The sequence below is a fragment of the Oncorhynchus kisutch genome, linkage group LG13, assembly GCF_002021735.2.
Source record: "Oncorhynchus kisutch isolate 150728-3 linkage group LG13, Okis_V2, whole genome shotgun sequence".
Lineage (NCBI taxonomy): Eukaryota > Metazoa > Chordata > Actinopteri > Salmoniformes > Salmonidae > Oncorhynchus > Oncorhynchus kisutch.
In genome coordinates, this window is record NC_034186.2 from 37,047,125 (window position 1) to 37,335,482 (window position 288,358).

At 43.9% G+C, this 288,358-nt stretch overlaps 5 protein-coding genes and 1 long non-coding RNA gene across 9 annotated transcripts; 3 read left to right on the plus strand and 3 right to left on the minus strand.

Annotated features, from left to right (window-relative positions):
* Nucleotides 1-13,713: 13,713 nt before the first annotated feature.
* Nucleotides 13,714-18,864, minus strand: LOC109902482 (follistatin-related protein 3-like). The gene is made up of 5 exons (XM_020498862.2): nt 18,638-18,864; nt 16,901-17,086; nt 14,686-14,901; nt 14,326-14,553; nt 13,714-14,163 (listed from the first exon to the last, which is right to left on the minus strand). The coding sequence occupies exons 1-5, from the start codon at nt 18,711-18,713 to the stop codon at nt 14,111-14,113; spliced, it is 759 nt and encodes a 252-aa protein (XP_020354451.1). The 5' UTR covers nt 18,714-18,864; the 3' UTR covers nt 13,714-14,110.
* A 2,387-nt stretch (nt 18,865-21,251) lies between these two features.
* Nucleotides 21,252-49,561, plus strand: LOC109902480 (serine/threonine-protein kinase STK11). Its single transcript, XM_020498861.2, has 11 exons — nt 21,252-21,741; nt 22,340-23,177; nt 23,567-23,650; nt 25,315-25,404; nt 25,515-25,647; nt 25,761-25,897; nt 26,322-26,449; nt 27,251-27,308; nt 34,333-34,535; nt 45,767-46,034; nt 48,940-49,561. The coding sequence occupies exons 2-10, from the start codon at nt 22,891-22,893 to the stop codon at nt 46,006-46,008; spliced, it is 1,362 nt and encodes a 453-aa protein (XP_020354450.1). The 5' UTR covers nt 21,252-21,741; nt 22,340-22,890; the 3' UTR covers nt 46,009-46,034; nt 48,940-49,561.
* A 1,123-nt stretch (nt 49,562-50,684) lies between these two features.
* Nucleotides 50,685-100,082, minus strand: cbarpb (CACN subunit beta associated regulatory protein b). 3 transcript variants are annotated; one of them, XM_031786161.1, is made up of 10 exons: nt 99,925-100,082; nt 77,759-77,831; nt 71,835-71,983; nt 70,706-70,767; nt 65,623-65,791; nt 64,404-64,575; nt 64,048-64,206; nt 59,742-59,976; nt 56,557-56,737; nt 50,685-55,731 (listed from the first exon to the last, which is right to left on the minus strand). In XM_031786161.1, the coding sequence occupies exons 2-10, from the start codon at nt 77,804-77,806 to the stop codon at nt 54,225-54,227; spliced, it is 2,682 nt and encodes an 893-aa protein (XP_031642021.1). In that variant the 5' UTR covers nt 77,807-77,831; nt 99,925-100,082; the 3' UTR covers nt 50,685-54,224. The 3 variants fall into 3 exon arrangements, 2 of the variants coding, with proteins under 2 accessions (XP_031642021.1, XP_031642020.1); XM_031786160.1 differs by having other exon boundaries at nt 65,623-65,794; XR_004202386.1 differs by lacking the exons at nt 50,685-55,731; nt 56,557-56,737; nt 59,742-59,976; ... (3 more) ...; nt 70,706-70,767; nt 71,835-71,983 and adding an exon at nt 72,694-73,213 and having other exon boundaries at nt 99,925-100,042.
* Nucleotides 100,083-101,471: 1,389 nt separating this feature from the next.
* On the plus strand, nt 101,472-105,911 carry atp5f1d (ATP synthase F1 subunit delta). Its single transcript, XM_020498860.2, has 5 exons — nt 101,472-101,715; nt 102,629-102,782; nt 103,630-103,718; nt 105,102-105,245; nt 105,770-105,911. Exons 1-4 carry the CDS (start codon nt 101,599-101,601, stop codon nt 105,222-105,224), a joined length of 483 nt encoding a protein of 160 aa, XP_020354449.1. The 5' UTR covers nt 101,472-101,598; the 3' UTR covers nt 105,225-105,245; nt 105,770-105,911.
* On the minus strand, nt 104,997-119,372 carry LOC109902479 (uncharacterized). Its single transcript, XR_002256893.2, has 4 exons — nt 119,146-119,372; nt 118,843-118,962; nt 105,399-105,473; nt 104,997-105,266 (listed from the first exon to the last, which is right to left on the minus strand). It is a non-coding gene; the product is annotated as an uncharacterized LOC109902479 (long non-coding RNA).
* An 8,156-nt stretch (nt 119,373-127,528) lies between these two features.
* On the plus strand, nt 127,529-159,542 carry midn (midnolin). 2 transcript variants are annotated; one of them, XM_031786163.1, is made up of 8 exons: nt 127,529-127,767; nt 130,893-131,120; nt 133,101-133,188; nt 133,416-133,478; nt 142,898-143,446; nt 145,971-146,106; nt 146,461-146,790; nt 155,929-159,542. In XM_031786163.1, the coding sequence occupies exons 2-8, from the start codon at nt 130,900-130,902 to the stop codon at nt 156,189-156,191; spliced, it is 1,650 nt and encodes a 549-aa protein (XP_031642023.1). In that variant the 5' UTR covers nt 127,529-127,767; nt 130,893-130,899; the 3' UTR covers nt 156,192-159,542. The 2 variants fall into 2 exon arrangements, with proteins under 2 accessions (XP_031642023.1, XP_031642022.1); XM_031786162.1 differs by lacking the exon at nt 127,529-127,767 and having other exon boundaries at nt 130,319-131,120.
* The last annotated feature ends 128,816 nt before the right edge of the window (nt 159,543-288,358 follow it).

A 288,358-nucleotide genomic window follows, 5' to 3' on the forward strand; every position in this document is an offset into this window, starting at 1 on the left:
AAACACGTGCTGTCATCATTGCTTTGCACAAAAAGGTCTTCACAGGCAAGGATATTGCTGCCAGTAAGATTGCACCTAAATCAACCATTTATCGGATCATCAAGAACTTCAAGAAGAGCGGTTCAATTGTTGTGAAATTGGCTTCAGGGTGCCCAAGAAAGTCCAGCAAGCGCCAGGACCGACTCCTGAAGTTGATTCAGCTGCGGGATCGGGGCACCACTAGTACAGAGCTTGCTCAGGAATGGCAGCAGGCAGGTGTGAGTGCATCTGCATGCACAGTGAGGCGAAGACTTTGAGGATGGCCTGGTGTCAAGAAGGGCAGTAAAGAAGCCACTTCTCTCCAGGAAAAGCACCAGGGACAGACTGATATTCTGCAAAAGGTACAGGGATTGGACTGCTGAGGACTGGGGTAAAGTCATTTTCTCTGCTGAATCCCCTTACCGATTGTTTGGGGCATCTGTAAAAAAGTTTGTCTGGAGAAGACATGGTGAGCGCTACCATCAGTCCTGTGTCATGCCAACAGTAAAGCATCCCGAGACCATTCATGTGTGGGGTTGCTTCTCAGCCAAGGGAGTGGACTCACTCACAATTTTGCCTAAGAACACAGCCATGAATAAAGAATGGTACCAACACATCCTCCGAGAGCAACTTCTCCCAGCCATCCAGGAACAGTTTGGTGAGGAACAATGCCTTTTCCAGCATAAGGCAAAAGTGATAACTAAGTGTCTCGGGGAACAAAACATCGATATTTTGGATCCATGGCCAGGAAACTCCCCAGACCATAATCCCATTGAGAACTTGTGGTCAATCCTCAAGAGGCGGGTGGACAAACAATACCCCACAAATTCTGACAATCTCCAAGCATTGATTATGCAAGAATGGGCTGCCATCAGTCAGGATGTCGCCCAGAAGAAAAAGGTTCATTAACAGCATGCCAGGACAGATTGCAGAGGTCTTGAAAAAAAAGGGTCAACACTGCAAATATTGACTCTTTGCATCAACTTCAACTTCATTGTCAATAAAAGCCTTTGACATTTATGAAATGCTTGTAATTATACTTCAGTATTCCATAGTAACATCTGACAAAAATATCTAAAGACAGTGAAGCAGTAAACTTGGTGGAAATTAATATTTGTGTCATTCTCAAAACTTTTGGTCAACGACTGTACACATAATACCCCTTAATTACAAGGTTAAAAGGTTTTAAGAAATGTTTGCTAATTTATAAAAAAAAAAAGAAAAATAGAAATATGACATTTACGTAAGTATTCAGACCCTTTACTCAGTACCTTGTTAAAGCACCTTTGGCAGAAATTACATCCTTGAGTCTTCTTGAGTATGCTTGGCAAGCTTGGCACACCTGTATTTGGGGAAGGTTCTCCCATTCTTCTCTGCATACCCTCTCAGGTTGGATGGGGAGCATTGCTGCAAAACTATTTTCAGGTCTCTTCACATATGTTTGATCGGGTTAAAGTCCGGGCTCTGGCCAGGCCACTCAAGGATATTCAGAGACTTGTCCCGAAGCCACTGCTGCGTTATCTTGGCTGTGTGCTTAGGGTCGTTGTCTTGTTGGAAGGTGACCCTTCGCACCAGTCTGAGGTTCTGTGCGCTCTGGAGCAGGTTTTAATCAAGGATCTCTGTACTTTGCTCCATTCATCTCTGCCTCGATCTTGACTAGTATACCCGTCTCTGCCTCTGAAAAACACCCCCAAAGCATGATGCTGCCACCACCATGCTTCACCGTAGTGATGGTGCCTGGTTTACTCCAGATGTGACGCTTGGCATTCAGGCCAAAGAGTTCAATTTTGGTTTCATCAGACCAGAGAATCTTGTTTTTCAATGTCTAAGAGTCTTTAGGTGCCTTTTGGCAAACTCCAAGCGGGCTGTCATGTGCCTTTTACTGAGTAGTGGCTTCCATCTAGCCACTCTACCATAAAGGCCTGATTGGTAGAGTGCTGCAGAGATGGTTGTCTTTCTGGAAGGTTCTCCCATCTCCACAGAGGAACTCTAGACCTCTGTCAGAGTGACCATCGGGTTCTTGGTCCCTTCCCTGACCAAGGCCCTTCTCCCTCGATTGCTTAGTTTGGCCAGGCGGCCAGCTCTAGGAAGAGTCTTGGTGGTTCCCAACTTCTTCCATTTAAGAATGATAGAGGCCACTGCGTTCTTGGGGACCATCAATGCTGCAGAAATGTTTTGGTACCCTTCCCCAGATCTTTGCCTCAACACAATCCTGTGTCAGAGCTCTATGGACAATTCCTTCGACCTCACGGCTTGGTTTTTGTTCTGACATGCACTGTCAGCTGCGGGACCTTATATAGAAAGCTGTGTGCCTTTCCAAATCATGTCCAATCAATTGAATTTACCACAGGAGGACTCCAATCAATTCGTAGAAACATCTCAAGGATGATCAATGGAAACAGGATGCACCTGAGTTCAATTTCGAGTCTCACAGCAAAGGGTCTGAATACTTACAGTTGAAGTCAGAAGTTGACATACACTTAGGTTGGAGTCATTAAAACTTGCTTTCAACCACTCCACACATTTCTTGTTAACAAACTATAGTTTTGGCAGGTCGATTAGGACCTGCCAAAACATGACACAAGTAATTTTTCCAACAATTGTTAACAGACAGATAATTTCACTTCTAATTCACTGTATCACAATTCCAGTGGGTCAGAAGTTTACATACACTAAGTTTACTGTGCCGTTAAACAGCTTAGAAAATTCCAGAAAATGATGTCTTGGCTTTAGAATCTTCTGATAGGCTAATTGACATCATTTGAGTCAATTGGAGGTGTACCTGTGGATGTATTTCAAGGCCTAGCTTCAAACTCAGTGCCTCTTTGCTTGACATCATGGGAAAATAAAAAGAAATCAGCCTAGACCTCCACACCTCCACAAATTGTAGACCTCCACAAGTCTGGTTCATCCATGGGAACAATTTCCAAATGCCTGAAGGGACCACGTTCATATGTACAAACAATAGTATGCAAGTATAAACACCATGGAACCACGCAGCCGTCATACCGCTCAGGAAGGAGACGCGTTCTGTCTCCTAGAGATGAACGTACTTTGGTGCGATATGTGCAAATCAATCCCAGAACAACAGCAAAGGACCTTGTGAAGATGCTGGAGGAAACAGGTACAAACGTATCTATATCCACATTAAAACGAGTCCTATATCAAAATAACCTGAAAGGCCGCTCAGCAAGGAAGAAGCCACTGCTCCAAAACCAAAAAAGATTGCACTTTTGGAGAAATGTCCTCTGGTCTGATGAAACAAAAATAGAACTGTTAGGCCATAATGACCATCGTTATTTTTGGAGGAAAAAGAGGGAGGCTTGCAAGCTGAAGAACACCATCCCAACCGTGAAGCATGGGGGTGGCAGCATCATGTTGTGGGGGTGCTTTGCTGCAGGAGGGACTAGTGCACTTGACAAAATAGATGGCATCATGAGGATGGAAAATTATGTGGATATATTGAAGCAACATCTCAAGACATCAGTCAAGAAGTTAAAGCTTGGGACTTCCAAATGGGTCTTCCAAATGGACAATGACCCCAAGCATACTTCCAAAGTTGTGGCAAAATGGCTTAAGGACAACAAAGTCAAGGTATTGGAGTGGCCATCACAAATCCCTGACCTCAACCCTATAGAACAGGCCTACAAACCTGACTCAAATACACCAGCTCTGTCAGGAGGAATGGGCCAAAATTCAACCAACTTATTGTGGGAAGCTTGTGGAAGGCTACCCGAAACATTTGTCCCAAGTTAAACAATTTAACGGCAATGCTACCAAATACTGATTGAGTGTATGTAAACTTCTGACCCCCTGGGAATGTAATGAAAGAAATAAAAGCTGAAATAAATCATTCTCTCTACTATTTTTCTGACATTTCACATTCTTAAAATAAAGTGGTGATTAAATGTCAGGAATTGTGAATCTGAGTTCAACTCTATGTAAATAATGGTTTTCAGTTTTTAATTTTAATACTTAATACCTTTGCAAAAATGTCTAAAACCCTGTTTTTGCTTTGTCATGATGGGGTATTCTGTGTAGATTGCTGTGGATTTGTATTTGTTGAATCCATTTTAGAATAATGCTGTAACGTATCAACATGTGGAAAAAGTAAAGTGGTTTGAATACTTTCTAAAGGCACATAGGGCAGCAGTGTACTTTATGTGTGCTTCTATGCCATTTATCTAAGTACAGATGGTAATAGAAATCGCCAGACAGGTCCTTTAGAATAGCATCGCTGGTACAGTCAAAGGAACAGAAACATATTTGGTGTATTGGCAGCCATTGTCCCGGGCATGCCGGTAGGACGACTGTCACCCCAAAGAGTTGTTCCAGACACTCCAGCAGGGAATGCCCTGCACAGTTCCTCTCGCCCCCGAGTACCTAGACACACAGCAGTAGCACATTTCCTGGCCCTCTTAGTCATGCATGCGTCACTTATTTTTGCTCCCACTGAACAAGATCCCTCTCCTACACATGCTGGCGGAAGCCATGCGTCACAAGAGCTGAGCATCACACTGTAAAATCCCAGAAGTGAGTCCCAGAGTTGAAATATGTCAGTAGTTAAGGAAAGAGTTGTGCCCAACAAGTCAAGACAGACATAAAACTCCTCAACACATAAATTAAAGTGCCACTTAAACACAGGTTAGGCAGTGTGGATTGTCTGCCAAACTAATTCCAGGCCATGAGATCTTGTCTTTGCTCAGCTCATCCAGTGTTTTCCATTGTGTGACTAGACTCTGTGTCATACACACTGGCCGCACTGCAATAGTCCATTAGCTTTGGCAATTACATCATTATACAGCTAAGGAAATATAGACGTCAGTGTGGTCTGCAATAACATGTGTGCACAATTAGCAACAAAAATCCAATCTCCTCTGTCATAGTAAATTTGATCTTAGTCACTCTCTGCACATGCTCTTGCAATACCCAAGAGATCTTGATATCATGGTAGTTTGAGAGTGACTTTATGACTCATTGATTCACTAACACATTATTACAGTCTTCCCTGGACATGTCTAAGACATGAGTGTGAACACATAGTGTGCCTCCATCCCTAATCTCGGAACCAGGTCACTATGGTGAGGAACGGTGGCAGAGGGCCACAGCAGACAGATTCAGATCCCTATTTGCATATTTCCCAGGGTGCCTTTTCAAGTTAATTTTATAGTTAGCAGTACCACCCATGACTGTGTTTGCTAGTGACAGAGACATTGCTTTTGCAGTCAATCAGTTTCAGTTCTGTGGCCTTCACCATTATATCCTAGGTGAATATGTAATCATTAAAATAAAATTATTTAAGACAATAATTTACTTACAATATTTATTACAGCCTTATATGATGGCCTAGTTTTACCCATATTCAGTGGCCTGAAATTCATAGGTTTTAGGCCACATCGGGCCTGCAAGTCACATTATGTTGGCTTGCAAAGTGAAGTGTAATTCCTATTGGAATCCAGCCAGAGTTCAGATATTCACCCTCAACCTGCATTCAGAATGACTGCCATGGTTGGGAAGACTAAGATATGAGACTACCTAAAGCATCTAAACTAGAATAACCATTTAAGTAACGGGTGCAATAAGTCCAACAAATTTACGCTGCGTTTAGACAGGCAGACCAATTCGGATCTTTTTTGCACAGATTAGTCTTTTGACTCATCAGATCAGCTCTGTAGAAGAGCTGATGTGAAAAGATCTGATGTGATTGGTCAAAAGACCAATTAGTGGAAAAAATATCAGAATTGAGCTGCCTGTCTAAACGCCGTCAGATTGGACTAGTTTCTAAAAAATTATGCTCTTTATATTTGTGTAGAATAAGATTAATTAATCAATCAATGTACATGCATAAACATAGATACTGAACAGTGGCAACCCGTCATTCAAGGAAGGTGGGGCTTTTCTCCACGAGGAGGTGATATTATAATGTTTTTGGGGTCTGTAACCATGTTTTCCAGTGAAAGTTCAGTTATAAACCCATGTAATTCCAGTTGATATAGCGAGGATTATTTTGTTTGCGCAATGCGCTGTCTGTGCTTCGGTATAAGCCTATTCTCTATAAAGTGGATCCTTGTGATAGTATTTTCCTTCCTTTTTAGACCACATAGGCCTAATAATATACTTCAAATAGTAGGCTAACTGCATCTCTCTCTCTCTCGCTCTCTCTCTCTCGCTCTCTCTATCTCTGGTGACTTAAAGAAGAGTAAAATTCAATTAGTTAATTTATCTGAACTAACACCTACCTGAATCTCTGTCTGTGTCCATTTTGAAGGTGCTGAACGAAGGCCTAACTCTTCGCAGCTCGTTTTTTTGCACTTACTTATAATTAGAGCTTAGTGTTAATGATATAACAAACATTATGAATCTACTGAACATAAATATAATCATGTTTGCGTATGGTTCAAGAGTCAAAACTCATGTCGGCATTCATTATTATTGAAGGAGAAAATGTTTTTTTTATCGAGTTACACAAATCCACAAGGAGTCAGTAGAAACCATATTTATTTATTTAAGCAAGTCAGCCATATCAGCTATGGTTTTTAAAAAGGCAGTAAATGAGGCTGAATTAACTTTTTCCCTGCAAGAGGAGGCTGCACTGATAGCCAGGTGTAGCAGGGGAACAGCTTTATGTCGGCCCTAACAGTTTGTGGGCACCGCTTGTCACCGTTATAGTGGAATTAATGTATTGTTCAGTGTTGTGTTGTGTACTGGCTTTGCTGGAATGCATCTATTTTTTATTTTTTTTGCCCCACCAAGATATACATACTAAAATCGCCACTGATATTGAAACAAACAATTCAAAAAATCTACCTGCAATAGAGCATGCTGGGAAGTCTGCTAATGTTGGGTGTGGTTTTGGTTGAACTCTGGTTATTAATACCAACACTGGGGTTATTTTACAGCAAAGAGTGTTGATTTAACTATTTACGGTGTTAATTTAACTCCTGAATCAACACTAGAAATGTTACATGGAAAAATCAACACTCCTTAACACTGGCCAATTTGCTATGTGCTATGAAAGGGACACATCTGCAGGTTTCCATACATTTCAAAGACCTTTTAGAATTTCTGAAGAACCGTAGATGCCATATCAAGGTTCCTTATTGGGCAAGAGTTCTCCAAGGAACCTCAAGTGCTAAGGAAGAACCATTTAAGAACTTTATTTTGTCCACTGTGTTAGACACAGCATACAGTTTGTGTCAAAAGGCTGAGTGCGGTGAAAACAATACAATTACCAAAAGAGCAACAACAATATATAGTACCAGTCAAAAGTTTGGACTCACCTATGCATTCAAGGGTTTTTCTTTCTTTTGACTATTTTCTACAATGTGGAATAATAGTGAAGACATCAAAACTATGAACTAATACATATGTGTGCAAAGCTGTCATCAAGGCAAAGGGTGGCTACTTTGAAGAATCTAACATCTAAACTATATTTAGATTTGTTTAACACTTTCTTTGGTTACTACATGATTCCATATGTTTATTTCATAGTTTTGATTTCTTCACTATTATTCCATAATGTAGAAAATAGTTCAAATAAAGAAAAACCCTTCAATGATTAGGAGTGTCCAAACTTTTGACTGGTACTGTAGATGGTGGAGGAGATACATAGTGGGGCTAGTGCGTCAGACTGTTATTGTCGACACGCTCCTGCACTGAGCCGGGACAGATGTTATCAGGGCAGAGGCAAGCAGGCATGCAGGCAGGCAGTCCTCCAGTCTAGAACTCCCTCACCATAAGTCTGTTGCAGAGATGTGTGTAATAGTCAGAGGAAATAGATTCCATATGGCCACAGGAGTTCACTGGGGGTACATTGTTCCCTTCTGATGAGATGGGAATTCTCTGCAGTTACTTTTGCTATCTAGTTGGGTCCTTGTGGTTAATCTATCAAGTTGATATACATTATCACTGTTTGCTTGTATCTTCGAAACGTTGATTTATGCTGCTGAATGAACACTTGTCAAAAGGTTATGCATGACTTCTGTGAATGAATACAACCAACTATCTATGACAAATATGCAGGCATTTTGGCCCTCTCTTGAGCCAACGTTTATAAAATAGTTTCTACCTGTGTCTAACTTAGCCCACCGAATGTAGGGCAGTGATGTTGCTGATGGTGTAAGAAACAACATATGTACAGATCTACTCAGTTGCGTAAGTTGACTTTGGGTAAGACTGGGAACATTCAGTTAACATAACTTCCCCCAATGACGCATTCAACCTGTGCCCGCACCTGGGTTCAATCAGTGACCTTGTCATCACAGGGTGCAGAGGGTCAATCAACAATAATACTATCCCATTCCTAGACCAAACAATTAAGTGGTTGTTTGTCACAGCTGTAATATTTTGCTAATAATCACACTCCAGCAAATCCAGCTGCCGTCTCCACTGACTTAATCAGACCACACACAGACACAGTCAGGGGTCAGGGGTCAGGCTGTCCCAGTAGACGCATCCAGGAAAAGAAAAGTTGCATAATTGGGGACAATTAACTTTTTGCGCAACTTCCCAAATCTGTTGATCTCTTGTCTTGATGGTCTGATTATCCCCCCGCAATTGAAAGCATGGCCCTCAATTGCTAACAGGGCACTGCTGGTGTTTAATGGTGCAGGTGGAGTGATATGTTAGCCTAGTGGTGGCACAGTGGATGACAAGTTTATGTTGACAATGTAATGATGGAGTCAAAGGGTATATATCTTGCTGTAATTGAAGCCAATTGCAAACAGACTCAAAGACAGGTGTTCATCACATACTAAAATAGTTGTCTACTATGTTACTAGTTCAAAAAGGTCATATTTTAGATATTTATTAAGGCACAGAAATTATATTTGACTATTTTATTAGGTTCCCTCAATATTTTAGCGAAGCAAAAACTGGTTTGTAATTTTTTTTGCTATTATATAACATTTTAAAAACTGAAACATCACATTTACATAAGTATTCAGACCCTTTACTCAATACTTTGTTGAAGCACCTTTGGCAGCGATTACAGCATCAAGTCTTGGGTATGATGCTACAAGCTTGGCACACCTGTTTTAGGGGAGTTTCTCCCATTCTTCTCTGCAGATCCTCTCAAGCTCTGTCAGGTTGGATGGGGAGCGTCGCTGCACAGCTATTATCAGGTCTCTCCAAAGATGTTAGATCGGGTTCAAGTCCAGGCTCTGGCTGGGCCACTCAAGTACATGAAGAGACTTGTCCCAAAGCCTCTTCTGCATTGCCTTAGCTCTGTGCTTAGAGTTGTCCTGTTGGAAGGTGAACCTTCGCCCCAGTCTGAGGTCCTGAGCAGGTTTTAATCATGGATCTCTCTGTACTTTGATCCATTCATCTTTTCCTCTATCCTGACTAGTCTCCCAGTCCCTGCCGCTGAAAAACATCCCCACTGCATGATGCTGCCACCATCATGCTTCACCGTAGGGATGGTGCCAGGTTTCCTCCAGACGTGACGCTTGGCATTCAGGCCAAAGAGTTCAATCTTGGTTTCATCAGACCAGAGAATCTTGTTTCTCATTGTCTGATAGTTTTTTGGTGCCTTTTGGCAAACTCCAAGGGGGCTGTCATGTGCCTTTTACTGAGGAGTGGCTTCCGGCTGGCAACTCTACCATAAAGGCCTGATTGGTGGAGTGCTGCAGAGATGGTTGTCTTTCTGAAAGGTTCTCCCATCTCCACAGAGGAACTCTAGAGCTCTGTCAGAGTGACCATCGGGCTCTTTGTCCCCTCCCTGACCAAGGCCCTTCTCCCTCGATTGCTCAGTTTGGCCAGCTCTAGGAAGAGTCTTGATGGTTCCAAACGTCTTCCATTTAAGGATGGAGGTCACTGTGTTCTTGGGGACCTTTAATGCTGCAGAAATTGTGCCTCGACACAATCCTGTCTCGGGGCTGTACGGACAATTCCTTCGACCTCATGGCTTGGTTTTTACTCTGACGTGCACTGTCAACTGTGGGACCTTATATAGACAGGTGTGTGCCTTTCCAAATCATGTCCAAACAATTGAATTTACCACAGGTGGACTCCAATCAAGTTGTAGAAACATCTCAAGGATGATCAATGGAAACAGGATGCACCTGAGCTCAATTTCGAGTCTCATAGCAAAGGGTCTGAATACTTATGTAAAAATGTCTAAAAACCTGTTTTTTCTTTGTTATTATGGGTTATTCTGTGTAGATTGCTGAGGAATCTTTTTTATTTAATACATTTTAGAATAGGGCTGCAATGTAACAAAATGTGGAAAAAGTCAAGGGGTCTGAATACTTTCCGAAGGCACTGTATATCAATTAGTTTCAGCTGTGGGGTTGGGCTGTTTAAAATCAAGTGGTGTGATGTGGAGAGTGGGTGGTCTCTTTGCGAGCTCCAGCATGTTTTTGTCAAGACGTCTATGTCGATCAAACTAGTGGGTGTAACTTACTGGAAGTTGTCAGTCGACTGTAGGAAATGACGCACCATGACGACGAAAAACATACAAAAATAGGCATGGAGAAAGAGCTATGAGGACTTGTGTATGATCAAAATGGATGGACCCAACAGCTCTCAAACTTGAGTGTGTACACTTAGTTGCTACAGGTGTTTGTTTGAAAGTCTAAACATTTCAGTTGGAGCTCCTGACAGAGGGATTTGTGCCATGTGCATCTGTTAGATTCAGAGCAAAAGAGCAGTGTGTTCTGGGAAAACCCACGGATTTGCATGACGCATCATCTACAGCAGGATTACACACTCAGTCCCACTCCCTCCATTCAGGAAGTGGCCTTCAGAACAGCCCCTTATGTGTAGAAAACAGATTGCTCTGTGGAGCATGTGATCATGGTGTGCTACGAATCGCAAGCCCCAGGCCGGGCAACACAAAAATGTGAATGAATGTGAACTGGCAGCTGGAAGGCTGCTGGTCTCTGATCCCATGTACCATTTCCTGCCGTTGTGCCCTTGAGCAAGACACTTAACCCCCCACAATTGCTCTCCATCCAGGGGCACTGTACTGCTGCTGACCCTGTGCCTCTCGACATGTGTGTGTGTCCGGCAGTGGAGGCTGGTGGGACGAGCTATAGGAGGACAGGCTCATTGTAATGTCTGGAATGGAATTGTGGTTTTCATATGTTAGATGTGTTTGATACCGTTCCATTAATTCCAATCCAGCCATTGCCCGTCCCTCTATATCTCCTCCCACCAGCCTCCTCTGGTATCTCAAGTGTTGGGAGAGGCTGAAAAACATTTAATTTTCAACTAATTGACAATACATTTGTTTTCTGTTCTACTGTTTGGTCACAGAGATTCCTTTGGGTCACAGTTTAGTCTAGATTGGTGCCAGAAACATTGGTTTTGTTTATTGGGTGGGTCACAAGACATTGAAAAGGCTTTAGATGGGTCACATCCCCAAAACAGTCTGGAAACCACCGCATTAAAGCGTTTACATTTTCCCATGCTCTTTCCATAATTAAACTTTACTTTAAATTCCTTCAATTTTAGGCCCTTTGGCACTTAACTGTAATATAGAATAGCCTGTGGAAAAAACTTTTATATACCAATTATCACTATATGAAAAACTGAGCTGGCATTATTGAGTGGTGCATGCCATTGGATCACATTGAGGTCAGGTCTTGGTTGCTGATGACAAGATCATCAGGCCATTAAAGTTTGTACCAGAACTCAGTAAACTAGGCAAAATGGAATGGGTTAGCAGCGTCACACATTCTTCCCGCTATGTCATCATTTCATTAGAAAACAGAAAATGAAAGAACATAATTTAGAGCAGAGAAATTGTAGAACAAGAAATAAGATGCATGCATATCAGAAAAACAACCACTTTTCGATGGCATTGTTATTGCCCGTTCGAGCAAACATTTAAGTCCTTTCCCAATGTAATAAAAGGGTGCTTGGAACAGAATATAAACATCTCCCAAAGTTAAACCAGATGCTGGCCCAGTCAGTCCAGGAGTGGCTCTCAGTCAGAGTAAGGAAAACAAGGAAGGTATTTCATACAGAAAAGTGAGTCAGTCAGTGGCCCTCTGTCTCTCACCTCACCCACCTCCTCTCCTCCAGAGGAGGCTCCACAGGGACAGGAAACGGGGGCCTGTCCCCCTGCTTTGATGCTCCACCGCCCCTCTCCTCTGGTCTCCTCTCCTCTGAGGCCTGTCAGTGGGCTGTCAGGCGCCAGGGCCATTGCACGAACAGAGGCTGCAGCATAGTAAAAACCGTCCATCACTCTAGCCCACCTGCTGCTCTTCTGTGAGGGTAGTTAACGTGGACAGTTCACCACAGTTCATAATCATGAACGCGACCTCCTTTTGGCAGTAAGTGATAGATGCTGTGCATATAAGCTTATCACGCAGCCACATGAGGCTTGCAATGACTGCCATTGATACATTTCTTTACTATTGTGTGTATTTTTAGACTGGCAAAAGGCATGTAAACATTACATATAGAATGGTAATTACTGTGCATGCAGTGCCTGTATTGTAAGATATATATTGTATGATAGAGAGTTAATAACAGAGGGTAGGACAAAGCCTTTCTGGAATTATACACTAAACCAGAGAGACCATAGCCTGAGTACCATTTTCTTTAGCTAACATTCCACTCCTTGTAATTGCCAATGAGAAAATTCTGACTTGTGTAACAGGTGTTTCTCATTTGTGCTGAATTTAAGTCACACCAGAAATGAAAGAGGCCTCATGACAAATAGTATAGTTTATGTTGAGAGTACAAAAATAAGAAGATACATTGATCATTTAAATTTCACAGTAGGTACACTGGTACATGTACATGAAATGGAGTTGTATTTACAATAAAGTACTTTTAATTGTTCAACAACAGTATGTATTTATTTATTTTTTATCCCAAAATCAATTAAATCATCTAGATAAATGGGAAGTACTATTCATTCACATTACAATAACCAATAGCTATTTACAAATAGCTATCTGCCCATTTGGTTCAAATGGTTGACAGTATTTCAACATTGAACAGATATATTCAGCTGCAAAGTCTGGGGATCCGGTGAGTTAACTTGAGGTCATTTGGCATTCCCAGACAAATTTGATTCTGTTTTCAATTTGATAAGGCTAACAACATTTGTCAGATTTTTCAGTTCCACTGTTATGGTGTATTCAACAACCCGAATGGCATTATATTGAACTCGTATGACCTACAAACATATGAAATAAACAAAGCCAAGACTTCAACAGTGGAGGTATTGTAAAGGCTTGGTGTCAAACAAACAGCCTAATAAAACTGCTGCAGACAGAACTAAACTTTTAATTTCAGCAATCAGCGGGTGGCTCAGAGTTTTGATTGGGCTCCAGCGTAAACAGTATCATACTCTGTGTAGGCAGAGCAAGAGGAGACATGCTGTATACTTTGTTTTGGCTGAGTCTTCCCTCACCTCCAAACAAAGACTGAAACATACTTGACATACATGACTTCACATGATTGACATATACTAAATGTGGTATCCAGTAACCAAACAAATTGAGGTTGCCTTGCCATGTTGCTTTTAGGGGACTAATGCACTTCATTTAGGGATATGAAAAAACACAAAAATAAAAACAACTCTCTGAAATAAAAGAATGTCAGTGGCCATTGAAATACATGTACATCTGAAAACCAAATACAATAAATACATTTTTTTGTAAAAGCTGACCTATGGATATATGGATTTGAATACAGAGTAAAAGCATAAATATAACAGATTTGATACCTTCTCCAATAAATAGTAGTGGTATTTATTTACAATATACACATATCTTCCTCTATTCAAAGTCGACTAGATATTTATTTTTTAAGATATACGCCTTTCGTCTGTTTCCACAGTTTTACGAGCAAATCATCCCATTTAACATACATTGCATGCATCAACAAATGCAGTATTAGTTTCCTTTTGGAATAAAAATGGTTTCTTCCAGCAGGTTCTCCCACATCAAATGTATCGTCATTCTATGTACAGGTGGTAGAGATGGAGGGGATAGGTGATTGTAAAAAAAGATGTCAACATCAATCAGAGCTTGGGGAGTGAACAGCGGGACAACAACCTATCGAAGGTGATCTCTTGGAAATCTTCTTACCAGGTGGACTGTAGTACCAGGTGGACCACACCAGAACTGTCCCTCTAGAGTGAATTCTCCTCACTGCCCTCCAAATCCAGACTGTTCCTCGGAACACCTGAGAGAGAGAACCCAAGACAAAAATATCAAGCACAGACAACACATGCCAAATCAATGCAAAGTACTAAATATCTAAAGTCACTAGAAAATTAATTGAGGTTGTTTATTCATTTCTATACTTAGGCTGTGTTGACAGATCAGGAAAGGTAAGGGGACTTACTAGAGCAGTTGCCATAGTGACGCACTCCTATGGAGCGCCCCAGAAAGCAGGTGGCTCTGCGGAGGTGGCAGGCGCTGGGGTAGGTGATGTTGTCATTGCCACAGATAGGCACCTCGGACTTCAGCGGTATTGGGCAGGGGGTCATGCGGCACATGACACAGTGGGCACTGTTAGTCTGGTCCGTCACACAGGTGTGGGTACCTGGGCACACCACGTTGGAGCACGACTCTGGACAGAACATGGACACATATTTGTATCTGATATTGTGTGTAATATTGCTTCAGTAGCACAATGAGTACTGGAAATAACCAAACTGCTGACATACGCAAGATAACTTGTTCGAAGCACAGGTGTCCTCACTTTTGCATTCTCCCTGGTACATGACCTCCAGATCAGGGTGGCCCTTACAGCGGGCCATCAGCAGAGCACACTCATCACGGTAGGACTTCCCATCGCTCCCACACACAGCATGCTTTATGGAGATGTTAGTGCAGTCAGGAGAACACACACACTGAGGACGTCCAACCATCATCTTACACACCTTCCCCGGGCCGCATTTCACACCATCACAGGTCTCTGCCCAACATAGAGTAGAAAGTCAGTATTATTGTCAAAGCGTTAACTTACATTCAATGTTCTGTCATCAAGTGATCCAGATCATCTGATGCTCAAGATTCATTCTCCACAGAACAGAATAAAATGGATGAAAAATGTTGCCTTCACCGCAGCATGATTCATCCAGCAAAACATTTGCAATAAACACATATTTTGTTTATGGTCATGCTCGAGGATGTCTAGTCTGTAGGAATGTGTCTGAGGTTGTGCCTGTTTCCATGACAGTGGAATGGATCCCTGCAATGGGCTAAGTCTCATAGATGGATGGAGGGGTGTTCGAGCAGACCGAGCCAGTTCAAAGGCCTGTCACTGGGTTTTACAGGCTGACAGATGTGGCAGGAGGAAACGCAGGCTAAACGGACACTAGTAGACTGTCCAAGGCCCAGCCAGGTCAATAGGAAGTCTCCTAGTACTGTAACCCTAAAACAACACAGATACCATCGTCACTTTTCAACAGGCTTCTCGGGACCTGTTTGATCCTGATACAGAGTGATGTTCGGCCCTGATCCCTGAGATCCTGTAAAAAAGCAGGACTTTATTTCCTTTCTCCGCGAGCACTTGCTTTAATATCCTGTTATTCTCCATCTCCAAAGAGGCCAACTCTGCTACCTCTGGGATTCTCACACAAGTATTAGATTTGTCCCCCTCCCTTCCAGGGAATCCAAGCAGTTCCCTTTTTCTGTTATGTTTTGGTCCAGCTTTACTGGCAGCCGGTTATGATTTTATACATTTTCACAAATCAATACAGATAGACAGATAGGCCAGTCATGGAGATCTAGTCAACACCCAGGAATGCTTTGAACCACTGGAAATCAGTAGCCCCAAGAGGACCCACTGTGGAGGTTCAGTCTGAGTCTGACAGGGAGTGCTACAGTATGATAATAGAACAGCACTTCCCCACAGTATCACATGTACATTGATGCTTTAGTTTTGTTCTTTCAGTTGGACTAATGATCCAAATAGTGCTCCATATTATGAGGAACAGACGTCTGGGCATGTGGCAGACATTTCTCCTGTGGTAAACAGGAATGTGTTTTTTTTTCTCTGAGGGGAGGCAAACCAGGCCTGTGTCCCAGCCAGCATTGGGAAATAATTCATGCAGAGTGAATTAGAGGAGGGAGGAGGAGGAAGGTTATTTCCCATTTATTCAAAATGTTCAATGTCATTCACTTGCGCTGTAACTTTGAGGAGATATATTAGTGAACAATTCCTTTGTGGTAGACCAGCCTCTCGATGGAGAGATACAAATGCAGCTAAATGATTGAATTTTATAGCTTGTCTTTTATAACTTGTCTGCTTCTCATTCTGGATCACTTGAGTTCATTCACTTATCATTGAAGCGTCATGTTATTAATGAGAACATTTCATTGTTTCCTTATGCTGACATGTCATTCTAATGCTGCTGTTGATTTGGCTCATACCGTTTTGGTAATAAACAGCATGCTGGAATAGACTAGTTGGCAGGGATGCTACTGCATTTTAAATCTACGATTCAATTGGTATTTGGTAGCAATTGGTATTTGGCTTCAGCTTTGCTGACACTAATCATCCTCACATGGCTTAAAATAATAATCTATACCCTGACCAGAGATCACATGCACATGTTCAGGTGCCTTAGTTCCTAAAAACAGGAATAAATATCCTTGAGTGAACCTGAATACCTGGCCAAGGCTTCCAATAGTGGGAGCGACTCAAGACAGCTGGACAGAGTTAGATGGAACGCCTGGCCCCGATCCACAGCTAAGTTTTCAAAAAACTTATAAGAGACCTCTGGAAATCAACTTAGCTTGGAAATTCCATTTGGATCAAAGTTATCCCAAGAAGAAGACAGGTGATCTGGTTATGGCCATATGAGCTGCCATTTGGAGCTATACTCAAATGTGAGCCCTAAACTTCTTTGCTTCATTCATTTTCAGTTATGTTGCTATGTATTAAATATGATCTATTAAATATGATCTACCTTTGCAGAGTTTGCAGGACACGATTCCCAGGAAGCCCAGCAGGCTGACCTCATTAATGGGCAGACTGGTGTTGGACCAGGCCGTGTCTAGACGGCCCCCGGCGCAGCATTCCTCCCTGCTGACCCCACGCATCAGCACCATGTCACAGCGCTGCTCCTGGCTCTGCTGCAGCCAGCACATCCCCGCTGAACACACCACAACAAACACAAAAACACGTTGAGTTGGATTTTTTCATACATACTTGACATACATGACATACATGACTTCACATGATTGACATACTTAAAGTAGACATACTTAAGCAATAAGGCCCAAGGAGGTGTGGAATATGGTCAATATACCATGGCTAAGGGCCGTTTTTCTGCACAATGCAAAATGGAGTGTCTGGATACAGCCCTTAGCCGTGGTATATTGGCCATCACAAACCCCAGGCCTCCCAAGTGTGGTCTAAGTTGTCTAAGGCACTGCATCGCAGTGCTAGCTGTGCCACTAGAGATTCTGGGTTTGAGTCCAGGCTCTGTCGCAGCCGGCCATGACTGGGAGACCCATGGGGTGGTGCACAATTGGCCCAGGGTAGTCCGGGTTAGAGGAGGGTTTGGCCGCCAGGGATGTCCTTGTCCTATCGCACACTAGTGAGTCCTGTGGTGGGCCGGGCGCAGTGCACGCTGACACGGTCGCCAGGTACACGGTGTTTCCTCCGACACATTGGTGCGGCTGACTTCCGGGTTAAGTGAGCATTGTGTCAAGAACCTTGGTTGGGTTGTGTTTCGGAGGATGCACGGCTCTCGACATTTTCTCTCCGAATTTCGTACGGGAGTTGCAGCAATGAGACAAGACTGTAACTACCAACTGGATACCACGAAAATGGGGAGAAAAATGGGTGAAAGTAACAAACCCCAAAAATGTAAATATATATTTATCATAAACCCCAGAGGTGCCTTATTGCTATTATAAACTGGTTACCAACGTAATTAGAGCCTTAAAAATAAATGTTTTGTCATACTCGTGGTATACGGTCTGATAGCCAATCAACATTCAGTGCTCGAATCACCCAGTTTATAATTGAATGTATACAATGGCCTCCAGGAAATACAAATAGCCCACTTCAGTTGACTTCAGAGCCAGAGCCCACTTGTACAATATTCAGGACTCTGTCTACTCTACATCAAAGTGGGCTGAATGGACCAGACCAGTCATAGTCAGACCTGGCTGATCTCTCTCTCCACACACAATACACTTTACCAGCATTTAATACACCAATTCAGACAGGAGAATAGAGACCTGCTGTTGCACTGTCATAGAGTTTTGTTTATAGGTTTTAGAACTCATCACTTACACATCTCTCATATTGTTTAAAAAATAATAGTAGCCAAAATGAGACATTAAAATGACTTTGGAATCCATAAATGCAGTTCTGTATACTAATTCCAACCAGTGATGAAGTAGCTAACTGTATGTAATACATACATTATTATTAAGCTGTAGTAACACCATGTGCACCTGCACTCTGTAAATATAGAATTCTAAGTATCAAGAGAGCAAAACTATGGCTTTAGTTGGTTTGTTTTCATTATACATTTTTTTACTATCAATTTTGAATGATACAAAACTTTGAATAACGTTTAAACATAAACTAATAAAGTTAGACTATTATTTTTTTAAGAAAAACGTTCATAATGAATCATAATGTATAAAACATAATTGATTAGAAAATACATTTGAAAAGCTTTACTCACCATTTACATGGTAACTGCCAAAGATTTGACACAAAGCAAGAAGTGTCACACCGAAAAGAGCAGTCAAAAAGCCCATGGTGACAAGAAAATATAAAGTTCTAAAATAAAAGTTGTGGCAAAACTTGCAAAAAAATGTGTTTGTCCTTTTGCAAATGGTTTCAAATGTTTTGAACTTGCCAATGGTGAAGTTCGCAGAGTTCTCTCTCTTAAGTGAATGAATGTGTTGTAAGTGATGTTGTTCCCCTCTTTATAGATATTTAGGCCTAACCCACTGAGTTATGCTGCTGGGATAGGCAATGGTCTCAGCCAGTTAAAATGCTGGAACGGACAGTTTTCTACGTGAGACGTCCCCTCACCGGAGTGCAACAGATGTAACTGCACCATGCATCTTCTGATAATGTTATTGTGATTGTAAAGTAGGCATACCACATTTCAAATTGGTTTTGTATCATTTTAAATTATTATATGGAAATAAGTAATACATCATTTTTTTCCATATAAATATTTCAAATAATGTAGAACCACTTTAGCACTTTTCAGCTTTCAATTGTGTTACATAGAGATAATTTGCTCTGTGGACAATGTTAGCTATAATCAATAAGAACAATATCACATTTCTGTCTTTAAAAAAATGGTATACCGATAACAGGATATACAGTTCCTTCGGGAAGTATTCAGACCCCTTGACTTTTTCCAAAATTGTTTACGTTACAGCCTTATTCTAAAATGGATTAAATCATGCTGTAGAGATGTTTTTCAGCAACAGGGACTGGGAGACTAGTCAGGATTGAGGCAAGAATGAATGGAGCAAAGTACAGAGAGATCCTTGATGAAAACCTGCTCCAGAGCACTCAGGACCACACAAGTCTCTCAATGTCCTTGAGTGGCCCAGCCACCCAATCGAACATCTCTGGAGAGACTTGAAAATAGCTGTGCAGCAACGCTCCCCATCCAACTTGACAGAGCTTGGGAGGATCTGGAGAGAATGGGAGAAACTCCCCAAATACAGGTGTACCAAGCTTGTAGCGTCATACCAAAGAAGACTGAAGGCTGTAATCGCTGCCAAATGTGCTTCAACAAAGTGCTGAGTAAAGGGTCTGAATATTTACGTGATATTTCAGTTTATATAATGTCATTGAGAAAACAGAAAGGCGTCATAATTTTTTTTTCTCTCTCAACGACATCCTTTCTGAATTGAAGGAATTATCAAGTTATTCAAAAGTCTCTGTAATCTGCTTACAATATTTCTGCTGGTTAAGTAACTACAGTTAGATTATATATTTTTTGCAATCAAATGACATGTAACTGATTACTTGTAATACTTGTAATCAGTTGATCCGTAACGCTGTCTGGCACTCACCGATAGAACCCCTAAGTGAGAATGGCAGAGTGAGCCCCATTTTAGCCACATGTATGCCTCTATCATTCCTCCTGCAGCCCTGGATCCCTGCTTGTTTATCAGAGAGCCGTCCTTGTGGTCTACATGGACACATCTGGCTGCTAGTCAATTGATTTCTGTGGAAATGAAATACCTTTCAGCCCCCCCCCCCCCCCCCCCCCCCTCCGGCTCCTTTCTTTCTCCTGTCCCCTCTCACTGCCTCTGTCTTCTGTGGAGTATGGTGTTGCTTGGGAGCCAAAGTTGTGTCAATCTTCCCATCTGTCTGTCTCTGGCATTAATGTAGTCCCTTTGATGGTGGAGAAAATTAAAGTAGCACATGCTGTTGCTGTAAGTTGTGATGAATGATGTTGCCTTCTGTTGCTGCACAGAGACCCTAGGGCACAGCAGGAATGCAGACCAGTCAGAGTGGTGCAGTGGGTGGGCTGGAGCACTGGGTCACTGCAGCAGCTCACATGGTTTGGATCATTGGGCCACACAGATAATGAGGCCAGTGCATGACAACCCAGACTAACCACTTCAAATCTCCATTATTTATGTACTCTATGGTAAAGCAATACTGATGGGACCTTTCAAGTTCGAGAAATGTTGTGAAACAGCATGAAATTAAAGTATGTGTGGAATCTAGGGTTTTCTCAAAGCTATATGACTAAGGATATATGTTATATCAACCTATCAATCATATATTCTGTCTTCTGATTGTCTTTTCTCTTTCCATCCATCTGTCTGTCTGTTTACTTGTAGGCTGTGTTGCAATGTGCCACTGTATCATTGGGGCCACTTTGCATTTGGTCCAGAAAAATATAATCTACCAGTGCTGCCATCAACTGGTGAGTGTTAACATCACATCCACATAAGAGAAGGCTGAATAAAATCATCATTATAATTTATTAGCATAATCCAATAATGTGTTCATGCAGCCTCACCAGACATGTTTTCATTGAAGTCAATTCACAGAAACAGTCCTGTTTCTACAGAAAAAAACTACACATGGTAAAAACAGTATATATATATTTTTTTTTTTTGAGCATATAACCAACCTTAGTAGCAGACTACTGTATGACTTTCATATGGATACTTTTAACCCCTCGGAGGATCACGCCATGTATTCTTATACCACAATTCTTAGCGGTTGAAATATATTTCAGCATGGTGAATTTCTATGGTTTGGTCACAGCGTTTCTAAACCCAGAGGCCAACATCGCGAGACTTCCGGGAACGCTTGCGAAACAGACCAAACAGACCAGACCGGGGTTTGGGGCTTAATAAGTTAATGAGAGAAAATAAAAATGATTCCTTAGTTTTTCATTTTCTCGAAATCTGAATGCACAACCTAGATTCAAGACAAGTACTTAAGTAGCTGAACATGTTATTACTCCAACCTCGAGAAAGTGACAAACTGATTTTATTTTATTTTAGTCTACAACAACTTTATATCGATGGAGTGCCTTTGATTTGTTTGAGTTTAGCGCGAGACGACCATCAGACACGATGACGTTTTTATACGCATGCGCTTTGCTAGTCAACGTCGCCATGACATCGCCTACAACTGTGATCGGGGATTTCTATTGGAGAAGCAGTTTTACCCTATCTTCATATTGTACTGTCTTTGGTTTGGAGCATGGAGTGTGTAAACAAGATGGAGGCGTTTCTGACATCCAGCACTTCTACATGGGAAATCGATGATATCGGTCAAGTAGCATACAAGGTAAAGTTGACCTCTTTCAACATACAAAACATGTACCCCGTAACTGCAAATGTTATGAAAAATGACGTGGCGTGAAATAAATGTAGCGTTCGTTACGTTATCTAGCAGGGTTGTCGTACATAGATGGCTAGCTAGCTAGCTAGTTAGTATGTATGCTTGCTAAGCAAGCTAGCTGAATGCTAATAACATTGCTTGGTTTGTGGACGTGACTGCGAAGCGTTACAGTAGTGAATAGCTAGTTGGCAAACAGACTAGCTAGTTGGGGAGATATTGTTATTACACAAGAGTTGGCTGCTACAATGAATCGAATCTCAGAAATGTTATTGTGCCTCTGTGTGCCATAGCCTCGCTAGCTATCTGCTGGTTTGCACTATCCTATCTCACTGATTACTGTATATTATCCATGACCTGCTATTTTTGTTGAATGGATGTGATATTTAGCATTGCATGTTGTAATTGGATTCAAATGTAAATCGTTATGATCGCACATCCATATCATTGGTAGTGTGTATTTGTCATATTCCAAGCATTTGGAAGGTGCCATCTCATGATGTGAATTTCATCAAAATTCTTATGCGATTGTGCATTTGTAATGCAGATCTGAGGATCCCTGCAACGATTCATTGACGCTGGCAGACCAGTTTTGCAGTCTTGGCAAGTACCCCGGATTTATTCGGTACATGGGATGGAGGTAGAAAATTAGATCAGCTAAACATTGTAGAAGAACTCAAAGAAAATCATATACCTGATTCACAATTAAGTTGCCCACAACATGACATTCACCAAGAACCAAAGAAAGCTGCACACATCACAACACTGCAGGTCCCAGGTGTCACAAGGACACGGCTAAGGAGGGAATAGGCCTATATCAGAGAACAAAGAACCAAACCATTCCCTCATACCATAGCCAGACATTGTAATATTGGACAGTACCCAAACCCAGTCCACTCACTTCTCTGCTCAAGCAGTGCTGCATGGTCAGCAGGTTAAGGAGAACATTCTGTAGCCTTTCTGCAGTTGCAGCATCCTGCATTTCAATATTCAGTATTGGAATATTTTTCTTGCAATTTTGTACAGTCCGACCCAGGGCATCCAGAAACAAACAGTACAGTATTATTAAAGAACAGTCAAGTTGCTGAAGGGGCAACCATGAATGACGAGGACATCCATGAACACATGGACTATTTAGAGAATGACTTGACCATGTGCATGGAAACCTTCATCCACCGCATCGACTCCACTGAAGTCATCTACGAGCCGCGGAGGAAGAAGGCCAAGCTGATTGGGAAGTACCTGATGGGAGACCTGCTGGGGGAGGGCTCCTACGGGAAGGTGAAGGAGATGCTGGACTCTGAGACCCTCTGCAGGAGGGCAGTCAAGATCCTCAAGAAGAAGAAGCTGAGACGCATCCCCAATGGGGAGCAAAATGTCAAAAAGTATGTGGAATGCTTTGCATGGCCTTTCAGTGCTTTTAGTGTTGATCTACAGAATAAGCTAGCTGTGTTGATGGATTTGTTGTTTTGGTGTGTGAATATTCTTCTAATCAGATTATGTACTTCAGGATTTACTCTGAGGAATTACTGAATGTAAAATGAACCTCACTGTTGATTGAAGTGGGATGTAAATTGAGCTTTTCAGGACACTAATGTTTATCTCAATAAATCTTTCCTTTGAAAGGCCAGAAGATAAAACATGAAGGCTGTTCAAATTATCTTTGCCCTGTGTCTTTTGTTGTGAGTGCTGATGAAAATGCAGTATTATTCCATAGTGCAATTACTCCAGTTTTCCTTTTACCATATATCTAAACACTTTTATTTCTTTACAGAGAGATTCAGCTGCTACGAAGATTAAGGCACAAGAATATTATCCAGTTGGTTGAAGTTTTGTATAATGAGGAGAAGCAAAAGATATATCCTTTAAAAAAATGTTTTTATTCTTTAGCATGAGCCCACGGTTCCTATCTGGGCTCGCTGTGCACTTGAATCTGGCCAACTAGACATTAAATTTACTTTTTTTTGTAGAAATGTATGTGTGTATATATATTTATTTATTTTTCTTGCCAATTTCGTGGTATCCAATTGGTAGTTACAGACTTGTCCCATCGCTGCAACTCCCTTATGGACTCAGGAGAGGTAAGGGTCGAGAGCCGTGCGTCCTCCGAAACACGACCTAGCCAAGCGGCACTGCTTCTTGACCCGATAACTGCTTCACCCAGCCGCACCAATGTGTCAGAGGAAACACTGTGCACCTGGCGACCGCATCAGCGTGCACTGCGCCCGTCCCACCATATGATTTGCTAGAGCGTGATGGGACAAGGAAATCTCTGCCAAACCCTCTCCTAACCCGGATGACGCTGGGCCAATTGTGCGCTGCCTCATGGGTCTCCCGGTCACGGCCAGCGGTAGGGATGCCTCAAGCACTGCGATGCAGTGCCTTAGACTGCTGCGCCACTCAGGATGCCCCCGCAAATTGATTTTAACAAACAATTGGTCCCCCCAAAAATGCGGTCGTCTGTTGAATTTCAAAAATCTCGATGTGGCCCTCAACCCAAAAGTTTGCCCACCCCTGATCTAAACCATAGTGATGTCTCACGTGTCATACAAGTCGCACTAACAAAGCCTTCAAGCACTGCATAAGATTTGCCCAAGCATAACGTGTGGATAGTGGGTTAGGCTCGTCTATTGTGACTTTTTTCCTCACATCTGGAGAATTATCTTGTCCCATGGAACAGTTGTCGAGTAAGCTATGCAGATCAACTGTAAAAACAATGCACTGTCCTTCAAAGCTCATGTTGCTGTAATTCAGCGGTATGACCACAAGGTGTCTCTGTTGGCCTCTTGGGGAGAAAAAGGCAAGGTTAAATCAGATGGACTAACTTCACAAGTTTACCTTCTGCCCCCCCAACTCACTGTCTTTGATTGTAATGATCTCTGGCTTGTCCTTAGTCTGCTGCTCTACACCACATAAACACTCAGTAACCTTTGTCTCTGACATTAAAAGGGTCTCTCCAATACATTTTAGTACAGTTGACACTTAAGATGGCTTTAGCACTTGCTTTTTAGGACCATGAAGGAATCTGCCAATGTAGGGTCAAGTAAATCCCAATTGGCATTTTTTGTGTAATTGTTGAGGTGAGAACATTTATTATAGGAACTAATGATCCCCTTTCACGCCTCTCTCCTTCCCGCTCTGGCTGAGGATGCTGGCTAGATAAGTGACCCTGAGGAGTGTGAATACAGAAATGAGTATTGTTTAGACATTCATTTTCACGATTTGTACGCTTGTCAACTTCGGTCCATTCAGGAAGATTAATGTATTCTCAAGGACATTGCATGTTCCCAGACTTGGATCGATTTATATTTTGTGTATCTAGCTAGTTTCATGGATTAGTGACTAGTCAGTCAACCACATATTGATCAGTACTGTAGTAGACATTAGGATTCAAGGTTATTTGTGTAGAATTAATATAGATCCTTTGGTGATGAAGATGTATAGCACGTTTGTTTTGGCTCCTTGCTAAATTACCAGTATGAAACCATTGCCACCATGTCTCTTTTCCTTGACTCTGCCTACGTATATGGTGATGGAATATTGTGTATGTGGAATGCAGGAGATGTTGGACAGTGTTGATGAGAAAAGGTTTCCAGTCTTTCAAGCTCATGGGTATGTGTATCTTTCATCTCAATTCAATAGTTCTAGATATGTGGCCTAAAGATATCTGTCCGAACACCAAACAGTGACATTAATACAGATGTATTGCTATTTTTCCCCAGGTACTTTTGCCAGCTGCTAGATGGCTTGGAATATTTGCACAGCCAAGGAATAGTTCACAAAGATATTAAACCAGGGAATCTACTGCTGACGACGAATGGCGCACTAAGAATCTCCGACCTGGGTGTAGCAGAGGTGAGCCCCTAGTCCTCTGACTGTTTTCCGATATCCACTTTATATTGCAATTTAATTGGGTTACCTTTATGGGGCCGAATGATTATCTGTGTATTCCTGTTCTCCCTCCCAAGGCGCTGCACCCATTTGCAGAGGACGACACGTGTTGTACGAGCCAGGGCTCTCCGGCCTTCCAGCCCCCAGAGATTGCCAACGGCCTGGACACCTTCTCAGGGTTCAAAGTGGACATCTGGTCTGCTGGTGTCACACTGTGAGTGGCCACTCTGACATGAATTGTTTCAGCTGGCATATTTATTTCATGCCTCTTTGGTGAAAAATACAATTTATTGAATTGAACATGCTTTGCTGTCTAATAATGTGATTTGAATTGCAAATGATCAGGGGCGTAACTTTGGTTTTAGAAGTGTGGGTGATATGTGTATATATGTTATCCAGTCGAATAAACACTCCAAACAGCCTTCATGACTGCTCGGAGGTGTCCGCATGGTCCTAAACCACACTGTTGCCTTGTTTTTGTGTAAAATTCCAATGATAATACTGGGGGGGACAAAAATGCAATTTTAGAATGTGGCGGGGGGGGGCCCTCCCCCATCCCCAGTGAAAGTTGCGCCCCTGCAGATTATTCTTCATTAAAGTACTCTTCTTGATTTTGGAATTGTATTTTTTTTTTTCAGTTATAACATAACAACCAGCCTGTACCCTTTCGAAGGTGACAACATCTATAAGCTGTTTGAGAACATTGGGAAGGGAGACTACAGTGTTCCAGAGGAGTGTGGCCCTCTGCTCTCTGGCCTGTTAAGAGGTAAGAGTCTCGACCAGGGCTCTCCAACCTTGTTGCTGGAGAACTAACCCTACTCACTCCAACCCTACTCGAGGTCACCTGATTCTAATAATTAGCTGGTGGATAAGCTTAATCCGTTTAGTTAATAGCTGGGGTTGGACTGAACATACAGGAGGGTAACTCCAGGAACAGGGTTCAAGAGCCCTGGTCTAGACTGACTAACACTGCTGCTGGCACTCCCAATATTCTATTTCATGTTATTAAGCCTTATTAGAGATGCCAATGTTGATACATTTATTTCTCAATTATGCTTTTAGATATATGTCAACAATTATTCCTCCAAATGACCATTCAGTGGATAACATTTTGTGAAAATCCCCCAAATCATGGCGTCTTTTTGCCCCGGTTTCGTGAGGAATCACTCATTACAAGAAGGGTCACAGAATTATAAATGTTCCTCTTTATTGGACTTAATTTGACCGCTCAAATGTACTTCGTAGTTAGTAGTGATTCATTCTTGGAGGTTTGTCTTTTGGAGATGGCTTTGTGGGTATTGTACCTTCGGTGTCACAACAGTTGTTGTTTTGATGTATCACGAATATGCAGTGTATTGAAAAAAATTCTCTGGTAAAGACGTGTTTGAAGGACAGCCACTCTGTTTTTCTCGATGGAAACGTTCATTATGCTCAAGTGTCTGTTTTCATTGTTGTCAAATAGCCCTGATTTTAAACACCGCACAAAAATAAGGACATAATGAAAGGAATAAATGCATCATCAAATTATTACGTAGCTGTCAATTAAATGTTTGTATTTTTCTTCCAGGAATGCTTGAGTATGACCCTGAGAAGAGGTTCTCAATACAAAACATTAGACAACACAAGTAAGTAATCGTGCTCCCTTTCTAGCTGAAGCAGCAGTTGAACTTACCTCCATACTTGCTGAAGAGAGTGCTCTTAATTGAAATGCAAATTCAATCGGAGATTGGGGGGGGGCAGCAGCAGTCCGGTGATGAGCGATGTCCAATCTATTTATTTTCAACATAGGATGATGAATGTGAAGTGCTCGAGGAAACAAGCTGTCACTTTAGTGATTGATTTGTTGTCATTTGCATCTGTGCTCTGCTGAAGGCCAAATTGTATCACTTCGATAATGATGGGAGGAGAAAACAGAACCCACTGCCTCTTTCTTGTATCATGTGGAGGTCTAATGTCAGGCCCATTGTGTTGGAACAGGCTTTTATGGTAATGCAGCTCCTGTTTGTTTACAATACATAACCTATATGATATAGGCTACTGCACATTACCCACCACAGAAAAACATAATGGCCCATGTGGCTTACAAAGTTACAAGTATGGGCTAGCAAATTACATTTTGAAATGTAATAGGGCCTGTTTATGTAATCAGTAGGCTGATGCATATATATCATATATTTCCCCTAATGTTAGAGCCTACCTCTTTCTATTGTTGCTTCATTCCTTCCTCGCTTTCAACAGTTAAATTAAATATGTTTTTTGTCCTTATCTTTATCATTCTAATAACATCCTTGAATAACATAGGTTTAGAATTAGACGCAAAAGGCTTTAACTTCTCTTCACAAAGATTGAATGGTTAAGGGTCTGAACCGTTAACTGCTACGGACCGCTATTGCGCGTTCGCTCTTCTTTCAAACTACCCATGAGTTCTATTGGCTGCTGTATTTAGCATTCAGGGAACAAGAGCTTGTGTCCCTATTCGAATAGTCTATTGGTATAAGTAATCATGTCCAGCAAGCTATTCCAGTCTAGCTTTTCCTGCATGGGACTCCAAGAGCTAAGGAACGTTATTTAAGGAGAGAGGCCAGTGGAACACAGGAGGTTCCTTATTGCGCAAGAGACAGAGGCTGTAAGTTAGAGGCTTATTATGCATAACCCATCATTAATTAGACTAATATAAAAGCTGATACTGCATTGAATTTATTACCTGAAAGAGGTAGACTAGGACATCAATATATAAATCTAGATCTGTTTTGGAAGCAATTTGAATGTAGTTGATGGAGAGTGAGGACATGGAGAGAGTGCCCGCGCGCGTAAAGATAATCGAGTGATACGCCATATGGATGGGTAAATTAGGCACGCATGCTGTCTTTATATTATTGTAACATAGGCTATGTTGTAGCAAGTGTAGGCCTACCTGTCACAGGAAGAAAAGAAAAAAAGGTTACCGTGATGAGATCATAGGTCTATATGCCTCCATAGTGAGATGGGCTGTCTGTCCCCACCCTGAGGATTGATTCATCATGCAGAGTTCGTAGCGAAGCTAGATTTAGACATTGCATATCATTTAACAGTTCCATTTCACGCCATGCTTTTCATAAATAATTTACCGGGTTCTCACAGCTATTTTATCCTGGGAGAAGTGAGTGGTTTTGGGAAATAAATATCGATAACCGGGTTCCCGCCATTCAACCTTAATTACAACCAATTATGCTTCCAACCTTTTGTATGCCTCTATCTAACATTATCAAGAAGTCATGTGGTAGTGAGATCCGTTGCCTTATTTGGTGCTACCTCAGGGCTTCTGATGAGCTGTAGTTAAAAAGGCATCAGTCAGACTGGCTGGGCAGGGAAATGCTGCCTATCTATCGCTCCCTCTCTCTCTCCTAACTTTCCTTTTTTTTCCCCCCAAGCCCTTAAAGACTCTTGACTACATGGGCTGATGCTCTGGTGAAGGCCGGCTGCAGTTACCATGGCAACATATGACTGAAGCGTATCTGTGTGATGCTAGAGCTCGGGAGGGAGGGAAAATCACGTATTGTATTCACCGTGGGCGTCTCAAAACTGCTTTAAAATCACATTTCATCTTGGCTCGCTGTATTGGGTGCAAAATGGAATGAGAGAAAAATGATGAAAACAGGTAGTGTAGATACATACACATGCTTGTAATGAACTATGTTGGCATCCCGAGTGGCTCTGCGGTCTACGGCACTGCATCGCATTAAATGAACTATGTTTGAGAGTTGGTTTAGATACATCTAGCATATGCTTTTTCAATATTCAGTTTATTAACATGGCTTATTCATAGTTTATTAATTTGATAGCAAATGTGTTTCAACTTCATGTTTCTTTCACTTCCATGTATGGATTGCACATCATGATAGGATGTAGTGCGTCCCGTGTTGCCTAACCTACCTTAGTGCATGTTAATAGCAATTATTCAAGAGTACGTAATCAATCGCTCCTTCATATGTGGTCCTTCTATGTGTGGCCAAAATAAACCAAGGATAAGGAGACGTAAATAGGAGCTGGAGAAAAATGACAGCATAACTATTTAACCAGGCAAAAGGGCAGATGGGTCTTTAAAATGAATTACCCAGCTCTGTGCAAATATTAACATTAAGGAGAATTACAATGGGTAGCGACACCATGCTGGAGTCAATGCAACTTTAATGTCCCGGCTCCTTAGGGGCCCCCTTCTCGTTAAGTGAAGCAGTTTCACTAGGCTGCTTTATGGAGACTTGATACTTATTATCCTACTCTACACACACCATTATTATCCTACCCTACACACACCATTATTATCCTACCCTACACACAACATTATTATCCTACCCTGCACACACCACATTATTATCCTACCCTGCACACACCACATTATTATCCTACCCTGCACACGCCACATTATTATCCGACCCTGCACACGCCACATTATTATCCGACCCTGCACACGCCACATTATTATCCGACCCTGCACACGCCACATTATTATCCGACCCTGCACACGCCACATTAATATCCGACCCTGCACACGCCACATTAATATCCGACCCTGCACACGCCACATTAATATCCGACCCTGCACACGCCACATTAATATCCGACCCTGCACACGCCACATTAATATCCGACCCTGCACACGCCACATTAATATCCGACCCTGCACACGCCACATTATTATCCGACCCTGCACACGCCACATTATTATTCGACCCTGCATACGCCACATTATTATCCGACCCTGCACACGCCACATTATTATCCGACCCTGCACACGCCACATTATTATCCGACCCTGCACACGCCACATTATTATCCGACCCTGCACACGCCACATTATTATCCGACCCTGCACACGCCACATTATTATCCGACCCTGCACATTTTGCTGTGCTACATATTTCCTTCTCATAGACTTGATCAGGCTGTTGATTGTGGCCTGTGGAATGTTGCATGGAACATTTCTGTGATCTTTTATTTCAGCTCATGACCCATGGGACCAACACTTTTGCATTTTATATTTTTGTTCAGTATACATATATCAGTTGCTTTAAGTAACTGCTTATTCCATTGGTTAGCCTTCTTTATATAACTAGTGAGCGGAGGTGGAGGAGAATGGCTGCAGCACTTGATCAGCAAATAGCAGTGAGTGGGAGTGTGTCCTGTTATAATCATGGAAAAGCTGGAGAAGATTTGACGGAGGTGTAGATTGAACGTAAAAGAGTTGTACACACAACGTACAGAAAACACACAATCAATCCCACGTCACAATGTACAGAAAACGCATGCACCCACACAAGCACTCATACTGTGCGCACATACACCTACCTCTGTGGCCCCATGGCAAGGCTGTCGTCACTGATGCTCCATGTGTTACGAAACAAAAGGCCAAGGTCTCCACAGGCCTCTCTACCATTACTCACTCCTCTCAGAAAGGAAGCTGCCTGTTACATAGTGTGTTGCTTAGCTCTTCACTATTTCTAGCAATAGGAGGAAGGGGACGTGGGACATTTCTGTCTCCTAAAATATGAGCCCTGTCAAGGTGATTCTGCTTCATGACATGAAGGAGATTTAGTGGTGACACATACTGCAGTGCAAATGACAAAGAAATCCTTGGTCAGTTGTCATGACACATCGCTCTATTGTTGTGCATTGCGGCTCTGCTTCTGTTGTCCTCAATCTGCATTGTCTGCCCACTTCAGAGCAAATCATGCCTGGCTGCAAAGACTACTTTGTTGTCCTGTATTTACTAGGGCTGGGAATTTCTAGGGACCTCGCCATACGATATCATCCCGATACTGTATTGTGATTTTATTGCGATTTGGTGTTCCAAACATATTGCTCACCACATGTCTGTTGCAGAGAGATGAGGGAACCCCCCATTACTAGTAGTTAGCCCAATGTGAGGACACTGGAGATTTGGCTTTGAAGCTGGCTTGGGAGTAGGCTTTTCACACTAACAAGTCTCTTTCTATCTCTGTACTGTACTTCAGTACAGTAGTTGAGTATTTGCATATCAAATTACTATGATAGTAATGGATGACAGGGAGTGTCTTTTTGATATTTTTTTATATGAAACACATGAAAGGCCTGTGCTCTTGGGAGAGACCAGCTGTTTCCACCATGCCCCCTAATTAGGAGACCCTAGTGTGTGTGTGTGTGTGCGCACGCTATTTGATGTGTAAATGAGTAAGAGAACCAGACCTGGCTTCAAATACATTATCTAAGTATTTGTTATTTAAATACTTACTCTATGTATTTGATTATTTTCCAGTAATGTGGTGCTGAATCAACTATCTGTATTAGGAGTATTTTAAAACAATTCTATAAATGGCCTGCTATTTGAAACCATTTTCAAATACTTATTTCCCAATACTTTATTTCAAAACTAGGACCAAACCGACCTGGATTTTTATGCAAGGGAGTATTTGTATTTGTATACACTTGCCTGTGTATTTTGAGTATTTGAGTATTTTCAAATACACGCCGATACTTTCCAACTGTATTTCCAAATTCAATTAGTGGAATATTAGAATGTATCTTCAAAGGAAAAAAATCTAGAAATTCTTACTTTGAAATGTATTTAAAAGTAATTTAAAATAATTGAAATTGTATTTGAACCCCGGTCTGGAGAGAACACACACTGCCTACTGACGTGGTATATGACAGAAGCTTGCCTCTTTGTCATAGAGATGTCAAAGCCTGTCCCCATGTTCCCCTACATGTCAGCTGCAGAGCCCTGGGACATTCCCCCTTTAGTAGTTTCTTTCACACATTTAAGGATGTTACATATACAGTGCCTTCAGAACGCATTCATACCCCATTTTGTTGCATTCAAAATGGATTCTACAAATTAGAATTCACCCATCTACACACAATACTCCATAATGACAAAGTGAAAACATGTTATTTAAATTTAATTTAATATCTAATTGACATAAATATTCACAACACTGAGGCAATGCATGTTAGAATCACCTTTGGCAGCGATTACGGGTGAGTCTTTCTGGGTAAGTCTCTTAAGAGCTTTGCACACCTGGATTGTACAATATTTGCACATTCTTCTTTTTAAAATTCTTCAAGCTCCGTCAAGTTGATTGTTGATCATTGCTAGACAGGCATTTTCAAGTGTGCCATAAAATCGGCTTGAAATTCTAAGTCAAAACTAGAACGTGGAACATTCAACAGTCATCTTGGTAAGCAACTCAAATGTGTAGGATTTGCCCCAAACACAACGCTTTGTATTCAGGATTTAATTTTTGCAGTTTTACTTTAGTACCTTATTGCAAACAGGATGCATGTTTTGGAATATTTTTATTTAGCAGCACTCTGTCATTTAGGTTAGCATTCTTGAGTAACTACAATTTTGTTGATCCATCCTCAGTTTTCTCCTATCACAGCCATTAAACTCGGTAACTGTTTTAAAATCACCATTGGCCTCGTGAAATCCCTGGGCGGTTTCCTTCCTCTCCGCCAACTGAGTTAGGAAGGATGCCTGTATCTTTGTAGTGACTGGACGTATTGATACACCATCAAAATTGTATTTAATAACTTCACCATGCTCAAAGGGATATTCAATGTCTGCTTTTAAAAAGTTTACCCATCTCCCAATCGGTGTCTTACTTTGCGAGCCATTTATTGATTTATTTCACCTTTATTTAATCAGGTAGGGTAGTTGAGAACAAGTTCTCATTTATGAGCATTGGAAAACCTCCCTGGTCTTACTGGTTGAAATTCACTGTTCAACTGCGGGACCTTACAATTATCTATATGTGTGGGGAAACGGATGTGGAAGTAATTCAAAAATCATGTTAAGTTGCATGTGCAATTATAGTGTTTATGTGACTTAAGCAAAGTTTTACTCCTGAACTTATTTAGGCTTCCATAACAAAGGGGTTGAGTACTTATTGACTTGAGACATTTCCACTTTTCATTTTTAGTTAATTTGTAAAAAATAAAAACATAATTCCACTTTGACATTATGGGGTTGTGTGTGAGGCCAGTAACGCACAATCTCAATTGAATACATTTTAAATTCCGGTTGTAACACATTTCTTGGGGGAAAAAGTAAAGGGATGTTAATACTTTCTAAAGGCACTGTATTGTGATGTTTCCATCAGCAAATCCTCTTGTTTAAAGGGATACTTCGGGATTTTGAAAATGAGGTGCTTTATCTACTTCCCCCTGAGTCAGATGTTTGAAGGAAGTTGCTAACAAGCATTAGCGCAATGACTTGAAGCAGATACCCATAGACTTCCAGTCATTGTGCTAACTCTATTTAGCATTGTCTCGGGGAATCTACCTCTAACATACTGGACACAGAGATACACATTTTATCCACAAATTAATCTGACTGGTTAAGTAGATAAAGGGTCTAATGGCTAAAATCCCAAAGTATCCCTTTAAGCAAATAAGAGTTCACTGAGTTTTTTTGCTTTGTGCATCTCAAGCATTATTAAGAATTGGTTCTCAACTGACTCACCTAGCTAAATAAACGCTAACTTAGCTGCACAAACAAAGAATAAGCTTGATGGGTCCAAAATGAAAGGCATATGTCGCCCCCAAAATGAGGTAGGGGCCCACAATCTTTATTTTATCTTATTTTAAGTTTCTGGAATTTTTTATTCTGTAACCAATGTTCTGTGGTTTCAGCTGGGTAAGGAAGAAACACCCTGCAACGGAGCCTCTGGTGCCCATGCCCCCTAGTGCTGATCGGAGGGACGCGTGGCGTAGCATGACCGTACTGCCCTACCTGGAGCACCTGCACGGCTATGCCGACCAGGACGACGAGGATGACGACGAACTCTTCTACGGAGATGGAGAGATCATCTACTCTCAGGGTTTCACTATGACAGGTGAGAGGCGGAGGGATAGAGATCGATGGAGAGGTAGAGCGATAGAGAAATGGAGAAGAATCTTTGATTTCTGAACTTTACAGCTGGTAGGCAGATAAGGTACAAACAACATAAATACAGTATGTTATTGTTACAACAGCATTATGTTGGTGGAGGCTTCAAGTAAAGTGTTCCCTGGACAATAGTGTCAACTGTGCATTACATCCATGAGAATATTAAACATCTACAGTTGAAGTCGGGAAGTTTACATACACCAGTTTTTCACAATTCCTGACATCTAATCCTAGATTTTCCAGCATTTCTTTCTTTCATCACATTCCCAGTGGGTCAGAGGTTTACATGCACTCAATTAGTATTTGGTAGCATTGCCTTTAAATTGTTTAACTTGGGTCAAATGTTTTGGGTAGTCTTCCACAAGCTTCCTGAAATAAGTTGGGTGAATTTCCTCCTAACAGAGCTGGTGTAACTGAGTCAGGTTTGTAAGCCCCCTTGCTCGCACACGCTTTTTCAGTTCTGCCCACAAATTTTCTATAGGATGAGGTCAGGGCTTTGTGATGGCCACTCCAATACCTTGACTAACTTGTCCTTAAGCCATTTTGCCACAACTTTTGAAGTATTGTCCATTTGGAGGACCCATTTGCAACCAAGCTTTAACTTGGAGAAATGATGTCTTGAGATGTTGCTTCAATATATCCACGTCATTTTCTTTCCTCATGACGCCATCTATTTTGTGAAGTGCAACAGTCCCTCCTGCAGCAAAGCATCCCCACAACATGATGCTGCCACCCCCGTGCTTCACGGTTGGGATGGTGTTCTTCGGCTTGCAAGCGCCTCCCTTTTTCCTCCAAACATAAGGATGGTCATTATGGCCAAACAATTCTATTTTTTGTTTCATCAGACCAGAGGACATTTCTCCAAAAAGTGCGATCTTTGTCCCCATGTGCAGTTGCAAACCGTAGTCTGGCTTTTTTTTATGGTGGTTTTGGAGCAGTGGCTTCTTCCTTGCTGAGCAGCCTTTCAGGTTATGTCGATTATAGGACTTGTTTTTACTGTGGATATAGATACTTTTGTACCCGTTTCCTCCAGTATCTTCACAAGGTCCTTTGCTGTTCTGGGATTGATTTGCACTTTTTGCACCAAAGTACGTTCATCTCTAGGAGACAGAACGCGTCTCCTTCCTGAGCGGTATGACGGCTGCATGGTCCAATGGTGTTTATACTTGCATACTATTGTTTGTACAGATGAACATGGTACCTTCAGGCATTTGGAAATTGCTCCCAAGGATGAACCAGACTTGTGGAGGTCTACAATGTTTTTTTCCTGAAGTCCTGATTTCTTTTGATTTTCCCCTGATGTCAAGCAAAGAGGCACTGAGTTTGAAGGTAGGCCTTGAAATACATCCACAGGTACACCTCCAATTGACTCAAATTATGTCAATTAGGATATCAGAAGCTTCTAAAGCCATGACATAATTTTCTTGAATTTTCCAAGCTGTTTAAAGGCACAGTCAACTTCGTGTATGTAAACTTCTGACCCACTGGAATTGTAATACAGTGAATTATAAGTGAAGTAATCTGTCTGTAAACAATTGTTGGAAAAATGACTTGTGTCATGCACAAAGTAGATGTCCTAAGACGAGGGGGGGTGCATATTTGTAAACAACAGCTGGTGCATGAAATCTGAGGAAGTCTAGATTTTGCTCGCCTGAAATAGATTGCTGGCCACGCTACTTGCCTAGAGTTTTCAGCTATACTTTTCGTGGCTGTTTATTTACCACCACAGACAGATGCTGGCACTAAGACCGCACTCAGTCAGCTGTATAAGGAAATAAGCAAACAGGAAACCAGTCACCCAGAGGCGGCGATCCTAGTGGCCGGAGACTTTAATGCAGGAAAACTTAAATCAGTTCTACCAAATTTCTTTTAACATGTTAAATTTGCAAGCAGAGGGAAAACAATTCTAGATCACCCGTACTCCACACACAGAGACGTGTACAAATATTTACACAAGAAAAAAAAAGCTCACTCTGATGACGCTGTACCACACCGCCCCAGACCATGACGGACCCTCCACCTCCAAATAAATCGATGCCATCCCCTCTGTCGCCGTTATTTGATTAGAACAGGGCTCTCCATCCCTGTTCCTGGAGAGCAATCCACCTGTAGTTTTATTTTTGCTCCAACCCCTGTTAACTATCCCGATTCAGCTTGTCAACCAGGTAATTATTAGGTTCGGATGGGTAGATTAGGGTTTGATCGAAGACCTACAGGATGGTAGCTCTTCGGGGACAGGGTTGGAGAGCCCTGGATTAATGATCATCCCAGATCTGTCCTCAGGAGGATATTGAATTGTCCCAGGTGTTATCTATATACTGTCGAGTGAGTGAGTCCGTCCATCTCTCCGGAAGAGCTGGTCAGTCTATCTGTAATTGCATCAGCCCAGTGAGTGTGGGCTGGCTGCTACTATGGACCAGTAAGTCACTTTGCCCCGGCTGAGATTAGTGATTGGACAAGGTCATCGCTGAGAGGAGTCTGGAAGAGGAGGGAGCAGATGAAGTTGAGTACCTCATGCTCTGAGAATGTCCATGGACTTGGTTGTTGGGTTCATTTCCACTGTCCTTGGTAGAACTCTTTTTCTCTCTTGTCTGTAACTTTCTGTGATGTGCACATATTTACATGGATTATTGATATATTTACCTTTTGCATTGAGGACATTGGTTTAGCATTGGTAATTTCTCACATTCTAACAGTTTGACATAGTAATATAGTATAGCAGTAGCTAATGCCTGAAGGTAGACTTATATTTGCTGTCTTGTACAAATGTTGTAACATAAGGTGCTAGAAGCGCTCAATAAGTCCTCTCCTACCTCTGCTAATTACTGCATGCTGTTGGTGTCGTGGGTCCGGTTAGAGACACGGTATAGTGATGTAGGATACATTACACACACTATGTATTTCAAGGCTATAGCAACTATGCGTTTCACTCAAAGCGACAGGGATCCAGTATTGAATTAATACAAAAAGCCCATCAGGCATATTATATCAAAAGATAAGATAGAAACAGTGAAGATTAGATTGTATGGAATCTAATCTGAAATCGGATTGTCCCTGTGTTCTGATAGCAGTACATTTGATAGATGCCGTGATAAGACCACACAGCTATTTGCCTGTTTTTAATGACTCATTCTAGTATGGGTTAGTTTTGGGTTAATGTTTTACTTTTTCCTATTGACTGCAGTGATTTGCCTACCTGAGTCATAATATAGAAGATTGGCCAAATCGCCTCCTCTCTTATAACCACTGTGAAGTTCAAAACACTAAATCAGCCATTCCTAGCCATTCTGTCTTCTTAGAGATAAGAAGGGATGGAAATTGTTTTCATTAGCTTTTTTAAAAATTATATTGGTTTTCAAGGAGATTACATTATTTATCTTTCCACAATAGACATTTATTGGGTTGTTTGAACTGTGGTAATGTTTCCAATCGGTCCATACCCGATTACATGAGGACAGCATGCAGAGAGAGTATCCATCATTCTTTTCATTTTTTTCCTTTCAATTCACTATTTCCTGGCAGTCTTTTATTAAGTGATTTGTCTGCCTTGGCTTCTTGTGCATTGTGTGTTGCCAATTAAAGTTAAGTCAATTTAAACTGGAATCTTGTTTATGTTCAGAGTACATTTTATTCCCTACTCTCCTCTTCAAAGTGAAGCACAAAAATATTATTTGTATTTTTGATTTGATTCACCATTGCTTCCTCTTGTGTGTCCTGTGGAGGATATTTTGCGAAATTATACCCACTACCCTTAAGAGTCCGACCGATATATCGGTTCACCGATATAATCTGCCAATATTGGCCTTTTACTTCCTATAACGGTATCGGACAATAAATCCACCGATGACCAATATTTAATAAATAGGATTAAAAAAGTGACTCTTATGCTTATCTGAACACTTGCAGTCATTCTCATGTTATTAATTTCACAATGTAAGAAATCAACATTTGAAGCATACAGTGCCTTGCGAAAGTATTCGGCCCCCTTGAATTTTGCGACCTTTTGCCACATTTCAGGCTTCAAACATAAAGATATAAAACTGTATTTTTTGTGAAGAATCAACAACAAGTGGGACACAATCATGAAGTGGAACGACATTTATTGGATATTTCAAACTCTTTTAATAAATCAAAAACAGAAAAATTGGGCGTGCAAAATTATTCAGCCCCTTTACTTTCAGTGCAGCAAACTCTCTCCAGAAGTTCAGTGAGGATCTCTGAATGATCCAATGTTGACCTAAATGACTAATGATGATAAATACAATCCACCTGTGTGTAATCAAGTCTCCGTATAAATGCACCTGCACTGTGATAGTCTCAGAGGTCCGTTAAAAGCGCAGAGAGCATCATGAAGAACAAGGAACACACCAGGCAGGTCCGAGATACTGTTGTGAAGAAGTTTAAAGCCGGATTTGGATACAAAAAGATTTCCCAAGCTTTAAACATCCCAAGGAGCGCTGTGCAAGCGATACTATTGAAATGGAAGGAGTATCAGACCACTGCAAATCTACCAAGACCTGGCCATCCCTCTAAACTTTCAGCTCATACAAGGAGAAGACTGATCAGAGATGCAGCCAAGAGGCCCATGATCACTCTGGATGAACTGCAGAGATCTACAGCTGAGGTGGGAGACTCTGTCCATAGGACAACAATCAGTCGTATATTGCACAAATCTGGCCTTTATGGAAGAGTGGCAAGAAGAAAGCCATTTCTTAAAGATATCCATAAAAAGTGTCGTTTAAAGTTTGCCACAAGCCACCTGGGAGACACACCAAACATGTGGAAGAAGGTGCTCTGGTCAGATGAAACCAGAATTGAACTTTTTGGCAACAATGCAAAATGTTATGTTTGGCGTAAAAGCAACACAGCTCATCACCCTGAACACACCATCCCCACTGTCAAACATGGTGGTGGCAGCATCATGGGAAGATGGTTAAAATTGATGGGAAGATGGATGGAGCCAAATACAGGACCATTCTGGAAGAACCTGATGGAGTCTGCAAAAGACCTGAGACTGGGACGGAGATTTGTCTTCCAACAAGACAATGATCCAAAACATAAAGCAAAATCTAAAATGGAATGGTTCAAAAATAAACATATCCAGGTGTTAGAATGGCCAAGTCAAAGTCCAGACCTGAATCCAATTGAGAATCTGTGGAAAGAACTGAAAACTGCTGTTCACAAATGCTCTCCATCCAACCTCACTGAGCTCGAGCTGTTTTGCAAGGAGGAATGGGAAAAAATTTCGGTCTCTCGATGTGCAAATCTGATAGAGACATACCCCAAGCGACTTACAGCTGTAATCGCAGCAAAAGGTGGTGCTACAAAGTATTAACTTAAGGGGGCTGATAATTTTGCACGCCCAATTCTTCAGTTTTTGATTTGTTAAAAAAGTTTGAAATATCCAATAAATGTCGTTCCACTTCATGATTGTGTCCCACTTGTTGTTGATTCTTCACAAAAAAATACAGTTTTATATCTTTATGTTTGAAGCCTGAAATGTGGCAAAAGGTCGCAAAGTTCAAGGGGGCCGAATACTTTCGCAAGGCGCTGTATTTATTGGACAATTGCTGGTTTTGGATGGCAATTTATAAGAATTCCGTGTGGAAAACATACACTTTTTAATTTCTCTGACATAAACTAGAATATCAGCAGATATGTCAGTATCGGTAAGTTTGTCCCCCCAAAAATGGGTATCGGACCAGATTTTAAAAAATGTTATTTCCCCTCACTCATCGGAGTCTGTTTGCTCTCTGACATGCTGGAGCTGTTTAAATTTGGAAAATAGGGCTTTAAAATAACCGGAATCACAGCGGGCAATGCATCTTGGGAGGCTGATTTGCGAGAAAGGTGAACAACCGTGTGTGTGTAGGGGAATAACGGTGGGATAGAAATGTTCATTTAGAATTTGTATCGGTCATATAGTAGTAGTCTTTTATTTTTATTTTTTTATTTTTTTCTTGCCCCCAGTCTGAGCCTCCTATACTGCACACCACTCACTTCTGTATTTTCTCTCTTTCTCTCTCTATTCCACTTACGGTTGAAGCATTCTTAAGCAATTTAAGAACTCCTAAAGGATTTGTATGTGTGTAGGGATGCGTAGTACATGGTTGCTATTCATTTAGTGCATAGAAACCACCCCAGCAGCACCCACTCATACTGTGCAACAATGCAACCCATTATAGAGGGAGCACAGCTTGACTGCAGTAGAGAGGTGAGGTGTTTTAGAGAAAGAGAGGGAGGTGTATGTATGGCCTGGGGTGTATTTGACGTCAAACGTCCTAGTTTGTGACCCCGGCATCAGCCTTGTGCTCATTTTGTGCATACTCACTCACACCACCACCACCACGTATTTCAATTATTTCCGGAAACATAAACACCCCCCTCTCTCCGCTCGCCGGCTCCATGAGCAGCAGTTCAAAATCGCCGATTAGAGAGTAGCGAGTGTTTTAAGTTGCCATGGCAACTAGGTGAGTCATCCTACTGCAGTTCGTTAAGTCACTTGCACTGTATATCCCCCCCTTCCTCCGCCTCTCTCTCTCCTCCCTCTCTTTATGCTCTGACACTATGATTCTACCTGTTCTTTTGTCACCTTTGCTGTTGTCAGAAAGGGGGTGACAGGCACAGGTCTTCACAGGTTAGCCATTGTTGGAGTAAAGGGGAGGAGAGGTGCTGTGAGGGGGAGGTTAATGAGAGCGAGCCCGGTGTCGCTGTGCTGCCTTTGATTACATATTTATGGCCCAGGCTAATCAGTAAGCCCAGTGTCGACAGCTTCACAGGGGGTTTAGCGGGAGAGCGAGGGCCCAGTCAGACTTCATTTAGCTGGTGTTCAATTACTGAGAGTGCCGGAAGCACTTTGATTTCTGATTGAACAAGTCTAATAATGTGCAGATGTCAATTGTGGTTAATTATGGTGATGATTGTCGTTATGACCGGGGTTTTAGTCATCTTTTGCCTGGTGAACCTGTGTGCATAAATCAGGGTGACTTCATCACCCCATTCATGAAAGGTCACGATTAATGATTATTAATATCATGTAGTTTGCTTTGAGAATTTTTTATTTTCCTTTTTCAACTTGTGTGTTTTACTAACCTGTTGCACACTTTATCTTGGTTCCTGGAGCAACGTATCACTGAGAGATGTCATGTTCTGCTCTCTATAATGAAGCGAAACCAGTTCAGGCAAGATACGCAAGTATTTGCATCATCTGAGATGGCAGCAAACATTTCTTACCTTATGACAGTCTATTTAAGTTGACAAGTTCTGTACAAACATCCTAACTAGGCAATCTGGGAAGAAGGGCCTTGGTCAGGGAGGTGACCAAGAACCGAATGGTCACTCTGACAGAGCTCTAGAGTTCCTCTGTGTAGATGGGAGAACCTTCCAGAAGGACAACCATCTCTGCAGCACTCCACCAATCAGGCCTTTTATGGTAGAGTGGCCAGACGTAAGCCACTCTAGAGTAAAAAGAACATGACAGCCCGCTTGGAGTTTGCCAAAAGGCACCTCAAGGACACAGACCATGAGAAACAAGATTCTCTGGTCTGTTGAAATCAAGATTGAACTATTTGGCCTGAATGCCAAGCGTCACATCTGGAGGAAACCTACGTTAAAGCATGGTGGTGGCAGCATCATGCTGTGTTTTTTTTTTTTTTCAGCAGTAGGGACTGGTATACCAATCAGGATCGAGAGAAAGATGAACGGAGCAAAGTACAGAGATCCTTGATGAAAACCTGCTCCAAAGCGCTCAGGACCTCAAACTGGGGTGGAGGTTCACCTTCCAACAGGACAACGACCCTAAGCACACAGCCTAGACAATGCAGGAGTGACTTTGGGACAAGTCTCTGAATGTCCTTGAGTGGCCCAGCCAGAGCCTGGACACGAATTCGATCTAATATCTCTGGAGAGACCTGAAAATAGCTGTGCAGCAACGCTCTCCAACCAACTTGACAGTGCTCGAAGAGGATCTGCAGACAAGATTGGGAGGAACTCCCCAAATACAGGTGTGCTAAGCTTGTAGCGTCATACCCAAGAGACTCTAGGCTGTAGTCGCTGCCAAAGTTGCATCAACAAAGTACTGCGTAAAGGGTCTGAATACTTATGTAAATGTGATCTTTCTATCTATACATACAGTTGAGGTTGGAGTCAATTTAAACTCATTTTTCAACCACTCCACCAATTTCTTAACAAACTATAGTTTTGGCAGTTTGGTTAGGAAACTTACTTTGTGTATGACACAAGTCATTCTTCCAAAAATGTGTTTAGACAGATTATTTCACTTATAATTCACAGAAAAAAAGTGTAGACCTTCACAAGTTTGGTTCATCCTTGGGAGCAGTTTCCAAACGCCTGAAGGTACCACGTTCATCTGTACAAACAATAGTACGCAAGTATAAACACCATGGGACCATGCAGCCGTCATACCGCTCAGGAAGGAGACGCTGCCTCCTAGAGATGAACGTACATTGGTGCGAAATGTGCCAATCCCAGAACAACAGCAAAGGACCTTGTGAAGAGGCTGGAGGAAACGGGTACAAAGGTATCTATATCCACAGTAAAACAAGTTCTATATCGACAACCTGATAGGCCGCTCGGCAAGGAAAAAGCCACTGCGCCAAAACCGCCATAAAAAAGCCAGACTATTGTTTGCAGTTGCAAATGGGGACAAAGATTGCGCTTTTTGTAGAAATGTCCTCTGGTCTGTTTGGCCATAAGGACCATTGTTATGTTGGGAGGAAAATGGGTGAGGATTGTAACCTGAAGAACACTATCCCAACTGTGAAGCATGGGTGTGGCAGCACCATGTTGTGGGGGTGCTTTTCTGCAGAAGGGACTGGTGAACTTTACAAAATGGATGGCAGCATGAGGAAGGAAAATTGTGGATATATTTCAGACACATCTCTACATCAACTGCGTGAATCAGGCCTTCATGGTCAAATTTCTGCAAAGAGGCCGCTACAAAAAGATACCAATCAGAAGAAGAGGCTTGCGCCAAGAAACACGAGCAATGGACGGTAGACCGGTGGAAGTCTTTTTTTTGTTGTTTTTTTGTTGTTGTCTGAGTCCGAATTTGCGATTTTTGGTTCCAACCGCTGTCTTTGTGAGACGCAGAGTAGGTGAACGTATGTTCTCTGCATGTGTGGTTCCCACTGTGAAGCATGGAGGAGGTGTGGAGGCGCTTTGCTGGTGACACTCGGTCTGTGATTTTATTTAGAATTCAAGGCATACTTAACCAGCATGTCTACCACAGCATTCTGCAGCGATACGCATCCCTTCTGGTTTGCTCTTAGTCCCACTATCATTTGTTTTTCAATACAAAACCTAGGAGGCTCATGGTTCTCACCCACTTCCATAGACTTACACAATAATTATGACAACTTCTGGAGAAATTACACCCACCTATCAGAGCACTTGCAGCATGAACTGAAATGTTGTCCACCCAATCAAAGGATCAGATAATCTAATACTGAAAGCATAAGCTACAGCTAGCTAGCACTGCAGTGTATAAAATGTGGTGAGTATTTGACTCAGAGAGGGAAAGACCATAGTTGAACAAATTGAATTTTTCAGTTTTTGATTTGTTAAAAAAGTTTGAAATATCCAATAAATGTCGTTCCACTTCATGTGTCCCACTTGTTGTTGATTCTTCACAAAAAAATACAGTTTTATATCTTTGTTTGAAGCCTGAAATGTGGCAAAAGGTCGCAAAGTTCAAGGGGGCCGAATACTTTCGCAAGGCACTGTATAGGGAGAATTTGAGTATCTTGTAGTAGCCTATACCTATCGATGTTACATTGAACTGGGTGAATGGAATATGAATGACAGTCATCCAATATGCTGTAATAGAAATAAGGCCATGCTCATGAAAAAACATTTGTCCTCACTTATCTTAAACGACACTGACCGCCACTGCGTAACATGTGGTAGGCTACGTATTGTATAACAGCTCAATCATTTTTAATTCTGTTTTTTTCTTTCGGGCTTGGGCTCATATATAGGCATATGCATTAGCCCTGATATTCGTATGGGTGTTCTACATGCAATGTCTTAAAGGCCTGTTGAATGAATCATCACCTTAGAAAGCGCTGTCCATTTCATTGTTTAGCTTTGAAACATCTACAACAACGTTTTCCATTCAGATCCAACCTGTTGTTGAACTTTTTTCTTCAAATTGATAATCACAGATGTAACAAAATGTAGCCTAGTGGTGAGTTTCTTTTTTTAAAGCATGATACTGTTTTGATGTGATTTTAGATTGCATTTGCATTAACGTCAGAGTGGTTAGAGGGACAATAGAGCCCTGAGTGTCTGGCCATTAGTAACCTGACGTTCATTAGTGAATTGGATAGGCCTACTACCAACACATTCTTGAGTCACAGCCCTAACTCTACAGAGGGTTTCCCGGACATAGAAGCATAGTCTTGGACTAAAAAACAGGACTGGTGAGAATACTGTTCGTGTCTGGAGGATTTGATTTGGCAAGCGGACCCAAATGTGCTCAGTCACTACTTTCGCTAAAGCCCACCTCACCTTAGTTTTGCAAGACTTTTGCAACTTTAGAAGAACTGCATCTTAAATAAAGCAGGCTGTTTTGGGTTTGTGCTGAGTTTCACCCACAGAAGAAATGGCATGAAACGCTTTAGCATTAATTAGTAAATGTATTCTCTTTAGGTGAGACATTTGACATTTTCTGGGATATGTGCTATTCTTGTCAATGTTTGAATGCAGTGTTTTATTTCTATGCTACATTTGCTAATAAAATGTATATTGGGAGCGACCCTGAACAGTCTCTTTTGTAAAAATGCTAACTGCTGAAGAACACAGTAAAAATATGCTTACATTTAATAAAGGTCTCCCAACAGTTTTTGCCCGTCTACAAACTTTCTTCAAGGCTGCTCAGTGCTCACCTCCCCCATTTATCTCGGGTCACTCTGACCTGTTACTAACAGTGTGGAGGAAAAACGTCCTCCTAGACCTAGATACTTATCTGACAATGATTTAAGGGCATTTTTTCATTTCCGCCTAATGGTTTGGGGGGAGTAAGCTGATCCCAGATCTGTGCATAAAGCTGACTTCCACCAGGAGTCTAACCTGATGACTGACAGCGTATGTTTCCCTGAGTCAGCTTAGACCACTGACTTCCAACTTCTAAATCACGTCTCTGTGTTCTCTCCTCAGGTCGGGTGCATGAGGATGGGCTGGAGCAGAACGGGCACCAGGGGGGTTGTGTGGGGCCGGGGCTGGGGCTCAGGACCCTATGTGTGAACGGCACGGAGACAGACCAGGACCACTACCCAACCACCAGCAGGACCAGGTCCCGATCAGAACGCCTCTCCTCCTCCTCCTCCTCCAACCCCTCACGCAAAGGAGTGTCCACCTACAGCCGCATCCGCAAGCTGTCCAACTGCAAGCAGCAATGAGGGCAGCCCCTGGACCCCCAGCCCAGGTGAGTAGGAGGAGGCATTGGGGGAGTGTTTAACAGCTGTACAATATGGTGTAGTTTAGACATTGTGGCATCCCTGTGACCTTCAGATGATAATGCTACTAAATCCAAGTAAGATTACATTTTTATCAATTTAACTGAGATGACATGCTCCTTTGATCCCCTCCTGAAACCTACAGCTAATTGTATACAAATAAGCAAATGGAAGTAAGATTCTGGCTACACATCTGCCTGGTGTAATTACGCATGTGTGCCTTGATTGTCTTCTAAGCTGCTCTCAAGGTAAAAAAAAACACAGGCCTGAGGAGTCTAATTATGGAGCCGAACAGTAGAGGGGCGTCTCCAGGGAGGGAGAGGAGAGGGGAGGAAGGCTTGGTTATTGGAGAAGCAGGATTGGGCTGGTTGACGCAGCGTATGGTGCTAGGGACGGGGTGGGGTTGGAAGAGCCCTGACTGACGCTGATGCTCTCCTCTGTATGGATTGAGAGCAGGAGCGTGTGGGCGGACTGCGTGGGAGGGAGATGCAGCATAATCTGCTTTCTAGGCTTCTCTCTTCCCATTTTCCCCCCTTTGTGTTCCCCCCGAGGCACCTGCTCATTCATGTGGGTTCCCCTCTTTCTCCCTCTTTCTTTCTCTCCCGATGAGTCATTGCTGAGTACGGTCTCTGACTCTTTAACAAACTCCCCCTGCCTCACATTCCTCTTTCTGAAGGAAAAATGAAGGATCCCATCATGCACTCCTGCCTGGTTAACAGGTTCATACAAATGCATTGCAACCGTCACACCATCTCCTGAGCCAATAGGGGATTCTGATGCTAATTTGAAGAATATCCCTTCCTAACAAACATGTTTCGTGCTATATGCAACACATTTAACATATTTGTTAAAATAATTATATAATACAGTACCCCTGGTAGTGTTTCAAATATGGCAATAAAATAATTTACATCTACAGTGCTGTATGAAATTGAAGATGACATAATTTCCCACTCACTGCGAATGGCCACAGAGGCTTACAGCACCAACTGAGTGGAGAAGCAATACAGATGCAGAATACTATCCATACAATCTTGGTTCCTATTGTTCTTTTAGACTGTAATACTATGTGAATCCTCCATCATTTAGACTGTAATACTATGTGAATCCTCCATCATTTAGACTGTAATACTATGTGAATCCTCCATCATTTAGACTGTAATACTATGTGAATCCTCCATCATTTAGACTGTAATACTATGTGAATCCTCCATCATTTAGACTGTAATACTATGTGAGTCCTCCATTATTTAGACTGTAATACTATGTGAATCCTCCATTATTTAGACTGTAATACTATGTGAGTCCTCCATCATTTAGACTGTAATACTATGTGAATCCTCCATTATTTAGACTGTAATACTATGTGAATCCTCCATCATTTAGACTGTAATACTATGTGAATCCTCCATTATTTAGACTGTAATACTATGTGAATCCTCCATCATTTAGACTGTAATACTATGTGAGTCCTCCATTATTTAGACTGTAATACTATGTGAGTCCTCCATTATTTAGACTGTAATACTATGTGAATCCTCCATTATTTAGACTGTAATACTATGTGAATCCTCCATTATTTAGACTGTAATACTATGTGAGTCCTCCATTATTTAGACTAATACTATGTGAGTCCTCCATTATTTAGACTGTAATACTATGTGAATCCTCCATCATTTAGACTGTAATACTATGTGAATCCTCCATCATTTAGACTGTAATACTATGTGAGTCCTCCATTATTTAGACTAATACTATGTGAATCCTCCATTATTTAGACTGTAATACTATGTGAATCCTCCATTATTTAGACTGTAATACTATGTGAATCCTCCATTATTTAGACTAATACTATGTGAATCCTCCATTATTTAGACTGTAATACTATGTGAATCCTCCATTATTTAGACTAATACTATGTGAATCCTCCATTATTTAGACTAATACTATGTGAATCCTCCATTATTTAGACTAATACTATGTGAATCCTCCATTATTTAGACTAATACTATGTGAATCCTCCATTATTTAGACTAATACTATGTGAATCCTCCATTATTTAGACTAATACTATGTGAATCCTCCATTATTTAGACTGTAATACTATGTGAATCCTCCATTATTTAGACTAATACTATGTGAATCCTCCATTATTTAGACTAATACTATGTGAATCCTCCATTATTTAGACTAATACTATGTGAATCCTCCATTATTTAGACTAATACTATGTGAATCCTCCATTATTTAGACTAATACTATGTGAATCCTCCATTATTTAGACTAATACTATGTGAATCCTCCATTATTTAGACTAATACTATGTGAATCCTCCATTATTTAGACTAATACTATGTGAATCCTCCATTATTTAGACTGTAATACTATGTGAATCCTCCATTATTTAGACTAATACTATGTGAATCCTCCATTATTTAGACTGTAATACTATGTGAATCCTCCATTATTTAGACTGTAATACTATGTGAGTCCTCCATTATTTAGACTGTAATACTATGTGAATCCTCCATTATTTAGACTGTAATACTATGTGAATCCTCCATTATTTAGACTGTAATACTATGTGAATCCTCCATTATTTAGACTGTAATACTATGTGAATCCTCCATTATTTAGACTGTAATACTATGTGAATCCTCCATTATTTAGACTGTAATACTATGTGAGTCCTCCATCATTTAGACTGTAATACTATGTGAATCCTCCATTATTTAGACTGTAATACTATGTGAATCCTCTATTATTCAGTCATCTTTAACTGTATTGTGCAAATGTTTAATTGAGGGGTGCTGATAACTCATTGAGTAATACTGTAAATGATTGTAGCTAATTGTCGGTTTTTGATTCCCTCAGGTTTGTGTTCTCTATTTTCCGGCTCCCTGACGTTTGGGTGATGAATGTTTTGACAGCCTGGTCTGCAGCATGCAATAACAGGACATGATGCACTACAGTGGTTTATTTCACTAGTTATTTTCTGTCTGACAACGTGATGATGTAAGTGAAGCTCCAGAGAGAAATGGAGAAGAGGCTAGGACTTACCCCCTTCTGCAAATCATACTGGGAATCCCACCCCTCACTGTATGAATGTAGCTCGTTTTAGACTACTACACTGTTTCTCCTACAGTTACTCTGTATTAAAGCGCACATTGTGATGTGTATTGAATGACATGGATCATTTCAATAAACTACAATATTTGTAACGGTAATAAGTATGATCATTTAATAAAACAATGCATTAACGGCATATGCAGGCTAAAGGAAAGGGAACTATAGACAAGCCAAGGATGCATAACTATTCAAGAATGTCTTTGCTTTAGAATTATTTTTTGCATCTTTAGTTTTGTTTTGGTGTTTTAGTCCCCAAAATGGGTTTTAATTATTATTTATATAAAATGCACCCCAACCTCACCAGCTGTTCTGTGATTTTCTCTTTATTTGTGGCTGTATTATAAATAAATGTATCTTGTCAATCAAACAATAGGCAGTGTGAAACTTTATGACCGACTCGTCCCCAGGCTCAATTGTTAGGTTCTGAGAGCGAGCCAGTTGATAAACTGACATTTCACTGAGATTGATCAGTTCTGTCACTAATTTTGTTTGGTTTTTCTAAGAAGCGGTAGATCTGTTCTATGTGCGCTCTTCCTATGCTTCCCGTTAAGTTTCCTTTCTACGTCTTTTACTTTCGGTTTTGTATACCAGCTGAAAACACTATTTGGTACAATGATTGATTCTCTACGCTATACTTGCTTGTTTTGTCACATATCTAAAATTAGGCGAACTATTATAATTTTTGCAACCAGGAAATGACCATTTCTGCATAGTGCATCTTGAAGGAACATCCTGTATTTGCTCATGCTAGTGTGCTGCTGCAGTCAAACCTGCAGGTTCCTCTGGCACTACAACGCTATACTGCAGATTGCTTCACCTTGACTTTGATGTATTATTCTGATTGGTGTATTGGCTGGTGGGAGGGTTGGCTGCAGCCTACTTTGATAAGATGATATGTGGCTCCTGCTGTGATGGGCTTGTTTTAGTGGAGCTGGCCTTGCCACTATTGATCTGGACTGTCAAACCTTGTACTGAACTGGACCATCCCTGAGAGTGATGTTCACACAGACCAAAAAGGCTACCCCTACCCCAACACTGCATCTTTTATAAATCCAAGGGCAAAAGCGAACAGAAGTCATAGCTTTGCTGCAGGTTGGTAAATAAATCCACAGGGTATTAGTGGTTGATCATAGCAATATTGGAGTAAAGCTATTGGGGAATCTGATGGAATGCTGCATTTTTTATTCTGTCATATTTGCTGATGTGGTGTTGGTGATGCAGTTCATATGGAGGTTGAGACTGCTGTCCTACTTTCACTCTGCTTTGCAATCGATTGGGAACCCTAATCACTGTGAAGTCATTCATTGATGTGCATGGGCTCTGGTGCATATTAACAGCTCCACACACTGTCAGACCCTCAACACCTGAAATGAACAGCACATGGAGTGGGATGGAGAAGAGGGAGGATAGTGTTGCAGTCCCCTTGTCTTCTTCCCACTCTTTTTGCTTTTGAGTACCATTAAAAAGGACAAATGAGACACAACCATTAATGCCTTATTCATTTATTTACTTATTGGAAAATCCCCAAATAACGGTTTAATTGTTTGGTCCCTCAAGGCTCATATAGTTATGGGTCAACAAATAATTTATTTATAAAGCTCTACTTAACTAGTTTGAGAAATATAGCAGTTATAACAAGCAGGAATACAGAAATAGATTGTATATTTTTGTCTTTCATGGAAATAAAACTCAATTGTAGATTATCAGTTAGCATGGCATGACTCCTAAACAAAGGTAGATTCCATATTACATAAAAACCTCTTAAGTACCAGTGCTGATTTAAATGTCTGTTCTGTCGACCGACGACCATGGAATCATTCATTTGGTGCAGTAGTTCTGAGAAATCATGAATATATGTACTAAAACGGTTAATTATCATGCAAACCTATGCACAGTAATGCGTCAATGCATTGGACAGGCTACTTGTGTACAAAACGTCTTTCACCACAGTGTCCCCAGTTACATCTACACCTAATAAAAGAGACCACACTAGTTCCTGCAACATTGTGCTTGTATACACAACAAAGTTACTCTTTGTACAAATGTACTAATTTATTTGCGCCTCTAGTCTATTTCATTAAGTTGGTGTTGTCACCCCCTTGCTAAGTCCAGAAATGATGCACCATTCCTCTCATTACTGACAAGAATCAGAGAATGCTGAGTAACCAGTAACCTCAAAGGCATCTGATCTTGTTTGTTCCCAAGGCGACTGGCGAAAGGATCCGTCTCATTCCTTGACGTTCTAACACCTCCATAAAAGGCACCTGGTAATGACACAAAATGGTGCTGAGACATGTGAAGCCCCTGGGTTTCCTTCCCATGGTGACATAATGTGCACTGTCTAATGTGTGGGCTATGTGAAGTAGGTGAGAGAAAGGAAGGATATCACTAGCCTCCGCGCTAGAAGACCAATTCAAGCCCTCTCACCAGCTTTCATCTTGGCCATTGTTCCCCTAATGAGTTAAGGTACCTTCTGCCTGTGAGTCCACTCAGCTATAACAAGGAGCTATCTGATGTCCCTATTAGAGGAAACATATCTGATTCACCGGGGCTGTGAAGTAGCACGGTCACACCCAAAAGGAGGGAAATGAAAGCTAGAAATATCTCCCTCTTTTCCATTTACGGCAACTTCTCTATCTTAATTGTGTTACACCCTCAGCAAGAGACCAGGCAGAGTGGACTTCAACTACGGGAGGGGGACTCCCCTTGTTTTTGATCAAATATTCCTGCTGATTGTGGGATGTAGGAGAAGCAGACTCCCAGCCACTACACAGTTAAGTGCAAAATAGTTTCCAAGGTAATTCTGGAACGGGCATGCCATTCCTTGCCTTCTTTTGGCACATAAGACATAATCTGATAATGGGGTTACACTTGAATGGCAATGGGTTGCAAAGTCCACACAGAGGATGTCAAAGGAGAAGGTGTGGAATTTGCTCCAAATAACAACATTGTTCTGGTTTGGTAACGGACAAGAAGTGCAGTCCTTATAGCCCAGAGGGATGCGCTGCTGCGTTATCAACTTTCACAGGAGAAGGAGGGGAAAGAAAAGAAAGTGAGCAAACAAATGAAGCCTGTTTGGTAAACCCATGCACAAGAAAGTATGCCTTTATGAATCAATTCAATAAACGCAAATGTCTGCGAGGGCAACATCGGACCCATTCAAAGCCTTAATTTAAACCTTTACAGCTATAGACCAGCACTAACCAACACTGTTGTGGGGGAGGCCAAGGGAGCCTTGCCTTTGATGTGTGATTCTAACAGCAGGGGTTGGAACAAAGGAACAACATTTTTCAAGGAACAGAACCTGGAATGAAAGTGATCCGTACTGTTCCAGAACAGACCAGTTATTTTTCAAAGCTTTGGAACCGATTAATAACGTTATGTTACATTCCAGGCATTTGTTTTTAGTCCCACAACAAAACGCCTATGCAAAGCCCTCACTCACACTTATTCCAGTGTCTGCCTGCAAGCTGTGTGTGTGTGTGTGTGTGTGTGTGTGTGTGTGTGTGTGTGTGTGTGTGTGTGTGTGTGTGTGTGTGTGTGTGTGTGTGTGTGTGTGAGAGAGACACCTGCTCCTCTCCAAAGCATAGGCTACTGTACTGAGGTTACAAGCTTGATTCAGAAGTCAGGAGACCTTTTTAATTAGCTAGAAAATAATGGATTAACTTTTTCAATGCTAGTTAAGGATACTATAGGCTTAGTTATCATGTTTCATGTCGAATTTATTAACTACAAAAAATATGTTTTTAATTATGGTGTGGCTCTGCACACATTAGCTAGCTAGCTGGCTTGCTCGAAGGACATTCAACGTTCCTCCATAGAAGTAGGTATAATTCTGTGGAACGAATTCAGATAATGCATGTCATAACAAGATGCCCAGCACTTCAACCCTCTCTCGCTCTCTCCACCCGCAAAATTTCTGTTGCATCTTGCACCATAGGCTACACTTGCATGTCCATCACGCATGTAAACAACTAGCTTGCCTGCTCTGTCTGCGCTGATTGGTGAAGTCATTTAATGAGCTAAATGTAAAGAAATTAAATACATGATTTGACAGGTTAAAAGAGGAACAATATAAACCAGTACTTATTTGGGGGTTCTAAACTCTTGCTCGTCAGAACAGTGGAACAAAATGAAAGATTTGCGGTTCTGTTCAAAACTAAACGATTGGAAAAAATGTTTTAGTTCCAACCCCTGGTTCAGTAACACTTGAGATGCCTCCATTAGCTAACAAGGTATTTTTGGCACAGAAATGAGGTAAAAACCTGTCATTTAAGTTGTTCTACCCCTGGCCTCCAATATGCCAGTTACTACAGTCACAACCAGCTGTGAAATGTAAAACAAGCATAGAAAAACAACAAACACAAACAACAACATGTCCTAACAACCATCACTTTTCTGGAAACATGAGGCCAGACATTAAGCAACAAGGATACTTGATGAAGAATATTCTCTGATCCAGTGTGGATATGACGAGGCGGTCCTAATATGGATACTGCAATTTATTTGGTGTCCAAATTAGGACAGCATCTTCATACCCATTTAATGATCGTTTATGAGGGAGAAAAAAAATGCATTTTCAAATTCATCTGTTTCTGTTCCTAGTACCATAGATTCAGATTAAATTACATCACATTACAATTAAACAGTCTTGGCTGGCCTATCAGTCAAGACTGGCCTATTACGCCCAGATAAACTTATATCCAGATCTTGAGATGATTTCAAGGCTAATAGCACCTAGTTTCACAGTGGATAGACTAGTGCAGAGAGCATACTGGCTCTTTACATCATCACTTCTCTAAGAGGAGAAAGGAATCACAGCAGTAAGAGACACTATGGTACTGTAAATACTATCTAGGGGTGTATTCTTCATATAGCCTACATGATACTGTATAGTGTAGCCTGTTTTCTTGTTACTGGTCTGGTACCAGCTAATTCAGACAGACAGAGAAATTGAAGTTACCCGGCGTAGACTGAAATCAAATGAAACGCAAAAGATCAGGGAGGAGTGGAGGAGGACTGGAGACATGCTACACTGGGCTGTGGTCGGGGGAGGCGTGAACGACCTTCACCATACACTCTGTCACCACCACTGTGTCCTTGGTCCGTTGCAGGCCTGTGTACAGCCGCTCATCCAGAGTGGCGCACAGCTTGTCCGTCAGCTCGGCTGTGATGGTCTGTCGGCTGTTGCCCGTGTCAGGAGGCTGGGGGGGCTCGTAAGGGGCCTCAATGGGATGTACCGCCTGCCTAGTGTCTTCCTGGGGGTTGGGCTGCTCCCCTAGCAGGCCCTCTCTATCCGGAACAGTGGGAGGGGAACAGGATGCCCTCCCTTCCAGGTCTCTAATGGTCACGGTGCTGCTGCCACAACTACTGCTGGGACTCACTCTCCTCCTGTCTCCTTCCTCCACCTCTCCTGCCCTGCCCGCCACCACCTCGGCCTTTGGCGTCTGGGGGGTACTGGGGGCCCCCTCGCTGGCCTCCTCATCAGGCGCACTGACGATGCGTGGCAGTGTGCTGTGGAAGCCTGTGTCCAGAGGGTAGTTGACGCTATCGCCTCGTCGCAGGGGGGTCCGCTGCCTCTCAAAGGAGTGGTACTGGTAGCGAACGCCCGGGTCACTGTACTGCTTGTTGCGCTGCCACTGTTTGCGGAGGTGGATGCGCGAGCGATGTTTCCTCGGTGACTCCTGCTGGTCGAACTGGGGGTCGTGGCGGAGGAACTCATGGAAGAGCGCGTCAGTTTTCTTGTCGATGCTGTAGTCGCGGCGGTGTAATGATAAGGGTGGGTGGGAGTGCGGCTGCGCCTCTTGTGGAGTGAACATCTGCCCATACGGAGACCAGCCCAGGGGAGACCTGGACGTTTCTATTGCGATGCCGCCCGTCGCACCCACCAGCATCTCCTCGCCTGGCTCTTCCTCGAAGATGCGGGCTTCGAAGCTCTCGCCCACTGTGCCAGTGTGCCCTGCACTGTTGAAGTAGTGTCTCTTCTCCAGGGCCGTCCTGTCTATACTGCCACTACTGCCAAACAGTCTTAGCTCCTCTGGCGCCCGTGATGGAGCCTCTATAGACGTATAGCCACTGTCCATCTGCATGAGCTTACGATTGCCTGACTCCCCGTCACTGACCCTCTCTGACTCCACACTGTCCTGCTTCCCCCCTTTCTTCTTCTCTTCCTTCTCCTCTCCCATCCCATAATCCATGGGCAGCTCTACATCCCCTTCGGGTTCATCCCCGATGTCCTGGGAGGGGTTCCTGGGCAGTTCCCCCCTCTCGGTCCGGCCCCCCAGGGAGCTGACACTGTCGGCGTCGCTGCGAACAGAGTCCCTGTCGTTGTTGATCTGGTCTGAGGAGCCGTACTGCTCTAGAGAGGCCCGGAGCGTCCAGATGTCTCTGTACAAGGCCTGGTGGTCTGAGGCCAAGCTCTCCTGTCTACAGTCCCCCAGGCTCGCTGCCTCGTCCTGGGACTCTGGGGACAGGCCGATCAACCCCGCTACTTGGCCCCTGCTGCAGCTGGGCTCCACCACCACCTCCACCTCTAACCTGCATTGACACACACGTACAAAGACGCACACACACACGCACACACACAGTATAACAGTCAGTCACAGAGCGCCCATACACAGATCTGATGTCTGATGTTTGAGTATGTTTGCAGCCACTGTGATTACAAGTGATCACCATGACTTCTTAAGGTTGTAGCATGTTTTCCACAAACCACTGAACTGCAATGCACAAATGTAATGTGTTTTGCAAATGTGTAGAATTTCCCTACATTGTGATTTTACTGGTCCCAGTTAGTTATCCATTAGAAGCATGACATATGGCTTGCATTATGTTAGCAACTCTGCATGTTCAGGAATCAACATGAATACTTTCAGCTTCCAGCACTGTAGAAGAAACAAATATGGATTGGCTTTGATTATTACTTATTTTTATTCAGTATATTTTTATTCAGTATATAAATACATATTTGTATTCCTTAAAATCCATCACAGCTCTGCATCCACAGTAACTTCAAGTAAGGGGGTCACTAATGGAAAATCTTAATTGCATACTGCTTGGGTCCCCTCGCGAGGAGAGGAGAGAGGATGCGAGGAGTTGGCAGTTGAGATTCTCCCATTGACCCCAAAAACTATTCCTGTCCATGACATCATCACTCTGCATCAGCGATGGAATGGGCTGGCTTGTTAAGCAGCTGTGGGTAAAAGTTCCCTGTAGGCACAGATCTAGGATCAGCTTACTCTCCTCAAATCCTAACCTTGACGGGTAAAACATACACAAAACTATCCATAATACTGTTAGTTACCGTAATGATGACTGAGGCAAAGCGGTGAGGTGGAAGGATGGCGAGGGAATTAAAGATACCTGCCGAGGGAGGGTGGTGGCTTGGGGGAGAGGAGGCGGGCGGAGGGGCTGGGGTGGTAGGTGACGTCTTGGGTGCGGGCGATGTACTGGATGAGGTCCATGTGGTGGGCGTCGTTATCCTCCTGGTCCATGCTCTCGCTGGCGGCGCGCTGCCGCTGGAACTGCCTCCTCTTAGGGGACCCTGACACGCAGGACGAAGCAGGTCAAACATTAGTCCAAGGCCACAGAGAGACATGGGATGTTGGTGCCAACATTCACCATGGTATATCAAGGTTCAAGTTGTATTAGGTGTATGAACGGGATACACATGGTAAACACCGTCCAACCAAATGCTTACTAGCAGGTTCCTTCAATAATAAGAAATAATAAAAGATAAGAATACGAACATAATGTAAATGGCTCAGTAGAATAGAAAACATTTTAGCATAAGTATAATACAGGAAGGCACAAGTTATAGTCCAATATTTTCATGCGTTTTGGGGGACTGGGGGCAAGTGTTTAAATTGTGCAGTATTTAGCAATCATAATAAGAGTCTGGTAGCAACAGTTGTGCTGTGTGTAGCATGAATACATTGCCTTCAGAACATAGTCATACCCCTGGACTTATTCCACATTTTCTTATGTTACAGCCTGAATTCAAAATGGATTAAATTGATTTTTATTTACTCATCTACACACAAACCCGATAATGACAAAGTGAAATGACAATGAAATACAGAAATATCTTTCTGGGTAAGTCTCTCAGAGCTTTGCACACCTGGATTGTACAATATTTGCCCATTATTCTTTTAAAAATTCTTCAAACTGTCAAATTGACCACTCAGGAACATTCACTGTCTTCTTGGTAAGCAACTCTAGTGTAGATTTGGCCTTGTGTTTGAGGTTATTGTTCTGCTGAAAGGTGAAATAATCTCCCAGTGCTAGGTGGAAAGCCAACTGAACAAGGTTTTCCTCAGGATTTTTCCTGTGTTAAGCTCCATTACATGTATCCTGAAAAACTCCCCAGTCCTTAAAGAATACAAGCATACCCATAACATGATGAAGCCACTAGTATGCTTGAAAATATGGAGAGTGGGACTAAGTAATGTGTTGTATTGGATTTGCCCCAAACATATACTGTAGGTTAGCTACAAATGTATTGGGGACAGTGACACATTTGTTGTTTTGGTTCTGTACTCCAGCACTTTGGATTTGATATGATACAATGACTAGGGGTTAAAGTGCAGACTGACAGCTTTAATTTAAGGGTATTTTCATCCATATCGGGTGAACCGTTTAAAAATGATAGCACTGTTTGTACATAGACCCCATATTTTAGAGGACCAAAATGTTTAAAAAAAAATGAACTTATGTGTATTTAAAGTAGTCAAAATCTTAGTATTTGGTACCATATTCCTAGCATTCAATGATTACATTAAGCTTGTAACTCTAAAAACTTGTTGGATGCAATAGAAATTAAAATGGTAAATAATGTAGTGTCAATTTTATTGTAAATGAGAATAGAATATCTTTCTAAACACTTCCACATTAATGTGGATGTTACCATGATTACGCATAGTCCTGAATGAATCGTGAATAATGATGAGTGACAAAGTTAGATGCACAAATATCCTACCCCCCCCAGAAATGCTATCCTCCCCTATTATTGTAATGGTGAGAGTTTAGCATCTCTTATCTGCTTATGTACTGTACCAGGCAGCTGAAGAGATAGCATAGCAGCAGGCATTGAGATACACTACATGACCAAAAGTATGTGGACACCTGCTCATCAAACATCTCATTCCAAAATCATGGGCATTAGTAGGAGGTTGGGAAGGCTTTCCACTAGATGTTGGAACATTGCTGCAAGGATTTGCTTCCCTTCAGCCACAAGAGCATTAGTGATGTTGGGCAATTAGGCCTGGCTCGCAGTCAGCGTTCTAATTCAGCCCAAAGGTGTTTGATGATGTTAAGGTCAGGGCTCTGTGCAGGCCAGTCAAATTCTTCCACACCGATCTTGACAAACCATTTCTGTATGGACCTCGCTTTGTGCATGGGGGCATTGTCATGCTGAAACAGGAAAGGGCCTTCCCCAAACTGTTGCCACAAAGTTGGAAGCATAGAATCATCGACAATGTCATTGTATGCTGTAGCGTTAAGATTTCCCTTCACTGGAATTTAAGGGCCTAATCCAAAACATGAAAAAAAGCCTCAGACTATTATTCCTCCTCCACCATACTCTACAGTTGGCACTATGCATTGGGGCAGGTAGCGGTTCATTCGTTAGACTGCCAGATGGTGAAGCGTGATTTATCACTCCAGGGAAAGCGTATCCACTGCTCCAGAGTCTAATGGCGGTGAGCTTTACACCATTCCAGCTGGCATTGCGCATGGTGATCTTAGGCTTGTGTGCGGTTGATCGGCCATGGAAAACCATTTCACAAAGCTTCCGCTATACACTTCAGCGGCCCCGTCCTGGGAACTTGTGTGGCCTACAACTTCGCGGCTGAGCCGTTGTTGCTCCTAGATGTTTCCACTTCACAATAATAGCACTTACAGTTGATTGGGGCAGCACTAGCAGTGCAGAAATTTGACAAACTGACATGTTGGAAAGGTGGCATCCTATAACAGTGGTAAGTTGGAAGTCACTGATCTCTTCAGTAAAGCCATTCTACTGCCAATGTTTGTCTATGGAGATTGCATGGCTGTGTGCACATTTTTATATACCTGTCAGCAACGGGTGTGATTGAAATAGCCAAATCCACTAATTCAAAGGAGTGTCCACACACTTTTGTATATATAGTCTATTTGGGGGGTGTTAGTCCTGTGTGCTCTGTTAGCTGTGTGTAGGGGGAGAAGGAGAGGGAGCAGCATTTGTGTGTTTGTGAGGAAAGCTGTGGGGAGGCTTCAGTTAGGCTCACAATGCCTTGGAAGAGAAGAGTCCTGCGTCATAAAGCCATCTGTCAGAGGGTGTGTATATGTGTGTTTGTGTGTGTGTGTGTGGTGTACACAACGCGCCTTGGCAGTTAAGTGAAGCCTCTTGCAGTTGAACCTCATTCTTAAGAAGCATTGTCTTTAAAATAGAATTTGTACACTAAATTTGAGTACAAAGAACCATTTTAATGAGGCCGATGCTCCATCCATCATTCTGTACATACAGTAAGCCTGAAACATACCATACATAAATATGAATAAGTCTGTTGTACCTCTGGTGTCCAGACTAGAAGCCCGCTGGCTGCTGTCCAGCTTCCACTTCTTGATCTTGAAGTATGGGCTGGCCCCCTCTAGGCTGGCATGGCGCCTCAGCTTGGTGAAGAACTGCAGGACCGGGCCCTGCCCCACTCCCGCGCTAGGGGACGCACCCGTCACAGACGTCACCGACGCCCCATCACTCAAAGACGGACTGCCCCCATTCCTGGAGCCAGACACAATCACCTCAATCTGGGGGAGAGAGAGGGAAAGGGGAAACCTAGTCAGTTGCACAACTGAATGTATTCAACCGAAATGGGTATTCCGCATTTAACCCAACCCCTCTGAATCAGAGAGGTGCGGGGGGCTGCCTTAAATCGACGTCCACGTCAAGGAGGGGATGAACAGCCAGGAGCGATGAAGAGATGTGGGGAGCAGTGGTGTCTGTAATCTTCCCCGAACAAGGCCTTTCCAGAGCCTCTCCCTTGTTGACCCATCATCCTCCACCACTGTGGATGCACATGCTTTACTCCTCCTCTATTGGTTCAGAGGCTTCATGATGACCTCTAGGCTCCAACATTTCCAGACCAATTAATACTTGTGATTAGTGGCTAACTGTCTTCCATAGTTAAATTAGGATTTTAATTTAGACGTAAGGGTTCACATCCAACCCAATAATACGGTCATTCAATATTCGGCCCTACCATACGTACAGTGCCTTCAGAAAGTATTCATACCCCTTGACTTATTCCACATTTTGGTGTGTTACAGCCTTGAATTCAAATGGATTAAATTAGATTTTTTTTTTACCCCTCTACATACTATAATGACAAAGTGAAAACATATTTTAGGAATTGTTTGCAAATGTATTTAAAATTAATTTACTAATACTAATTTACGTAAGTATTCACACCCCTGAGTCAATACTTTGAAGAAGGACCTATGGCAGCGATTAGAGATGTGAGTCTTTCTGGGTAAGTTTCTAAGAGCTATCCACACTTGGATTGTGTAACATTGTTAAAAATTCTGAAGGTCTATCAAATTGGATGTTGATCATTGCTTGACAACCATTTTCAGGTCTTGCCATAGATTTTCAAGTAGATTTATTAAGACAAAACTGTGACTCGGCCACTCAGGAACTTTCACTGTCTTCTTGGTATGCAACTCCAGGGTAGATTTGGCCTTGTGTTTTAGGTTATTGTCCTAAAAAGTGAATTTATCTCCCAGTGTCTGGTGCAAAGCAGACTGAAGCAGGTTTTCCTCCGTAATTTTGCCTGTGCTTAGCTCCATTCCATTGATTTTTTTTCCTGAAAAACTCCCCAGTTTTTAACGATTACAAGCATACTCATAACATGATAACACTGCTATGCTTGAAAATATGGAGAGTTTTACGAAGTAATGTGTTGTATTGGATTAGCCCCAAACAACACTGTATTCAGGCCAAGAAGTTAATTGCTTTGTTACATTTTTTGCAGTATTACTTTAGTGCCTTGTTGCAACAGGATGCATGTTTTGGAATATTTTTTATTCTGTACAGGCTTCCTTCTTTCTTTATGTCAGACCCTTTTCCAGTACATGACACACTGACCTCACACACAGATGTGCCCAACTCTTTGCGGCAGTAAGAAAGCCATAGCCATCTGCGCCCATAGCCTTGATTTACGTATTTTTAATTCTGAACAATATAACTTTTTTAGGATTCTCATAAACTTACAATTATGTTTTTATTCCAGCTTGTACAGTCACTAAGATTATGCATTACCGGTCAAAAGTTTTAGAACATCTACTCATTCAAGGGTTTTTCTTAATTTTTTACGATTTTCTTCATTGTAGAATAATAGTGAAGACATCAAAACTACAAAAAAAACACATATGGAATCATGTAGTAACCAAAAAAAGTGTTAAACAAATCCAAATATCCTCCATTTGCCTTGATGACAGCTCTGCACACTCTTGGCATTCTCTCAAACAGCTTCACCTGGAATGCTTTTCCAACAGTCTTGAAGGAGTTCCCACATATGCTGAGCACTTGTTGTTTGCTTTTCCGTCTGCGGTCCGACTCATCCCAAACCATCTCAATTGGGTTGAGGTCAGGGGATTGTGGAGGCCAGGTCATCTGATGCAGCACTCCATCACTCTCCTTCTTGGTAAAATAGCCCTTACACAGCCTGGAGGTGTTTTGGGTCATTGTCCTGAAAAACAAATGATCATCCCACTAAGCGCAAACCTGATGGGATGGTGTATTTCTGCAGAATGCTGTGGTAGCCATGCTGGTTAAATGTGCCTTGAATTCTAAATAAATCACATACAATGTTACCAGCAAAGCACCCCCACACCATAACATCTGCTCCATGCTTTACGGTGGGAAAAACACATGAGGAGACCATCCTTTCACACATACCGTGTCTCACAAAGACACGACGGTTGGAACCAAAAATCTCCTAATTGGACTCATCAGACCAAGGACAGATTTCCACCGGTCTAATATCCATTGCTCGTGTTTCTTGGCTCAAGCAAGTCTTTTCTTATTATTGGTGTCCTTCAGTAGTGTTTTTTTTTTTGCAGCAATTTGAAGGACAGATACACACAGTCTACTCTGAACAGTTTAAGTTGAGATGTGTCTGTTACTTGAACTCTGTGAAGCATTTATTTGGGCTGCAATTTCTGAGGCTGGTAACTCTAATGAACTTATCTTCTGCAGCAGAGGTAACTCTGAGTCTTCCATTCCTGTGGCGGTCCTCATGAGAGCCAGTTTCGTCATAGCGCTTGATGGTTTTTGTGACTTCACTTGAAGAAATGTCAAAGTTCTTTAAATTTTCCGAACTGACTGACCTTCATGTCTTAAAGTAATGATACTGTCGTTTCTCTTTGCTTATTTGAGCTGGTCTTACCATAATATAGACTTGGTCTTTTACCAAATAGGGCTATCTTCTGTATACCATCCTACCTTGTCACAAGACAACTGATTGGCTCAAACGCATTAAGAAGGAAAGAAATTTGACAAATTAACTTTTAAGAAGGCATACCTGTTAATTGAAATGCATTCCAGGTGACTACCTCATGAAGCCGGTTGAGAGAATGCCAAGAGTTTTAAATTTTTTTTAACACTTTTTTGGTTACTACAGGATTCCAAATGTGTTATTTCATAGTTTTGATGTCTTCACTATTATTCTACAATGTAGAAAATAGTAAAAATAAGACACTTTGAATGAGTAGGTGTTCTAAAACTTTTGACCAGCAGTGTATTTGATTGTGATCTTTGCAAAATAACTATTTTGGATGCAGCAGTTGTTAGCTAGAATGCTAACTCTCATTGATATAGGATGTAGCAAAAGCTAGGCAAAGATCCATTTTACTGGTTGAAGTTGATGTGTTTAAGAATAATGCAGTTGACTTGATGATGACAAACATTATATTAAGCAGAACCAGCCTTACAATCCAATTAGAAACCAAAAGTTGTTGCTTATGAGTGCACATCACACATGTAAATAGAGACCTATAATGAACTCCCTCTTGTTCTGCCATCAACTTAAGCGCATCACCCTCGTGTGGCAATGTTTACAAACACAGAAAGGGTCTATTAGGTTAGTATTGTGGGGTAACTACAATGTTGTTGATTCATTCTCAGTTATCTTCTATCACAGCCATTACACTTTGTAACTGTTTAAAGTCATTGGCCCCATGGTGAAATCTCTGAGCAGTTTCCTTCCTATTTGGTAACTGAGTTACGAAGGACGCCTGTATTTTTGTAGAGACTGGGTGTCTTGATACACCATCCAAAGTGTAATTAATAACTTCAATGTTCAAAGGGATATTCAATGTCGGCTTTATTTATTTTTACTCAAACACCAATAGGTGCCCTTCTTAGCGAGGCATTGGAAAACCTCCCTGGTCTTTGTGGTTGAATCTGTGTTTGAAATCACTGATAAACTGATGGACCTCACAGATAATTGTATGTTTGGCGTACATAGATGAGGTAGTCATTAAACACTATTATTGCACACTATGTGAGTCCAAGCAACTTATTATGTGACTTTTTACTCCTGAACAATCAATAAATCAAATTCCACTGACATTATGGGGTATTGTGTGTAGGCCGGTATTTTTAATACATTTCAAATTTAGGCTGTAACACAACAAAATGTGTCAAGGGGGTGAACACTTTCTGAAGGCACTGTAGATATACCCTTTATATGATGATGAGGGAATAACTGAGTCGATTAATGTAGTGTTTAATACTGTAGATAACATTTGATTGATTGGTTTGGTGGGTTGACTGATTGATAGATAGATAGATAGATAGATAGGGGGAAAGTGACTCACGCTGCTGCTGGGCTCCTTGGGTCCCAGGACCAGGGAACTCTCACTGAAGCTGGAGTCCACCACCGAGTTGAGGGTGTCCCCAGGGAGGGCTGAGCTGGGGCTGACACTCAGACTGGTCAACGCTGTCTGGGGTAGGGGCCGCAGGGCACACAGTGCCGGCTATACACATAATTATTGAGAAACCTCAGTTAAAGGCAAAATCAATGTATATGTCTCATTGGAAAGAGGAGGCAGAATGATCCATAGGCTGTATCTGATAGGGCTGAAACACGCTGTGGGACCCACATTGATGGATGGCCTAATTGGTCAAGTCATGACTAATGATGTATCAATGCTAATAGCAGCACGGCTGTCACCTGGAAGATGGAAAGGCTGGACTTGGCGGCGGGGCGGGTCGTCATGGCGATGCTGATCTCTGATGACTCACACTCGTGGATGGTGACGATCTTGAGGGCCAGGGGCGGGATGTGGAGGTGTGTGAGTCGCGCATTCTTCAGGTGGTGGAAGTCACCCTCAGTCAACGTGTACCTGAGGTGGAACACAGTTGAGAAACAGTTCAGAGAGTTCAAGGCTGATGCAATATAAATGCTATTGTGCAATCCCTTGCAAGGAATGTTCTTCTATCCTCGTCCTCGGGAGCCACAAGGAGTGAAGTATTTTGTTCTCAGCTATCACTACACCTGATGAGATCATTTCCTTTGTTGGAAGTTTTTAGTACTGGGCTGGGAAAAAAGCTTGCACACACTGTAGGTTCCTGGGACCAGAATCAGAGAAGATTAGTTTAGGGAGAGATGGTGAATAGAGAATGCTGATGCAACATGGGTGCAGTTACTAAAAAACAGATTTTCTCACTTCAAACTGAAGGCTCAGCTGTAATATGTATTTTGCCCTACAGAATCTCTCAACTTAATTTGCATATCAGAATGAGGTGGGACTCATGCAAAGAACCCGGACAGTCAGAAAGAGAGAGCACACAGAGCTTAGTTATCATACATAATACATTTAATCACTAAGGCCAGAGGTGTGGTATATGGCCAATATAACATGGATAAGGGCTGTTCTTATGCACGACGCAACACTGAGTGCCTGGACACAGTCATTAGCCGTCATATATTGGCCATATGTCACAAACCCCTGAGGTGCCCAATTGCCATTATAAACTGGTTACCAATGTAATCAGAACAGTAAATAGTAAATTTCTGTCAAACTCGTGGGGGTACAGACCCACATCCTTTAGCTAAAGTGGGCTACATTGCCCAATTATGCTACACGAGTATGTCTGCATTTTGGAAACCCTTTCTATGAATGTGTATAATCTATTTTCAGAGCATCAGTCCCTATAATTATCCTGTAATAAAACCATCCATAAAAACACTTTTAAAACTGCCTTTATAATGTATTACACAGTTGTCTCCATAATGTCTTCCAATGTAACAAACTATGCGCCAATCTTCTCACAGATTTTTAAAACAAACACTTTATTGCCAAGGCAGTCATTGTCTTGTAGCGCAGAATATGAGCATATTCAGCGTGGTCTAGTGCGGGGGAGTGAGTGGGCGTCTGGATCTGTCTGACCTGCGGCCTTTATCCAGGGCCTTCCTGCCGTGGTTGAAGAGCGCCGCCTCGTTGAAGGAGACCCGGCGGCCGCCCTGGGTGCCCGTGGACAGGAAGCGCTCCGTCTCCATGTCCATGTGGGAGCTGGCGGCCGACAGGCAGTCTGACTCGTCGACCCGGATGGTGATCTCTGCTGGGGGAGAGTGGGGTGTATAGAGGGAGAGGTAAAGGTCTGGTGGAAGAACAGCACCACAGCCTCATTTACTACTGTCTTGTTGTCATGCAAATGTGTCTATGTCTAGTATTTTATGTATTCTAAATGGAGCTGTGCTTGTTCTAATATATTCAGAGACATAACAGATCTGATAGTGTAGTAAATGTTTTTTTTATTAGGGACAGTGCCTTCAGAAAGTATTCACACCCCTTGACATTTCTTCAATTTGTTGTTACAGCCTGAATTTAAAATGGTTTTAATTGAGATGTTTTGTGTCACTGGCTTATACACAATACTCCATAACGTCAAAGTGGAGGTATGTTTTTAGAAATGTTTACAAATTAAATAATTAAAGCTAAAATGTCTTGAGTCAATAAGTATTCAACCCTTTTGTTATGGCAAGCCTAAATACACAGAACAAAAACATAAACGCAACATGTAAAGTGTTGGTCCCATGTTTCATGAGCTGAAATAAAAGATCCCAGAAATGTTCCATATGCACAAAAAGCTTAATTCTCTAAAATGTTGTGCACAAATTTGTTTACATCCCTGTTATTGAGCATTTCTCCTTTGCCAAGATAATCCATCCACCTGACAGGTGTGGAATATCAAAAGCTGATTTAACAACATGATCATTACACAGGTGCACCTTGTGCGGGGGACAATAAAAGTCCACTCTAAAATGTACAGTTGTGTCACACAACACAATACCACAGACGTCTCAAGTTTTGAGAGAGTGTGCAAATGGCTTGCTGACTGCTGGAATGTCCACCAGAGCTGTGGCCAGAAAATGGAATGTTCATTTCTCTACCATAAGTCGCCTCCAACGTCGTTTTAGAGAATTTGGCAGTACGACCAACTGGCCTCACGACCAACTGGCCTCACAACCGCAGACCACGTGTATGGCGTTTTGTGGCGAGCGGTTTGGTCATGTCAACATTGTGAACAGAGTTCCCCATGGTGGCAGTGGGGTTATGGTATGGGCAGGCATAAGCTACATACAATGAACACAATTGCATTTTATCAATGGCAATTTGAATGCACAAAGATACCATGACAGGATCCTGAGGCCCATTGTCATGCAATTCATCCGCCGCCATCACCTCAAGTTTCAGCATGATTATGCACAGCTCCATGTCCCAAGGATCTGAACCCAAATCCTGGAAGTTGAAAATGTCCCAGTTCTTCCAAGGCTTGCATACTCACCAGACATATTTGGGATGCTCTGGTTCGATGTGTACGACAGCTTGTTCCCGCCCAATATAAAGCAGCATTGCAAAGTCATTGAAGAAGATTGGGACAACATTCCACAATCAATCAACCGCCTGATCAACGCTCTGCGAAGGAGATGTCAGGCTGCATGAGGTAAATGGTGGTCACACCAGATATGGACTTGTTTTCTGATCCACGCCCCTACCCTTCTTTTAAAGGTACAGTTGAAGTCGGAAGTTTACATACACCTTAGCCAATACATTTAAACTCAGTTTCTCACAATTCCTGACATTTAATCCAAGTAAAAATTCCATGTCTTAGGTCAGTTAGGATCACCACTTCATTTTAAGAATGTGAAATGTCAAAATAATAGTAGAGAGAATGATTTATTTCAGCTTTTATTTCTTTCATCGCATTCCCAGTGGGTCAGAAGTTTACATACACTCAATTAGTATTTGGTAGCATTGCCTTTAAATTGTTTAACTTGGGTCAAATGTTTCAGGTAGCCTTCCACAAGCTTCCCACAATAAATTGGGTGAATTTTGGCCCATTCCTCCTGACAGAGCTGGTGTAATTGAGTCAGGTTTGTAGGCTGGTGTTCTTCAGCTTACAAGCTTCACACTTTTTCCTCCAAACATAACAATGGTCATTATGGCCAAACAGTTCTATTTTTGTTTCATCAGACCAGAGGACATTTCTCCAAAAAGTGCGATCTTTGTCCCCATGTGCAGTTGCAAACCGTAGTCTGGCTTTTTTATGGTGGTTTTGGAGCAGTGGCTTCTTCCTTGCTGAGCGGCCTTTCAGGTTATGTCGATATAGGACTTGTTTTACTGTGGATATAGATACTTTTGTACCTGTTTCCTCCAGCATCTTCACAAGGTAGTCTGCTGTTGTCCTGGGATTGATTTGCACTTTTCACACCAAAGTACGTTAATCTCTAGGAGACAGAACACGTCTCCTTCCTGAGCGATATGACTGCTGCTTGGTCCCATGGTATTTATACTTGCGTACTATTGTTTGTACAGATAAACGTGGTACCTTCAGGCGCTTGGAAATCGTGCCCAAGGATGAACCAGACTTGTGGAGGTCTACAATTTTTTTCTGAGGTCTTGGCTGATTTCTTTTGATTTTCCCCTGATGTCAAGCAAAGAGGCACTGAGTTTGAAGGTAGGCCTTGAAATAGATCCACAGGTACACCTCCAATTGACTCAAATTATGTAAATTAGCCGATCAGAAGTTCTAAAACCATGACATCATTTTCTGGAATTTTTCCAAGCGGTTTAAAGGCACATTCAACTTAGTGTATGCAAACTTCTGACCCACTGGAATTGTGATACAGTGAATGATAAGTGAAATAATCTGTCTGTAAACAATTGTTGGAAAAATGACTTGTGTCACGCACAAAGTAGATTTCCGAACCGACTTGCCAAAACTATAGTTTGTTAACAAGACATTTGTGGAGTGATTGAAAAACAAGTTTTAATGACTCCAACCTAAGTGTATGTAAACTTCCGACTTCAACTGTATCGGTGACCAACAGATGTATATCTGTATTCCCAGTCATGTGAAATCCATAGATCAGGGCCTAATGAATTCATTTCAATTGACTGATTTCCTTATATGAACTGTAACTCAGTAAAATCTTTTCAATTGTTGCATTTATATTTTTGTTCAGGATAGATATCAGTGGGGGCGTGGAAATCTACTCTAGTGGCATGATTTTTTTAAGACTACCTCATCTTTGTACCCCACACATACAATTATCTGTAAAGTTCCTCAGTCGATCAGTGCATTTCAAAAACAGATTCAACCACAAAGACCTGGGAGGTTTTCCAATGCCTGGCAAAGAAGGGCACCTATTGGTAGATGGGGTATAAATACAAAAGTCAGATATTGAATATCCCCTTGAGCATGGGGAAGTTATTCATTGCATTTTGAATCAATATACCCAGTACCTACAAAGATACAGGCGTTTTTTCTAACTTAGTTGTTGGAGAGGAAAGAAACCGCTTTATGATTTCACCATGAGGCCAACGGTGATTTTAAAACAGCTACAGAGTTTAATGGCTGTGATAGGAGAAAACTGAGGATGGGTCAACAACGTTGTAGTTACTCCACATTAGTAAGCTTAAATGACAGAGTGAAAAGAAGGAAGCATGTACAGAATAAAAATATTCCAAAACATGTATCCTGTTTGCAATAAGGTACTAAGTAAAACTGCAAAAATCATGGTATAGAAATTGACTTTATGTCCTGAATAAAGTGTTAGGGGCAAATCCAACACGTTACTGAATACCAGTCTTCATTTTTTCAAGCATGGTGCTGACTGCATCATGTTATGGGTATGCTTGTCATTGGCAAGGACTAGGGAGTTGTTTTGGATAAAAAAATATAACCCTAGAGGAAAACCTGTTTCAGTGTGCTTTCCAACTGACACTGGGAGACAAATTCACCATTCAGCAGGACAATAACCTAAAACCCAATGCCAAATATACACTGGAGTTGCTACCAAGACAACACTGAATGTTCCTGAGTGGCCTAGCTAGTCAGATCTTGACTTAAATCAGCTTAAAATCTATGGCAAGCCATTCTCAAGGTTGTCTAGCAATGGCAGAGCTTGAAGAATTTTTTAAAGAATGTGTAAATATTGTATACTGAACAAAAATAAACACAACAATTTCAAAGATTTTACTGAGTTACAGTTCATATAAGGAAATCAGTCAATTGAAATAAATGAATTAGGCCCTAATCTATGGATTTCACATGACTGGTGCAGCCACTTGGCAGCCAGATCCTACCACTCATGAGCCAGGTCCAGCCAATCAGAATGAGTTTTTCCCCAGAAAAGGGCTTTATTAAAGACAGAAATCTTCCTCAGCACCCTACCTCCCCCTCCTCAAGTGAAGAAACTGGATGTGGAGGCCCCGGGCTGGCGTGGTTGCATGTGGTCTGTGGTTGTGAGGCCGGTTGGATGTACTGCCAAATTCTCTACAAAATGTCTGTTTTTATTTTTTATTTCAGCTCATGAAAAATGGGACCAACAGTTTACATGTTGCGTTTACATGTTTGTTCAGTATACAATCCAGGTGTGCAAAGTTCTTAGAGATTTACCCCCAAAAGACTGACAGCTGTAATGTGATTCTAACATGTATTGACTCAGGGGGTTGAATACTTATGTAATCAAGACTCTTTATATTAGCTTTTTATTTATAATATATATTTTATTTTATAAATGTTCCAATTTTTCTTCCACTTTGACATTACAGATTATTTTGTGTAGATTGTTTACAAAACTGACATTTAAAGCCATTTTAATCCCACTTCGTAACACAACAAAATGCGGTGAAAGCGGTGGGAATACTTTCTGAAGGCACTTTAAGTACTTTGTCTCGCTTAATGAATGTAATGTGTTACTGAATTATCATACCCAGCAGAGAGCAGAGATCCTCAGAAAACCCACATCTAAATGTTTGTATTTACACCGCATGATTACGTATCAGAGGAGCATGACCTTTTATCCCTGTTCTTGGGATAAAACATGACAGCTAGCTGCCGAAACAGTGACTTTAAAGAAATTATTTGCATCGGAGCAAAGGTTTCTATATTATTCGGCTGCCATACATTCTTATCCCAAGTGCGGAAGAATGATAAACATGGTTTTGACTCTCCCTCACTCACCATGGACTGGTTGAGACGCCTCAGTGTAGGTCGTGTTGGTTTTCTCAGGGTCGTCACTGGCACTGCAGCACAGAGGAGCAGATCAATGCACAGACATTATTACCACTGATGTCTATGGCTGTGTCTCAAATCATACGCTAGTCTCTATTTAGTGCAGTACTTTTGACCTATATAGGGAAGGTGTGATTTGAGATGTTTCCTATGCATTTAGAACTTTAGGCCAGCTGACAGTAGCACATAGAGAGGACCAGGATACTCTCACAGCCAGGTCAATCAGACTAGTAGCAGCAGAATCAATGCACATGTAAATCATGTCAGGTGACATGGAAACCTTCAGGGAGAAGGAACCTCCTGACCTCTTCAATAGAGAATGGGATGTCAGTTCTATACTATGGGTTTCAGTGGAGGCTGCTGAGGGGAAGATGGATCATAATAATGGCTGGAACGGAGCAAATGGAAACCATGTGTTTGATTCCATTCCATTGATTCTACCTCAGCCAATACCACGAGCCCGTCCTCCCCAATTAAGGTGCACCAACCTCCTGTGATGGGTTTTCTACTAATAAATATTACTAGATTAAATCTATGATCTGCAGTTCTAATCATATACATTTCTCTAAGGGGAGGAATTGTTTATTCCCTATATTATTGCTAATTGCCCTGAAAGCACTGTGTTTTTGACCCCCCCACCACAGCCTTATACTGGAGCAGTAGAGCAGCGGAGGTCTCTTCCCTGGCAGTGCGTCTGCGGTTCCTTTGTGCTATATTATCTGTGAGAGAATGACTTGAGGGATTTCTCTGTCCTTTCATTTCCTCTGTGCGCTCTGCCTGCGGTGTGTGTGTTTTTCACAGGGCTGCAGCCACAGCTTATAGCAGTGTGAGACGCAAGATGAATCACCGCCGACGGCTGCTATGAAATCTCATTACACTCATCATTTGTACCAGTCAGCACTACTCTGCCCTGGCCAGCCTGCAGCTGCCTCTGCCTCTATATGTGCTGCTGTGTACAGAAAGGAGAGGCACATGGTAATGGAATAAACATGGCTTTCTATTCAAATATTTGGATGGTCTCCATCTCACTCAGACATACATAGCTACATCACTAAACCATGCAGACTAGTGGTCTGACCTGTTATAGCTGCGGTCTCCATCACAGCAGCGTCTGGAGACAATCAGGATGACAGATAGCAGGACCAGTGTTCCCCCTAGGAAGATGGACAGGAGCACCAGCAGTAGGACGTAACCATTCTGTTGTTTACCAGGCTCAAATGGGACCCCCTGGAGAAACATTGGAGAGGATGAGGGACACCTGGGTGCACAGGTGTGCTGATTGTTCTGGGGTTGAGGCTAAGTGCAGGACAAAGATCCCGAGAGGAATGGGTGTTTACCGAGAGACAGGGACCACTGAGGCTGTGTGTGTGTAGTGTAGCGTGGAGAAGAAAAAGAAAACTGTCTTTCTCACATGAACATCAAAGCCCAGAGTATAGCTACTTGTAGCAGGGCCTCCTGGCTAATTGCTCCCCTGATCCCTGTATGATCAGGCTATTCATGTGAGACAAGGCAGCAGGAAGCCTAAATGGAAGGAAAAAAAACTACACTTTCCTCAGCAACAGTTCTCCTTTTAATTGCTTTTACTTGTTAGAGAGCAATTATTAAGCTCTACATACAGTACCAGTCAAAAGTTGACACACCTACTCAGTCAAGGGTTTTTATTTTTACTAATTTCTACATTGTACAATAATATTGAATACATATGGAATCATGTAGTAACCAAAAAAAAAGTGTTAAATCAAAAATATTTGATACTTTTCTATCAACCAGCTTCATGAGGTAGTCACCTGGAATGCATTTTAATTTACAGGAGTGCCTTGTTAAAATGAATTTGTGAAATGTCTTTCCTTCTTAATGCATTTGAGCCAATCAGTTGTGTTGTGACAAGGTAGGGTTGGTATACAGAAGATAGCTGTAATGAAGACACTGAGACAAGAAGCAGATGAAACGTTTAATAAAACAAACATGGAACCAGACAACATAGTAGTGTCTTTGCATAAACACAGGATCAATACTGACTGGGGAAGGAACCTAAGGGTGTGCCAGATATAGGAGAGGTAATAAGTGAGGTAACGGAGTCCAGGTGTGCCTCATGACGTACAAGTGTGTGTAATGATGGATCCCAGGACCGGTGGTTAGTATACCGGTGACGCCGGAGGGGAGGAGCAGACGAGGCAGTACCCCGGCGCGCGGCTCCAGCCACAGGATGACGCCGACCAAAGGGATGGCCCCGAGGACGAGGAGCGGACCAGTCCAGGCGGTAAAGATGGTATTCACAGATGGTGTTGGGATCCAGAATGTCCTCCACCAGGAATCCAACACCGCTCCTCTGGGCTATACCCCTAGCAGTCCACCAGGTACTGAAGCCGACCCTCACAACAGTCGGGAGTCCAGTAGAGATCTGACGGCATAGGCCAGACACCTCGGTGTCCAGCTAGGGGACCAGGAACCACCAGCCTGAAAAGGGAGACATGAAAAACAGTGAGATACGGTAGTCACTGCAAAGCTGTTGTAACCTGTACGTCACCTCGTTGATCCTCCAGAGAACCTTGAACGGCCCCACAAACTGGGGCCTCAGCTTCTTGCAGGGCAGGCGAAGTGGGAGTGTTTGATCTGGGTGTTTGAGCAATGGGGTGTAGGTGAAAAGTCCCTTCAGTAGACGGAAGGCCTTGTTGGCTGCTGGGCTCCACACCAACCTACAGGGCCCACCCTTGAGGAGAGGTGACGGACCTGAAGTTCCTGATGAAATGGAGGTAGAAGTTGGCAAACCCCAAAAACCGTTGTAACCCCTTTATGGTGGTTGGAACAGGCCATGACCTGACCACATCTACCTTCTTGTCATCCATCCTCACTTCCTGCAGGCTGATTTTGTAGCCTAAGAAGGAGACAACCTTCTAATGAAATTGGTACTTCTCAGCCTTGAAGAACAGGTGGTTAGCCAGGAGATGTTCCAGGACTGCTCAAACGTTAGTGATGTGATCCTCCAGGGTAGCCTAGTAGATCAGGATGTCATCGATATACACGACCACCTGGCGTCCGAGCATGTCCCTGAACACCTCATTAATGAATGCCTGGAACACTGACGGAGCATTAGCTAAACCAAATAGCATAGTGACCAGACATCGTGCTAAATGCAGTCTTCTACTCATCCCCCTCCCGGTACCAGATGAAATTGTATGCACACCTCAGGTCCAGTTTGGTAAAGAACCTGGCCTCGCGGAGCTGTTCAATGGCTGCCGGCACTAACGGGAGAGGGTAAGGTACTTTGCGGTGATTGCGTTGATTCCTATGTACTCAATACATGGGCGTAACCTTCAATTTTTTTGGGCCACGAAGAAGAAACCAGCCAACACAGGAGAAGTGGACGTGCGGATGAAACCTTGTTGGAGCACCTCTTGGATGTAATCATTCATGGCCTGGGTCTCAACCACTGACAGAGGGTAAATGCATCTGTGCAGAGGCACAGACCCTGCCAGCAGGTTGATGGCACAGTGCCAGGGGAAGATGAGTAGAAAGACAGGTGGCACCGGTCTTGGAGAATACCTCCCGCAGGTCCTGGTATACCTCTGGGATATTGGGCTGAAGGGAAACCACAGGACTTGCAACTGAGGTGGAACCACATGGGATGGGGAAGCAGGTCCTCTGGCATTCGGGTGACCAGTCTGATTCTCATCCTCGACCATGAGATGGTGAGGTTATGGCGTTAAAGCCAAGGATGATCTTGTGAATTGGTGATGAAGAAGGATATTCTCCTGATGAATGGACTCAATGGTGAGGATGAGTGGTTGGGTGATGTGTGAGGTTCCGGATCCTAGTGGCCGATTATCAAGGGCTTGAACCGGGAAAGGAGAGGAGAACGGGAATGAGATGTTAAGAGAGGAGGCAAGGGTCTGATCAAGGCACGGGAATCCACGAACGCTGTAGACAGTACATGAGGGACAGTCAACTAGTGTGATGGACACCAAAAAGAGAGTTTAGTAGAAAGTGATGAAGATGGAATACTCACTCCTGTCCTGAGGACACCGCTGGAACTGGTGCCCTCCTTGACCACAATACAGCCCCCGTCTGCATCGTTCAGCTGCCAGAAGGTGTGAGACCCCTACCTGCATGGGTTCAGGCTCTGATCCAGAGTGTTCTCTGAGTGAGGGAGAGAAGCGATGAGAGTTCCAACACTCACGTAGTAGGTCCTCCAGATGGATGGCCATCGCAATGAGTGTGTCCAAAGAGGTTGTCATCTCGACAGACCAATTCCGTCTGGACCTCCTCGCACAGACCTCTTTGGAATAGCATATGAAGCGCCGGCTCGTTCCATCTGCTGGATGCTGCTACTGTCCGGAAGGTGAGCATGTACTCAGCAACCGTCTGGTCCCCCCTGCCATAATTGGAATAAGCACTCAGCCCTCTCTCTGCCCTTCGGGGGCTGCTCGAAGATGCATTTGAACAGAGCCATGAACCCCTCATATGAATCTAGCTCGTCCTCTCTCCCAGGCAGCCATGGCCCATTCCAAAGCCCGCCCAGTCAGAGAAATAACCGTGGCAATCTTGGACCTCTAGGTGGTGGGGGCTCCCCTTTGGGGCATAAAGAAGAGGGAGCACTGAAGTAGGAAGCCACAGCATTTAGATGGGGTGCTGTCATATTTATCCGGGGAGGGACAAACGGGTATCACTGACCTGTGTGTTGCTGAATGGGCTGTTGTGCTGGCGCAACTGTTTGTAGAGTATCCTCCACTAGTTGACGGCAATGTATGTTCGAGACTGAAGAAACTCTCATAGCCGTCCCCAGTTGTGCCAGCTGGTCCTGCCGTTGACGTAGAAGGTATCCCTGCTGGTTTGGACCAAGTCCATATTATGGCAAGAACCGCTTAAATAAGCAAAGAGAAACGACAGTCCATCACTTTAAGACATGAAGATGTCAAGAACATTGGAAGTTCTCAAGTGCAGTCACAAAAACCATCAAGCGTTGTGATGACTTTCATGAGGACCGCCACAGGAAAGGAAGACCCAGAGTTACCTCTGCTCCAGAGGATAAGTTCATTAGAGTTACCAGCCTCAGATAATTGGCAATTAACTGCACCGTAGATTGCAGCCCAAATAAATGCTACAGAGTTCAAGTAACAGACATCTCAACATCAACTATTCAGAGAAGACTGCGTGAATCAGGCCTTCATGGTCGAATTGCTGCAAAGAAACCGCTAGTAAAGGACAATAATAATAAGAGACTTGCTTGGTCCAAGAAACACGAGCAATGGACATTAGACCGGTGTAAATCTGTCCTTTGGTCTGATGAGTTCAAATTTGAGGTTTTTGGTTCCAACCGCAATGTCTTTGTGAGACAGAGTAGGTGAACAGATGATCTCTGCATTTGTGGTTCCCACCATGAAGCATGGAGGAGGTGGTGTAATGGTGCTTTGCTGGTGACAAGGTCAGTGATTTTAATTTAAAATAAAAATAGAATTCAAGGCACACTTAACCAGCATGGCTACCACAGCAGTCTGCAGCAATACGCCGTCCCATCTGGTTTGCGCTTAGTTGGACTATCATTTGTTTTTCAACAGGACAATGACCCAAAACACACCTCCAGGCTGTGTAAAGGATATTTGACCAAGGATAGTGATGGAGTGCTGCATCAGATGACTTGGCCACCACAATCACCCAACCTCAACCAAATTGAGATGGTTGGGATGAGTTAGACCACAGAGTGAAGGAAAAGCAGCCAACAAGTGCTCAGCATATGTGGGAACTCCTTCAAGACTGTTGGAAATGCATTCCAGGTGACTACATCATGAAGCTGGTTGAGAGAATGCCAAGAATGTGCAAAGCTGTCAAGGCAAAGGGTGGCTACTTTGAAGATTCTCAAATATAATTTAGACTTGTTTAATATTTTGCTTACTACATGATTCCATGTGTTATTTCATAATTTTGCTGTCTTCATTATTATTCAACAATGTAAAAGAATAAAGAAAACCACTTGAGTAGGTGAGTCCAAACTTGACTGGTACTGTACTTCTGCCTATTGTGTAAGACCAGGTATGGTAATGGTGATCAAAACTCTAGTAGCTTTCAGATGTTAAAAACAGACAATGCTATGAGAAATACAAACAATCCACTGTGCAGATGCATAACCTTACCAATTACAGCATGCAGGTTGACGCCATTGATTTACACCCACTGGTTTGTGCACCGTGAATCTATAAATGCCACAGAGCAATTTAGCAATTGTGGCCTGTGCTATTAACCTGTCTGCACCTAAGACAGGAAAAGGTGCTCTGATGATGGCGCTGGAGTTGACTGAATACAACAGGGAGGAGATTTTAGGCTGGCTGTTCAACGCATAGTTGAGGTTCGACCAAAAAGGTCATTCTGAAGGAGGTTGGACTTCCTTCAGAAATGTGATAGAATTATGATAGAAATGTGTCTACCTAAAAGCTTTACAAAGAGGTAGGAGCTTCCTTTGACAGTAAACCTTCACCCCGCCAACAGCATGTCAAGGCACTTTGGCTCTAGAGAAGCTGTGTGTGGCTAATTGAAAAAGCATCAGACAACCAGAAAGTCCCTTTTGATAGACTACTATCCAAACAAAAGCCTTAGAAACGCTCCAGCTAGTTTACTCAGAAACAAACTTTTGGGACTTCATTCATCCAATGCATTGTTAGATGCAAACCGCTCAAGGGCAGCAGTACGACTATTGTACAAAGGCATGCTGCTATTGTAAGCATGTTTAATACCAGTCACAAAGGCTATAGTCCATGCAGTAACCAAGGTTAAAAACTGTAGTCTGTACCATAAACTCAGTAATATTCATGTTACCCCAGTGTTGACTGCTGACATCAGAAAATAATTTCTCTAAGGAGGAATTAAATTTAAGATTAGATCAGGGATTTTATCATTTCAGACCCAGCCCAGGATGTTCCCTCTATCAGCCATTCAGGCAGAATAGAGGAAGAACAGTCAGCTTTGTCAGTTAGCAGAAAACCCACACAGAAGGGGCTGGCAGTGACTTACGGTGGAGTTCTCGGTGAGGTTGTTCCAGACGGTAGACTCATTGCTCATGGTCCAGGCAAGCGTGAGCGTCCCCCTGAGACAACAAACAGGAAGTTAGGCAGCTGTTGGAATAGACACCACAAAACACCAGTTATATCTGAGAGATCTACTGTAAATATATCTGCAGACATATGTCCCTCTAAAATAATTGAGGAATATGCAGAAAAACAAAAACAGAATGACAAAGGCCTGTAACATAATTATACTGTGGGCCACCTTTATCAACCGGCTGCATATGAAAATGGCATTGAATCTGAACAAATACACTTGAGAACATATACCAACACAGTGGCAAGAAAATGTATGTGAACCCTTTGGGATGACCTGGATTTCTGCATAAATTGGTCATACAATTTGATCTGATCTTAAATAGACAAACAGTCTGCTTAAACTAATAAACAAGTATACATTTATGTCTTTATTGAACACACCGTGTAAACCTTCAGTGCAGGGTGGAAAATGTATGTGAACCGTAGGATTTAATAACTGGTTGACCCTCCTTTGGAAGCAATAGCCTCAACCAAACATGTTCTGTAGTTGTGGATCAGACCTGCACAACGGTCAGGAGGAATTTTGGACCAGTCCTCTTTACAAAACCGTTTCAGTTCAGCAATATTCTTGAGTGCTTCACACCAGACATCACAAGGTCATGCAACTGCATCTCAAATCAGGTTGAGGTCAGGATTCTGACTAGGCCACTATTTTCTTCTGTTGAAGCCATTCTGGTTGTTGATTTACTTCTGTGTTTTGGGTCATGTCCTGTTGCATCACCCAACTTCTGTTGAGCTTCAATTGGTGGACAGATAGCTTTATATTCTCCTGCAAAATGTCTTGATAAACTTGGGAATTCATTTTTCCATCATGATAGCAAGCTGTCCAGGCCCTGAGGAAGCAAAACAGCCCCAAACCATGATGCTCCCTCCACCATACTTTACAGTTGGGATGAGGTTTTGATGTTGGTGTGCTGTGCCTTTTTTTTCTCCATAGTGTTGTGTGTTCCTTCCAAACAACTCAACTTTTGTTTAATCTGTCCACAGAATATTTTGCCAGTAGCGCTGTGGAATATCAAGGTGCTCTTTTGCAAACTTCAGACGTGCAGCAATGTTTTTTTTGGACAGCAGTGGCTTCATCCATGGTGTCCTCCCATGAACACCATTTTTGTTTAGTGTTTTGCATATCAGACTCACAGATGTTAGCATGTTCCAGATATTTCTGTAAGTCTTTAGCTGAAACTCTAGGATTCTTCTTAACCTCATTGAGCATTCTGCGCTGTGCTCGTCTCATCTTTGTAGGACGGCCACTCCTAGGGAGAGTAGCAACAGTGCTGAACTTTCTCCATTTATAGACAATTTGTCTTACGTGGACTGATGAAAATCAAGGCTTTTAGAGATCTTTTTGTAATCTTTTCCAGCTTTATGAAGGTCAACCATTCTTAATCTTATGTTTGAGCCATGATTCACATCAGGCAATGCTTCTTGTGAATAGCAAACTCCAATTTTGTGTGTTTTTTTACAGGACCGGGCAGCTCTAACCAACATCTCCAATCTCGTCTCATTGATTGGACTCCAGGTTAGCGGACTTGATTCCAATTAGCTTTTGGAGAAGTCATTAGCCTAGGGGGTTGACATACTTTTTCCACCATACACTGTGAATGTTTAAATTATGTATTCAATATGGACAAGGAAAATGCAATAATTTGTGTGTTATTAGTTTAAGCACACTGTTTGTCTATTGTTGTGACTTTGATGAAGGTCAGATGACATTTTATGACCAATTTATGCAGAAATTCATGGCAATTCCAAACAGGTCACATACTTTGTATGTACATACAGTGGCAAGACAACTTCAAATATAAATAAACCCCAGCAAACTGGGAATATTCCCAAGATATTATCAAACATTACTATTAAGTTCTCATTGGGTTTTGAGCTAACATTAGGATGATAACAACCCATAAACATTCAAATGTTTTTTTTTTAAATCACCAAATATTTAATATCAAAGAAAATGTTTGAAATTAAATTTCCTTGGGATTCTCTAACATTCACAAAAATGTTGTTCATAACATCTGCAAAAAAACACCACAGAACATTCTCCTAAGGATCTCAGCTTGCCAGGGAACATATACTGAACAAAAATATCAATGCAACAATTTCAAAAGACTTGACTGAGTTACAGTTCATAAGGAAATAAGTCCATTTAAATTAATTAATTTGGCTCCAATCAATGGATTTCACATGCCTCTGGGAATACCGATACGCATCGGTTGATCACAGATACAGTGCATTTGGAAAGTATTCAAACCCCTTGACATATTTTTTTTATTTTACCTTTATTTAACTAGGCAAGTCAGTTAAGAACAAATTCTTATTTTCAATGACAGCCTAGGAACAGTGGGTTAACTGAATTGTTCAGTGGCAGAACGACAGATTTTTACCTTGTCAGCTCGGTGATTTGATCTTGCAACCTTTCGGTTACAAGTCCAACGCTCTAACCACTAGACTACCTGTCGCTTACTGTAAAGTAACACAATTAGTTTACGTTACAGACTTATTCTAAAATTGATTGAATTCCCCCATCAAAAAGCAACACCCCATTATGACATAGCAATAACAGGTTTAGACATTTTTGCAAATGTATTAAAAATGCTGAAATATTACATTTGTATTCAGACCCTTTACTCAGTACTTCGTTGAAGCACCTTTGCCAGCGATTACAGCCTTAACTATGATGTTACAAGCTTGGCAAACCTGTATTTGGGGAGTTTCTCACATTCTTCTGTGCAGATCCTCTCAAGTTGTCAGGTTGGATGGGGAGCGTCGCTGTACAGCTATTTTCAGGTCTCTCCAGAGATGTTAAATCGGGTTCAAGTCCGGGCTCTGGCTGGCCCACTCAAGGACATTGCAACTTATCCCGAAGCAACTGCTGCGTTGTCTTGGCTGTGTGCTAAGTGACATTGTCCTGTTGGAAGGTGAACTTTTGCCCCAGTCTGAGGTCCTGAGAGCAGGTTGTCATCAAGGATCTCTGTACTTTACTCCGTTTATCTTTCCCTCGATCCTGACTAGTCATCAGACCAGAGAATCTTGTTTCTCATGGTCTGAGTCCTTTAGGTGCCTTTTGGCAAACTCCAAGTGGGCTGTCATATGCCTTTTACTGAGGAGTGGCTTCTGTCTGGCCACTCTACCATAAAGACTGTTGCAGAGATGGTTGTCCTTCTGGAAGGTTCTCCCATCTCCACAGAGGAACTCTAGAGCTCTGTCAGAGTGGACATCAGGTTCTTGGTCCCTTCCCTGACCAAGGCCCTTCTCCCCCGATTGCTCAGTTTGGCTGGGTGGCCAGCTCAAGGAAGAGTCTTGGTGGTTCCAAACTTCTTCCATTTAAGAATAATGGAAGCCACGGTGTTCTTGGAGACCTTCAATTATACAGATTTGTTTTTGGTACCCTTCCCCAGATCTGCGCTCGTCAGATGTGGCAGGGCTTGAAAACTATTACGGCCTACAAAGGGAAACCCAGACGCGAGCCTACCAGACGAGCTAAATGCCATTTATGCTCGCATCGAGGCAAGCAACACGGACGCATGCACAAGAGCACCAGCTGTGTTTTAACGCTCTCGGTAGCCAATATGAGCAAGACCTTTAAACAGGTCAACATTCACAAAGCCGCAGGGCCAGATGGATTACCAGGATGTGTACTCAAAGCATGCACGGACCAACTGGCAAGTGTCTTCACTGACATTTTCAACCTCTCCCTGACTGAGTCTGTAATACCTACATGTTTCAAGCAGACCACCATAGTCACTGTGCCCAAGGAAGCAAAGGTAACCTGCCTAAATGATTACCGCCCGTAGCACTCACGTCGGTAGCCATGAAGTGCTTTGAAAGGCTGGACACCACCCCCAGGTGGTGAGGGTAGGCAACTACACATCTGCCACACTTATCCTCAACACTGGGGCCCCTCAGGGTTGTGACTTAGTCCCCTCCTGTACTCCCTTGTTCACCCACGACTGCATGGTCAAACGACTCCAACACCATTATTAAGTTTGCTGACGACAACAGTGGTAGGCCTGATCACCGACAACGAGAGCCTATAGGGAGGAGGTCAGAACTGGCAGTGTGGTGCCAGGAGAACCGCTCCCTCAATGTGAGCAAGACAAAAGGAGCTGATTGTGGACTACAGGAAAAGGCGGGCCGAACAGGCCCCCATTAACATCAACGGGGCTGTAGAGGGTGGGTCAAGAGTTAAGTTCCTTGGTGTCCACGTCACCAACAATATATCATGGTCCAAACACACCAAGACAGTCGTGATTTGGGCACAACAAAACCTTTTCCCCCTCAAGACTTGAAAGATTTGACATGGAGCCCCAGATCCTCAAAAAGGTTCTACAGCTGCATCCTGAGAGCATCCTGACCGGTTTCATCACCGTCTGGTATGGCAAGTGCTCAACATCTGACCGTAAGGCACTAGAGGGTAGCGGGTATGGCCCAGTACGTCACTGGGTCCAAGCTTCCTTCAATCCAGGACCTATTTAATAGGCAGTATCAGACTTTAAAAAATTGTAATTGTCCGAGACTCCAGTCACCCATGTCATTGACTGTTCTCTCTGCTACCACACGGCAAGCAGCACAGGAGCACCAAGTCAAGGACCAAAGGCTCCTTAACAGCTTCTAACCCCAAGAAATAAGAATGCTGAACAATTAATCAAATGGCCACCAGACTATTACATTGACGACCCCCCCCCCCCTCCATTTGTTTTGTACACTGCTGCTACTCTATTTATTATCTATGCCTAGTCACTTCACCCCTACCTACATGTACAAATTACCTCTAACCCCACATACTGGCTCGGTACCCCTGTTATTGTGTTACTTTTTACAGCCGGGCACCAGAGGGTAATAGGGGATTTTTCTTTACCAGTTGAATGTATACATAACACAATATATTGTATTGCAAGTTAATTATTTTTAAATATGCAAATGAGACAAACTGGCCTTAAAATATGCACTAATTTTCTTATTACGATAATCGTTTTCAACACTGGTTCAAGGCAGAATGTTTTGTTTTATTATGACAAGACACTCAATGGTCAGACTTTTACAGATCAATATACTAAAATTACTGTCATTTCATGGCATTATTTTTTATTTAAAAAACACAAGATATTAAAAAAAAGCCTCTGTAAATATGACTAAAAGACATAAGATCCTGTGTGTGGAATAATGTGAATGCACATCCTTTGAAGCCTGAGAAATGAATTGGGGCACATGTCATTTTTAGAAAATGGCTGATAAAGATATGCTAATGCAATTCAAATGTGCTTATCTATAAATAAGAGTTTTAATTCATGTGACAACTTCTAAACATCAAATATACCTTTGTTTCAAGCAACAGAGCATATGCTTTGAATACTGGTCTGTTGGGCAGTTTTGTTCAAAGTCTCATATCACTTCACTCAATTTGTCACATACAAGGATTTTGTATGGCTGTTGAAATGTGCAGAACATTAATCAGCTATGCCTGCCCCATATGTAAGGCCCTCTGAGTTGTTGCTGGTGCCGCTTTACTCTCGACTGTGTCATGGGACCTGCACCTACGCTTGGCACACTCCATTGAAGAAAAGTCAGCTCTCGCAACATGCCTTGCATCCTCCTCTCTGATTGCTTCCAGTGTCACCAATATGCTGTCAAGCCACAATTTGTTCATCACATTTGATATAGCAGTGGCTCCCTCAGTGAACGTGGTTACTGCCATACTGCCTGCTCCGTCAATGTGGCTTTTGCCCGCAGACAGTTTTGGGGCATCGCAACCATATTACAGAGTTCAGACAACCATTTGCATTCTGGGTTCCTCCATGCTACATTCTTTTGAGGATGTTATCATTTGACATCCAGGTACCATTTTCTGTGCAACCTCTTTAAAAAAATGTATGGCCTCCAAGGTTTTTGTGACAGGGTGGATCTTCACCATTTTCTATGGCTCGCTGGTACCAGCACCAATCATAAAGCCCTTTTAATATCAGCCGATGTCACAAAGTGCTATACAGAAACCCGGCCTAAAACCCCAAACAGCAAGCAATGCAAATGTCGAAGCACGGTGGCTAGGGAAAACTCCCTAGAAAGGCAGGAACCAGGTTCTGAGGGGTCCTCTCCTGGCTGTGTCGGGTGGAGATTATAACAGTACATGGCCAAGCTGTTCAAGCGTTCATAGACGACCAGTAGGGTCAAATAATAATAAGCATAGTGGTTGTAGAGAGTGCAACAGGTCAGCACCTCAGGAGTAAATGTCAGTTGGCTTTTCATAGCCAATCATTCAGAGTTAGAGACAGCAGGTGCGGTAGACAGCGAGAGAGTCAAAAACAGCAGGTCCGGGACAAGGTAGCACATTTGGTGAACAGGTCACACCTATCCCGTAGTTGGAAGGGAATCCTCTCGTGCCAAGTGCCATCAAAGGATACATTAAGGTCTATGATGGCATCCTCATCCAACAACTCTGCTATGTCTGGGTCTATATCTGCATATGCTCTTCTAATTGCAGCACTCTGACTGTAGCCCTCTGAATCTCTGCATCTAAAGAGGGGGGATAAAGTACTTATGTCTGTCGACATCACAGTCATAATTGCAGAACTAAATATCAGCATGTTACCCAATGTTAATATTAGCATATATTTACTTTATGTAACGCATTTTTTTTCTTCACTAATCACATTAGCCTACAGTGTCATAGGGCTGTAGCCTTTTTTTCACCTTTATTTAACCAGGTAAGCTAGTTGAGAACAAGTTCTCATTTGCAACTGCGACCTGGCCAAAATAAAGCATAGCAGTGTGAACAGACAACATAGAGTTACACATGGAGTAAACAATTAACAATTCAATAACACAGTAGAAAAAAAAGGGGGAGTCTATATACATTGTGTGCAAAAGGCATGAGGAGGTGTGCAAAAGAGCACAAAAGTAAATAAATAAAAACAGTATGGGGATGAGGTAGGTGAAAATGGGTGGGCTATTTACCAATAGACTATGTACAGCTGCAGCGATCGGTTAGCTGCTCAGATAGCTGATGTTTGAAGTTGGTGAGGGAGATAAAAGTCTCCAACTTCAGTGATTTTTGCAATTCGTTCCAGTCACAGGCAGCAGAGTACTGGAACGAAAGGCGGCCAAATGAGGTGTTGGCTTTAGGGATGATCAGTGAGATACACCTGCTGGAGCGCGTGCTACGGATGGGTGTTGCCATCGTGACCAGTGAACTGAGATAAGGCGGAGCTTTACCTAGCATGGACTTGTAGATGACCTGGAGCCAGTGGGTCTGGCGACGAATATGTAGCGAGGGCCAGCCGACTAGAGCATACAAGTCGCAGTGGTGAGTGGTATAAGGTGCTTTCGTGACAAAACGGATGGCACTGTGATAGCAAACTGGATGCAGTCTGAGTAGAGTGTTGGAAGCCATTTTGTAGATGACATCGTCGAAGTCGAGGATCGGTAGGATAGTCAGTTTTACTAGGGTAAGCTTGGCGGCGTGAGTGAAGGAGGCTTTGTTGCGCCTAATGCGACACTAATTGTATACAGTGGGGCAAAAAAGTATTTAGTCAGCCACCAGTTGTGCAAGTTCTTCACAAGGTTTTCACACACTGTTGCTGGTATTTTGGCCCATTCCTCCATGCAGATCTCTAGAGCGGTGATGTTTTGGGGCTGTTGCTGGGCAACACGGACTTTCAACTTCACTGTAGGTCTGTTTTCCTATCACTCTGTTTTGTTAACTTTGAAAACATTTGCTGGAGCAAGGAAATAAATATTATTTATACACAGCAAGTCACCTGACAATCACGGGCTACTCCCCCTTTTTATTTATGTGTCACTCTGGTCATTTCTCTGATATAAGCAGAGACTCAAAGAAGGAATCCCTAGGACTTTGCTCATTTTCTTTAGATCTGCATAACCAAGTCCAAGTTTGTGAGCTAGCAGAACCATCCTCATATTTATATCAAATGCCACATCTCCCCTGGAGCACTCCTGCAGCCTGGAGGAAGTGTAAACACTCCTCCTAAATTCATCACGATCACCTCATTCTATCATGACTGAATACCTGGTTGGTGAAGTCTATCTATGGTGATTTTCAGTCCAGTGTTTAGACACTTCAAATCAAATCATATCATGTTGTTTTATTTCAGACATGGGAAAAAAAGAAAAAGCTTTTTAAAAGGGGTTAATCAGCTTTAATATAGCGGATAGATTGTTGCTCCCATCAATGTAAATTGTCTGCATCATTTCCATATATTTTGGGGGTAAATACACACATTTTAGAATACCTTTATTATTCCCCGTAAACCCTACCAGCCCTCCCCCAATTGGAGTAAACACTTAGGCTTCTACCTATAGTTTATACATATTATACACATTTTACAGACACAATAGTTATATTTTGTTTGTTTTTAGTACTTCCTCTATTTCTGATGTCCATCCAGTTTGATTTCTATTTCACAACATTTCTGAACCTATATACACATTTTACAGACCCCGTATGTTTTACATTTGTTCAACCCCTCCCATCTCTTAACACCGTCCATTTTGTATTTCTACTTGCCATATATTTTTCAACTGTGCTGTGATGCTTCACAAAAATACTGACCCTTTGTTCTCATAGCTTCTACAGATTGTAAATTAATAATAATAATTTTGAAATAAATAATAATTTTAAGAATTGAAGTTTTGAATCCGGCATTGTTTTGCGTGTCAGTTCATAAACCATGGAATCTGTAGGTTGAAAATGTCTTCAACTATTTTGCAAATTATAAATGACACAGCTGTCAATATGTCCTTAAATGAAATTGGTATATTTTTTTATTTATCACAATTTTCTTTAACCATTTATGATCTTTAATGCAGGGCCAACAGACAAGTTCCTTACACCCCCCCCCCTCCCTACTTGCCTCTTCCAATTGTGGTAATACTGCAATTAGTTGGTTGTAATTTTGGCTAGTGCAGACATTTCCATATGTCTGTTAAAAAAAGTAAGTGGTCACACATGCAGTTAATTTTATCATCAAAATTAAAAGTTATTTAAAAAAAAAATATATATATATATATATATATAAGTATATTTGAGTTTAACCACAATATTTGTTCTGTCTTCTGAAATTGCAACCAACTTTAAGGCTTGTTAAGATATTTTAAAACATTTGGAGATAATTTTGTTTTCAAATAACCAAAAGTGAGCAGTTGGAATCTGAATAAAGGGAAACGGACCATTCTTGAACATGGGGTGAGACATTCTTACCAATTTACTAGAGAACCAGTTTGGATTTAAGTATAACTTTTGTATGACTGAAGCCTTTAGTGAGAGGTCTAATGCTTTAATATTTAATAATTTCTGCCCTCTGAATTCTTATACAAAACAGGCCCTTCTAATTTTGTCTGGCTTGCCATTCCAAATAAAATGGAATATTTTGGGATCATATTATTTAAAAAGGCAGTCACTAGGTGTAGGCAAAACCATAAGCAAATAGGTACACTGTGATATGACTAAAGAGTTCAAATCAGGGTGATTTTTCCACAAATAGACAGGTATTTTCCTTTCCATGGTAGCAAGATCTTATCTATTTTTGCTAACTTTCTATAAAATTTGTTGGCGTGAGATCATTTCTTTCTGGATTTGTATACCGATTATGTCCACATCCTCAGACAATTTTATTGGTAAACTACATGGTAATGCAAAAAGTTGAATTTTTTAGTGATCAATAAGTAATATAGTACACTTAGAATTTGGTTTTAATCCAGAGAGGTTAGCAAAAATAATCTAGATCCTCTATGAGGCTGTGGAGGGATTAAAATTGTGATTTTAAAAGAAAACATGAATCAGCATACAACACCTTTGTTTTTAAGCCACGGATTTCTAATCCCTTAAAATTTAGATCCAACAATAATATTAACAACAACTAACATTTTGATGGCAATAATAAATAGATATGCAGATAGTGGACAACCTTGTTTTACTCCTCCTGACAGTTTAAAAAACTGAGACATAGCCATTAGTTACTAAACTAAAATAAAAAAAGAAACGTCTCCTTTTCAGGACCCGGTCTTTCAAAGATAATTGGTAAAAATCCAAATAACGTCAGATCTTCATTGTAAAGTGTTTAAACACTATTTCCTTATGCTTGTTCAATGAACCATAAACAATTAATGAACATGCACCTGAAGAACGGTCGTTAAGACACTAACAGCATACAGACTGTAGGCAATTAAGGTTACAGTTATGAAAACTTAGGACAATAAAGGAGGCCTTTCTACTGACGCTGAAAAATATCAAAAGAGAGATGCCCAGGGTCCCTGCTCATCTGCACAAACGTGCCTTAGGCATGAGGACTGCAGATGTGGCCAGGTCAATAAATTGCAATGTCCGTACTGAGACGCCTAAGACAGCGCTACAGGAAGACCGGACGGACAGCTGATCGTCCTCGCAGTGGCAGACCACGTGTAACACCTGTACAGGATCGGAACATCCAAATATCACACCTTCGGTACAGGTACAGGATGGCAACAACTGCCCAAGTTACACCGGGAACGCACAATCCCTCCATCAGTGCTCAGACGGTTCGCAATAGGCTGAGAGGCTGGACTGAGGGCTTGTAGCCCTGTTGCAGGTCCTCAGACATCACCGTCGCCTATGGGCACAAACCCACCGCCACTGGACCAGACAGGACTGGCAAAAAGTGCTCTTCACTGACAAGTCGCGGTTCTCTCACCAGGGGTGATGGTCTGATTCGTCAAAGGAATGAGCGGTACACAGAGGCCTGTACTCTGGAGTGGGATCGATTTGGAGGAAGAGGGTCCGTCATGATCTGGGGCGGTGTGTCACAGCATCATCGGACTGAGCTTGTTGTCATTGCAGGCAATCTCAATGCTGTGAGGTACAGGGAAGACATACTCCTCCCTCACGTGGTACCCTTCCTTGCAGGCTCATCCTGACATGACCCTCCAGCATGAAAATGCCACCAGCCATACTACTCCATCTGTGAGTGATATCCTGCAAGACAGGAATGTCAGTGTTCTGCCATGGCCAGCAAAGAGCCCAGATCTCAATCCCATTGAGCACGTCTGGGACCTGTTGGATCGGAGAGTGAGGGCAAGGGCCATTCCCCCTAGAAATGTCTGAACTTGCCTTGATGGAAGGGTGGGGTAACATATCACAGTGAGGAACTGGCAAATCTTTTGAAGTCCAGGAGGAGTAGATGCACTTCCGTACTTAATGCAGCTGGTGGCCACACCAGATACTGACACTAACTTCTGAACCCCCCCCCCCCCCCCCTCTTTGTTCAGGTACACATTATTCAATTTCTGTTAGTCACAAGTCTGTAACTTGTTCAGTTTATGTCTCAGTTGTTGAATCTTATGTTTATACAAATATTGACATGTTAATTACGTTTGCTGAAAATAAACAGTTGTCAGTGAGAGGTTTATTTTTTTGCTTTATTTTACACCTAGCGTTACTATACATAACTTTAACCCATTTTATAAAGACATTCTCCAAATTGAAATATTCTAGGCATTTATATATAAACTCCAGTCTTACTTTATCAAAATACTTTTCAAAATCAGCTATGAAAACCATGCCTGGTTTCCCCAATATTTCTTAGTATTCTATCGTTTTCAGTACTCGTCTTATCTCCAATGTATCGTCCATGCAAAAATCCTGTCTGATGAGGATGAATATCGGACAATACCTTTTTAAATTCTATGCGCCAAGCATTTAGCTAGACTCTTTGCATCACAACACTGAAGTGTAAGAGGCCTCCAATATTTCAAATGGACTGGATCTTTACACACACACACACACACACACACACCCACACCCTGTTTCAGTAATAATGAAAATCAGACCTTGTTACGTGGCCGATAAACACTCCCTATATAAAACAGGCTAATAATGGTCCTCTGAGTATATATAAAAAAAATGTTTGGTATACTTCCACTGGTATGCCAGCCAGCACTGGAGTTCAGCCTTTTTTGGTAGCATCTGTTAAAGATGTGAAAGAATTGTGTATTTTTTCCCCATATTCCATCCAGTTTGCTATATATAAAACATATTACACTGGATCGCTCTTGAATAAGTTCCTCCATTTATTTTTCCTCTAACTTATTCTGTGCCTCTATTGTTATCTAACTGTACTGTTAGTCCTTCAACTTCCTTTGTTAATATGGACTCTTGATCTAAATTGCTTTTGTTTTATAGATGAGTACTGAATTGCATGGCCTCTAAAGGCCCATTTAAAAAGTGTCCCATAACATAGGTACAGCAGATCCCCTTATTGTACGTTGGAAAAAGTAAGTTATAAAATCTACTGTCCTAGTTATAATATCATCATATCAGCTTTGATTAAATTTCCAATATCCTTGCCCACGTGGAAATTCTGTAAGAGTAATATATATGCCAATTATATGATGATCCGACGGTATTCTGTCCCCCATCAACACTAACTTTTGGTGCCGGAGAGATTGACATAAGAAAGTAATCAAGATGACTAGCTTGATTAAGCCTCCGCCACGTCTATCTCAGTAGGTCAGAGTATTTAAGCTTCTATATATCCACTAATTCCAATTTATCCAGGATATTCATGATATCCTTAAGTACCTGAGGGTGATAGTGTGATTTCCTTTACGGTCCATAGAGGTATTGAAAAGCATATTAAAATCCCCATCATAATAAGATAATCATTATTTGGACAGTATAGGTTAATAAGCCATCTGTTTATTGTCCAATCACATATTTTTAAAAATCCATCTACCCTGATCTGTTTGGACAATTTGCACATTTGGAGCAAAATTACTGTTAATATCGTCACCCCTTTTAAATGTCTTTGCCCATGGGAGAAAAATACTTCACCCCCCACACACACACACTTTTCCCACAAACTTAATCTAAAATTGTTGAATGAGTTCTGTAAACAATAGATAATATATTGTCCTTGTCTCATCGCGCAACAGCGACTCCTGTGGCGGGCCGGGCGCAGTGCGTGCTAACCAAGGTTGCCAGGTGCACAGTGTTTCCTCCGACACATTGGTGCGGCTGGCTTCCAGGTTGGATGCTCACTGTGTTAAGAAGCAGTGCGGCTTGGTTGGGGTGTGTAGCAGAGGACGCATAACTTTCAACCTTCGTCTCTCCCGAGCCCGTACGGGAGTTGTAGCGATGAGACAAGATAGTAGCTACTAAAACAATTGGATACCACAAAAGTGTGGAGAAAAAGGGCAATTTTTTTTTTTTAAAGACTATGGTTTGCAACTGCACATGGGGACAAAGATCGCACTTTTTGGAGAAATGTCCTCTGGTCTGATGAAACAAAAATAGAATTGTTTGGCCATAACGACAATCCTTATGTTTGGAGAAAAAAGGGGGAGGCTTGCAAGCAGAAGAACACCATCCCACCCGTGAAGCACAGGTGTGGCAGAATCATGTTGTGGGGGTGCTTTGCTGCAGGAGAGACTGGTGCACTTCAAAATAGATGGCATCATGAGTGAGGGAAAAAAAAGTGCATATATTGAAGCAACATCTCAAGACATCATCCAGGAAATCAAAGCTTGGTCACAAATGGGTCTTCCAAATGGACAATGACCATACTTCCAAAGTTGTGGCAAAATGGCTTAAGGACAACAAAGTCAAGGTATTGGAGTGGCCATCAAAGCCCTGACCTCAATCCTATAGAAAATGTGGACAGAACTGAAAAAGCGTGTGCGAGCAAGGAGGCCTACAAACCTGACTCAGTTACACAAGCTCTGTCAGGAGGAATGGGACAAAATTCAACCAACTTATTGTGGGAAGCTACCTGAAACGTTTGACCCAAGTTAAACAATTTAAAAGGCAATGCTACCAAATACTAATTGAGCGTATGTAAACTTCTGACCCACTGGGAATGTGATGAAAGAACTAAAAGCTGAAATAAATGAATCACTATTATTCTGACATTTCACATTCTTTAAATAAAGTGGTGATCCTAACTGACCTAAGACAAGTAATTTTTACTAGGATTAAATGTCAGGAATTTTGAAAAACCAAGTTTAAAATGTATTTGGCTAAGGTGTATGTAAACTTCCGACTTCAACTGTGTGTGTGTATATATATATATATATATATATATATATATATATATATATATATATATATATATATATATATATATATATATATATATAAATAACTTGTCATGTACACTCACAACATTTTGGGAACTTTAAAATAAATAATTAAATGTGCCACCCTAATACCATCATTGTATAATCGTCAACACAACTAGACTTTAAAAAAAATATATTTAAATGTTTTATTCTGAAAAATGTTTCATTACAACTTTTAGGGGAAATGATCTTACACCTTCCCTACACCTTTTGGTTTGCTGGGATGACTACAAGTCAACATCTCCAGACATGAAAGACTGGCAAGAAGCAGAACCAAAACTAGCGTCGGTCTGCCGAATTGCGAAAGAGTCACCAGCCAGGCAGCCTAGCTTCAATGCGTATATCATCCTTCCATCCTCCCACCTCAGCATCAAAGAGACTCTGCCATCACATTACTAAGAGACAGCTTTGGTGGTCCAACAGCTGAGGCTCAATGCATTCCCTCATACAAAACAAATCATAGCCAGTCATTCTGCTGCAGCACACACACAGGGAGAAGCAGCATGGCAGCAGCACTCTTTGCCTGGCACAGCACCTATTCTTTCTCCCCCTCCCCCAGCACTGGCGCCTTTGCTACAGGGGAGATGCATGTCGGAGTGACTTACCCTGATGGAGGGCTGTGTGCAGCAGCTATGGATGAGATTCTCTCCCTTCTCAGCTTCCTTGCTGCATGCTCAGCCTGCCTCTGCCCACCCACCTGCTCAGGGCTGTAGTAACCTCTCCGTATAGGCTTGCCTGGGCTCTGACCAGCAGCTCAGTTGCTTTGGAAGCAACAGGGCACTGCCAAATCCTATACACTGCTGCTAGCAAAACAATACGTTGCATTCTAATGTTTATTTTTTTTAAGCCAAGGAAACAGACATTTCCCAATGTGTTACTTGTTGTGTATTAGGGATGTATCATTTGCACCTCCGTACTTAAGGTAGTTGTATAGGCAGAGCATCATGGGTAATATGTGTTGAGATGAGCACGTTCAAGATAAATGTTCTAACTGATTCCGGTCTCGTCATTATGGACTTGTTATAAAGATGTGGTTGAAGATATCCCTCTAGTGGTGTGGGGGCTGTGCTTTGACAAAGTGGGTGGGGTTATATCCTGCCTGTTTGGCCCTGTCCAGGAGTATCAACGGATGGGGCCACAGTGTCTCCTGACCCCTCCAGTCTCAGCCTCCAGTATTTATGCTGCAGTAGTTAATGTCGGGGGGCTAGGGTCAGTCCGTTATATCTGGAGTATTTCTCCTGTCTTATAAGTATGCCCTCTCTAATTGTCTCTTTCGCTCTCTCAGAGGACCTGAGCCCTAGGACCATGCCTCAGGACTACCTGGCATGATGACTCCTTGTTGTCCCCAGTCCACTTGGCCGTGCTGCTGCTCCAGTTTCAACTGTTCTGCCTGCGGCTATGGAACCCTGACCTGTTCACTATTATTTGACCATGCTGGTCATTTATGAACATTAACATCTTGGCCATGTTCTGTTATAATCTCCACCCCGCACAACCAGAAGAGGACTGGCCACCCCTCATAGCCTCGTTCCTCTCTAGGTTTCGGCCTTTCTAGGGAGCTTTTCCTAGCCACCGTGCTTCTGCACCTGCATTGCTTTCTGTTTGGGGTTTTAGGCTGGGTTTCTGTATAGCACTTTGAGATATCAGCTGATGTAAGAAGGGCTATATAAATACATTTGGTTATGAAACCCACGAGACATAAAATATTGATGATGAGTAAGTCTGAACCTACAGAAACTATTCTGTCCTGAAGAGGTCAGTTTAGAAGTTTAAACACATTTTCCTTGGTACAGTCTAGGCTAATGTTAGCTCAGTGTATTGCTAGCAGAGGCAAGTGCATAGTCAAACTAGCTAAGAGGGAGTTAGCGTCGCCATGGATGGCAGAAACAGATTTGAGAAGGACGTTAGAGCGAGAAAACGTGATTAAAGGGAGGATATTTAGGTCAACTGTGAAGACTAACTTGAAAAAAAAATAAAAAAAATAAAAAAAATAAAAAAAGAGACAATCGGGAGCCTACTGAGAAACTAAAAATGTCTGGAATGGTTGGAAATATTGGACAGTTTGCTGAAAGTATTGAGCAGTGTAGCTCATATACAGAACGGTTTGGATATTTTGTTCTTGCAAATAACATTGATGAGGACAAAAATCAGCCCTACATTCAATTTACTTCGCAGCCTGCTACAGCCAGGCACTTTTTTACTAAAACCACTAGTTATTGCACAAATGTTTAGGTGCCACAGAAGAAATCAGAAAGTAGGAGAATCAGGGACAATGTTTGCTGTGGCATAAAAAAAAAAGAAATAGAGTACTGGGAGTTTAATGATGTTCTAAATGACACCATCAGAGACCGACTAGTATGTGGGCTACGGAGCGAAACTACACAAGAGAGACTATTGACTGAAAGTAATCTGATTTTGGCAAAGGCAATTGAAGTCAGTGTGGCCATGGAAGAGGCTCAGCATTAGAGATCATCAGGATAAGTGCACAGTTGCAACTGAAAAGCAGAAATCAAGGCACATGCTTCCTCTGTGGCAAAGCAGGACATCTATGTGCTCGTTTAAGTACATGGATTGCTGAGCCAGTGGTAAAAAAGGTAAAAAATTAAGAATGAAAGTCACACACTAATTATGCTGCCAAACATTTAATGGGTATAGCAACCAATGTTTTGGCACACAGTCCCTTCTCACTTGAAGGCACCAAAACACTGGTTTCTATGCCCATTAAATGTCTGGCAGCATAATTGGTGTGAAACTTTTTCTTATCATAAATTATTCTGTTAGTCAGCACCTCTACAAAAACATTTTGGGTGTGGGTCAGCGTATGCCTTTCACTAGCCTCTGGTAAGGGCCACATCAAACAAGCCTGCAGAAACAAAAAGAGATCAGAAAGCATCAGACTGAAAACAAAAACAAGAGACATTCCAACAAAAGAAACATAAGAGCAAGAGAACACAGAACGAATCCAATGAGGAAGTCACACTGAAAATACTTGCTGTTGCTGGGGGGGGGGGGGGGGGGGGGGCATGGCTGTCTCTCTTGCGAGGTGCTTGCTAGTGCGTATGGAGATTGTCTGACACGAGATACAGCTGCTCCTGTGTCAGTCTACAAAAAGACACTGAAACACCTTCCACTTCAGCCAGCACACATTGTGTTAAGGACTTACACAGGTGAAACAGTTGCTGTGAGCGGCCTCTGAGGCCTCAGTTCAGTTAAACAGAAACGCTGCCACTCTACGTCATGGAAGGAGACTATCCATCACTACTGGGTTGTTTGCAGTTAGATCACACTGGACTGGCAATCAGTGCGTACAATGACCGATGGAGACAGGCCTATCCACCATCTTAAAGAAACATGGAGGGATTTAATGGAGGACTGTGTATCATGAAATACATTACAGTGAAGCTCAGCATTAAGCCAGACGGCAAACCAAAGTTTCTGAAAACATGACCTGTACCTTATGCTAGCAGACCAAAAGTCGAGACGGACTTGGACACTTTAGTCAAGAACAAATTACTGAAGCTGGTCAGCGTGAGTGAATGGGCTACCCTCATTGTACCAGTCCTAAAGGAGGATGTAGGAATCAGGATATGTGGAGACTTCAAAGTCAGTTAACCCGGTGTAGTGAGCTAAGCAGTATCCATTACACATAGATGACCTTTTCAGTTTTAGCTGGGGGTCAAAAGTTTGAAATCGACCTCTGCCAAACCTACTTACAGATGCACATGGATGAAAAGTCAAAAGGAGCTGCTGACCGTCAAGACACACAAGGGGCTCTTCAGGTATTGTCGTCTACCATTTGGAATCACAAGTGCTCCAGTGCTGTTCCAGAGGATGACCATATCTTGAGTGGATTGCCGGGAGTACAATGCTACCTGGATGACATCCTCATTACTGGAAAGGATGAGAAACATCTCCAGAACTCGGCTCTTCCTTAAAGAGATTGAAGGACTACGAGTTCGTAAGAACAAATGTGCATTCTTCTAATCGGTTCAATACCTCGGTCACGTCAGGTGTGATGGGACTTCACAAGGCTCCATCCAAGGTCAAGGCTATCTTGGATGCTCCAGCTCCTCAGATACTTTATCCTGAGCTTGGCAACAAAGCAGAAGTCACTGCATCAGTTGCTTTGTCAGGACAAAAAACATGAAAATGGACAGAACAATGTGAGGAAGCATTCGTCAAAAAAGCAAGGAAATACTCCTGAAAACTGAGTTACTGACACACGTCGACAAGTCATTGCCCATCCAACTAGCTTGAGATGCTAGTCCTTAGGTTGTGGGAGCAGTCGTCCCATATCATGCCTTCACATAAAAAGCCGACTGTTTTCACATCAAGGACATTAAAGAAAGCAGAAACTACACAGCTGAAACGGGAATCTCTAGGCATCATTTTTGGAGTGGATTTCACCAGTATCTATAAGGGAGGAAGTTCAGCTACACTCCTTTGCATTCTGCTTGCAGAATGTGGGCTTTGTTCTTGTCAGCACACACATGACATCAAGTACCGTAAGGCAGAACTGCATTACAACACAGATTGACTCTCCAGGTTACCACTACATGTGGTCAAACCGGAGTCACATCTACCTCAGACAAGTGGAAAACGCACCAGTCACTTCAACACAAGTGCAGAGAAACACCAGAAATCACCCGGTGTTATCTGAAGGTATGGACATCAAATGTAAAGCCACGGGTGATGCTCCAGAACTGAACCCTTACCAGGAGAACTGAGCGGTCAGTACAGTCTGGTTGTCTGCTGTGGGAGAGGAGTCATCATTCTGCCATCGGTGAGGAAACAAGTGTTGCAACAGCTAAACTGTGGAGTGGTTTGCATGAAGGAAATTGCACAAAGCTACTTCTGGTGGCCTGGATTGGATGGAAGCATTGAGGAGAAAGCAAAAACATGTTCCTCATGTCAGAAGGTTCACAAAGTACCTCAACTTGCATCTCTTCATCCATGGGATTGGCCGGAGGAGGCATGGCATCACATAAGTGAATTTCACAGGTCCATTCAAAGACAAAATGTTTCTCATGGATGCTCATAGCAAAATGGCCAGAGTTTGCCATCATGAAGTCTACTACTGCTGAGAAGACCAGCAAGAAGCTTGTAGAAGAAGTGTTTAGTCGGTTGAGAACCCCACGCCAACTCATTAGCGACAAAACGGACCAGAGCTAGTGTCCCAAGAAATTGCCACATTTCTACAGGTGAATGGTGTACAGCACATCAGGTCTGCACCGTATCCCCCGGATAAGACTAACACAGATTTTATTTCACCAGGTAAGCTAGTTAAGAACAAGTTCTCATTTAGAACTGCGACCTGGCCAAGAAAAAGCAAAGCAGTGCGACATAAACAACATTACACATGGAATAAACAATACTGTACAGTCAATAACACAATAGAAAAAGAAAGTCTATATACAGTGTGTGCAAATGGCATAAGGAGGTAAGGCAATAAATAGGCCATAGTAGTGAAGTAATTACAATTTAGCAAATTAACACTGGAGTGATAGATGAGCAGATGGTGATGTGCAAGTAGAAATACTGGTGTGCAAAAGCAAAAAAGTAAATAAAAACAATATGGGGATGAGGTAGGTAGATTGGGTGAGATATTTACAGATGGGCTATGTACAGCTGCAGCGATCGGTTAGCTGATGTTTAAAGTTAGTGAGGGAAGTATGTCTCCAGCTTCAGCGATTTTTGCAATTCGTTCCAGTCATTGGCAGGAGAGAACTGGAAGGAAAGGCAGCCAAAGGAGATGTTGACTTTGGTGATGACCAGTGAGATATACCTGCTGGAGCGCATGTTACGGGTGGGTGTTGTTATAGTGACAAGTGAGCTGAGATAAGGCGGAGATTTAACTAGCATAGACTTATAGATGACCTGGAGCCAGTGGGTCTCGCGACTAATATGTAGCGAGGGCCAGCCGACTAGAGCATACAGATCGCAGTGGTGGGTGGTATTAGGGGCTTTGGTGACAAAATGGATGGCATTGTGATAGCAAATTGGATGCAGTCTGAGTAGAGTACTGGAAGCCATTTTGTAAATGACATCAACGAAGTCGAGGATCGGTAGGATGGTCAGTTTTACGAGGACATGTTTGGCGGCGTGAGTGAAGGAGGCTTTGTTGCGAAATAGGAAGCCAATTCTAAATTTAATTTTGGATTGGAGGGGTTTACACCTATGTCATCGCCCCAGTCCAAAGACATGGTTGTTGGGAGTCAGGTTGACCGCTGTTACGCTACGAGAGATTGGTGGGTACCTAGATGCTTGAACTTGTAAAACAGACTCTCTCAACAGTTAATGTAGGAGGGGAGGAGGTGTTGTGTATTAGAGTTGTGCCATTTGCACCTCCACACTTACTGTAGTTCTAGACACAGCACATCATGTGTTGTAATGAGTACTTTCTAGATAAATGGTTTAACTGATTCCTGTCTCATCATTATTTAATCATTGTAAAGATGTGGTCATGCACCCCAAAAATGTAAGGGGCACAAAAAGCTTCTGGATCCGCACTTGAGACAGCGTTTTTCACCACAACCATAACATAAAATAAAAAAATTCTCACAGAAGAACAGTGTTTCATCCCTCCAATAGCATTTCAGACACTTGTAGAACCAATGCCAAGGTGCATTGAAGCTGATCTGGCTACCTGGGCAGCAGGTAGCTGAGAGGTCAAGAGTGTTGGGACAGTAACTGAAAGGTTGCTGGTTCAAATCCCTGAGCCAACTAGGGTAGAAATTTGTCACTGTGCCCTTGAGCAACACACTTAACCCTAAATGCACTAGATAAGTGTCTACTAAAATGTAAGACACTTTGTTAGTATTTCCTTTATTTAGTAAGACAAGCCATCTACTGTAATTTGATTGATAGCCAGAAATGTCTTCTTGTTAATTAGTTATGAGGTTGGGAACATATCTGGGCTAGCTAAAAGCAACTTCATAAACTTGCTAGTTGGCAAGTATTATATGTAACAGGACAAATCTGAGGGGGGCGGGGGGGCACAAGTCCCTGTGCCCCCTATGGGCATGACGCCCCTGATGAAACCCACAAGAGATAGTCTCACAAGCAAGGAAAACCTGAACTGTAACGTCACTCAAGCTGGCTTTTATAGGCAATACAATAAAGATTATAACAAGAAAGCCTCAGTCAATGTATGTTGTATTTCCATGGTACTGTAGGATTCCTATGAATGTCCCCTCCCCATATTATGCATTAGACTACAGTAACTCTCAAAGTGTGAAGCAAACCCCATGAATGTTTACTGTAATTTAAGTAGCTTACTGTAAAACCATGCATGCAAATAAGCCACCCACCATGTACAGTTCACCACGTCTGAATGCTGTTACATGCATAATGATGAATCATGTCTGATTTTACAAGGTGACTGTTCAGTTGACTGCTACTGTAAGTCAGTAGGAAAACAAAATTACAGCCTTTTCTTGCTCTTTGAATCCGCTGCATTCCTCATAAACATAGCTATGGCAATAGACCTTCGAAAATACTTTGAATTCAAAATGTTTGCCTTTGTTGCTATAAAAATCACATCACTTCTTAATGAGTTGTCTCTGTATGGATCCATCTCATGCTATTTCATTTGTACAGTCCAAGACGTTGGGATGAATTTGCTGTGATCAACAGAAAGGTGTAGCGCTCGCTCCAAATAATAGCCTATTCTAGAAGAACGCGTATCGGTGCGTGCCTCATGTTCCACAGGCTCTTCCATTTCGTTAAGAGTGTTAAGGAGCGCCTGCTCTAGAAGCGACTATTCCAATTACATTGATTTCATTCCATTTACACAAATACATAATTATAGAAAAGCTTTCCTTACACTGCAAACTGTTTCCATCCTTTCTATACGGACTATCTGCAATATCTGCAGACTTACGCTGGTATTCAATGTGCAACTGAAAAGCTACGGGTTGATGTTCCTCACAAACATGCATGTGCAAAAGAAACTGAAATGCCACTCACCTAATTACAATTCAGGTGATCCATGTATTGAGACGTACAGTAGGCAGAAGCCAATAGCGCCAAACCTTCGCAGAACACTGTAATGTTGCTTTAACAGCTAAAACTATTTATGAATGAAACCCTATGCTTAAGACACACCCACCACCAGTCAGAGACGCACCACGTGACGTAAGTGATTGACGAGCAGGCGGAGGCGCGTGCTGAAGATCATCAGCATCTCCCCCTTCAATTCAAGTATTTGGGGGTGATGTTATTATGAATAGGCTTCTGGTGGAACATAATGAAAATAGGTACACCTAAATTCATATTATGTTTGGAATGTAGAATCGGTTCATTAATTAATTGAAGAGGTATATACAGATCGACAAGATGAAAAGTGAATAGGTCTTCTGGATGATAAGGTTATGTTCTGAACATTCTTATGTAGTAGACTACTTTAATGTAGGCCATTTGAGCACCCAAGGTGGGTAGGCCTGCTTGCAGCTCTATATTATTTACTCACATCTGGTAAGACAGATCAGTAGGCTATCACAAGGTAACTTCTGATTTTCTTTAACCAGGCAAGTCAGTTAAAAACAAATAATTTACAATGAAGGCCTACCAAAAGGCAAAAGTCCTCCTGCAGGAGCGAGGCCTGGGATTAAAAATAAAACAAATGAAATATATAGGACAAAACACACATCACGACAAGAGACAACATAATACTACATAAAGAGAGACCTAAGACGACATCGTAACATGGCAGCAACACATGACAACACATGGTAGCAGCACAAAACAGGGTACAGACAACATCACAAAGGGCAAGGAGGTAGAGACAACAATACATCACGCAAAAAGCCACAACTGTCAGTAAGTGTCCATTGTTGAGTCGTTGAATGAAGAGACTGAGGTAAAGCTGTCCAGTTTGAGTGCTTGTTGCAGCTCGTTCCAGTCGCTAGCTGCAGCGAACTGAAAAGACGAGCGACCCAAGGATGTGTGTGCTTTGGGGACCTTTAACAGAATGTGACTTGCAGAACGGGTGTTGTATCTGAAGGACGAAGGCTGCAGTAAATATCTTAGATAGGGGGGAGTGAGGCCTAAGAGGGTTTTATAAATCAGCAACAACCACCTTGATGGGTCAGCCAACACCTGATGATCGATCAAGGATGAAAAGTCTAAGCGGAATCCTTGGGACGTCACCCCACTGAAGTTGACATTTGTTGCTGATTTATTCAACCCTCTTAGGCCTCACTCCCCCATATCTGAGATAGGTTAGGGTGAGGATAGGGTTAGGGTGAGGATAGTACTAAACAACAGCTGATCATTTTTTACATTCTAACAGCGCCACACTCTGGCAGTAAAGTATGAGATGTTTCACACGACCATAAATAAGCATATACATGTTCAGGTTATTTACAATAGCAGAATATACACAAAATATTACTTATTTAATTTTAAAGATCACACTGAACGACACACTGATTTCAGATTAAACACTGAATTTTTGGATTGAATGCGTCGCTTCTGGAAAATAACTACATTTCCCTTCATGCTTTGAGCACTCATAAGGAATTGTGGGTAGGTTACCAACGTCCTTGTCCTATCAGGCGCACACTGTTTGACTGACTTCACACAAGGGCTAGGGGATCCTTTCGTTTCGGGTTGAACCTGAATTAGATTTATTCCACAAAAATGATGGCAGCAAGGTTTCTCCGTCGCTCTATTCCTGTATTGAGGCAAGCAAGATGTTACGCCGACGCACCCTCAGGCTCTTCCCAGATGTCCTTCACATTTGCGTCTCCAACGCAGGTAAGCGAATCCGGGGTTGGCAAGGCTTTTGGGCCTACTAACGTAGTAAGTTGTCTAGATCGCTAGCTCCTCATTTTAATAGGCATTATGAAAACCCTATGCACTTTGCTAGTTATTCATGTAAATATTACCAAAATGTACCTATATGCTTAGGCGTGGTTAGTTAGCTTGAACCTGTCACCAGTCTTAGTTGGCTTGAACTTGTCACCAGTCTGGTGCACATAATTGTAAAATGGATTTTCCAACCAAGCCTACAAAGCTTGCCACTTTGACAGTCCTACTGTCAGTGTTGCCACTTGCTAGCTTTCAATTGTTAACTACTTTAGCTAGCTAACGTTAGCTACCAAAAATGTTTGGTCACAGGGCCTTGCAGTTTCTGTTGTTCTGTCACCTTGAGAATAGAAAGGGAATTATATTCCATAGTTAGTAATAACGTTACTTTCTGATTTAATAACTCGTTGGCTAAGTAGTCAGTCTTGTGCGGACGGCACCTTTTTAGCCACACGTATAGCTATTCTGCAAGCTATGTATAATTGAACCGTACACTTTGCGTCTGACAGTACGCTATTTGCTAGCTAGTTGGATACATAATGTCGTACCTAGCTAACTACATAACTCGACAGTCAACTCTAAAGATTAATTGAAGAGAGAAGTATGCACTTGCTATTTAACCTCTGTCAGGCAGTAATGGCATATAAACATAACTATCTGCAATGCACCAGGACCTCAAAGTGGAGTAACATAACACCTCAGTAAACATGCATATACTTCATTAGAAACAACAATCTAGTAATGCATGCACAGATTGTGTGTATTTCCACGGATAATATTGAAACATCCCACTTCAATTCTCATCTGAAAGGTGATAACAGTCAAGTACAGTAATGTCTGCTTATGTTTCTCCTTCTCCCAGGTGTACTTCAAGGAGGCCAGTGTGAAACAGGTTGATGTGCCCACACTGACTGGTGCTTTTGGTATCCTCCCTGCCCACGTCCCCACTCTGCAGGTCCTCAGGCCTGGCGTGGTCACAGTGTTCAACGATGATGGCTCCGCAGCTAAATTCTTTGGTAAGATGTGGCTTGATCATGTAGATGGAATAGTGGGCGGGTCTCATGACCTCTGTCGTACCTGATGTGAGAGGGGATCCTGGTTCAGAATTGCCCAATCCCAAATCAACCCCTAAGCCTTTCCCCTAACATCTAGGTCCTTGCCTAGGCTACATCTAAAATGGTTGGAGTTGGATAGGTGTAGCAACATTGTGAAAATACCACTTTTTAATCATCCTTTATGAAATGGTAGGACAGTGTCTGACCTCTGATATTTATGTGAAAAGGGACTTCAGTGGTGTCACCTTCAAGAACTGTATTTGATTCACTATGGCTTGATATTTATCCTGACAGCCATATTGTATCAGGAAATGTGGAAATGCCAGTAGTGGGCCTATATGTAATTTGAACGCTTTGATTGTATTTTCACTGCCACATCTCGATACCAAACTGGTTACTAAAAGCAATCGTTTCAAAGTGAATTTACTTAATGTAAAATGTATCAAATGGGGACAATACTTGCACATGCTTTCAATGTTGAAATTCCTATTAATAGATTGCAAGGGTCAGTTCCATATCAATATCTGGCCACTAATATGGACTATCCAGCAGGGGTCAGCCCTGTCTCGATTTGTGGGGATAATGATGACTGTGTCCTAGACTGAGAGATCTCACTTTTTAGTGTAACACTCAAATTGTAGGCTAATTCCCTGATTTTTGAAATCAACTAAAACAAAATGGCTACACTGAACTTTAAGAGAGGCTTGCTGGTGCAGTCAATTAAATGCACTAACTTCAATAGTGTAGTCCTACTGCTGGGTGGAACAGGTTGGTATGTATATTCACAGATTCTGTGTATGTTTTGTAGTGAGCAGCGGGTCAATCACAGTGAACGCAGACTCCTCAGTGCAGCTGCTGGCTGAGGAGGCCTTCCCCTTGGACCAGCTGGATGTGGCTGTAAGTATCACCAACTCCTATTGACCGATGTAGTATTTCTATGGTAACGGGTGGGGAACTCTGGTCCTTGAGAACCACAGGGTGAGCAGGCTTGTGCCATCAACACACCCTGACTCTAGTTATCAACTAGGCTAATCGTAGTAGCTAGTTGGAGCGTGATTCGTTTTACCAGGTGTGTTAGAGCTGGTCTGGAAGACTGGCATAGGGATGACCTCTGTTTTCTAATGCTTCAATTGTGGAAAAAGTATTCCGGTTCATGCCCATTAATGGCTGTCCATCAGAAATAAAATCTTCGCCTAGCCTTAACTGGATGTCTACCCAATTTAAGAACTGCCCATCCTCGACATTTGTTTTAAGCCATTCTCTAGATTAGGCTTACAGGAAGACTCGCGTGATTGGGAAAGCCAGGCTAGAGAGGTGTGATTGGCAGGCTCATTCAGCCCATGCAGAGCCAGTCAGTCATTGATTGATTGAAACCCAACAGGAGCCCTTTGCCAATCCCAGTGCCCTTTATAAAGACAATAACTGTGTACAGCTCTCCTCAGTCAGACCTTTGTAAAGCTATGAAGTAAACCTTCCATGAAATGTCCAAATCCCTTCCTCAACATTAGTGTATTGCACAGCATTGGCCCAAATGTCAGTCAAAACATGTCAGTGTGTATGAAATGTCCCCAAGGCCATGTTGTTCATTCACATCCACATCAGCCAATTACACACGTTCATCATAGAGGTGCTCGTTCTCTCTTTGACCCCGCCCAAGGAGGGCACACACTGTCAACTTGACCCCCCCCCCCTGTTAGATAAAAATGCACAGGAGGCCCTGCTGTTAATAAGGCAGGAAAGGTCAGTCACTGTTGAGTTATAACAGATGTGTCAAGTCCCCGCTGGGAGACCTTTAACTAATGTTTGGCATTTCTATGCTGTAAACACTACTGTGACAAATGGGCTTTCCACAGGAAAGAGGCAACGTGAATTTGCTATGCTAGTCTCTCTCTTCCCATATATGCTCCCTGACCTACTTTTAACATAAACTGGTATATTGGAATGAGTTCATGTATCTGCCTGGAAGAATCATAAAGCTCAATAGGCTATGCCCCCCTTATGTTTTTGCCCCAATGAGCCATAACTGTATAGGTTTCTGTAGCTGGAGCATCACTGAAGTGTTTCCCCTGACAATACTTGCACTGGTCTGGCTGCCTAGCTCTGACCCCTGTCTAAAACATGATTTGCCTCAATTGGTTATTCAGTCAAATGTGAGAAATATAAAGACAGTGTTTGTACTGTGCTAGAATATTTAGTGTGCATGATATCTAACACATTGCATCATAGTACACATATGCAGAAACTGTTATTGTATTGACGTGTATCTGACGCCTCTCTTAGGCTGCCAAGGCCAACCTGGAGAAGGCCCAGTCTGAGATGGCATCAGCGTCTGACGAGGCTGCCAGGGCTGAGGTCCAGATCAACATAGACGCCAACGAGGCCATCGTCAAAGCCCTGGAGTAGGCCGTGGGACTTGTCTCTGTGGTAAGTGCTGCAGACATGTATCTTTGTGGTGGAAAAGTGAAGAGTATATGAGTCTTGCGTCCTAGACCTTGTTAGAGTACCTTTTAAAATGCATTCCACCCATGATCATTTACTTCTTGCCACCATCACCGATGCGTATTTCAAAAGTATTACCTGCTGTTCACACTTGCTGAGATAATCCACCACCTAGCTCCCAGTGACCGGTCATTTTTAATAAAAGGAGGAGACCTGAGGGGAGACACAGAGACTTAAAGGTCGGCAACTAGCGCAACAGCCAATCGGGAGGGCAGCTCTTGCTGGCAAGCTTTGATATTGGCTAGCAACAAATGATTGACATTATGCATTGATCCACCCACCAGGGGGATCACAACGACTTGATCGCTGATTATCTTGGCAAGTGTCCATCCAGAGGTAGCTTTCAAAAAGGGTCATTAGCACACTCAATGTTATTTCTAGATTACTTGTGAAAATATTTATTTAAAACCTTCGTACTTACCCTAATCATATTTTCTTCTTTGTTCTAGATGTCGTGTTGGTATACCAGAAATGAAAATTCTCCAACTTTATTTGTTTCCCTGCCCCGTGAAGTCAGTAACTGCAAGATCTCATGCTTGCTTTGTACAGTGGAATGAAATTACCAATAAATTTATTTGGATTTACCTGCCAGTCATTGTCTGTCTTTATGTTAGATTCAGTGAGTGGTATTGTGAGCTCATTATTATGAGGGGAAAGTGAACGAACATTCTGTGTACAATGTGGAGCGCCTGTATTTTGTTGTGGAGCGCCTGTATTTTGTTGTGGAGCGCCTGTATTTTGTTGTGGAGCGCCTGTATTTTGTTGTGGAGCGCCTGTATTTTGTTGTGGAGCGCCTGTATTTTGTTGTGGAGCGCCTGTATTTTGTTGTGGAGCGCCTGTATTTTGTTGTGGAGCGCCTGTATTTTGTTGTGGAGCGCCTGTATTTTGTTGTGGAGCGCCTGTATTTTGTTGTGGAGCGCCTGTATTTTGTTGTGGAGCGCCTGTATTTTGTTGTGGAGCGCCTGTATTTTGTTGTGGAGCGCCTGTATTTTGTTGTGGAGCGCCTGTATTTTGTTGTGGAGCGCCTGTATTTTGTTGTGGAGCGCCTGTATTTTGTTGTGGAGCTTGTTGCAGTTCTCATTTCCGCCACTTTGTGGCAGTGTTTTCCCATAAACCGTGGTAGGCCAGTCACAGCAAGTCTGTCTCTTTGTGGTGAGACAACCACTTCAACCAAGGGTAGCTATTATAATCACATTTTGGTTCAGCTATGTTGTGATTTATAATGCCTTTATAATTAAATGATTAAAGGCATTGAATGTTATTTTTGTCCAATATTGAATTGGTCTGCATGCTAATTTCATCGTTGGACATTTTGTCAGGTGGTTCGCGTAGGTGTTACTCAATGACTGGGGGGGGGGGGGGGGGGGGTGTTGGCTGTATTTAAAGGTCTCCATTACTCCCTCTTTGTCCCTAGGCGTGAGCATGTTTATACTGGGAGTCAATATGGTGACCTCAGGTTTCTGTGGCACTGCCAGGAAAATTGCCCGTTTGAAACCGAATGCAGTGGCATTGAAGAAAATGCCTCTGTTCATGTTAACGTGAGCACTCCAGAGCTCTAATCATGTGTGGACTGGATGCTTTCAGAGTTCCAACCACAACCGGTTTTCTGAATGTCACAACTCTAGCCAGGCCCCATTTTACTAGTGATCAAGCTTCTGTTAAAAGACTGGCCCCTTGCACCTATTTTTATTAAATTTTTTATTTTTTTTACATTAACTCTTGTCATAACCAAATTTGGACCCATGATGGAACTGTCAATTGTTTTTAAAGCCTGCTTGTTAAAATTGCTATTTAATGAGGTGCTGGCTTGTCACATCTTGAGGTTTCTACCTTGTCAGCAAACTCCTTAGTGTCCTGGCCAAAGGCAGGGGTATGTCCATAGACTAGTCAGTGGAAAATGTGGATCAGTTTCTGCAGGCAGACGCAGGAAAATAACATGACATTTTATTAGGTTATTCCATGCTAGGTGTTATGAAGAGGACTAAGTCATGTGATTCACAATAGTGGAAACTCCAGTTTCCATTAACATGGGATATATTTTTAAGCCTCCACATCCTGTCTCCTTCCTAATCTGCCACTCTCACTGAGTCTTGTTCCAGCTGCACAGCCCCTGGGCCTAAAGGCAGAAGAGAACAGAGCAGAACCGCTCTGAACAGGCCAGGACCCGGAAGGAGATGAAACAATCCTGTCAGACACGTTTATTCCAGCTTTATTATCAGTATGTAGAAACCTGATATTGATCCAGTTTAGTCACCTTAGAACACCTCTTTTATAGAAGGCTGAAGCAGAAAATGTCCATGTGCTTCATCAGCATGTGGGGTGTTTGTAAATCAAACTGTGCAGGCTTACTCACATACTGGATTTGAGGTCCAAAGAATGGGTTGTGATCAATTGACACTCTACATACTAGTTTCTAAGCAGTGACTCCAGTTGGTGACGCTGTGGATTGAGAAGTCATCTCGAGGGGGATGCCACTTTCAGGAATTGCAGTTACTGTACAAAGGACAGGGAAGGGGAGGCCATTTTGGGGGTTGTCCTGTGGCATTAGAATGAGATCCCTGAGGAAGCTGTAACTGAATCAAGTGAAGGCAGAGAACAGGGACACAGTGTTCCTATTGAGCACTTAAATGGCTCAACCATGTCACAATAACATGACTCCATAGGCTGGTTGAATGCTTTCTGACCACTAATCAGTCCCCCTCTGCTGCACCAGTCTTACTCAACTGCTATTACAGAGTCTACGCTGAAAGAGATTCTTATCGCGGTTAACCCAGAACTAAAATCTTGCGTCATTTGGTCAGATATCTACGCTACCGTTTATGTTTACTAGTCTGTCCCCATTAATTTTTACGTATCTATTAACTTCAGCCCTAAAACATCTCACAAGTTTCTTCGGTATAAATGGCTCTCACTGGATACTAGTTTGTAACACCTATTCATTGCCTGTATTCCAATGTAGTTGTAAGGCTCAATGTACATATTCATGTACAATTACCAGTTTTTTTTTTTTGTATCCTATGTGGCCTCCTTCACACTATCAGTGGTCTACTTGACATTTCCCTTTTGTTATTAATATTAATACCAGCCCTTCACTGTAGGAAGGTAGCGTATTATGGAAAATAACATAACGTGTGTAATTATGTAACAAATTAATAAGTACGTTTTAGAAGTGTGTAATTTGGAGAAGTTTTAAGTATCAGTGGTGAAAGTGTTTGCTTGTGGCAGGTGGTCCTTTTTGAGATGGTATTGGGAGCGTGCTGTGTGAGAGGAAATGAAAGGCCTTCGAGCATTGGGAAAATTAGAGGGTTGGGAAATCAAAAAGGTATGTTAAATAAAAATGTCTTGAGGATAGTATATCTGAATTACACACACACACGTCACCAACAGCGAAATCATCAACCACCAATTAGATCGGTATTCAGACACACACAAAAACAACAGAATTCAATCCAGGTTGTTTGTCTGTGTAGTGTGTGCTAAAGCTAGCAGACACCTGTACAGCCTGGGGCAAAGTCAAGCTTGGCTGTGCACTGAGAGGCAGCAGAGGGCTAAACTGATTGAAGTACCTGACCTTTTGGTGGTTCTGTGTAAAGAGGGGGCCTGCAGACTCTCAGTCAGCTGTCAGATACTGCATCCAGGCTGGGAGTGGGAGTTGAGGCCTGATTCTGGCGCCCACACCCACGCCACTGACCCATTTCTCTTCTTCTCACAAACAGCCAGCCAGTGGACCAGCTAGGTAACGTTTCCACAAATAGGAGTGTGGGGCATTTCGGAGAAAGTCGCCAATCCGCAACAAACATCCTGCTGCTGGCTTGAGTTAATCAGCTTTGTGGCTAGGAGCAAATGGTCTTCACTCCACACAGAGAGATGCATCTCCCCACGCTTCATTTGGCAAATCTTACCATAATTATATCCTCTATCCAACTGATTCCTGCTTATAAGCAAACACTACGTACATACCCCAACCGTACGTACATACCCCAACCAGAAGCCATTGATTACAGGCAACATCCGCATCAAGCTAAAGTCTAGAGCTGCCGCTTTCAAGGAGCGGGACACTAATCCGGACGCCTATACGAAATCCCGCTATGCCCTCAGACGAACCATCACACAAGCAAAGCGTCAATACAGGATTAAGATGGAATCCTACTACACCGGCTCTGACGCTCGTCTGATGTGTCAGGGCTTGAAAACTATTACAGACTACAAAGGGAAACAGACGCGAGCTGCCCAGTGACGTGAGGCTAGCAGACGAGCTAAATGCCTTTTATGCTCGCTTCAAGGCAATCAACACTGAAGCATGCATGAGAGCACCAGCAGTTCTGGATGACTGTGTGATAACGCTCTCGGTAGCCGATATGAGCAAGACCTTTAAACAGGTCAACATTCACAAAGATGCGGGGCCAGATGGATTACCAGGACGGGTACTCAAAGCATGCGCCGACCAACTGGCAAGTGTCTTCACTGACATTTTCAACCTCTCTGCAATACATACATGTTTCAAGCAGACCACCATAGTCCCTGTGCCCAAGGAAGCGAAGGTAACCTGCCTAAATGATTACCGCCTGTAGCACTCACATCGGGAGCCCTGAAGTGCTTTGAAAAGCTGGTTATGGCTCACATCAACCACATTCTCCCGGATACCCTAGACCCACTCCAATTTGCATAACGCCCCAACAGATCCACAGATGACACAATCTGAATCACACTCCACACTGCCCTTTCCCACCTGGACAAAAGGAACACCTATGTGAGAATTCTGTTCATTGACTACAGCTCAGCGTTCAACACCATAGTGCCCACGAAGCTCATCACTAAGTTAAAAACCCTGGGACTAAACACTTCCCCCTGCAACTGGATCCTGGACTTCCTGACGGGCCGCCCCCCAGGTGGACAGGGTAGGCAACAACATGTCTGCCACGCTTAAACTCAACACTGGGGCCCCTCAGGGGTGTGTACTTAGTCCCCTCCTGTACTCCCTGTTCACCCACGACTGTGTGGCCAAATACGACTCCAACACCATCATTAAGTTTGCTGACGACACAACAGTGGTAGGCCTGATTACCGACAACGATGAGACAGCCTATTAGGAGTAATTCAGAGAACTTGCAGTGTGGTACCAGGACAACAACCTCAATGTGAGCAAGACAAGGGAGCTGATTGTGGACTACAGGAAAAGGCGGGCCGAACAAGCCCCCATTAACACCAACAGGGCTGTAGTGGAGCGGGTCGACAGTTTCAAGTTCCTTGGTGTCCACATCACCAACGATCTATCGTGGTCCAAACACACCAAGACAGTTGACTGTTCTCTCTGCTACCGCACAGCAAGCAGTACCGGAGCGCCAAGTCTAGGACTAAACGGCTCCTTAACAGCTTCTACCCCCAAGCCATAAGAACAATTAATCAAATGGCCACCAGACTATTACCCCTCCATTTGTTTTGTAAGCTGCTGCTACTCACTGTTTATTATCTATGCATCGTCACTTCCCACCTACCTACATGTACAAATTACCTCTAACCTGTACCCCCTGTATATAGCCTCGTTATAGTTATGTTATTGTGTTTATTTTTATTTGTATTATTTTTTACTTAAGTTTTTTTGGTAAATATTTTCTTAACTCTTCTTGAACTGCACTTTTGGTTAAGGGCTTGTAAAGTAAGCATTTCACGGTAAGGTCTACACTTGTTGTATTCGGCGCATTTGACAAAGTTTTATTTGATGTCAGGTAATCATAATCAGGTAATCATTGTGTGTATTCCTGAGAGAGAGCATTTGAGAGTTTTTGCTATGGTTTAATATCTGTATCTAATACCATGTGAACACACACAGAGCACCCCAGCCTTCCTTTGTTCTGTGCTGTTTAACACTGCCTGTCCACTTCCTAGAGAGAGCCGAGGTGGGACGCATTTTGTCTGAAATGTGCTGCATGTTTGCATGCAATGAGCTCTGAGTCATCACCTTGGGCTTTCTTCAAGGAAATCCTTACATTTTTCACACCTTTGATCCTCATTCAGTTGTTCGTTCATGCCAGCATAAAAAAAACATCCTCCTCACAACTTGATTTTACAGATACTGCTAGAGTGTTCCAATTAAAATACATCTGTTTCTTCCCCTCTCTGCCTGAGGTTGTGCAAAAACAAAATGGCGGGGCTAGTCGTGACTGCCTTGGCTGGGATCACTGTGTAAAATATCCCTGGCTCTCCCTGGGGCTGCTAACAATGCTGTTTGTGGCACTGTGGCATTCCAACAGTAGGGTAGGACAGAGGGGGAGAGATGAGTGGATTGCCAGGGTGAGGCTGTGGGCACAGGGGTCTGTAAATGCATTAACCCCCTCCACTTTCTAACACTGTTGTGTGATTCACTAGGTAATTGGGGGAGAGCTCATCGAGGCAAGCATGTTCTTTCAGAAGGCCTATGTGCTGTACATTTAGATTGAGTCAGATAGTCTGGTAGAAAATAACTTTGCAGCAGCGCTGAAAAGATCATAACAGTGCCCCAACGTTGTTCATTTGCCAAGCCATTCATGTTCATTTGGGCATTGACCTAACTATGTTGGGAGAGAGAGGGGATTTTCATATTTTTGTATGTCCTAGTGACCTTTTTATATCATCCTGTGATCACTTACAGTCAATTCTACATGTCATTCACAGCATGTTGCTACAATAATACTGCATGGCGGGCCGGCCGGATGGGAGGGCCTCTTCTGGTGACAGCTGTGGATGACAGTGCTAGCATGTAGATCCTGGCCAAGCCATTCACTTTGCTCTTACCAAACAAGGGGCTAGGGCCTTTTGGCTGGCAACATCTTTTGAGTTAGTCGTATTTTGGAACTTCCCTGTGAGACGTCCATCAGAGGGATCTGGGATGGGATGGTCTTTGTTTTCCTGCCCGATGGGAATTTAAAGAAGACTCGTGAACACACATTCTCCTGTTCTGATTGGTCCCTCTCTTTCCATAACACAGAGCACCACAAATGAATGTATTTGTTTTACACACACAAAGGTGTGTGTGACACACACACACATATACACACAGACAACTAGAACTCTTAAGAGGGTCAAGTGTTGTCTCAGACGTGTCAGTGTACTTCTAATAGCCTGGTGTGTCCAGATAAGTATAATGTGGTCATATGAGTGTAAGGACCTGTTATTGGAGGAATAGAGTCAAAGGGTTGAGAACGGAGAGTAGAGGAACACCTTCGTGAGTATCTCCTTTCTTTTTTTCTGTCCTTTGAGTTGTTTGGAAACTTTTGACAAGCACTGAAGTTCAGAGGACGTTAATTTAGAATGTACCCGCACTGCAAGGTCTGTCAAAGTGACTCACACCACCCCTCCCCCCATCCTCCCCTCCTTTTGGCTAGCTAACTGTCCCTCTTCTCTCCCTGTGTGACTGAGTGCTCAGTGGTTTCGTAATCACATGACTCTCCTCTGAAGCACTTGGAAAATATGCCATTGAGCTAGTTTCCACCGAGGACAACAAAGGCAGGCAGGCATAACTCCTTTAACACGCTTAGATCAGCTCTGGCAGGGCCCAGATTTCAGAGCTGTCCTCCTCATGCCTGCACGCAATCTCCCCCTGACACCTTCCAGTCTGGGGGACGGTGGAGCTGGCACCAATGTCTGCTCCGGAGGCCAGGCCCATTGATCAAATTCTGTCAGGTGGCTGTGGCCCAGCGCTAAGGGACCAGAGGAATGCAGTTATCACAGTTGTCCCCTCGGACTCACCGTGCTGATTGGCCAGTGACACTTTGGGGGGCTCGATGACAGAAACAACAAGGACAGGTTCACCCAGGGGTTTGGCACTGTCTGAATTGATATAACAGTGAACCCCTTTAAACTGCAGAACTCCCCATAGATAGACACCTGTAGATTAATATAGGCCATGACTATCCCTGTCTAGAGGGGTAATGTTCCATAGAAGTTTCCACTGATATCCATCCTGGCTCCTGCGTCACCGTCCTCCTCCCTGATTCTCCGCCCTACGTCAGCCCACTTTGGATTTTCCACCCTCTTCATGGTCTTGATGACGACGTTCAATGCTAATCCCTGCATATTATGGCCTGTGCCCTAGTGACCTAAGTTGCCAGACCAAACAGGGCTACAGGGACGGCTATGGTTAAATCTGACCATAACCATTGCAGTTATCTGTTTGTCAGACGACATTGTATTGCAGTGGTTGTGTGTGTGTATAGCCACGGCCAGGGTGGTCAGGAATCCCCAGAATGCCGTCATTGATCTGTGCGTCACGTGCATTTCCAAAAGCACAGTGGTCAGGCAAGGACTCCCTCCAACTAGAATCTCAGGGGATTTTCCCAAAATGTTCGGAAAAGGACTGAGACTGGAGATGTTTAAAGTGAAGTGGTGTACTTATCTCTCTGCTGGTAGCTATCTCTCTGGTGGTAGCTATCTCTCTGGTGGTCCATTAAGAATACTGTGAGGCCAGGAGTATTCTACATTGTCCAGGGGTCATTAATAGGGGTCTGACCTCCCCTACCAAGTATTTTGTTTAAATAATTGATATGGCTAAACTTTGCCGTGCACGATAAACACATCCTTAACAAGCAGTTAATGTCAGGTATATCAACTGGACAGTAAAAATAGACACGTCTGACTAATTAACTGTGAAGTTATAGTTGGCTGACTGGCTGTATCGTGTAACGTCAACAGAAACAATATTCAACATGACTAAACATAGCCAGATCACGATCTTAAATCAAATCAAATTGTATTTTTCACATGCGCCAAATACAACAGGAGTAGTAGACCTTCCCGAAAGCCCTTAACCAACAATGCAGTTCAAGAAATAGAGTTGAGAAAATATTTCCTAAATAAACTAAAGTAAACATTTAAAATGAAAAGTAACAAAATAAAATAACAATAACGAGGCTATATACAGGGGGTACTGGTACTGAGTCAATGTGTGGGGGTACAGGTTAGTCGAGGTCATTTGTACGTGTAGGTAGGGGTGAAATTACTATGCATAGATAATGAACAGCGAGTAGCAGCAGTGTACAAAACAAATGGAGGGGGGGAGGGGGTCAATGTAAATAGTCTGGGTGGCCATTTGAATAATTATTCAGCAGTCTTATGGCTTGGGGGTAGAAGCTGTTAAGGAGACTTTTGGACCCAGACTTGGCGCTCCGATACCACTTGCTGTGCGGTAGCAGAGACAACAGTCTATGACTTGGATGACTGGAGTCTTCAAAAATAAATTGGGCCTTCCTCTGACACTGCTGTGCTTAGTCTGAAGTATTATCATTGCCCAGGGTGTTTTTCTAGACTATAATAGACAATGTGAGGATATTGTGCAACTTCAGATCTGTTGATCTAAATTATTCCCAGAATAATACAATCCTTGAAATAAAAAATGTGTTTGGTGTGGAGAATTTCTCCCCCACACATTTGAGAGCCACGAGGTGATCAAATTCCTTTTCAGTTGGCTCACTCAAGTGTCTCCTTTGATCTCTCAAGTCTCTCCTACATTAGTCATATACTTCTGTAGATATACTGTAGAGGAGACGGTCAGTTTGAAGTTGCTGCTCTGACTCACTACTGATTGATGTAATGTAATCTATCCAGAATAAATGCTTCAACTGCAGATGGATATCATTGTCAGTAGATTGGTATAAAAACATGCCTTCGTAGAAATGACGGATTGAGATCATTTCAGTCATCAGTTTGTGCAATGTAGTTGTGACCAACTGGGGAAGTCAAGGGGGGGGGGGGGGGGGGGGCGGAGATAGCTACATTTGATTTGCATTCATTTGTCCTGCTCGTGACAATTCTTGGAACACCTGACTTCAGTCTGCAGTCTAGAGTACAATGAACCCTCAGCTATAGATTTACAGCCCACACTATGCTGTTATCAGAGTGAGAGAAAGAGGCGCTGGCAGAGGGAGAGAGAAAAGCGGCCGGGGCTGAGCCAGTAGGAGAGGGGAATGAATGACGTCACCAGTGATGATAGTGCTATTTTAAGCGTGCAATAGGGAGAAGGCCGCAGCCAGCGATCGCTACTCTCCTGACATCAGAAATGAAATCAGGCTCTCTGACTGATAATGACCTTTTGTGTCAATGATTAGAGAACCGAGAGAGGAAGAAAGAGGGAGATAGGGATAGAGATGGTGAAAGAGAGAGCGAGAGTCAGAGGAAGAGAGAGAGAGAAATAAAGAGACCGCATGAAGAAAAAAGGTGGTAGAGGGGGTTTGCCAGTTCAGTGCTGATTAGATAAGACCAGCTCGTCATCCAGCATTAAGCCCAGGATACACAGGGATTAGTGGCCAAGGGATTCTGCAGAGTCCTGGCATGTGGGTGTGGATGTGTTCATAAGTGTGTGGGAGGAGAGCGAGTGGGTGGTTTCTCAACTTGTTTGGACCGAGAAAGGAAATGGCTGCATCTGGTACTGATCATTGTGTACAGTACACAGTATCATTGCTTTGTTCCTTTTGAAAACACACCAGGAACATGGCAGCCTTTATTATGTCACTGACATCTGGACAGATGTACAACTGATGGGATTCATATTCATAAGGGCAGTCTCTAAGATTTTCCAGAAGAAATTAGTCATGTCCAAGAAGTCCATTCCTCAGTGCCAAGCTATCCCGTTCTGCTCTGCCGGGCACTTCCCTCCCATTCTGAGTCCATGAAGTCACGTTTAACCTTTTCCAGTCCACGCTTTGTCCCTCTGATACACTGCCTCTAGCTGCCAAACAAACAAATTGAGTTAACACCCTCCCGGCGTGACCAACTTCACCGCCATAAAGGTTCTTATCGTGCTTGGCTTGTGTCTGGTGGGTTGATTCAATTTGGTTATTTAACACATTGAGGCGAGTTCCAGGGTGAGTCTTATTGTGGGGCCTTTCAACACCATAAAAGGCTGCAATTATCAGGTCCACTTTGTGGGGGTGTTAAGTTTACACCATTTACACCCGGCTGTGCTCTGTAAGTAGCTGCCAGGACATTGGGATGGAGGGGTGAGGTCCCACTGAGGAGTCAGTCGAGGTGTCTGATTATCCGCCTCACGAACTGGGATGTGTTTTGAAATGAGAATGAGAAACGATTCTAAAACAATGAGAAATTATGAGAAAAGGTTCTGGCTCGAGATAGGATCTGATCAAAACAACTGTTTGGTTAACAAAAATGATTTTAAAAAAGCCTCTCTTACCAGCCTGGTTGCCAGCTTTATGAGTCATTTCCTGATGTTTGTCCAATGATACAGCAAAGTAGCAGCAGTACAGTACATACTGTATGAAACAGTTTGAATTTCAGTCAGAAGTCTTAGTCATTGATGATGAGGTAATTGATGTATAATTTTTGTGAATAGGAGTTAGCCATAGTTGACAATACAGCCTGGAGGGCCTGGCTCATAGCTGCACCCTTATCTTCCTGTTTGACTCAACCCTAGCTATAGACACTGTTTCAGGTGTAAGAGATAGTCAAATGACTGAACATTTGATTGACCAATCATTTACGAATGGTCCCTTGGATTACTTACACTGTACACAATGTACATTTATCCGGCTATAACTGCCAGTTAGGAATGTGTTGACCAAGAAACTGTGTGATGATACATCAAATGTTGTGCAATGGCAGTTGGAAGATGGAAAAACAAGGTGTCAGGATATCCTATAACTGCATAGCCATACTGTAAGTTGTATGTAGTAAATGTGAGCCTGATTTGTGAAATGTTTGGCCTTTATCCATAATGCCTTGGGGTCCTATCCAATAAAAAGAGACGACCAGGTTTGTGGTTCAAAGTTAAGCTCACTGGTGAGAGTATACATGTACAGTCGTGGCCAAAAGTTTTGAGAATGACACAAATATTAATTTCCATAAGGTTTGCTACTTCAGTGTCTTTAGATATTTTTGTCAGATGTTACTATGGAATACTGAAGTATAATTACAAGCATTTCATAAATATCAAAGGCTTTTATTGACAATTACTTGAAGTTGATGCAAAGAGTCAATATTTGCAGTGTTGACCCTTCTTTTTCAAGACCTCTGCAATCCGCCCTGGCATGCTGTCAATTAACTTCTGGGCCACAATCTGACTGATGGCAGCCCATTCTTGCATAATCAATGCTTGGAGTTTGTCAGAATTTGTGGGGTTTTGTTTGTCCACCCGCCTCTTGAGGATTGACCACAAGTTCTCAATGGGATTAAGGTCTGGGGAGTTTCCTGGCCATTTTTGTCTTATGGCAAGGTGCTGGAAAGGGCATGGTTCGTCACCAAACTGTTCCTGGATGGTTGGGAGAAGTTGCTCTCGGAGGATGTGTTGGTACCATTCTTTATTCATGGCTGTGTTCTTAGGCAAAATTGTGAGTGTGACCACTCCCTTTGCTGAGAAGCAACCCCACACATGAATGGTCTCAGGATGCTTTACTGTTGGTATGACACAGAACTGATGGTAGCGCTCACCTTGTCTTCTCCGGACAAGTTTTTTTTCCGGATGCCCCAAACAATCGGAAATGGGATTCAGCAGAGAAAATGACTTTACCCCAGTCCTCAGCAGTCCAATCCCTGTACCTTTTGCAGAATATCAGTCTGTCCCTAATGTTTTTCCTGGAGAGAAGTGGCTTCTTTGCTGCCCTTCTTGACACCAGGCCATCCTCCAAAAGTCTTCGCCTCACTGTGCATGCAGATGCACTCACACCTGCCTGCTGCCATTCCTGAGCAAGCTCTGTACTAGTGGTGCCCCGATCCCGCAGCTGAATCAACTTTAGGAGACGGTACTGGTGCTTGCTGGACTTTCTTGGGTGTCCTGAAGCCTTCTTCACAACAATTGAACCGCTCTCCTTGAAGTTCTTGATGATCTGATAAATAGTTGATTTAGGTGCAATCTTACTGGCGGCAATATTCTTGCCTGTGAAGCCCTTTTTGTGCAAAGCAATGATGACGGCACGTGTTTCCTTGAAGGTAACCATGGTTGACCGAGGAAGAACAATGATTCCAAGCACCACCCTCCTTTTGAAGCTTCCAGTCTGTTATTCGAACTCAATCAGCATGACAGCGTGATCTCCAGACTTGTCCTCGTCAACACTCACACCTGTGTTAACGAGAGAATCACTGACATGATGTCAGCTGGTCCTTTTGTGGCAGGGCTGAAATGCAGTGGAAATGTGTTTTGGGGATTCAGTTCATTTGCATGGCAAAGAGGGACTTTGAAATACATTTCAATTCATCTGATCACTCTTCATAACATTCTGGAGTATATGCAAATTGCCATCATACAAACTGAGGCAGCAGATTTTGTGAATATTTAAATTTGTGTCATTCTCAAAACCTTTGGCACGATTGTATAATGTACACATGGATTTTTTTGTGGATGGATTTGTAGAGTACACAACACACATGGTGTTGATTACTTATTCAGAAAACCATGTTTGACGGAGTAGTCTAACCATTTAAAAGAGTAATGTATACATTCAATAACCTAGTTGGCAAGTTTGACACTTTTTCAATCTCATGTTCTGCGCTATAATCTGTAAGAACCACTGATGTGTCATCAGTCGTCTGTTACTGTTACCTGAGAACCGCTTCAATTCAAAGTTCCTCCTGGTGCAGGTGTGGGATCAGAGCCTTGACTATACTGCACCTGAGCCCCTCCAGCCTTAATACTTAACAGGCTCTCTATCTTCATATGGGCCTGGGGATCAGACAACAGGTTAGAGTGGTGAGTGGGAGCTTTCCTAGAAGTTCACTCCATTTCTTCTAAGAGTTGGAATGATCTGCCATGAGATATTTGATGTGAATACCAATATTCTGCCCTCAGGTATACAGGTGCACTTCTGGCTTATTCCGTTTGAAATCATTAAAGTCTTTGACTCACCGTTGAACTCCCAGATTGGTTTACTTTCCACACTGTAAATCTTTAAGGCTCACTCATCTGGGTCTGTTCTTCCACTTCCTGTCTTGTCATACAGTTTCATTAGGTCGTGGCAGGTGTGTCCCACTGCCTTGCCGTGTGATTCAGGAGAATATCATCGCCTGAGAACAACAAGCTGTGAACCGACTGAATCTGGCTTCTCTCGCTCTCATTTGTTTGTCTCTGAAGCCGGGGGCGGCCCGCTGGTGACTTTGATAGACTGAAATGCTGCTCACCCACACACACACGTTCACACTGTCACACACTCCCACGCACATACACTCATCACACACTGTCTGTCACACACACATCTGAGATCCAATGTGAAATGTTTACGATCCACCCACACCACTCCATGCATGCTCTCTTGTCAAGAAACTCTTTCCTGTCCAGAAGTATGTGAGAAGTCACCATATAGTAAATACTGCATATGTCTGTTAAAAGGCCTACACATGCTTATCCTACCATAGACTATCTGTATGGCTGTGTTGCTCTGATCTTATAATCCATATAATAATGTTGACAAAGGGTCATGGCACAGCCATAAAGAGATAAGGTAGAATGAAATTAAAATATATCACTCCCTCTGAAAAAATGCCATCTTCTCAGCCAATAAAATGTTTTGCCTCCTGAGTGTAGGACAGGCTGTTTGTCTGATTATGAAAAGCTGTTTCTTACTGTCCTGCAAACACTGTGTACCACCAGCATATAGATGGGTAGCCTATAGCCTCAGATCTTCAATAGGATCAATGTTTCTCCATTATGTGTGTGTCTGTGTGTACTGTGCATTCGGAAAGTCTTCAGACCCCTTGACTTTTTTCGCATTTTGTTACATTACAGCCTTATTCTAAAATGTATTAAATTATTTTTCCCCCCTCATCAATCTACATACAATACCTCATAATAGAAAAAAGTGATACGTTTGTTTTTATGTTTACAAATGTAGAAAAATACATTACAATGATATATTTTACTTTATAAGGACTGAACGCTAAGGCTACCAAGTTTGCTAAGACAAAGAGATACAATTTCAATTAGCACTGACGTGAAGCGAGAGGTGTTGAAACCTTTAAGCCCAACAACAGGCAGGCTACCCTACCCAAATCCAGAGGCCTTAAAGCCCCCTCCTCTTGTTCAGAGACAGGCATTTTCTACAAGAAATCTACCTCCAGAAATAAAATCTTCTCCCAGGTGGGTGTGACACCTACTCCCGCTGACTGCTGCACTGCTGCTTGGATTCCACCTGGCGATCTGTTCACCGTCTGCCCTGGTTGTCTCCCCCTGTCTGGTACAGGTATCACCACCACACTTACCCCTCTCTGTTCACTGTCTGCCCTGGTTGTCTCCCCCTGTCTGGTACAGGTATCACCACCACACTTACCCCTCTCTGTTCACTGTCTGCCCTGGTTGTCTCCCCCTGTCTGGTACAGGTATCACCACCACACTTACCCCTCTCTGTTCACCGTCTGCCCTGGTTGTCTCCCCCTGTCTGGTACAGGTATCACCACCACACTTACCCCTCTCTGTTCACCGTCTGCCCTGGTTGTCTCCCCCTGTCTGGTACAGGTATACCCACCACACTTACCCCTCTCTGTTCACCGTCTGCCCTGGTTGTCTCCCCCTGTCTGGTACAGGTATCACCACCACACTCCCCCCTCTCCCAAGCTTTCGCTCGCCTCCAGCACACAGGCACTTTTGGTGCGAGTGACTCTGAACTCACAATGGCTAGCCCGAAGTCGTTATATATTATATATTGTTATTTGCCTCATGACTCCTGCATGCTTTGTTGACTACGAACTTTCTTTACCCAACCGTGGGACAGACTATGTTTGTTTTCACACTCGGGACTCTGACTCTCTATTGGTTACACATACTTTTGGCCTCCCATCCCAATCTAACCACCTCTCGCTGGCTTTGTATTCATGTTAACTGATGAAACTGCTATACAATATGATCTTGTTGCCATCTGATGCACATTCAGTTGTCATAAATCAACAGTGTAGAGCTCTCCCTGTACTATGCTGTGCCTTGATTGTATTACTCTTGATGATATCTGGAAATGTGCATGTACACCCTGGCCCATCTACTGTTGCTAGCCCCAATTCTGACTTGTGCTCTCATATCTGCTTCACTGATTTCTGCTCTCGTAAAAGCCTGGGTTTTCTGCCCGTTAAACACTAGAAGCTTATTACCTAAAATGGATCAATTGAAAGTGTGGGTTCACAGCTCCAATCCAGATGTGTTGGTCATTACTGAGACGTGGTTAAGGAAGAGTGTTTTGAATACTGAGGTTAAACTTTCTGGTTATAACCCTTTTCAGCAAGACAGATCTTCCAAAGGTGGGGGAGTGGCAATCTTTACCAAGGATCACTTCAGTGCTCGGTTGTCCATACCAACTCCGAGACAGGATTGTGTCGAGGTACAGATCTGGGGAAGGGTGCTTAAAAATGTCTTCAGTATTGATGGTCTCCAAAAACACAGTGGCCTCCATCATTCTTAAATGGAATAAGTTTGGAACCACCAAGACTCTTCCTAGAGCTGGTTGCCCAGCAAATCTGAGCAATTGGGGGAGAAGGGCCTTGGTCAGGGAGGTAACCAAGAACCCGATGGTCACGATGGTCACTCTGACAGAGCTCCAGAGTTCCTATGTGGAGATGGGAAAACCTTCCAGAAGGACAACCATTTCTGCAGCGCTCCACCAATCAGGCCTTTGTGGTAGAGTGGCCAGACAGAAACCACTCCTTGGTAAAAGGCAAGGAGTGGCTTCCTAGAGGAACTCTGGAGCTCTGTCAGAGTGACCATCGGGTTCTTGGTCACCTGCCTGACCAAGGCCCTTCTCCCCCAATTGCTCAGTTTGTTGTGGCACAGATCTGGGGAAGCGTACCAAAAAGGGTACCAAAAAAATCAGGGGAGAAGGGCCTTGGTCAGGGAGGTGACCAAGAACCGGATGAAAATTTAGGTTTGAAAAAGCTAGCCTTTGCTTCCCTAACTGACTGTGTGTTTCGGTTCCTGACTTCCCTGAAAAGTTGCATATTGCGGGGACCATTCGATGCTAGTGCAGTATGCCACAGGGTGTTTTTGTGCTGGTCAAGGGCAGTCAAATCTGGAGTGAAGCAAGGGCTATATCTGTTCTTAGTTCTATTAAACATGCTTATTTAAGATGGTGAGGAAAGCACTATTAAGGAACAACCAGGCATTCTCTACAGATGAGATGAGGTCAATATCCTTCCAGGATACCCGGGCCAGGTCGATTAGAAAGGCCTGCTCGCAGAAGTGTTTTAGAGAGTGATGAGGGGTGATCGTTTGACCGCAGACCCATAACGGACGCAGGCAATGAGGCAGTGGTCGCTGAGCTCCTGGTTGAAAACAGCAGAGGTGTATTCAGAGGGCAAGTTGGTCAGCATGATATCTATGAGGGTGCCCATGTTTACGGATTTGGGGTTGTACCTGGTAGGTTCTTTGATAATTTGTGTGAGATTGAGGGCATCTATCTTAGATTGTAGAATGGCCGGGGTGTTAAGCATATCCCAATTTAGGTCACCTAACAGTACGAACTCTGACAATAGATTGGGGCAATCAATTCACATATGGTGTCCAGGGCACAGCTGGGAGCTGAGGGGGGTCTATAACAAGCGGCAACAGTGAGGGACCTTTTTCTGGAGAGATGGATCTTTAAAAGTAGAAGCTCGAACTGTTTGGGCATAGACCTGGATAGTATGACAGAACTCTGCAGGCTATCTCTACAGTAGATTGCAATTCCGCCCTCTTTAGCAGTTGTCTTGATGGAAAATGTAATTGGGGATGGAAATATCAGAATTTTTGGTGGCCTTCCTAAGCCAGGATTCAGACGGCTAGGACATCAGGGTTGGCGGAGTGTGCTAAAGCAGTGAATGAAGCAAACTTAGGGAGGAGGCTTCTGACGTTAACATGCATGAAGCCAAGGCTTTTACGGTTTCAGAAGTCAGCAAATGAGAGTGCCTGGGGGGGACACAGGGCCTGGGTTAACCTCTACATCACCAGAGGAACAGAGGAGGAGTAGGATGAGGGTACGGCTAAAGGCTATAAGAACTGGTTGTCTAGTGCTTTGGAAACAGAGAATAAAAGGAGCAGATTTCTGGGCGTGGTAGGCTGGATTCAAGGCATAATGTACAGACAAGGGTATGGTAGGGTGTGAGTACAGTGGGGGTAAACCTAGGCATTGAGTGACGATGAGAGAGGTTGCATCTCTGGAGGCATCAGTTAAGCTAGGTGCGGTCTCCGCATGTTTGGGGGGGTGGGACAAGGGGGATATCTGAGGCATGTTGAGCAGGACTAGGGGCTCAGCAGTAAAATAAAACAATGAGAGCTGCCCTAACCAACAGTAGACAAGGCATATTGACATTAGAGAGAGGCATAAAGCAATCACAGGTGTTGATTGGGAGAGCTAAGACAAAAATGGGTGAGACAACAACGGGTAAACAGCTAAGACAACAACAACAGGTAAATCGCGATAAATGGGCAGAGAGTAGAGGTCTATCACGCCCTGTACGAAGTATATTATGTTTGTCTTCATTTATTTGGTCAGGCCAGGGTGTGACATGGGTTATTGTGGTGCGTTTTTGTCTTGGGGTTTTGTGGGGTGTCTAGCATAGTCTATGGCTGCCTGAGGCTGTTCTCAATCAGAGTCAGGTGATTATCGTTGTCTCTGATTGGGAACCATATTTAGGCAGCCATATTCTTTGAGTATTTCGTGGGTGATTGTTCCTGTCTCTGTGTTTGTTGTCACAAGATAACCTATACAGCCTTTCACGTTCCGTTTGTTGTTTTGTATATTTAAGTTATTTCATGTATAGTTCATTTTCTCATTAAAGAACATGAGTAACCACCACGCTGCATTTTGGTCCGCTTCTCCTTCTACAGACGAACGTCGTTACAAGGTCGACCGATTATGATTTTTCAACGCCGATACCGATTATTGGAGGACCAAAAAAAGTCGATGCCGATTAATCGGACAATTTAAAAAAATGTATTCGGAATAATGACAATTACAACAATACTGAATGAACACTTATTTTAACTTAATATAATACATCAATAAAAAATTGCCTCAATTTGGTTTAAATAATGCAAAAATAAAGTGTTGGAGAAGAAAGTAAAAGTGCAATATGTGCCATGTTAAAAATCTAACGTTTAAGTTCCTTGCTCAGAACATGAGAACATATGAAAGCTGGTGGTTCCTTTTAAAAGGGGTCTTCAGTATTCCCAGGAAAGAAGTTTTAGGTTGTAGTTATTATAGGAATTTTAGGACAATTTCTCTCTATACAATTTGTTTTTCAGTAACCTTTGACTATTGTATGTTCTTATAGGTACTTTAGTATTGCCAGTATAACAGTATAGCTTCCGTCCCTCTCCTCGCCCCTACCTGGGCTCGAACCAGGAACACATCGACAACAGCCACCTTCGAAGCAGCGTTACCCATCGCTCCACAAAAGCCTTGCAGAGCAAGGGGAACAACCACTCCAAGTCTCAGAGCTAGTGATGTTTGAAACGCTATTAGCGCGCACCCTGCTAACTAGCTAGCCATTTCACATCGGTTACACCAGCCTAATCTCGGGAGTTGATAGGCTTGAAGTCATAAACAGCTCAGTGCTTGAAGCACAGCGACGAGCTGTTTTATCTAAGGGGTGGCATCCATAAGTCTAAATATTCCTGTTACATTGTACAACCTTCAATGTTATGTCGTAATTACGTAAAATTCTGACAAATTAGGCGGCCCAAACTGTTGCATATACACTGACTCTGTGTGCAATGAACGCAAGTGAAGTGACACAATTTCACCTGGTTAATATTGCCTGCTAACCTGGATTTCTTTTAGCAAAATATGCAGGTTTAAAAAGATATACTTCTGTGGATTGATTTTAAGAAAGGCATTGATGTTTATCGTTAGGTACAGTCGTGCAACGATTGTGCTTTTTTCGCAAATGCGCTTTTGTTAAATCATCCCCCATTTGGCGAAGTTGGCTGTCTTTGTTAGGAAGAAATAGTCTTCACAGAGTTCGCAAGGAGCCAGGTTAGCAGGCAATATTAACTAAGTATGCAGGTTTAAAAATATATACTTGTGTATTTTAAGAAAGGCGTTGATGTTTATGGTTAGGTACATGTTGGAGCAAGACAGTCCTTTTTCGCGAATACGCACCGCATCGATTATATGCAACACAGGACACGCTAGATAAACTAGTAATATCATCAACCATGTGTAGTTAACTAGAGATTATGATTGATTGATTGTTTTTTATAAGATAAGTTTAATGCTAGCTAGCAACTTACCTTGGCTTCTTACTGCATTCGTGTAACAGGCAGTCTCCTCGTGGAGTGCAATGTAATCAGGCGGTTAGAGCGTTGGACTAGTTAACTGTAAGGTTGCAAGATTGAATCCCCGAGCTTACAAGGTAAAAATCTGTCATTCTGCCCCTGAACAAGGCAGTTAACCCACTGTTCCTAGGCCGTCATTGAAAATAAGAATGTGTTCTTAACTGACTTGCCTAGTTAAATAAAGGTGTAAACAACAACAACAAAAATTCAGCCAAATCGGTGTCCAAAAATACCGATTTCCGATTGTTATGAAAACTTGAAATCGGCCCTAATTAATCGGCCATTCCGATTAATCGGTCGACCTCTAGCAGAGAGGGTCAGTTAGCTACACACAGGGCTTGAGTTTGAGGCTGGGGCCGACAGATAAACAACATGAAGTGCCATGTTAATGAAGAGTTCAGCAGGCGTCAGCTGTGTAGCCGAGTGATCATAAGGTCCAATGAGAGGACCTTTGGGGAGAGGGCCATTCTTCTTACCCAACCACATGATCTTTGTTTTGAAGGTGTTCAGAGCAAGGTTAAGGGAAGAAAAAGCTTGTTGGAGATTAAGAAAGCTTTGTTGTAGAGCATTGAACACAAAATTCGGGGAGGGGTCAGCTGAGTATAAGACTGTATCATCTGTGTATAAATGGATGAGTGAGCTTCCTACTGCCTTAGCTATGTTGTTGGAGCTAGGTTTGGGCCAACTATTTTTTGGTTTGTTCTGGTAACACTTGGACAAAGTTGAGTAAACAAAAAAAAAGGCTGTGGAAGCAGTTACTTCTTAATAATTAGTTGAAACAGCTGGATTGTATTTTACAGTGCAGCAGACAGTGGTGCTTGTTTCTCATCCTCCCCTCTGTCTCTCAGTCCCCCCACCCCTCCTTCTCTCTCTGGGCTGGGAAGAGGCTTACTCAGCATGCTGTGATGTGACTGAGTCGTGATGTTTGGGACTGTGACTCCCTCAGAGTCATCCCACCAGCGTCTACGCCTGTGGGTACAGGTTCATCATTAAAATGCTTTGGCCTCACTTGCCTCAACAAGACTAGTGAGCATAATAACAACACCCTGTCTTTAAGAAAATAAGGGGCATCAGGTATATTGACTCACACATCTGTGTTTTAAACAACATTGGCATTTTTGTACAGTGTGCTCCCATACTTTATTGTTTTAATGTGAAGTGTGTTGCGATATTAAATAGGCCTACACTTTAAATAAAGTTTGATTGGATTGGATTTGATACTGAAACAACACATGAATGAATAACAATACCTTTTTAGCCTGCCATATACTGACTACACTGCAACTTACTGCATCAAATCTACTGATGTGCTTCATTTAAGGGTTTATTGACAAGTCTGCACACAAACTGACATCTACACGTACCACATGAACAATGAGGGACTTGTATTAATGTATATTGAATGTGTAATAACTGTGTCAAAATCCAATTCCTGGTATAGGATTGCCATTGTTTGATGATTGCCAGGTATATTACCACCTGCAGAACTGGTCATTTGCTGAAATAACTTTTGTTTATTTGTATTCGGGTGAGTTGGTAACCATGCACTGTGTTTTCCTACACTGGTTGCCAAGAGATTTTTTCTTCTTTGAATGTTGTCATTCTTGTCGTCAGCGGAAGGTTACACCCCTGAAATCTCTATACTTAATTTACTTTTTGTTAAGGTCGTAAGTCAGTTGAATATGATTTATAAGGACCTTGTCCTGAGAGGGATTCAAGTTCTTACCCTTGTTTAGACTACCGTAGAGGCACTCCCACAGAGACCCTACCAATCCCGTGAAGCGATTTAAACCTTTGTGCAAGCACATTCTTTCCGATAGTGGAGAACGAATCAGGCAGCAGGTCTTGGAAAGGAACTTGCATGTGAGGAGGAATTCCGTGGCTACCTTAAATCACATGCTGACATATCAAGAACCATTACTCTCCACCCATATCCTAGACCTAGAGGGCTAGGACAAGAGGTGCCTCATCTTCCGAATTGTGCTTGTAGTACAAAAGACACCGATGCGCAAACATCACACGGGAATTTTAAGACACTCAAGTGGTAAGCAAGAGAAATAGGCTACAGAGTGGTCCTTACTACAGTGAAGACTCACAGATTTGTCTGAGAACTTACTGCCACAGTGGATGCTAACTGGACATACCTGTGTTTCTCAGTTTGGGAAGATTTACATGGCAAATCTGGGGAAACGTGTTTGAAAAACAAAAGCTTTAAAGTTCTCGCCACAATAATTGGTAAGTTCCATTCCGACCTTGGAATCATGTCAAACCTATATAATAATTCATAATTTGTATAATGTGGTAAATTATGATTCTATAGTTTTAATAACTTTGACTCAAAGGGGCAATCTGCAGTTGCTACATTCATTTTTGGACTTGTAAATGAATATGTACACATTGATTCTTGAGGAATAAAACGTATAAATAAATGCCTCAAAAGCTCAGTTCAACTGTCCTACCCCATCAGAACCCCAAAATAAACACAGTAACTGTAAACAAACACAATATAGCTTCAAAACACAGTTCAAACTATAACTGTGACATGGATGGTCAGTCCTTGCATCCAGAGCTCTGTTTATGAATTTGAGATTGGTTATATTTCCCCAGCCCCGTCACTCAGATTTGTACTGAAACAGGTGCGGGGAATGGCTTTGTTCATGTTTCTTACCTCACATTGGAGGTAAGTTACCTTTGGAAATGTATAAGCAAAACCATTTTTTTTACATTTTAAATAAAAGGCCACCTGAGGCACGTAGACAATAACTGAAACGAATAGCCGACATTGTGTCACAGATGGGGTTTGTTTTAGGCTACATGCATCACATTTCACTGTTAACAGTTTCAAAATGATACAACTACATGTAGGCTATGCAAGATTCAATTGATGTGTCAACTGATGCTACCTGCCATCTGCAGACAATAACAGTGGTGGTTATCCCTGACCTATAGGATAGCTGATGACAGCACCCATAATGTCAATATAAGCAACACAGCCTACCTCTCTTTATAGACAGTCTGTGATATGATATCATTAGGCTACACCGACTCTGTCAGCTGTACCTATACTCAGAGGGTCATTACCGGTAGGCTAGCTTACTTCTATTGTCATGGGGCGGCAGGTAGCCAAGTGGTTAGAGCGTTGGACTAGTAACCGAAAGGTTGCAATATCAAATCCCTGAGCTAACAATGTAAAAGAAAATATATATATATATTTTTTTTTAAATCTGTTGTTCTGCCCCTAAACAAGGCAGTTAACCAACTGTTCCTAGGCTGTCATTGAAAATAAGAATTTGTTCTTAACTGACTTGCCTAATTAAATAAATTACAAATTTGTTAAACACACCTGCAACAATAGGCAATGTCTTCTTCAACATTGATGCCTTCTTGTCTTTCCTAAACACACTTGCCTTTCCTGAAAACAAGATTAAGTTCTTGTGGATTCGATGTTCTAACCAGATTATAGTGCCAAAAACCTGTTACAACAGGTGTGTAGACCGCCTAGGTCCTAGGGGTCAACAGGGTCGGGATTCACCTGTCAAATTCAGCCTCCCAAAGTGCCCACATTGACCACTGGAGGGCGAGCGAGTATTTGGTTTTCTTCAGCGCCCTTTGTCGATATTTGCCCTACATAGAATACACATATACATATTTCTCCCTTTACTGTACATAGGTTAAGGTACAGTGGTGGCCCGTTTAAACATTCTCTCTTGTAGCTCTTATGGCCATGTAGCCCAAGCCAGTGAGATTTTCCAGGAGGAAAAATTGAGAAAGCACTTCTCTGAAGTAACCTGATGTCTGTGATATTTAGCAGTTGACACGCATAACTGTCGCCCAAGTATGGTATGTGAGTTTATGTTGCAGAAAGAAGGGTATGGGCTTTCAGAGAAATCCAGTGGATAAACATATGGATAGTTTCTAACCAGTTGGCAATGCGCAATTACCTGTAGGCCTACGCACGGAATATCCGGTGGATCTGAGTAGCAAACATGGGCTCTTTTTCTTGTAAAACTGATTGTAGGGAATGCATGACGTAGGAGCCGAGCCCTGTTTGCCACCAGTGTCCATATTCTTTCCCGAGAATATCCCAAAGATCTGATGCCGAACCGCACTTCCTGAAGAGAATACCCGGTTTATTGTGTTATTTGCATTCCGTGCGCGATTACCTTCTAATGGATTTGGATGCAGCAGAGGTTAGAAGGAAGGAAATGACGTCAGCACTGTACTATAAATGATGACGATGACAGCCAACATGTGAAACTTGAGATTGCGCAACATTGAAAATACATAACATAGTTATAGGATATAGACAATGTGGCAACCTACATGCATTGCTGCCATTGTAGTCTTCATAACCTATAATAAAACATCATCCTACATTTAAAGTCCTACCCACATAAAGCATCTAGGTAAGAATTTTACATAGTTTGTTTTCATTACAGCAGCCTTTAGTTTAGGATTTGAAATTCCACCACTTATAGGGCTATATGTTGTGATTGTAATATATTATGAATGGCCTAAAATTGCCTGAGTGGGCTGGAACTATCGTATTATTGCGTGACGCTCCAAGGCCTAGCCCCCTTCAAACCGATTGGTTTTTGTGATCCAAATGGTGTGGAAGAGAAAAAACGAGACATCTGTCCTCCACGTGGGTGTGAATCTACTTTTGCCATTGGTTTAGATCAACAGCGTCCTAAAGGACTTCTCTTGTGATTGGGTAGAATGTCTGCGGACTGTAGGCGTGTTTTTGTCGTGGTGGAAGTGAGCTACTTTGTGACAATGCTCAGTGTCGACTTTTCATTGGAGCTGCGGTGGGCATGGGTGCGCAGCAGAGAGCTTTACTGTATTAATCTTATGAGGCTTTGCATTCTGTAGGTCTTGTATTTGGCTTCAAGGCAGTTTTCAGTCCCATTCATTTAAAACAATAAGGACAGAGAGGTATAGCCTATATTGCGCATTTTCTCTCAGAAAGGCAATATTTCTAATTGATGGTCCTTGGCATATTCCTGTGATACTAGTATAGCTGCCTGGCATTCATCCACCTCTGTAGCATTTACAAATCTGGAACATTTGGAGTGGAAGTTGGAACATCTCTTGAGCAAGCCGCATGCACAAGAAAAGCGCAACAAAGTATTTCTCTATTAGACTCGTTCGGGGAATATTCTCATTATATAATCAGAAGAGGGAAAACTGGTTTATTCAGACTCGGTATACAGTGACAGAAAGACACCAGGAGAGAGATTATATTTCTTTCTTTTGAATGCAAGCCGTTTCTCTCTCTGAAAACAAGGGACACTGTGTAAAGGGTCTGCTCTTTCTCTCCAACCCCGCTCCACTCGCCTTGTCTCCCCCCTGACCACAAGCTATCGAATGGACCAACATCCTAGCGCCCGGAGCTGCACCAGCCGCGGGGCTCCGTCTTGCGAGGCCGTCCCGAGTGAACCCTCCATGAATTTGTACATCCATTCCACAACCGGCACACGCTTCGAGCTCTCTCTTCCCCTGGAGGAGACTGTGGAAGGACTGAAGAGAAAGCTTTCTCAGAGACTCAAAGTACCAAAAGAAAGACTCACCCTTCTACATAAAGAAACGTGAGTACATCTATAAACATCAGCATATCCTACGGTCAAATGTTATGTGCATACACGATATAGTAGACTACATTGTACATACATTTGCTCTGTACAAATCATGGATTTCTATTGATGTCTATATTTTGCACTTATTTAAACTGTATTGTGTAGATCAAGAATGGCATAGGTGTCATATCAGCAGCACTGTATTCAAGCTAAGCAGCTATTGACCATTAAAGCCGGCCAGTGCGGCAAGTATCGAATTGCGCATGGAAGACGCACATTTGTCAGTCAAGGTTTGAAGCAGTATTTATGAGGGAGTCGTGGGGCATTGCCTCCTTCAGGGTTCATTATACATACCATACCATTAATGATTAAATATATTATACAAATGATTAACAGCTGAACGAAATGCATACAGTGCATGTTTACTTTATTTATCCAGCTGCCGTTTGTCTGAACATAGGATTTGGTCTTAAATAAATACACAATTATTTAGAGGCTTTGTGTTGTGTCGGGTGTCGGGTGCACAATTGCATTTATTCCACGGTTGGGGTTATGGGAAGATTAGATGAGGGCGAAGCACAAGGAATCTCTTTAATTCCTCCTCTTTCATGATCTATGGTTACACCCAGCTTTCTACAATCTCCTCTCACACCAGGGAACGCATATGCATTGGTTTATGCTCACGTTTTATTACAAGGAACTCCCCTGGAGAAAATTGGGAGATCACGTATTTGCCATTTTGAATAGGGGAGCACTCGAGAACAATGGGGATAGTTTAACAACGCGTCACAATCTAAAATCTATCTGCACTGTAATTATTGTTTTATTTAAAGCAAACGGAAACTGTAATATTTGCTGATTTTCAATTGAGTCGGATTTTCGTGCGTTAAATGACAATGGAGGGGAGGGGAGTTGGTATGTTAAAGGTGTCTTTGTACTTTCAAATCAACCAGTCGCATTGTTTTTTTGTGTGCTTTTAAATAACACCCGTCCCATGTCTCCCGGTGTAATCGCCTCCAAATCACATCAGGCCTTAAAACCGAGAACATTTTTAAAATCCTCTCCAAATACGTTATGCGCTGCTGACTGCCTTTCTCCAGCTGGAGGTGTGTTCACACTGTACTGTACAGTAGGCTTCTCACAACGCTTCCGCTAGCCTCGCGTTTTTTCCACCTCTTTTTTTGACATGACGAGGTCCTGAAAATGACCATTCAGAATGACAAATGACATGGCTGTTCAGTAAATAGACGTAGGCCTACAAGTGTTCCTAAACGCGTTAGTTGTACAAAAATGCATTGTGCAGAAACAAATGCCATGTTATGTCCAAACATTTCAAATGCAAATGATCACCCTATGGTTACATACCATTTCAATGTGTTGGAAAGTCTTTCCAGTAACTGTCATCAGAGAACACACATAAACCTGTCTCCAACTGATGATGAGTAGGGCATTGCATGCTCATGGTTCTCCAATAGTGAACATGAATGGACCAAACTATGCCTTTTAGGGAAGTCAAATAGTAGGCTGTTAATTGAAAGATTTTGTACAAATGCAAACGCTTAGGTCTATTTCATGTGAATAAACACACATTATTCATCATTTCAAATGGAACATGCAATGTTTATGGAGAGGTCATAACCCTCAACTATCAGATTTTGTTGTCCTCCAAGAAGTTGTCATAACCTCCTGTCCAGCATCATGAGAGAAAATAGTCCTCTCCTTCAGGCAATGGCAGTGGTGTCAAATATCCACTGTTAACAGTTGTCAAGCCCCACTACTTGAAATTGAAATAGTGTATGATAGCGGATCAATATGCCGGCTCTCTCCGTCAAGCAGACTTTCATACAGGTTGTTTTTCTAAATACATTTTGAAGACTCACCTAACTGCACAAAGGTTGGCGCTTCTGAAATGTGAATAGAGTCATGTCAGTTAATCAGTTAAAATGCCAGTTTGACTGTAAACTAATATGGTTATTTATTTCTCCCCCTCAGGCGTTTGAGTTCAGGAAAACTCCAGGACCTAGGGATCTCTGATGGGAGCAAGTTAACCCTTGTACCTACAGTTGAAGCAGGCTTAATGGTAAGGATAATTATACACCTCATCTGTGTTTGTTTAGCTAAACGCCCTGGGGGGTTGTTTGGGTTCAAGATAATACATGTTAATAGCATCAGACAGATTAATGTAGGTAATTAAGTCTGTGTTGATCTCCTCTCAGTCATCTTTGAATGCACAAGGCTCAGCCTTTCTCCTTTGTCTACCAAGGCTTACCAGTAAATAATGTCCTTCTTCTTCTTCTTTCTTTGAAGTCTCAAGCATCAAGACCAGAACAGTCAGTGATGCAAGCTTTGGAGAGTTTAACAGAAACTCAGGTAAGAACTCTCTCAAATAATGGTATTTAAGTGACCTTCAAGAGAAGACCGTTCAGTAGCCCTGCGTTGGAGATCATCTAATGATTTCAGAAGTGCTTTGACATACCGCTGGTTTAACCTAAACGGATTGCCCCTGAAAAGAAGCAGTGTGTTTTAAAGTGCATGAGACCTGTTTGCATGTGAAGCTGGAGCAGTATAGAGAAGACCTCATTCATATATGAGACAGGCTGCTGCTACACCAGACTCTTCCCATGTGTAATGTTAGCCTCTTAAACAAGCAAGCCCAAGCAAACCCCACCCAACATGGGCCTGATTGAGAGTGAAGTCACCCCCCCCCCGCCCTCTTTGTGCAAAGCCCTGACTGGCTCTCCCTTCTGGCTCTCCTCTCACCACAGAGACTCAGAGAGATGTTTCCAGGAAGCCAACACAGCTATACACTAAACTCATAAACAGAGATTCAATTGACAGATAGGCATTTCAATCAATATTAGCCTATCGTTCCTGGAAGCATAGAATGCATGAGAACAAAGTGGCCAAGAACTCGATGTACCTCTCTGGAACTGTTGAAATACAGCATGAATATGAGTCACTGGTTTGGTCTGAGTCACTGATATGATCAATACTGAATGTAAAGTGATAAGATCTGATCTCACTTCACCTCCTCAACCTCAGAGAGAGAGAGAGACAGCGATGACGTATTGTCTCAGCAGCTGACTGACTCAAGGTGTGCTGTGTCTCTGTGATGCACGTAATAGTTGCAGTAAAAAATATGTCACCAATGTTAGATACGACCTCAATAAAATGGACTAGTTGCACACCTATATTTTGAGGTTTTGTGTGACATTGAAGTAGCAAGTTTTCTCAAGTAACATCAAGATGATAAAGATTGAGAACATAAAGCCTTCCAGCAGGGCTGCTGGTAAAGTCAAAAACTTTAAACACATGTCAAAACCTCAGTGTGGCTTCTCTCCCGCTGATATTTTTACACTGGAAATCCTGGCTTTATTGTGTGTGTGATCTCAGCGCCTAGCCTGCCTGCGCACAGCACAACGGTGACGACAGATGAGTGAGTGCGTGTGTGTGTGTGCGTGGGGGTTGGTTGGGCTGGAAGCCTTTATCATCATGCGTTACGACTTTGCCGGGTGGCCAACACTGACTGTTTCCACTAGGCAAAGGCTTTCCCATACTTCAACAGTGCCAACATCAAACAGTCTGTGCCCTGACTTTCCACAGCTCTGTAGTCAAGACCTGCTGCCCTCGCCTCGGCTCTCCTCCTCTCACGGGGCAGGCAAGCAGCAGGAAAGGGCATGTACAGTAGTTAGGCCCTACAGTCATTATGAGTCACTTTGGTAGGACTTCCTTCTTCATCAAGCCTGCCCTTTGTTTCTCAAGACTTTACTGTAAGAACGTGAGATTGTGGAACTATTCATGTCTCCTGGTGAGTCATTCAATGTGCTCATATGCACAGCCAACAATGAAAGTTTAGTAAAGGAAGAAACCCGTATGAAACATAATGTATATATGATTGAATGTGGGTTTTTTTTTATCTAGGAGAATTGATTCCCACTTCATAATTCATGAGGCGGAATGGGAAGATATAGATTGGGGAGAGATTACAGATACCGGGTAAGATTAGAAAATAGGAACACAAGAGCTTTCCTATTCATTTCCTCCTCCAACTTGGAGGCTATCAAAAATCAATCAATGCACTGAGCTCTTAAATGTGTCTGATAGGTTAACAGATACCCCTACGATTCCAAAAATAGCCATAGGGATAAGATGTTGTGGCTAGTTGCTGGCTGGTAACATTAGGAAAAGTGGTAGGTTAAACGTCCCCCTATGTCGCACTCTTCCCTCCCCCCAACTATGTGTAGTCTGGTCGGTATTGGAGATCAGGTTTTGTACCAGGAAGTTCAGTGTCTTCATAGAAGCCCAGCTGATAACGGCTTCCAGTATTCTCTTGCTTCATACTGGGATTCAGAGGAGTATGCCACAACCTGCCCAGCCAGGTGGCTTCCAGGGAGAGATCTATTTCGGACTTCCGTAGAGCTAGAGGGAAAGTGTTTCATGGAAAGGGAGGACCTTTTTTTTCTCTCTCTCTCTCTCTCTCTCTCTCTCTCTCTCTCTCTCTCTCTCTCTCTCTCTCTCTCCTTTCTGTTTAACAACTCGTCCATAGCCCTATCATTTGAATGTGCTGTGGTTTGCAAGTTTTGTTCTCTACCTAATGCCTGCCCGCTGGTTCCAGTAGGCTCCTGCTATATTCAGACGGTGACAGAATAGGCTGGCCTCTATCAAGGGCACTGGCTCCCTTAATTCGTCTTCTTGGCTTTCCCAGGCAAATTTTCTCCTGACATCTAATCTGCATTAAGCCACCACCTCCTGACAGTCCATCAAGACTGGGCTGGTTTTCTCCCTCTGTCTGCCAGAGATAGGTTTAGGTTGAGCCTGAGAGAGTGTCTGTCTGTGCAGCAGGCTGTATTTAAGAGGCTTGCTTCTGTTGATGGAAGAATGAAAGCCCCCTTCGAGCTTGGACTCAGAGCGATGTAGCTACTGGTCTGTTTGTGAGAAATATGGTAGCTATCTAGGGAGAGGAAGAGGGATGCTTACCGTGGTTGAGTATGATCAGCATCGTGAACTGTTACTGCCACTTAACCTAACCATCCCCCATGCACTGCCCTCCCCTTCCCCCACATCTCCCTTTGTTCCACATTTTAAAGAATAAACCCCAGTCCAGTCCACAGAACCTGCCAAGCTGACCAACCCTCCAATACAAAAACAATGACTGAGAGTCAAGCCTTAGGTTAAGGTCTCCCCGATGACTCTGTTTTCCATGTAGGCTGGAGCCAATTAAGTAAAACAGTGCTATGATGCCGTTTCAAAATCAATGTATAGCCCAGCAGGAAGGATAGAGGGAGGACGGCAGGGAGGAGAAGATTGACATATTTTCCTGGAGTAAGAACACAGCTTGTCTTTGGGGAGGCTGTATGTTGGCCAGGTCCCTGAGGAGTACATTGTTACATTTCTGCTGTACCTTTTCTCTCTTCGTCCCTCTGTCTCCCAACACCCTCCTCCACCAGCCTCCGCTGGGCTCTGAAAAAGATTCAGAATTGTCATTGTGTCTGAAAACCGATAGATGCTAATAGTGGGATCTAACATTATGTGGAGGATCACCTCTGGGTCACCCCTCTCATCATTTCCACCAGCTCCCCTCCTCCAGGGAGCTTGGTGGGCCAGGCCAGGCAGGGGGGATGTGGGACAGAAAGGCGGGAGCCATAGGTGGCCTTGGTGAGTCACGGCGATTTGTTTTAGGGCGTTGTGGCGTGTTGTGTACAGGTTGTTCTGAGCCACGGAGGGAGGATGTTTGGAAGGACAGGCGTGACTCAAAGATGAGGAGATGAGCAGAGGGAGGGAGGGAGGGGGAGAGGAGAAAAGGTCACCTCTGAGGTAGAGGAGTAGAGAAGTGTTCTGAATGCTGGTGATGGAGCTCCGATAAGGCCTTGTCTTGTCATAGGGCTATAACTATATGGTCCATTCATGCACCTCCACCTTATAGTCAGATGGTCCAAGTTCTTTTCTAGATAAGGTATTCTGTTCATGTGTTAGAAGTACATCATAAACTGTGTGTGTGGTGTGTGTGTGGTGCGTGTGTGTGTGTGTGTGCCTGTCCGTGCCTGTGTGCCTAGCACACTGCTCAAAGCAATTGGTCAATATGTGTCTTTTTCCAGACCCCTGCTCTATACCCACCTCATCAAGATGGTAGTTAATCAGCCAGTCAGACACTACTGGAAATCATTGTTCTTTAATTGTATTGAGGATTTGGGAGTGGAAAGAATTGAAAAATTACTGACTTGCCATGTCAATATAAGAGCATCTCCCCATCTATAAAACCGGCCTGCTGTCTCCCTGTGTCAAATCAAAGCTTTTGTATACAGGCAGGAGTCTTGCCTTCTCGTTACATAAATAAATAATTTCGGAGCAGAATGTGTAAATCGAATTGTATATTATAAGACTGAAAGACAATAGTGAATAGAGGAACTATTTGTTTCCGTGACCCATAAGTCCTAGCCTGGGAGCGCATTAAGCTGGTGGAGTGTTTCTGCACCTTTGTAATCTCTTTCTGATACAGACGGGCACATACAGGAGGGGTGCCAAGGTGTGTTTGAGAAACGGGGGAGATGGATTTGCAGATATGGTCTTTGTCCTATTGTTTCTGTGTGTTTGTGTTTGAGAGAGAGTGACAAAGATTATGTGAGTGCGTGTGTGTCCAGCGAAAATAAAGTCTGTATTGTGTCGTGACCGTCATTGTTCTTCATCCGCTGGCCTCCTTTGTGCTTCAAGTGCCCCTGCAGCATGATGATCGTGACTGACTGGGCTAGCGTGTGGGAGGCGGTGGGCTAGCGTGTGGGAGGCGGTGGGCTAGCGTGTGGGAGGCGGTGGGCTAGCGTGTGGGAGGCGGTGGAAGCCAGGAATATCACAACAGATAGAAAAATACCCCAATGTCACATGTAGGTAATTAGCACAACACAACTGTACAGGAGGTGTTGGGCGGGTTTCGTTTTCTCACTACCGTTCAAAGGCATCAGGCCTGCGGACTATGTTATGATCGGCCCGGCCCTCTGATGTACTCATTCTAAATCAGATGGGTTGAGACCCGTTGGACCTAGTGTAATTGTCATGTTCATTTACTATGATGGCATCGCATATAGCTCTCGTTTTGTACTCCCTCTGTGTAAATAGTACACACAAACTCTACCGGCTGCCGCATCTCAGCGCTGCCGAATAATAATGAATGGGGATCTACTCCAAATGTTGTTTTATTCATCTACGTTCCTTTCAATGTTGTGTCCTGTTGTAGAGCCAGCATGTGGTTAAGCCTGGCCCTCGTTCTCTCTCCCCCGCCACCCTTATCGCAGAGACTAGTCAGAACGTGTTCATTCAATTGGAATCAAAGACCTTGTGCATTGGTGTTGCACCATCTTTGATCTCCTAGAGAATGGAGAGTGTGTATGAGAGAGGGATGCACCCGCGATAGCAGCAGGAGATGTAATACGTCAAGGCGAGCGAATAGACTGGATTGCTTTGCTGCCTCTGTTGCCTTAGAACCTTCAAAGCCATTGTGCTTGGCTGGAAGCAGAGGTAATGTAGAGGGCCGGGGGGGTTGGAGAGGTGGGGGGGGGGGGGGGGGGGGGGGAGTTGGAACCAAGAACCTTATCATTATGAACTTTACCATTCTGTCTCTTTTTTTTCACCCAGCTGGGCAAATTCGCTGATAGCCAGCTGGTTCACTGTAACTCATTCACCCTCTTCGCTTTATGTTTTGATGGGTTAGCCATTGATGGGTCCTTTGAAGACGGGGCCTGCTTTTTAGGATTTGTGGCATGATTGATTTTTTTCTCCTCTTTTGAGAATCGTGTTATTGCATCTTTACCCAGTGTCTGTCTGCACAAGGAGCGTATCAATAGTTTCCCAGTGCGATCAAAACATTTGGGTCGATAGGCAGGTTAATAAGCTGGTTTGTGACCTCCTCTTCCCCCCTTCACCTATCTGTTTGATAGGTTGACCAGGAGCTACTCAGCCGTAATGCAGCTGAAGGAGAAGGGCGATTCCTTCGCTTGAACCCTTCCACAGATCCCTGTCCTCTCTGGGCTCTGACGCAAATGCTGCTCAGTTGTTCATGAATGTCAGCTCAGTCCTGTTCCCAGCTCCCTCTCTCTCTCCCTCCCTCCTTTCATCCGTCTCTCCTTCTCTCTCTCAGTATGCTTAGTGTGCAAAGGAAGAACGCCTGCAAATGAGTTCCTTGAACCACAGGGACCCCAATAAATAAAACTGTCAACTGCAGAGTTGGAGAAAAAAAGAGAAAAGGAGGCAGAGTCACACTCTCACTGAATATTTCATCACCATCCACCACCATCTCCTCTCTGACACCCTACCCCCATCCCCACTTCTCTACATCCTCTCTTTCTCCCTCACCCCCCCCCCCCATCCATCCTCTCTCCCTCCTCCCGGTCTCTGCTTATCATATCCTCCTGTCACTGCATAGCAACCGAAGCCTGCTGCTACAGCTACACAAAATGACACCCCAACAACAAAAACAAAATGGCAGACGGAGGTCATGTTGATCTGAACAGAAGCAGGTGTCTCTGTATCTTCTTAAACACCCAGTTAACAGATAGGCTGTCATTGACTTATATCACGGCACTGTTTAGGAAATATACCGTTCAAAACGCACGCCTTGTTCTTATGGTTTGTCCTCGCTCTTCGCTTCCACATGCCACTCTCGCTGAGTCAGGGTGATAGGAACAATGAAACGACCATTCCTGTCTGTCTCAACGTAACGCAGGCTCACTGCCATCCCCCACTACTGGAGTGGCTGTCTTCCTAGAGCTTTGGAATTTGTAAAGACACCAAGGACGAAGGAAGGTGGAGGTTGAAGACTTAAGACTCTGATGGAGGCTCTTTGTCTGCTTAGTTATTTTTTTCGGCCCTGACATCAACCTCACACAGACTTGTCTCGAGAGAGCAGAAAGGCGTGTATGGACAGGGATGTGCCGTAACCACTGAGGTTTTCTAGTTAGTGAAACTCTATCTGAGCTGTTTTTACATTATGGTTTCAACATCCTCTCCTGCAGTATGTAGCTGTAGCTGTTAGTGTTACCTCCTATCTCTTAGGAGACTGACCTATTTCAGGTGTTCCAGTTCACAGCCCGTGGCTCCACCCCCGGCTCCACCCCTGGCTCCACCCCCGGCTCCTATATGCAGCCTGCCCCATTTCTCACCCTGTCCTCCCCTTTCAATCTGACACGGAGGGCAGAATGACTAATCAGACCCAGGCTGAAATTCTGAGCCCAGGGGCTTATTTGGGTTCCTTACTTATTTCTGGAGGGGAAAATAAGGCAGGGACCACAAAGACCTGAGAGTGAGAGGTTTAAAGGGCAGGCTGAGAGTTCTGTAGCTCCTGCCATTTCTTAGGTCGCTTAATGCATTTGTTTATGTGGGCTCGTGGCCTTTATCATTTTGATCTAATGGGAACATTGTGGTGGGCGGTTGGCGGTGTGTAAGCAGATGGTTAAAGAGGGGAGGTCTCCACACACACGGTGTTACGTGTGTGAAACACAGGCTGGGTCATGGGGTTTAGGTGAGAACTTCAGAATTGGCTTCATGAGTCAACCAGTGAGACACCAGGGCCAGGAGTGACACATGTACAGGGGGAGAGACGGAGTGAGGGAGTGAGGGAGTGAGGGAGTGAGGGAGTGAGGGATGGAGAAGAACAGAGAGACAGAACAGGAGAGGGGAGTTTTGCGTATCTGACTAATTTGAGGTTTGCCATGCAGCGTTGGGAGCTCGGTATGAACGCATCATCTGTCTCATTTTGGTGTGTTTTTTAATAATCCACACTTGTCTTTAAACGGAGATGAAATGCCTCTCTATTCCTCTCTCTCTCTCTCTCTCTCTCTCTCCCTCCTCTCTCTCTCAACACAGCCACACTGATGTGTCATCCCCCCGTACACACTGCCATCTCTTCGCTCTACCCCCCCCCCCTAATCAAACACAGCTCTGTGACTCCCTCAAGGCCTTTGGCTTTGTGTGTGTGTGTATGTGTTTTGTTCTCTTTTGTGTGTGTGACAGGGTTTTGCAAACTGCCTAGTCATTCTCCTGACAGCTGTCAGTGAGGGACACAATCAACTACCCCTCCTGCCGTTCGATCCCACTCTCCTTTCTTCCCTCTCTCTTTTCGCCTGTCCCCCTTGGTTGACTAACAGGTGACCTTTGTGTGAGGAGTTTCCTAGAACCGTCTCACCTCTGTTCCTGTGCCTGCCCTTACCAAGAACAGCACCACAATGGTTCAGTGCTTGTATTTATTTTAGTCGTCATCACCATCATAGTCAGTCACTGTGTTAACATGGCATGTGATTAGGACTTGTGAATAATCTTGGGTTCATATTCCTATGCCAGTTCAATAGTCGTTTTGCTTAATTGTGAGATGCTGAGAGAAAGAGGTGTTGTGTTGGGTGACGTCCCCCCACCCCCTTCGTCCTCCCCCCTCCCTCGCCCCTCTCCTCCAATGTGTGTCAATACCAACGTGCAAAGGTCACCGTGGCTGCAGAGAGCCGGCGGTCGATAGAAAAATAAATAAGCAAAAGAAAGAGGGGAGAATGATGGAGGGCAGAGCCTGATGATTCAGAGGGTTAAAAACAGGTCAGCACACACAAGCACACCCCAAAGGCTTATGGGTCTGGAGGGAGCGCTCCCTCTGTTCTCTGTGCTCTGTCCTCTGTCTCTCACTCTCTCTCTCTCTCTCTCTCTCTCTCTCTCTCTCTCTCTCTCTCTCTCTCTCTCCCTCTTTCTCTTAGGAATGCACACAGGGCGTTGAAGTTTTTCGGAACCTAAGTGTCACATTGTCCTGATAGCCTCTTGTACTCTTGTTTCTATTTGGGAGAACCTGAGACGTCATTACCTCAGTGTACTGAGTGGTGAGTGGAGCTCTCTGACCCGTCAATGCTCTCCCTTCACCACCACCACAACCCCCCATGAGTGGCCAGAGCAGTAACAAGGCCCTGGATGTGGGAGGGTGAGACACCATGGAGATTGTTGGAGCAGTGTGGGACGAATGTGTCCTCCAGGCCAAGTGGTGACACGTCTCTCTGTGGTGTGTGTCCTGGAGTGAGTGGGTCAGTGCCTCCATGCTCCGGGGCCCGTTCTCGGCGCTCCTTAGATGGGCAGCCCTTCCAGATCCGCCGTGGACCCCCGAACAATCGGGTATTATGAGCTGCGGGGCGGGTGTGTCTGACTTCCTCTATCGAAGGTCTGAATTTTCAGGCCCGGGGCCAGACGGAAGGGTGGCCTTTGTGTGTCTGGTGAATGGTAACGATGTTCAGACTCTGGATTATAGGGATAGTTGGAACAGGAGCGTGTGGGAGGGACAGAGTGTGTGTGTTGGGGGGGGGGGGGGGCATGCGTGTGTGTGTGTCTGCGTCCGTGTGTGTCTGCGTCCGTCCGTCCGTGTGTGTTTTCCAAAGGCTCCCTTCATCCACCCAGCAAATGTAAATAGCCCAGTGTTTCAGTGTTCAGGGCAGTGATTAATTACAGGATGGGATAGTGTGTTGTATCTGCTTCACCAGCCTCTCTGAGGGGGAATTCAATGCAGCTCAATGTACTGTTATGTCTCTCTGTTCACATATCCATACATGTGCTTTTGTTAAACTCATTAACAAAGCCCCAAGCCTCGAAAAAAATGATAAAGAGCTAACAGACCTTCTCTTTTGTCAGTTAGTGTGCACATGTACCTATATGTAGTATACTGTTATATATTTAGTTAGTATGCATTAATGTACTGTATGTTGCATTAGCATTCGATGTATAATGTTTTTGTTGTTTATGAACTAGGTGACTCAACTCTCTTCTCTTCTTCCTGTCTCCAGGTCAGTGACTTCCTGTCTGGCCGCTCTCCTCTGACCCTGGCGCTGCGAGTGGGTGATCACATGATGTTCGTTCAGCTGCAGTTGGCAGCCCAGCAGTCTGGAGGGCAGCAGTTACAGCACAGGCACCTCATTGCCCGTGGGGGCGCAGAGGGCACCATGGGACAGTCCACAGGAGCATCTGGAGGGTCCACCAGCGGGCATCACCCCCGCGTCCCCACCCCGCACCACCACCACCCTCACCCCCATCCACATCCCCACCCCCAATCCCACTCCCATCCTCACCCCCACCTGTCCCGGCCCCATCCAGTGCCACCGCCCTCCACCAGCTCAGCAGCCTTCGCCCCTGCCCCCTCACACCAGCCCTCTCCTCCCATGTACCCCTCCTCCTCTTCCCTCTCTTCAAGTCACTGCAACACCCCTCCTGCTCCTCGTCCCTCCCAGCTGCCCGGCAGTATGTTTAGTCGCTCCCACCAGCCCTTCCCGGGCCGACCCAGCCCCAGCCCTGGCTCCGTCCCCCAAAGCACCCCCACTGCAGTCCCCTGCCCTGAGGTAAGACCCTTACCTACCAATCAACCTACCACTGCTTTCTTAATGCTGTATTACTCACAGCGTACCACGGTTACACAAAGGAGGGCCAGAACACAGCAGGAAAGATGAAAGGATGAAAGATAGAGATTGAAGGAAGAGAGAGAAAGGAGTTAATGAGTTAGTCTGCGTAGGTTGTTGTCTTGTTGATCATCAGCCCCCTCGCTGGTAAGCAGGCCTCTCTCACTGCAGCCTTGAGCTAGGCTATCTATCTGTCTTTTAATGGCACCCTGGATCTAGGCTATCTATCTGTCTGTTAATGGCAGCCTGGAGCTAGGCTATCTATCTGTCTTTTAATGGCATCCTGGAGCTAGGCTATCTATCTGTCTTTTAATGGCAGCCGGGAGCTAGGCTATCCATCTGTCTTTTAATGGCAGCCTGGAGCTAGGCTATCTATCTGTCTTTTAATGGCAGCCGGGAGCTAGGCTATCCATCTGTCTTTTAATGGCAGCCTGGAGCTAGGCTATCTATCTGTCTTTTAATGGCAGCCTGGATCTAGGCTATCTATCTGTCTTTTAATGGCAGCCTGGAGCTAGGCTATCCATCTGTCTGTTAATGGCAGCCTGGATCTAGGCTATCTATCTGTCTTTTAATGGTAGCCCGGAGCTTGGCTATCTATCTGTCTTTTAATGGCAGCCTGGAGCTAGGCTATCTATCTGTCTGTTAATGGCAGCCTGGAGCTAGGCTATCCATCTGTCTGTTAATGGCTGGCTGGAGCTAGGCTATCTATCTGTATGTTAATGGCAGCCTGGAGCTAGGCTATCTATCTGTCTGTTAATGGCAGCCTGGAGCTAGGCTATCTGTCTGTTAATGGCAGCCTGGAGCTAGGCTAGCTATCTGTCTGTTAATGGCAGCCTGGAGCTAGGCTAGCTATCTGTCTGTTAATGGCAGCCTGGAGCTAGGCTATCTATCTGTCTTTTATTGGCAGCCTGGAGCTAGGCTATCTGTCTGTCTGTTAATGGCAGCCTGGAGCTAGGCTATCTATCTGTCTGTTAATGGCAGCCTGGAGCTAGGCTAGCTATCTGTCTGTTAATGGCAGCCTGGAGCTAGGCTATCTACCTGTCTGTTAATGGCAGCCTGGAGCTAGGCTATCCATCTGTCTGTTAATGGCTGCCTGGAGCTAGGCTATCTATCTGTCTTTTAATGGCAGCCTGGAGCTAGGCTATCTATCTGTCTGTTAATGGCAGCCTGGAGCTAGGCTATCCATCTGTCTGTTAATGGCTGCCTGGAGCTAGGCTATCTATCTGTATGTTAATGGCAGCCTGGAGCTAGGCTATCTATCTGTCTGTTAATGGCAGCCTGGAGCTAGGATATCTGTCTGTTAATGGCAGCCTGGAGCTAGGCTAGCTATCTGTCTGTTAATGGCAGCCTGGAGCTAGGCTAGCTATCTGTCTGTTAATGGCAGCCTGGAGCTAGGCTATCTATCTGTCTGTTAATGGCAGCCTGGAGCTAGGCTATCTATCTGTCTGTTAATGGCAGCCTGGAGCTAGGCTATCTATCTGTCTGTTAATGGCAGCCTGGAGCTAGGCTATCTATCTGTCTGTTAATGGCAGCCTGGAGCTAGGCTATCCATCTGTCTGTTAATGGCAGCCTGGAGCTAGGCTAGCTATCTGTCTGTTAATGGCAGCCTGGAGCTAGGCTAGCTATCTGTCTGTTAATGGCAGCCTGGAGCTAGGCTATCTATCTGTCTTTTATTGGCAGCCTGGAGCTAGGCTATCTGTCTGTCTGTTAATGGCAGCCTGGAGCTAGGCTATCTATCTGTCTGTTAATGGCAGCCTGGAGCTAGGCTATCTATCTGTCTTTTAATGGCAGTTGATTTCCACCAACTAGTTTTTTTTTCTTTGCCGATTTCAACTCTGTAAGTTTTCAGAAACAAAACCAGATGTGGGTTAGTGTAGTTTAGTTTGAGAGGCCACATAGAACAGCCTGGAGGAAACGGTCATTTTTCTTCTTCACTCTGAAACGTCTCCCTTCCTCTCCCTCTTAGCTCTTCCTCCTCCTCCTCCTGTGGGTTAGACTTTCACTTTCACAGTTTTACTTTCACAGTTCACAGAGCAGAGAAAGGGCAAATAAAAAGATCAGGGACGGGGTCTGATGTCAGGGACAGTAACAGGAGCTCTCAGGACACAGCTCAGGTTTATTCAGCGCATAATGTGTCCCTATACGTGGACCAACATGGTTAATATTAGGGTCCATGTCACGACATGGCTGCCACGACATGGTTGTCACGACATGGTTGTCACGACATGGCTGTTACGAGTTTCAAGTCACTGCCTCATCATCTCAATAACATAAACTGTGATAAACTTTTCTATTTCAGTAGCATGTTTGATATGACCCCGTATTACATACATACATCTTATGGTCATAATTGAACTAATCACAATTGCTGTCGAGTGGATTTATATTTATTACCACTCACTGAAGGCAAAGTGTTGGTGTGTTGAAGGTTTGTCTCTAGTGTTTGACTGTCTCCTCTCCTCCACAGGCGAACTGCAGTGCTAAGAGCCCCAGTAACGGCACCAGCGCTTCAGCACGCTCCTCTTCCTCCTCCCGCAAACCAGGTGCCATTATCGAAAGCTTCGTCAACCACGCTCCTGGGGTCTTCTCAGGGACTTTTTCAGGTGAGTGAGGCCTAATAGCATTACACTAAGACTATGGCACTAACTCTCAGACTATGGCTTAGCACTCTCAGTGGCGCAGAATACTACTGTGTCTTACTGGGCTTGGTCTGGGGATGTGACATGTGGTTAGACTGGAGCTGAGGGGTGTTGTAACACTCTCTCTGTCTCTCTCTCTCTCTCTGTCTGTCTGTCTGTCTGTCTGTCTGTCTGTCTGTCTGTCTGTCTGTCTGTCTGTCTGTCTGTCTGTCTGTCTGTCTGTCTGTCTGTCTGTCTCTCTCTCTCTCTCTCTCTCTCTCTCTCTCTCTCTCTCTCTCTCTCTCTCTCTCCGCTCCCCTCCCTCCTTCCCTCCCTTAGGCACTTTGCATCCTAACTGTCAGGATGGCACCGGGCGGCCCAGGCGAGACATCGGCACCATCCTGCAGATCCTCAATGACCTCCTGAGTGCCACGCGCCACTACCAGGGCGTGCCCCCCTCCCTCACCCAGCTCCGCTACCAGACGCAGTGTGGCTCGCCCTCGCCTGCCTCCCCATCGCCTTCACCCCCTCCCTCACCCCCAGCCACCACCACTGGCATTGCCGGCATCTCTGCCAAAGCTACCTCGGTGCCTGCCAGCAGCCCCATCTCACCCCCCCTCCACCCGCTGGTGCAGTGTCAGAGCCAGATCCGCATGTGCAAGCCCCCTGGTGAGTAGTGATATCCACTCACTCGCACACACGCACGCACACACACCCAGGCACGCACACACACACACACACACACACACACACACACACACACACACACACACACACACACACACACACACACACACACACACACACACACACACACACACACACACACACACACACACACAAGGCCCTTCACTGTATTTGAGCCCCCGTGCAGCAGAGCAACAGATGTTACTGCAGTTGTTGTTGTTGTGGATGAGAGTGATTGAAACGACTGTCGTCAAGAGCTTGAATTTAGATGAGCCGCTGGTCTATTGTAGAGCCCAGAAGAGGATTCATCAGCAACTTTGTGTTTCTATTCAAATACTGTTTAACTGTTTAACAAATACTGTTTGGGACGGCAGGTAGCCTAGTGGTTAGAGCGTTGGGCCAGTAACCGAAAGGTTGTTAGATTGAATCCCCGAGCTGACAAGGTATAAATCTGTCGTTCTGCCCCTGAACAAGCAGTTAACCCACAGTTTCCTGGTAGGCCGCCATTGTAAATAAGAATTTGTTCGTAACTGACTTGCCCAGTTAAATAAAGGTAAAAAATAAATAAAATACTTATTATCCCCACATTTATTGCCGGACTCGAAAAGACAATATCCTTGCTCAAAAGGAAAGAGAAAGAAAGGGAATACAGAGGTTGGCAGAGAGGTTCTTGTGGGGGTTGGAAGGGTGGAGGAGAGGAGTATGGGGGGGAGGAGAGGGAGAATTCGGGCCCTCCATGGGAATGCAGCAGCTCTGCTTTAGCCTTATTCCATAAGGCTCAGATTGTCAGGCAGCAGCAGCAGCAGCAGAAGTAGACCTGTCTTTGTCTTTGTCTCTGTGCTGAGGGGATAGGTTTACCCCTCGGATGGCTGGACTAGGGATTACTGCCCATCCACACAGAGGCTAGGACAGATACCCACCACAGGTAACATTTACAGGCGTGTGTCAGGTAGTCGTTGTGCGGAAACACATTGTCCCCACTCTGCTTTTTTAAACCTTGCCAGGAGGAAATTGAACTTTTCTTCCATGAGCTGCTCTTGTTGCATGTTGAATAGAGCTGGATAGTGGGGGAGGATCTCTGAATGGCCCTGATTAAAGTTTTATGTGGACTCTTTGTTTGAAATAAAAACATGAATTCCATTGTCCATGGTAGACAAAGGCTGATATCAGCACATGTATTGTCACTTGGCATTGCGATAGAATGGAGCACTTCATCGAAGCATGGACCAAAAGTTCACCCAACGTCCAGGGGACTCTACAGTATCCAGTGAGCCCTTTTAAAATAAGTTCTACACAGTTGAAATAATAAGAGCTTATTTTCTTAACCCAGGAAGCCCCTTTCCCTCGTTCCTCCCATTCCTCCACTCAGCCGTCATCCCCTGCTTTAATTCTCTCTTTCTTTGTCCCATTCTCCCCCCGTCTCTCCCGTCAATGGACCGTCCCACTGCTTCCTCCGTCGCTGTCCAAAACTAGCCTCATCTGTAAAAGCCATCTCTCTCTGGTCTCTTCCAAGCCTGCTCACCATCAATGGTCGCCTGTGTCCACTCAGACTTTAAATAGATAGATTTATACAGAAATGTGAGCGCTGAAAGAATGTGCATTGTGTTTGGAACACAGCGGGAGGATGAAAAAACAACATACACACTAAGCCTCCATTCATAACATTGTTTTTATATCCGGCCGTCTGCTAACTGCCCACAGATTCATTTGTGCCGTCACTGGAAAAACAGACAGGCAAAAGAAATGCCTTTCGAGTCAGACCGGCAACCGGCCGAACTTCCTTACCAATTAATGAGTTGGGGCTTTTCTGTATGGACGGAAGCTGTCTGTCTGGTTGGCTGGCTGTGTGACTGTGGAATGCTTGGCAAGGAACATTTCAGAAGGCAGGTGACTAAGTGTTCCGGTAAAACCCTGAGACGACGTTCTTATCAGCCGACACCTGGTGAATGACTTGACAGCTTAACTCTTCGCAGAAACCCGCTTCCATTGGCCTACAGGAATAACCTATGCTTACTGCTTAGTGCCTTCCCAGTCTGCTGTCTGTGTTACATTACCTCAGGTTGAGACAGCCTCATGAAAATGTCACATAGCGCTGCTATCTCCGGAGAGCCTTTACCCTTTCCACTGCAAGTTCATGTGGAGAGAGGGGAGGAGAAGGTAGGAGGCGGCGGTGAAGAAAGAGCTTCGAGCCATCGGAGATAGCAGGACAAGTCAGCCGAGTGAGCTAGCTAGATTAGTTTGGTTTTGGTTGTGATGTGGCAGCGTGGCTGGTTGTGGTGGTGACTGCTGAGTGCAGAGCTTTGTTAGGCCCAGGGGCCAATGCCTTTTTGTCTGAGGGCAGGGCTTAAGAAGGGGGTGTTAGGCTAATTGTTAGCTGAATTCCTTTGCTCAGTGGGACCCCCCCCCCCCCTTCCCCAGGGAACCAGGCTGCGCCATTGTAGGGCTGAGCGAGTGAGAAGGAGAGAAGGAAAGAGAAAAATTGTGAGGAAAAGAGGGAGTGAGAGAGCTCTCCATGCCTTAGGATTAGACCTAGCTTTAAGACCCACTCCCACTGCAGCTGCTTGGTTCAACAGAGAGGACAAAAATGAACAAAATGAGTCCCGAAAGAAGGAAAGGAGGGGTAGATATACTTTCTTCCCCCTCCTGTCTCTTCCTCCCACCAATCTACTCAGTATCTGTCAGGTCAGGTTAGTCTAGTTCAGGCTCTGGCTGCGGGAGGCAGGGTGGAGCGGTGTGTGCACAGAGAGAGAGAGAGAGAGAGGAGAGAGAGAGAGAGAGAGAGAGAGAGAGAGAAAGCTGGATTGGGTGGGAATGGCTAAATTCCTCTCCCAGCTTGTTTAATCCAGCCCAGAGCGAATTACCTTTGCGGTGGGTGCATTCTACTGGAAGACTAATTTCTGTTAAAATGTTAACACTCTGCCTCACGTTAGAGTTGTCAACATGGCTAATTCTGAACACCCAACTCTGTTCTAATGTGGTAGCCCTTCATATGGTCCTCCCCTTCTCTTTAACCTCTGTCTCAGTCCTCACTTCGTCTCTGGACTATGTCTCTTCTCCTCATTTCTGACCTGTGTGTGTCAGATTCAGTCTGACAGGTGTCCTGAGCCCTCACCCTGCTCTCCCTGTCTGTCGTGCTTCAGCGTGGTTAACCCACTAAGGCTAGGACACCAGGCTAGGACACCAGGCTAGGACAACAGGCTAGGACACCAGGCTAGGACACCAGGCTAGGACACCAGGCTAGGACAACAGGCTAGGACACCAGGCTAGGACAACAGGCCAGGACAGCAGGCCACTGTACATAATTTATCACCCGCCTGTCAGCAAGCATGTAAGCAGCCACCCGGCGGCCAATGACACACACACTGCTGAGCAGCAGTAACCGAGCCATCTAACCCCCAGCCTATCTGTCTCGACCTATAGCAACGACAGCCAACCAACCGTGTCAGGTGCCCTTTCATTGTCGAATGACAAGAGAGAGCGGGGGGGGAGAAGAGAAAATGTAAATTGCGTCTAAAAGTCATTTAAGACCTCATTCCCCTGCAGGGTTGTCGATGCCCTTTCAACGCCTGTCAAAACGGGGATGTTCGTTCGCTCCCTTTGACTGGTCTGACTCCTTCAGTTTGGCCCCTTCTTTTCCATTGGGTTGCCTTTCTACCTCTCCTCTCTCTCTGTCTTCTTCCCTGGGCTCCAGATGGTTAGGATGGATGGCAGGACAAAGGCAGGGCTGTGTGTGCTGTCTATGTTTCCCAGGCCTGTGTTTACCCTCTGGGCTGTTCTCTGCTCTGCTGCTGGCCCAGGGCCCAGGCCAACCAGGAATGACATGTGGCTGTGTTGGATGATGGGCCTGTAGCTGCAGTGATTTATGGATGCCACAGGGATTAGGAGAGTAGTGGAGCACGGGGAAACTGCAAGGCCTCAGGGGGTTGGCTCTGTGTCATGCTTTACTCAGAGAAGTAGACCTGTATGAACACAGTGTTTTTTTCAGTGTTACGTAAAATTACGTTTGATTGTCTCTGGAATAGGTGGGGCTCCATTCCACTGCATACAAATGGAGGACAAGTATCAAGCCCCCTTCAGCTACTGCCGATTTCGGTGGGATGTACTGGAAGACCTTAAAAAGCACGGTTTTCCTGTAATTAAACCCAGGTTGTTTTCACTGTAGTTTGAGCCCTCACCCACTCCGCCTGATCCCCTGATGCTCAGAAAACACAGTTCTCCTTCTGTGAGATCACAAGAATTATCAAGGCAAACAAACAAACAACAACAAACAACAACACTTGGACAACTGTTAATGAAGCGGAATCTTTAAGGGATCAATAGAGGAGATGCTCCTTTAATCTCTTCTGCATCCTTCCTACGCAGCCCCTCCTCCTTCTCTGCCGCCCTCGTTCCCTCCCTCTTTGGCCAGGCTCTAGAATGTCATTGATTATTCATAGATCAGCCTCTTTCTCTCTCCCCCTCTCGTCTCTCTGCCTTGCAACATGGTGGTCAGTGGCTACTAAGTCCAGCTGAAATACTACCCCACGTCCAACCTGCATGCAGTACTGTATGTAAAATAGCTTGTGTGTTAGTGGGGTGTTTACAGTCATTTTCTGGCACAGTGGAGGGTGAGGGGTAGGGGGAGCCTCTCCGGTTGTTTTTCTGCTGGGTGGAGTTCAGGGATTCCACATGGGTTTTTGGAGTAATCTCCATATGCTCACCCTATACACACACGCCAACAACCTCACACCCCTCCCTCTGGTTTCATGGGGTTGGTCCACACAGGGTGAGATGAGAGGACAGGAGAAGGTACAGAGAGAGAGAGAGTGAGAGGGGGGTGGGGGAGGTAGAGAGAGAGGGATGGATGGTAAAGGGAGGAGTGTGGGGCCAGGTGTACGTGGTTCTCATTGGTCTGCCCTGAGCAGCTGCACAGCAGGGGGGGAGTTGGAGAGGGTTTTGTCCTCATGGCTCAGTCAGCTACGGCTCTGTGTCTATGGTTTACTCCTGTCAATGCCTTTAGTCTCTGTAGGCTTTAACTGGGCCTGTGAAAGCCCTGAGTGTCTACTGAGGACACATACCCACAGCTCCGCTCCAGGGGAGGACGGGTACAGACAATAAAGTGCTGATGGAGGAGCAGCACAGGGTACAGGAGGGTTGCGTGACCAGAGAGGGAGAGAGAGTACATGGAAAGAGGGAGGGAGGGAGGGAGGGAGGGAGGGAGGGAGGGAGGGAGGGAGGAAGAAAGAGAGGGAGGGAGGGAGAAAGAGAGGGAGGGACTGCCCTCTGTTGTGTATTCCTTGTTCTCTCTGCCCCTGACCTGTCCCTTACCTAATATTTGCTTCTGGTGATTCCCAAGAAAATATGTGCTGTTACTTCCTTCTTTCTCTGTGCATAGTGCGTCAGAGAGCAGTGTTAGGTCACAGAGAAACAGGAACGAAGATGTGATTCTCCCTGCTGGTGTGTTTGTCCTTGTTTCCTTCCTCCCATCCACCTCTATCTTTCTATCAATTCAACTCCATTCAATTTCAATTGGCATCGGCAATATATGTTAACATTGCCAAAGCAAGTGAAGTAGATAATAAACAAAAGTGAAATAAACAATAAAATGAACAGTAAACATTACACTCACAAAAGTTCCAAAACATTAAAAAGACATTTCAAACGTCATATTATGTCTACATACAGTGTTGTAACGATGTGCAAATAGTTAAAGTACAAAAGGGAAAATTAACATAAATATGGGTTGTATTTATAATGGTGTTTGTTCTTCACTGGTCACAAATCTTGCTGCTGTGATGCCACATTGTGGTATTTCACCCAGTAGATGTGGGAGTTTATCAATATTGGGTTTGAATCAATATTGGGATTTTTTGGTGGATCTGTGTAATCTGAGGGAAATATGTGTCTCTAATATGGTCATACATTTGGCAGGAGGTTAGGAAGTGCAGCTCAGTTTCCACCTCATTTTGTGGGCAGTGTGCACATAGCCTGTCTTCTCTTGAGAGCCAGATCTGCCTACGGCAGTCTTTCTCAATAGCAAGGCTATGCTCACTGAGTCTGTACATAGTCAAGTTTGGGTCAGTCAAAGTGGTCTGGTCTCCCTCCAGTTCTACTGCTCACGTCAGCTCCAGCATCTATACAAGCAGGCCGGTGTGCACGTGTGTGCGTGTGTGTGTATGCTCTAATAATAGTGGTGTTGTGTGGTTAATGACTAGCCAAACACACACACACACACACACACACACACACACACACACACACACACACACACACACACACACACACACACACACACGCACACACACACACACACACACACACACACACACACACACACACACACACACACACACACACAGGTTTGGTCCTTCCTCAAAAATATTCCCAGGGGTCCAGCCAAGCCAAAGGCCGGACGAATGGCTGCACCGGGAATGCATTCAGGACCCCACACCACACTGCCCAGCGCGAGTGTCTGTGTGTTAACGTGTGTGTGAGACTGGGTTAAAGTCAGTGCATGCGGCAGCCAAACTCACATATACTTGACATTTAAAAGCAGGGAAAATGGCTGTAGTCTTTACACAGTATTAAAGTGTGGAGACAGAGAGGTTGTGTGTCTGATGACTTGTAAAGAACCTCCGGAGTTTGTGTAACTGCATGGGCACATTGTAGGGAATGCGGGTCTGACTGTGTTTGTGTGTGTGTGTGTGTGTGTATTTGTTTGTGTGTGTGTCCTATAATGAGGCCATGCCCCAGGCTCCAGTCCTTCCTCATTCAGCAGGGCTTGAGCTGTGTGACCCCCGCCTGACCAGCTTTTAGGTGCAGGAGACAACCCCACGCTTGTTTGAGACAACCCCACGCTTGTCTGTGGCTTTAGACTAGAGAGAGAGGCAGAGAGATGTAGAGCGAGAGAGAGAGAGGCAGAGAGAGATACATAAAGGGCAGCGGAAGGAGAGAGAAATCCCCTTTCTCTCATAGAAAGAGAGAGAGCGAACATAGAGGGGTTTCTTTCCTGTGTAAGAGACGACAGGAGGGGAGAGGAGGGGGGCGCGCAGGGGGAACAAAGCCCCTGGCAGAATGTATAGCCGTTGCATGCAGGCAGCTGAACAATGCCCCTAATGCACAAGAACCCCCTTGTTACCCTTATGCACCAGGCAGGAGATATAGTCCTATGGTATACGACACTCTTATCTAGTGTGGAAAACATTGAATAACATGTGCTGAATAGCCCAGTCCTTGTTCTGTTTAATGCAGTTAGTTAGTATGCACTGCCAGGACTAGTGAATATTTATAGCCAGAGAATCACTCTGCTCAATCCGATAAGCAAATGAAGGGAAGAGGTAAATTAAGCCCACACAGAGTCTGGAATTCATTCCGATGGGGGACGAGGAGGAGGAGGAGGAGGAGGAGGGAAGGCACAATCGATTTGAAAAAAACATCCACCTACCCCATTCCCTTCCCCATCACCCGTAGGGCGAAATTCCACAGCCCGCGCCCCTCCCCTCCCCTCCCCTCCACCCCACCTAGCCCTCTCTGGGGACAGGGGGTGGGGGGGGGGGGGGTGCTGGGTCAATGAGCTGGGGGGGGGGGGGGGGGGGAATGCTGGGTCAATGAGCTGGAAGCAGGAAACTGCAGTCATAAAGAAGGAGTAGAGGGGGGAAAAAGAAAAAATCCCAGGCTCTCTTCGCTTACCATTTCCATTCGCTTGCATTTTCTATTGAAAGCCAATAGCAGTGTCCTCGGCTGGAGATGGATGGCTGCACTGAAGCTAAAGTTTAATCAATAGGTCTTTTTCATTTGCCATCGATCCATGTTTAAAGCTACTGCTTCTGCTGCGGCTGCCGTGTGTGTTTGTGTGTCAGTGTGTACGTGCTTGTGTGTTTGGTGTGCGAGGTGTGTAAGTGTGTGTGCCTGTGTGTGGTCGAGGGTGTCCTTGCATGTGTGCACATGCGTTTTGTGTGTTTGTCCGTGTGTGTGTGTGTATGTTTTCGAGAAAGAGGGAGAGATGGGCTGTGCTTTGGGTTATTGACATTCTAGACCATTATTTAATTATTTCATTCTGAGACAGATACTAATGGAGCTAGCTAATTGATTGTGGTTGCCGTCCCTTCCTCTCCAGCTCCTGAATGTATTTCTAAATTAAATGAAGGCTGAGTTGGGTGGTGTGTGCAGGCATTCACAATGGAACCGAAGGCCTTTCCCTAGAGATCAGCCTCTGCTATAGGCACATCAACAGCCAGAAATGCACTTAGTTGAACAGCTCTGACAAAGACACTCATTTGGGATGCCAGCCGTAGTTATGTGACTGCATATGATAGGAAGAAATTAGAGGGTACGTGCAGTAGTGAGTGTGTGTTCTCTCGGTGATTGTGCAATCTCAGGGAGACTGTCTCAGTTCTCCCAAACAGTGATAAGGGTTTGAGAAGAAGGACACATGGCTAATATTTCACAGTGGGGCATTTCATTACACACCCCAGACACTAACAAAAGTGTGTGTGTGCGTGTCTGTGTCTGTGTGTGTCTGTGTCTGTGTCTGTGTCTGTGTCTGTGTGTCTCAGAGCCTACAGAATGATCACAGAAGCATGTCTGTTTCTCTCTCTCTGTCTGCACCCCAGCATCATTACCAAACCAGCCTATGTTTTTTTGTCCTCTTCCTGGCCTTAGATAACACTGAACACACACTGAACACACACTGAACGCACACTGAACACAACACTCTGTTCCCTCAAAAATACATTCTCCTCTAAGAACCTACATATGTTTTATTCTTTTTTTATTTGTTGGACTTTGCTCTGTTGAACTGTGCTCTGTTGAACTGTGCTCTGTTGAACTGTGCTCTGTTGAACTGTGCTCTGTTGAACTGTGCTCTGTTGAACTGTGCTCTGTTGGACTGTGCTCTGTTGAACTGTGCTCTGTTGAACTGTGCTCTGTTGAACTGTGCTCTGTTGAACTGTGCTCTGTTGAACTGTGCTCTGTTGGACTGTGCTCTGTTGAACTGTGCTCTGTTGAACTGTGCTCTGTTGAACTGTGCTCTGTTGGACTGTGCTCTGTTGAACTGTGCTCTGTTGGACTGTGCTCTGTACGTCTTGCAAAGCAGGGTGTATGAAATTTTTTTGACCTTCTGTTTTCCCCTCCTCCCTCCAGGTGACCGTGTGCGTCAGACAGAGAACCGTGCGACTCGCTGCAAGGTGGAGCGTCTACAGCTCCTGATGCAGCAGAAGCGCCTGCGCCGGAAGGCGAGGCGGGACTCCAGAGCGCCCTACCACTGGCTGTCCAACCGCAAGGCGGGACGCAGCAACAGCAACAGCAGCACGTCCAGCGAGGGATCCATGGACCTCGACTTCGATGACTCGGTGTGGAAGCCCGACGTCAAGGCCGACATGAAGACTGAGTTCGTCATGGCGTAATGACAAAGACGAGGATGCTGGTTGGCTGGATAATGAAGAGGCAGCAGAGGACTCGGGTTAAGGAAGTTGGGGATGGTTTCAGAGGTATGGAAAACAAGCTGGAGCCGAGTGTGGAGCATGAAAAACAGAGAGAGGGAAGAAACCTAGTCATCCTCTTCTCTCGCTGGGACAACGAACTGTCACACCAAAAGGCTCCCTGTTGTCTTTCATCTTATCATGTCCTCAACAGCCTCCTACCATTAGAAATAGACAACAAAAACAACAAAAGATTTTTGACGTTTGGACTGGGAACGGATATGTATGGACTTACAAGACTATGTTATGCATACGGACTGCAAAAATATGTACTTCCTATGAGGAACAACTAAAACTGAACTGAGCATAGCAGACTTGGATGGGGGTGGTGGTGTTTTGGTCTTTTTTTCTGTTTTTCTGTTTTAGTTTTACAAGCAGAACTCTGGAGAGAGATTCACACTGGACTTCTGAGCAGGATTGTCGGTGGCTGGGGCCGTGGTGTAACTACACACAGGACAAACAGACAGACAGACAACCCCTGGCCCCAGAGCCATCCCTGGACTACTCTAATGGGCATTCCAGGTCTCCACTTCACCGACCAGAGTCGACTTTTTACCTATTGGGTTATCTTTTTATTTCCATTTTGAAACGTAATATTATTTCATTTTTTTCTAAACAAATATGTAGCATTGTTCAAAAAGCATTCAGGTTTTCATAAACAATTTTAAAAGTAGTCGTTGATTTGCACATTTTTCATGATTTTGGAACAGCAGGTCAGAGTGTGCAGGAAGTGGGATATGAGGAGCAATGACTCATTGGAAATGGGGTTTTGACTCAAGTTTTGACTATTACATAAACAGCAACCTCAGTAACATACAGTAGGGTATTAATAGGAATGAATTAATGAATCAAAGAAATAAATATTAATGGAGTGCTTCAGAAGATTTTAAAATCATGATTAAAAAATGTATATGGAAACAAATCTATTTTTATTTCACTTTTTATCTGCTGTTTTCAAAAAACAGTAGCCAAGTATGGCTTGGGTCAAGCCATTCATTAAATTGATAGCTAACAAACATATTTATTCAATCATTCATCAGCTCATTCACTCATTTAGGGTCATATAGCCACAAACAAATAATGGATAAAAATCCCATTGAACCCTATTTCAAATATAGGTGGGGATCTCACATTTGTATGATATTTAGCAGGGGTTTATAAGCGTGTGCGTGTGGGTGTTTGTGTGTGACAGTGAAGATGGCTGATTCACCCCTTTCGTCACTCAAACAATGGAGGTTCAGTACAGAGAATACTCTCCGTTTCTCGCCATTCAGACCGTCTAGATATCTTTCCCATGTATTCCTTTTTGAACCAACATCCCACTTTAACCAAGGCGTTTGTTAGAAAATGTTGATTATGTCAAGCTACTTTCTAGTAATGGAAAAGAGAGGTAGAAGAAAGCTAAGAAATCCCAAGCAGGGAACCTGTCTCCAGTTTCATCAACCAGTGCCTCCACCAATGGATTCCCTCACATATCAGATTAGGCCATTAACAGACTTACTAAGAGATTTGCTGCTACATGGGACTTTGATAGACGGGGGAAAAGTGACTTTTCTTTGCATGCAAAAAGTGTGAATTATCCTGACCTTTTATTGTTGGAAGAAAAAATATATACATGAAACTGGTGCTTTGGAGAATTTGTGGAGAAATAATGCTTAGCCGCTTTTGTTGGTTAGGTTATTATTTGCATAGAACAGCAACACTGTCCTGCTCCAAGTATTCTCAAAGCAAACCAACGCAGGTGAAGTAAGAATGGACTCATATCTTGCTCACTCTGAACTGAACATTCCCTGGACAGTGATGATCATGAGCAAAGAGCAATTGACTTTCCTCCCTAAACGCTGGTTCAACCAACACCGTTCTCCTCAACATGGAGACAAGGACCCAGGCAGCAACCAGCCCTTAGTCCTCTCAGCCTAACTCAATAACATAGTGTTCAACAAGGTGCATGTTTGGGACTAACTAACAGGGAAAACCATTGGACCAGAGTACGCATCGTCACAGAACCCAAACTTCTATGTAAAACACAATGTCTGACCCTACCCTACCTTGATTGCACTCACAGAGTTTTCAGTGGGAGATTACCTGTTTGGTAAACCTTGTCTTTTTGTCAGTGGCCTTACCTTTCACTAAACGAGACACGAGGGGACTGGGGGACACAGTGGGGATGTGTGTTTGTTTCTTTACCTGTGTTTTGTGAAGACGCCATTGTCACTGAGGATTCGGGCATCTCTAGTTTGTGCTTTTAGCAGGTGGAGTCTCTATTATGTCAAGGCTTCTGTGCCTTAAAACGTTGCCCTTGCAGTGTGGGTCAGATATAAGATGAACAAATGATTTCCATTGATGAATTCATGAATGAATATAAAAGGCTGTAACCACATGGGAGCTGTAGTTTTTAGGGGTAAGCACGTTGAGTGAATTAATATCGATGTGTTTGTAATCTGTGTTTGTTCCTCAATCGGTCTTCCCATTTTCTCTCCATTGTGTTGCCATGTTTGTCTGTCTTCTTTGTCCGAACACCCCGCTCTATCCTGCCCACCAACATTTGACAAAACAAAGTACCTGAGGTGGATGTTTTGACTGCAGTGTGCTACTATGGCAACAAAGTGCCCTGACTCTGACTGGACAGGTGTCTTCTGAGGACGTGAGACCACATGACATGCACTTCCTGTCTCCTTGGACAAGACATTTCAAAGGACAATTCACCCCCCCCCCCCCCCCCCCCTAAATTGAATTAGATTTTTGATATATGTATGAACTATACTCTGTGTGTGCCTCACTTATGTGTGAAAAAAACAACAAAAAAAACATAAAATGATGACATGGGATGAGATGATGGGACAAAAGAGGTGTGGGGAGGGCATTTACAAAACAGTTTGTAGGTGGAGTTCTGATCACATCATTTAAGTTGCCTGTTCTTTCTTGTAGCCAACCATTGAAAAATAATAACAGGAGTCAAGAATACAATTTACAATGTTCTAGCTATAGACCGGTGTAGCACATGTGTGACTGTATTAATTTATGAAACCAAAATGGTAACTGTGAATTCTGTATTTCTTTGTGCATTTTTTTAAGTGGGAGAAGGTGGTTGGGACGTAGAAACGACTAATGCCTATGTCCTATTTTGTTTTTGGTGAAATATAACGGGAATGATGTTTCCCCTAAAAAACTAAAAAATGTCTACATATATTTTTTTCTTAAGCAATACATTTCAGTGTGACTTGTGATAGAACATTTTTCTTTTTTAGGTAATAAATAAAAAACAAAACGAGTACGCCCAATGGTCTGTGTCGGTGTTGTTCAAATCCCTATTGAAGAATATAGAATTTTGAGTATTGAGTGAAATGTACCGAAATAAGAGTTGGGTTTCATATGAAAGTCTGTTTCATAAGGTAATCAGATAGGGGTGACATTAGGAAAAAGAAGAAGAGCTAGGAAGTACATTGATAAAGTATTACTTTACCCATCATATACAATGGCAAAGATTTGAGCTAGTATACCAGCTGGCTCACTCTGCCACCGGGGAGAATGATAGAAGAGAGCAAGAAAAGGCAGATGAGATCTCCCACTTATCCCCAGCCGGGCGGAGGATGAGAGGAAGTCGAGAAAAGAGAACGAAGTGACAGATTGGAGAGAGAGATGGTAGTGCAGAGCAGTTGGTAAGCAAGTAGTTCATGTGAAATGAGCTAGCTCTCTAATTCCTGCAGTTAGAGTGTCAGGTTCTGAAGCACACACTCAGATTGGAGAAGGAATGCTGCTCAGAACAGAACAGAACAGCATGTCTTGGATATGAGGAAATGCCTGAAAGACTTGCACTTGAAAGGACCAAGCTACTGTATGTCAAGGCATTGCTGCTCAGAATGTGTCAGGCTAATGCTGCATCACATTCCCTGGATGGATGTTATTTACAGGGGAAAGCAGCAAAGCTGTGGGTGGAAAAGCTGTTTTGAAAGTGGTGTGTTGCTATAGTGATCTTGTAACGAGGTCTGCTAAATAAAGGAAGAGAATCATTTAGAGCTACTAAAGTTTGTGGATTACAGATGTAGGATCTTAATTTGATCCAGTTTGCTACGGCAGGAAAATAATTCTGCAGCAAAAGGAAATGTGAAATATTGTGTGGATTATAATTCATGGACATTTTTCTCAGGGCGATAATTTTTTTCTAAGGGAAATTTAATTTTGAAATATCAAATTTATTTTTAAAGGGTGATCAAATTAAGATCCTACATCTGTACATAAAAGAAGATAAGGGTAACATTTAGGAGGAAGAAGCAATTTGTTTCATTTTAGCATTAAGTGGTAAAGTGCTGTATTTTCCTAGGAAGTTCTGAGTCTTTTAGCAATCACTAATGATCCACTTCGACCAAATATGTGGTCTTTCCTTTCGTAGTATTTAGGCCTTGGATGATCCACACACTTTTATCTCTGACGTGGTATCAGAACGTGGTGCTTTTGTTATCCGATTAGAATGCAATAAATACCATCTGTGCCAACCTCCAGCCAGCAGATGTATAGCCTTGTTTAGACCTTGGCTATGGAAGATAGCTATGGAGTAGGACTGTAGAGGTGAAACTCCTCACCCCTTTCTTTCCCTGTGATGATAGATGCAGCTAATCAAACCCTCCCACTCGCTGCCCTTCTCTACACAAGCATATACACAGCCTACAGCAGGAAATAAATGCTTGACATGCCACTTTAATAAGGAATCCCACACGAAGGCAGAATATCGATGAAACTAAAGATTAGCCATTGATCAAACTCTGCCATTCGATTTAGGAATCAGTTCCCAGAACTAAACTCTCGATGGAACCTTTTAGCTGAGAGCAGGGATAGAGCTTAGAAGATATTGTGAGGGAAACCTCTATCATATTCATGGACGTAACTATTCCGATGATAGATATGCGAGTCCATTTGGGGAAGAAATATAAGGAGACACATTATTGAACCCTGGGGTACCCTGGAGTTATTGATTTGGTTACTCCTCAGAAAACAATAGAATGTACGGACGACATTGTAATCCAGTAGAGTAGAATTGGAAAGATCAAACCCCTAGCAGACAGACATCCCTTGGTGCAGGTGTGTAAGAAATGAGGTTTGCCTGTTACAATAACTGTCATAACTGTCTGTCTGTTCTGGCTTTTGATCTGATAGAAGAAACCTATAGCTATAAATGAACAAAAACACAGCTGAGAAAAAAAGATGTTGACATACATTTGCTGAAAATATTGCAAACCCAATTGCACCCCCTGTACCTTTTGTGTCTTTGTTGTTTGTGTATTCACCTTGCCACAGTAGCTGTCTACTACCCTGCTGTGTGAACCGAGAGCAGAGCGAGAGCAGAGAGAGAGCAGAGAGAGAGAGAACTATTATGGTCACACACTGGGTGCACAGTAATATTACAACCATGGGTTGACGAATTTCCCAGAAGAGGCCCTCTTTTTCTACTCTGACTTGGTAAACTTCTCTGCCTCCACACTGTGAGTGATGACGGCAGGCCTGGTGTCACTATCTGTGAGCGCGTGATTGTGAATGTGTTTGCGTGTGAGTGTGTGAGTTTCTACTCTAGAGTGAAACTGAGCAGGAGGGAAGAGATAGAAAGACCGTCTGTGTTCACTGAGACCACAACTGCCACCACAAACTGAAAATCCTGTGGTTCTGGGATACAAGAGGCTCTGTTCTTGGGTTTTCACATGTTGTCTCATTTCAGTCGCCTCAGCTGTACACCGACATGTGACAGAGAAGTGCGCACCAACGGAAAAACCTTGACATCTCACTAAACAACTATGCCCTTTTGTTGTTCAAGTGTGAAATGATAGGACATTAGGTTACATCCTCTACATAATGTTGATGACTTTCTGGTTGCGAAACCAGGCTTTCTTTGAGATGGTTGGATACATTTGAATAATAACTAAAATCATTTGATTCAATTCAACTGTTTACGAAGTCTTCCTTCGTGTCTGATGGTTACACAACTCTGGGAATATCGCGTTGCATAAGAATCATGTCCACGATCAGAAAACAACCTCTTGTGATCACAAAGTCCTGGCTGAAATCAGAGTCTGGGTAATGGACTGAACACATTGAAAGAGCGCTCTCCTGGACACAAACAAACACTAGAGCGGGAACTAATATCCCCCCAGGCTCTTGCGTGTAGCTGTAGTTCTCATGACTTCTGTCAGATGCTGCTGGGACTCTGTTTCCTTTTGTCCAGTTCTTGTTTGTCCCCTGCCCACTTAAAAGAGAAGAATGTTTGAAATATTACCTGGTGGATATTAATGCAGCCGTGAGCTGAGGGGACCTTTGATATCTGTTCAGGCTCTCTTCCTGCACTCGTCCGTGATGCGCTGCACAGAACATCACATGGAGAGTGAGTGAAACTGCGGGGGCAGCTGACCATTCACATCAACGAAGATTGACCCCTCAGAGCTGACCTTAACGCATGCCCTCCTGACCAGTGGGAAGAGACACAGGGGTCATGGTTAGAGTAGACCTAGTGTAAACAGGATGTTGACTAACACAACCCTGTACTGGCCGCTAGTCAACTGTCAACTGTCCATGGTTGGTTAGAAAGATAAAGGAAAGCTCAAACATTTCTGAGAAGGATCGGATTGAGCCATTGTCACTTTTCAAAATTGCATAGAAGCAATATACTGTGGGGGCCTTTTGTTAATTATGCTATGTTCAAAAGTACCACAAAGTGAAGGTGAGCTTCTTTTGATAATTTGGGTTAACATTTAGGTTTGACATTCTGGTCTGTGCGAGTACATCCAAGTCCCCACCTGCTAAAGACTTTGTGGTCGCTCACAGCAGAATTAGCTGGTGGCCTCTGCTGTGGCTGTCATGAGCTCAACACTATGTATTTTGAGGCGTTTCTTTCTCTTCTTCTTTCTAGTAAAGAGCAGGGCTTCACGTACAGTTGCTCCGGTGACCTTTAGCTGCTGTGATGAGAAAGATGGCGAGTTGAGCTGAGCTTGTTTCACCTCGACTGGCCCTGCTCCCATCCGCCCTCCTCTCTGCTCTGCTCGCCCGGCTGCTACCACCTCTCGCCTACAAAGCCACAACCAGTCACAGGGTGCCTTTACAAATTAATAATCAGTGTCAAGCTGGCTGCTCGCCTGTTGCTCATCCTCCCATTTACTGGCTGTGACACAGACCCTAACCTGACCTACACACTAGCCCTCAACACTCCCACCACAGCGTGTTCAGTGTAGAGGCTGAACCTCCTTTTGAACACTCAGGCTCCGTGACTATTTATGAAGCTGTCTAACTTAATGGTGATGTGTATTGCTGCTCCGAGCTGACCAGGACTGCTGTACAAACCACGTGATTAATAGTGTGCTGCTCTTCTACAAGGGCAGAGTGAGGCAGGCAGCGTTTTGGTTGCCTTCCAACAGGTGCTATAGGGGAGCCAGAGTCCAGTACTTTAGGCCGGCCTCGTTCACATTTTTCTTTCCCAGAAAGCACCCCCCTCTTCCTCACCCCCATCATCAGTAAATGTGGCACTAGGAGTTATGGAATGGCATTACAGTGGGGAGAAACAGCTGAGGTCATTGATACAGAGTGCAGCACGGGGCTGGATGTAAGGGAACTGGCATGACTCCAACTCCACACTGCAGCCGAGGCTGAGGCTGAGGGAGGGTGGTCCTTCTGTCTGCCCCTCCCTCTCTGACGCCAGGGCAGGGGTTCTGCAAACCAACCCAAAATACGTGGGATAATCGGCATAATAAAATAGCATACAGCTGCAAGAATAGAATATCACAGCTTCTGCATTCTTAGATGCAGCATTGATTCTTTACCAGGGTGTCTGCCTCAAGGTAGTCTCTCAACAGAGCTCTCTGCTGTGTATACACTGCTGTCACATTCTCAAGGCTCGCCTCAGTGGAAAATATGATAAACCCACTCATAGTCAAATCTCTGCACCCAGCTCAAAGGTCTCGTTTTAGGCGTTGGAGTACGAGAGAGAGAGGCAGAGAGAGAGAGGGGGAGATAGAGAGACAGAGAGAGAGAGGCAGAGAGAGAGAGGCAGAGAGAGAAAGAGAGATAGAGAGAGAGAGGCAGAGAGAGAGAGGCAGAAAGAGCGAGGCAGAGAGAGTCAGAGAGAGATAGAGAGGCAGAGAGAAAGGGAGGCAGAGAGAGAAAGAGGCAGAGAGAGAGAGAGGCAGAGAGAGAGAGAGAGAGAGAGAGGCCTGTCTTAATGACATAACAGTTGTCTGCTCAGCAGTATTATGTTACCAGAGGAAGAGGAGGTGGCTGGGAAGACATATGGCTGTACGTACTAGTCGAGTTGACGCAGATCTCTGGTGAACGTCACAGACAGGCACAGGGAATCTCACACCATTTAAAACACACACGTACAACATGGTTTATCATTTGCAACCAGTGTTTACGTATTTAATGGTAACGTCAAAGAGCACTTTCAATCACATCAAAGAGCAGATTTTGACCAAGATATACCACTTTTTGGTTTTGCATCTACAATTTCATGGTCTTTTGAAATAACATGTCTAAACATCTGCATTCCAGTAGAAAATGGCTGTTTTAAGTATAGGGATAATTATAGTAGTTGTATTGCAAATGGGTGTTGATGGGAATGTCAGACGAGGTTTGGGAATGGACAGAGTGGTGTGTGTGTGTGTGTGTGTGTGTGTGTGTGTGTGTGTGTGTGTGTGTGTGTGTGTGTGTGTGTGTGTGTGTGTGTGTGTGTGTGTGTGTGTGTGTGTGTGTGTGTGTGTGTGTGTGTGTGTGTGTGTGTGTACACAAGATACTGCCTCTGGTAATTGTAGTATTAAGGTTCAATGGCATAGATGAAGAAGAGCGACTATGTACTGTCTGTGATGTAGGGAGGTCGAGAATCCACTGCATTGTTGTTGTACTTTATATGATGATTTGAGTGTAGCTTTTGTGGATTAGTAATGAAAAAACACTTGAATGGCTATTTAGAAGAAAAAACAATCCTGGTTGCAAATTGTATTTCCAAGACTTGGAAGATGCGACAAGATAAGTTGTATAATTTAAAGGTTTTTGTTTTTAAATAGTTTTAAATTCCCGTCGGAAGGCAAATATGTATGTATATACCATTAGCGATGTGTGGGTAAAATCACTGGGGATGTAAAGACAGGAAAAAAAGCCATATTACAACCTGTGTTGTGATAATTGCGTTGTTCGCTCTATAACCTGTTAGTTCATATTCCTTGACACTGTGATATATAGGCCTAAGGCAGAGACAATAAGAAGACACAGTGGCAGAATAAATTCAACCACAGCTTTGTTTCATCACAAAACCGGAGAGCAACATCTGTCCTGTGGAGTCCACAAAGCATATTGCATGTAACAATCAGTTACATGACCTTCATTTTCAGACTACTAAACAACTATTGATTTAGAACACCGGAGAGTTACCACAAGTTGCAAAGAAAACAGGAGCTGCCTCCACTATTCCAGCAACATTTCAACATCATCTGATCACCTCATGCTTAGTCCAACACGGGGGCAACTAAAAGATACCAATAACTATTTAGTCCAATCAACGTAAGCTCAATATAATGTGGCTGTCCATGGTTCTGATTTGTGTGTGTGTGTGTGTGTATGTGTGTTTGTGTATGGGGGGTTACGTGCATGCGTGTGTGTGTAAGTAGAAAAAACATGTTGACTCACCCTACTTGTAGGGAAATACCAATGCCATCCTCCTCTCTTTCATTTTCCCGAAACAGTCTATGACTCTGTCATACAGTACACACTTTTATTTTTTGTTGTCCTAGGCTACCTGGCTAAAATGCTTGCTCACTAGCCTAACTTCATGGGCATCGATTCTCCAGCTATTAAACATTAGCCTTCTACATCTAGCTACATATTGAGCTTCCATCCTCTCAGGACAGAGGAACCATGTATGAATTTATGGTTGGATCAGATTCATTGTTATAATCATTGGCCAGTATGGAGAATTAAGTCAATCCAAATCCCTATCCCCACCCTTTTAGGGAATGGACAATTTGAGCTAGCTAGCCACCGGAAGACAACAACACAAAGAGATGCAACAATTCAAGTTTATTTCTGTCAGTGAAGTTTGGCTTTTGATGTGATGTGATTGGTGTGAAGACAAATCCAAACGGGCTTCCCTTGACACTTTCTTTTGGTGTGCCAGGACCATTCACAGTTGAGCTCACTCAATTCTGATGGACTTTTTTTTATCAAGGGAGGCCAAATGCTCACAGGTTTTCCTTGCATTCAATGCTACAAGTGTCAGTAATATCATACTGTTTTTGACCAGACAGGATCAGACAGATGGGCTACACATATCGAGACATTGGGACGCTGTTTCGCTCGGATGCTTTCCCCGGTGAGATACATTCAGCTTCTTGCAAATTGAAGAAAAATTATGAAACAAAGAGAGACGAAAGATACGTTTTTTATTTTATTTTTATTTCTTGGTACATGTTTTGTGGGAAGCCTGTGGCACCCATGAATACACACCACTGGTATGTATGTATGTATGTGTCACGCCCTGACCGTAGATTGCTTTGTATGTTTCTATTTTTCGTTTGGTCAGGGTGTGATGTGGGTGGGTAATCTATGTTGTATGTCTAGGTGTTGTGTTTCTATGTTTAGGACTGGTATGGTTCCCATTCAGAGGCAGCTGGTTATCGTTGTCTCTGATTGAGAACCATACTTAGGCAGCCTGTTTTCCCACTATGGGTAGTTGTTTTCTGTCGTGTGTCTGCACCAGCCAGAACTGTTTCGGTCATTCGCTTTGTTATTTTTGTGATTTCAGTGTTCATTAAATAAATATGGACACATACCACGCTGCACCTTGGTCCTCTCCTTCCAACAGCCGTTACAGTATGTGGATATCCATGACTACATGTACGTATGTACTGCATGTGCACATTTAACTATTATATATTTGTTGTTGTTTCTGTCTACAGCAAATACAGTGTACTTTAAGTCCATGTGGGCTGTGCATCCTGAAGATTCTTGATACCATAATAATAAACTCAAATAATTCACGTTTACCAGGAAGACAGACAGGCTTACAATGACCACAGATATGTCATTGACCACGTTGATATAATTTAAGGAAAGCCCTGAGCTCATTGTTCATAAAACCCCTCATATTGCATTGTAAACACATCTTAGTATCTCCTCTGGAGTGCACGCACAAAAAATGTATGAACACAGGAAGCCCTACTCTGGCAGGAAGTGGGGCGTGCTGCCATGGTAACAAACTGAAACCATAAGCAGCGAGGAAGGCTCGCCTTTCTCGTTCGCTTGACGTCATTTCTAGTAGAGAGAGACTAAGAGGGAGCAGCTGCGGGAGACATAAAACAAACAAAGACTCAGAGGAACTTTTGAATGCTTACAGAAAACGATGAGAGCGCTGCCAAATGTTTTGACAGCTTTGTCCTTTAAGAAAATGGCTCTCTTGGCAAAGTCCATATGTTCACTATGTACTGTACGCAAATCAAGGACAGTGTTTAAATAGTGCAGTCTAAATAATGACAGCCATTACTTAAGTGTAACAAATAGAAATATGTTCTTGTGTAAACACCACAATAGGAGAGAAATAATAACAATGCATTGTGATTTTCTGATGCCATCATTTCAATGTATTATTCAAGTAACTTCAGAACCTTGCTACCCTGTTTGGACTTTGTCTTGTGATCTGTATTGAAAACACATATCCAGTCAGCCATTATCAAAATAGCTTTGTTTGCAATTGTGTCAGTGACGCTGGATTTAAGCCAGTGACATTATTCACATAGCCTACTTCCCATCTCATTTTATATAGCAGAAACAACTCTGTTGTATTCATTTGCATCATATACTGTATGTACTGAGGAAAGTAAGTAATTGAGCTGTCTCAGAGACGTGCTGATCTCGGATCAGGTAATGTTATTCATTATGATCTAAAAGGCTGAACTGATTCTATATCAGCACTCCTACCCTAACTATGTGAATAAATGCCCAAAACTGCCTCAGTATAATCACTTGTAGTGAATGCATATTCTTTTTTTTGTATTTTGGTGTTGTCTGTGTAACACAAATCATTCCCTAAAAAAACTATAACTGTACAACGTCATTGGAGCAGATGTATGCTGTATGACCCTGAGTGGTTGAGCTTCCTCTGAGGGTGCTGCTCCCTCTTGTCTCTGCTCCCCTCGCCCTGACCTCTCTCCCCACCGGCTCATTAAACCGCAGCACTCGCACCAACGCACCAAAAATCCCTCACTAATTATGGCTTCACTGATGGTAATTAGGCCCGGGCTAATGCTGATGGGGCTACTGGTCTATTAGCATGGAGGCTTGGAGGTGGGGCTCAGACTATATCCATAAAGGAGGCCCTACTTAGAATGGGAGTTCGGCGAATGTTGGGCGGTGGCGTTGGTGGAGGGAGGGGGTAGAGTGGGGGAGCTGATAGTGCTTTGGGCACGTGGTGGAGGTGGGGGTTGCAGAGGGGGACTGCGCAGGGGGTCTGGGGTGCGGAGGAGGAGGAGTGGGATGGGGGGAAGACTTAACCCTGAGCCACCCACACTGAGCCTTCTCTGAAATGCCACATAAATCTGTGGCCTTGGTGGGGAGAGAGGGGGGGGGGGGGGGTAGCATCTCAGCTTGGGTTACTAACCCCCCCCCCCAAACACACAGAGATACACACACACACACACACACACACTTACAGTGTGTACACACACTTACAGTGTGTACACACACACACACACACACACACACACACACTTACAGTGTGTACACACACACACACACACACACACACACACACACACACACACTTACAGTGTGTACACACACACACACACACACACACACACACACTTACAGTGTGTACACACACACACACACACACACACACACACACACACACAAACACTTACAGTGTGTACACACACACACACACACACACACACACACACACACACACACACACACACACACACACACACACACAAACACTTACAGTGTGTACACACACACACAAACACTTACAGTGTGTACACACACACACAAACACTTACAGTGTGTACACACACACACACACACACACAAACACTTACAGTGTGTACACACACCCTGCCCCTCACCCACTCACCACCTGCACGTCTGCTTGTTTGCCCCCTATAATCATCCAGACAGACTTGTTCTCCACCCCACCCCACCCCGCCCTGCCTTCTCTCATTCCCTCCCTCCCTCCCTTCCCCCACTCCCTCTTTCTCCTCAAACAGCCAGTTGAAAGACGGGTGACAGGTGTTGGGGCAGCCTGGGTTTCACTCCTCTCAGAACGTGTCTTACACTCATTAGGCCCCCACTGAGGAACCAGATACTCTGGGATTCCACCAGGAAGTGATGCAAGTCAATAGTTCCAGAGTGTTACAATGACTGACCAATGAGTGTCAGTTATGATGATCCAACCAAGAACTTAAATCCACTCAGAAGACCAATCCTCAGAAAACATCTGTGGATGCTGTTTAGCATGGTCATGTTTCCGAGCTGGAACTGCCAAATTAGAACTAGTTCACGTCATCAGGTTACACAGGACCACTTATCTTCAAAGGGCCAGCGGTTCTACAACACTGACGTTATTAAGGCCTTTTAATGCACAACAGTCATCATGACTTATCGTAGGAATCCTGACATAATGATTTCTATGAGTAAGATCTGTATTCCATTTCGTTCTATCATAGCTGAGGTATGCTCTGGGAATTGGATGACAATAGACAAAGCGTTTCCCCCAGTGACACATCTACTAACCCATCAAATAAATACCTCTCGTGTGATCCAATTGTCCATGGTGGGATCAGACCCCCAGTGAGCTGTGCCTCCAACAATATGGAGCGTCTTAGAGGAGGGATAGGTACCCCCGCTGATCAATGGAGATTGTGTGGTGGGGCAGGTGCAGAATGGGAAGAGGTCCTCTGGATCGTGCAGATAGTTGTGACAGATGAGGTGCCAGGCCCCATGCACGTGGCATTGTGGACCCAGGGGTCTCCTGGGAATAGGTGTGTATTGGCAGACTCTGCAGAGAGGCTTTTTGTTACATCGATCCACAAATGTCAATTAGATGGACTCAAATAAATGTACCCTCCCCTGGCCATGTAAATGATACCAACACATTGGCCTTGTCACAAGAGCAGTGTTGCTGGGTGGAATTGACCGAGAGCTTTTTGCCATAGATTGTTCTTCAGCTTGACCCCATTGAAGGCTGTCAGATACACAGATGTCCTCGCTTATTGCTTCGACAGACGCCGGTTCTGTAAAAACAAACATAGTAATCTGTCGTTAGAAAAACTAAACCGGACAATTATTTTTTATTTATTTATTTAACTAGGCAAGTCAGTTAAGAACAAATTCTTATTTTCAATGACGGCCTAGGAACAGGCCGTTAACCCAGCTCGGGGGTTTGAACTTGCAACCTTCCGGTTCCTAGTCCAACGCTCTAACCACTAGGCTACCCTGCCACCCCATAAGTAACCTGCTAAGGAGTGTTTTTGTTCCTGGTATGGAGACTGTTAATTCTCAGTATGATTAGCTTACTGTAGACAATTCTGCACTCATTTCTGGTAAACAACTTTCAGCAGGGCTTTAACAGTGTGACCTGTCATAGTGTGACTGTGTGACCAGTGTGACCTGTCATAGTGGTAGTGGAAATAGGTGAAATCTTGACGTGAACGTGAACGTTCAGTATGTGACCTTTTATTTGGTTGAGGAATAGAGAACTACATGTTACAGTGAATGTATGTTATGTTGCATCAGGTAGATATCACACTAGGAGAGAATAAAAAGGATCCAAACGGCCTTTGTGTTCTCTTTACCTGAAAGAGATTGTTACACAGAGCAAAGCCACACATATCTTTCTAAGGAGAGAAGCTTTGTTCAAACACATATTTATAACGAACAAAAATATGAACGCAACATGTAAAGGGTTGGACCCATGTTTCATGAGCTGAAATAAAAGATCCCAGAAATGTTCCTTAGGCACAGCAAGCGTATTTCTCTCAAATGTTGTGCACAAATGTGTTTACATCCCTGTTAGTGAACATTTCTTCTTTGTCAAGATAATCCATCCATCTGACAGGTGTGGCACATCTAGAAGCTGATTAAACAGCATGATCATTACACAGGTGCACCTTGTGCTGGGGACAATACAATGTCACTCTAAAAGGTGCAGTTTCGTCACACAACGCAATGCCAAAGATGTCTAAAAGTTTGAGGGAGCGTGCAATTGGCATGCTGACTGCAGGAATGTCCACCAGAACTGTTGCCAGAGAATTTAATGTTCATTTCTCTACCATAAGCTGCCTCCAATGTCGTTTTAGCAAATTTGACAGTATGTCCAACAGGCCTCACAACCAGAGACCACGTGTAAGGTGTTGTGTGGGCGAGCGGTTTGCTGATGTCAATGTTGTGAACAGAGTGCCTCATGGTGGCGGTGGGGTTATGGTATGGGCAGGCATAAGCTACGGACAACGGACACAATTGCATTTTATGCAATGCACAGAGATACCATGACAAGATCCTGAGGCCCATTGTCCTGTCATTCATCCGCCGCCATCTCCTCATGTTTCAGCATGATAATGCACGGCCCCATGTCGCAAGGATCTTTAAACAATTACTGGAAGCTGAAAATGTCCAAGTTCTTCCATGCATGCATTCTCACCAGACATGTTGAGGATGTTTGGGATCCTCAGGATCAACGCGTACGACCGCGTGTTCCAATTCCCTCCAATATCCAGCAACTTCAGACATTGAAGAGGAGTGGGACAACATTCCACAGGCCACAATCAACAGCCTGATCAACTCTATGTGAAGGAGATGTGTCAAGCTGCATGAGGCAAAAGCTGGTCACATTAGATACTGACTAGTGATCCACGACCCTACATTTATTTTAAGGTATCTGTGACCAACAGACGCATATCTATATTCCCAGATATGTGAAATCCATAGATTAGGGCATAATGAATTTATTTAATTTGACTGATTTCCTTACATGAAATGTAAGTTTATATTTTTGTTCAGTGTAGTTGGGTAAGATGGAAAAACAACTAACCGTTTCATTTCTATTGATATATGTGGAATTACTGCTTCATGTACAGTGCATATAAAGATGCCATGCCAGAGTCTGAAGAGGCTGGGGTACTGTTTGAAAAGCACAAGATGACCCCGTCAGCTATTTCCAGTAGACATGGAGGTAAAACAAACACACACGAACACACACACAAACACACGCACGTACGCACAAGCACACACACATACTTGCGCACACACACACACACTTGCGCACACAAACAACTTTACAGAGGCTGTGAAATTGACCATGTCCAAAGAAGAACACTATTATGGAGATTAATTTTGAGGTGAAAACCTTTTAAGGTAATGATAGGGGAATCTGGCTGACCCCCTGGCTTCATGTGATCAACTGATACCGCATTCCCCCATCCCTGCTATATCCCCATCCTTTGCCCACCCAAACCCCTCTCTGCAACCCCCACCTCTCATCTCCCCCTCAGAGCAGACATACCCCACCCCCAAACCCCCCCAGACCCCCCAGTCTCCATCCCTCACCCCCTCCCCCATGCTGATCATTAGTATTTACTGTGCACTCGCCCACAGATCGCAGCCAGCCGCCCTCTGGGTCGATCCAGGTCGAATTCAATTAGTAAGATATTATGTATTGATCTGTGTGCGTTGGCCCCCATGCAGGACGGACGATCCTTGACCCGCCAGTGTGACTGCCCCTGATCATCACAGAAGGGTCTCAGTCTCTGTCTGAGCTCCAGATCAGTGGTGTTCCTTCTGCTACACTATTAATGTACAGCTGTTGTTGATGACAAGTAGAGGGACAGACAGGGTACTAACCAAGACCCAGTTATGGGTGTTAACCTTGTCTGTCTGACAGAATAGAACTTGTGTGTGGATTCATATTGCTGTGTTTGAACAGGCAGGATCTTGAACATAGTGAGTGGTAGGGATTGGATCTCTTGCTTGTCAGAAACCGATGAATACGCGTTTTGTAATGTCCATTTTCTGTCAATATGTCTGAAATGCCCACCGGTGACTTCTGGTAGCAGATTTCCCAGTTTCAAGATTTAATGTCACGTGCACAAGTACAGTGACATGCCTTTCTTGCCAACTCCAGTAATCAATAGCAATGTAATACTACAAATAACATAAGGAAGAACAAAAACACACAAGAAATAAAAATAAGAAATAAGAAGAACACGAGAACGTTAGAAGCTACATACAAGGCCAGTGCCATTACCATATTTACCGTACTAACAGTCCTTTTCACTGGTCATACAGTAAGGCAGGTGATATTTGATTCAATGCAGAAATGACTGACCTTTCCCTGTGTATCCAATCCTGTGTTTTGTCGGCTCAGTTTATTTGTGTTTTTTGTCTTTGGGGTGGGAGATAGCCAGACCTCCCTACATTGACATTCCCATTTAAGTATCCCAGTATGCCATTTAGCCAGGCAGCAGGTCCTAAATCTGTGTAATCAATATTTCTCCCTGAGGCACTCCATCACACTCGCAAGTAAATAATTAAAATGAGATAAGCCCCTTTGCAATATAAAATGTGGAAACATTTCTCATTGGGAGTTGGACATGCTATTTACAGTCCAACCATTCATCCTTTAGCCCTCCAGGAACTGGAAAAAAGGTTCCATAAATTTGCAGGTTAAATCAATGATCGGTTGACACGATAAATTGAGATTTGAAAAGCTTTCATGACTTTCCTATTACATTAACATCAAATATTTAGGGGCACCAAATCACTTCACCATTAGCAGATCTGCGGTTTTACAACGTTGTCAAAACAAATGCTGCTACCCCCCCGGATGTGAATGCAATTCAGACTCCCAATTCTCCTGAAACGCACATTTTGAACTCGAGAACTGATTTTGAATTATAAACGTATGAACAGAGGTCTCACATGGATGGCTTAGATAAGAAAAAAACAAGGTCACCATCTAAGTGAAGACAGTGCGCTGTGCGGAGGTAAGCAAAGACTGTGACATTTCCCAAACTAGGCTAATCCCCCAGAACATTCACAAAGGGCACCATGGTTGCACACCATTGCATCATGGTGATATGTTCACCACCTTTCTCTCATAGTCATGTTGCTCTTCACGTACAGATGTAGAATCTTAATTTGAGCCAGTTTACTACAGCAGGAAAACAATCCTGCAGCAACAGGAACTGGGAATAATTATGTGGATTATAATTAATAGGCATTCTTGTAGGGGTTGATGCATTTTTCCCAAGTGGAAATTAATAACTTCAGAAGCCTTTTTAAACCTCAAATACACTACACGTTTTAAATGTTCTGCAGCAGGGTGATCAATTTAAGATCCTACATCTGTATCTGCCATTGTTTTTCAATGCTGTTCATTTTTCAAAGACTTGACACGAATCACAACAAAGGGCCCACAAATAATAACCCTGAACCGGAGGAAATATAATAAAACTGATTTCTCTTTGTTGTGTTGTCTTTGTTGTGATTGAAAGTTTCATATGGTGGTATCAGAGAAAACGTAGGGCTTAATTCAATGAAACTTGCATTATAATATCGACACCATATATATTTTCCCAAGTAGGCCCAGATGTAGTTTGCAAACAGCATTTACATTTCTGTGATTTGATTGGATTTCAATACAACAGAAGGTTTAAATCACCATATCTGCCTCTCATTGGCAGACAGACACACTGACTTCCTTTATCATGCCGAAAGGCCAGGGGACGGGGATCCCTCTGTGGAAACTATTGTGAAATTTCCATGCTGGTGTGTGGTGATGGCAGGGGTGGGATTCCCTCTGTTTACCCTCCACGGCCTGTCTTTGCAAGGGAACCATGAGACTCCTCTTCGCCCCTCAACAGGAAACAGGAAGCACCGCCTGCCAAACACTCCCATGACTTCTGACTAACTACCGCCCAAACATCCAACTCTCAGCTCAAGCCCCAGCTCCTCTGAACCATGATGATTCAGTAGTTTGTGAGGGGAAATACATAGAAGTAGGTATTAGGTAGTATTAGGTGGGCTAATGTGAAATTAATATGATTCGTAGCTTGGCCATTTTTAGGTCCTTATTTCGCAGGTCAACAATTTAACCTTTTACTGCAGTGGGCTAAATCAGGGTCACACAGAGTGTTTCTTGGTAGAAATTAACAGATCTACTTTGAAACAAAAGTATACACCTCACACACAGTCTCTATGGGGGTGCCACAGGGTTCCATTCTCTGGCCAACTCTCTTCTCTGTATACATCAATGATGTCTCTCTCGCTGCTGGTGATTCTTTGATCCACCTCTACACAGCCGAAAAGCATTCTGTATACCTCTGGCCCTTCGTTGGACACTGTGTTAACTAACCTCCAGATGAGCTTCCATGCCATACAACTCTCCTTCTGTGGCCTCCAACTGCTCTTAAATGCAAGTAAAACTAAATGCATGCTCTTCAACCGATCACTGCCCGCACCTGCCCGCCCGTCCAGCATCACTACTCTGGACGGCTCTGACTATGTGGACAACTACAAATACCTGGGTGTCTGGTTAGACTGTAAACTCTCCTTCCAGACTCACATTAAACATTCCAAAACTAAATCTAGAATCGGCTTCCTATTTCACAACAAAGCATCCTTCACCCATGCTGCCAAACATACCCTCTTAAAACTGACCATACTACGCATAGAAAAGAAAACAACGAAAAACAACATAGAATGCCCACCCCAACTCATGCCCCGAACAAACCAAAATAGAGACATAAAAAAGGAACTAAGGTCAGGGCGTGACACCATGGCCTATTTATTGCCTTACCTCTCTTATCCTACCTCATTTGCACACACTGTATATAGACTTTTTGTTTTCTTTTGTTCTACTGTATTATTGACTGTATGTTTTGTTTATTCCATGTGTAACTCTGTGTTGTTGTATGTGTTCGAACTGCTTTGCTTTATCTTGGCCAGGTCGCAGGTGCAAATGAGAACTTGTTCTCAACTTGTTCTCAACCTGGTTAAATAAAGGTGAAATATATATATATTTTTTAAATGCTTTAAAAAATAAGACACCAGTACCATCTCAAATACTGAGTTGGAATGTATTCAATTTTGAATTTCAATTCCAGTATGACTCTTTATACACATCACAGAAGACTGAAATATAACAAAACAGTCTGACATAGAATCACCAGATTTTAGGCAGATTTAATCATATTTATTAATTATGAAATGATAAAAAATATTTAAAATATTCCACCCGTGATGCCACTAGTTATTTGACTGCAGGAAAGGGCTACCCAGGAATTTATTTTAGTTGACTCTCCCATCTCCTCTTCTGGAAGCCTGAGAAAGCAGAACAAACCCCTTGAACTGTTGACTAGTGTGAGCTGGCTGCTGGACGGCCATTTGGCTGGTGGCTGAGTGGACTCAGATCCACTTCCTTCCTTCTTGTTGGTGTCTGTCTGTGTCTAGTGTCACAGGGCTGAGTATGAGGCACACCCACCACACACGGCAGAGTCTGGACTGCATCAAACACAGACCAGAGCTAACAGCCGGCCGGAAGACAAGCAGAAACAATAGGGCAGTGTTTAGAGCAGTGTCTGACGGGCTGGCTGACCGCTGTGACCCTGTCTACCATCACCTCACAGAGGCCTCACGCCGCTGAGATAGATGGATGGGATTCTAAGATTATTTAAGAAGTTCAATTCTATCTGGTTTATTTCAGTGTGCCAGGGTCTTCTGTTGTGCTTAGTTTGAACTTGAGAGAATGAATTAAATAAGAGATACACTGTTTAGCAAAGTGCTTGATAAGGAACAAGGTTCTGATACCAAGTTACAGAAAATCATATAGATCAACACATGATGTAATATAAGATTTTAGCAGATTCTCTTATCCAACGGAATAAGTGTTAAGTGCCTTGCTCAAGAGCACATTGACAGATGTTTCACCTAGTCAGCTGGGGGGATTCAAACCAGCAACCTTTCAGACGGTTTTCTTTTTTTTCTTAATTTTTGGCTATTTGCCAAAGATAAGAATACTCCTACATTCATGTTTAAAAGGTACTGTGCACAGTCTCACACGCTAAGAAAGCACAACAGCGAAGAGAGGTTTCTTTCTTGTGGTTTCCCTCTCCAGCATGGTGACATTTCCCAAACTGGTGGTTGACTTAATGAATCATGAACATTGAGGAGCGACAGTCAGTCAGGTAAGTAGCTAGTGGTGTCGACTGGCTCCACTTTTCCTCCATCCATCTCACTCATGCCCCCTGTTGAGAGAATACAGCCAGTGAGTGACACTACACGACATGGGCCCTTCCCCATCCCTTCTCCCCTCCCCTGTCCCCTATTCACAGTCAGTCAGCCCACACCTTTCACCCCGCATCAGTCTGGAGCTATTGATCCTCTCTGATTGATCCAGGGCCCTGTCCATCTGCCCAGAGACTGTGGCCATGGTAAAATCCAAAGAGGGAGGGAGGGAGGGAAGAATGGAGTGAAGGAGGGAGGGAGAGAGAGAGAGAGGCCAGTCTGGACTGGACAGCTGGCCCTGATAACTAATCTGCCTCTCCCTGGCTTTTTGTAAAACATGAACTGGTCAACCTGATAGCATTCATTAATAAATGAAAAATGTATCCTATTTCTCCTCCAACACTGAGCTCCCCTGTTCCATTGGGGTTTACTTACACAGTCACAATGGCTGTTCAGGAGCCCACAGGGGTAGTCTTACACAGAAGAGCAGCACAGACCTCTGGATAAGAGGCACTTGAACACCATACACGTCTGGACCATTGAGAATAAGGTCAGATAGTGACAATGCCATTGATCATACCTCCTCTAAATGTACTGTGGATATGAGACGTGGTGATCTGTCATGCTTGTTGGTGAACGACCCAGTCTCTTTATCGCTCTGCATTCTTTTCTTTGAATAGCTATAGAAGTGGTGTGGAATTTGGAACCATAGCTATACCTCAATAGCCCAAATGAACCCTTCCACCCCTCCCCACCCTGCTATTCTCTTATCCCGGGGACACCTGCAGTAGGAGAGGCAGGGGTGGGGGCAGGAGTGGGGAGGTGGTGGAAAGAAAGAGGCTGTATTGTGTGGTCTCAGAGGCTGTCTGTGGGTCTGGTGTATGGCGAAGCAGCTGCAGCAGGGGTCTTGGCTGAGGTAAGCTTGGCAGGCTGGCCAGGCAGAGAAGAGCAAGCATGTGAGAAATGTGATGATTATCTGGAAGAAAACACAGAGAGCGTCTGTTCCTCCACCCTGCCTGGGCAAGAGGCAAGAGGCTGGCTCCCATAGCAGGTGTGCAGGGCAGGGAGGAGCCAAAGAACAGGGGAGGAGAGGAAAAAAGAGGAGAGAAAGGAAGGGTAGACAGGGGATGGATAGGGGGCCTGGTGGCTACAGGCTACAGGTAGTGGTGCGGGTGGAGTGCGGGTGGAGGGGTGGAGGGGTGGAGGGCGGGTGGAGGGTTGGAGGCCGGGTAGAGGGGTGGAGTGCGGGTGGAGGGGTGGAGGGCAGGTGGAGGGGTGGAGGCCGGGTGAAGGGGTGGAGGGCGGGTGGAGGGGAGAGGCATGCAGGCCTGCTGGCAACTGTCCTATACTCATTAACCCTTTCCCATACAGCTCAGTAAGGAAATCTGACACACACAGATTGTGTGCCTCTGAGCAGAACTTCATATCGTTAGACGTTAGATTGCTAAACAATAGCATATCAGAGAGTTTGTGGATGGCTGAATGGATTAATGGGAAGCCATATGGTAACCTGATCTGGCTGACATTACACTGGCCCTCATCAAGACTCCCGCCATGTCACCTGTTTCCTCCACACACACACAGAAACACACACACACACACGCATGCATACCATAACCTTAACTCCAACCCTTAACCTAACCCTAATCTTAACCCTAAACCCAAAACCTAACCCTAACCCTAATTGTAACCGTGACCTTAAACCTAACCCCTAAGCCTTAAATATAATTTTCTTTGTGGGACCGGCTAAATGTCACCACTTGTCCAGATTTTCACACACACAGACACACACCTCAACCTCTCTTTCTCTCTCTATATATCTCTCTCTCTCTCTTTCTGTGGTCCTCTGTAGGAAGAGCTATATAATGGAGATCGGAATTATTGACACCTTTGATAAAGATGAGCAAAAAATACTGTATAAAATAAATAATTCAAATACTGAGCTACATTGTATGCCAAACAATATTTGACTTGCTCAGAGAAAGTAATCCCTTTTTTTCCCTCACAAAGTTTGGGTCAAAATTGCTCACCAATCAGACCCGTTTTCAATACCTTTCAATACCTCACCTTGCAAGGATAATGGCACTGATAGTTTTTCTGAAATGTTTTATGAGTTGGAGAACATTGGGAGGGATCTCAGACCATTCCTCCATATAGACTCCTTTCCAGAGCCTTGATGTCCATAGTCTGGTCTTATCGACTGCCCTCTTCAATTCAAGCCACAGGTTTTCAATGGGTTTCAAGTCTGGAGACTGAGATGGCCATTGCAAAATGTTGATTTTGTGGTTTGTTAACCCTTTGTGGATTTTTATGTGAGCTTGGGGTTATTGTCTTGCTGGAAGATCCACTTGCGGCCAATCTTCAGCCTCCTGTCTCAGCCTCCAGTATTTATGCTGCAGTAGTTTATGTGTCGGGGGGCTAGGGTCAGTTTATTATATCTGGAGTACTTCTCCTTTCCTATTCGGTGTCCTGTGTGAATTTAAGTGTGCTCTCTCTAATTCTCTCTTTCTCTCTTTCTTTCTCTCTCTCGGAGGACCTGAGCCCTAGGACCATGCCTCTATCTGACATGATGACTCCTTGCTGTCCCCAGTCCACCTGGCCGTGCTGCTCCTCCAGTTTCAACTGTTCTGCCTTATTATTATTGGACCATGCTGGTCATTTATGAACATTTGAACATCTTGGCCATGTGCTGTTATAATCTCCACCCGGCACAGCCAGAAGAGGACTGGCCACCCCACATAGCCTGGTTCCTCTCTAGGTTTCTTCCTAGGTTTTTCCTAGCCACCATGCTTCTACAACTGCATTGCTTGCTGTTTGGGGTTTTAGGCTGGGTTTCTGTACAGCACTTTGAGATATCAGCTGATGTACGAAGGGCTATATAAATCATTTTGATTTGATTTGATTTGATTTAGGCTAAAATGTCCTGGTGGAAGAAAAATTGCCCCATAACATCAAAGATACACCATCATATTTTACAGGTATGGGGTTCTCTTGTGCTTATGCGTTCTCATTTTGACACCAAATCCACCACTGTTGTGCGTGGCCCAAGAGCTCTATTTTCACGTCATCCAACAAATGTAAACTCCTGGAGTTTACTAAAAAGCATTGGCACTTGGATTGGAACCGGTGCTTTGGTTAGAGGACATGAAAATAGAGCTCGTTGGCCATGCACACCAGTGGTGAGTTTGGCATCGTAATGATAACTTTGACAAAGCCTCATTAATTCCTCACACAGCTGAGTTTAAGAGGAACCTGGGACAACATGTCACTCCAGCCTAAGCTCTCTCACACACACACACACACACACACACACACACACACACACACACACACACACACACACACACACACACACACAGCCAATGCTGCTTTCCCATGCTATAGAGACATTGAACCACTGGTCACTTCCCATTTCACACTGTCTATTTAAATACTGTATCCCCGACGTAGCTCATCATCATATTTCTACTACTGTACATGTATTTTAGTTACACTGTTTATACACACTGCATAATTATTTACACACTGGATTCTTGACATAGCTCACTCTAATATACTGTATCTGCTGCTGTACATATCATTCTTAGCTGTTATTGTGTAAATTCAGAAAGTATTCAGACCCCTTGACTTTTTACACATTTTGTTATGTTATAGCATTGTTCTAAAATGGATTAAATCGATTTTTCCCTCATCAATCTACACACAATACCTCATAATAACAAAGCCAACTTTTGGGGGGAAATACTTGCTAATTTATAAAAGAAATAAATTGAAATATCACACTTAATAAAAAACACACAATACCCCATAATGACAAAGCCAAAACAGTTTAAAAAAAACATTGTTTTGCTAATTTATAAAAAATAAATTAACTGAAATATCACATTTACTCAGTATTTTGTTGAAGCACCTTGGCCAGCAATTACAGCCTTGAGTCTTCTTGGGTATGGCCGAGCAGTCGCACATAAGCCTGAGATCACCATGTGCAATACTAAGCTTCGACTGGAGTGGTGTAAAGCTCGCCGCCATTGGACCTTGTTGTAGCAGCCAAGGAGGGATCAACTCCATATTAATGCCCATGACTTTGGAATGAGATGTTCGAAGAGCAGGTTTCCACATACTTTTGGTCATGTAGTGTATATACACCGGATGAATTTACACAAGATATACTAAGAATGATACGTACAGCAGTAGATATATTAGAGTGAGAATCCAGTATATAAATACAGATGCAGTGTGTATAAGCAGTGTGACTAACATGCAATGTACTGTAGTAGAAATATTATGAAGAGTTATGTCAAAAGTATAAAAACCCCACAACAAAATTGATAGAATTGCAGGAATGTAGCTTCTGGGCTAGAGTCCGGAATATAAATATGCACTGAGTATACCAATCATTAGGAACACCTTCCTAATATTGAGTTGCATCCTCCCCCTCTTGCCCTCAGAACAGCCTCAATTCGTCCGGGCATGGACTCTACAAGGTGTCGAAAGCGTTCCACAGGGATGCTGGCCCATGACTCCAATGCTTCCCACAGTTGTGTCAAGTTGGCTGGATGTTCTTTGGGTGGTGGACCCCACACTGGAAACTGTTGGGTGTGAAAAACCCAGCAGCGTTGCAGTTCTTGACACAAACTGGTGTGCCTGAACAGAACCACCATTTTCTTCATTATGTTCCACTGTTCCAACCAGTAAAATAAAGTTCTGAACCAGTATCGTTCCTGTCTGTTCCTTTTCAAAACTGTGAAATCAATCAGTGCGGATAGAGCATTCAAGCTCATTGTATACATAAGTGATGGATAGACAAGTGTAGCCTATGGCGCAAGATGTGACTGAAATGCAACGGGTGGTGAGAGAGCGAGAGAATTGTGAAGCAGGCTTGAATCGCTGGGCATCTTGTCATGACATGCACTATCTGAATTAGGTCCACAGAATTATACCTAGGTGGAGTGGCTTCTATGAAGGAACTTTGCATTTCCTTTGAGCTAGCAATCTAACAAGCTTTCGCTAACTACCTAACAAGCTTTCGCTAACTACCTAACAAGCTTTCGCTAACTACCTAACAAGCTTGAGCTACCTTGTGTGTGCAGAGCTGCACCAGAATTAAAAACATATCTTACCTTTCTGTAGTTAATAAATTCAATGTGAAACATGATAACTAGGCCTATAGTACCCTTAGCTAGCATTCTAAAAGTGAATCTATTCTTCTCTAGCTAATTAAAAATATCTCTCCCTATCTTCTCACGCTTCTCACGGAAAGGAAGACCCAGAGTTACCTCTGCTGCAGAGGATAAGTTCATTAGAGTTACCAGCCTCAGAAATTACAGACCAAATAAATGCTTCACAGTTCAAGTAACAGACACATCTCAACATCAACAGTTCAGAGGAGACTGTGTGAATCAGGCCTTCGTGGTCGAATTGCTGCAAATAAACCACTACTAAAGGACACCAATAATAAGAAGAGATTTGCTTGGGCCAAGAAACACGAGCAATGGACATTAGACCGGTGGAAATCTGTCCTGTGAGACACAGAGTAGGTGAACGGATGATCTTGGCATGTGTAGTTCCCCCGTGATGCATGGAGGAGGAGGTGTGACAGTGTGGGGGTGTTTTGCAGGTGACACTGTCTGTGATGTATTTAGAATTCAAGGCACAGCATTCTGCAGCGATACACCATCCCATCTGGTTTGCGCTAGGTGGGACTATCATTTGTTTTTCAACAGGACAATGACCCAACACACCTCCAGGCTGAGTAAGGGCTATTTGACCAAGAAGGAGAGTGATGGCATGTTGCATCAGATGACCTGGCCTCCACAGTCACCTGACCTCAAACCAGTTGAGATGGTTTGGGATGCGTTGGACCACAGAGTGAAGGAAAAGCAGCCAACAAGTGCTCAGCATATGTGGGAACTCATTCAAGACTGTTGGAAAATTATTCCAGGTGAAGCTGGTTGAGAGAAAATAATGAAAAAACCTTGAATGAGTAGGTGTGTCCAAACTTTTGACTGGTACTATATATAAACTGTGCAAAACAGTATGTTAACATTATTAAAGTGACCGGTGTTCAATGACTATGTACATAGGGCAGCAGTCTCTAAGGTGAAGGGTAGAGTGGTAACCGGCTAGTTAAATTGTCTTAGGTTCAGTCTGATGGCCTGTAGATAGAAGCTGTTTGTCAATGGTTGTCTATTTTTTCCCAATAAGAATAATGACAGAAAAATACTACATTTATATTTTTTCTGAAATCTTAACTTAGTGAAGCTGTAGGCTACAAGCTGTCACAAAAATAATGACAATGGAAAATAATACGTCCGTTTTTTTGCGGTGACATGGCAGAAGAGACTGCAGTGTAGGCAGCGGTCTATTTACATGTACAGGAACAGGACAGGCCTACAACACCTCAGTGAGTGTTTCTGCTGAATGACTTCTGGTAAAAGAGAAAAGCCGTGGGTGTACGAGATCTCTCTCTCTCTCACGAAGGGAAGTGGTGGATTACGGTCTCGTTTTTGCCCTCTGTCTTGAGAAATGGCCAAACGCTACTTTCATTTTGAGCTGAAAGGAATGCTCGCAAGCAATTACACTGAGTCACATGCTTCAGATGCATGGTTCTTTCCAGCACAACTGTGGTGTGGTCCTCAGCGGCTGGCGGATAAAGCAAGAATAAAAAATAAAGAGTCACTCCCCTGCCCCTGCTCCACTGCCAGGCACACATAGAACACAGCCACACTGCCCTCTGAAAGGCTCCCCAGCCCATATGTTTATGCAGCCCTTGTCCTTGCGTTTATCAATCTCGGCCTATAATGAATACGCTCCACTGGAGTGAATGGGTTCGCTAATAAACCTCCGAATGTTCCTGGGCTAGCATAGCCAAGGAGGCCCCTTTGTAATGCTCATATTGTTCTCTGTTGTTTTCTCCGTTCGCTCCATTGAAATCCAGATCAATGTCAAAAGACAATGGATGACTTGTAGAATCAAATGAATAAACACTCATTTAATTAGAGGAGAAATGTCATTAATCCTGTTGTGTGTGTGTGTGTGTGTGTGTGTGTGTGTGTGTGTGTGTGTGTGTGTGTGTGTGTGTGTGTGTGTGTGTGTGTGTGTGTGTGTGTGGGTTTGTGTGTGTGTGTGTGTGTGTGTGGGTGTGTGGGTTTGTGTGTGTGTGTGTGTGTGTGTATGTGTGGGTGTGTGTGTTTGTGTGTGTGTTTGTGTGTGTGTTTGTGTGTTTGTGTGTGTGTGTGTGTGTGTGTGTGTGTGTGGGTTTGTGTGTGTGTGTGTGTGTATGTGGGTTTGTGTGTGTGTGTGTGTATGTGTGGGTGTGTGTGTTTGTGTGTGTGTTTGTGTGTGTGTGTGTGTGTGTGTGTGTGTGTGTGTGTGTGTGTGTGTGTGTGTGTGTGTGTGTGTTTGTGTGTTTGTGTGTGTGTGTGTAATATGTGTGTCGCCTGACATCTGGCTTTATTTCAGGTTTCAGAGTGTTAAGATGTATTTCTTCTCTCTGACAGGCCCCGTCTATTTTCCTGGGCGAGTGTGACGCTTTCAGGCTGCCCATAGAAGCACAATTAAGATTCCATCAGGATAAAGGTAATGGTAAATTATTTACGTTAACGAGGGGCTCAGCTCACCTAAACATGCCAACACAAAGCCTCTGCTGAAAGCCGGGAACTGGAGCTTCTGTAAATGTAAGCACTTCTAATGAATGTGCTTGGCAGCCATACCCACTTACTTTGGTATGTCCCATGTAGTATAAAATACTATATGTTCTCAAAACGAGATAGAAAGTCCTTGATTGATTTCACATGCTTTTGACTCTCATCTGCCTTATGCAATACTCTTTGACGTAGTCACGTTGCATGGGGTCATTGTGAATAAATGATGACTAGGAGATTTGTTTGACAGCTTCCTAAACAAACTTGAGTCAAAATTACATTTCGATAACATTCCTAAATTCATAACACCCCTTCAATTAGGTTTGTTTGGAGTTTATGCATGCAAAAATGTGTGTGCTTCCTCAAATTTCTTTTGCAGTCTGTCTCCTTTGTTTGAGAAGGCATGAATGTTTGTTGGCAACGCTCAGTTACTGGCCAAGTTACATTTTCTGAGATTTGCAAAGGGGAACTGGGTGAGGAGCAAACTGTACATTACCAAAACCTCACAGTGTCACGCCCTGGCCATAGAGAGGCTTTTTATTCTCTATTTTGGTTAGGCCAGGGTGTGACTAGGGTGGGCGTTCTATGTTATTTTTATGTTTTTGTTCTATGTTTTCTATTTCTGGTTTTGGCCTGGTATGTTTCCCAATCAGAGGCAGCTGTCAATCGTTGTCTCTGATTGAGAACCATTCTTAGGCAGCCTGTTTTCCCACTATGGGTTGTGGGTAGTTCTCTTCTGTTTAGTGTGTTTTGCACCTGACGGAGCTTTTTCGGTTGTTTCTTTTGGTCCTTGTTGTATTTAGTGTTCAGTTTATTAAAATAATGGTGAACACTTACCACGCTGCATCTTGGTCCTCACCTTCTTCCACCAACGGTCATTACACACAGACCGAATCTGACAGTTCAATCATTTCCATAAGTAATCTGAAAATACTTATGATCATTCTGTGACCATGCAATAATGTTTACCTTATGTTGCAGAACTGATCAAGGTTTACATTTGTCCAAAGTGACTTACTGAGTTGAAACTCTAACATTAATTTGGAATCGGAGTAACATCATATAGCGTATTGTATAGCATCTTTAATGCAATTGCTCCATGGGTGCTTGAAATGTGAACCATTTTGCATCGCATTGACTTGCTTGTAGCTCTTGAACTGCCCCCTTCTCTCTTACCCTGTATATCTCTATGATGTGGTGGCTGCCTGCCTGCTGGCAGTGGCGGCTGGGCTGCTCGGAGGAAGCTGTGACCTTGGTTGGTTTGATGGTATCAATCTAGCAGAATGGGCTGTGGATTTCAGCCCTGTCACAGTGTGTGGGCGGGGAAGGATGCAGGTTGACGTACACTGTACTTCTCCATTTTTCATGAATAATCCTTTGTTCCCGTCAGGTGGGAAGGCGGGGTAGAGTGCCGTGACTCCAGGTTGCTGAGAAACCAGAGTGTCTCTGACCCCTTGTCGTTATGGGCTGCTAACTAGGGGGTGTTGCCCGCCACAACTGGAGGCGTTGGAACATAATTTGCATATTCATTAGCCTCCCTTTTGACCGATAAAGACAGAAGTGAAATGCCAAAGTGCTCTGCAGACAGCCGAGGAGGAGACACACAATTAGTGGAAGTGATTCTTGTTGTAGTCATCCTCCATGTTTCCTTCCCCTCCCTTGCGCTCTCTGTCTCTCTGTCCATTTCCTGTGCCCTACTTCCCACTCCCCCACTCCCTCTCCTCTCTGCTCCTCTCTCAACCCTGTCTTTGTTGGTCTCCACTCACAAGTGTTTGGCTGTGTACGCTGCCGAGCACAAATAGTAGTAATGTAGGTTGGGGTTAGTCAGATCATCATTGTTCTCCTGATTCGTCATAGACCCACTGTTAGCCTACACATCCAACAGCAGACAGTTTATGAGAGGCTCCTCTTTAGAGAGAGGAAAGCTAAAGTGAGCTTCTCCCAGCAGTTGGTAGGCCACAGCTTTAAAGTAGTACAGTATAGGGCAGGCCATAGTTGCCTGCCCTATATTGCAGGATGCCTCTGTAGTGACCTCTCCCATGGCACCCCCCCTGCCCTTTCCTCTCACACACACACATGAATTTGTGTGATGCGCTGCATTTTCTCTGTGGTGAGTGTGTGTTTAGGGCTAAACCTGCCCCGGGGGCAAAGCTCTCAGTCAGTTCAGCTAAGAACTCTGTGCTCCAGGCCAGGAGAGGCTTCTCGGTCTGAGGTAGAGTGAGCCACAAAGGTGGAGGGGTCCAGAACACTGCACTGTATGGAACAAGGCATGTTGTGTATGTTCAATAGATTAGAGTAATTTTAGTAATTTCCTGATATGAGAGACAGTGAATAAGAGAGAGAGAGAGAGAGAGAGAGCGAGAAGGAGAGATGAACCATGAACAAAAATGTCTGTCTTACAATTATGTCAAACATTTCAGAGCTTGTAATTACACTCTTCAATAAGCTAACAGGGTCACTCACAAATGTAATTCCCCTATTCAAGTCCTTCCCACACACTTTTCATTGACATGTACCATGCCACATGTCCTGTAAGGATATTCTTCTCAGAACCTATCTGAGCAAAGCACACAAACACACAGACACTGAGCAAATTAAGATCAGTCTGTCACAGTTAACAGACTATTGGTAGTACATTGAAAAGGAAGAAGCACACTGTTGAAAGGGTGTGACATGAGACAGAGATGCTTGTTCTAGGTCCCAAGAAACAAAGAGATCTTCTGTTGAATCTGACAATTAATCTTAATGGTTGTACAGTCGTCTCAAATAAAACTGTGAAGGACCTCGGCGTTACTCTGGACCCTGATCTCTCTTTTGAAGAACATATCAAGACCATTTCGAGGACAGCTTTTTTCCATCTACGTAACATTGCAAAAATCAGAAACTTTCTGTCCAAAAATGATGCAGAAAAATTAATCCATGCTTTTGTCACTTCTAGGTTAGACTACTGCAATGCTCTATTTTCCGGCTACCCGGATAAAGCACTAAATAAACTTCAGTTAGTGCTAAATACGGCTGCTAGAATCATGACTAGAACCAAAAAATTTGATCATATTACTCCAGTGCTAGCCTCTCTACACTGGCTTCCTGTCAAAGCAAGGGCTGATTTCAAGGTTTTACTGCTAACCTACAAAGCATTACATGGGCTTGCTCCTACCTATCTCTCTGATTTGGTCCTGCCGTACATACCTATAAGTACGCTACGGTCACAAGACGCAGGCCTCCTAATTGTCCCTAGAATTTTTAAGCAAACAGCTGGAGGCAGGGCTTTCTCCTATAGAGCTCCATTTTTATGGAACGGTCTGCCTACCCATGTCAGAGACGCAAACTCGGTCTCAACCTTTAAGTCTTTACTGAAGACTCATCTCTTCAGTGGGTCATATGATTGAGTGTAGTCTGGCCCAGGAGTGGGAAGGTGAACGGAAAGGCTCTGGAGCAACGAACCGCCCTTGCTGTCTCTGCCTGGCCGGTTCCCCTCTTTCCACTGGGATTCTCTGCCTCTAACCCTATTACAGGGGCTGAGTCACTGGCTTGCTGGGGCTCTCTCATGCCGTCCCTGGAGGGGGTGCGTCACCTGAGTGGGTTGATTCACTGTTGTGGTCATCCTGTCTGGGTTGGCGCCCCCCCAACCTTGGGTTGTGCCGTGGAAGAGATCTTTGTGGGCTATACTCAGCCTTGTCTCAGGATGGTAAGTTGGTGGTTGAAGATATCCCTCTAGTGGTGTGGGGGCTGTGCTTTGGCAAAGTGGGTGGGGTTATATCCTTCCTGTTTGGCCCTGTCCGGGGGTGTCCTCGGATGGGGCCACAGTGTCTCCTGACCCCTCCTGTCTCAGCCTCCAGTATTTATGCTGCAGTAGTTTATGTGTCGGGGGGCTGGGGTCAGTTTGTTATATCTGGAGTACTTCTCCTGTCCTATTCGGTGTCCTGTGTGAATCTAAGTGTGCGTTCTCTAATTCTCTCCTTCTCTCTTTCTTTCTCTCTCTCGGAGGACCTGAGCCCTAGGACCATGCCCCAGGACTACCTGACATGATGACTCCTTGCTGTCCCCAGTCCACCTGGCCATGCTGCTGTTCCAGTTTCAACTGACCTGAGCCCTAGGACCATGCCCCAGGACTACCTGACATGATGACTCCTTGCTGTCCCCAGTCTACCTGGCCATGCTGCTGCTCCAGTTTCAACTTCCACCTGACTGTGCTGCTGCTCTAGTTTCAACTGTTCTGCCTTATTATTATTCGACCATGCTGGTCATTTATGAACATTGAACATCTTGGCCATGTTCTGTTATAATCTCCACCCGGCACAGCCAGAAGAGGACTGGCCACCCCACATAGCCTGGTTCCTCTCTAGGTTTCTTCCTAGGTATTGGCCTTTCTAGGGAGTTTTTCCTAGCCACCGTGCTTCTACACCTGCATTGCTTGCTGTTTGGGGTTTTAGGCTGGGTTTCTGTACAGCACTTTGAGATATCAGCTGATGTACGAAGGGCTATATAAATAAATTTGATTTGACTTGATTTGATTTGATTTGATTTGATGGTGAGGCATCAGTACCACTTGCTGATTGCAGAGAGAGCAATCTATGACTTGGGTGGCTGGAGTCTTTGACCATTTTTAGGGCCTTCCTCTGAAACTGCCTGGTTGGGCCTTCCTCTGACACCGCCAGTGATGTACTGGGCCATGCGCACTACCCTCTGTAGCGCCTTGCGGTCGGTGCTAAGCAGTTGCCATGCAAAGCTGTGATGCAGTTAGTCAAGATGCTCTCAAAGGTGCAGCTGTACAGTTTTCTGAGGATCTGAGTGCCAATGTCAAATCTTTTCAGACTCCTGAGGGGGCTCCCAAGTGGTGCAGCAGTCTAAGGCACTGCATCTCAGCGCTAGAGGCAGCACTACAGACACCCTGGTTCAAATCCAGGCTGTATCACAACCATGATTGGGAGTCCCATAGGGTGGTGCACAATTGGCCCAGTGTTGTCCAGGTTTGGCTGGTGTAGGCCATCATTGTAAATAAGAATAGTTTCTTAACTGACTTGCCTAGTTAAATAAAAACAATTAAAGAAGGGGGGAAAAGACATTGTTGTGCTTCACAACTGAGTTGGTGGATCGGACCATGACAATTCCTTTGTGGTACGGAGGAAGCTCTCAACCCTCTCCACTACAGCCCTGTGGATCGGGGTGTGCCTGGCCCTCTGTTTACTGTAGTCCACGATCTGCTCCTTTGTCTTGCTGACGTTGAGGGAGAGGTTGTTGTCCTGGCACCACACTGCTTAGTCACTGACCTCCTCCCTATAGGCTGTCTCATTGTCATCAGATCTTCCACCGTTGAGCAGACCTATCACCGTTGTGAGGGGACTAAGCACGCACCCTCAGGGGCTCCCATGTTGAGGGTCAGCGTAGCAGATGTGATGTTGCCTAACCTCACCACCTGGGTGCGGCCCGTCAGGAAGTCCAGGGTCCAGTTGCAGAGGGAGGTGTTCAGTCCCAGGGTCCTGAGCTTAGTGATGAGCTTGGGGGGGACTATGGTGTTTAATGCTGAGCTGAAGTCAAGAAACAGCATTCTCACATAGGTGTGGATGTTGCCTGTAATAAATGGATTCTGGCTGGGATATGTGACCGACCGCCTTGATTCGGTCTTATGTAGCAACATTTTTTGTATTTTTTACATTGGATAAAAGCAGAGACACAGAGCTACAAAACGGCATATCACTCACTGCATTTAAGAAACAATGGGACAGTAATTCTGCTTTGAAAGTTGATCAACTTGTAACCTCATTTTTTGAGAAAAATGCCTTTTATTGTTTTGGCACCTACTGGAGAGATCTTTGTCTACACCCATTCAGCATAATTCACACCCTATTAAGCTTTAGCTCTCATCCAAATTCAAACTGGCCATTTTATTTGCCTGGGCAGAGCTGGTTAGGCTGTTTTCATGTTATCTAACACATGTAGCTAGCTAGCTAGGAACCATAATCCCAACTCATGACGTTACTTCTCTGCTTGAATCTGCAACCAACTAGATGCAATGTTAGCTAGCTAACATTAGGCTATAACTAGCCAAGCAAATGGCTCTGAGATACAAATAATAAGATCATACACGTAATGTTAGCTAGCGAGCCAGCCAGCTAATGTTATCTAGCAAGCTAACAGTACACTTAACTTGAAATGAAAAGACTTAATGTCAAGATTTGACACGTGTAATATCTGAAAATGTAGCTAGCTAGACTATCTTACCATTGGTCTGAAATCGGAGTAGATAGCCAGAGCGAATTTACCAGCTTCATCTATCAACAGTTGCTGCAGTGACATTCTATTGTAATGAATACTTGCATAGTGGAGTCTTTTCTTAAGACATGTAGCTAGCTAGCGAAACAATGAACCATAATCCCAACTCATGACATTACTACCCTGCATGAATCTTCAGGTAGCTAACCAACCAGGTTCAATGTTAGCTAGCTAACATTAGGCTATAACTAGCAATGCTCTGAGATACGAATAATAAGATCATACACGTAACGCTAGACTATCTTACCTGTACACATCATTCATGGATGGACGCGCCTCCCTATCACGGATGCCATGGTTTCTCTTAGTTTTATCATGTAATTCGGAGACAGGTGTTTTTGCCATCTCCTTAGCTATCATACTCGAATCCCACTGATTTCAAAACTCGGTCCTCCAGAAAGTGGAGAGCAACACTTATGCAGTTTTACTATGCGATACATAAAAAAAGCTGCATTAGACAGGATTAGTAAACAGAATGTCCAGAGCTACCAACTCGTTGAAGTAGAAATTGTCATCCAAATCTAGGTTAGTGACTGCTGTTCTGATGTCCAGAAGCTATTTTAGGTAATTGGAAATGAAGGCAGAGTCATTATGTTAAAAAAAGTTACAATCTGCATAAATAAACACAAAATAGCCCGTAAAAGAGCTGCTATTCAATGCAGCACCATCTTCTAACTCACTGTGGCTGTGGCTAAACATAACGAGACTATCCTCCAATATGTTTTTCCACATTTCTCGACTGCACTCCCCAAGCTCTCCATCCATCCAATGTGTTTGGTTTTTGCCTTGAAAGTGGAGAGTAATGAATAAGTAAAAACCCGATAGCCATCACACAGACGACCCCCTGCTGCAGAGCTGACCCTGATTCCCTCCCTGTGTTCCGCTCAGTTCTGCTAGGCAGGTTTTCATCATTTCTTAATCACGCCCCTTTCTTCTGCCAGCTCGGCTTCAGGGTGGACTGCTTTAGCTCTGGGCTAAGCTCAAAGTCGCAGTGGTCTGTGAGTGTGTTTCTGTATGTGTGTGTGTGTGTTTATGTGTCTCGGTATGCGTGCGTGTATGTGTGTTTCTGCATACGTGGGGGTATGTGCCTGGTGTTGATACGAAAGCCAGATAGTAGAGACAGAAACAGTGCTGGCACCTAGCTCTCCCTCCTGGAACATTACTTTGTTGTTTCTATTTCCTTTCCATGGGACTCAGAGCGAATCAATCTGCTGGAATGAGATGATGAGACGTGATAGGACTGATTAATAAAGCAGTCACATGCAGGATGAGCTCTGGTAGAGTACAGTCCGTCCCTGCTCTGCACTCAAGCACTTGAACAGATATGTCATCTGAAGTTTAGCTCGTTCGCTTTGGATCTGTCGTAGACATTGACACAGTACAGTCTTGTTTTAGGTGTTTTATTGTGAAGTCGAATGGGAACACTGCATAAAAGAAAGTGGTTATGCACAGCGGAGAGTTAGAGCGAACAGTACATGCACGTACACACACAGCCTCCCCCACATATTGACAACATATACACAAGGTCAGGAGGGAACTGACTGCAAAATGAGGCCAGTCTAGTAGAGAGAAAGACAGTGTGGTGAGGATGTGTGTGTGTGTGTGTCTGTGTGTGTGTGCGTTGCCTGTCAGGTGCAGTAATCTCCAGTGACGCGGGGAACATTAGCGGGATGCTTCATTGATAGAATTATTACGTCCAAATAATGAGATGTTTTATTCATCAGTAGACAGTGTGTATGGGGATGGAAGGCACTCTGGGGGGCTCCTCTTGGGCCCACTGGCGTCAGCATCAAGAACTGGGTCAAGCCCATTGTGCCATGTGGTTTGAGGAGAACAGTGACAGGTCTAGGGGTACTTGGGGAAATAAAGCCATGCAGAGATATGGAACAGATATTAGAGGAGCTATTTAGATTCATACACAGTATTCCACAAGGGTATAGCTTCTGTAAATTGTGTGGGTGGGCTAAGTAAAGAGCTGATCAGATGTGTTTTGTCTATGGTGTGGTTAAGGTTGTATAATAATATTCTACAAATGCTATTTTGACTTCTGTGTCACGATCTAGACCTGATGCCCTGTCAGTGGTTGTCTTATTTATGTGTTTTGAAGGACACTCAAGGGGCTTGGAAGGGAGGGAAGGGGGGCTAAACGTTTTTGGGGATGTAATGGTGTTTTTGGGGATGTAAAAGATTTTGCGACTATGGTTTTGAGAATATGTTGTTTATTACAATATTTAAGTAATCACAGATATTCTGCAAATCTAATATCATGATTATGTGCTCACACACATATAAAAGTTTTGGTTAACACACCTAACTTTATGCCCGTGTTCCACTTGAAACATTGTTTATTTACCGGGGGTGTTGCAGCATCTCATCCGCCATCTTTAATAGACCATCCCCTCTGAAGTGCTCTCCCAAGGGATAGAGCCAGGCCACAAGTCCCACATTGTTCATTGTTGTTCTCCTCTCCTTCTAAAAAAGGCACAAAAAAATCACAATGGTGTGGGTTGGCATAAAAAAATTGAATGACAAAGATCACATTTTCAACCCCTTTGATCTAGTGTGTTTGGAGGTTGCTGTGTGTGTGTGTAGGGGGGACGGGTGACAGTGTTTGCATCAGTGTCATGGGAAAGAGAGAGAAAGAGAGAGGTAATGGAGGTGGGGGGGTCCACAGGGATGTGAAACTGCCCTTCAGAGTTTGAGATGAGGAGGAGAGGAGGAGAGGAGGAGAGTACACATCATGCAGGGAGAGTGGGCTGTTTAGCGTGCCTCCCACCTCCCAGGCCTTGCAGGGGAGCTCATTCTCATCCCTGACCCCAGCTCTCCCCTCAGGCACACAGCATCACCGTGGGCCCAGGCTCCATCTTGAGCCAGCCAGGGAGGAGGCAAGAGGGAGAAGGAAAAAACCTCCCATAGCCCTCTGCCATTTTTTTCTCCCCCGTCTGGGTTTGAGAATGGGAAAAACACACGGTGCTTCTGCCTCGGCACTGAGGCAAACAAACAGTCTCCTAATGCTAGAGAAGTGCTTATTAAATCCCAGGCAACCTAGCAATTGCAGCTCTGTGGCCAGTCAAAATAAAAATTGTTTGTTGGTGGTTATTCACCCTGCCTCCCTCTCATTTCACATGCTTTTTTAACCTCCTCTGAATCTTTTGGCCCAGGTTTTCTCTCTCCACTGTTTCGGAAGAAGTGATTAATGGCTGTAGCAAAAAACAAGAGAGATGACAGCAAGGCAGAGAAATATGTCTGGGTTGGAGAGAGAGAGAGAGAGACAGGACGAGAGAAGGAGAGTGGGGGTACGCTGGGAGCAGATTGAGGGGGCGTGTGTTGTCGAGGTGTCCAGGTCCCTCATGTCCTCCTGTTTCTGGCGTTCGCCGCCTGTCAGAGAAAACAGCCCAGCCATGGAGACAGCTGAGCTCAGGAGGCTGTGGGGGCGAGAGCAGCACTCCTGTTCCTATACCCCTCCTCTGCCCGCATCATAGTAGCGCCTCAGGGCTGTGGAGGGGGCCCAACCATGCCTAGTTAGCGTTCAGGGAATTTATCACACAGCCAGTGCTGCAGTAGTATGAGAACACATAACAGCTTGGCGTTGTGAAGCTTCTGTTAGCGTCGCCTTTTTTGGCTCAGGTTTAGAAGTTTATTAGGTATACGAAGACCTGAGGAGATCAGTTACTGTTTCTCTCTCTGTCTCTCTAGTGTCTCCTTTGAAACGATGACCACTAGTAGTATCACTACTCTTAAGCTCTCCTCTAAGGCTCCTCTCAGGCTTCTCTGTCCTTTGTGCAGGCCTCTGACCGACCTTAACCCTCCCACCCCCCAACTCTACCGCCAGCCCCAGTACCCCCCAGGAGCCCATGCCCTTCCTGCCATCACAGCCTTGTTTACGAGCCCCTCTCCCGGAGGACAGGTTAATGGAGGCTCTGGCTCAGCTTGGGCCCGTCTGGTTTCTATTGACACCCTAATAAGACATTTCATCTCCTGCCCGCTGCTGGCCAGACAGTCAACCCTCGCTCCTTTCCCAAAACCAGTCCAGCATGTTTCTGTTTCAGCTGCACAATTAAGGGATAGCAGCAGCAATGCTCTGTAGCTCTGCACACTAGGCTACCCTGTAAATCAGGTGCTCAAGGACACCATAACAACCCCCAAAACACTGGGTGACAGGCACTATGATCTTTTTACTGGGGGCGAATGAAAGGCAGGAACTGGGGGGATGTGGAAAGGGGCTAGGTCCTAATACTAGTGGCTTAGGTGTCTTAAATCACCTTGACTTCTGGGCTTTAAAGTAGGCAAGCGAAGGCAGGCGAAGGCAGGCGAAGGCAGGCGAAGGCAGGCGAAGGCAGGCGAAGGCAAGTGAAGGCAGGCGAAGGCAGGCGAAGGCAAGCGAAGGCAAGCGAAGGCAGACTCCTACCGACCAAGTGAGGCTAGAGACCTCCTATCCTGTAAATAATGTCTGCTATTCCCTCTGTCTGTCAGGGGGAAAAGGGAAGCAGCGTGTCCTTGGGGATTCAACTTTGACCCCTGCCTCATAAAATATGGGCCAGAGTCTGTGAGTCTGGGGCATGGTCTTGTTTAAAGAGTGAGTGTGTGTGTGTGTGTGTGTGTGTGTGTGTGTGTGTGTGTGTGTGTGTGTGTGTGTGTGTGTGTGTGTGTGTGTGTGTGTGTGTGTGTGTGTGTGTGTGTGTGTGTGTGTGTGTGTGTGTGTGCGTGTGTGCGTGCGTGTGTGCATGAATGTGTTTGTGTGATTATAGTGTCATGACTGAGAGTAGAAGTAGGGGTGAGAGGGTGATGGGGATGTGGGTAAATGTGTGCACAGGGCAGATGCTGACATACTAACATAAGGTTTACTTTGTAACACAAGAGACATGATGAACAATCAAAAATGCATAATGACCTAATATAGCTGAAATAATGTTCATTCTTGTAAGAAGATTTATTGCCTAAAAATGCTTTGTGAAATTTAACTATGACATTGTGTGAAGTTACTGGGGCTTATTGGCTTCAGGCAGCCAACCGTGTTAGTCATTGGACCACGTCAATAGAGGATCTTCACTGATCAAGAGTATATAACGTACAAAACCATCCAAAATGTATTTTAGTCCACTGCTCATTCCGGTCAGCAGAACTAGTCACATGTCAGTGACATGACGGTGTGGTTTGACATTGTTACAATAACATGACATAGGATGAGGAATCCGCTAGAATAAACATGTGAGGCTTTGAGGGAGTCTAACGTTCAAACGAAGAGCCATGTTCTAATGCTCAACTGGAACAGATTCAGTGGTATGAACTTTAAACAGAGAATGTGATGTTCAATAGGTTTTCCAGTGAAGAAAATGGTTTCCGTGAAGAAGACAAAAACACGTTGGACTAACTGCAGCCTTTTCATTTAACACCACAAAATGTATTCAGAATCCTTGTGAAGGAAATATGTTTCAACACCAGCTAAAAACCAAGATGTGTTTCTATGACTAGCCGTGTATGGTGTCCCTGACTGTCTGGCGTTCCCCTCGTTGAGAATGCATGTGTTTTTATGACTAGCCGTGTATGGTGTCCCTGACTGTCTGGCGTTCCCCTCGTTGAGAATGCATGTGTTTCTATGACTAGCCGTGTATGGTGTCCCTGACTGTCTGGCGTTCCCCTCGTTGAGAATGCATGTGTTTCTATGACTAGCCGTGTATGGTGTCCCTGACTGTCTGGCGTTCCCCTCGTTGAGAATGCATGTGTTTCTATGACTAGCCGTGTATGGTGTCCCTGACTGTCTGGCGTTCCCCTCGTTGAGAATGCATGTGTTTCTATGACTAGCCGTGTATGGTGTCCCTGACTGTCGGACGTTCCCCTCGTTGAGAATGCATGTGTTTCTATGACTAGCCGTGTATGGTGTCCCTGACTGTCTGGCGTTCCCCTCGTTGAGAATGCATGGGTTTCTATGACTAGCCGTGTATGGTGTCCCTGACTGTCTGGCATTCCCCTCGTTGAGAATGCATGTGTTTCTATGACTAGCCGTGTATGGTGTCCCTGACTGTCTGGCGTTCCCCTCGTTGAGAATGCATGTGTTTCTATGACTAGCCGTGTATGGTGTCCCTGACTGTCTGGCGTTCCCCTCGTTGAGAATGCATGTGTTTCTATGACTAGCCGTGTATGGTGTCCCTGACTGTCTGGCGTTCCCCTCGTTGAGAATGCATGTGTTTCTATGTTTTACATTTCAAATTATGGATGAAAGCCAGGCTGCCTCTCGTGTCTCTGGCCGATGTCAAGCACCTCCAGCGTGCGGGCAGCCGTGAGTGCCGTAACCTAGCAACCAGAGGGAAGCTGTGAGTGAGGGAGGCCGAGAGATAACCAGAGAGAGAGAGAGAGAGAGAGAGAGGGGGTCTCCCTCTCAAAAAATCTTGCACTCATTCTTGCTTATTCATGCCTTTGTGTTTGGCCTGCTATTTTAAGCTGCAGAACATTCTCCCTGCTTCTCCCGCACTCAAGGACTCATTTATTTTTAGAGCTCTTATAATGCAAGGCTGCCTTTTCATTCTTTTCTCTGGGCGAACACTGCATGATCAGCCTTTCCATTTCAGAGCTGTTGTGATGCCTGCATCTGTTCCACAGAACCAACCGCGTGGGAGGATGGGTTTGTGGGGGAACGGAGGGAGAAAAGAGGAGTAGGGAAGGAGAGGGGGTTAGGTAGAGGATGAAGGAGGGACAGAGTGTTATCCATCTGTTTCTGGCTGAATGTATGCTTTCTGTTTGAATTCTGATGGCTCATGCATGACAACGTCTGTTTTTGAATATGGTCTTTTTTCGCCAGCTGGAACAGTAGAGTACAATCCCTGAATGTCCTCGAATGTTTACATAGCATTTTATACATCATTGTCACATACACACTGTCACTATTTTTTGCAGTTGTCTTATTCGTTTCTGTAGTTGCTAGTTGCTAGGTGCAGTGCAGATGTATAGATAAACCTTTAGCCCCTCTTGAAAATGCAATTGATGTTCCAGACAACAGCCTTGCCAACCCAATCATTTCCCTTCCCCCTGTTTTTCTTTCTTTACTCTCTCCTAATCCCTGGCTTTGCATAGTCAAACCTGGAATACTTTACATATGCACAATTCATTTCAATTTGGAGTGTTTACCGGCCCTGTCGGAAGGGGGGTTGGTCTGTCTTAGTCTGGCTGTGACGAGATACGGCTGGACAAATGAGAAAATCATACGAGGGCTTTGAGGCTTTTAAACACCCTTGTGGCAATGTGATATTACTGTCATTGAGTAGGAAAGGTCAGAGCCGTGCCACGGTGGCAGGGGGGAATAAATAGAAGAGCGCACCGCACTGCTCACGGAGGGCTGGGCTCCAAGTGAACGGCCAATCTATTCCCCTCACGCTTCCCTGTTCACTCCCATTAACTACCATCATCAGCCTCAAACCCCCACCAGCCACGGGCAGACAGTTCATATACACTCAAACCACATCTCTCTCTCTCTCTCTCCCCTCTCTCTCTGTTTCAAACACACACACAGGGACAAGAAAACCCACGCACACTCCCACTTAATCTGCAGGGTTCGCACATTCAAAAAAAGAAGACACCCATTATTTGTTAAAGCATGTGTGTGTGTCGCAGGGCCGGTGGGGGTCTTCCTGAGCAGAACATGTTTTAATCCACGAGATTCATTTGCATTTCTATTTCCATTTGGGTTCATTATGTACCAGCTCTTACCCACAACAACTCACCAGTACATTCAGTGCTGCAGTACAGTCCCTCTACAGCGAAACAAACTCTGCTGCTGAGGTCTGTCTCTTAGACGTTGTTGGGGATCCCGTCCTCCCCTCTCTCCCCTCAGGCAGTGGAGTGGTTCTCTACCCCGATGCCGGCTCACTAGCAGATTCCTCTGTCGTCCAGTACTTCAGCTTAGCTAACATGACAGGCCGGGCAGATGATGATAAATGTGGAGGAGAAAAAGCAATTACTGAAGCAGTTAGGCACAGTGTGTACGCTCTGAAGGCAGGCAGGCAGTACAAACACACTGGAGTTGTGGATGCATCTAGTTCCATCTAGTTCCGTGTGACATTGTGCGTCATATCAACAGTACACTCCTCAACAACCAAGTGCTGTTATCGTCCTGTCCTCTGGATCTGCTGCTTTATCCAGCTTCCATTGGGTATGGGCTGAATGACTCGAGATCAAATCAAATTGTATTTGTCACATGCGCCGAATACAACAGGTGTAGAGCTTACCGTGAAACGCTTACTTACAAGCCCTTAACCAACAATGCAGTTCAAGAAATAGAGTTAAAAAAATATATACTAAATAAACTTAAGTAAAAAATAAAAAGTTACACAATAAAATTCCATAACAATGAGGGTATATACAGGGGTACAGGTTAGTCGAGGTAGTTTGTACATGTACAGTAGGTTGGGGTAAAATGACTATGCATAGATAATTAACAGCGAGTAGCAGCAGTGTAAAAGCAAAGGGGGCAATGTAAATAGTCCGGGTGGCCATTTAATTAATTGTTCAGCAGTCTTATAGCTTGGCGGTAGGAGTTGTTAAGAAGCCTTTTGGACCTAGTCTTGGCGCTCCGGTACCGCTTGCCGTACGGTAGCAGAGAGAACAGTCTATGACTTGGCAGTAGGAGTTGTTAAGAAGCCTTTTGGACCTAGTCTTGGCGCTCCGGTACCGCTTGCCGTACGGTAGCAGAGAGAACAGTCTATGACTTGGCAGTAGGAGTTGTTAAGAAGCCTTTTGGACCTAGTCTTGGCGCTCCGGTACCGCTTGCCGTACGGTAGCAGAGAGAACAGTCTATGACTTGGTGGTAGGAGTTGTTAAGGAGCCTTTTGGACCTAGTCTTGGCGCTCCGGTACCGCTTGCCGTACGGTAGCAGAGAGAACAGTCTATAACTTGGCGGTAGGAGTTGTTAAGGAGCCTTTTGGACCTAGTCTTGGCGCTCCGGTACCGCTTGCCGTACGGTAGCAGAGAGAACAGTCTATAACTTGGTGGTAGGAGTTGTTAAGGAGCCTTTTGGACCTAGTCTTGGCGCTCCGGTACCGCTTGCCGTACGGTAGCAGAGAGAACAGTCTATGACTTGGCAGTAGGAGTTGTTAAGAAGCCTTTTGGACCTAGTCTTGGCGCTCCGGTACCGCTTGCCGTACGGTAGCAGAGAGAACAGTCTATAACTTGGCGGTAGGAGTTGTTAAGGAGCCTTTTGGACCTAGTCTTGGCGCTCCGGTACCGCTTGCCGTACGGTAGCAGAGAGAACAGTCTATAACTTGGCGGTAGGAGTTGTTAAGGAGCCTTTTGGACCTAGTCTTGGCGCTCCGGTACCGCTTGCCGTACGGTAGCAGAGAGAACAGTCTATAACTTGGCGGTAGGAGTTGTTAAGGAGCCTTTTGGACCTAGTCTTGGCGCTCCGGTACCGCTTGCCGTACGGTAGCAGAGAGAACACTCTATGACTTGGGTGACTGGAGACTTGGACCATTTTTTGGGCCTTCCTCTGACACTAGTATGTAGGTCCTGGATTGCAGTAAGTTTGGCCCCGGTGATGTACTGGGCCGTTCGCACTACCCTCTATAGCGTCTTATGGTCAGATGCCGAGCAGTTGCCAGACCAGTCAGTGATGCAACCGATAAGGATGCTCTCGATGGTGCAGCTGTAGAACTTTTTGAGGATCTGAGGATCCATGTCAAATCTTTTCACTCTCCTGAAGGGGAATAGGTTTTGTCAGGCCCTCTTCACAAATGTCTTGGTGTGTTTGGACCATGATAGTTTGTTGGTGATGTGGACACCAAGGAACTTGAAACTCTCAATTTATTCTATGAGGCAACCAGTCAAGCACATAAAGCAAGCTAAAAATACATGCTTGTAACATACAGAATAGTGTACGTTACTGTATGTACGTTAGCATGCTCTTGTTGTTGTTTTTGTGCTGCACCAACCGCACTGGTCCTGTCAAACCTGAAGAGACAGACACATAGTCAGAGAATTAGGTAAGCTTGTTGATTGATTGATTGATTGATTGACTGACAGATAAATTGAGGTTGTCGTGGTTACAGCTGATGTCTTTCTGTCTCTAGAGGAGAATGTTAAATACTTCATTGAAAGGTATAACTGGTATTTGCTTCGCACAAACAAGGGAGAAAGAAACTCCGTCTCTGCCACACACACACAGGCTTGCCGAAGCTACAGGAAAGACAGCTCCAGCCGGCGGGCTGTGTGGGCGGAGAGTGCAGGTCAGACCCACGACGTCCCAATTCAGGCTTGCATAGTGTACCTGAATGTCAGCAAGAACAAATCACACTCCTACCTAGCACGCACACACCTCTACACACCTACACACACACACCACACACACACACGCACGCACGCAAGCAGGCAGGCATACACACACACACACACACAGAGCTATGCAGGCACGTAAACACACAGACACACACTCCTCCCAAAAACACCCCCATGACCCCTGCCTTTCGCACTACCGCCTCTCACAGTCCGCCAGAAGAAGGACCATTGTGCTTCAAGTCCAAAACATCCCCCTCCTAGAAGCTCACAGACTAACACAAGACACAGTACATAGAGGATATATTTGTCACATTGCTATGTGATTTTGGAATATTCTCTTTGTACAGTCTCCAATGTGTCTCCAAATTAGTCAAAGTCAGTTCAAATTCATCCATAAAACATAACATGGAAATGTATGACATTGAGAATAACCAACAACAGATTTTTCCTGGTTAAATAATGAGGCACGGCTAACTTTGACAACGTGTCCTCCCACACATTACATGTAAGTCCATGTTCCTTAATTGTGGGTTATCGTCACTCTACAGAGTAAATGTTTGATTACAGAACCCTTTGGGCCTGTTAGATATCCAATTGATGTTTAGACGTGGTCCACCCAGATACACAAACACATCCACTGTGCTCTCTCAGGTCTTTCTTCCTGACGTGAAATGGGATCTCAACAGGTTATCTGGTTGACAAAGCAATCTTCCTCACGTAGCCTTTGAAACCCTTTCTGTGAGGCGTGTCAGGATGTCCCAAACAAGGTCATCTCATTGTGCCTTTGGGAGTCGAAGATGAAGTGGTAGGTGGTGGTGATGTCCGGATGGAGAGGCTGTAGTGTGTGTGGGCGCGCGTGAGTGAGAGTGTGCGAGAGAGAGGGGGGGGGGGGGGGGGGGGGGGGGGGGGGGTGGCAGGACTATAATCTGCTCCAAACTGCTTGCAGACTGAGGCGAGGTGGGAGAGAGAGCGAGAGTGTAATGTTTACTGTTCATTTTTATTGTTATTTCACTTTTGTTCATTATCTACTTCACTTGCTTTAGCAATGTTAACATATGTTTCCCATGCCAATAAAGCTCTTGAATTGAATTGAGACAGAGACAGAGACAGAGACAGAGAGACAGAGAGAGAGACAGAGAGAGAGAAGGAGAGAGAGAGAGAGAGACAGAGAGAGACAGAGAGAGACAGAGAGAGAGACAGAGAGAGAGACAGAGAGACAGAGAGAGAGACAGAGAGACAGAGAGAGAGAGACAGAGACAGAGAGAGAAAGAGAGAGAAAGAGAGAGAGACAGAGAGAGAGACAGTGAGAGAGAGACAGAGAGAGAGAGAGAGAGGAGAGAGAGAGAGAGAGAGAGAGAGAGAGAGAGAGAGACAGAGACAGAGACAGAGACAGAGACAGAGACAGAGACAGAGACAGAGAGACAGAGAGAGCGACAGAGAGAGACAGAGAGAGAGAGAGAGAGAGAGACAGAGAGAGAGAGAGACGGAGAGGGAGCAGCAGGGATTCATATGGCTTAGGGACGGTTCAGACACAGTACCCACAGTGCTCTGCTCTCTCCGCCATTGTCATCATAGCGGTGTCCGTGGGCTGGGATAAATAAAGCCGGGCACACAGCTAATTCTCTTGACATTTACACAGCTATCTGGGCCCTCCAGTGACACAGGCCACGAGTTGGCCAACGGGAGGAGAGAGGAGAGACACAGAGCAACAGGGTTCAGGTGCATGAGGCATCAGGTCTCTCTATGTATTTGTGTTTGAAGGGTGCAATGGTGTGTGTCTATGTGGGCAGTTTGGCGGTGGCTGTGTGTCTGGAGAGACACATAGAGACAGAGAGAATGAGAGAGTATTTGTCTTTCATTCTCTGTGTATGATTTTTTTGTGTGCTTGCATGTGAGAAAGAGAGAAAATGTTTGTTTTTCAATCTATGGATCAGTTCATGTGCAATTGCATGTAGGTGTACAGTAAGCACGTTTGTGTGTGTGTGGGGGAGTGTAAGTGTGTGCCTGTGAGCTTAGGTATGTGTTTCTACACTGCGGTGTGTGTGTGTTTACAGGTGGCTGGCTCACCTTAATATGGAAGTACGGGCTCATAGTAATGACTGGAATGGAATAAAGGGAATGGAATCAAACACATTCAATAAATGGTTTCCATGTTTTTGATACCATTCTCTTCACTCCATTCCAGCCATCATTATGAGCTGTCCTCCCTTCAGTAGCCTCCTGTGTGTGTGTGTGTGTGTGTGTGTGTGGTTAGGTTTCAATTAAAACACTGAGAAGTGGGGACATTTCAACGGTCCCCAAAAGGAAAAATGTTGTTTTTAGGCTTAGGGGTTAGGTTTAGGGTTGGGGTTAACGTTATGATTAGCATTAGGGTTAAGGTTCGGGTTAGGGGTTAGTTTTATGGTTAGGGTTTCAGGGTTAAGGTTAAGGTTAGGGTTAATGTTAGGGAAAATTTTGTAAAAGAAACGCATGTGTGCGTGCACCTGTAAATTATGAGTTTATTGAAAGGGCTATACAACACTGAGCTGACTTTAGGGACTATAATCTCAGCCACACCTGCCGAGGCAGAAGCAGTGCGACACAGGGAGACAGAATGAATAAATCCAAGATGGCGTAGCGGTCAGACGTCTTTGTCTCGTCCTATGTGTATATATCTTTTTCTTCGCGTTCCTTTTTATATTTTTCCTAAACCTCAACTTCAAAATACTCTCCTGCAACCCGCCTCACCCAATGTGGTATGGATCTGTTTTTTTCCCTAAAGTATTTCTATCTACCTCCGAACTGGAATACCTCAACCGAAGCTAGCTAGCTAACTAGCTACCAGCTATCAGTCAGCTAACCACTGCTAGCGGTCATCAGCTAACCTTTAGCTCGGAAAACTCTCGCCAGTTCGTACAACGAGTTTCAAACCAGAGCGTACTGGACCTATTTTTCTCTCCATATCCCCGAATTCCTACCACAAACTCTGAACCCTTTCATCTGGATCATCACAGCTAACCGCAACCCGAGTTGACTACTCCTGGCTAACGTTTCCGTCACAGAGCTCGCACATGCTAGACCCATCTCCCGGCTCACTCCTGAGCTACAATATCCGGACCCCTTCTACTGCCGGTATGGGGCACGGAACCCCACCGATCCTCTACGACTGGAATACTGACATAATCTGGCCGAGGATTCCAACAGGCCCCTCAGGCGCGACGCCCGCTGAAGGCCCATTCTGCTAATCTGCTAGGCCTGCTAGCATCCTAGAGCTACTTGGAACCCCACTAATCCACGACTGGTCTATCGACGTCACCGCACGAAGAGGCAAAAACAGACTTACCCCCATCGCGACTTCCCCCATAGGCTAACTTGCTAGCCCCAGTCTACTAACTGCTGGCTTGCCTGCCCCGGTCTGCTACCTGCTAGCTTGCCTGCCCCAGTCTGCTAACTGCTAGCCCCTACTAACTGCTTGCTTGTTAACCCGGTCTGCTAACTGCTAGATTGTTTAGCCCCGGCCTACTAACTGTTAGTGTATTAGCATCGGCCTGCTAACTGTCTAAAGTGCCGTGTCCCCAGTCAGCCTAACCACTCACTGGACCCATATGTTCACTTGGCTATGCATGCCTCTCTCTTGTATCAATATGCCTCATCCATTACTGTCCTGGTTAGTGTTTACTGTCTTATTTAACTCTAGAGCCTCTGGTCCTGCTCAATATGCCTTAACCAACCATGTTGTCCCACCTCCTACATATGCGATGACATCACCTGGTTTAAACGTCTCTAGAGACTATATCTCTCTAATCATAACTCGATGCCTAGGTTTACCTCCAATGTACTCACATCCTACCTTACCTTTGTCTGTACACTATGCCTTGAATCTATGCTATCGTGCCCAGAAACCTGCTCCTTTTACTCTCTGTTCCGAACGTGCTAGACGGCCAGTTCGTGTAGCATTTAGCCATTCCCTTATCCTACTTCTCCTCTGTTCCTCTGGTGATGTAGAGGTTAATCGAGGTCCTGCAGTGCCTAGCTCCACTCCCACTCCCCAGGTGCTCTCATTTGTTGACTTCTGTAACCGTAAAAGCCTTGGTTTCATGCATGTTAACATTAGAAGCCTACTCCCTAAGTGTGTTTTACTCACTGCTTTAGCACACTCTGCCAACCCGGATGTCTTAGCCATGTCTGAATCCTGGCTAAGAACTGCCAAAGAGGGCGGTGTTGCAATCTACTGCAAAGATAGCCTGCAGAGTTCTGTATTATTGTCCAAGTCAGTACCCAAACATTTTGAGCTTCTACCTCTAAAAATTCACCTTTCCAGAGACAAGTCTCTCACTGTTGCTGCCTCCCTCTGCCCTCGATACCATATGTGAATTGATTGCCCCCCATCTATCTTCTGAGCTCGTGCTACTAGGTGACCTAAACTGGGACATGCTTAACACCCCAGCCATCCTACAATCCAAGCTTGATGCCCTCAATCTCACACAAATTATCAATGAACTTACCAGGTACAACTCCAAATCCGTAAACACGGGCACCCTCATAGATATCATCCTAACTAACTCACCCTCCAAATACACCTCTGCTGTCTTGTTTTCAATCAAGATCTCAGCAATCACTGCCTCGTTTTTTTTCTCCTTTATCTAACTAGGCAAGTCAGTTAAGAACAAATTCTTATTTTCAATGACGGCCTAGGAACAGTGGGTTAACTGCCTGTTCAGGGGCAGAATGACAGATTTGTACCTTGTCAGCTCGGGGGTTTGAACTTGCAACCTTCCGGTTACTAGTCCAACGCTCTAACCACTAGGCTACCCTGCCGCCCCATTGCCTGCATCCATAATGGGTCTGCGACCAAACGACCACCCCTCATCACTGTCAAACGCTCCCTAAAATTCTTCTGCAAGCAGGCCTTTCTAATTGACCTGGCCGGGGTATCCTGGAATGACATTGACCTCATCCCGTCAGTAGATGAAGCCTGGCTATTCTTTAAAAGTGCCTTCCTCGCCATCTTAAATAAGCATGCCCCATTCAAAAAATGTAGAACTAGGAATAGATTTAGTGAGTTAGGCATGCTTTCCACTTAGCTACCCCTACCGCGGTCAACAGCCCTGCACAATCCACAGCAACTTGCCCAAGCCTCCCCTTTTTCTCCAGCATCACTCACACAATCTAGAATTGGCTTCCTATATTGCAACAAAGCCTCCTTCACTCATGCTTCCAAACATACCCTCGTTAAACTGACCATCCTACCGATCCTCGACTTCGGTGATGTCACTCTACTCAACAAACTGGATGCAGTCTATCACAGTGCCATCCATTTTGTGACCAAAGCCCCATACACTACCCAACATTGCGACCTGTACACTCTCGTTGGTGTGCCCTCACTTCATACTCGTCGCCAAACCCACTGGCTACAAGTTATCTACAAGTCTCAGCTAGGTAAAGCCCCGCCTTTTCTCAGCTCACTGGTCATCATAGCAGCACCCACTCGTAGCACGCGCTCCAGCAGGTATATCTCACTGGTCACCCCCAAAGCCAATTCCTCCTTTGGTCGTCTTTCCTTCCAGTTCTCTGCTGCCAATGACTGGAACGAACTGCAAAAATCTCTGAAGCTGGAGACTCATATCTCCCTCACTAGCTTTAAGCACCAGCTGTCAAAGCAGCTTACAGATCACTGCACCTGTACATAGCCCATCTGTAAACAGCCCACCTGTCTACCTACCTCATCCCCATAGAGTATGTATTTATTTATCTTGCTCCTTTACACCCCAGTATCTCTACTTGCACATTCATCTTCTGCACATCTACCATTCCAGTGTTTAATTGCTATATTGTAATACTTCGCCACCATGGCCTATTTATTGCCTTAACTCCCTTATCTTACCTCATTTGCACTCACTGTATATAGACTTTTTGTTTTCTTTTGTTCTACTGTATTATTGACTATGTTTTGTTTATTCCATGTGTAGCTCTGTGTTGTTGTATGTGTCGAATTGCTTTGCTTCATCTTGGCCAGGTCGCAGTTGCCAATGAGAACTTGTTCTCAACCAGCCTACCTGGTTAGCCTACCTAAATAAAGGTGAAATAAAAAATAAAATAAAAATGTGACACCACACCGGGGGGGGGGGGGGACTAGGGAGAGAGTGGAGGAAAGGCCAGGGACAACTGTAATGACACCTACTGTTGGTTCTTCTCATGTCAATGACATGTCAATCATCCTCTGCATTATCTTATCATCTGTGTTACTGACAGTGGAATTTATGATTAGAGCCAGGAGTTAATCCTGGTCACGTCCTGACCCTGTGCCCAGAGTTTTTCTTGGCCAGGTCCCGAGGTCAGAAAAAAACTCCTGGCTCTACTCATGGTATGGCCAAATATGTGATAGGATACCTCCATCAAAATAATACCTCCGTCAAAATAATACCTCTGTCAAAATAATACCTCTGTCAGAAATACTGTTCCTGTTCTGTTTCTCAAAGTCCTTCCTGTTACCTGGCTGTATCAGGGCTGTGATATAACACTGCGTGCAAGACTGGGTGCATGCCGAGTCCTGTCAGTACTCTGCTGTATGTAGGACAGCATGAGGGCTGATAGTCTCAGCACTGTCCTTCAGATGGCATTCTCTCTCTCTCTCTCTCTCTCTCTCTCTCTCTCTCTCTCTCTCTCTCTCTCTCTCTCTCTCTCTCTCTCTCTCTCTGCCCTCATGTGCTGTGATGTTCGGAGCATGAAGTACCAAACAGATACAGTGGTAGGGACATAGCCTGAGGGGACAGAATGTCCTATGGTGTAGAGTATGGGTGTTAGACATTCTGACACAGTTATGTAATGTAAACAACAGCCTGACTATACCAAACAGTCATTATGTAGAAATGTACCACTTACAGACAATGAGTTGAAACACTTGTAATTCCTGTATTGCTTTTTCAAATGATCGCAAAGAAAACACTAATACATTCTTTGTGGGTTTTAATGCACCGAGCAGCCAAATGCAAGTGATAAACTCATTCACTGTCTCTCTCTGTGTCGCTCTTTGTCTCGTTCTCCCTCCCCTCCATTGCCTCTCGCCATCCCTACCTTTTTCTCTCTGCTGCACTCACCCACCCCACCCTCTCTAGTGTCAGGTTGAGAGTGTGGGATGATGGAGTGGACTGTCTGTGCCCCCTCCATGCCCACTGGCACTGCTGTTGGCCCGGTTGGAGTCAGACAGAGAAACCAGCCTAATGCACCAAGCACCATCTGAATGGAAATCTTCTCTCCTTCTCTTTCTGATAACTTGCTTTTGAAAGACGTGCTCCTCTGCGAATGCATGGGTTCATATGAAGTTCAAGGCAGGAAATGAAAGGAACTGGAGAGATGTAATCTTGGGTGGAATGAGAAGAGAGGAGAGGCAGAGCACCAACCACTCACAGAAGGAAAGAGAGAGATAGAATGGAGAACCATCTCACCATTCTCAAATTCCAGGAAATCTGTGTGCATTGACCTATTCTCACCAGGACTAGAACAGCACTAATGATTTAAGATTCTTGAGATGGTAACACCATTTACACTCATATTATGAACACTCCAAAATACTACAAATATCATGATCTAGTATATTTTGAGAAAATCACATTTGGATGAAAATCACTATGGTGAGAAAAAAAAGCTATTTTGTCATAGCAGCATCAAAGCTTTAAGTCTAAGATTGAAGGAGTCAGTATGATTGAGCTGCAATATGTGACCCCTCCTCACCTCCTCCACTGCTCATCCACACAGATCTAAATGATATTGACAGTGGAATAAATTTTCTGCATGAAATCTTGTCCCCCCCCCCCCCCCCCACCTCTCCTACCCAGTGAAGTGCTAGATAATTACATTAATATCCAGAGCCTAATTTGACTGAGAGCAATAATCTAGTCACACGACGTCATTTATTTTTCCTTGATTTCAATGTCAGTTTTGGTAAATCAAATTGAACGATAGGTTGTGACCAATGGTCCCATAAGCACAGCTTCCATTGTAAAAATTCCGAAAGGTTGTATTCTCTTAAGAGTGATTTTTCTGTGATTGACGGAAGTGTCCCAAAAATTGGCTGTTTATTTTTAATGGAACGCTAATCAAGTTCACTGCGTTTCCAAGTCCTACTGTGTCCTTTCTTCACAGTCTAGTGGATGCTGACCACTACAGAGGGAGGCAAGTTTCTGAATGTTTGGTATCGTTGTTGTCTGCTTGGTGTCAGTGGGTGAGTAATGGAGTATGTGCCTCTGTGGTGTTCACTATTGCTGGTATGTAAGTAAAGTTGAGTCTGACTGGTATTTCCAGTGCGAGAGCAGGGAGTTTCTGCCCCCTGGTATTTCAATCACTTTGTGTCTGACTTCTTTGACAGTGTGACTTCTTCTCTTTGTTATCTCTGGGAGGATAATGAGGCGTTACATCACCTCTGGAGGGGAGAAGCGCCTCTATCTCGCTCTCTCTCTTTGTCAATCTACTGAAAACCTACCGCTTCAATTAAAACTAGACAATGCTAGACTAATCTTGCAATTGCCTGATTGATCCAAGTGTAACCCAGACAAAATGTTGTTTAATGATTGAGGAAACCTAGACATTCAAGTGGATGAAGAAGCATTACTCCATTGTGTTATTGTTGTGAAAACCCATTAGCGCACTATGCAATTCCATCTCAACAGATTTGTAGTGTAGTGAGAAACATGAGGTTTGGCATGGACAAAGGTAGTTTTCTGCAGGGTGAAAGCAACCTCAGCTAAGTACCATTCAAGCTTCCTCTGGCCGAAAAGCCTTTTAATCCCGACACGGACAAACAGCGTGCTGATGACAGAGCAAGGGGTAACACTGAAGGATGAATGATGATAATGATGAAAACAGAGAGCCTGACTGCCCCTTTCCCATGTGTAGACACACACACACACAGAAATGCATGCACATACGCATGCTGGTATACTCAAGCCTGAACCTAACACGCGCGTACACACGGACGAATGCGCACACAAACACACATACACACTCACACACACACTCAGCGAAAAAACACATGATATAAACAGACATCATTGTGTGTACAGGAAGCTAACATTCCCTGTTCTGAGGGAGTCACATTTCTCGCCCTCTTTGACACAAGCTCTCCCACCTCCAAATGTATTACATCTTACCATCATCATCGCCCCTGACCCCAAAGCTCAAGGCAGTTTTACCCAAACTTCCCTCCCTCCCTCCCGCTCCCTCACTTCCCTCCCTCTCTCTCGTCTTTCGCCTCCTTTGGCAGCTGTGTCAACACACACATGGCCCTGGCCTTAAGCAAACCCTGACCAGCGCTATTGTACATTCTCCCCTTGTAGAACTAGCTACAGGAAGTCAGGACAGACAACTCTAGAAACGGCGAGAGTCAGCCCACAGAATAACATACATTTCACAAAATGTCTTTGACTTGGTTTATCTTTAGGGAGTTTCTAATGGTTAAAGGAAAAAGGAGCTTATGGGGCCGATTGATATTTGTGTTCATTCTCCATTTTCCATTTTCTTTTTAACTTGTTCTTAAATAATTTTTGGACACACTCATTTCCCTTTCGCTCAATGAGTCTTTATTGCTAACATAAATTGCGAGTGCAGGCTTTTTCTCCAAGATCAGGCCTCTCTGGTCAAGGAGTTTAGGTGGATATTATCCTAACTGCTGGACATTATTTATCTTTAATTTGGACATTCTCTCGTTTCCCCTTTAGTATGTTTTTTTTCCACCCCGCCTGTTGTTTTGTGTCATAACAAACTACCGTGCCCCAACCCAGTGGTTCTCAACCAGGGGTACTAGGACCTCTGGGGGTACTTGGCCTATCCACAGGGGGTACTTGAGAAGACTCATGTATCCATAGGGTTGCTGGTCAAATGCACGTGAGGGGGAACTTCAGGGCTACTCCGGGCAGAGCAAAATGTATTTGGTGGTACAGTAACCAAAAAAAATTAGGAACCATTGCCCCAACCTATATTCCCTCATCTATTTTCATATGCTATACTTGGAGTGTGATTTTGTGTGTGTGTGTGTGTGTCTTTCCACTCCACAGTGATTCTCTGCCTGATTTTCAGTAGAGCAGCGATGCACAACGCCTGGCTAGTTATTTCCTCTCCTGGTCATGGGGTGTTAGGCTATTTTATTTCACAAGGCATGTCTGTCGGGGTGGTATGACGTTAGTGGCTTGGAGTGTCATTGGGAGCTGAGGTAGGTCTGTGCGTCTGTGGACCCATTACGGCTCCCCCTGTTCTGTCCTGAGACTACGTAGTGTAAGTGAGTCACATCTGCCATACCCTTTATGGGGCCGGTGCCACGGTGGAGCTGAGAGCAGAGAGCCAGGTGATGATAGCCGCCTGCTGCCCCCTGACACTCCACAATATTAACGGTAGCTGCGGCCACTGCCAGCTCTCTGTTTCCACCACTCGGCCTGATGGCATGTAAAGGTTCTGGAGTTAGCGAGCTCCTCCTGGAACCGCCGCAGGCTTGGCTCAAGGCCCTGCCGGGATCATAGCGTCACACAGCCCGGTGAGTAATGGGCCTGGCTGGGTCTAGGGACACACACGCACAGATGCACGTAGACAGCACTTATGCACGCATGCATGCACTTAGGCACACTCTCTCTCTCTCTCTCTCTCTCTCTCTCTCTCTCTCTCTCTCTCTCTCTCTCTCTCTCTCTCTCACACACACACACACACCCACACGTACGCACAAGAGTACACACACACAGGGCAGGGCTCTGTCTGTCCCTCTTGTCTGTCCCTCTCTGCCCTGCAATTCAGCAGTAAGAGAGAATGAGAAAACACTGGGGTAGAGATATACTACTGCCAATGGCGACACAGGGGGATGCTGCAGGCGGGCCAGGACAGAGGCCACAACAGCTCTAGAATGCGACTTGCTCTCAGGATAAATTACATAATGTAGCTACCAAAGACAGCCTGCGACCCATCTAAACAGCATGCAGCAGAGAACTGACTGAGAATTACATCACACATGAGTCACTGCGGCGAGAGGGCACCGGGAGCAGACATGATGTACTATCTATCTACAGTGCTTTCAGAAAGTATTCACACCCGTGACTTTTTCCAAATGTTGCTATATTACAGCCTGAATTTAAAATGTATTAAATTAGGATTTATTTTTGTGACCAGCTTACACACAATACCCAATAATGTCAAAGTGGAATTATTTTTTCTAAATGTTTACTAACTAATAAAAAATGAAACGCTGAAATGTCTTGAGTCAATAAGTATTTAACCCCTTTGTGATGGCAAGCGAGTAAAAATGTGCTTAACAAGTCACTTAATAAGTTGCATTATCGGTAAGGTCCCTTAGCCAAACAGTGGATTGTAAGCACAGATTCAACCACAAAGACTAGGGAGATTTTCCAATTCCTTCGCAAATAAGGTCACCAATTGGTAGTAAATTAGATATGAGATATTTCTGTGTTTTCAATCAACTTGAAAACATTTCTAAAAACATGTTTTCACTTTGTTGTTATGGTGTATTGTGCGTAGATGAGTGAGAAAATCATACATTTATTCCATTTTGAATTCAGGCTGTAACACAACAAAATGTGGAATAAGTAAAGGGGTATGAATCATTTCTGGAGGCACTGTACATGAAATGATAAGGACTCAGCTGGACTTCGAAAGAGTAAAGATAAACATTTTCTCTTCAGGTTACTTCCTGGCCCCGGTTCTAAGTTTGGTCCTGGCAAGAACCAAGCACATCTCACCCAGCCCAACATGTGGCTGGGGGCCATTTCCTGAAGTCTTTAACCTTTCTGTCTCTCTGCCGGAGATGAAGATCTGTGAGGCCCGGCTGCTGACACATCAAACCACAGAGAGAGAGAGAGAGACAGAGCAAAAGAAAAGAACTGCATGGCTGACAATGCTCTTGAGCAGTGATTGTTGAATAAAATCCTGGTGAATGCTGAACTAGGGTACTGCTCCCTGGTCGCCCAGCACAGGAAGCTACCCTTTTGTGTTGAGCTTTTTAACAAAGAAACTAAATGCTGACCACACACCACAGACCCCGGCACACAGCGCAGGCACTTTTATTGGTGACCTTCAGATTGGTTGGTTGGCTCTCTGATACTAAAGTTTAGTTTTAAAAAAAACTATCTTATCTTCTATTTTAAGGGATCTTTGAAAATGGCCTCTCCTCCTTGTGTGTTGACTCTGTTTGCTTTGTCCAGGGGTTCTCAACAGAAGTAATCTTTTCAGCTTCGCAGAGCGATAAACCATGACTGGGCAAAGAGAGAGAGGACTCAGAACTACTTGCAGATGTCAACAAAACTGCACTTCCCATCCTATACCACTGTTGTTTTTCTCTATGGGGTTGCTTCCTCTTATTTCTTTCAAAGGTCCAATGCAGTTCTTACCTCAATATCAAATCATTTCTGGGTATAAATTAAGTAACTTACTGTGATTGTTTTCAATTACAATGGTCAAAAAGAAACACAAATAGCTTCTTAGCAAAGAGCAATTTCTCAAGCAAGAATTTTGCTAGGACTGTCTGGAAGTGGTCGGATGGGGTGGGGAAAACTGACAATTAGCTGTTATCTTTTCAAAGAGCTCTTACACTATCATCATTTTCACAATTATTCCAACATGATATTGTGGAAATATATATAAAACACTGGAAATTCTAGTTTTTGACTGCACTGGGCCTTCAACAGCTACAACATTAAATGTATCATGAATCAATGTGTTTTTCTCATGTAATCAGAGTAAACTCAGTCTGAAAATATGATTTACATTATATTAGGTTGTTCCATTACTACCATGTTCCAAATATTACCATTCTTCACCGAAATCAATATCCCACTGATGTGAAGCTTACATAAATATTGTTTTATACTGTGATCCATTTGTGTCGGACAGCACTATCCATGTGTTCAAACCATACTTTGACTGCCACAAAACCTCTCGTCTGTATGGTTTTGTCATTACATGCCCCATTGACTGAGCTTTCTGACCACAGCCCTCTAGTAGCGGTGCGTGGGTAAAATCAATGGGGAAGCCGAGCCAGTTAAAAAGCCATATTACAACCGGTGTTGTGATAATTGCATTGTTTTCTCTATAACCCGTTTGTTCATTTGCCACCATGATATATACAGTGCCTTCAGAGAGTATACATACATACCCCTTGACTTATTCCACATTTTGTTGTGTTACTGCCTGAATTCAAAATTGATTTCTCACCCGTCTACACACAATTCCCAATAAAGACAATGTGACAAAATTAATTATACAGTATTTAATTTACATAAATATTCACACCCCTGAGTCAATACATGTTAGAATCATCTTGGTCAGCCATTCAAATCAAATCAAACTTTATTTGTCAAATGAGCCGAGTACAACAAGTGTAGACAGTGAAATGCTTACTTTACAAGCCCTTAACCAACAGTGCAGTTCAAGAACAGTTAAGAAAATATTTAACAAATAAACTAAAGTAAAAATAATAAAAAATTAAGACAATAAAACAGCAATAACGATGTCAGGATGAAACAGAGGTCACCAAGCGCAACATAGCTTCAGCATGTAAATCAGCTAGAAAGATGTGTCGGCATCGAGTAATTGTCTCTGGCCCCCTCCCAGTTAGGGGGAGTGATGAGCTCTACAGCAGAGTCTCACAACTCAATCGCTGGTTGAAAACTGTTTTCTGCCCCTTTCTGGGACCCACAAACAGGACCAAGCCTGGCCTGTTGAGGAGTGACGGACTCCATCCTAGCTGGAGGGGTGCTCTCATCTTATCTACGAACACAGACAGGGCTCTAACTCCCCTAGCTCCACAATGAAATAAGGTGCAGGCCAGGCAGCAGGCTGTTAGCCAGCCTGCCAGCTTAGTGGAGTCTGCCACTAGCACAGTCAGTGTAGTCAGCTCAGCTATCCCCATTGAGACCGTGTATGTGCCTCGACCTAGGTTGGGCAAAACTAAACATGGCGGTGTTCGCATTATCAATCTCACTGGAATAAAGACCTCCTCAATTCCTGCTATTATTGAAAGAGATTGTGATACCTCACATCTCAAAATAGGGCTACTTAATGTTAGATCCCTCACTTCCAAGGCAGTTCTAGTTGATGAACTAATCACTGATCATAATCTTGATGTGATTTGCCTGACTGAAACATAGCTTAAGCCTGATGAATTTACTGTGTTAAATGAGGCCTCACCTCCTGGTTAGACGAGTGACCATATCCCCCTGCGCATCCCGCAAAGGCTGGTGCTAACATTTACAATAGCATATTTCAATTTACAAAAACCCCAGACGTTTTCGTCTTTTGATCTTCTAGTCATGAAATCTATGCAGCCTCACTTTTTATAGCTACTGTTTACAGACCTCCTGGGCCATATACAGCATTCCTCCACTGAGTTCGCTGAATTCCTATCGGACCTTGTAGTCATAGCAATAATATTCAAATTTTTGGTGACTTTAATATTCACATGGAAAAGTCCACAGACCCACACCAAAAGGCTTTCGGAGTTATCGTCGACTCAGTGGGGTTTGTCCAACATGTTTCCGGACCTACTCACTGCCACAGTCATACTCTGGACCTAGTTTTGTCCCATGGAATAAATATTGTGGATCTTAATGTTTTTCCTCATAATCCTGGACTATCGGACCACCATTTTATTACGTTTACAATCGCAACAAATAATCTGTTCAGACCCCAAACAAGGATCATCAAAAGTCGTGCTATAAATTCTCAGACAACCCAAAGATTCCATGATGCCCTTCCAGACTCCCTCTGCCTACCCAAGGACGGCAGAGGACAAAAATCAGTTAACCACCAAACTGAGGAACTCAATTTAATCTTGCGCAATACCCTAGATGCAGTCACACCCCTAAAAAGTAAAAACATTTGTCATAAGAAACTAGCTCCCTGGTAAACAGGAAATACCCGAGCTCTGAATTAAGCTTCCAGAAAATTGGAACGGAAATGGCACCACACCAAACTGGAAGTCTTCCGACTAGCAGTATCGAAGAGCCTTCACTGCTGCTCGATCATCCTATTTTTCCAACTTAATTGAGGAAAATAAGAACAATCCAAAATGTATTTTTGATACTGTCGCAAAGCAAACTAAAAAGCAGAATTCCCCAAGAGAGGATGGCTTTCACTTCAGCAGTAATAAATTCATGAACTTCTTTGAGGAAAAGATCATGATCATTAGAAAGCAAATTATGGACTCCTCTTTGAATCTGCATATTCCTCCAAAGCTCAGTTGTCCTGAGTCTGCACAACTCTGCCAGGACCTAGGATCAAGGGAGACACTCAAGTGTTTTATTACTATATCTCTTGACACAATGATGAAAATAATCATGGCCTCTAAACCTTCAAGCTGCATAATGGACCCTATTCCTACTAAACTACTGAAAGAGCTGCTTCCTCCTATGTTGAACATAATAAACGGCTCTCTATCCACCGGATGTGTACCAAACTCACTAAAAGTGGCAGTAATAAAGCCTCTCTTGAAAATGCCAAACCTTGACCCAGAAAATATAAAAAACTATCATCCTATAGCGAATCTCCCATTCCTCTCAAAATAAATTGAAAAGCTGTTGCGCAGCAACTCACTGCCTTCCTGAAGACAAACAATGTAAACAAAATGTTTCAGTCTGGTTTTAGACCCCATCATAGCACTGAGACTGCACTTGTGAAGGTGGTAAATGACTTTTTAATGGCGTCAGACTGAGGCTCTGCATCTGTCCTCGTGCTCCTAGACCTTAGTGCTGCTTTTGATACCATCGATCACCACATTATTTTGGAGAGATTGGAAACCCAAATTGGTCTACAAGTTCTGGCCTGGTTTAGATCTTATCTGTCGGAAAGATATCAGTTTGTCTCTGTGGATGGGTTGTCCTCTGACAAATCAACTGTATATTTCGGTGTTCCTCAAGGTTCCGTTTTAGGACCACTATTGTCGACCACTATTTTACCTGTTGGGGATGTAATATGAAAACGTAATGTTAACTTGCCCTGCTATGCGGATGACACACAGCTGTACATTTCAATGAAACATGGTGAAGCCCCAAAATTGCCCTCACTGGAAGCCTGTGTTTCAGACATAAGGAAGTGGATGGCTGCAAACTTTCTACTTTTAAACTTGGACAAAACAGAGATGCTTGTTCAGGGTTCCAAGAAACAAAGAGATCTTCTGTTGAACCTGACAAGTAATCTTGATGGTTTTATAGTCGTCTCAAATAAAACTGTGAAAGACCTCAGCGTTATTCAGGACCCTGATCTCTCTTTTGACGAACATATCAAGACTGTTTCAAGGACAGTTTTTGTCGATCTACATAACATTGCAAAAATCTGAAATGTTCTGTCCAAAAATTAATCCATGCTTTTGTCACTTCTAGGTTAGACTACTGTGTATTTAGTGCTAAATACGGCTGCTAGAATCCTGACTAGAACCAAACAATTTGATCATATTACTCCAGTGCTAGCCTCCCTACACTGGCTTCCTGTTAAGGCAAGGGCTGATTTCAAGGTTTTACTGCTAACCTACAAAGCATTACATGGGCTTGCTCCTAGCTGTCTTTCGGTCCTGCCGTACATACCGTACATACCTACACGTACGCTACGATCACAAGACGCAGGCCTCCTAATTGTCCCTAGAATTTCTAAGCAAAAATCTGGAGGCAGGGCTTTCTCCTATAGAGCTCAATTTTTATGGAATGGTCTGCCTACCCATGTACGCAGACTCGGTCTCAACTTTTAAGTCTGTATTGAAGACTCATCTCTTCAGTAGGTCCTATGATTGAGTGTAGTCTGGCCCAGGAGTGTGAAGGTGAACGGAAGCTGGTGAACTGGAGCAACGAACCGCCCTTGCTGTCTCTGCCTGGCCGGTTCCCCTCTCTCCACTGGGATACTCTGCCTCTAACCCTATTACAGGGGCTGAGTCACTGGCTTACTGGTGCTCTTCCATGCTGTCCCTAGGAGGGGTGCGTCACTTGAGTGGGTTGAGTCACTGACGTGATCTTCCTGTCTGGTTTGGCGCCCCGCCTTGGATTGTGCCGTGGTGGAGATCTTTGTGGGCTATACTTGGCCTTGTCTCAGGATGGTAAGTTGGTGGTTGAAGATATCCCTCTAGTGGTGTGGGGGCTGTGCTTTGGCAAAGTGGGTGGGGTTATATCCTTCCTGTTTGGCCCTGTCCGGGAGTGTCATCGGATGGGGCCACAGTGTCTCCTGACCCCTCCTGTCACAGCCTCCAATATTTATGTTGCAGTAGTTTATGTGTCGGGGGGCTAAGGTTAGTCTGTTATATCTGCAGTATTTCTCCTGTCTTATCCGGTGTCCTGTGTGAATTTAAGTATGCTCTCTCTAATTCTCTCTTTCTCTCTTTCTTTCTTTCTCTCTCTTGGAGGACCTGAGCCCTATGACCATGCCTCAGGACTACCTGGCATGATGACTTCTTGCTGTCCCCAGTCCACCTGGCTGTACTGCTGCTCCAGTTTAAACTGTTCTGCCTGTGGCTATGGAACCCTGAGCTGTTCACCGGACATGCTACCTGTCCCAGACCTGCTGTTTTCAACTCTCTAGAGACGCAGGAGCGGTAGAGATACTCTCAATGATCGGCTATGAAAAGCCAACTGACATTTACTCCTGAGGTGCTGACTTGCTGCACCCTCGACCCTGTGATTATTATTATTTGACCATACTGGTAATTTATGAACATTTGAACATCTTGGCCATGTTCTGTTATAATCTCCACCCGGCACAGCCAGAAGAGGACTGGCCACCCCTCATAGCCTGGTTCCTCTCTAGGTTTATTCCTAGGTTTTGCCCTTTCTAGGGAGCTTTTCCTAGCCACTGTGCTTCTACACCTGCATTGCTTGCTGTTTGGGGTTTTAGGCTGGGTTTCTGTACAGCACTTTGAGATATCAGCTGATGTAAGAAGGGCTATATAAATACATTTGATTTGATTTGGGTACTGGTACTGAGTCCGTGTGTGGGGGTACAGGTTAGAGGTCATTTGTACATGTAGGTAGGGGTGAAGTGATTATGCATAGATAATAAACAGCAAGTTGCAGCAGTGTACAAAACAAATGGATGGGGGAGTGTCAATGTAAATAGTCCGGTGGCCATTTCATTAATTGTTCAGCAGTCCTATGGCTTGGGGGTAGAAGCTGTTAAGGAGCCTTTTGGCCCTATTGCCTTGCGGTAGCAGAGAAAATTGCAGTCGGTATGGATGGCTACTACGATTGTCTCTGTTTCCTATTTCTAGCATGTTCAATATTAGCCACTATGAGTATCAACCTTCAGTAGGCCTAATAACAACACATATTCAACTGCCAATTTACTGTTAGTTACCTTCAGTTTGTACAGCCTCCATTATCATTCAATTTAATTCCATTGTTTAGTTCACCTTCATTTACTTCCTCTGTAAACGCCGCCGCGGTCGTGTGGTTGTTGCTGAGGATCATTATAAACAGTTGACACCATAAAAAATACATGAATTAAATCGTTATGGAGCGCAGACCAAGTCGTAACAGTTTAAACCCAACTCATGGCGCAACACTTAGCTGTGTCATCACACAGTTCCATAGTTAGTTCAGGCAATAGAGGAGGGTAATAGCCTACTTTTGCACGCTGTTCTACCTATTTTAATTCTATGTACACTAATCTTCCAACAGTGCCATGGGTTAAAGAACTGAATGTGGCAATATTCTGAACTAATCAAACCACTGTATTTCTTATTCATCAATATATTTAGTGCGTGAAGGCTCTCCAAACCATTTTTTTCAATGATTCACACATATCTTCCTAACCCCAAAATGTGCCTAAATAATCAACAAGATCAGAGTATTTTTTTAATTTACCAGGTAGTGTTGAAACCGAGACTAATATCCATATACATATACTTTCATTGATTCCTATTTTCCGAACCTGTTCTCTCTCTACTCTGTTGACAAAGTTTGAATTAAATTGTACAATGTCTTTAAAGGGATGGCGTAAGATAAATGTAAAACTGATACATGATCAACTGAAACCCCTATTGAATGAATACTCTGCCGGCCAGCAAGTGGAAGTGTTTTCAGCGGTTGAATTACATTTATCAGTGAGCGCAAGGGAACCAAGCCTGCAAAGCCCATTATGCACCTTCACAGAGTCTAAATACCAACTACTGAGATGTGTGTAGGAAAGGCGTGCATAGAAAAGGAGATTTTCACACCTGGATTGTACAATATTTGCACATTATTCTTTGTAAAATTATTTGAGCTTTTTCAAGTTGGTTGTTGATCATTGATAGACAGCCATTTTCAAGTCTTACCAAAGATTCTCAAGCTGGTTTATGTCAAAACCGGGGGGGGGGGGGGGGGGGGCACTGTCATTATGCACATATGGTCCCTATTCCCATTTGATTAGTAATTGTATAAGTGTGCCTTTTGTTCACCATTGTCCTGTTGATTATTGTTCCAATGTCCGTTGGTTTGTGTGAGTACTTGTGTTGTTTTTGGCTTTTGTGCCTCATATATTGTGCAGATGATTACGGGTCTCGTCCCATGTGATAATCATTGTGCGGTTGTGTATTTATTTGGGGAACTCCTGGCTCTTTTGTTTGGGTTTCATCCCTGTGTTTTGTATAACGTGTTTGTTTGGTCTTCGTCCCCGTGCCTTTACACGACACAATGTCATTTGGGAAATAAAAACCCCTATTATGCATTCCTTCGCCTGTCTCACGATCCCTTCATACCAACGTGACACAATTCAATATTACTTTTCTAAAACAGTTAATAGCTATCTTACAAACTAATGTAACAGTATTTATTCAACCTTAAAAAGAGTAACACTTCCATGGCCACATTATGAGGTTACTGTAAATATAAATGTCCTCTTCTGTAATCATAGACAGCGTGCATGTTCAACATAGCATGCAAAGGTCACAGATCTGTGGAAATCCTCACAATTGCTATAATAATCTGCACAGAATCTCGAACAGCATTGATCTCTTTCATGATGTACTTTTAATGTAATATCAACTACAATCCAGGTCATTTGGTTCTGCTATTAGATGAAGCACAGTAATAACACATTCATTTGTTGTATAAATACAACATATCTGGCATTGTATTCCTATTTGAACTTTGTTGTGATTTTAAATGCAATCCCGTACCTTTCTGATTCAGAGGGGTTGGATGAAATGCGGAAGACACATTTAGGTTGAATGCGGTCAGCTGTGCAACGGACTATGTGTTCCCTTTCCTTTTGTAAATGTATTTTGTAAACAATACAAAACATCCACATACATACAAACGACAATATACAGACGCACAACATACAGACGCACACAAACATCCACAACATCACTGCTGCCCAGACCCACCTGCTCACACCCACATCTCCAGTGTCCCCATCACTCTCCGCCACATGGCCTCAAACTGCACCATTCTGTTTCTCTCTGTTACCCACACACTTTTATAAAAAAATGAAGCATTTGACCTTTCAATTGTGTTAACAATGGTGGATTGGTTAAGTTCCCGTTTTTAAGTATACATTTTTTTCAAGATGATTGATGAGAAAGGTGTCGTCCGACCCATCGGTATCTCACTGTACCCTCATATGCCATGTTTTAAAATACGCAGACAGACAGATTAAACATACATTCACATTGTAATACTTCTGACAACCAACTTTCTAACTCCGCCCATAACTTGTGGACTGTTTAGCATTCCCAGAATGCATGGATTATAGAGTAATTGTTAGTTTTACACTTAAGACATGACTCTGCCATTGTGCTGTAAAATTTGTATTTTTTCTCTTGTGTATTAGACATGTTAAAATATTCTTGGGATGAGCATGTTTCCATAATGTGCCTATTATTCCTCTTTGGTGCATTTCAAGCCCTGGGTGGAGAGTTGATACAATTCCAAGTCCGGAAGGTTAAATCCACCCTCAGATTTAGGAAGATGTAGAGTTTTATTTGCCTATTTAAATTCAAATTTTTCTTAAAGTCTGTTATGACCGAGTGTACTTTTTTAAAGAATGTCTCCGTTGGCGTAATTGGTATTACTGAGAATAAATATATAAACTTTAGGAGCCATGCCATTCTGACAAGGTTTATTCTACCTATAATGTTTATGGGAAGATTGTTCCATTTAATTAGATCTGCTTTCATACGGTTGAGTAATGGGATAAAGTCATCTTTATATATTTGTTGTTTGTTGTCACTTATTAAGCATTCTAAGTATTTGATTATTTTTTTGGTCCACTTAAAGGATTACTGTAGATTATGAGTTATTGTTTTTCTTTATCCTATTGTCATTTTTCTCTTGTGAATTTTATACAGTATCCAGAGATTTTAGAGTATTCTGAATTTTTTTTTTTGCAAGAGGGGCATTGAGATTTCAATATTGGTCAGGTATATCAGGAGATCATTTGCAAGTCAGTTTAGTTTAAATTAATGTTTACCATTACTGATACCTGTTACATGTGGGTCCTGTCTAATTCTTTCTGCATGAGGTTCAATTGCCAGTGCAAACAGGAGGGGGGAGAGAGGACATCCCTGTCTTGTGTCCCTTTCTAAAGAAAATGTCATCAGTTAATGTATTATTTGTGTATATCTTTGCATTCCATGTAATAAGTTGGATTTTGCTGATCTTTACTTGCATGAAATCAAAGTTAACCTTGTCTGTTCCGTCTGTTATTGAATGCCCTTTCCCTTTCTCTTCCCTTAAATGGTTGAAAGCATTGTAATAACACATTTAGATGACAAATAAATAAAAACATATGAATGTTTTTGCCATTTGAATTTGGATGTGCTTTTAGAATGTTGAAAGCATAGTGATAACATTGTCACGTTCTGACCTTAGTTCCTTTTTTATGTCTTTGTGTTAGTTTGGTCAGGGCGTGAGTTGGGGTGGGTAGTCTATGTTCTTTTTTCTATGTTGTATTTCTGTGTTTGGCCTGGTATGGTTCTCAATCAGAGGCAGCTGTCGATCATTGTCTCTGACTGGGAATCATACTTAGGTAGCCTGTTTTCCCCATTTTGGGTGTGGGTGATTGTTTTCTGTTTAGTGTATGTCACCTTACAGAACTGTTTAGTTTCTTCTATTTCACTTTGTTATTTTTTTTGTGTGTTCAGTCAATAAATTATGACGAACACTTACCACGCTGCATATTGGTCCGATCCTTCTTACTCTTCCTCAGATGAAGAAGAGATTCGTTACAAACATATAGGAATTTAACAAACTTCTGGCTGTCCTTTTTGAGCTGGTGAAATCTCATTGATCAACATCTCAACCAAATATTACCCACATTTCCACATTGAAATGATGTGATGCGCCCAGTGTGACATTTGAGTGAGAATAAAGATGACTTTTGAGTAGTAAGACGTCTATAAAAGCAACAGATACCATTAATAAGAAGTGGCTAGAAGCGTCTTATATGGTGAGCTACCGGATGGCTAGGACAGGCAAGCCCACACTATTGTAGAGGACTTAATTTTCCTGTTGCCGGGGATATGCCTGGGACAATGCTGGGGGAAAAGGCCAAAAAACAATACAGACAATGCCTTCATCAAACAACATTGTTTCACGACGCACCAGTGACATAGCAGGAGATATTTTGAAACAATTACTGCTTCGCATACAAGCGAGTGAATTCTATGTGTTACAGCTCGCACAGCTCCTGGTATATGTCCGCTACTTTTATGGGGGGTCAATTAAGGAAGACATCCTATTCTGAAAAACTTTGGAAACCAGGACATCAGGAGAGGATATTTTTAAAGTACTGGACAGCTTTGTGACATCAAATGGACTTTGGTGGTCAAGATATGTTGGTATCTGTACTGATGTCGCAAAAGCCATGACAGGGAGACATAGTGGAGTGGTAACACATGTGCAAGCAGTTGCTCCCGAGGCCACTTGGGTAAACTGCAGCATCCACCGAGAGGCTCTTGCTGCCAAGGGAATGCCTGACAGCTTGAAAGACGTTTTGGACACTACAGTGAAAATGGTTAACTTTGTTTAAAGCAAGGCCCCTGAACTCTTGTGTATTTTCTGCATTATGCAATGATATGGGCAGCGACCATGTAACGCTTTTACAACATACAGAAGTGCGCTGGTTATCAAGGGTATTGACACGTTTTTTAAAAATTGAGAGACGAGTTTAAAGTTTTCTTTACTGACCATAGTTTTCACATGTCTGACCGCTTGCATTATGTCGAGTTTCTCACACGACTGGCCTAACTGGGTGAAGTTTTTTTCTCGCCTGAATGATCTGAATCTAGGATATATTCAATGTGCGGGACAAAATTGAGGCTATGATTAATAAGTTGGAGCTCTTTTCTGTCTGCATTAACAAGGACAACACACATGTCTTCACATCATTGTATGATTTTTTTGTGTGCAAATGAAGTCAAGCTTAAGGACAATGTCAAATGTGATATAGCGAAGGACCTGAGTGAGTTGGGTGCGTAATTACCCAGGTTATTTCCCAAAACGGACGACACAAACAACTGGATTCGTTATCCCTTTCATGCTCTGCCTCCAGTCCACTTACCATTATCTGAACAAGAGAGCCTCATCAAAATTGCAACAAGCAATTCTGTGAAAATTGATTTTAGTCAGAAGCCACTGCCAGATGTCTGGATAGGGCTGCGCTCTGAGTTTCTTGCCTTGGCAAATTGCACTGTTAAGACACTGATGCCCTTTGCAACCACGTACCTATGTGAGAGTGGATTCTCGGCCCTCACTACCATAAAAACTAAATACAGGCACAGACTGTGTGGAAAATGATTTAAGACTGAGACTCTCCAATACAACCCAACATTGCAGAGTTATGTGCATCCTTTCAAGCATACCCTTCTCATTAACCTGTGGTGAGTTATTCATAATTTTTGATGAACAAATAATGTTTTATATGTAATATATGTGTAAAAATGATTGATTATTATATTATTATTTGTGCCCTGGACCTATAAGAGCTCTTTGTCACTTCCCACGAGCCGGTTTGTGACAAAAACTCACACTCATTCTTATGTTTAATAAATGTATCATATAGTGTGTGTGTGGCAGGCTTCCAACGAGGCAAAAAACAAAATTTGAGAGTGTGCTGACCATGGAGCTAGAGGGGTACGGAGGTTAAATGTTTGAAGGGGTATGGGACTATAAAAAGTTTAGGAACCACTGACCTATGCTAATACAGTGACAATTTAAAGATACCAAAAACGATTTAGTCTAATCAATGTGAGCTAAATGTCATGATGCTGATTTCTATGTGTGTGTGTGTGTGTGTGTGTGTGTGTGTGTGTGTGTGTGTGTGTGTGTGTGTGTGTGTGTGTGTGTGTGTGTGTGTACTCCGTTCTGACACCATTGGTCTCTTGGCCCTCCCACTCAGCACACTTCAAGCTCTTCTCTGTCCTGGCACCCTAATGGTGGAACCAGCCCCCCCCCCCCGAAGCTAGTCCCTGCCCATCTCCCGAAAACATCTGAAACCCTACCTCTTCAAAGAGTATCTTAAATAATCCCTACTAAAATACTTGTTTGCATCAATGAGCCAGCTAGTTAACATTTTCATAGACTACTACATCTAACTAGTTACATATTCAACTTCCATCCTCTCAGGCCAGGGGCACAATGTATGGATTAATGTTTGGATCAGAATCACCGTAATAATTACTGTCCGGAACGGAGAATTAAGTAAAACCACAGGTCCAAATTCCCATCTCCATCCATTTAGGAAAACGATTATTTTAGCTAGCTAGCCACCGGAGGACAATGACACAACGAGATGCAACAATTACAGTTTTTTTTATGTCAATTGTGTTTTGCTTTTGATGTGATGTGATTGGTGTGAAGCCAAATCCAAACTGGCTTCCCTTGACAGTTTTTTTTTGGGGGGGGGGGCACCAGGACAATTCACATTTGAGCTCACTCAGTTTAACTCAACGCTGATTGGCTATGCTTTTATACAAGGGAGACCACATTTTTTTATTTTTTTTATTTGTTTATATATTTTTTTTATTTCACCTTTATTTAACCAGGTAGGCTAGTTGAGAACAGGGCACTCATTCCAGGTCGCAATTGTAAATGAGAACTTGTTCTCAACTTGCCTACCTGGTTAAATAAAGGTAAAATAAAAATAAATAAATAAATAAAATTTGCAACTGCGACCTGGCCAAGATAAAGCATAGCAGTGTGAACAGACAACACAGAGTTACACATGGAGTAAACAATTAACAAGTCAATAACACATTAGAAAAAAAAGGGGAGTCTATATACATTGTGTGCAAAAAGGCATGAGGAGGTAGGCGAATAATTACAATTTTGCAGATTAACACTGGGGTGATAAATGATCAGATGGTCATGTACAGGTAGAGATATTGGTGTGCAAAAGAGCAGAAAAGTAAATAAATAAAAACAGTATGGGGATGAGGTAGGTGAAAATGGGTGGGCTATTTACCAATAGACTATGTACAGCTGCAGCGATCGGTTAGCTGCTCAGATAGCTCCCTGGTATTGAATTCAATGCAACAATGTCATATCATTTTTGGCCAGACAGTATCAGATACATGGGCTATGCATATTGAGACAGAGGGGAGCTGTTTCGCTCGCTCGGATGTTTTCTCTGGTGAGATACATTCAGCCATTTGCGAATTGAAGGAAAATTATGAAACAGAAAGACGAAAGATACATTATTTCATACGTTTTCTTTCTTTTTTTAAATAAAATGTTTTAGGGAAGCCTGGCTTCCCTTGGCAACCATGAATACACGCCACTGCAGCTACCAGCCACTGTATGTCCCATCTCCACCCCTCTCTTTCTCCCTGACCAGTCTCTCTACCAGGCCTGCTAACAGAGAGAGAGAGAGAGAGACATCATGGCCGACTAGTAACACCCCACTTCCCTCCACCACTGCTCTGTTTACCAAACACTAGTCTGGTACTGATTACTCAGACTGTACCAGGCCTTGTTGTGTGTATACGTTTACTGATAGGTTTTAGAGGGGGAGCTGCCCGGGCTTCTTCAAAAAGGCCTTGTTGTGAAATGTAGATGGCAGTTATCTGGGCGAGCGCTGTGGTCAATTCTTACATGACACTTACTTAAACACTCTCCACGATTAGGTCTGCAGTGTGGGCAGGATATTTTTTTTAAATAACCACAGTGAGAGTGGAGGAGAGGAGAGGAGGGGCGATGAGGAGGGGTGAGGATAAGTCTATGCCCACACAGGGGCACTTCCCACAGGCTCTGTGTCTCCCACGCTTGGCCCAGTCCCCTGTTCTGTGTCAAGGCTTGGGTCTGTCACACCTCAGCCCTATCCCTGGAGCTTCTGGCATGTCTGGCCTAGCCGCACGCTGGCGGTGCGTCACCACGCCTCGCTCTCTCTCTCTCTCTCTCTCTCTCTCTCTGTTGCTCTCTCTGTTGCTCTCTCTCTTGTTCTATCTCTCTCTCTCTCTCTCTCACTCTCTGTTGCTCTCTCTGTTGCTCTCTCTCTTGTTCTATCTCTCTCTCTCTCTCTCTGTTTCTCTCTCTGTTTCTCTCTCTGTTTCTCTCTCTCTTGTTCTATCTCCCTCTCACTCTTGCTCTCTTTCCCTCCTACTCTCTCTCAAACAGTGGGATGTAGACATCTACGGCTCAGATGTTTCTACAGACTGGGACACATCATTGTGCCCAGGATAGAATGGTCAGTCAGTGGCGGTCTGATGATATCATCTCCACTGGTGTCCCTTCTGGGCTATATCATCATGCAGAAATTCAAATAATGCTTTAGACGCGCCGAGAGAGAGAAGTACAGATACTTAATTAACGTCATGCTGAATAAAGTGATTTATCTGAACACAGGGGTAAATAGGCAGTGTGTGTACAGTATCTAAATAGTCCCCTAGGCAAGACAAGAATGCATTAGCATATGACGCAGACTCCCTCACACTGTTGTGATTCAAACAGGAGAAGGATGATTGAGGAGGAACGATATAAGGAGGGATATATATTGTACTGTATATCTGAGCTGGTTTTGTGTGGTGGTACTGGTAGTGGTGGTGGTGGTGGTGGTGGTGGTGGTGGTGGTGGTACTGCCTGGCTCTGAGTACTATGTTTATACCCTGAGTTTTAAGCGATGGGATTAGTCTGTGTGATTGTTGGCGGCATTGTGCACTTAGAGGATAGGCACCAAAATCCCCTTTTTCAGCCACCACTACTTATCCTTGTCCCTGTGTTGTCTCATTCAAACAGAGGTGCCTCGCTCTACACGCATGTAATCTAGGTGACAAGAAGGAAAAGAAAGAGAATTGAATTTGTGTGAAGGGACTGGAAATGGGACGGCGGAGGGGTATAAGGAGGGATAGAAGACTGCGACAAGGAGGCAGGGGAAAGTGAAGGTGGATTAGCCGTTTGTCTTGGTGGCGGAGGTACCTCATCTTTTTAAGTACATTTCAAAGAGGGTGGGCAGCCTTGTAACGTGAGCACAGTGCACTTATGTCTGACATCAGCATGTGAATAATTCATACTCAACTTCAAACGTTAATTATTGATGTGTGAGGAGAACAGAGAGACAGGCAACAGAACACGAACTTGCTGTCTGTAGCTGTCTCTGCTGCCTGCCTATGGAGGCTAGCCAGACTGATGCAATGGAGAGAAAAACTATTGTTTTATCATTATATTCCATATTTATTCATACTTTTAGGGAAGTTATTCCCAATTATCCACAGACATAGTGAACTAACCCAAGGGGATTGAGGAGCAACTGTAGTCTGAAAGGCTCCAATGGGTCAGCAGCCCCCTACCTGCTATTGTCACATTACATTTTTACTCTTTTATTTAACTAGGCAAGTCAGTTAAGAACAAATTGTTATTTATAATGACAGCCTACCACTGCCAAATCCTAATGACGCTGTGGCAGTTGTACTCCGCCGGGCCAGTTGTACGCCGCCCTATGGGACTCCCAATCACGCCCGGTTGTGATACAGCCTGGAATCGAACCAGGGTCTGTAGTGACACCTCTATCAATGAGATGCAGTGCCTTAGAGCGCTGCGCCACTCAGGAGACCACTACGCCACATCAGATAGGTGCAGTGCAATGTGCTGTTTTACTGCAAAGGTCTCTAACCTTTTCTAGCACGACAGCTTTCATATAGGCACTCTCTTTGCATTTTCCCAAATTCTGTTTTCTCTGTTTAATTTTTCCTGGTTTGGGAGGTTTTTTGATAGTTTTCTACTTTCTAAATTATAATTATTCATAGTGAACCAATGAAATTGTTCTGTTTCCATGTCAATGACTAAATCACATCAGAATACAATTCTTGAGGGCTGGGGGAAAAATAACAAATTCTGATTTTTTGGGTGTAATATCCCTTTAATTGCGAGAGTGGCATGCCGCTTCATATGTCATGACAGAGTTTGCAAAACAAAAGCCCATCCAATTGATACAAATAATCATGATATCATTCTGCCAGGTAAGCCTACTTTACAGTTAACATTTAATTGAGAAGGTTTTGGGGAAAGTCTTTCTGTCTACCCAGAAGCCAGTTATCATTTACGCTAACTGTCTACACAAACTGAATGATAGACAATCTGCACACCACACACACCACACACACCACACAAACATACAGAGGCAATATTGCTGGAAATTAATTGACAGATATTGTGTTACGTTTGTTTTTTTAAGCTAATTGTGACCAACTAGCTGTAATGTCAATGTGGATTGAATTGGACAGTAGCCGGGAGCTTGAGGTGTCTGATACTTGAATGTTTGCATAGAGTTCTCATTCTCAGGCCACCTGACAGGCACAACTGCCCAGACCGATCTTATAGCCTACAGAATAATAAAATGCTTGATTGTGCGTATTTAAAAGCATGAATGACTGAGTAATGGCACAAATGAATGATTGATTGATTATATTGAAGTAGACTAAGTTACGTTAAGTCAGATAAAACAGGACATGCTCTCACAGCTTGATGGTGGATAGATTATATGAGGCCACTACGTGGTGAGTCAAAATATAAAGAATATATATGATTCAGGCTATATTATTGGATGCTAAATGTTTCTGATCAGTGATAGATGAGAAAACAAATAAATGAGCTACCACTTCCACTCGTTCATCCATATTTAACTAAATATACAGACAGAGATTCCGTGAAACAAAACAACATTGATTGATTATCAGACAGGCATTTGGTCGGGTGTAGGACAGGCTACTACGTGAGTGGAGAGCAAGCTACATAACATGCTAGCAAAATCAGCTAACATGTGAGCATAGTCAAATAAAGATGATGAGCACTCACCTCGTTTTAGCTAACATTTTCACAGCCTAATTGTTAACAAATATCCGAACGGAGAGGAATAGAAAACAAAAACATGACATTGATTGATTTATAAAGAGGAGTCCACCACGCTCGTCGCACATCAGCGCGATGGCACTGTCCCAATCAAAATGTGCTGAAATGATCACACACATGACTATTGCTTTAAACAATTCTGAAAAAAATCACACATTTTTCAGAATTAGTTGCTACTCAAAGGTGAACTGTGAGCTCACGATTGACCTGTTGGAGACCCCTGTTTTACAGGGTCAGCCATAGAAGGACTGTACTCTTGGAGCAAATTAAATTTAAGTGCCTTGCACAAGGGCACATCAACCGATTTTTCACCTTGTCATCTCAGGTATTCAACCCAGCAACCTGGCCACGCTCTAACCACTAGGCTACCTGCCGTTCATAACTGCCCAAATCACCATGAGAAGAGAAACAGAGAGAATCAGAGAGAGAGAATATAAATAAAAAAAGGGAAAAGAAATTGAGTGAGTGGGATAAATAAATAGAAAGCGAGGCAGGGAGAGGGGGACCTTCCCCTTCTCTCCAAGTCTGTGTTCTGGGAGGCCACAGAGAGGCCAAAAGCAGGTCAGTCAGTCGCTGTGCTGAGGGGATTGCTCCTTGGTGAGCTTGAGGGGAACACTACTAAGAGTTAATGAAGCACTCTCTCTTTCTTTGTCCTGTTATCCCCTACCCACAGCTCTGTGTGTGTGTGTGTGTGTGCGTGTGTGCATGCGCGTGTACATGTGTGTGTGTATCTGTGTGCGTGCGCGTGCGCGTCTATGCTTGTGTGTGTGTCGGCTGCTCGGAGAGGCACGGGGCCCAGACACTTGGAATCATTTAGTGAGAATGTCGAGTGTGGGAGGAAAGGAATGTGCACCCAGATAAAAAGAAAGAAAGTGAAAGAAGAACAGAGTGGAGAGAGGGGGTGGAGAGCGAGAGACATAGACACAGATAGACAGAGAGAGAGAGGGCAAGGAGAGTGAGGTGGGTGAGGAGAAGTGGATGGATGGAAGGAGAAACATTTGGAAGGAGAAACATTTGGAGTGGAGGAAGACAGGCGTTGGGTTGAAGAACATGGAGGTGAAAGAGAGGGCATTGAGAGAGGGGGGAGAGAAGAGGGAGAGTGGGAGAAGGGGATGGGGAGAGAATGACAGACAGTGGGGGGTGGGGAGAGAATGACAGACAATGGGAGAAGGGGATGGGGAGAGAATGACAGATAGTGGGAGAAGGGGATGGGGAGAGAATGACAGACAGTGGGGGATGGGGAGAGAATGACAGACAGTGGGAGAAGGGGATGGGGAGAGAATGACAGACAGTGGGGGAAGGGGATGGGGAGAGAATGACAGACAGTGGGAGAAGGGGATGGGGAGAGAATGACAGACAGTGGGAGAAGGGGATGGAGAGAGAATGACAGACAGTGGGGGATGGGGAGAGAATGACAGACAATGGGAGAAGGGGATGGGGAGAGAATGACAGACAGTGGGAGAAGGGGATGGGGAGAGAATGACAGACAGTGGGGGATGGGGAGAGAATGACAGACAGTGGGGGATGGGGAGAGAATGACAGACAGTGGGAGAAGGGGATGGGGAGAGAATGGCAGACAGTGGGGGATGGGGAGAGAATGACAGACAGTGGGAGAAGGGGATGGGGAGAGAATGACAGACAGTGGGGGATGGGGAGAGAATGACAGACAGTGGGAGAAGGGGATGGGGAGAGAATGACAGACAGTGGGAGAAGGGGATGGGGAGAGAATGACAGACAGTGGGAGAAGGGGATGGGGAGAGAATGACAGACAATGGGAGAAGGGGATGGGGAGAGAATGACAGACAGTGGGAGAAGGGCATGGGGAGAAAATGACAGACAGTGGGAGAAGGGGATGGGGAGAGAATGACAGACAGTGGGAGAAGGGGATGGGGAGAGAATGACAGACAGTGGGAGAAGGGGATGGGGAGAGAATGACAGACAGTGGGAGAAGGGGATGGGGAGAGAATGACAGACAGTGGGAGAAAAGGAGAGAGAAAGCAGTGAAAAGCATCGAGCCGTGCAGCCCACTCCTTACCTACTGTTCTCCATTAAGCAGATTTTCAAATGGCTTTTGCAGGTCTCGCTTAGGGGAACATCTATTCCTATCACAATGCAGCCTACACACCTCGCCGTGACAGGCAGAACGTGGGGGAGACAGAGAAAGGAGAGAGAAGGAGAAGGAGAGGGACTCTTGTATGGCTCTCTAACGATGCAAGCAGAGTAAACAGAGCATGGAGACTGTCTGATTCTCCCCCCAGGTTAAAGTGAGCAGAATGAAGGACAGAGATCAGATCTCCCAGATCTCATTCTAAAGGTCGGAGAAAGGTCTCTACTAAGATCTGTCCTTCCATTGTTCTCTCTCTCTCGCGCGCGCACGCGCGCTCTCTAAACGCTCTTATCTCTTTCATTTCTCATACCCTCTTTTTGTAGCTGGCCCCCTCTTCCTTTTTTCTCCCGAATCATTCCTTTCTCCTCAATCCGGCCCCTCTTCCCTCGCTGCCTGTCAAAGCTGACAGTTCCATGTGAGCATCGCTCTATCTCCTTCTCTCTCTCCCCCTTCTCTCTCTCTTTTTCCCACTGTGTAGGACTGCAGTGGAGTAAGTCTGCCTTTGCTGCCAGAGAATTCCAATGAAATGCGAATGATATCCCCGCTTTTCCAAGCGGGAGAAGGGGATGGGGAGAGAGGCCCAGTGTGCGGGGGAACAGACACCTGTCCAATTTAGCTTCTGATCTAGACGTGGATGATATTCTAAGGCTGATATCGCCGAGCTGGAGATGGGAGTAATTCCAATGAGAGGATTTTGCAGTGCTTCCAATAGACTGCCATACTGGTTCATAATATTTTTGGGTGATCAGTTGTTGTGATAAATTGTTTTGTATGTTTTTGTAAGGTTCAAATCCAGAGACATTCTCCAGTAGCAATTTGATTGACAAAGGTTTAAATGAATAGGCTTTGATGATGTTTTGATGAAATTTGCCTGTCCATGCACAGCTAGCATTGGCCTTGTGACCCAGTTGATGAGGTATGCAGCGGTTGGGGAGACAGTGAAAGCAACACCAAATCAGCCACCATTGTTGGCTATTGACCAGACGATTCCCTAGCCAGCACCCTGCCTGCAGGTCAAGATGATTGCCATCCAAAATCAATCCGCCAGAGTGTGCATATGTGTGGCCTAGCCTTATCTAGCAGGGATATATGCGCAGGCTACAAATTAAAAAATCTAATGACAAATCACAGTTCCATTGATGGACGTAAGGTGCTATTCACTCACAAAGGCAGCAAAATGAACTGGCCAACCTGACCCCGTGGCCTGGCAACGAAGCGGGCACATTCAATCTCACTTGACCCACTCAGCTTTCACCTTTGACCACTGGCCAAGCCCATGCAGCATGAACTTTCACCCTTGAAGATCAATGGTTCTTGACCATTGCCCGGGGCCCGGGGACCTGATAGTGAGGAGGGATGACCTCTGAGGTGAGAGGGCCAGTAGGGCCAGTGTCTAATGATGATGATGATGCAGGCTTTCATAGTGGAATGGGCCTGTGGGGATGAGAAGGGCTGAGGGGGCCGCTGTGAGGGAGAATAGCATGGGTATGTGGATTTGCAATCTACCATCTACCCTTTAGCCTACATTAAATAACTATCATTCTCACCATGACTTTGGCTGTGACTTGTTCCTGTGGTGTTACGAAATAATACTTTTTTCCAACTCAAACTGTTTGGATTTTGTCTGTCTGTTTGTTTGTTTTTGTCGTCTAGTTTAGAATGAAAGCGAAGCTAATCCTCTTATGCTGGAACAGAGTGCTAGTATCTGCAAGTTGAGGTGCCCTGCATATTAACAAACAAAGAGAACAGGGCTTTGATCCTTTGTAATGAAAATATTCTCCTGTCATTGCTTGAATTGCACTAGATTTCAATGTCACTCACAGCAACATAACCTCAAACAGACTCAAATACCTCAGCTGGTCACATCCTTTGGCCAATGGGAACTTATCTAATGTCATATAGAGCCCCACAGTGGAAGTGTCATAATACCTAGCGGTCAAACAGGGAAATGGTTCCAATCGTTTTTCCCATTAGGGGATTTTATAAAGAATTTAAATAAATCAAATCAAATCAAATGTTATTGTCAGATGTTATTGTCGGTGTAGTGAAATGCTGTGTTTGGTGTAGTCTTACCCTGGCGTGACATTTTGATAACCATGTCAATCTCTTGGACAAGGTGACTTTTATCAATATATTCGGCTCAATGTACTCTCAGATTAGAAAACGCTAATTAGCAGCAAAGTAGACATCGTGCGAGACTACACATCCATGCAAGCCCCTGCACGTCATCTCTAGCTAACACCTTTGCTAACAGATAATGTGTCACGGGAGGCTCGTGGCACCTTAATTGGGGAGGACGGGCTCGTGATAATGGCTGGAGCAGAATGGGTGGAATGGGATCAAATACATCAAACACATGGTTTCTATGTGTTGGATGCCATTCCATTCACTCCGTTCCAGACAGTATTATGAGCCGTCCTCCCCTCAGCAGCCTCCTGTGTATTGTGTTTGGCCGCTACACGCATGTAAATTAAACGTAATTCCCTTTATAGACACTTTTCTAGTATTCTGAAATTGAACTTAAGTATGGGGAAATGCATGTGCCAGCCAGGTATTGGTTTGGCGTGGAGATCACGGAAATTGAGGTGTGGCAGAGGTGTGTCTACAGATACACCGTATTCTGACATTGACTTAATTTCCTAATAATTCCACCACCTTTACACATGAGGAAATTACGAGTAAGGTTGAGCAACCTGCTGGTTCCAAGTGGAAAAAACAGCGAACACATTTTTTCCCCCGATAGAAATAACACCATTCTCCATGCAATGTAATTCATACATTTATAAGAGGTATTGGTAAGAGCTAGGTAAATGACAAATCCGTTTGGATAAGGGGATTGTAAATATGAATACAATTTGTTTTAGATCTATTTTACCTTATGATCCCTGGAGACATATCAGTTCCATGATCGCTGAGGATTAGGGTAGATGTATAGGACTACAGGTAAACCCTTACTGTTGCAGTCTTCTCCCCTTCCAATATTGAACCACTGAATGGCAACTTTCAGGATTAATCAAAACTGTATTTTTGATTCCCCAATATATTTTGTGTGTAAAGGCTCTGAAAACCATTTTTTTATGAAGTAGGTTCCTTACCCAAAATAATCAACGAGATCAAATCCTTCTTACATCTGCCAATTGGTGCGGAAACGGAGATGTGCATGGGCCTATACTTTGATGGCTTTATTTAATTGATCTGGTCTACTATAGTGAGTCTGTCAAGAAAGTTTAAGGTACACGGTATTTAAAAGGATGGCTCTAGATAAGTGTACTGAAAATCCTGTTGAATGAAAACTCTACGAGGAAATCTGTTGGCCATCAAGTTGGAGAGTTTTCAGCGCTTGAATGAAATGTATTCAGTGTGCATAATGGAGCTACTCCCAAACAGCTGTTGCACACCAGCGTAAAGTAAGTCTGCATACCAAATACTGAGGATTGCGTGAATCAAAAAGCGTAGGAAATACATACATTTCCTTTGTCTAAATCAGGTCCATACTGCATTGTCATATCCGTCTCCAAGGCAACGCGAGCCATACTAAATGAAAACAATGTTTGGTTGTCTTTAGTGAGAGGCTGAGTGAGTGGAATGCTATCTCTGTATCTCTGTGCAGATAGACAGACCAGCTATGTCTCAGTGGGGAACAAAAACAAAAGCCTGGGTGGTGTTACAACACCTCTGAGTCACTGACAGCAGCCTGGCAGAACACAGAGAGAGCAGCTCCCGTCTCTGAACGCAGCCTGACTGGCCCTGGAGACCTGGACCCAAAGACAGACTCTGACCCACATCTAAAGTTATTCAGACAAAGTTCAAGAAAAAATCCTCCAAGAACTGAAGTTGCATCCATTTATCTTTGTCAGAAAGGTTGAATATCTTCTGTAGATCCAGTTTACTCTCTCCATTTCATGCATTCAATTGTAATGCATCTTGTCCGCAAGGTTGAAACAATAGCCTATGTCTCAATACTCTTCCTAACCAACAAGAACTTGGAATGTAGGTATAATTAATGCTCATCACAGGTCATCCAGTTCCTCTCTGGCTCAAATCTGACTCATCCTAGAGAGCTCATAATGTGACCCATGTCTGTCTGCTCTCATTTCCCATGCTGTCTGTCTGTCTATTTGCGGGTTGAGAGACAGCAGAGTCCATCTCACGGGATGAGAACCATGACTCACATGGCTCGCAGGGCGGTGAGTCAGAGAGGAATGAGGGAAGAGAGAAAGAGAGAGCGGCAGGGAGAGAGGGAGAGAAAGAAAGAGAGGCAGAGAGAGAGATGGCATGCATTCACCTCACCCATCCAGGGTACCACAGAAGAGCAGCTGGACATGAATAGATGAGTTACAGCATTATCCCCATTCCACACGCACACAGACACACACTCACACTCGAGCCAGAGCAGGCTGAATATAGGCTGTGTCGAAACAGAGACCCTCCACAACATCTGCTAATTATCTGGCAGATAACCGGGATGGGCTGTGGATCAAAGCTCTGCTCACACAGCTGTGGCATAGGGAGAATGGCGTTTTTCAATAGCAGACAAAGGGCTGTACCAAAAACTAACCCGCCTAGCCCACTGCGGCCAGAGCATGGATCAGTCTGTCATAAACACACAGATTTATTTGATCCATGTGTGCTGTGGAGAAACAACCAGGGCCCAAACCCCCAGCCCAGCCCAGCCCAGCCTTCCAACTCCATTGGCAGGCATCGCAATATCCTTGACAGGCGTCCACCCTCCTCCACTGCCTCTAGCTCTCTCCCTTCCTCCCCCTCTCGCTCCGTCCCTCCCTCCATTGCTCTCCTCTGCTCTCAGAAAAAGAAAGACAAACTAATTTCCATACAAATGGAGTGTGAGCCTGCAGCCCAGGGACCCTGTGGAATTGCAAATATTTCATCTTTGCCTAGGAGCCTGCTGCTATTACTCCTTAGCCATTACCCTTTCTCCTCCGCTCCCTCCTTCCCTCTCTCAATCCATCCCTCCATTCTCTACCCAGTGCCCACATTCCTGGCCACAATGGGTGCCCAGCAGCTGCAGGGTCAACACAGGTGCCCGGGCACAGCTTACATTGGCATTGCCCTCCCCACAGACTGGCTGACAGTTGTGGAGACAGGCACATCAGAGGTTTCACTACGGTAAAGAGGATTAAAGAATCTAAGAGATTTTCCCTCCGACCCACCAGGTATCCCATCCTCTCTCCCAGGTCTTTACTTCCAATTAGTCCACAGGAAGCCCCTGTTGGCAGCAGTGATGGATGCAGTGTCTTATTTTGATCCTTTTCCTCTGACTTTTCTATCAGGTGGAACAGAGGGAGGACATGAGAGGCCCAGGTGATCAGTGTGTAATGCAGTTAGTTATAGTTAGCCAATTTGCCCACACTGCCAGCAGCTCCGATTACATGATCTATTTATCCCTCGCTCTTTGCCCCCTTTGTTCCTGTCCCACTCGTCCCGCAGCATCCAGGCCACACACAGGCCAGAGATGAAGGGAGACAGAAGGACATGGTTTTTATTTATTTCTTAGACATTTTGCAGGATGAAATCTTTTCAGATGCACCATCTCGTTTTCAAGGGTGTCCAAAAGAGAGAGAAAAAGAAAACAAAGTAACAACAATAATCGGGTAACTACTGTCTAATAATATTTTGTATTAACAGCATATTATGTTGTATAACTAATAATAGGACTACAAGTAATACAAACTACCGCTACAACTACTAATACAACTAATAAACCTAAGCACCTGAAATATATATACAGTATACTGTACATACATACATGTTTATAAATATATTCACATGATGATGTTTCTACTAGTTAAAAACACAAACAGTTTGTTCTTAACATTTGAAAAATATATTTCTTAAATTAACTATGTGATTGTAATACCCTGAATTCTATCTGTAATTGATTCCAGTCAGTTGGGCCTTTGTATCTGAAATATCTTACTCCAACCTCATGATGTACCCTTGGAATTTCTAGTTGCTGCTGTTTGTAATTGCTGCTGTTTGTAATTGCTGTTGTTTATAATTGCTCTTTGTTTGTAATTGCTGTTGTTTGTAATTGCTGCTGTTTGTAATTGCTGCTGTTTGTAATTGCTGCTGTTTGTAATTGCTGGTGTTTGTAATTGCTGTTGTTTGTAATTGCTGTTGTTTGTAATTGCTGTTGTTTGTAATTGCTGTTGTTTGTATGCATGCAGCTGTAGAGAGGATCCACAGCAGCACACGGTGTGAAGGACTCCACAGCTTATTTAGGAAGCTTTATTTTCTAACAGGGGAGCAACATAAAAATGCAATGAAGGTATTAATAATTCAGTCTCAGTTTCCACCAAGGAAACGGGTTTTCTGGGAAGATAGAGAAGAAATCAATGCTGCTTCTCTCTCTCCTCATACGTGCAAAGCAGAGAGAAATGGAGATTCGTTATGTGTGTGTGTGTGTGTGTGTGTGTGTGTGTGTGTGTGTGTGTGTGTGTGTGTGTGTGTGTGTGTGTGTGTGTGTGTGTGTGTGTGTGTGTGTGTGTGTGTGTGTGTGTGTGTGTGTGTGTGTGTGTGTGCGTGTGTTTTCTGTGTGTGTGGGCTGTGTGCTTGATTGTTCGTCTTTGTGTGTGTGTGCACTTCTCAATGTGAGTGTGTGGTGTGGACGTCAGCAGTTTGCATGATTGGCCCTGCTGCTCTTACTCAATATATCTCCCCAGAGGTGCAGATTCATACCCAGTCATCACCATGTCTTCAGGAATCTTGAGACATATCTTAGAAAATGAAGAAGTCTTTAAATACCAATGTCTTGAGACATCCGACTTAAAGACATGCTCTGGAACTCTAGCAACTATTAAGGTAGTTGATCAGATCAAGCGTTAATTCTTAAAAGTCTAAGGTGTTGGAGGGGTGGGGGCATGTCTAAGCAGCCATATGGAATTGTTTTAAGATGGACATACCATGGGCCATTTAGCTATTAGATTTAGAATTTCAGGGCCCCTTTAGGTATAAAGAACAAATATAAACATTTTTTTATAAAATATTGAATTTGGCCTTTACATATTGAATAACACATTCATAAATGGAAAAAATGACAGTGAAAAAAATGTATGATAAGGAATAAGGATTTTGTTAAATGATAAGGAACACGTGTCTGTTCTATATCTAGGAGATATAAGAAAGCTCAGGAAATATATACAGTATGTATATATATATATATATATATTATATATATGTATATATATATATATATTTTTACATATATTGAACCCCTTTTTTTGGGGTAGGCACAAAACTACCTCCATACTTCCATTCATTTTCTAAACCGGTACAGGTAACCTTCAGATGAGTCCCGTGGCACTTGTGGGGGTCGTAGAGAAAAACGGAGAACACAGTTGTGTTTGTGAGAGTCTCATCTGTCAATGGAGTGGACACTTGTGGACGTTTGTGTGAGAAGACCAATTTTTCGGGATGTCTCATGGTCTGACAGAGCTCCAGAGTTCCTCTGTGGAGATGGGAGAACCTTCCAGAAGGACAACCATCTCTGCAGCACTCGACCAATCAGGCCTTTATGGTAGAGTGGCCAGATGGAAGCCACTCCTCAGTAAAACGCACATGACAGCCCGCTTTGAGTTTTCCAAAAGGCACCTAAAGGACTCTCAGACCATGAGAAACAAGATTCTCTGGTCTCATGAAACCAAGATTGAACTCTTTGGCCTGAATTCCAAGCGTCACATCTGGAGGAAACCTGGCACCATCCCTACGGTGAAGCATGGTGGAAGCTGTTATTTAACTAGGCAAGTCAGTTAAGAACAAATTCTTATGTTCAATGATGGCCTAGGAACAGTGAGTTAACTGCCTTGTTCAGAGGCAGAACAACAGATTTTTCCTTGTCAGCTCGGGGATTCAATCTTGCAACCTTTCGGTTACTAGTCCAACACTCTAAACACTAGGCTACCTGCCGCTCCAGCATGCTGTGGGGATGTTTTTCAGCAGCAGGGACTTGGAGACTAGTCAGGATCGAGGGAAAGATGAACAGAGCAAAGTACAGAGAGATCCTTGATGCAAACCTACTCCAAAGCACTCAGGACTTGGGGTGAAGGTTCACCTTCCAACAGGACAATGACCCTAAGCACACAGCCAAGACAAAACAGGAGTGGCTTCGGGACAAGTCTCTGAATGTCCTTCAGAGTGGCAGCCAGAGCACGGACTTGAACACGATTGAACATCTCTGGAGAGACCTGAAAATAGCTGTGCAGCAACGCTCCCCACCCAACCTTACAGAGCATGAGAGGATCTGCAGAGAGGAATGGGAGAAACTCTCCAAATACAGGTGTGCCAAGTTGTAGCATCATACCCAAGAAGACTCTGGGCTGTAATTGCTGCCAAAGGTTCTTCAAGGTTCTTCAACAAAGTCCTGAGTAAAGGATCTGAATACTTATGTAAATGTGATATTTCAGTAGTTTTTTACATTTGCCAAAATGTCTAAAAACCTGTTTTTGCTTTTTCATTATGGGGTATCGTGTGTAGATTGATGAGGGGGAAAAACAATTGAATCCATTTTACAATAAGGCTGTAACGTAACAAAATGTGGAAAAAGTCATGGGGTCTGAAAACTTTCCGAATACCCTGTATAAGTACTTCCCAGCTAACATGACCCCATTGGCCCCATGTGGGTATTCAGTGGGCAAGGTGGGCACGGGCTAGCCCACACCAAGCCAACACCAGCCCGACACGGGCTTAGTCACAACAAGCCCAACACAGGCTAGCCCACACTAATCCCACACCAGCCCAACACAGGCTGGCCCACATCAGCCCGACACAGGCTGGCCCACACCAGCCCAACACAGGCTCGGCCACACCAGCCCAACACAGGCTGGCCCACACCAGCACAAAACAAGCTAGCCCACACCAGCCCAACATGATACAATGTATCACCTTACCTAAATAGCTATAAGGCTTGAAAATTGTGCAATTTATGCATTTAATCAATGCGCATCGGCTCTATGTGGGCAGCCTACATGGGGCCAATAATTTAGGCCGCATTGAGCCCACATCGTGCCAATGGCAGGTTGACTTTATGGTCATGAATCTTGCCCTTGAGGCAGCACTACACCAGCTGCAAAGTCAAAATTGGCTATATTGTAAACATTTTTGTTCTTAATTTAAGGTTGGGTTAGGCATTAGGGTTAGCAGTGTTAGCAGTGTGGTTAAGGTTAGGGTTAAGGTTAGGGTTAAGTTTAAGTTTAACATCAGATTTTATGACCAATCTGCAGAGCTGCCTCCAAGTACATGAGTCTTGACAACATATGCCAACCTGCGTGCCAATGTGGACATGTTTGCTGGGAAAAGATTGGCTTATTTCAGGTAAAGTGAGGGCTGCCCCCACCTGACATGGGCTACTCACACCGGGCCACACTGGGCAAAGGCGTTGGGGGCCAACGTGGAACCAATGAGCAAAGGCGCATTGGCCCAATGTTGGCAGCCTACATTGGGCCAATATTCTAGCCCGCATTGGGCCCACATTGTGCCAATGTAGGCATGTTTGCTAGGTTGACACCTTGCAGGGCCATACAATTACCCAATTGGCAATTACATTCACTTACCCATTATGCACAACCAGAATGACACAGACATATGGAAACCAGAGAAAACCCAAAAACCATACATTGAATTACATAAGCAGAACTTCTACTTCATTAGATTTGTGAATGTTCATTTAAACATTGCGACCACTCAGAAGGCAAGAAATGGTCAATAAAAATGTATCGTATGTAACATGAAACAGAAAAGTGTTGCAATAAACTGTACGGGATGTACTGATTAAACACTAGCAATTATTGTAGGATTAGATGGACTATAGATTTATCACATATGCATTTAAACGTGGGAAAGCAACAGCAAACATTTCAACAAGAGAACAAAGCGGTCTCCACTGGCGGGACTTTGGAGATCCCAAGTGGATAGACACGCTGTCATGACAGATTTCCTCCTCTTCCTCTGAAGAGGAGGTGTAGCAAGGATGGGACCAATATGCAGCGTGGTAGGTGTCCATGTTATTTAATAAGAAAACTCAACATGAACACAAATACAAAATAACAAAGTGAACTGGCAACAAAAAAGTCCCGTGTGGCACAAACACAGACACAGGAAACAATCACCCACGAAATACCCAAAGAACATGGCTGCCTAAATATGGTTCCCAATCTGAGACAACGATAAACACTTGCCTCTAATTGAGAACCAATCTAGGCAACCATAGACTTACATAAACACCTAGACCCAGAAAACACCCCATAAACATACAAAACCCCTAGACCAGACAAAACACATAAATCCCCCATGTCACACCCTGACATGGGGGATTTATGTCACACCCTAACCAAAATAATAAAGAAAACAAAGATAACCAAGGCCAAGGCGTGACACATGGCTTAGGTGCGTCTTTGCCACAGACAAATTCCAAATCTAAGCTTCATAAATAAATCCTCAATTTCCAGCAATTATCTCCATGCCAAAAGATCAGTATGCTAGTAATTGTTGCTTGGTAACCCATTGCTGGAACAGCGCATTTATTTATGACAATCCTTTCCCTACAATTTGGCGTTTGCACTGCAACCGATCCTATAGCTGTACAGCAAATCAGATATCTGTTCGCTAGCTCACCCGACCTGTGGTGATTGACAGTTTGTCGGTCCAATCAGAGGGCCTAGTGTGGATTTCAAATAAAATAAAATCACATTTTATTTGTCACATACACATGGTTAGCAGATGTTAATGCGAGTGTAGCGAAATGCTTGTGCTTCTAGTTCCGACAATGCAGTAATAACCAACAAGTAATCTAACTAACAATTCCAAAACTACTGTCTTATACACACAAGTGTAAGGGGATAAAGAATATGTACATAAAGATATATGAATGAGTGATGGTATAGAGCGGCATAGGCAAGATACAGTAGATGGTATCGAGTACAGTATATACATATGAGATGAGTATGTAAACAAAGTGGCATAGTTAAAGTGGCTAGTGATACATGTATTACATAAAGATGCAGTAGATGATATAGAGTACAGTATATACGTATACATATGAGATGAATAATGTAGGGTATGTAAACATTATATTAGGTAGCATTGTTTAAAGTGGCTAGTGATATATTTTACATCGTTTCCCATCAATTCCCATTATTAAAGTGGCTGGAGTTGAGTCAGTGTGTTGGCAGCAGCCACTCAATGTTAGTGGTGGCTGTTTAACAGTCTGATGGCCTTGAGATAGAAGCTGTTTTTCAGTCTCTCAGTCCCAGCTTTGATGCACCTGTACTGACCTCGCATCTGGATGATAGCGGGGTGAACAGGCAGTGGCTCGGGTGGTTGTTGTCCTTGATGATCTTTATGGCCTTCCTGTAACATCGGGTGGTGTAGGTGTCCTGGAGGGCAGGTAGTTTGCCCCCGGTGATGCGTTGTGAAGACCTCACTACCCTCTGGAGAGCCTTACGGTTGTGGCAGTTGCCGTACCAGGCGGTGATACAGCCCGCCAGGATGCTCTCGATTGTGCATCTGTAGAAGTTTGTGAGTGCTTTTGGTGACAAGCCTAATTTCTTCAGCCTCCTGAGGTTGAAGAGGCGCTGCTGCGCCTTCTTCACGATGCTGTCTGTGTGGGTGGACCAATTCAGTTTGTCTGTGATGTGTATGCCAAGGAACTTAAAACTTGCTACCCTCTCCACTACTGTTCCATCGATGTGGATAGGGGGGTGTTCCCTCTGCTGTTTCCTGAAGTCCACAATCATCTCCTTAGTTTTGTTGACGTTGAGTGTGAGGTTATTTTCCTGACACCACACTCTGAGGGCCCTCACCTCCTCCCTGTAGGCCGTCTCGTCGTTGTTGGTAATCAAGCCTACCACTGTTGTGTCGTCCGCAAACTTGATGATTGAGTTGGAGGCGTGCGTGGCCACGCAGTCGTGGGTGAACAGGGAGTACAGGAGAGGGCTCAGAACGCACCCTTGTGGGGCCCCAGTGTTGAGGATCAGCGGGGTGGAGATGTTGTTGCCTACCCTCACCACCTGGGGGCGGCCCGTCAGGAAGTCCAGTACCAAGTTGCACAGGGCGGGGTCGAGACCCAGGGTCTCGAGCTTGATGACGAGCTTGGAGGGTACTATGGTGTTAAATGCCGAGCTGTAGTCGATGAACAGCATTCTCACATAGGTATTCCTCTTGTCCAGATGGGTTAGGGCAGTGTGCAGTGTGGTTGAGATTGCATCGTCTGTGGACCTATTTGGGCGGTAAGCAAATTGGAGTGGGTCTAGGGTGTCAGGTAGGGTGAAGGTGATATGGTCCTTGACTAGTCTCTCAAAGCACTTCATGATGACGGAAGTGAGTGCTACGGGGAGGTAGTCGTTTAGCTCAGTTACCTTAGCTTTCTTGGGAACAGGAACAATGGTGGCCCTCTTGAAGCATGTGGGAACAGCAGACTGGGATAGGGATTGATTGAATATGTCCGTAAACACACCAGCCAGCTGACCTGCGCATGCTCTGAGGGCGCGGCTGGGGATGCCGTCTGGGCCTGCAGCCTTGCGAGGGTTAACACGTTTAAATGTTTTACTCACCTCGGCTGCAGTGAAGGAGAGGCCGCATGTTTTGGTTGCAGGCCGTGTCAGTGGCACTGTATTGTCCTCAAAGCGGGTAAAAAAGTTATTTAGTCTGCCTGGGAGCAAGACATCCTGGTCCGTGACGGGGCTGATTTTCTTTTTGTAATCCGTGATTGACTGTACACCCTGCCACATACCTCTTGTGTCTGAGCCGTTGAATTGAGATTCTACTTTGTCTCTATACTGACGCTTAGCTTGTTTGATTTCCTTGCGGAGGGAATAGCTACACTGTTTGTATTCGGTCATGTTACCGGTCACCTTGCCCTGATTAAAAGCAGTGGTTCGCGCTTTCAGTTTCACGCGAATCCTGCCATCAATCCACGGTTTCTGGTTTGGGAATGTTTTAATCATTGCTATGGGAACGACATCTTCAACGCACGTTCTAATGAACTCGCACACCGAATCAGCGTATTCGTCAATGTTGTTGTCTGCCGCAATACGAAACATATCCCAGTCCATGTGATGCAAGCAGTCTTGGAGTGTGGAATCAGATTGGTCGGACCAGCGTTGAACAGACCTCAGCGAGGGAGCTTCTTGTTTTAGTTTCTGTCTGTAGGCAGGGATCAACAAATGGAGTCGTGGTCAGCTTTTCCGAAAGGAGGGCAGGGCAGGGCCTTATATGCGTCGCGGAAGTTAGATTAGCAGTGATCCAAGGTTTTGCCAGCCCTGGTTGCGCAATCAACATGCTGATACAATTTAGGGAGTCTTGTTTTCAGATCAGCCTTGTTAAAACCCCCAGCTACAATGAATGCATGTATGGATGTATGGATTCCAGTTTGCAAAGAGTCAAATAAAGTTCGTTCAGAGCCATCGATGTGTCTGCTTGGGGGGGAATATATACGGCTGTGATTATAATCGAAGAGAATTCCCTTGGTAGATAATGCGGTCGACATTTGATTGTGAGGAATTCTAAATCAGGTGAACAGAAGGACTTGAGTTCCTGTATGCTTTTGTGACCACACCACGTCTCGTTAGCCATAAGGCATACGCCCCCGCCCCTCTTCTTACCAGAAAGATGTTTGTTTCTGTCGGCGCGATGCGTGGAGAAACCAGCTGGCTGCACCGACTCCGATAGCGTCTCTCCAGTGAGCCATGTTTCCGTGAAGCAAAGAACGTTACAGTCTCTGATGTCCCTCTGGAATGCTACCCTTGCTCGGATTTCATCAACCTTGTTGTCAAGAGACTGGACATTGGCGAGAAGTATACTGGGGAGTGGTGCACGATGTGCCCGTCTCCAGAGTCTGACCAGAAGACCGCTACGTTTCCCTCTTTTACGAAGTCGTTTTTTTGGGTCGCTGGCTGGGATCCATTCCGTTGTCCTGGGTGAAAGGCAGAACACAGGATCCGCTTCGCGAAAGTCATATTCTTGGTCGTACTGATGGTGAGTTGACGCTGCTCTTATATTCAGTAGTTCTTCTCGACTGTATATAATGAAACCTAAGATGACCTGGGGTACTAATGTACGAAATAACACGTAAAAAAAACATAGTTTCCTAGGAACGCGAAGCGAGGCGGCCATCTCTGTCGGCGCCGGAAGTATGATCCAACAGCCAATCTGTTGCATGTTTTTTTTTGCAAGGGTGATGCTGCAGCTACTCTCTCTGGCTGTGTGGAGAGTAATCCACAGAGACTCTGTGCTACAAGATGAGAGACAAAACACTACAAAATCTCAGTCTCAAGTCAAAGTCGAGTCCCGAGTCTTGAGGCTCTAAGTCCAAGTAAAGTCTCAAGTCATACATATTTGACTAGAGTCCAGATTTCGGCTAAAGCGCATCTGATTGAATTAAGTATTTTTTTAAACCTCACGCTTTGGGATGAATGTGTCAATGTGTTGTTCAAACATGCATAATCTATTAACAGAATTTCTGAGACTGTTTTTCTGGAAGCTGTGCTGCGCCATTTTCCATACATTTTCCCCCACGTGGGCCAGCACCCTAGCAATTTGAGTTCAACCAATGAACTTCAGCCCCTCACCATATGAGTGACAGTAAGCAAGATGCACACACATGATGCACACACAGCAGAGCGAGGGAGAGAGAGAGAGAGAGAGAGAGACAGACAGACAGACAGACAGACAGACAGACAGACAGACAGACAGACAGACAGACAGACAGACAGACAGACAGACAGACAGACAGACAGACAGACAGACAGACAGACAGACAGACAGACAGAGACAGACAGACAGACAGAGAGACAGAGACAGAGAGAGAGAGAGAGAGAGAGAGAGAGAGAGAGAGAGAGAGAGAGAGAGAGAGAGAGAGCGAGAGAGAGAGAGAGTGAGAGAGCGAGAGAGGGAGAGAGAGAGGGAGAGAGAGTGAGAGAGAGTGAGTGAGAGAAAGAGAAAGAGAGAGCGAGAGAGAGCAAGAGAGAGGGAGAGAGAGAGAGAGGGAGAGAGAGGGAGAGAGAGGGAGTGAGAGAGAGAGAGAGAGTAATGACTTAGTGTAAATATTTGCACATATGTGACGTAGTATGTCATTTTCTGGGACCACTTTTGGCTCGTGAGCAGTACTTTCAGAACTAATGTATAAAAAGTATACATAAGTATCAATCAATCAATCAAATGTATTTTTAAAGCCCTTTGAACATCAGCCGATGTCACAAAGAGCTGTACAGAAACCCAGCCTAAAACCCCAAACAGCAAGCAATGCAGGTGTAGAACAAGATTATATCTTTAAGACATCTCCAGATAATTGATCATTTATTGTTGTTTTCATGTTTTACTAGTTATTAATACTTATCACTCACTATAGAACTCTCGTGCACATCCAAAAGCACAAATTGTATTTCACACCCAATCAAAGTAATCGAGAGTTATTAACCAAAATAACAATTTCAGATGCAACAAAAGAACTTTTGGTAACGGCGGTTTAGAGCTCCAAACAACGGCTATCTTCAAGTCTTTGCAAACAGATAGTCATGTCTTTTTGGGTATCTCAGATCTTAGAGCAGCTCTTCTGGGGGGGGGAATGCCATTAGGTATCATATCATAAGTATAGCAACATCAACAACAATACCATATCTACCTTGCTATTTTCTTGTACTTTAATTTGAAAGAACAAAGCCCTACTGTCCATGAGGGCTTAATGTTTGACACCAGATAGGACACCCAGTCTGAAAATAGAATGAATCGGTTAAGCACTGTGTGTTCTCATAGAAGAAATGAACATGTGTCATGTTCCTTTTTTGCAATGCAGTGTAGGTAACTTTTATTTGCTGGGTGACACTTGTATATGCTGGATTGACAGTTTACCTTGATTGAGTTGAGTTGCTGACGTGTCTTCCATTCTCGTATCCTGACACGAGAGAAATCGGCCATGTTCATTACACAATAACTATGAAAGCATTCCAGCATCCAATCGTAACAAACCTCCTCAGCGTACCCATGTCTAGAGGTCAGCACTCAGATACGTCCAGTCTTCTCTGCAGCATGAGAGGTTGGTGTCCCTGATCAATAAAACAAAACAAAACAAAATCAATAAATGCTCGAGCCATTTATCTATCATTTATTTTGGGGCTATAGTTGATGTAACATTTCAATGTGTTCTCTATTTAATAAAACTGTGCAGAAAGTACCAAAATTGCAGTCACCTGTTAACAAAGGTACTCTACTTCATGTCTCAAGTGTTAACTAAGGTACTCTACTTCATGTCTCAAGTGTTTACAAAGGTACTCTACTTCATGTCTCAAGTGTTCACTAAGGTACTCTACTTTATGTCTCAAGTGTTCACTAAGGTACTCTACTTCATGTCTCAAGTGTTCACTAAGGTACTCTACTTCATGTCTCAAGTGTTTACAAAGGTACTCTACTTCATGTCTCAAGTGTTCACTAAGGTACTCTACTTTATGTCTCAAGTGTTCACTAAGGTACTCTACTTCATGTCTCAAGTGTTCACTAAGGTACTCTACTTCATGTCTCAAGTGTTTACAAAGGTACTCTACTTCATGTCTCAAGTGTTCACTAAGGTACTCTACTTCATGTCTCAAGTGTTAACAAAGGTACTCCACTTTATGTCTCAAGTGTTAACAAAGGTACTCCACTTTATGTCTCAAATGTTTACAAAGGTACTCTACTTTATGTTTCAAGATGGCTGTGATGGCTGAGCTGTCATCGAGGTTGAGACGTTTGACATGATTCCCTTCCCCACGCAAGCTTCAGCCTCACCACTGACAGAAAGGGTCAGGGGAGAAAGATTCAGTGGGCCAGGACAAAGACAAACAAAACAAAAGGGAGCATGTGCAGAGAAAAACAGGCTGCACATTGACTCTCATTCAGAATGAGCTTCTCTTGACGATCAAAAGCTATTTTGAGGTCGATGCATTAGCTGAATAGACAAAGAAGCGGATTATCACTCCTGTCAAAGAGACATGGGAGATTGGAAAGACAGCCAGGCAGACATGCTACTGGTGCATGGTCTAGTTTTATTGCCAGCTCTTCCAGGTTTCGATATACTGACCCTGCCCGACTCCTACTGAACCCACAGGGAAGTACATTTTATTAACAATCCGTATTATCTGAGCCCTGCACGCTGCCTGGTCTCTTCTCTCTCTCCCAGCTTACTCACTGCTCCCACTGCGCTGGGTTGTTGTCACTTGTCCTCCACAGTAATTGACGGATGGGAGTTTAAACAGATGCTAAAAGAGCATGTGGGCATCAAAGCTCATAAATGGTTTCAGAACACTTGAATTCTTGGTTAGGAGGATTTTTGTGACGTGAGGCTTTGACGTGAGGTGGAGATGTAGGACAGGGAGATCCGTGGGAGGAAGGCTGTTGCCCTCTGGTTCTAGTTCACTTCTTTAAAGAGAAGAGAGGCTCTAATTCAATCCACATCGCAGAAGTTCAGCGTAACAGCGTGATTGAAATTTAAAGACAATGTTTCCGCTTTAGTGGAGACTGCATTTCCGGTAAATGTTGCATATGTCGACTCAATCAGAAATTACCTTTACATTTCTATCTCTCAATCTGTAATGTTTCAGCATTACAGACTGAAAAGAGCACTTTGTGTAGAAGGGCTTGATGTTGTTGGGAGAGAGAGAAAGCATCGATGACAGATGAAGGCTGTTGGTCTTATTTGGTGGTACATAGGGAGGGAGGGAGGGAGGGAGGGAGGGAGGGAGGGAGCAAAAGAGAGACAGGGTGAGAGAAAGTGGGAAAAAAGCAGAAAGATGACAGATGGATGATGTTCCAATCCCACTCTGCCTCCCACCTCCCCATCCTGCTGGGCCCTCGGTCCAACCGTTGCTGCTGTGAAAGAAACAGGTCGACCCACGTCTTTCCTTTCTCTCCATCGGTCCGCTTCCCTCTCTCTCTCTTTCTCCCTCCCTTTCCCTCCCACACCTGCCCATTGTGTAGGTCAGGAGTCACCACTGGCTCTTTGGAACACCCCCCCCCCCCCCCTCCAACCTCCTCCTCCCTCCCCCTCCTCACTTTCATTCATCCATCACTTCCTACAACTGACAGCAGCTGTCGGCCCACTCTTCTATCAGTTCCTCATTTCTCACGGAAGACAAAATGAACTTCATTGATTTCCATGTACTGTATTTAGTCTTCTATGTGAATATTTTATGTTGTAACATTTGATGTTTTTTGGAGGTATTATTGTAATGACACCATTAATAATGCATATTATAATCATCATTATCATAATACCACATTATCCTAATCACTCCCATACATTACCTCAATCAAGCAGGTTCTGTAGCCTCTTCCGTTTGTGCTTGCCAACCCATATAAGTGTTCCACGGTGCCTCTTTCATATACGAGCTGAAATCACCCCCCCCCCCCCCCCCCCCCCCCCCACACACACACACACACACACACACACACACACACACACACACACCCCCACACACACACACACACACACACTACACAACCCAATTGGCTCAGCTCATAACGCAGTCATCACTCCCAGCAGGTGTAATCACACATTCCAGGCTGCGCTTCTCAAATGACACTCTGTGCCCTATACCCTACATGGTGTATTACATTAGACTAAAGCCATTCCCTATGTAGTGCACTTGACCACATCCTTTCATGGCCCTGGTCTATAGAGGAATAAAGTGTCATTTGAGATTTGCAGAGTTGAGTAGAACATAGCTGAGGGAGGGACTAGCTTCCACCGACAGTATCTGTCTCTCTGTGACTATGTCACACCAGGCAGGGTACGTGTGTGTGTGCATGGTGAGACCCCTGGCCATTATTCACAGTGAGGTTTCTTCATTAGGCAGGCTGTGTGTGGTTCACTGTTAATTACACCAATCAGCTGGAGGGACAGAGGAATGTTCTGATAGAGCACAGGCCTATTATCAGCCCCCCTGGACCAGAGACCAGAGGAGTGGAAGGACTGAGACAGTGTTTTACATCTCAGAGACTTGTAGTGCACAATAGTGTCTCTAACCAACTGTTTCTATTCACACACTCCAGTTTCTATCAGTAAAGTCTTTCATTCTGAAGGCTCGATGAGCCAGTGTCACTTTTGAACTTCTCAAAGTTCGGCAACCACACCTTCAGAAGAGAGCGATCCATAGAAAAACCAGTGTAGTAATGGACCAAAAGGCCCATGCTTGAGGCTATGTCCTCTTCCATGTCTCTGTTTCTCACTTCACCTCCCCTCTCACTCTCTCTCTCTCTCTGACACTCTGGCATAACAGGATGTTCCCTAGTGATTAGATGGGGGAACAAGTTACAGCATGTGGAGAGAACAGTGGCTGGCAATGAGAACACACACAGACATCCAGGCAGACAGTTGTGACCTCAATACTCTTCTTCCAGAAGCGCCGCTTCTCAGAACCGTTTACCTTCCGAGGAAACCTGTGATGCATATGGAGGCCTAATGGGAGCTTTGCTTCCAGGTGAAATAAAGGAACAAAAAGGCCTGAACGTAAAGAGAGATCTTCAGGTTTATTAAATCAAATCGAATGTTATTTGTCACATGCGCCGAATGCAACAGACCTTACAGTGAAGTGCTTACTTACTACAAGCCCTTGTAAGCCTTTAACCAACAATGCGGTTTTAAGAAAATCCCCCCAAAAATAACAGATAAGAATAACAAATCATTAAAGAGCAGCAGTAAATGACAATAGCAGGGCTACATACAGGGGGTACTGGTACAGAGTCAATGTATCAATGTGCGGGGGGCACCGGTGTCGAGGTAATTGAGGTAATTATGTACATGTAGGCAGAGTTATTAAAGTGGCTATGCATAGATAATAACAGAGTAGCAGCAGTGGGAGGGGGGGGGGCAAATAGTCTGGGTAGCCATTGGATTAGCTGTTCAGGAGTCTTATGGCTTGGGGGTAAAAGCTTCCGGGGCTCCGGTACCGCTTCCTGTGCGGTAGCAGAGAGAACAGTCTATGACTAGAGTGGCTGGAGTCATTGACAATTTTTAAGGCCTTCCTCTGACACCTCCTGGTATAGAGGTCCTGGATTACAGGAAGCCGAGGTGATGTACTGGGCCGTTCTACTACCCTCTGTAGTGCCTTGCGGTCGGAGGCCGAGCAGTTGCCATACCAGGCAGTGATGCAACCCATCAGGATGCTCTCGATGGTGCAGTTGTAAAACGTTTTGAGGATCTGAGGACACATTCAAAATCATATTTTTTTGTCGTGCCCTCTTCACGACTGTCTTGGTGTGTTTGGACCATGTTAGTTTGTTGATGTGGACACCAAGGAACTTGAAGCTACACAGGCATATTGTACTATACCTCTGGTCGTGGAATATCAAGAGTGAACGAGGGATGATAGAAAATGGTGGGAGGCAGCGAAAGACACTGCAGAGTGAAAAGAGAGAAAGAGAGTAAAGAGTAGAGAGATAGAAAGAAAGAGCTAAAAAGAGCAGACAGGCCTGTTATTCGTATGCACAGTGAGGACCCACCACGGGGACTGGCTAACTAGGTCATTCAGGACCTTTGGGTGTCTTTGAATGCGCTGCACTTTTTTAACGAGAGGAGGGTGACTTATCTCCCTAAGTAGAATAGAGAGTTGTGATTCAACTTGTCCAGCCTAATTTCCAACTAGGGAATGCCTATTAAAGTCTAACAGCCACCCAGATCATTTTTTAGCATTTCCCCTGATAAACACTTATTTTATGCGTCTGCCTCGGGTCTCTTCTGCGCTGTCGGTGCATCACTAGAATGAGGCCAACATCAATCTATTGATTTCTTTACAAGGTATACGCTCATAGGAATGATCGCAGAGCAGAGCGCTCTTAAAATATGGGCTCATTTAGGTGAGAAAACCAACCATCTTTCTCTCCATAGGGGCTCTCTCGCCATTTGTCCTGACAGTATAAAATATTCTTAACATACTAGTGAGGAGAAATGGTTGCGGTATCCCAACCATTGGGGTGGCATGTAGCCTGGTGGGTAGGAGCGTTGGGCCAGTAACCCGAATTGTTGCTTGATCGAATTGGTCCGCCTCTCATTCGACGGAAGAACCCCGTTACATTCTAACCCTGAGCAAGGCAGTTAAACCCATTGTTCTCCAGGCGCCGAAAACGTGGATGTCAATTAAGGCAGCCACCCGCATCTCTCTGATTCAGAGCGGTTGGGTTAAATGCGTAAGACACATTTCAGTTGAATGCATTCAGTTGTACAACTGACTAGGTATCCCCCTTTCTATGGAATAACATGATTAGAGGTCGACTGATTCTGATTTTTCAACGCCGATACCGATACCGATTATTGGAGGGCCAAAAAAGCCGAATCCGATTAATCGGACAATTTCTTTTATTTGTAATAATGACAATTACAACAATACTGAATTAACACTTATTTTAACTTAATATAAAACATCAATAAAATTCATTTAGCCTCAAATAAATAATGAAACATGTTCAATTTGGTTTAAATAATGCAAAAACAAAGTGTTGGAGAAGAAAGTAATATGTGCCATGTCAAAATGTGTGCCATGTAAAATGTGTGCCATGTAAAAAGGCTAACGTTTAAGTTCCTTGCTCAGAACATGAGAACATATGAAAGTTGGTGGTTCCTTTTAACATGAGACTTCAATATTCCAAGGTAAGAGGTTTTAGGTTGTAGTTAACATAGTATTTATAGGACTATTTCTCTCTATACCATTTGTATTTCATATACCTTTGACTATTGGATGTTCTTATAGGCACTATAGTATTGCCAGTGTAACAGTATAGCTTCCGTCCCCCTCCTCGCCCCTACCTGGGCTCGGACCAGGAACACATCGAAAACAGCCACACTCGAAGCATCGTTACCCATCGCTCCACAAAAGCCGCGGCCCTTGCAGCGCTAGGGGAATAACTACTCCAAATCTAAAAGCGAGTGAAGTTTGAAACAGTATTAGCGCACACCCCGCTAACTAGCTAGTCATTTCACATTGTTTACACCAGCCATTAGGCTGATAGGCTTGAAGTCATAAACAGCGCTGTGCTTGCGAAGAGCTGCTGGCAAAACGCACAAAAGTGCTGTTTGAATGAATGATTACGGGCCTGCCAGACTGCTCTATCAAATTAGACTTAATTATAACATAATAACACACAGAAATAAGAGCCTTTGGTCATTAATATGATCAAATCCGGAAACTATCTGTCACGACTCCGACTGAAGGTGGCTCCCCTTCCCGTTCGGGTGGCGCTCATTGGTTGTCGTAGCCGGCCTACTAGCTGCCACTGATTCTTTCCTCCCCCTCCTTATGTGTTTATTGGTTACACCTATTATGAGTTTGTGGTAATTAGCTGGGCTTTATTAGTCAGCCGGCCCGCTCGTTTCTTTGTGTGGGATTAATTGTTGTAACCTTTGTGTATGTAGTAGACGAACGTGTTTGTTCACGGTCTTGGATTTTGCTGGACAGTGTTTCGTGGGGCGGCCATTGTTCACCGTGTGTGCATTAAATAGCACTATATTGGAAACCCCTGAGCTGACAAGGTGAAAATCTGTTGTTCTGCCCCTGAACAAGGCAGTTAACCCACAGTTCCTAGGCCGTCATTGAAAATAAGAATGTGTTCTTAACTGACTTGCCTAGTTAAATAAAAAGTTTTTTTTTTTTTAAGGAAAAAAAATAATAATTTAATAATCGGAAATCGGCGACCAAAAATTCCGATTTCCGATTGTAATGAAAACTTGAAATCGGCCCTAATTAATCGGCCATTCCGATTAATTCAACCTCTAAACATGATCACATATTTCCTCCTCGTATCATGCCACACACACCTGTCTAATCAGAGGTAATCTGGAGATTTTTCTTTAAGGGTCCATACTTCTCCTGTGATGTGATTGGAGAAATGATAGGATCAGTATGGGTTTCTCACACTAAGGGAGTTCAAATGATCTGAGAGAGTAAAAGCAAGAGAGATGTCAGAGAAGAAGGGAGAAGTTGGGGCCTTTGTCTAATTAAAAGCATGTGAGACTTAGCAGGTGTGATGAGGGCCTGCCTACTGGGGATGGGTGGATGGAAACTACATTGTCACAGAGGAGAGAGAGATGAGAACAGATGAGTAAAAGATGGAGAGGAGGTAGTTTAAGGGAAGAAAGAGAACAACTGAAATGAGGTGAGAAAGAGGGAAAGGGGACAGGATACGTGTGTGTGTCAGTGTGTACATGTGATTGTATGACCTGTACACTTTCTTTTTGTGTGTGTGTGTGTGTGTGTGTGTGTGTGTGTGTGTGTGTGTGTGTGTGTGTGTGTGTGTGTGTGTGTGTGTGTGTGTGTGTGTGTGTGTGTGTGTGTGTGTGTGTGTGTGTGTGTGTACTCGTACACTATTTTTGTGTGTGTGTGTGTGCACGTGATTGTATGACTCTTAAACTGATATCAGTGTGTGCACATCTGCTGTGATTTGGCTTGTTGTGTCAGACAGAAGTGCTGTGAGTTCTTGGCTCAGCAGCCTGTAATCAAAACCCACACCCAAAATCCACACGGTGCAGTGAAGCCCGCCCATGCACTCCCCCCCACCCCCACACACACACACACACACACCACACACACACATACACACACATTGACTCACACCCACATACACTGAATGCACATCCGGTCTCACAGGCAGGACGTTAAGACCAACCACAGGCATAAACTCTCTCACACACATACACACACACCTATAAGTATGTACCTGCTGCTTGCACAGCACTTCCTCTGCACCCATTACACACTTCAGCCACCCACACATTACAGTATTTGTTCTCCTTTTCTCTCCTTGTGAAGCCATTCCTTTCCCCCATAATGAGGCCAGGGAGACAAACAGAAGTCATCCTAGCCCATGCTGTTATAACCTGGTCTCTGAGTTCTTCCTGGTCATGCGGTGGGGAAAACTCTTACCCCATTACCGTCGCCCCACTACTCACATGTATGGCCCACTCCAGTACATATGGCTGGTCAAGGCAAGGACATGGAACTGTTAACTCTATGACTCACAAAAGAGGACCCTGAGAGTGACTCAGACTCTCTCTCACACCCTCCCCTGCCATCACTCACACAACTATCCCCAAACCATGTATAAAACAACATAACCGCATAGCTTCACTCTCCACACCCACCCGGTCCACACATACTATTGTTCCTGTTTCATGTGATCTGCTTTCTAAATATACAGTTTGTGTTATTCACCTACTATTGGGTCAGTCATCCACCTTCCCTCCCTTCAGTCCCGTTCAGTAAAAGGCACACAGATGTCAGAATAGTGTTTAATTTCACCAAAGTCGCTCACATTTGAAACTTTTCTGAGACATTCACTAGAAAGGTTTGGGTGGGTTGGATTCCATACACGTCAGCAATGAAACTATTATTTGAAGCATGGATGAGTGAGATTGTGAAACATGATTGTATCCTGGTTGAACCTCATCTTTTTCTAAATATGGTTATGTCCCCTGCCTTGGCCATGATGACGGGTTGTAACAAAATGTTCTCCACCGTCACAGTACAGTGTGCTCACATGTACCAAGCAAGATATTCGAATGGCTCCAATGGGGTCATTTTAAACCATTCTGCACCATCTCAGGCATGTGCTTGTAAACACATTTCATACCACAGATATGAGGAGTGTTAGATTTTACTCAGACATGTTTATGATGATAGACTGTTGAAGTTATTAGGTATGAGCTATCTGAAAAGATTCATTGCTAATTGAGAATAGAACCGTAAAAGGCACTGTATCTTAGCAGCAGTGGGTTTTTTGAGCTGCTGTGTGTGCAGTGTAGTTCGGGTCAGTCACTGTGGGGTTGTTCTCTTTCTTTCTGTGTTGTGTTCCCAGGCTCTGTGGACCTGCTCCCTGCCTAGCCCCCTGCTCTTTGTCACTCACAGCTCCTCCGGTTACGACCCTGCATCTCCAGAGGCCTCCGAGGCCTCGCCTAAATTGGTTTCAGCAGCTCTGCGGACCGCACCAGGAACCTGAGTTAGGATGTTAGCAGGCTAACCCCTATGAACCTCCTGACTCAAGGTCTCTCAAAGCCTCCCTGCCTTTGAAGTGCCTTATGACTTTCCTTCCTTGCCCCCAAACCACTTCAACCCTGTCACCCCCATCCTCGCCACAACCTCCTCCTCACACGCCAAGGTTTCATCACTCCTCCCTTTCTCTCTATCCCTCCCTCCATCGCTCTGCCCTCGGGCCTTGTACTCCACCCTCGTGTTTCGCCCCTGACTTCCTCCCACTCCCATTCCTCTTTCCATTCCTCCCCCTCTTTCCCCCTTTACCCCTCTCTGCCTCTCCCCTGGCCCTGTCCCCAGGGCGCTGCGTGCCTCACACATTCCTCAGCGCTGACTGGCTGTGTTTACATAGACCCCCTCTTTCTCTCCAGTGTGGACCCGGGCTGCAGTACCGCAAGGGCGGCAGGCTGCAGCAGGGCTGCCACTCCACCAGAACACTGAGACACGTTCAGTAACCCCCCCCCCCCCTGTTCTGCACCACTGGCCCCTACGACTTCTTCTCACACACGTCACTTGCTGTTACAGTACCGCTGTGTGAAAAGTGTGAAAATGCCAGAAGCCTTGATTTGAATTGTATTGGAGAGGACATTGTCATGGAGAAATTCAAAGTTCAAATTGAAGTTGTTACAATATAGCATGGAGGCTGCAGTGGTTGAACAAATGTCGAGAGCAGAGCCTGTACTCATTTGTCATTTCATACGGGAAAACTGTAAGTGGGCCAATGGCGTGTGCCAGATTCATTGATAAATACAGTGCCTTGCGAAAGTATTCGGCCCCCTTGAACTTTGCGACCTTTTGCCACATTTCAGGCTTCAAACATAAAGATATAAAACTGTATTTTTTTGTGAAGAATCAACAACAAGTGGGACACAATCATGAAGTGGAACGACATTTATTGGATATTTCAAACTTTTTTAACAAATCAAAAACTGAAAAATTGGGCGTGCAAAATTATTCAGTCCCCTTAAGTTAATACTTTGTAGCGCCACCTTTTGCTGCGATTACAGCTGTAAGTCGCTTGGGGTATGTCTCTATCAGTTTTGCACATCGAGAGACTGACATTTTTTCCCATTCCTCCTTGCAAAACAGCTCGAGCTCAGTGAGGTTGGATGGAGAGCATTTGTGAACAGCAGTTTTCAGTTCTTTCCACAGATTCTCGATTGGATTCAGGTCTGGACTTTGACTTGGCCATTCTAACACCTGGATATGTTTATTTTTTAACCATTCCATTGTAGATTTTGCTTTATGTTTTGGATCATTGTCTTGTTGGAAGACAAATCTCCGTCCCAGTCTCAGGTCTTTTGCAGACTCCATCAGGTTTTCTTCCAGAATGGTCCTGTATTTGGCTCCATCCATCTTCCCATCAATTTTAACCATCTTCCCTGTCCCTGCTGAAGAAAAGCAGGCCCAAACCATGATGCTGCCACCACCATGTTTGACAGTGGGGATAGTGTGTTCAGGGTGATGAGCTGTGTTGCTTTTACGCCAAACATAACGTTTTGCATTGTTGCCAAAAAGTTCAATTTTGGTTTCATCTGACCAGAGCACCTTCTTCCACATGTTTGGTGTGTCTCCCAGGTGGCTTGTGGCAAACTTTAAACAACACTTTTTATGGATATCTTTCAGAAATGGCTTTCTTCTTGCCACTCTTCCATAAAGGCCAGATTTGTGCAATATACGACTGATTGTTGTCCTATGGACAGAGTCTCCCACCTCAGCTGTAGATCTCTGCAGTTCATCCAGAGTGATCATGGGCCTCTTGGCTGCATCTCTGATCAGTCTTCTCCTTGTATGAGCTGAAAGTTTAGAGGGACGGCCAGGTCTTGGTAGATTTGCAGTGGTCTGATACTCCTTCCATTTCAATATTATCGCTTGCACAGTGCTCCTTGGGATGTTTAAAGCTTGGAAAATCTTTTTGTATCCAAATCCGGCATTAAACTTCTTCACAACAGTATCTCGGACCTGCCTGGTGTGTTCCTTGTTCTTCATGATGCTCTCTGCGCTTTTAACGGACCTCTGAGACTATCACAGTGCAGGTGCATTTATACGGAGACTTGATTACACACAGGTGGATTGTATTTATCATCATTAGTCATTTAGGTCAACATTGGATCATTCAGAGATCCTCACTGAACTTCTGGAGAGAGTTTGCTGCACTGAAAGTAAAGGGGCTGAATAATTTTGCACGCCCAATTTTTCAGTTTTTGATTTGTTAAAAAGGTTTGAAATATCCAATAAATGTCATTCCACTTCATGATTGTGTCCCACTTGTTGTTGATTCTTCACAAAAAAATACAGTTTTATATCTTTATGTTTGAAGCCTGAAATGTGGCAAAAGGTCGCAAAGTTCAAGGGGGCCGAATACTTTCGCAAGGCACTGTAAATGGTAGGTCAAGTTAATATTCTTATAGTGCTCGTCCGTGGACAATTCAGCAGCCACCTGACTTTGGTTTATTTCATTAAGGAAACAGAAAGAGAGGGGGTGTGGGAAAGACGGTGGTCAATAAGATCTTGACAAACACGACTGAGTGCATTAGCAGTTCCTCTATCATCAATGTATAACTGGCTATGTGTCGCCTGCACTGCGTTACCTATGACAAAACAGTCAGCACATTCAAATATCATTGTCTGCTGCTGTTGCATAATTCAGTCTTTGGAAAACAGTGGTGCAGGTTTCTGATTTCAATGTTCTTATTCACCCTAGTTCCCAGACAATTCCTCGTCTTGTGAACTACATTCCAACCCCCCACCCTGCATCCTCTCCCTTAACCCTCCCATATTAGGATATTATTAGTGTGACACTTGTGCGACCATTTCCTGGTTGCACTACTGTTCATTGTGCCTGTACTTGCTTGACAATTTGCCATGTTAATATGTCTCCATACTTAGTATAATAGCCCATTGTGAACTATTTGGAATAATAGAGGCGGCAACAATGGTAATCTTATCCTTTGATCTCCTGCTGCAGGTGAGGCTTGGGTAATGTGTTTGTTGGCACCTTCCATGTTTCATCTCAATTCCAGTAAACCCAGTAACATTGAGGTAAACAGAGGAGTGACCTACTGATGCCCTACCCTCTCTTGTCTGTTTGTCTTTCTGTCTACCCACATTGACACACAACCAGTGTATGGCCAGGGCATGTCCTTCAGGTTAGGTCACATGATGGTAAATTCCTAGGTAAATTAACCTTTGATGGGAAGAAACATGTGCAGTCTATTCATCTTCTACTTTCATATTGTGTTAGTTTCCCAGAAAACCTGCTCAACTCCCATGCTGTGTCTGCCTCTCTGAGTCTCCTGCCTGCCACCAGTGGGACAGTACTGTAATACTGGAGTGGTCCCTCTTGGAAAGAAAGGCTCTAGCAAGGAGTTAAAAACGCCTGAGACGGAGAGGGGGAGGAGTGGGAGGAGAGGGAGGAGAGGGAGGGAGCGGCTGGCTCAAAGGTGATGAGCTCAGGGCCATGGAATCAGAAGTGCACAGACGTTGCTCTTTGCTCTAGTACGCCCCTGCAACACCACTCCACCCACACCTCACGCCCTCTGCTCTGCCTGGAATGCCGGCTCTCGCCCCTCTCCACTCTCCCCCTCCTCTCCCTGGCTCCCTCGCCCTTCTCGCCCACCCTCCGGGCCTCAAAAAGGAGCTCAGACGGCTGCAGCATAACAGTTCCATCCAAAAACCACTCTCACTTTGAGGCCACAGGAAAAAAATAGAGCAACCCAGATTCGTGTCTGTGCTCCTCAAATACGCCGCAGCATAAAGAACCATGGACTAAAAATATCCCTGAAAGCAGCAGGAGGAGGAAAAGCCTGATCCATTGGAATTTTATGTTCATAATTGACCCACAGAAGCAGCAAACTCTGATGCTAATACTAAGCTAGTGGTGTGCTGGTAGAACCACAGACACAGTGTCTGTCTATCATCATGTCTCTGTGAGTCAGAATGGAAACTTTCTGTCTGTGATTCAGGATGGAATAAGACTGTTAGACTGTTTTCTCCTCAGCACAAGGTGCCCATCAGCAGCCCATGTTCTTGAATGAGCTGGGTCAAGTTAACCTTTTGAAGGCATGAGACAGACGGCAACACAATCAGGTACTGCTAGAATAAGTACCCATCCCTTTATTCATTACTGTCTGTCTGGTGCTGTCTCAGAGCTGGACAGTACAGACTGTCTACTGATGTTCTCTATGAATTATCTATGACTATGAATAAACCCCCTGGTGATTATTGCTAGTCATGACATTTTCAATTCAAACACTTTGGTTCTGTCACACCCTGATCTGTTTCACCTGTCTTGTGATTGTCCCCTACCCCCACCAGGTGTCTCCCGTTACCTCATGTGTATTTATACCTGTGTTTTCTGTTTGTCTGTTGCCAAGTCGTCTTGTCTCGTCAAGTCCTACCAGCGTGTCCCTGTGCACTAGTGTTTGCGTTTCCTAGTCTTTCCAGTTCTGACCTTTCCGCCTGCCGTCCTGTACCTGCCTGACTCTGATTTGGATTACGACTCTTTGACTGCCTTGACCTACAGATTGTCTGCCCCTTGTACTGAAATAAACTCTGAGACTCGTACTATCCACCTCCTGTGTCTGCATCTGGGTCTTAGCCTGAGCCATGATAGGTTCAATGTGCGATAATGCTATTTGCTAATACTGTATGTTCCAACATAACAGAAGTGATGCTTTTCCATTCAGTATCATTTTACACAATAAAGCTGTTGGTGTGATTAAGGCGTTAGAGAAAGAACAGCGAGAGAGAGAGTGCAGGGGGGTGTCTGTCATCCAGTTAGGTGTAAAGGATGCTGGTTTTCCTCCCACAGGAGGGAAGGAGGGTGGAAAAGATTGCCAGAGTCTCTCCCCTCCTCAAGAAACCAACACTCGACCCCTCTGACATCCAAAACTACAAATCAACATCCCTTTATTTTATTTTCAAAACACTTGAGTGTGCTGTCTATGACCGACTCCCTCTCTCGGAACAATCTTCACTAGCCAGCAACCACAGGTACTCTGCCTGGCACCTTAGACACTGACACTAGCCAGCTACCGCAGGTACTCTGCCTGGCACCTTAGACACTGACACTAGCCAACTACCACCGGTACTCTGCCTGGCACCTTAGACACTGACACTAGCCAGCTACCGCCGGTACTCTGCCTAGCACCTTAGACACTGACACTAGCCAGCTACCGCCGGTACTCTGCCTAGCACCTTAGACACTGACACTAGCCAGCTACCGCCGGTACTCTGCCTGGCACCTTAGACACTGACACTAGCCAGCTACCGCCGGTACTCTGCCTGGCACCTTAGACACTGACACTAGCCAACTACCACCACTGCCCCTTAGAGACTGCTGCCCCATGTATATAGAGACATTGAACACTGATCACTTTCAAAATGTTAACATACTGTTTATCCCATTTTAACTTCAGGAAGTATGATTTTTTTTCCAAATGTGTGTTATAGCCTGAATTGTAATATTTTTTTGCCACTGGCTTACACACAATACCCCATAATGTCATAGTGGAATGATGTATTATTATATTTTTTGTGTACAAAATTAAAACCCCTTTCTTATAGTAAGCCTAAATAAGTTCAAAATGTGCTTAACAAGTCACTACACTTAGTAAGTAAGTTGCATGGACTCACTCTATGTGCAGTAAAAGTGTATGATTTTTGAATGACTAGCTCATCTCTGTACCCCACACATACAATTATCCATAAGGTCTCTCAGTCGAGCAGTGAATTTCATACACAGATTTAATCACAAAGACCAATGAGGTTTACTAATTTCTCACAAAGGGCACGTATTGGTAGATTAATATCCATTTGAGCATGGTGAAGTTATCAATGACACTTTGAATGATGTATCAATACACCCAATACTACAAAGATACAGACGTCCTTACTAACTCAGTTGCCAGAGAGGAAGGAAACCGCCCAGGGATTTCACCATGAGGCCAATGGTGACTTTAAAACAGCTACGGAGTTCAATGGCTTTGATAGGAGAAAACTGAGGATGGATCAACAACATTGTCGTTACTCCACAATATTAACCTAATTGACAGAGTGAAAAGAAGGAAGCATGTACAGGTTCAAAATATTCCAAAACATGCATCCTGTTTGCAACAAGGCACTAAAGTAATACTGCAAGTAATGAACTTCTTGTCCTGAAGTGGTGTGTTTGGGGCAAATCCAACACAATATATCCCTGAGCATCACTCTCTATATTTTCAAGCATAGTGGTGGCTGCATCATGTTACTGCTCTTTTGGAGCTAGAAACATAAGCATTTTGCTGTACCTATGATAACATCTGCACATCTGTGTACACGACCAAAAAACGTTGTTTTGATTTGACCCTAACAGTCAGGCTTTAAGACTGCTCACTAAAACGACACCACTCTCCTCTGTGTCACAGAGACTCTCCGCTCTGCCAAAGCTGACCCTCTCTCCTCTGTGTCACAGAGGCTCTCCAAAGCTGACCCTCTCTCCTCTGTGTCACAGAAGCTCTCCAAAACTGACCCTCTCTCCTCTGTGTCACAGAGGCTCTGCCAAAGCTGACCCACTCTCTTCTGTTCTCCTCCTCCTAGATCTATACACTGGCTTCGACACCATAAACCATCAGATCCCCTTCTCCACCCTCTCAGTGCTGGGCGTCTCAGGCTTTGCACATTCCTGGATTGCATTCTACCTGGCAGGTCGCTGCTACCAGGTGACATCGAAATGATCAGTGTCTTCACCACGTGCTCTCACTATAGTTGTCCTCCAGGGCTCAGTCCTAAGCTCTCTCCTCTTTTCTGTATACACCAAGTCACTCGGCTCCGTCATATCTTCACATGTTCTCTCCTATCATTGCTATGCGGATGACAACTCAACTTCTTTTCTCCTTCCCCCTTCTGACACCCAGGTGGCTCTTCATTTCTTCGTGCCTGCAAGACATCTCAGCTTGTATGTCGGCCCACCACCTCAACCTCGACAAGACGGAGCTGCTCTTCCGCCTGGGGAAGGCCTGCACGCTCCAAGACCTCTCTATCACAGTTGACAATTTCACAGTATCCCCCTCCCAGAGTGAAAAGAACCTTGGCGTGACCCTGGACAACATCCTGTCATTCTCTGCAAACATCAAATCAGTGACTAGGTCCTGCAGGTTCATGCTCTACAACATCCATAGAGTACAACCTTTCCTTACACAGGAAGCGGCACAGGTCTTAATCCAGGCACTTGTCATCTCCCGTACGGACTAATGCAACTCTCTGTTGGCTGGGCTCCCCGCTTGTGCCATCAAACCCCTGCAACTTATCCAGAAGCCACAGCCCACCTGGTGTTCAACCTTCCCACATACTCCCATTTCAACACCGCTTCTCCACACACGCCACTGGTTTCCAGTCAGAGCTCGCATCCACCACAAGACCATGGTGCTTGCCTACGGAGCATAAAGGGGAACTGCCCCTCCCTACCTTCAGGCTATGCTCAAACGCTACACCCCAACCCAAGCACTCTGTTCTGCCACCTCTGGTCTCATGGCCATCCCACCCCTATGGGGGTCAGCTTCCTCTCAACCCAGTCAAATGCTTTCTCTGTCCTGGCACCCCAATGGTGGAACGAACTTCCCCCTGATGCTAGAACAGCAGGGGAGGGAGACGGCAGGGGAGAAAGGGATACAGGGAGGAGGGGAGGGAGACGGCAGGGGAGAAAGGGATACAGGGAGGAGGGGAGGGAGCGGCAGGGGAGAAAGGGATACAGGGAGGAGGGGAGGGAGATGGCAGGGGAGAAAGGGATACAGGGAGGAGGGGAGGGAGACGGCAGGGGAGAAAGGGATACAGGGAGGAGGGGAGGGAGATGGCAGGGGAGAAAGGGATACAGGGAGGAGGGGAGGGAGATGGCAGGGGAGAAAGGGATACAGGGAGGAGGGGAGGGAGATGGCAGGGGAGAAAGGGATACAGAAAATGGGAGGAGAGGAGTAGCGATGGGAAAGAGAGGGGGGAGAGAGCTAGAGGGAAGGAAGAAAGAAAGGGAGGCAAATGATGAAATATGTTCATGTTATGCCAAGCTCTGATGCCTGAGCCATCTCATCTCATGGTATCTGCTTGCTGGGTCATGCAAAAGGCATGAGGAGGTAGGCAAATAATTACAATTTTGCAGATTAACACTGGAGTGATGAATGATCAGATGGTCATGTACAGGTAGAGATATTGGTGTGCAAAAGAGCAGAAAAGTAAATAAATAAAAACAGTATGGGGATGAGGTAGGTGAGAAAGGGTGGGCTATTTACCAATAGACTATGTACAGCTGCAGCGATCGGTTAGCCGCTCAGATAGCTGATGATAGCTGATGTTTGAAGTTGGTGAGGGAGATAAAAGTCTCCAACTTCAGCGATTTTTGCAATTCGTTCCAGTCACAGGCAGCAGAGTACTGGAACGAAAGGCGGCCAAATGAGGTGTTGGCTTTAGGGATGATCAGTGAGATACACCTGCTGGAGCGCGTGCTACGGATGGGTGTTGCCATCGTGACCAGTGAGCTGAGATAAGGCGGAGCTTTACCTAGCATGGACTTGTAGATGACCTGGAGCCAGTGGGTCTGGCGACGAATATGTAGCGAGGGCCAGCCGACTAGAGCATACAAGTCGCAGTGGTGGGTGGTATAAGGTGCTTTAGTGACGAAACGGATGGCACTGTGATAGACTGCATCCAGTTTGCTGAGTAGAGTGTTGGAAGCCATTTTGTAGATGACATCGCCGAAGTCGAGGATCGGTAGGATAGTCAGTTTTACTAGGGTAAGCTTGGCGGCGTGAGTGAAGGAGGCTTTGTTGCGGAATAGAAAGCCGACTCTTGATTTGATTTTCGATTGGAGATGTTTGATATGAGTCTGGAAGGAGAGTTTGCAGTCTAGCCAGACACCTAGGTACTTATAGACGTCCACATATTCTAGGTCGGAACCATCCAGGGTGGTGATGCTAGTCGGGCATGCGGGTGCAGGCAGCGACCGGTTGAAAAGCATGCATTTGGTTTTACTAGCGTTTAAGAGCAGTTGGAGGCCACGAAAGGAGTGTTGTATGGCATTGAAGCTTGTTTGGAGGTTAGATAGCACAGTGTCCAAAGACGGGCCGAAGGTATATAGAATGGTGTCGTCTGCGTAGAGGTGGATCAGGGAATCGCCCGCAGCAAGAGCAACATCTTTGATATACACAGAGAAAAGAGTCGGCCCGAGAATTGAACCCTGTGGCACCCCCATAGAGACTGCCAGAGGACCAGACAGCATGCCCTCTGATTGGGAACCATATTTAGGCAGCCATATTCTTTGGGTATTTCGTGGGTGATTGTTCCTGTCTCTGTGTTTGTTCCACCAGATAGGGCTGTTTTGGTTTTTCACGTTTATTGTTTTTTGTAAACTGTTAATTTTTTCATTAAAGATGTTTATGAATAACCACGCTGCATTTTGGTCCTCTCTTTCACCAGAAGAAAACCGTAACACAGATCCTCAGCTAGTCTATTATTACTTCTTTAATCAGAACAACAGTTTTCAGCTGTGCTAACATAACTGCAAAAATATTTTCTTACGATCCATTAGCCTTTTAAAATGATAAACTAGGATTAACTAACACAACGTCCCATTGGAACACGAGTGATGGTTGCTGATAATGGGCCTCTGCACGCCTATGTAGATGTCCCATTAAAAATCAGCCTTTTACAATACTCATTTACAACATTAAACGGTTTTTTCTTCTTTCTAAAACAAGGACAATTCTATGTGACCCCAAACTTTGAACGGGAGTGTATGTTTTGAGCAGAATAGTGTTTTTTCTTTGACACAACTGCAAACGTCAAGGTGTAGGGCATTCAGGGAGTTGGTCTGATGGTGACTTTGGGTTGTCATTGGCCTCCCTCCTTACTTGTGCCACATCATGAGGATACCTATTAAGATGTGCGTCTTGACAAGTAATTCAGGTGTTAAATGAGGTGAAAAGAAAATTGGGTAGGACTTTAAGCTAGACTGGATACTCCCAGTTAGTCTGTCAGAGAGGTGTTGGTTGAAAGAGGCATTCATATTGAAAGCCTTGGGTCTTTAGTGAGTCACTGTGACTAAAGGAGTCTGCATACTAGGTTCGGTTTGCTCCTAGCAGAACTCGGCTAGGCGGTGTAAACGTCTGTGCCTCGCAGACTCCCTTAAAAGACATTCGCTTTAAAAACTAGACAAAAATGGCAATAGTAGTTTGACCCCTTTGAGACGCCTTAGCCACTTCTTCAAAATAGTCTGAAATAATCTAAGATAAATTAAGAAATCGGTCATTCATTTTCACATTTTTGCCGAGGAGGTCTTAGTCGCACAATTTTACATCTAACTAAGATGTTTGGTGCAGTATTTCCAAATGAAAAAATGTGTTGAATGACAGCACTTAATTGAAGAATCCCTACTGTTGACCAATCAAAGGGCCGTAGACTTTGGCTACTTAATTTCGGCTTGCCTCGAGAAAATGTTTTACATGCAAGGACAGCCGAAAAAACCCTTGCTGAAGACCAAACGAACAAACGTCACAACCTATCGTCATAATATACGCACAAACTGTGAAAGTGATTCGCATGTGGACGCCTTTAGGCATAGAGGAGTCAGGCAAGTTCAGACTGCCTGTTCCTACTCACAATGAAAAATAAAGAGGTGGCATTCACAGGCCTGACCTGCATGGATGGCTGGGACAATGAAGGTCAAGGAAGAGACATACTCATGTCCTGCCATTTAACAGCACCTTTGAAACGGTGGTATTTTCCTTCATTTCTTTCCAGGGGGCATCTCTCAAAGGGGAGACACTCTGTGTGTGTGTGTGTGTGTGTGTGTGTGTGTGTGTGTGTGTGTGTGTGTGTGTGTGTGTGTGTGTGTGTGTGTGTGTGTGTGTGTGTGTGTGTGTGTGTGTGTGTGTGTGTGTGGCTTTAACGATCTGTGTTACCACCATCTGACTCCACTTGTGAAACCTCTTCATGTTCCACCCACTGAGTTTCCACTCCTCCGAAATGTCCTTGAAGACCTCCACAACCAGAGATACATCCTAAAAGTGAATAAATGTGCTAGATCCATTTTTGTTATGTTATTGTTTATCGTTCATTCTGATTCATTCATTCTGGAATTGTTATTTTGGGGATTTTCAAATTGAAGTTTTGTTGTGGAAATTTAAAAAAAGTCAGCATAGGAGGTCATTGTGTAGAATTCTGTAGATTTGGCTTTGATCAGATAGAGCTGATGCAACCAAAATGTCACCACTCGTTCAGCGCGTCCACTGGAGAGGAGCTCTTTTCATCTAACCTTTTATCAACAATACCACACTTTACGCCGTGACGGCAGTGGAATTCCACATTCAATGAGCGCCGTTCTGCCCATACCAAGCCCTTTTTTCAGCATTCCCAATGTGCTTTGAAGAACTGTTGCCCTGTTGGCAAAGAGAGAGTGGATATAAGCACCTTGTTGACAAGAGGTGAGAAAAACAAAGTTAATCAAACACTTCAGGGTGTGTATGATGTCATGAGTCATAAAAAAAAGGTTTGTTTTGCTGCTAGTTACAACACAGCGAGGCCGTTCAGACGAGGCTGTCCTGTGATATATAAGGCTAGTTCAACTTTGGTCATTGACACACCTCATCTCACAACCCACAGTCTCTGTGTTTCTCCACTATCCTCATTCCCAAAGCTTTGTAACCTCTTCAACAGGTGTCACCTCCCACTGGGTACAAACGGGGTGAATCAACGTAGTTTCAACGTAATTTGTCAACGTATTGTGAATCTATGTGGTAAATAGGTTGGATTTGGAAAAAAGTGATCAACTTAAACTGTTGTTTTGAGGGTTATATCCACAGGATTATGTCATCATGGTAGCATCATTGTCGACAAGTTAACAAATGATATGTTGGATTCATGTCTCCATCTCAACTAAAAATAAAAGTCAAAGGATATGATTAAGTCAGTGGCCCTGATGGAACTATCCAAGCAACAGATACAGCTCCTTTAAATGTTCATATTTGTTTGCGTTGTCAACCAAACACAATTCAATATTACTTTTGTAAGAGAGTGAATAGCCTAAAGTTAAGGCTATCTTACAAAATAATGGAACAGTATTTATGGAACCATTCAAACGAGTAACACATTCATGGCCACATCTTGAGGTTACGATAACAATAAATGTCTTCTTATGTAACCATAGAAAGTGTGCATATTCGGGGTCGCAGGTCAATTGCTATAATAATCTGCAATACGTCTTGATCACTTGGACCATGTACTTTTAATGTAATCTCAACTGCAATCCAGGTCATTTGTTTGTGTTATGAGTGATGTGATGAGGTACAGTGATAACACATTAAGTTGTATAAATAAACAAAATATCAGACATAGTATTCTTATTTCATCTTTGGTGTGCTTTTCATTTTCCATTGGAATTTGGTTATGCTTTAAGATGGTTGAAAGCATAGGGAAATTCAACAAACTTTTGGCTGTTTTTGAGTAGGTGAAAATAGGTTGGAATCTCATCAACGTATCTATCAAATATAACCCAATTCTTCACATTGAAATGATGTGTTGTGCTCAGTGGGCATTCCATTGTTGTATTCCAGGTAAACATCATTCCACACAGACAGTGACACATTGTACAGGCCTATGATTCACAACAGGGTGTTTGTCAGCGTGGGTGTTTGACATCCTGGGCGACCATGTTCTTCTGTAATGTCCACCTGTTCAGTAAACACCAGGGGATGCTCTCAACCCAAATATGGCCATGTAGGCCTACAGAAATCTCTGTTGGGGGACACGCAGTAAAACATACAGGCCCTGGGCTGACATAACATGACCCAGCAAGCAGATACCATGAGATGAGATGGCTCAGGCATCAGAGCTTGGCATAACATGAACATATTTCATCATTCTTTCTTCCTTCTCTCTAGCTCTCTCCCCCCTCTCTTTCCCATCGCTACTCCTCTCCTCCCATTTTCTGTATCCCTTTCTCCCCTGCCATCTCCCTCCCCTCCTCCCTGTATCCCTTTCTCCCCTGCCATCTCCCTCCCCTCCTCCCTGTATCCCTTTCTCCCCTGCCATCTCCCTCCCCTCCTCCCTGTATCCCTTTCTCCCCTGCCGTCTCCCTCCCCTCCTCCCTGTATCCCTTTCTCCCCTGCCATCTCCCTCCCCTCCTCCCTGTATCCCTTTCTCCCCTGCCGTCTCCCTCCCCTCCTCCCTGTATCCCTTTCTCCCCTGCCGTCTCCCTCCCCTCCTCCCTGTATCCCTTTCTCCCCTGCCGTCTCCCTCCCCTCCTCCCTGTATCCCTTTCTCCCCTGCCGTCTCCCTCCCCTCCTCCCCTCCTCCCTTTCTCCCCTGCCGTCTCCCTCCCCTCCTCCCTGTATCCCTTTCTCCCCTGCCGTCTCCCTCCCCTCCTCCCCTCCTCCCTTTCTCCCCTGCCGTCTCCCTCCCCTCCTCCCTGTATCCCTTTCTCCCCTGCCGTCTCCCTCCCCTCCTCCCTGTATCCCTTTCTCCCCTGCCGTCTCCCTCCCCTCCTCCCTGTATCCCTTTCTCCCCTGCCGTCTCCCTCCCCTCCTCCCTGTATCCCTTTCTCCCCTGCCGTCTCCATCCCCTCCTCCCTGTATCCCTTTCTCCCCTGCCGTCTCCCTCCCCTCCTCCCCTCCTCCCATTCTCCCCTGCCGTCTCCCTCCCCTCCTCCCTGTATCCCTTTCTCCCCTGCCGTCTCCCTCCCCTCCTCCCTGCATCCCTTTCTCCCCTGCCGTCTCCCTCCCCTCCTCCCTGTATCCCCTCCCTGCTCTCTCCACATTCCTCAGTGAGTGGGCGGAAGGTTCAATGGGGATGTGGGAGCCCGAAAGGGCAAGGGTTCGCTATTCGCTAGACTCTTGCAGAGAGAAATGTTTTATCAGCCATTCCCATCTTACTGAATGCGGCTACTCCGCTCCAGTAAGTGTAAGTGGGTCACTGGACTGTATGGTTGTCCGGAGCCTTGAAGGGGGCAGAGGGTTTGAAATGTGCCTCAGACAGCTGCTCTATACTGGGGTCACTGGATAGAGAAGTGCTGCAGTTCAGTCACAGTGAACAGATCAGCTGCTCTCTCTCTCGGGATAGAGAGGACAGTCACAATCATCAGCTAATGAGTGGAGGACCCCTGGTGGACACTAAGCGCTACTCCAGCTCCGCTATAAAATAGAATTTTCCTTGGAAGTCCAGACTGTTTTATTGGGATGTACTTTGAGACAAGCTTGAGACAAGTGACAGATAAAAACCATTCAGGTTACATGACTTTAACTTATCTGTATTTATGAATCCCAGTGACTCAGCGTACAGATCTAGCCAGAGATCATCTGATCTGGAATGGATCGTTTTTTCTTGCATAATCTTGCTGCAGTGACATGACAGACAGAGCCATTGTTTCCTCAGAAGGAGCATTCCAAAGCCTTCTCTCACTATGTTTGTCTTAGAGCTTCTATCTTATCTCTATCTCAGTGCCTCCAAACAAACTGGTTTTAGATGCAGTGCTGGTCCGTGGGCTGAATGAGTAGGCGACAGAGACACAGGAAGTAGTGGGCGGCCAGTGAACTGTATTTCCTCTTCCTGTCTCCTCACTCCCTATCCCGGGTTATTACTGCAAATCTCAGCTACCCACCATACACCCACATGTGCTTTTGGGAGCACACACGCATAAACACACATACACACGCATAGGTGTATAAACACACACACACACTTACTGATGCCAAATGATGTCCACGTATAATTATAGCTTAATAAGCATTCAGTACATTAGCTGTTCAGAGGCATGTATTTTTGTCCTCTAGGAGATGCATCATATTTATCCTCCTCTTCAGCCATTACCCTCCCCACCTACCTAGCTGGCTCATAGGCCAGAGACAGCAGGTGGCAATTAAGTGGGTGTCCATCACTCAATCACTCTGTCTATCACCATTAACGAGGGAGGGAATGCAAGGCAGGAAAATACCAAACACAGTGATAATGTGTCCTGTCACACCTCTACTGCCTGCACCTGAACCACAAATATACGCACATGCATGGACACACACACACACACACACACGCACGCACGCACACACACACACACACACACACACACACACACACACACACACACACACACACACACACACACACACACACACACACACACACACACACACACACACACACACACACACACACACACACACTCACACATACACACACACACACACACAGTGCCTTGAGAATATTCATACTCCTTTACTTAATACACACTTTGCTGTGTTACAGCCTGCATTCTAAATGGATTAAACACACACAATACCCCATAATGACAAAGTGAAAACATGTTTTTAGAAATATTTGCACATTTGTTGAAAATGAAATACAGAAATATCTAATTTACATAAGTGAGTCAATACTTTGTAGAAGCACCTTTGGAAGCGAATACACCTGTGAGTCTTTCTGGGCAAGTTTCTAAGAGCTTGATCAGTGCTAGACAATCATTTTGAGGTCTTGGCATAGATTTTCTATTAGATGTAAGTCAAAACTGTAACTCGGCCACTCAGGAACATTCAGTGTTTTCTTGGTAAGCAACTTCAGTGTAGATTTGGCCTTGTGCCATCAAGTAGACTGAACAAGGTTTTCCACTAGGATTTTTCCTCCATTCTGTTTCTTTTTGTTCTGAAACTCCCCTCTCCTTGCCGATTACAAGCATTCCCATAACATGATGCAGTCACCACTGAAAATATGTGGAATGGTACTCAGTAATGTGTTTTGCTGGATTTGCCCCAAACATAATACTTTGTATTCAGAACAATAAGTTGCTTTGCCACATTTTTTGCAGTATTACTTTAGTGCCTTGTTGCAACAGGATGCATGTTTTGGAATATTTTTTATTTTGTACAGGCTTCCTTCTTTTCACTCTGTCATTTATGTTAATATTGTGGAGTAACTACAATGTTATTGGTCTATGCTCAGTTTTCTCTCATCACAGCCATTAAACTGTAACTGTTTTAAAATCACCATAGGCCTCATGGTGAAATCCCTGAGCAGTTTCCTTCCTCTCCGGCAACTGAGTTAGGAAGGACGCCTGTATCTTTGTAGTGACTGGGTGTATTGATACGCCGTCCAAAGGGTAATTAATTACATCCCCATGCTCAAACGGATATTCAATGTCAGACTTTTTCATTTTTACCCATCTACCAGTAGGTGCCCTTCTTTGTGAGGCATTGGAAAACCTCCCTAGTCATTGTGGTTGAATCTGTGCTTGAAATGCACTGCTCGACTGAGGGACCTTGCATATAATTGTATGTGTGGGGTAAACATAAAAAGAAAAAACATAATTCCACTTGGACATTATGGGGTATTGTGTGTAGGCCAGTGACAAAACAAAATCTCAATGTAATCCATTTTAAATTCAGGCTGTAACACAACAAAATGTGGAAAAAGTCAAGGGGTGTGAATACTTTCTGAAGTCACAGTCACAGACACAAACAAGCCCCCCCCCCCCCCTGAAAACACACACACATGACAGATGTTCCAGTACATTGTACAGTTACCTCCCCCCCGTCCAGCTCAGAGAACAGAACACGTACTGGCATGATTTATCATGGTGAATCACACAGGCCAATTATACAGCACGCAGAGAGAGGTGTTGCTTTTAACCAGGACACTGGCTATTTATAATGGCATGGGCGTGCACACACTCATTATAGGGCACAGAAGATGGTCACAATGGAAGGGTGGATGAGGGGTAGGGACTGGTTTTGAATGTCACAGGGAAGGTATCCTCTTATCTAAATGGCTGCGGCGGGTCTATTGAAAACACCAGTAGAGGACCATTTTAGAAGGAGACAGAGAGGCCCTGGACCCCCTATACGTAAAATGTATGCATGCATGATTGTAAGTTGCTTTGAACAAAAGCCTCTGCTAAATGGCACATACAGTATTGTTATTAATATCATTATTATATATTAGAAGGAAGGAATAGAAGGGGGTGTTGAAAATCATTGGTGTTGTACTGGTTGGTACACTGGGACATGAGAGTAGTAGAGGGGGTTGAGACGGTGGTTGATATGGAGGCTCAATTTGCACTGAAGAGACATGTTTCTGTTCCATCTTGTTTCAACAGGCCAAAACAAAGCCATATGAAAATACGGAAAAAGCAACTGTCACCGACATGAAGTCAATGCTACATTACGTATATCACCAACAGTCATACATCTGAGATCAACCGTGGCAATTTCAGGATAGCCTATCAATTAATATCATATAAAGCTGTGGTGGGTAGCATCAAATAAATATGAATATATTAACCAACCTCCCAACCATGGAAGGCAAACTCTGGAAAAAAAATATTATTCTCTTTACCTTAACAAACTTCTGCTTAATTGGCTTGTTAAACTCTAATTAGTCTAACAAGTTGCAGGAAAACAAATAAACAAACATAATTATCATATCAAATACATTAGCTGTTGGGGATGATAGACTAATTTGACAAACACTTTGTTCTTCTGGTTTTCATTAAAGCTTTTTTTCCCACGTGCCAATCATGCTGCTCCATGCATCAGAGGGAAGTGTGGAGAATTGCTGCCTCATCTACCCTAGCTAAATTCAGAATTTAAATATATCTGTTGTTTGTGGCAATGATTCTGTATTTAAGTGTAGCTGCCTCATTTTTAATAAACTGTGCTGAATAAAGCAGCATTCTCAAACCATCATCACAAATGCCATAGATTTTTTTTGCATTGACCAGCATTGACCAGCATTGACAGCATATAGGACTGACCAGCATATAGGACTGACCAGCATATAGGATTGACCAGCTTTGACCAGCATATAGGATTGACCAGCATTGACCAGCATATAGGTTTGACCAGCATTGACCAGCATATAGGATTGACCAGCATATAGGTTTGACCAGCTTTGACCAGCATATAGGATTGACCAGCATTGACCAGCATATAGGATTGACCAGCATTGACCAGCATATAGGATTGATCAGCACTGACCAGCACATAGGATTGATCAGCATTGACCAGCATATAGGCTTGACCAGCATTGACCAGCATATAGGATTGACCAGCATTGACCAGCATATTGGATTGACCAGCATTGACCAGCATATAGGATTGATCAGCATTGACCAGCATATATGTTTGATCAGCATTGACCAGCATATAGCATTGTTCAGCATTAAACTGCCGATAGCATTGATCAGCATTGAACTGCCTATAGCATTGATCAGCATTGAACTGCCTATAGCATTGATCAGCATTGAACTGCATATAGCATTGATCAGCATTGAACTGCCTATAGCATTGATCAGCATTGAACTGCCTATAGCATTGATCAGCATTGAACTGCATATAGCATTGATCAGCATTGAACTGCCTATAGCATTGATCAGCATTGAACTGCCTATAGCATTGATCAGCATTGAACTGCCTATAGCATTGATCAGCATTGAACTGCCTATAGCATTGATCAGCATTGAACTGACTATAGCATTGATCAGCATTGAACTGCCTATAGCACTGATCAGCATTAAACTGCATATAACATTGTTCAGCATTGAACTGCATCCTCATGTATTCAAACTCCCTCACAACACAACTCCTACAAAATAACAAACATGGAATTGTTGAATCTGGTAGAACAAAAATGTGGAAAATTACAACAACACGAACAAACTCAAGAGACAAGGCTGGTAAGAGGTAAGAGGTAAGAGGTAAGAGGTAAGAGGTAAGAGGTAAAAACCTGAGGAGGATGATCTGAGTGACTTCATTATCCGACATGTAAGAGCATGCGGTGCTGCTGTACCCACACCTGTTGCCATGGCAACCCTCTTGTCATGTCAGCTGTGTCTCATCTTGAATGAATGGTAACCTGAGTGACATGTGAGGGCCCTCCCCCAGGAGCATGGGGCGGAGTGGTAGTGCGTCAGGCAGCCAGGCAGCCAGGACACACCCACGGCAACCAGGGCTGTTTGTTTGTATCCTCCATGCCAGGATATGGTGACGTTGATGCTGGCTGGCTGGCTTCCTACAAGACTCTTATGTTCTCACCGGAGGGACACCATAACAACAACAACAACAACATAGCAACTCCTCCCTGTTCTGTGTAGAGACACCTCTGGAGCTGGAGGACTATATTTCCTGTAACCTCTATCAAGGAATGTTTGTCTCTGTGCAAAGCCTTGTTTGGAAAAGTAGGTATTGAAATGCAGTTATCCGGATCCATGCGGCTTTTGTGACACCTTGATAGGGGCATGAATAGAGGCAGGTGGAAACCAAGCAGATTAGAATGGATGAGACATAAGTAGGACACCTGAATGCATGTGCTTGTACTTGAGGAGTTCACTGCCTATGAGCAGCACTCTCTCCTATATCTGCAAACAGACCTTTTTGCTTCCACTGTTTTTCCTCTTGATGTCCTCCATTCTCTTGAGTGCAGATAGGAGGGATGAGGGGATGAGGAGGAAGGCACGGCAGGTTTCCATGACAACAGCTTTTTATTTGCTCTTCCTCCATGGCGTTGGTGGAGAGGAAAGGGTCTGGCAGAGATATTAGGCAGAGAGACAGGCTGGTGGGCCGGGGTGGGCAGGCGGGGGTGGAAGCCAGCTCGCTGGAAGCTGGCTTTGTCTAGAACAGAATGTCCTCTTTGTACACACCCCTCCCTGTCAGCCAACTTACCGACTCGCTGCTTGTTTTCCAACACTAATACCCCAGCAAACCACATTGGGACTGTTTGTCCCACACCAGCCCAACATGGGCTAACCCAGCAAGGGCAAGCCCACACCAAGCCAAACATGGGCTAGCCCACACCAAGCCCACACAAGCCCAAAATGGGCTGGCTCACACGAACCCCAACACTGGCTAGTTCACACCAAGCCTAGTCCAGACCAGACCAACATGGGCTAGCCCAGCACAGGCTAGCTAACACCAAGCCCAGCTTGTCAACTACTTCATAATGTAGAAGCGGGGACTCATTAGAATATTTGTGCGTGGGTTCTTGCATACAGTTATTTTTGTGTAACCGTTACTGAGAGTGTTGTTCCAGTTTAAAGGGAAATTTCACCTTGGCTCTGGCACTGTATATAGTCATTACTATATTAACAACCTTATGTTTTGTCATAAACATAAAAAATCACCACACCACAAGCTAGAAGAAGTGAATTAGAATTTCACTAGAAGAGTTTCAACTTCCTGTGTATTCCCGCACTCATAGTGAATGCACGACGCACGGCGGGGCCAGAGAAGGAAGCACCGCCCCACACCAAGCTGTACAAAACGAGGCAACGGTGTGCTTTAGGACCATGTGGACGCCACCGAGTGGCCGGGTAGGCTATTTGGAGTGCTTATCCGACTGGATTACTATTATTATTATTATTTATTTTTTTAAGTTGTCCTTCCCACTTCCAAAGTTGCGCCCCTGAATAGGAGCATTTACATTTAACATTGCTGAAAGCAATTTAACAATTGCTCTATCGAAAAAGGACAAGCATATCTACACGCACACTAACATATACTGCAATCAGTATAACATAGAGGCTTCGCGAAATGTCACAAAGCAGGACTACATTCATTTTCAGATCTCGTCCATCCTGTCAATACACCGGATGCGGTCAGTGGGTGTATCAAACCCAGACATGCCTTCTTGGTAGCCAATTATGTGTGAAACACATCTCACTGACTTAGTAGTGCCTCGAACACGATCCAAACAAACCCAGAATCATATTAAGGTGAAATGTCCCTTTAAGTGTTCTGTTGTGTAACGCTCAAAAAGTGTTTGTCTTATAAAAAAACATATACAGTATGTGATAACAACAACTTGGTTGTCTTTCTGATGCATTGTAACACATTTCCTAAATAGGTCAAGACATGACAATTATGCAATTTATGCACTGAGTTAAATTGTGATAAATACAAATCCTATTAAATAACAGAGAAAACTGCTGAATTGGCATAGAGTGGGCTGCCCTGGGCCAATGCCTTGGCGCTAATGTGGAGTGGATGAGTAGGGCACATTACCCCAATGTGGGCAGCCGACATGGGGCCAATATTTTAACCTGCATTTTTGTTCCTCTCTGATAGAGGGTTGATGCTGACCATGGAAGACTTGGTGGACTTTGGAGTTTCAAAATAAACCTGACAGAGTTCTTGCACTGTGGTCCAGGTACACTCCCAATACTACCATTGAGGGGCGGTAAACAAGTGGGCCTATGGCAGTAGTCTTCATATTATTGTGCCAGAAAACCCAGCCATGCAATGACCATGCAATGACTCTCCAAACCCCAGAACTGATCACTGCCTCCAAACCTCTCCTGCAGATCAAATCAAATCAAATCAAATTTATTTATATAGCCCTTCGTACATCAGCTGATATCTCAAAGTGCTGTACAGAAACCCAGCCTAAAACCCCAAACAGCAAGCAATGCAGGTGTAGAAGCACGGTGGCTAGGAAAAACTCCCTAGAAAGGCCAATACCTAGGAAAAAACATAGAGAGGAACCAGGCTATGTGGGGTGGCCAGTCCTCTTCTGGCTGTGCCGGGTGGAGATTATAACAGAACATGGCCAAGATGTTCAAATGTTCATAAATGACCAGCATGGTCGAATAATAATAAGGCAGAACAGTTGAAACTGGAGCAGCAGCACAGTCAGGTGGAAGTTGAAACTGGAGCAGCAGCATGGCCAGGTGGACTGGGGACAGCAAGGAGTCATCATGTCAGGTAGTCCTGGGGCATGGTCCTAGGGCTCAGGTCAGTTGAAACTGGAACAGCAGCATGGCCAGGTGGACTGGGGACAGCAAGGAGTCATCATGTCAGGTAGTCCTGGGGCATGGTCCTAGGGCTCAGGTCCCCCGAGAGAGAGAAAGAAAGAGAGAAGGAGAGAATTAGAGAACGCACACTTAGATTCACACAGGACACCGAATAGGACAGGAGAAGTACTCCAGATATAACAAACTGACCCCAGCCCCCCGACACATAAACTACTGCAGCATAAATACTGGAGGCTGAGACAGGAGGGGTCAGGAGACACTGTGGCCCCATCCGAGGACACCCCCGGACAGGGCCAAACAGGAAGGATATAACCCCACCCACTTTGCCAAAGCACAGCCCCCACACCACAGATCCATTTCTATGAGACAGCTAGAGAAACACGGTCCCCGCTGTTTTCTATCTCCCAGTAGCAGGTTCCAGACAGACCTTCTCTACACAGCACCTGGGGTGAGTGGTAAATCTGTATAAGTGACAAGGAACAGATTTGGCCTCCCAACTCCAAGTCACCTCTCGTCCCCCTCAGACAGATACACGTTTTTATTAGCTGTGTTTGTGTGTGTGTGTGTGTGTGTGTGTGTGTGTGTGTGTGTGTGTGTGTGTGTGTGTGTGTGTGTGTGTGTGTGTGTGTGTGTGTGTGTGTGTGTGTGTGTGTGTGTGTGTGTGTGTGTGTGTGTACTTACAGGTTCTTCCGTCCCTTAGCAGTTTGATATAGGTCACATGGACCATGACTATTTCTTGCACATGCTCACACACACATCCTCACTCAAATGGGCACAAGCACACACATACACAGAGCCATGCACAGATTTCACACACCGCACACACACACACACACACACACAAACACGGATAGTCTGTCTGAGTTAAGCATGACTCACCTCCTCTTCACCTGGAGTACTGCCAACCCTCTCCAGCCTCCACCCCCTTCATTTGCGTGAGCCCTTCAATTCACTCCAGCTCCACTGTAGAGAATTTCAATAATTACTATTAGCTTTAATCACTAGTCTTACACTTAGGGGTAGGGACCGCAGCATGTCCCTGAACATACTTCAACACACTTAATACATTGATTTATTGCATTGAGCCTGCTGTGAATGGGCTTTCTAAGGTGAGTGGGGAAAAAATGCAAAGCCTTTTCCAGGATATGCTTACATCTCAAAAACAATGGATGAAGTTAGCTTTATAATGACAAGTGAAAATGACCAGTGCAGTGTTGAAATAGGGGAAGTGTAGCATCCAAGGCATCAGCTGTGGTCTCCACATAATGACAGAATTAGAGGTCTACTAATAGCTTTGACTAGTCACGGCACAGCACCACTTGGGAGAATCTTTGGGGAAATTATCCAATTTCCACCATGGAAGATCTATAAAGCAGAGAGGACACTGAAAGGACCCCCCTCTCCCTCCCTAATCCATATTGCCCCCCGGAGACACGTTTCGAGACTCCTACACATCTCCACACCACCATCACCACCACTATCCGTCCACCTCCACAAGCAGCATTGTGGACAAACCCAGAATAACAATGTGATCTTATTTTACCTCTTAAAGAGACATGGCCATGGTTTGTGTCAGGAGCTGCTATTTGAGCTGTATATCTGAACGTTTTCAACGTTGATAGATGTATTCTTCTCTTCTGGGAGGTGTGGTCAGTATAATACAGCTTAAAGAGGGAGCAAGTGTGAAAGGCATGCTATCTATGTGATTGGTGCTTGTACTTTTGTTACATACTGTAACGGTTTTCTTTTGGTGAAAGAGAGGCAGACCAAAATGCAGCATGGTGGTTATTCATGTTCTTTAATTTATAAAGACACTACACATGAGATAACTAACCAAAAACATGCAAAAACCTAAACAGTCCCATCTGGTGCAAACACAAAGACAGGAACAATCACCCACAAAACCCAACACAAAACAGGCTACCTAAATATGGTTCCCAATCAGAGACAATGACTAACACCTGCCTCTGATTGAGAACCATATCAGGCCAAACATAGAAATAGACAAACCAGACACACAACATAGAATGCCCACCCAGCTCACGTCCTGACCAACACTAAAACAAGGAAAACACATATGAACGATGGTCAGAACGTGACACATACAGTGACTTCTGATTGTACAACGTTCTTGAATTGCAGTGGCATTTGTATCCCTTTGCAACCGTGAAAAACTTTAAAATTGACAAATACACTGAACAAAAATATAAACACAACATGTCAAGTGTTGAGCTGAAATAAAAGATTCCAGAAATGTTCCATACTCACAAAAAAAACATATTTCTCTCAAATTTTGTGCACAAATTTGTTTACATCCCTGTTAGCGAGCATTTCTCCCTTTCCAAGATAATCCATCCACCTGACAGGTGTGGCATATCAAGAAGCTGATTAAACAGCTGGGGACAATAAACGGCCAATCTAAAATGTGCAGTTTTGTCACACAACACATTACCACAGAGGGAGCATGCAATTGGCATGCTGACTGCAGGAATGTCCACCAGATCTGTTGCCGGATAATTTAATGTTAATTTCTCTATCATAAGCCGACCTCCAACATTGTTTTAGAGAATTTGGCAGTATGTCCAACCGGCCTCACAATCGCAGGCCACGTGTAACCACACCAGCCCCGGACCTCTACATCCGGCTTCTTCACCTGCAGAGACCAGCCACGTGGACAGCTGAGGAAACTGTCAGAAAACCGTCTTAGGAAAGCTCATCTGCGTGCTTGTTGTCCTCACCAGGGTCTTGACCCGACTGCAGTTCAAGCGTAGTAACCGACTTCAGTGGGCAAATGCTTACATTCGATGGCCACTGGCACGCTGGCAAAGTGTGCTCCTCACGGATGAATCCGATTACATCTGCCGATTACAACTGGTGGCAGACAACCTGTATGGCGTTGTGTGGGTGAGCAGTTTGCTGATGTTGACATTGACATTGTGAGCAGAGTGCCCCATGGTGGAGGTGGGGTTATGGTATTGGCAGGCATAAGCTATCCACAACAACACAATTGCATTGTATCGATAGCAATTTAAATGCAAAAAGATACCGTGACGAGATCCTGAGGCCCATTGTAGTGCCATTAATTTTCCGCCATCACCTCATGTTACAGCATGATAATGCACAGCCCCATGTTGCAAGGATCTGTACACATTTCCTGGAAGCTGAAAATGTCCAAGTTCTTCCATGGCTTGCATACTCACCAGACATGTCATCCATTGAGCATGTTTGGGATGCTCTGGATCGTCGTGTATGACAGCGTGTTCAAGTTCCCGCCAATATCCAGCAACTTCGCAAAGCCATTGAGGAAGAGTGGGATAACATTCAACAGGCCACAATCAACGGCCTGATCAACTCTATGCGAAGGAGATGTGTGGCACTGCATGAGGCAAATGGTGGTCACACCAGATACTGACTTGTTTTCTGATCCACGTCCCTACCTTTTTGTGTGACCAACAGATGCATATCTGTAAATGTTATGTTTATTCATTGTTTGATTAAAGTACTGGGGGTAAGCAAATTGGCATGTCCCAGTAGTGATGTGTAGAGTTGTAGTGACAAGTGACAAGGGATTAAGAGATATATTATTTTGAATGCAGTAAAGTGAACAAAAATATTGAATATATTGTAAGAATCTATAAAGACAAAGGAGGCTATTAATTAAAATAACTATTTTTGTCCCTCAGTTTTATGTCATAGGTAAATGTTAAAGCCTTGTTAATCACTCATTACAAAGACATACAATGATCTTGAGCATTCCTTCCCGTGGCAAACTGTTATTGGCTAATCACACCCTTTTAGTACGTCATAAATTTGAGGATTCCATTGATAATTGGTGTGTCTAAATCAAAGTGTCACTTGGTGTTAGTCAATTTTAATGAACGTTAATTACATTGTTAGCAAAAATGATTAATCATATCACTTCAGTAAATTATTTTTAAAGGGTTTAAAGACCTTATATTAGAGAATATGTGGCCTCCGTATAAGAAAATCCTTGATAACCTAAACATTTGAATTGGTGTTACCATCATACTGGTGGCACAATGGTATCATAATGGTAGGAATGATTCTGCCGTATTAGTTGATTTAGACACACATAAATGATGTTCATTTTTCCCAAAATGCCATGCCCAAATGCCACCGCAATTCAAGAATGACCATTGCGATCCTATTTTAGCAGAGGTCTTGTTTTTTCTTTCGTCATCCGTTTTGACTTGGCAGTGGAGCTCAGAACCAGAGCAGACAGTTCTGTTGTGTGGGATAATCAGTATGAGTTAAGCAACACGTATGGCAGCTAAGCCTGAACACATCCAGGTTCACACAGCCTCTGCAATGCTGCATTCACATAATAGCAATCAACATCTAACAGAGAATCCACTGCCAGGACACAGCACTATCTGCTGCAGTCAATAAACTTCTGGAAGAACTGGTCCAGGCAGCTGGCACTTACAGCAACCCCCTTCATCTGACTGTATGTTAGTGCAGCTATACTAGAATTAAACATTCTGTTAATTTCATCTGCATTCCATTCCATTAATTGAGGTTGCACAGACACACATACTAATACATAAGTTTAAATGTGCATGTTTTGTGGCATTCATCACTCTTCTCTCACATTAGTTGAATTATTACTAATGTTTTGGGGTCCTGAGTGAATAATGGGACATTGTGAACCAGCCTATAGCTGAGAGAGAGAGAGAGAGAGAGAGAGAGAGAGTATGAGGAGGCGGTGAAGCAGTCAGCATTGGGTGGAAAACCGTGGTAACGAACAGGAAGCCGCAGAGCGTGTAGGAGGTAAGGCAGAGGATAGCAGCACTCACGTTGGCCCGGCAGCTCTGGTATTTATAGCCTGGCTGTGGTCGGCACCAATATGCTCCTCTGTCTTGTGTAGTGCAAGAACAGCAACATTGGAGGGGCTGCAAAACTGTCAATCTGATCAGACAGGTCTGGTGAATAGGTGTTTTGAATGGCATGCTTATCTCTGGCATGTTTTATTCTGTTTGGTCCCTTGCCTTTGGTTTGTAGACTTAATGTAGCCTACATACAGTAGCTTTGGCTTATTTCAGAGAACAAGTGAAAATGTAAAATCCCTATCTTCAGGAAACATGCCCCCCAGGTATACCTCAATTTTCTCACGTCCATGTGCACCTCATGGTGCCATCCCAGACCACAATGCAGCGAATTGAGAAGTAGCGCCCTGACTCAAATCACAGATAAATTAAAGGGGAAACTGGCTTGTTCTGCCCACAGTGCGTCCTTTCTCTCATTTGAAACAAAGCAGATGTCCTTTCTTGGGTTAGTTTAATATTTGCTCGAACTCAGGTTCCTGCAACTGTCAGTCTAACTCTTACACCAAGTGTAGTCAAAATAACATGACAATAATACCACACATCTTAAGAGAATGATTGAAAATACAGTAGACCTAGCCTACCCACAAGATTTTATTTTATTTGACCTACTTGTCCACAACAGGGTAGTTATGATGTGAACTATACTGTTGCTTTACCGCCACCCACTGGACTGCGTAGAAACTACTCGAGGCATGCACACACACAACTTTAGTTATTTATTCATGACTCACACAGATGCTCATAAACAGGGAGGGGAAGGGAGGATGACGCAATGCAGAAAGAATGGCGCCAAGTGCAAACCGTTAAAACCTTAGTCTCCCGAATACAAGCCTACTAATCTCACGTATGAATCAGCAATGGGAGTGATGTTTACATGCTCCTCTCCAAAAAAACTCAAGATGGAATTGGTTAGTGAAGAGCTCGAAATGTCCACATCATCAGCCACAAGAAGCTGGGCACTTTTAACTCAGTCAAATAAACCAAAAGTGGACTTGTGTTGATGTTCTGTGTGTCCTCCGCCCAGAAAGAATTAGTGTTGATGTTCTGTGTGTCCTCCGCCCAGAAAGAATTAGTGTTGATGTTCTGTGTGTCCTCCGCCCAGAAAGAATTAGTGTTGATGTTCTGTGTGTCCTCCGCCCAGAAAGAATTAGTGTTGATGTTCTGTGTGTCCTCCGCCCAGAAATAATTAGTGTTGATGTTCTGTGTGTCCTCCGCCCAGAAATAATTAGTGTTGATGTTCTGTGTGTCCTCCACCCAGAAATAATTTGTGTTGATGTTCTGTGTGTCCTCCGCCCAGAAATAATTAGTGTTGATGTTCTGTGTGTCCTCCGCCCAGAAATAATTATTGTTGATGTTCTGTGTGTCCTCCGCCCAGAAATAATTAGTGTTGATGTTCTGTGTGTCCTCCGCCCAGACAGAATTAGCGCTTCATGCTAGGATATGTTATCCAATGAGAGCTTTTGTTCCTGACCCACTACAGTATTTTAGCTGTCAAACTTATGGTAATGTTGCAGAAGTGTGTAGGACGGAGATTCTGAGATTTAAGTGTGCAGGAGGGCAAAGGCCAAAGGAGTGTTTCGTTTCGGTAGAAAAAGCTGTATGTCAATTGTGGGGGTGCTCATGTTGCTGATCAGAAATGTCTGGTGCAAGAGAGATAGTTTGAGGTTGCCAGGGTTCGAGCAGTGAAGAAAGTGTCATGCTGAGGCAGTGAGGAAAGTAGATGGATGATGTGCAAAGGGTGAGGGAGACTGAGAGGATCCCTGTAAGTAGTAGTAGGCCAGTACAGAGTGACTCAAAGAGTCATAAAACAAAATGCAATTCCATTCCCCAATATTAAACATATTTTCACATGACCCTCCCCTTGTACTGTAAAATAAATTGAACATCCTCTCCCTGCTTAGAATGAACTCAAAATGATGTTTATGACCAAAAACAACAATAACTGTAGCGACCCTGTGTTTATCAATGTGGATATGGCCACTTCAGTATGCTTTTGTGGCACCGTCGATGCCACACAGGGATACGGGCCAGAATATTGAGAGTTTGTGGACCTCCACAGACAAGCTCACTCTCCCAGCCTGTTTCATTACTTCACTATCAGAGCCAACTGCAGACAATGATCAGCTGGGGGAATCAGATTTTATACATTTTGATTCAATATTTACAATGATATAAAATATATGCAACTAATTTTCCACCAACAGGTTTCTGTGCCAATGCACCACTTAACCACTAAACAAAGCATACCGAGTTCGGTCACTTTAATATCACAGTTTTATGCATTTGCAACACCAAAATAAAGAGACTATGTCAATATCGACAAACAGAAAATAGATCCCTCCCTACCTTGTAGGTTTACCCAATATCGAAGGCTTGGATTGATAATCTCCAAATGTCAAACTTTTTGGTGTTTTGTAACAGATGTCTCTTTCCATTCATCAGTTTATAAGTTTAAAAAAATACAGTTATACACAAAGATTTTAAAAAGTGACAGGGATTGCACAATAAAGTTGGGACTTATTTCCATTGTGGTCCCTATTTTTTACTCAAATACATATTCAATTTCATAAATACAGACACATTACAAAGATACAGACAAAAAGATGCTCAACCTCCAGATAAGTTTGAGGGGGGAGTCTAAGTACAATTCTTACAAGCTTGTTGGGCTGGTAACTTATTCTTTAGACGTTTGGGAATCCTGGTGAACCATGATGTGCATAATCAAAGTGACATTGGACTAGCTCACTTGCCAGAGTCTTTAGGGTGTCTATAGCTAAGTTTCCATCCAATTCGCGACAGATTTTCATAAAAACAGATCTTCATAAAAACATTTCAGAGTTTCATTTAGGAAAATGAAGCGCTGATTTTAAGACATTTGAGAAATTGACCGGACATCCATATGCATTCAGATCGGACCTGGAGCAGACAGCTCCATCAATAAACGAGGGATGTTGGCCAAATGAGCCACATTAACGTGTCCTTAAAAACAGCTATAACAATGACAAAAAAACACTATTCTTAAAATAATAATGGTCCACCTCACGGTTCAGCTGTCAGAGATTTGAGCACTAAATGTATCAGGGCATTGCATACATAGGCCTATAGGCTTAGGTGTCCACTGTGTGATATAAATATTTTAATAAATATATATACAGTGCATTCGGAAAAGCATTCAAACCCGTTGACTTTTTTCACATTTTGTTACGTCACAGTCTTGTTCAAAATTGATTCAAATATTTTTTTTCCTCATCAATCTACACACAAAACCCCATAATGACAAAGCGAAAACAAGGGTTTTAGAAATGTTTGCAAATGTATATAAAAAACAAAAACAGAAATACCTTATTTACGTACACTACTGTTTGAAATTTTGGGGTCACTTAGAAATGTCCTTGTTTGTGAAAGAAAATCATTTTTTTTGTCCATTAAAATAACATCAAATTGATCAGAAATACAGTGTAGACATTGTTTTCATAATAAATGTATATTGTAGCTGGAAACAGCTGATTTTTAATGGAATATCTACATAGGTGTACAGAGGCCCATTACCAGCAACCATCACTCTTGTGTTCCAATGGCATGTTATGTTAGCTAATCCAAGTTTATCATTTTAAAAGACTAATTGATCATTAGAAAACACTTTTGCAATTGTTAGCACAGCTTAAAACTGTGGCGCTGATTAAAGAAGCAA

Coding starts and splice junctions, on each gene's coding strand:
- LOC109902482 (XM_020498862.2), bottom strand. CDS start 18,713: ATGGGCTTTTTGACTGCTCTTTTCGGTGTGACACTTCTTGCTTTGTGT. Junction 17,087..18,637: donor TGGCAGTTACCATGTAAATG/GTGAGTAAAGCT, acceptor TGGTGTGTTCAG/CGGGGATGTGCTGGCTGCAG. Junction 14,554..14,685: donor GTACCAGGGAGAATGCAAAA/GTGAGGACACCT, acceptor TGTTCTGTCCAG/AGTCGTGCTCCAACGTGGTG.
- LOC109902480 (XM_020498861.2), top strand. CDS start 22,891: ATGAATGACGAGGACATCCATGAACACATGGACTATTTAGAGAATGAC. Junction 25,648..25,760: donor CCGACCTGGGTGTAGCAGAG/GTGAGCCCCTAG, acceptor CTCCCTCCCAAG/GCGCTGCACCCATTTGCAGA. Junction 26,450..27,250: donor GCTCTCTGGCCTGTTAAGAG/GTAAGAGTCTCG, acceptor TTTTTCTTCCAG/GAATGCTTGAGTATGACCCT.
- cbarpb (XM_031786160.1), bottom strand. CDS start 77,806: ATGAGCAATGAGTCTACCGTCTGGAACAACCTCACCGAGAACTCCACC. Junction 71,984..77,758: donor ACCTCACCGAGAACTCCACC/GTAAGTCACTGC, acceptor ATGTTTCTCCAG/GGGGTCCCATTTGAGCCTGG. Junction 65,795..70,705: donor GGCGTCTCAACCAGTCCATG/GTGAGTGAGGGA, acceptor ACTCTCCCCCAG/CAGAGATCACCATCCGGGTC.
- atp5f1d (XM_020498860.2), top strand. CDS start 101,599: ATGATGGCAGCAAGGTTTCTCCGTCGCTCTATTCCTGTATTGAGGCAA. Junction 101,716..102,628: donor CATTTGCGTCTCCAACGCAG/GTAAGCGAATCC, acceptor TCCTTCTCCCAG/GTGTACTTCAAGGAGGCCAG. Junction 102,783..103,629: donor CTCCGCAGCTAAATTCTTTG/GTAAGATGTGGC, acceptor TATGTTTTGTAG/TGAGCAGCGGGTCAATCACA.
- midn (XM_031786163.1), top strand. CDS start 130,900: ATGGACCAACATCCTAGCGCCCGGAGCTGCACCAGCCGCGGGGCTCCG. Junction 133,189..133,415: donor CAGTTGAAGCAGGCTTAATG/GTAAGGATAATT, acceptor CTTTCTTTGAAG/TCTCAAGCATCAAGACCAGA. Junction 143,447..145,970: donor CTGCAGTCCCCTGCCCTGAG/GTAAGACCCTTA, acceptor TCTCCTCCACAG/GCGAACTGCAGTGCTAAGAG.